The sequence below is a fragment of the Barbus barbus genome (assembly GCF_936440315.1).
Source record: "Barbus barbus genome assembly, chromosome: 28".
NCBI classification, from domain to species: Eukaryota; Metazoa; Chordata; class Actinopteri; order Cypriniformes; family Cyprinidae; genus Barbus; species Barbus barbus.
In genome coordinates, this window is record NC_136756.1 from 6,277,306 (window position 1) to 6,509,327 (window position 232,022).

The 232,022-nt window shown below is 38.0% G+C and overlaps 11 protein-coding genes and 1 pseudogene across 21 annotated transcripts in view; 5 read left to right on the forward strand and 7 right to left on the reverse strand.

The window, feature by feature from the left end:
* Nucleotides 1-11,946: 11,946 nt before the first annotated feature.
* On the forward strand, nt 11,947-16,222 carry LOC306848127 (taste receptor type 1 member 1-like; the record flags this gene model as incomplete). Its single annotated transcript, XM_079382494.1, has 6 exons — nt 11,947-12,128; nt 12,243-12,540; nt 12,655-13,410; nt 13,653-13,865; nt 14,400-14,520; nt 15,288-16,222. The coding sequence occupies 6 exons, from the start codon at nt 11,947-11,949 to the stop codon at nt 16,220-16,222; spliced, it is 2,505 nt and encodes an 834-aa protein (XP_079238620.1).
* An 18,164-nt stretch (nt 16,223-34,386) lies between these two features.
* On the forward strand, nt 34,387-46,696 carry LOC306847850 (taste receptor type 1 member 1-like; the record flags this gene model as incomplete). Its single annotated transcript, XM_079382038.1, has 6 exons — nt 34,387-34,568; nt 34,705-35,002; nt 35,115-35,858; nt 36,080-36,292; nt 45,251-45,371; nt 45,762-46,696. The coding sequence occupies 6 exons, from the start codon at nt 34,387-34,389 to the stop codon at nt 46,694-46,696; spliced, it is 2,493 nt and encodes an 830-aa protein (XP_079238164.1).
* Nucleotides 46,697-54,585: 7,889 nt separating this feature from the next.
* Nucleotides 54,586-73,985, forward strand: LOC306847887 (double-strand-break repair protein rad21-like protein 1). 3 transcript variants are annotated; one of them, XM_079382115.1, is made up of 14 exons: nt 54,586-54,641; nt 55,126-55,284; nt 55,394-55,523; nt 55,607-55,706; nt 55,801-55,904; nt 55,991-56,086; nt 56,625-56,729; nt 57,187-57,309; nt 62,020-62,249; nt 62,370-62,466; nt 69,748-69,896; nt 70,036-70,140; nt 71,229-71,303; nt 73,233-73,985. In XM_079382115.1, the coding sequence occupies exons 2-14, from the start codon at nt 55,138-55,140 to the stop codon at nt 73,419-73,421; spliced, it is 1,650 nt and encodes a 549-aa protein (XP_079238241.1). In that variant the 5' UTR covers nt 54,586-54,641; nt 55,126-55,137; the 3' UTR covers nt 73,422-73,985. The 3 variants fall into 3 exon arrangements, with proteins under 3 accessions (XP_079238241.1, XP_079238240.1, XP_079238239.1); XM_079382114.1 differs by having other exon boundaries at nt 54,598-54,641; nt 55,991-56,092; nt 73,233-73,926; XM_079382113.1 differs by having other exon boundaries at nt 54,598-54,641; nt 56,625-56,738; nt 73,233-73,926.
* A 6,364-nt stretch (nt 73,986-80,349) lies between these two features.
* On the forward strand, nt 80,350-84,724 carry LOC306847807 (syntaphilin-like; the record flags this gene model as incomplete). Its single annotated transcript, XM_079381971.1, has 4 exons — nt 80,350-80,446; nt 80,630-80,758; nt 82,396-82,545; nt 83,434-84,724. The coding sequence occupies exons 1-4, from the start codon at nt 80,403-80,405 to the stop codon at nt 84,722-84,724; spliced, it is 1,614 nt and encodes a 537-aa protein (XP_079238097.1). The 5' UTR covers nt 80,350-80,402.
* A 1,861-nt stretch (nt 84,725-86,585) lies between these two features.
* On the reverse strand, nt 86,586-88,806 carry LOC306847793 (peptidyl-prolyl cis-trans isomerase FKBP1A-like). The gene is made up of 5 exons (XM_079381947.1): nt 88,659-88,806; nt 88,410-88,457; nt 87,644-87,756; nt 87,214-87,388; nt 86,586-86,929 (listed from the first exon to the last, which is right to left on the reverse strand). The coding sequence occupies exons 1-4, from the start codon at nt 88,693-88,695 to the stop codon at nt 87,260-87,262; spliced, it is 327 nt and encodes a 108-aa protein (XP_079238073.1). The 5' UTR covers nt 88,696-88,806; the 3' UTR covers nt 86,586-86,929; nt 87,214-87,259.
* Nucleotides 88,807-91,641: 2,835 nt separating this feature from the next.
* Nucleotides 91,642-100,448, reverse strand: LOC306848284 (sodium-dependent lysophosphatidylcholine symporter 1-like; annotated as a pseudogene). Its single transcript has 10 exons — nt 100,425-100,448; nt 99,327-99,440; nt 98,655-98,779; nt 96,328-96,460; nt 96,049-96,116; nt 94,765-94,910; nt 93,740-93,830; nt 92,410-92,531; nt 92,095-92,178; nt 91,642-91,827 (listed from the first exon to the last, which is right to left on the reverse strand). The product of its transcript is annotated as a sodium-dependent lysophosphatidylcholine symporter 1-like (transcript).
* A 185-nt stretch (nt 100,449-100,633) lies between these two features.
* LOC306847849 (protein FAM110A-like) lies at nt 100,634-105,684 on the reverse strand. Its single transcript, XM_079382037.1, has 3 exons — nt 105,508-105,684; nt 105,320-105,375; nt 100,634-102,759 (listed from the first exon to the last, which is right to left on the reverse strand). The coding sequence occupies exon 3, from the start codon at nt 102,651-102,653 to the stop codon at nt 101,379-101,381; it is 1,275 nt and encodes a 424-aa protein (XP_079238163.1). The 5' UTR covers nt 102,654-102,759; nt 105,320-105,375; nt 105,508-105,684; the 3' UTR covers nt 100,634-101,378.
* Nucleotides 105,685-106,072: 388 nt separating this feature from the next.
* LOC306848557 (uncharacterized protein) lies at nt 106,073-156,910 on the reverse strand. Of its 3 annotated transcripts, XM_079383186.1 has the most exons (11): nt 156,645-156,910; nt 145,201-145,283; nt 120,985-121,168; nt 119,998-120,111; nt 119,208-119,345; nt 117,462-117,665; nt 116,302-116,488; nt 112,401-112,727; nt 111,296-111,556; nt 110,832-111,209; nt 106,073-108,583 (listed from the first exon to the last, which is right to left on the reverse strand). In XM_079383186.1, the coding sequence occupies exons 1-11, from the start codon at nt 156,684-156,686 to the stop codon at nt 108,156-108,158; spliced, it is 2,346 nt and encodes a 781-aa protein (XP_079239312.1). In that variant the 5' UTR covers nt 156,687-156,910; the 3' UTR covers nt 106,073-108,155. The 3 variants fall into 3 exon arrangements, with proteins under 3 accessions (XP_079239312.1, XP_079239313.1, XP_079239314.1); XM_079383187.1 differs by lacking the exons at nt 145,201-145,283; nt 156,645-156,910 and adding an exon at nt 128,079-128,269; XM_079383188.1 differs by lacking the exons at nt 145,201-145,283; nt 156,645-156,910 and adding an exon at nt 125,485-125,655.
* Nucleotides 156,911-158,831: 1,921 nt separating this feature from the next.
* LOC306848558 (proteolipid protein 2-like) lies at nt 158,832-173,971 on the reverse strand. 3 transcript variants are annotated; one of them, XR_013782253.1, is made up of 6 exons: nt 173,443-173,701; nt 164,756-164,911; nt 164,559-164,657; nt 164,329-164,425; nt 160,233-160,402; nt 158,832-159,335 (listed from the first exon to the last, which is right to left on the reverse strand). XR_013782253.1 is itself a non-coding variant. In XM_079383189.1 (5 exons), exons 1-5 carry the CDS (start codon nt 173,536-173,538, stop codon nt 160,389-160,391), a joined length of 462 nt encoding a protein of 153 aa, XP_079239315.1. In that variant the 5' UTR covers nt 173,539-173,971; the 3' UTR covers nt 158,832-160,388. The 3 variants fall into 3 exon arrangements, 2 of the variants coding, with proteins under 2 accessions (XP_079239315.1, XP_079239316.1); XM_079383189.1 differs by having other exon boundaries at nt 158,832-160,402; nt 173,443-173,971; XM_079383190.1 differs by having other exon boundaries at nt 158,832-160,617; nt 173,443-173,942.
* A 1,363-nt stretch (nt 173,972-175,334) lies between these two features.
* LOC306848559 (synaptophysin-like) lies at nt 175,335-193,238 on the reverse strand. Of its 3 annotated transcripts, XR_013782254.1 has the most exons (9): nt 193,161-193,234; nt 190,794-190,859; nt 186,088-186,212; nt 184,745-184,943; nt 183,242-183,433; nt 181,040-181,178; nt 180,724-180,892; nt 177,159-177,212; nt 176,062-176,700 (listed from the first exon to the last, which is right to left on the reverse strand). XR_013782254.1 is itself a non-coding variant. In XM_079383191.1 (8 exons), the coding sequence occupies exons 1-7, from the start codon at nt 193,176-193,178 to the stop codon at nt 180,741-180,743; spliced, it is 891 nt and encodes a 296-aa protein (XP_079239317.1). In that variant the 5' UTR covers nt 193,179-193,238; the 3' UTR covers nt 175,335-177,212; nt 180,724-180,740. The 3 variants fall into 3 exon arrangements, 2 of the variants coding, with proteins under 2 accessions (XP_079239317.1, XP_079239318.1); XM_079383191.1 differs by having other exon boundaries at nt 175,335-177,212; nt 193,161-193,238; XM_079383192.1 differs by having other exon boundaries at nt 176,059-177,212; nt 184,880-184,943; nt 193,161-193,192.
* Nucleotides 193,239-201,548: 8,310 nt separating this feature from the next.
* Nucleotides 201,549-208,922, forward strand: LOC306847878 (NFU1 iron-sulfur cluster scaffold homolog, mitochondrial-like). Of its 2 annotated transcripts, none has more exons than XM_079382100.1 (8): nt 201,549-201,621; nt 202,249-202,331; nt 202,415-202,550; nt 203,226-203,292; nt 203,371-203,488; nt 203,582-203,645; nt 206,383-206,557; nt 206,939-208,922. In XM_079382100.1, the coding sequence occupies exons 1-8, from the start codon at nt 201,563-201,565 to the stop codon at nt 206,972-206,974; spliced, it is 738 nt and encodes a 245-aa protein (XP_079238226.1). In that variant the 5' UTR covers nt 201,549-201,562; the 3' UTR covers nt 206,975-208,922. The 2 variants fall into 2 exon arrangements, with proteins under 2 accessions (XP_079238226.1, XP_079238225.1); XM_079382099.1 differs by having other exon boundaries at nt 201,551-201,621; nt 202,234-202,331.
* Nucleotides 208,923-230,487: 21,565 nt separating this feature from the next.
* LOC306847841 (opsin-5-like) overlaps nt 230,488-232,022 on the reverse strand; it is a gene marked incomplete at both ends in the record, with an annotated part of 9,788 nt that continues 8,253 nt past the window's right edge. The window contains one exon of the mRNA XM_079382026.1: nt 230,488-230,985. Coding sequence (XP_079238152.1) covers nt 230,488-230,985 — 498 coding nt within the window. The remainder of the gene's footprint in view (nt 230,986-232,022) is intronic.

Consider the following 232,022-nt stretch of genomic DNA (forward strand, 5'->3'; position numbering starts at 1 on the left):
CACAGCACACCACCATCTGCAGTGAGTAGTGCTAAATCATCAGAGCCACGCTGAGACCAGAGATCCACAAGATGTAGCTCTCGGGCCATCCGACTGCATCTGGCAGAAAACTGAGTCACAAAAACATTGGACCTTTCCCCATAGTCAAGCAAGTGAACCCAGAGAATAAGAAGAATAAGAGTCCTCAAAGACCAGTTCCACACATGGCAGCACCTTTGAGGAGGCTCCTCACAGTCATGACATGCTCTTTTGTCACCACCACCCACTGATGAGCCAAGTTTTAATCACCTGTACCTGTCTCTTGTCAGCACATACTGTAAATAAGGACCAGTATAAGAGCACACACCTCACACGCTCTCTTTGTCAAGCCTCGAGTATCTAGACTCATACCGGTTTTATCAAATCTTGTGAATCTTCAGAGAACTCCTTTGTGATTCTCCAGGAATGTTCCTAGATACTCCAGCAATCTCCTTTGTTATTCTTCAGCGTATTGTCCTGTACTCTAGTGATCTCTATAATCAGTTCTTGCAACCAAATTAAGATATTCACCCATTCTGCTTACCAGCTGTCCATAAGAGGTCTGTGCTCTCCCAGATCCTCATATCCTGTCCTGCCATCTTCACTCTGCTCCTGGTAAAGGAAGTATCCATTAATCCTTATAATATCCCATTAATATCTCTCACCTGATTACCAGTATTTAACCTGTTTCAGTAAATACCTATTTGGTTTCTAACTGCTTACTGCCTCTAAATCTAGTGTTTCCTGAATTTTAGTAAACCAATTCAGCCTCAAATTTGTTACACAAACTGGGATTTCTAATGATCTCAAAAAAAAAAAAGCATAGGTGCTTCACAGTACTGATATTTTCCTTAGAAGTCTGCATTAGGAAGTGACAGTGGTAGTTAATTTGACAGTCATGGGATGACAAATCCAGATGAATCTCAGATATGTAAAAACATTTACAGGAACTGGGTTTAGCAAATTTAATAATGTAAAGTAAATGTGAACAGCGAACAGTGTTGCTGTTTTTTCCCTAGTTGATTTGAAATCTATGAACTTTCTTTCTCACTACTGTTACATGTGGTGTGCAGCCAGAAAAGAGGCTGTATGAATGGGAATTTAAATAAACCACTGTGATGGGTATCAAAACTGGATTGGTACTTGTCAGGAACAGCTGATGCAGGCTTGATTGACATGGCCTTCCTGAACTAATGCAATGATCGATACACTTCACAGAGTCTTTGATTATAATTCACGAGTTTGTACTTACATATAATAAGATTTAGCAAATAGTAAGCATATTTGGCATGCTGTCTTGAAGGAGGGCTCCGAGCTCAGAATATAGCCCTGTCGGAACATAGCAGCAAGGTAAGGTGCCACAAGCTAATTCCGGCAGTTCTGCCACCCATTCCTTCCAGGCTTGCTGCAGCTTCTCGGGTAATAATGGGTCATCCCTCTCTCTGTGTTTATCCCAGTCGTTGTACAAGCACCTTAGCACGAGTTGTATATGGCAATATTAACCCCAGAAAGTCATACTGTCTGGCCAATATATGGTACACCGTACGCATTGTTGTTGGGCCATAGTCTTCCAAGTCAATGTTTATAGCCGATGGTATCCATAGGGCAGAGCCATTTTAGTCATAAGGTAGACTCTTGGATATCAGCAGAGCATTGGGTGAGTCACAGTTCAGCATTGTCTGAGCGAGTGTCTTGAAGCAGATGGCTGAGGATGTCGGGGGCATTACTGGCCCACTGGCGGATCTCAAAGCCACCTGATGCCAACAGGGACCATAATTTATCAAGCAAGTATTTGGCTTCAGCTTTCAAAGGTAAGCTTTGTAAACATCATCTCCTTCTTTGCTGTTACCATGGACATGCTGCTGGAGTGCATATGTAGCGCAACAAGGAGAACATGTGGTACCAAATGGCAATACCTGCCACTCATAAACCAAAGGAGGCACATCACGGCAGGGATTTCGCCACACGACCTGGAGGAACATGGCCTTTTTATCTCTGATTATTGCGATGACATGCTCGCGAAACTGAAGCAGAACCCCCAGAAGGGATCCTCATTTGTAAGTCGCTTTGGATAAAAGCGTCTGCTAAATGACTAAATGTAATGTCACCTTTATTTATATAGCGCTTTTAACAATACAGATTGTGTCAAAGCACTTAACAGTATCAAACTGGAGGATAGAGTGTCAGTAATGTATAATAATAAGATTAAACAATCAATTTTCAGTTAAAGGCATTTCATTATTGAATTCAGTGATGTCATGGTCTAGCTCAGTTTAGTTTAAATAGTATCTGTGAAATCAAATTGATGATAATCGCTGGAAATCAAGTATCCCCAACTGAGCAAGCCAGAGGCGACGGCGGCAAGGAACCAAAACTCCCTCTGTGACAGAATGAAGAAAAAACCTTGGGAGAAACCAGGCTCAGTCGGGGGGCCAGTTCTCCTCTGGCCAGGATATTATTGTTTATTTATTGTTTAATTATTGATTTAATTAAAATTTTAAATGTATAAATGTATTATATTTCTATTTTTATATTGTTGCAATTTCTAACAGTAATGGTATTATGTAGTTAGAAGTAGAGCACGGGCGAAGTTAATGTAGTACTGCAAGCGGACAGTGATCATGGATTCCTTCATGAGTGATGTGAAAAAAAAACTGAAACCAAGGGCGTAGTTTTGGTTTGAACATTGGGGGAGGGGGGGTTGAAGTGGACCCCGGGTCATGCTCCCTCTTAAGGTTTATTTATTTGTTTGGGTGCTAAATAGGAAAAGGATCTGCCGCCCGCAGTCGATTTTGATATTCTAGGTATTATCAAACGGCCAGAGTTTTGAGAACCAGCAGATGTGGAGGACTATAATGTGATAAGAGCTCGCTCAAATACTGAGGAGCTAAGCCTTTCAGGGCTTTATAAGTAATTAACAAGATTTTAAAATCTATACGATGTTTGATAGGGAGCCAGTGCAGTGTTGACAGAACCGGGCTAATATGGTCATACTTCCTGGTTCTAGTAAGAACTCTAGCTGCTGCATTTTGGACCAACTGTAGTTTGTTGATCAAGCGTTCTGAACAACCACCCAATAAAGCATTACAATAGTCTAACTTTGAGGTCATAAACGCATGAATTATCATTTCTGCATTTCACGTTGAGAGCATAGGTCGCAATTTAGATATGTTTTTGAGATGGAAAAACGCAGTTTTACAAATGCTAGAAACATGGCTTTCAAATGAAAGATTGCTATCAAACAGCACACCTAGGTTCCTAACTGATGAAGAAGACTTGACAGAGCAGCCATCAAGTGTAAGATAGTGTTCTAGGTTAATACATGTGGGGTTTTTAGGTCAGATGATTAACACTTCTGTTTTTTCAGAATTTAGCAGTAAGAAGTTACTCGTCATCCAGTTTTTTATATCAACTATGCATTCCATTAGTTTCTTAATTTGGCGTGTTTCACCAGGTCGTGAAGAAATATAGAGCTGAGTATCATCAGATTAACAGTGAAAGCTAACACCATGTCTCCTGATAATATCTCCCAAGGGTAACATTTAAAGCGTGAAAAGTAACGGCCCTAGTACTGAGCCTTGAGGTACTCCATACTGCACTTGTGATCGATATGATACCTCTTCATTCACTGCTATGAACTGATGGCGGTCAGATAAGTACGATTTGAACCATTGCTAAGGCACTTCCACTAATGCCAACAAAGTGTTCTAGTCTGTTTAAAAGAATGTTGTGGTTGATAGTGTCGAACGCAGTGCTAAGTGCGGCTGGGGATGAGAGGTGAGAGTCCGCTTAGAAGAGGCTTGGGATGCCAATGGGAAAGGAACTGAGTGTTGTATTGTGCTTTCCAGGAGCGAGGAGCGGAGCAGCCGATGAGGATCGGGGCGACTGAGAAACTGACCACGGAGAGGAACAATCTGGACACAGGGAGACAACGGGACGGAGAACAGGAGGTAAGTACAACAGGTAATGTATAGGAGGTAATACTCATCGAGTTTGGCTTGCAGGAATGGAGTCCACGTTGGGTTAACGAGATCGGACACTGAGTGACTGGAGGTGAGTGCTTTTGTGTGGTTCTGGGTGATGATGGTGATGGGGTGCAGGTGTGTGTGATCAGAACTCAGGTGACGTGGATCGTGGAAATTGGCTGGGCGGAGAGCCTGTCCATGCTGTTACAGTAGCCCCCTCTCCACGGCCCGCTCCTGAGGGCCGACCCCGGCGTCGTGGTGGTCTGGCGCCGGGAATGTAAGATCTCCTGGACCCTGTAGATGGCACCTTCATCCATGACGAGAGGGAGAGGGGGTTCCTCGACCGGACCAGGCTCTGGGAAAACAGGAGGAGAGAAGGGTTTTAATAGTGAGACGTGGAAGGTCGGGTGGATCTTGTATTGTGGTGGTAGTTGAAGTTTGTATGTGACTGGGTTGATGCGTTCGAGGTTGGAGAAGGGGCCAACGAATCTGGGACTCAGCTTTCGGCAAGGCAGGCGCAGTCTGATGTCCCGGGTGGACAGCCACACTTTCTGCCCAGGATGGTAAGTGGGGGTAGCAGAGCGTCGGGCATCTGCTGTAATCCTTTGCCTACACACTGCCTGCTGCAGCTGATGGTGCGCCGCGTCCCAGACTCTCTCGCTCTCTCGGAACCAGTAATCGATTGCGAGAACGTCGGAAGTTTCTCCTGCCCATGGAAATAGAGGGGGCTGGAAGCTGAGTACGCACTGGAAGGGCGTGAGTCTAGTGGAGCCTTGTCGTAAGGAGTTTTGTGCGTACTCGGCCCAGCCTATAAACTGGTTCCAAGAGTTCTGGTGGCTATGGCAGAAGGTTCTCAAGAAGCGACCAATCTCCTGGATCTTGCGTTCAGTCTGTCCGTTGGACTGTGGGTGGTATCCGGAGGTCAAACTCACAGTCACACCTAGGAGGGAGAAGAAGGCTTTCCAAACTCTCGAGATGAACTGCGGTCCTCTGTCAGAAACAATGTCCTCATGGATGCCGTAGTATCTGAAGACATGGTTGAAGAGTAACTCGGCGGTTTGGAGGGCAGTGGGTAGACCTGAGAGTGGAATAAGGCGGCAGAACTTCGAGAAACGGTCCACTATGACTAGAATACATGTGCAGTTATCCGAGGAAGGTAGGTCTGTGATGAAATCCACTCCTAGGTGTGACCAGGGGCGGTTAGGTGTGGGAAGTGGAAGTAGTTTACCAGCTGGAAGATGACGGGGGCTTTTGGAGATGGCACAGTCCGGACAGCCCTGAACGAACCTCCCCACGTCTACTTTGCAGCCCCAAGAATGGAGGAAAATAGTGATATTTTCAATTTCCTAAGAGATCGAGGCATCCCTGAGGAAGAAATTACAGCAATGAAGCAGCAAAAGGTATGGTGTTTTGGTTAATTTGATTAAGTTATTAGGCACATTGAATATGGTTCAACTAACTAATAAAATATGGCTCAACTAAAATAAAATATGAACACATAACAAAAATAATAAGAATACAATTTTTTTTCAATTTTCTTTTATCCTTCTGTTAAAAGACAGTCCCTAGGGCCTTTTGCACCACAGAAACCTTTTAATGGTACTGTGAAATAGTTTGCGCAAAATCGTCCGAGCACTTTAGTACTGTACTTTTAGTCCCTGGCCATGTTGGGCCACCAGAAGCGATCTTGTAGCAACGAGAGAGTAGCGTTGGCCCCTGGGTGGCCAGTACCGAGGGAAGTGTGTGTGGAGAAAATGAGCGGGGTTCGTTGGGTCCTGGGTACATACTGGAGATTGGGTGGACAGCCCGGCGGATTGGCTGGTGGAGTGGCTGAGGCTACTGGTGGAGAGGACCATTGGATGGGACTTGCAATTATCTCGGTGGGTAAGATACCTTCTGGTTCTTCCGGACTCTCCACGGAGACATGGACTCGTGACAGGGCGTCTGCCTTCACATTGCGAGGCCCTGGGCGATAGGAAATCTTAAAATTAAAATGGGTAAAGAATAGGGCCCATCTGGCCTGACGGGGGTTTAGCCGCTTTGCATCACGCAAGTACTGGAGGTTCTTGTGGTCCGTGAGTACTAGGAACGGATGTGTGGCCCCCTCCAGCCAATGCCTCCACTCTTCCAGGGCGAGTTTGATGGCCAGTAACTCCCGGTTCCCTATGTCATAGTTCTTCTCTGCCGGGCTGAGACTTATATATAATAGCGGTACTTGACGGTGATATCGTTAAGTTTCCGGTAATCTATGCAAGGTCAGAGACCTCCATCCTTCTTTGCCACGAAGAAAAAGCTGGAAGCAGCAGGGGAGGTAGATGGTGTGATGTATCCTTGCCTCAGAGCCTCCTCGATGTACTCCTCTATGGCCTTCTGCTCTGGTAATGAGAGCGGGTAAATCTTGCCCCGCAGTACTGGCTCACCCGGAAGTAGGTTGATGGCACAGTCCCATGGCCGATGTGGTGGTAGTTGGGAGGCTCTCCTTGGGCAGAAGACGTCATGATATTGGGCGTACTCGGCTGGAATATCCACTGACTGCTGGGCGACAGGGCTCTCGATGGTGGTAGTGGAGTGGTAAGGGCATGGGCCTTCCTGGAGAGGGTCGAGGTATTTGAGGGAAGCACTGAGGGAAACAGCAGTTACCCCATTTTAGGATGTCTCCGGTACGCCACGACAGGATAGGGTTGTGTTTAACCAGCCAAGGGAGACCTAGGATGATGTCTACACTCGACTCCTCCAGAACCAACAGGTGAATTGCCTCATGATGTAACATCCCTATGCGCAACTGTAGGGGCCCAACGCAGCGTCTCACATGACGACGTGAAAGGGATTTACCTGTTATGGTTTGAACTTGGTAGGCGGTCTCTGTGGCGAGGGTCTGGAGCTGGAGCTGTTTGCAGCTCTGCACCCTGCGATTAAATTCCCCGCTGACCCGGAGTCGAGGAGGATGGTGACTGATAGGGAAGTGGTACCAATGGTTAGCTGAGCCTGAGTGGTTAAGAGTTTCACGATCGTGGAAATTGGCTGGGCGGAGATATGATATGATATGATATCACAATCATTTTTTTCCATGTAATACAATATTAATCATGATATTAATTTACCATTAATGGGGAAGGAAATGCTTTCCACGTTTGTTAGACCTTGACAATGAAGGTAAACATAACTTTGTTCACAATTAAATTCCACAGAGGACCTACTTTTTAATTTAGGGCCCCAGTAAATACATTTAATTTTTCCCTAAATTATGTGTTTTCCTTTTTGATTTTTTATGGATTCTGTGTTTTATGATTCAGTAAAAAAAAAAAAGCATTTTCATTTTATCAGATAAGATGCTGCACAACGGAACTGTATAAATTAATAATAATAAAAACATAACTTGGTTGTATGATATTCCTTAAAATTATATTATTATTATTATTACTTGCATTTTAGTATACAGTAGTAATATAATCAGTCAAAATATATTACAAAAGTCAAATATATATATAATATATAATCTATACAAAAGTTAAACTGGGTTTTTATTTTGGCGGATTGTCGTGAAGGTCTTTCAGTTTTAGTTTCAGCATGTATTTGACGGTAATTTTTCTCAAATGAAACTGCATGAAGCTGGTGAAGTGATTCTCAGAGCAGCTCTGGAGATGAAGTGTGTTCATGTCCTCATATATTGAGACACAGATGCTGAAAACACAGCGAGTCGTGTGTTTGAGTTTGTGTATCAGGCAAAACTACTCCACACATTCACACAGAGACACACAGAACAGACTTATTAGCGATATGCACTGACTGGCTGCTGAAGCATTCATTTATGGTGTGTGATATGATGTTACATTAATCCATATGGAGTAAAAATGTCCAGTTTATCATCATTATTAACATAATTTTTATCATAATCTCGATATGATATCGTTTATCGCCCGGCGCTAATTCAGGCTGGCGGGCGACTCAGAGACTCCATGCGGGCTACCAGGTGCTCTCGGGCACCACCTTGGTGACCCCTGGTCTAACACTTGAAAAAATTGGTAAGCTCAACATCAATGTCATTGTAGTTTTTGCTTTGCAACAATATGCAACCAAAATTATCAAAGCAGCTATATCTAACAACATCCAAGACAAAGTATGGATTGCAAGTCATTCATGGTCCATGAATCAGCAGCTTATATACTTTAAATAGAATACTCAAAAAACTTTACAGTTTTACAGTATGTAAATATGTACTGTACAACTTTACATAAAATGTTATATACTATATATACATGCATATATATATATATATATAACTTTACATACATACATGCTAAAAACCCTTTCTCTGTATTTTAGAAAAGTATACCAAGTTTTTTTTATTCTAAATACAATCCATCTATCAGTATTAATATAAACATATAAATAAAAAAATCCATGTTTCCACATTTCCAAATGTTACAAATGTCCACCTTTGCAACTACAACTGCAGAACAAACAGTGTGGTAGATTGAATTGTGGAAAATAGTATGTGCAGTTCTAATATCTGTTGGTGATATAATGTGACAATTGTTGAGTGACAAATTTAAATTGTCACGTATGCAAAAGCATTTGAACTGATGCATATATGAGGTTACACATCAAACAAATTTAAAAATGTAAAGCATATGGGAATCAACTTCCTGACTGTGTCAAAAGCCGTGGGTTTTCTGAAATGGTATAAAAATGGCCCCTATGAATTTATAAATGTTTCAGGTCAACAGTTATATTCAAGCAAATAAGAACATTTGCCCTTTGGTAAGAACATTTGCCACCAGTTTAATAATACTCAAAGATTGACTAAAATTAGAAAGACTTTACAAATTATAAATATATATATGTTTAAAAACAGTTTAATCTTAAATCAGTATGTCTTATTTCCACAATTATTTATGTGATGAAATTTATATTTACATTTGTGACCCTGGACCACAACCAGTCTTAAGTGTCAATTTTCCGAAATTGAGATTTATACATGATCTGAAATCTGAATAAATAAGCTTTCCATTGATGTATGGTTTGTTAGGATCGGACAATATTTGGCCGAGATGCAACTATTTGAAAATCTGGAATCTGAGGGTACAAAAAAATCTAAATATTGAGAAAATCACTTTTAAAGTTGTCCAAATGAAGTTCTTAGCAATGCATATTACTGATCAAAAATTAAGTTTTAATATATTTACGGTAGGACATTTACACAATATCTTCATGGAACATGATCTTTACTTAATACCCTAATGATTTTTGGCATAAAAGAAAAATTGATCATTTTGACCCATACAATGTATTTTTGGCTATTGCTACAAATATACCCCAGCGACTTAAGACTGGTTTTGTGCTCCAGGGTCACATTTAGTCATGAGGATTAATGAAGACAATAGAATCAGTTAGCCTAATGCAGTACACATAGTAAGGTTTATATAGAGAGAGCGCAAACAAGCTGTCACCAACCGTGACAGAAGATCCGACCTTAACCGAAGACGACATCGACGCTCATAATGCTTGAGCTTGTTCCCGTCGTCTGCGGGGGATCGCGCCACCGTTCACGGCTCGCCCCTGCCCCTCGTACCTGGAAGAATGGGTCACCATTCGCGGCGTCCGCTAGTCTGCCGTTCTGGGGAGAACGGGTGGCAATACGCCGCTTCGACCTTGGTGTCGAATGTTCCGTCCACGGCGAAAGTGGTTCCGCTCCCCGCGGCTAAGATGGTTTCGCCACCCACTAAGTGGGTTTCGCCGACACTGAATGGGGGTTTATTGGATGAGGCACTTCCCCGGGAATTCTCGGCTCCCGTCCTCTCCCCAGTACACGCTCACCCACAGTGCCCTCCAGTGCCTGCTCCTCGCAAGTGCCCTCCAGTGCCGGCCCCCTCGTAATAGCCCTCCTGAGTTCCCGCTGGTCCCGTCCAGCCCACCTGAAGTCCCGCTGGTTCCGGCCAGCCGTCCTGAAATCCCGCTGGTTCCGCCCAGCCGTCCTGAAGTCCCGCTGGTTCCGCCCAGCCGTCCTGAAGTCCCGCTGGTTCCGCCCAGCCGTCCAAGGACCCAGATCCACCATGGCCTCCCAAGGCCCCTGATCCACCATGGCCTCCCGAGTCTCCAGTCCTGCCATGGCCTCCCAATGCCCATTCAGCCCACCTTTGTCTCCGCTGGTCCCGTCCAGCCCACCTTCGTCTCCGCTGGTTCCGTCCAGCCCACCTTCGTCTCCGCTGCAAGAGCGCCCCCAAGTGTCCGCGCTGCAAGAGCGCCCTCAAGTGTCCGCGCTGCAAGAGCGCCCTCAAGTGTCCGCACTGCAAGAGCGCTCTCAAGTGTCTGTGCTGCAAGAGCGCCCTCAAGTGTCTCCGCTGGTCCCGTCCAGCTCTCCTTCGTCTTCGCTAGTCCTGTCCAGCTCCGCATCTCCCGTGCGCCCTTAGGTGCCCGCTCCTCCAGAGCGCCCTCAAGTGCCCGCTCCTCCAGAGCGCCCTTAAGTGCCCGCTCCTCCAGAGCGCCCCCAAGAGCCCTCTCCTCCTGAGCATTCCCATGAACCTGCTCCTCCAATATGGCCGCCAGAGGGGAACGTTCCCAAATAAATTTTGGGGGGGGGCCACATAGCCTCAGTCTGTGTGGCCAGGCCAAAGGCCAAGGCCACAAAGGACCCCGATCCGCCATGGCCGTCCGAGGACCCAGATCCGCCATGGCCGCCCGAGGACACTGATCCGCCATGGCCGTCCAAGGACCCAGATCCACCATGGCCTCCCAAGGCCCCTGATCCACCATGGCCTCCCGAGTCTCCAGTTCCGCCATGGCCTCCCGTGTCTCCTGATCCACCATGGCCTCCCGAGTCTCCAGTCCTGCCATGGCCTCCCAATGCCCGTCCAGCCCACCTTCGTCTCCGCTGGTCCCGTCCCTGTCCTGGTCCTACGCCAGCCTCCAGGGCGCCCGCCCCCCCTCCGCCATGTTACTGTTACGGTGCGGGACGCACCTACCGGGAGGGGGGCGATATCTGTCACATGTCAGTTTTCCTTTCAGTTCTGTTTTGACCTTATTTGGTAGTTCCTGTTCTGATTTAGTTAATTAGTAATCATCATTTAGTCCTGTCACCTGTGTTTGATTAATTATCTAGTTTGCTCCTTTGTTTCCTGTTTCTTTATAAGCATTCAGTTTTGTCCCCATCTTGGTCGGATCTTAAGTTAGTAATGGTAATGTGTGTTGATGCTAAATAAAATCTCTTTTGTTATTCTTTGTCGAGCGCTCCCTTCTCTACAACCACCAACCGTGACACTAACAACATGCAAATCAAATTCAAAAATATGTTAACAACATGTTAGCAGCATGTTAGTAACATCTATCTATCTAAACTTTCAAACTTAAAGTTTTACAACTGCTTTTTCAGGCTAGGCTTTCTTTAAGCCAACTTCAAAGTTCGTTCTCAAACTTTACTCATCTAGTTAATATTATCTATTTATTATTTTTTCAAATGTATTACATATGTATGTATTTTTCAATGTAATGTAAATGCAATATATACATATCATGCTAATTAAGTTGATCGACTAGATGAGCTCCACCTGAGCTGAATTGACTGGTTATCTGATCATGCTCCTCCCGAACCTTGCAAATAAAACATCATTTATATAATTTTTTTTCACCATCTCTAAACTGGAAAACCTTTGTGATTATAGTCCAACTGTTAAACCTTGCTGAGAGTACAGAAGGTTACAGCTTGTTTCACAAGAGTTTGATTTGTGGATTAAAACATTTTGTGTATGAGGAGAACTTTGTGGTGTAATGCTCTATTTAATAACTGATTAACATATACTTTGTGAGTTAGACATGGAAATGAACATTTGTATCATGTTTGAAAATGGTGGTTTAAGCAAATTGAAATGTGTTTTAAGAAAATTAAGTTTAAAATATGAGACTGACTACTCTCAAACGGCAAGCCACCATTCATTTCTGCTTCATGACCAGCAGTCCATCTTTAACCATGCTTCTCAGTAGCATTTACACTTTCCTTTTGTGCTTTACTAATTGTTTCTTTTTCAAAGTTTCTTGTTCAACATCTGAATTCAGATTGGAGGGAGATTACTTATTGGGTGGCCTTTTTGCTTTACATGAAATTGACCGTGTGACACCTGTTTTCACCCCGGAGACCACTGAATGTTTCTGGTAAGCAAGGATCTTTTACCAGTCTAGGGTTATCAGTAATTTAAATCAAAGCAGCATTTCCTCAAAGTCACATTTCAATTGCATGCTATTAACTTCCACACTTATGTTTTCAAGGCACATTTCCTCAAAATCTGGCTATAAAATATTACAAGTAATGAGGTTTGCTGTTGAGGAGATTAATAATTCCACAAATCTTCTGCCCAATGTTTCTCTGGGCTATGAAATTTTTGACCATTGTTCTAACACAAGGAATTTCCATTCAGTCTTAAGTTTTATCTCAAATAATGGCTTAATAAGACCTAAAGAAAAACTCAACAACTATCAGCCTAAAGTGATTGCTTTAACAGGACCATTTGGAAGCTCAAGAACTATAGCCGTTGCACCACTGATCACAATGGACCTTATACCAATGGTAAATTATATTAGTTTTTACAGTTTACAAACAAAATACTTCCACACTTAATTCCTACCTTTTGCTACCATGTCCTAATGCTAATGAGTTGGAGTGTTTTCTTCTCTTTCAAAGGTGAATTATGGAGCTGCTAGCTATGCACTGAGCAATAAACTTCAGTATCCTTCTTTTGTAAGAACAATCCCTAGCAACAAAGACCTGATAGAGATGATTATTCAGATCATAAGGTGGTTTGGATGGAACTGGGTTGCCTTTATTGGTAGCCAAGATGATTACAGTTCAGATGGACTAAAACTGTTTAACAAGTATATAAGAAATACTGGCATTTGTTTGGCCTATCAAGAGGGTCTAAGTCTAAATGCAAACTACAGTCTAACACTTAAAAAGATTGATAAGCTCAACATCAATGTCATTGTAATTTTTGCTTTGACACAATATGCAACCAAAATTATCAAAGCAGCTATAGCTAACAACATCCAAGAAAAAGTATGGATTGCAAGTCCAGCATGGGCTTTAAATCAACAGCTTCCAAGAGAGCCAGGAATTGCAAAAATTGGCACAATCATTGGCATTGCAGAGAGACTGTTGTCATTGCCCGGATTTAATGAATTTGTCTACAATCAAGCCAAAGGAAAAACTGATGTTAACCATAATGATAGAGTTGAGAGTGAAGTCCAGAGGAAGAGTAAGACATGTAATCAAGATTGTGATTACTGCTCATTGATGACTGCAGAGGACATTATAAATGAGAGTCCCACACACTCCTTTGCTGTCTATTCTGCCGTTTATACCATAGCTCATGCATTACATAAAGTTCTGCAGTGCGACGTGAATGAATGCCACAAAAACACAATGGTCAAGCCATACATGGTAAGTGAATCCATTTAAATCCATGCCAAGTTGAATTACTATTTTAATTGCATTATTGAAGTAACAATGTTTTAATTAATTGAATAATTGCATTTATGTTTAATGACAATGCATAATAACATTGTGTTATTGCTTTTATTATTTTTACAATGGGTCAATAAATAAAATAAAAGTAAGATTAATTTTATTAATGTTATTGTACTATAAATTATTTGTCTTTTTTTTTTTTTAACACAAAACAGCTTCTGGAAGAAATAAAGAAGTTGGATTTTCCACTCAATGGCCGTCAGGTGAAATACGATGATAATTATGATCCAACCATCCGTTATGCTGTTGTGCTCTGGCGCACTGATGTGAATCCTCCACTGTTTAAGGTGGTGGGCACATATGAGAAACTTCCAGAAATTACTTTTACCATCAACAACACCCGCATGCCCTGGCATGACAACGATTCTGTAAGTCAATTTTTTGTTGAACCTTCATCTAAACATTTAGCTTTACAATTGTATACATTTCTCCAAACGAAGGTCAATTAAAAGACTTCTGCTTTAGCAAATAAATGAATTAATTAATCATCATGATAAATGAGTAATGAGGTTTGCTGTCAAGGAGATTAATAACCCTCTGTTTCTCTGGGCTGTGAATGTTTGACCATTGTTATAATACAAAGAATTTCCATTCATTATTAAGTTTTATCTACATATGCAGCAGATATAAATTGGATTTCATTTGAATAAAGACTATATGGTTTTATTTAGCTGTCTGTTGACAGTTTTGAAAGCAGGATCTAATATATTTTTTTATTTTTATGTTAATTATGTAATTGGTATTTTGTAATTCACAATCAGTTTATGGAAATGATATTGTGTTCAGTTTTCAGGCTGTGTTAATTGTTTGAGAGCACTGATCTTAGTTTGTAGAAATGTGTAAAATATGTTTTGAAAACAGTGTAAAAAAAGTCAAATGACACATTTTCCTGTTCCTTAAAGGTTCCTTTCTCAAACTGCTCTGTTGAGTGTAAGGCGGGATATTCAAGGCAACCTGAAGGTTTTCACAGTTGCTGTTTCACTTGTAAAAAATGTCCACGTAACAGCTATGTAGATTTTTCCAGTAAGTACCATAGGAGGTGGTAAGACATCTTGGTATTTAAAAAAATAAACATTTTTTTACTTCACATCCATCCATCCATCCATCCATCCAATCCATCCATCCAATCCATCCATCCAATCCATCCAATCCATCCATCCAATCCATCCAATCCATCCATCCATCCATCCATCCATCCATCCAATCCCATCCATCCATCCAATCCCATCCATCCATCCATCCATCCATCCATCCATCCATCCATCCGTCCATCCGTCCATCCGTCCATCCGTCCATCCGTCCATCCGTCCATCCGTCCATCCGTCCATCCGTCCATCCGTCCATCCAGAACACAACAGAAGATAGTTTTAAAAATTGAGGATAACCTTTCTATTGACTTCCATTTAAATTGAGGGTAACCTTTCTATTGACTTCCATTTAAATTGAGGGTAACCTTTCTATTGACTTCCATTTAAATTGAGGGTAACCTTTCTATTGACTTCCATTTAAATTGAGGGTAACCTTTCTATTGACTTCCATTTAAATTGAGGGTAACCTTTCTATTGACTTCCATTTTTGTCCATACAGTGGGGGTCAATTGAAAAGACTCTCCCTTTAAGCTTCTTCAGTCCATTCTATCACCATAATACTTTACTGACGTTATTGGTGCTTTCTGAAATGTGATTTGAAAGCAAAATATTTTCCCACATTCTTTTATTTGTATGGCTTTTAGCAAAATGTTACTACTAAACATTTAAATATATTATTTTACTGTTTTTTTTTTTCTTCAGGGGACCCCTATACCTGTTTTCCATGTGCAGAGAGTGAATGGTCTGAAGAGGGCAGCACAACATGTAAGACACGTTCTGTTGTCTATCCTCAGTTCACAGAAATCCCCTCCATCATCGTTATGGTTTCTGCAACATGCATAATTATTCTCCTTATTGCCACATTTTGCCTTTTTGCCTATAATTACAATACACCATTGGTAAAGTCTGCTGGTGGCAGCATGTGTTTCCTCATGTTGACCAGTTTGATTTTGTCTAGCATAAGTGTGTTCTTTTTCTTTGGCAAACCCACATTTGTATTTTGCCTTCTGAGAAATGCCATATTTGTATTTTTCTTCACTGTCTGTATTTCCTGTTTGACTGTCCGTTCCTTTCAAATTGTTTGTGTTTTTAAAATGGCTACTCAGTTCCCTAAAGTGTACAGCCTTTGGGTAAAACACAATGGCCAGTGGCTCTTCATTGCATTTGCTACTTTCATTCATTTAATTTCTTGTGTGATATGGATGACTGTCAATCCTGTCAAGCTCATCGCTGACTCATGGACTTTTAAAGACCAAATTATGCTCATCTGTGAAATGGGGAACACTATAACCTTTACCATAGTCGTGTTTTTAAGTTGGTTTCTTGGTTTCCTGTGTCTCTTGTTTTCTTACATGGGAAGAGATCTGCCGAAAAATTACAATGAAGCCAAATCAATAACATTCAGTCTCATTCTGTACTATCTGACCTGGATTGCATATTTCACAGCATACCTCATTATCAAAAGCAAATACATTGTCCTTTTAAATGCAATGGCCCAGATATCCAGTATAAATGGAATTCTCTTCAGTTATTTTATACCAAAATCTTACATAATAATATTCCAACCTCAAAAAAACACTCCTGCATACTTTCAAACATCTATTCAGAATTACACCCAAACCATTAGTAGGTCTTAGACATTAGTCCTTGTGTATAGAGAATTACCTCTTAAACTCTGTGTTAGTGGTTTAGATTCTTTGCTATTATATTACCACAATTTTAAAGAATAGGCAAAGCAGAGAGAATGGATTTCTATTCTGGGGTTCAGTTTGCATTTCTGTAGATTAAAAGAGTAATTTAAATAAAGCTTTAAATAAATGTGATATAAACATGCTTCCTTATTTATTTTATACTTGTAATAAAGCACATTTTCAAAACGACTTTGTGTCCAAGTAATCCATATCGATTTGAGAGGTGTGGATCAGCTATTTTGTATGTTTTTTACACTGTATCATTTTCTAATTATACTTTAAAGTTAAAATATATTAAAAGCAAATACTAGCAACAAACCGTTTGTTACTTAATTCTACAGTACAGTAGAAACACAAGCACTAATAACAACTCGGGTTTTCCATTGAAGAATCATATACTATTATATACTTTAAATAGAATCCTTAAAAAACTGTTTGGAGCAGCATGGTATATAAATATGTACTGTACAACTTTATATGAAATTATATATTTTCCAAAAAACCAAAGCAAAACACTATTCCGTACTTCATATTAAATAATTTTAAGCACCCTTTTAGAAAAAGTGTACAAATACATCATTTCATTCCAAATACAATCCATCCAACAATATTAATTTAGTAAAAAAAAAAAAAAAAAAATCCATGTTTCCACATTTCCAATTACAAATGTCCACCTTTGCCACTGCGGAACAAATAGTGTGGTAGATTCAATTGTGGAAAATAGTATGTGCAGTTCTAATATTTATTGGTGATATAATGTGACAATTGTTGAGTGACAAATCTAAATCGTCACGTATGCAAAAGCATTTGAACTGATGCATATACGAGGCTGTAGGTTAAGCAAATTTAAAAATGTAAATCATATTTGAATAAACTTCCTGACTGTGTCAACAGCGTGGATTTTCTGAAATGGCATAAACAAATGGCCCCTATGAATTTAAAATTGTTTCAGTTCAACATTTATATTCAGCAAATATGAACATTTGCCCTTTGGTAAGAACATTTGCCAACAGTTTAAAAATACTCAAAGATTTAACCAATTTAACTAATTTTCAACTTTGAGGATAGCCTGTTTGACATAATTTAGGGAATAATCAGGATCCATGGCCACATAATCTGCCCTCACATTGGCAGATAAAAGAGGTAGAAGATGTAACACCCAATCTGGTCTTGGATGTTGGCGTGCTTGAGTGATGCATTCTAAAGTCATTAAATAATGTTCTGTATCCTCATCAGCAAGGCAGCATTCTTGGAGTCTGAAAATATGGCTGTTCAGATCCCTGTAACAAAACATCAACTGAAGGGGAGCTAAAGTTATTTGCAGTTTAAAACAAACTAATTCCAAATAACCAAAACAAAAGAGTTACCGACAGCTGGTTGCAAGAAACAAAGTTAGACAAAGGCAATGGGAACATGAAGGCTATACACACACACACACACACACACACACACGGACTAATGACCCAACAAGAAACACCTGAAAGCAATAAAACAATAGATCAATAAGAACAAGGCACATCAAAGGGAAAGGGAATTGGTGTGTGGCCAAGTATGGTGACCCATACTCAGAATTTGTGCTCTGCATTTAACCCATCCTAGTGCACACTCAGTAGTGAACATTCACCCGGAGCAGTGGACAGCCAATGCTGCGGCGCCCGGGGAGCAGTTAGGGGTCCGGTGCCTTGCTCAAGGGTCTCACCTCAGTCGTGGTATTGAGGGTGGGGAGAGTGTTGGTTATTCACTCCCCCAACTACAATCCCTGCCGGACCTGAGACTCGAACCCACGACCTTCAGGTTACAAGTCCAACTCTCTATCCATTAGGCCACGACTGCCCATCAAGCAGAGAAACAAATGAAAAAAAAAAAACAAAGAAGGGAAGCACATGATAATAGAATACATGAAACATGAAGCAAAATTTAGACTGATCTGACATATCGCCCCCCAAGGACAGCTCCTGGAACTCAAAAAATCCAGGAGCCAGTAGGGTGGAGTAGTTGAGGTGGTCAAGGGGGAGGGATGGAGGACCAGGCCCTTCAAATGGATGCAGGCTTGAATCATTAAGGCATTGTATCATCTCGGTTACGAATGAAACTCTCACTCCCCTAAGGAGGGAATGGAGATGTTACATCAATACTGACATATTGGGGTTTCATTTGGGAGCCCATTCAACTCTTGGTGTACAAGAAAAGGCATGGTAAAGACACAGGTTTACCAAAAAAGAGAAACTGCACCATGGAAAATACACATACAGGATTACCCGAAAAGAATCTCACATATGGGCACCTAGCCTAGTGAAAGGCTGACCGATGGACATGCAACATGAGCTTGGGGCAGAGGCAGGCCTGGACCATGGATCAACAGTGGGCCTGATTTCTGGAGAGACTGAAGTAGTGGCAGGCCTGGACCATTGAGCAGCAACTCACATGAAGGGTCGTGTGACTATGGTTTAGCAAGTGGGGATGGAGACCACCAAGTGGAGATGGTGGAGCACCTCAGCAAAGCAGAAGACCACACAATATTACAAGGCCATGGCAGAGCAGAAATTAGAAGACCATGGTGGGGCAGGAGACCACTGGAGATCAGAGAGTCAAACCAGGGGTGCCCAAACCTGTTCCTGGTGATCGACTGTCCTGCAATGTTTAGCTCCAACTCTAATCAAACACACCTGAAGCAACTAATTAAGGTCTTCAGGATCGCGTGAAAATTAAAGGCAGGTGTGTTTGATTAGAGTTGGAGCTAAACTTTGCAGGACAGTCGATCACCAGGAACAGGTTTGGGCACCCCTGGTTTAAAATGATGTTGAGGTCTAGGCTCTTCCATATCTTTTGCCTTATTTTGCTGTTTTGGTAGCATTTTAATTTTAAAAACAGTTTCTCCAGCCTCACAGCCTCACAGCCTCAAAAAAAAGCAGCTGAAAACTTGCTTTGCTGCACTCATGTGTACTGGCCTCCTAATGGAAGGAAAGCTCAGTACAACAGAGTAGTCTCCAGGATGTAAAACGTTTATTTTCATGGTGACATAAAACAGTGCTGTTCAAGATATAAGAGAAAAAAATAAATACGTAAATTAAACTAAATAACAAAACTAACTAACTAACTAAATAGGAAAGCATAGCAATAAAACATTTAATGTTCATAAATAACATACACTGATACTACTAAACACAAAATTATTTGGGCAGCAATATCAGGCACTCAAACATGTTCAGGGGCACATCTTTTAGTCAGATTTGTATCTCATAAAGACAAAAAAGTTCAGGTTTCCCACTAAACATTAATGAGGTGAAACATTTTCCAGGGATTAGCAGGTCACATAACACATATCTCTCAAGCTATGTTAACTCCGGTCCCACTTTATATTAAGTGGCCTTAACGACCTTAATTAATTGTTTAGTACAATGCACTTATTGTGTACATACATGTTTTTACATTGTACTTATATTTTAAAAATACCTGCATGTAATTACATCTGTAATTAATTTCTGTAATTACATTTATAATTACACTGTTGACTCATGCCTTACACCTTAATCCACCCTTAAACCTACCCATACCACCAAACCTGTCCCTAACCTTACCTGTATCCCTCCTCAATAACAGCAGAAGTGTTTTGCAATAACACACAGTTAATACATACACACAGAAATTATACAATATGAAATGTGAGTCTGTGCGTGTAAGAAAATGTAAAAACAACAATGCTGTGTGACTTTCTAGTACTGTGAAACTTGCACACTGTGGGGGAACAGGTGTTATCCTGCCATTTGAGTGTGGCCACATAATTTGATCCATAAGACTGCTTCTGGTTTCTTGGCCAAACAGCATGCAAAGTAGAAATGCTTCTACCTCTTGCTCTTTCTTGTTTCAATGCTTTACTTAATAAATGATTGATGTAAACCAGTGCTTCCCAAACCTGTCCTGGAGGCCCCCCTGCCCTGCATCTTTTGTATGTCACCCTTATCTAACACACCTGATTCCACTCATCAACTCGTTAGTAGAGACTGCAAGAACTAAATTAGGTGTGTCTGATTAGGGAGACATACAAAATGTGCAGGCCAAGGGGTCCTCCAGGACAGGTTTGGGAAGCACTGATGTAAACGTTGTAAATTTAGGTATGGAAATTGTTGTTTGTATCAGTGGATATATTGGCTTAAGCAAACTGTGGGGGAAAAAAGTGTTTTATATGAGCCCAATCTACATCGCCCAATCAAAAAAAAAAAAACACATCAAAACACTTAAATCACACTGAACAAAATATTCAAGTTTTGTAAATCATTGAGAACAAAATTATGTGACAATGGATGCACCAGGGGCCCGTTTCAGAAAGGAGGTTAAGTGAAAACTCTGAGTATGTTAACCCTGAAATCAGGGAAACTGGGTTTTCGATTTCAAAATGGGAGGTTTGTCAAACCCGAGAAAGCAGGGTAAGTCAAGCCCGTTTCTGAAAGAGAGGTAACTTATATTCCGAGTCAGTTACCGTAGTAACTTACTCTGTGAACCTAACCTGGTCGGGAGCAGGTTTTCTTCGGTAAAGCCAGAGTTTCTTTCGGTCTCCTCCCCCTTTTTATAGTGTTAGCGAAGTTTAAATACCTTATTCATTCATTCACGCTGCAAAATAGATTTTCTTACTAAGTATTTTTGTCTTATTTCAAGTACAAATATAAAAAAATTCTTAATATGCATCTTATATAATTGTCTATATTTAGTCTTTTTTCCTGGGGGATTTTCCTTTTAAGTGCCTTTTACATAAAACAAGTAAAATTGTCCGCCATAGGGTAAGAAAAATAATCTTAAAGTAAACTGAAACAAGAATACTTTTAATTTCTTACCCTATTGGAAGATAATTAGCAAAATAAGAAAAATGCACTTTAAAACATCGGAGATGCAGAGCACATTATAAGTCCACTGTATGCAGATTTTAAGGAAAGTGTGCATCCCTCTCACACCCATTTTGAGAATTTTTTCCTGGGCACAAATCCGTCAAAGAGGGGTTTCACAGGACTGTAAGTCAGTGGTATAAAAATTGGTTTAAATGAGGCTGATCTGATAAATGATGTTCACTTGATAACATCATTCTGAGACGTCTGGAAGTAACCCAATAATCCGAATTTCCTTCAGGACTTCCAGTATGGAAGCTAGGATGCACTGATGACAAGCATATCCCCACCATCTCACCTTCTGAAAATGAAACCGATTACTTTATGGAATGGAAGGATGCCAGATGGAACGGTATAAGCCATAACCACCACCACAGCTATTAAATAAACAAATTTACACATTTCACACATTTTTGGTCATCTTTATTTCCTAATACAAAAGAAAAAGTTATTTTTATAAGTTACTTTTGGATTTTAGAAATCTTCCAATACTTGACCATCTCCTCTTCATCTGTCAGTGGTGCAGGTGCAGGTTCTCCCCCCTTTTTGGGAGCCTCTGCCTTCTTGCTGTCGACAAGTCAGTAGTTAAGTTTATTACTGTAATTAAGAAATGTAACAGGTTGGATTAGAGAATATTTAATTATGTGAAAAAAGCTGCAGCGCATTGAAATAGACACTGAATGATATTTAATGTCAAAAGTCATGTAGCCCACACCCATGAACCTTTCATGTTTAAAGCTTTACCTTGATTCAATTGTGTTTTTATACTTTTATATAGTTTTTTAGCTGCTGCCACGTTCTTGTTTTTTTTTTTTTTTTTTTGTGATCATGAGATACCATTAAAATGAATTTTAGTTCAATAATTTATAGTTTTCACCTCTGATATTATAAAAGTTATTAAGTTATTGGCAGTTATTAAGAATTAAAGTTATGCATTGACGGAAGTACGCACGCTGATGTCTTTTTGGCGGGAGCTGTTGCCATGGTGAATCGTAATTTCGGTGCTCCGCTGATCATGACTTTTCATAGTCATGGTGCACGAGCTTAACTCAGAGTCAACCTACTCAGAGTTGAGTAAACTAACTCAGTTCAGCTGTTAACCGAAAACTCAGAGTTTCCTGTCTCAGAGTAAGTCAACTCTGAGTTCATGTTTAAACTCAGAGTTGGTTGAACCTCCTTATTGAAACGGGCCCCTTATTATGTACATGTCCAATGTACATAATAATGCCTGACATAGGATTTCATGCTGGTATTTTACAGCAGGAAGGGTACCATTGGCTTGCATGTGGAGGTCTGTGTGACCGTCCAAGGATGTTCCTCCTCAGATCATCACTTCGATTGACATTTGCCAGAGAACACTAGAATTGGCAGGTCTGCCACTGGTGCCCCATTCTCTTCACAGATGAGAGCATGTTCACAATGAGCACATGTGACAGAAGGGTCTGTAGGTGCCTTGGCAAACTGTCTGCAACATCTTCCAGCATGATCGGTTTGGAAGTGGGTCAGTGATGTTCCTCCTCACAATTATGCTTCCCAGCTGGACAGACTGACAGTTCAAACATGCAACACCTCTGTTCCCAGAAGCCATTGAATGTTTCAGGTAAGAAAAGACATCGTTATTGCATTTTTTTATTTTTTATTGCAGCAGCATTTACACAATAGTTCAAATCACTGTTCTAAAACATCTTTAATTAAAATGTATTAATTTCTTTTAGACAACTTCAAGATATCAAATATATTATAATATGAATTCAGCTCCAACCCTGATCAAATACACCTGAACTAGCTAATTAGTCTCTTCAGTAGCACTTGCTAAATACAGACAGCTGTGTTGGAGCAGGGCTGGAATTGAAATCTGGTTGGTAGATCTCCAGGAATAGGATTGAGCAAACCTGATCTAGACATGTAGATTAATGTTAATTACACATTTTCCCATTCAATAAAGACTCCTTTCTCAAACCACATTTTTTTGGTTTGTTTTTTTGTTGGCACACTCTTAGCACACTCTTGCATGGTTTTTGAATAGTATTTATTGAAGTAGACTGCTTTTCCTCCATGGTAGTTCTCACCATTTTTTAAGGCATAAACTTTTGGAAACACAGAAAGCATTACATTTCAGAGGGTTGCACACTGAGTTATGGGAACTGCATTTAAAATAAGCATGACTGCCTACAAGAAAAAAGAAAAGATACCTTTAAAAATATCTTGAAGATGCTTGGGATACTAATTACCTTGCGGGTGTGCTCACTGACACACACTGACTGACACACACACACACACACACACACACGTTTACTTAGCTATCTAAATGGGGACATTCCATAGGCGTAATGGTTTTTATACTGAACAAACTGTGTGTGCTATTGCCCTACACCAACCCTACACCTAAACTTAGCCCTCACAGCAGACTTTGTGCATTTTTAGATTTTCAAAAAACACCATTTAGTATGTTTTTAAAGCCTTTTGAATTACGGGGACATAGGCAGTGTCCTCATAAACCACCTTCATATTGTAATACCTCTGTCATACCCATGTCATAATACAAATTTGTGTCCTCATAAACCACATAAACATGCACACACTGACTGACACACACACACACACACACACTGACTGACACACACACACAGACTGACACACACACACACACACACACGGATTGTGGTTGTAGACAACAAGAACAAACGATCAGGAGAATGAAGTAGCATCAACTCACGTAAATCCATTTATTATCATTAAACTCAGACAAAGACAAGGGCAGAACTGAGGACTTATAAAGGAAATGGAACAAAGGAGCAAACGAGATTATTAATGCAAAACAGGTGGGGATAATAAACGATGAAGAGGAAGAGAAAGAGGAAGAGGTGTTCCGGGAAGTTGATTGAAAGCTGTTGGACTGAGGAGTGTGAGCAGGGGTTTCAAAATTTAAAGCAGCGACTGGTGACTGCTCCTGTATTGACGTATGCAGATTTATCCCTCCCGTTTGTGTTGGAAATTGACGCTAGCCACTCCGGGTTAGGGGCTGTGCTTAGTCAGGAGAAGGATGGCAAGCTGAGGTCAGTGGCATATGCTAGCTGGGGACTCCTACAAACAGAAAGAAATATGCAAAATTATAGCTCCATGAATTTGGAGCTATTAGCATTGAAATGGGCTCTAACCGAAAAATTTAGGGACTATCTCTTAGGACAGAAGTGTGTAGTTTACACGGATAATAACCCCTTGAGCTATTTGAAGACGGCCAAGCTTGGTGCGTTAGAGCATGATTTCGATATTCGATATCGTCCAGGCCGCGCTAATTGTAATGCAGATGCTTTGTCTAGGCAGTACACAGTGGTACCTTCTCCACAGCAAGATTATGGTATTGCTCTGCCCGCAATGTTGGTAGAGCTGTTGGACAGGGAGTGCCCAGTAGATTTGGCACAGAATACAATCTCTGCTTTTCCCACTGCTTCAAATGTAGACTTACGACGGGCACAGGAGCAGGATTCAGTCATTGATCCGGCGCTTGATTTTTTTTCCTTCCAAACTGTATCCAACTAAGGAACAACGTCAGTCTATGTCCAAAAGGTGTTTTGAATTGCTTCGTCAATGGAGCCGGTTGTTTAAGAGAGATGGTTTGTTATATCGCCGTTTAAAACTACCTGATGGGGGGAAAGAGGTGGATCAGTTGGTGCTGCCTGAGGTTTTGCAGACGGAGGTTTTTCAGCAATTGCATGGTTCTCATGGTCACCAAGGTAGGGAGCGTACCTATGAGCTTTTACGCAGCCGGTGTTATTGGCCTGGGATGGAGGCTGATGTGCGGAAGAAATATCAGGACTGTAGTCAGTGTGCTATTGCGAAATCAAATCAGCCACCAGCCTGTGCTCCTATGGGCCATTTGTTGGCATCGAGACCAAATCAAATCTTGGCAGTCCATTTTACCACATTAGAGCAGGCTAGTGATGGTAGAGAACATGTCCTGGTTATTACGGATGTGTTTTCGAAATGCACTCAGGCTGTGCCCACACAGGACCAGAAAGCAACCACGGTAGTTAACCTTTTGGTCCACGAGTGGTTTCATAGGTTTGGCGTGTCGGCGCAAATTCATTCATATCAAGGTTGGAGTTTTGAGGGTGCCGTGGTTTCCCAGCTCTGTCAGTTGTATGGAGTCCAGAAGACTCACACTGTCCCATATCACCCTCAGGGAAATGGGCAGTGTGAGCGCTTCAATCGAACTCTTCACGACTTACTGCGTATGCTATCTTTGGAGCAAAAGAGGTCATGGACTTGTCATATTGCACAGGTATGTTTTGCATACAATACAACTCCTCACCAGACAACCGGCAAGTCTCCATATTTTTTATGTTTGGATAGGCTCCCAGACTTCAAGTACAATGCCGTTTCATGCATTCAGAGCTGCACTGTATGGGACTCACTCGGGAGGAATGTCTCTAAAGAAGTGTGTTTTTGGTTGTAAAGGAAAGATAACCTTGTGCAGCTTCCCAAAGAACCCAGCGTTACGTAAACAGTGGATGCAGTTTGTTTCTTCGGGGCAGCAATAGAGTTTATCATGTGTGTTTTTGATGAACGTTTCATAAACAAGGCCCAGTTCGACACTGGATTTGCACATCGTCTGATACTGAAAGATGGAGCAGTCCCAGCTATAAAATATCCTGGTCATGATTCAGAACTGCAGATGGTAAGTGAAACGGCATTAAATGTTGTTATGTTAGCGATCAGCACTCCAGTGCTCGTCACTCTTTAGCTCCACCCACGGCGTGCCTCCAGGAACTCTGCTTTTTTCGGAGAGAATCATATAGATGTATCTTTCTTTTATAAATATGATTATAATATGATTTTTGGCGATATGAAGGATGTAATACTACTCTTTAGGTACTTAAGATTAACATGAGATTGGGTGAAACTGTGTGTGTTATGTCCTCTTTAACAATAAGCACTCTGACTGAATCGCAAAGCAGAGTCAAAATGTCCGAATGAGCCAGGGGTTATGGGATAGGTAGCGTGAAAGTGGCACCAATGGGACAATCGACATACCCGTGGTGGTGCAGTGGTGGGGAACCCCCCTGGACGACTCCGAAGTCATCATGTCCTGGGTCACACCGACAGCATTCTCCATGTCCCTGGATGGACTGGCCAGAGAAGGGTGGGGGAGTTATGTCCCCAGCGCATCGCTCATTGTCAATCCACGAGCCCGATAACCCGGAGGAAGAAGAAACTTTTATTTTTCTGAAAGAGATCACTGGCAAATCAGAAAGAAAATGAAAACAGAGATTCTCCACCCGGCCCTCCTCCGGGAGAAGGAGTGGCGCTTTTTCTGTCATCTCCTGAGAAAGAGAAGCTCCCTTCATCTCCAGGTTGCCCGTGTCAGGCCCGCTTCATCTACTTAGCAGCCGCTTGTAACATGGGAGGAACATCACTGCCTTCCTGTGATGAGCTCAACATGCCGGCTATGATGTTGTCTCAGCATGGTTTGTTCTGTGGCAGGAGCAGGTGTGGAGGATGCAGGAGGGTGCCCATGACGACAAGCAGGCCGAGGCTGGGCCCACAACGGAATGGTGGTGGCTGGAGGATCACGTCGGGGCAGGATGTGCTGGATAGCCTCGGTCTGTTTTGTACTGTCGAGAACTGCTGGGCAAAGTCCTCGACAGTGTCACCGAACAGTCCAGCCTGGGAGACAGGACCGTCAAGAAAGCGTACTTTGTCAGCGTCTCTCATCTCGACCAGGTTGAGCCAGAGATGGCACTCTTGGACCACAAGAGTGGACATCGCCTGCCTGAGGGACTGCACCGTGACTTTTGTCGGAGGGCGAAGTCAGCCACCGTACGCAGCTCCTGCATCAACCTCGGGTCAGTACTACTGTTGTGCAATTGTTTTTATGCCTTGGCTTAGTGAACCTGCAGTAAGACAGGCCAGCAGTTTCATCTGGAAGCCAGACAGAGTTTGAATTCAGGTATTTCATTGTTATTAATTAAAGTAAAACAGCACTCAAATTATGTAACTTTACACTCAGTTTTTATCTTAGTTTCAGCCATCATACTTTTTAATGAAGACATTTCATTATTTTGTTTAAAGGGGTCATATGATGCCTTTTTAAAGATCATTATGACAAAAAACACATTATTTACATTTAGCTGACGCTTTTATCCAAAGTGACTTACAATTGCTATATATGTCAGAGGTCGCACGCCTCTGGAGCAACTAGGGGGTTAAGTGTCTTGCTCAGGGACACATTGGTGTCTCACAGTGGATTCGAACCCGGGTCTCTCACACCAAAGGCATGTGTCTTATCCACTGCGCCATCACCACCCATTATTATTTTTCAAATACTGTACATTATTGTAGGTTCTCTATGCCCCGTCTCTCTCAAACATGTAGTTTTCTACAAAGTCCCTCCTTCCGACAAGCGCAGTCTGCTCTGATTGGCCAACTGGCACAGTGCATTGTGATTGGCTGAACACCACAAGCACTCGTCAGAAATGGAACACCTGGAGTGCTGTCTGTCAATCCATTGCCTGGATTTAATGAATTCATCTATAAAACCAGAGGAACAACTGATGCTGGCCATAATGATGGAGCTGAGAGTGAAATCCAGGGGAAGAGTAAGACATGTAATCAAGATTGTGATTACTGCACATTGTTGTCTGCAGAGGAGATTATAAATGAAAATCCCACACTCTCCTTTGGTGTATATTCTGCCATATATAACATACCTCATGCTGTTACGTGAGTACAGATCTGGACACAGGGGTAAGTATGAACAATGAATGGTTTATTGAATAGGAAGAGCAGAAATGAAGACGGGGAATTTGAGGTGAGTAATCCAACACTGAGTAGTCCAGGGAGGTGAATACTGGGAGTAACAGGAATCCTTTGCCTTACAGGAACTTGTGGAGACGGGGACCAGGAGAACGGGAGGACCAGAGAACAGGAAGCACACACCTCAGCGTAGGGGTTGGAGCTGCAGATGGAATGCACAACTGGAGGAAGAGAATTCAGGTAAGTACCACAGGTAAGATACTTCAATAGTATAAGGCGATAGTAGCAATAGGTTGAGTCCACTTCGCATTAACGAGATCGGACAATGGATGAAGCTGAGGTGTGTGCTTATAAACTGTGCTTGATGGGTGAGGTGATGAAGGACAGGTGCAGGTGATTACTACTCAGGAGAGGCTGTGCGTTGTGACTGGTTGAGGGGTGAACCTGACCGACTTGTAACACATGCATTACATATAGTTCTACAGTCAGTGCGACATTAATGAATGCTACAGAAATACAATGGCCAAGCCATACATGGTAAGTGAATTTATCTGAATCCATGACAAGCTGACTTTTAAATGACATTATTGTGATGTTGAACATTACTGAAGTATATTGTATTATTGCTTATATGTGACCCTGGACCACAAAACCAGGGTAAATTTTTTTATTTAGATTTATACATCATCTGAAATAGGCTGCATCAGCTGAATAAATAAGCTTTGCATTGATGTATGGTTTGTTAGGATATAGGACAATATTTGTCTGAGATACAACTATTTGAAAATCTGGAATCTGAGGATGCAAAGAAAATAAAAATATTGAGAAAATCACCTTTAAAGTTGTCCAAATGAAGTTCTTAGCAATGCATATGACTAATCAAAATACAATACAAACTAACCCATACAGTGTATTTTTGGCTATTGCTACAAATATACCCCAGCGACTTAAGACTGGTTTTGTGCTCCAGGGTCACATATTATTTAGTTTATGCAACAATTTCATAAATTAGCAAAACAAAAGTATTGTTAATTTGGTGAATGTTGTAGTAATATAACATTAATAAAATATACTAATAATACTGTAATATAAAAATAAGTTATTTGTATTTTTATTTGAACACACCTCACAACAGCTTCTGGAGGTGATAAAGAAGTAGAATTTTCCACTCAATGCCCGTCAGGTGAAATATGATGATAATTATAATCCAACGATCAGTTATGCAGTTGTGTTCTGGCGCACTGATGTGAATCCTCCACAGTTTGAGTGGTGGGCACATATGAGAAACATACAGAAATTACTTTTACCATCGACAACTCTCTAATTCGCTGGCATAACAATGGTTCTGTAAGTCATTTTTTGTTCAGCCTTTATTTAAATATTTAGTTTTACTATTTTTTCTAACTCAGTTTTACAAATCTCTCCAAATGAAGGTCAGTTATCAGACTTCTACTTTAGCAAAACAATTCAGTTTATCATCATGATAAATGAGTAATGAGGTTTGCTGTTCTGTTCAGTGTTTCTCTGGGCTATTCAATTTTTGACCATTATTCTAATACAAACCGTTTTAGCTATAAGTTGTATATACTAGCCAATGTAGAAGATATAATTTTGACGTGTCTGAAGCACATGCAACCACATGTCAGTATTTATTGGTGATCACAGTCCTTGATGCCCGAAGGTATAAAAGGTATAATTGTAATTGTAAACATATTTACAATGTTTTTAATTTGTCCTTTACTTTATGTTTTAATGGCATCTTTTTACAAAGTAGCCAATTATTAATGAAGCCTTAATACAATATTTCCACTGGTGTCTCTATTAAATGCACTTTCCCTCAATTTTCCCTATTAATTATAGCCATTCAACATTACAGTTTAATTGAAAACCATTATTTTAACATTTAATAGGCTCTGAAATATTAAGTGATTTTAAAACAATCTTCACATAAACCATAAATTGTCTATGCTTAAACTATGCAGATTAATCTTTATTCAGCTACAAAAGTTAATCAACGACTAGAGCAGTCCAGTGATTTCTCTTTTTCTTTTGTTCTTTGATTTACATCAATGACAGACGTCAGCAGGTCTCTTTAAAACCTGATGCACATGACGCGGATCTGATACATTTCCAATTTTCTCCAAACTCTTTACGGTCCTTTAAGACTTTATAACTAATTTAAGACCACGTTTACGAGGTAACTCGCCAAAACAGCGTATTTTGCTAAATATTGCTAAGAGCAAAAACAAAATATGGTTATCTGCCAACCAAACGGAAATTGTCTTTGGCAAGCCCAGAAGTAAAGCAACAGCATGGATGTTAAAGGGGTCATATGACACGATTTCATGTTTTCCTTTGTCTTTGGAGTGTTACAAGCTGTTCGTTCAAATATAAGATCCGTAAAGTCGCTAAGATTAAAGTTTCAAACCCAAAAGATATTATTTCTAAAAGTGAAGGCTCATCCATGCCTTCTTAAAACGCCTCATTCAAACACGCCCCCACAAATCTACGTCACTGTGTGGGAAGATTTGCATAACACCGCCCAAATGTATACGCAAAGAAAGAAGGCGTAACTTTGATTCTCTCTGTAGTATTGTTGCTGCCGCCACCATGCTGTGGAAACGCTGTGTGTTTCATTGTGAAAGCAAAACTGCATTGTTTGGCCTTCCAAATGAGGACACAACTAGAAATCAGTGGTTAAGTTGTATAACGGTTTTCTCATTATATACAATGTATCTATACACTAAATATAATTTACATATTAATGTGTTTTTGGGGCAACATGTAATGAAAAATGAAGTGTAATAATGGGAGTAATAATTGACCAGATTTTCATAATATATATAATATTTCATAGAATATTGACACATAATTTCTTTCCCTATTCATTTGTTATGTCTCCCAAAATGCGTAATAAACATGCTTTAAGTCCCGGTGTCCTCATATGAGGACATGTATGAAATCAACGTCCTGTTTCATAACAGAAAGTCATATTTTGATTTGAAACCCCATAACATTTTCCTGAGATGTTGATTTATGACACACAATTTAAAAATTAGACAGATTTAAATGACAATTACAAAATATTATCATATTTCCATAAGAGTGTCACTAAATTAATTTCAGACATTTTTGAAGACCAAGGAGAGGGAGTGGTCATGGTGAAATATCCAATCATTTGGTATCTCTGAAAAGCCCTGAATGTGCTCTGTACAGGACGTCCAGACTTAAAACTGTGGCATGTCGAATCTCAGAGAAATTCACTAAAACATAAGGTCCTCATATGAGGCCGCAGGGTCTTAAGAGGTTAAAGCCCACTTGAAAGTTTGCTTTCAAGTAATATGTGTTGTTATTATTATTGTTATACTTTGTTCTCAAATTGTTAATGTTAACAACATCAGCATTGCGTGACTATGTGTATGTAGTGTGTATTAGCATGTAGATTTCAATGTCTGTACAGTCTAATCTCTAATTGTCAAACCATTTAACCCAAAAAGCTAATTATTCTTCCTTCGAACTGGTTTTCTTTAAAATACAAATCCTGTGTTATCCCAGGCTGTCTGTAATCAGATGCACATTTAAAACTGGAATAATTTAATTTCAGTCACATGTTTCATAAACACATAATCCTTTCTGGATTACAATCTGCCATCAAAATGATAAATGTAATTATTCCAGTTGCTGTGAGAAAAGGCTAACGATCTGCCACCTGCAGGATCCTCATATGCTGTAGCCTACTAGCCAGGACAACTTCTTTATGTTTACAGACGTGACGTAATGACGCAGTGCCATGCTCGAATTTCCCACGAAAACCTACCTGTTGTGAATCGGGCTAAAGTAAAGTGACAGTTTTGAACACTGCCTGGTTATGTACATGCGCTCAAATATTGATTTCTGATCATTTTTAACTAAAAAAAATTATGGACTGCAGCTTTAATTATTTGTATGACTACATCACAAAGAGTCAAGTCTTGTAAAAGCATTAGATTGAAAACATTGAAATTTCATAAAAGTGTGTAAATAATAGAAATGCAGTTCAAAATTGCCTTTCTTTAAATGCAAATGTTCTTTGAGTATTTCATTTGTGCAAGTAAAGCATGTACTCACTATACTCCTAATTACAAGAAGAAAAAACTGCTCTTAAACTGGGTGTGTGACAGGTGTGACAGGTACGGCCGTGGAACCCAGAAAAACTGCTCTTAAACTGGGTGTGTGACAGGTGTGACAGGTACGGCTGTGGAACCTGGACCCGGACTTTGGGACCCGGAGCAGCCGCTGAGCCAGGCAGTCGTCCCCACATGTTTCAAATCCACAACAATCATACCGGTACCAAATAAATCACCTAAGTCCTGTCTAAATGACTACCGTCCCATAGCACTGACTCCAATCATGATGAAGTGCTTTGAGAGGCTAGTCATGCACAACATCAAAACCAACCTCCCCAACACACTCAACCCGCTCCAGTTTGCATACCGTCCAAACCGCTCTACGGACGATGCAATTTCCTCCACCCTCCACCTGGCTCTTACCCACCTAGAAAATAAAGACTCCTATGTTAGAATGCTGTTATCCCACAACAGCTCATAAATAAACTAAACCTGCTGGGCCTTAACAATTCCCTTTGTAATTGGATCCTGGACTTTCTAACCGGAAGACCTCAGTCAGTCCGTGTCCACAACACCTCGAGCTCTACCACACTGAGCACAGGTGCCCCACAAGGCTGTGTGCTCAGCCCGCTGCTCTTCACACTGCTGACCCACGACTGCACTGCCAAGTTCAGCTCCAAACACATCATCAAGTTTGCTGATGACACAACAGTGGTAGGTCTAATCAGCAACAACGATGAAACGCATTACTGAGAGGAAGTGGCACAGCTGGCTGAATGGTGTGGCACAAACAATCTGTCCCTCAATGTGGAGAAGACAAAGGAGGTTGTGATGGACTTCAGGAGAAACTCCATTGACCACCCCCCACTGGCCATCGACAGCTCGACTGTGGAGAGAGTCAGCAGCACTAAATTCCTAGGGGTGCACATCACAGAGGATCTCACCTGGACCACCAACACCATGTCACTCTCCAAAAAGGCACAACAGCGCCTACACTTTCTCCGCCGGCTGAAAAGAGCAAGTCTCCCTCCACCCATCCTCACCACATTCTACAGAGGCACCATTGAGAGTGTGCTGATCAGCCGCATCACTGTCTGGTACGGGAACTGCAGTGCTGCTGACCGCAAGACTCTCCAGCGGACAGTGAACACAGCTGCAAAGATCATCGGTGCCCCTCTCCCCTCCATCCTGGATATTTTCCTTACACGATGCTCCAGCAAAACCAACAGCATCGTGAAGCACACCACCCATCCCTCCCACAGTCTCTTCCAGCTCCTACCATCAGGAAGAAGGTACCGGAGCATCAGAGCCCGCTCCGCCAGACTGCTCAACAGCTTTTTCCCCCAGGCTGTGAGAGCCCTGAACTCAAACCACCCCGCCCCCCTCTGAAACCCCATGCAAACTCCTACCTCCTGAAACATTTTAGTTTGTATAGGGCAAATATTTATATATAGTATACTTATAGTTAAAATCTTTCAGTAGGTTAGTTGTGTATAGGTTTATAGTGTTTTTTTACTTCATTGTTGTATGTCTGTATTTATGTAGCACCGTGGTCCTGCGAGGCACGACATTTTGTTCCACTGTATGTCCCCACATGTAGCGGAATGACAATAAAGCTGGACTTGGCTTGACTTGAACTTGAATGGGGTTTGGCCCAGGAAAATATTTCAGTCAAAAGATTTTTTTTTTTTTTTTTTGCTTTAACCACTGAGATTAATGTGAGGTATGAAAAACATAAGAATTTATGCACAAACTGGGTTAAGCAAATGTAAAAATGTAAAGTATATGACAACAGCATGTTGCTGTTATTTCCCTAGTCCATTTGGAATCTATGAATTTTCTATTGATTAGTTTTGAGCCTCTGGGGAGAGCATTAACAGTTTTGAATACTCAAAAAAAAATTAAAAAATATCACTGCATTCACCTCAACAGATGCTGCACAAAATCTAATGTACTATATATATATATATATATATATATATATACACACACACACATCACAAAGTCATCACAGTTAATTTGTTTAACTATCTCTAAACCTGAAAACCGTTGTGATTCTAATCCAACTGTAAAAACCCTGCTGATAGTTCAGAAGGTTAAAGTTGGTTTCACAAGTTTGATTTATAAATTCAAACATTTGTACAATTTATTTATGAGGAGACATTTGGGGTGTAATGCTCTATTTAAAAATGATTGACATGCTTTATGAGTTAAATATGGAAATGGTCATTTGAATCAGTGAATACAATGGTTTAAGCAAATCGAAATGTGTTTTAAGAAAATTAAGTCTTGAATATGAGCCTGACATTTTTCTAATGATTAGCCACTACACAACACAGTCTGTTTCACAACCAACGGTCTCTATTTAACCATGCTTCTCAGTAGCATTTACATTTTGCTTGTGGGCTTTACTACTTGTTTCTTTTTCAAAATTTCTCGGTCAACATCAGACTTCAGCTTGGAGGGAGATTACTTATTGGGTGGTCTTTTCCCTTTACATGAAATTGAACATGAAACAACCGTATTTTCTGCAGAGACCACCGAATGTTTCAGGTGAGCAAGGACTTTTGACCAGTCTAGGGTTATCAATGCACAGTATTTTAAATTAAAGCAGCATTTTATCAAATTTCTCATTACTAAACTGAATATTCAACTACATGCTATAAACTTCCTCACTGATGTTTTCAAGGCACATTTCCTCAAAATCTGGATATAACATGATGCAAGTAATGAAGTTTGCTGTTGAGGAGATTAATAATTCCACAACTCTTCTGCCCAATGTTTCTCTGGGATATGACATTTTTGACTATTGTTCTAATACAAAGAATTTCAATTCAGCCTTAAGTTTCATCTCAAAGCATGGCTCAATAAAACCTAAAGAAAAACTCAACAACTATCAGCCTAAAGTGATTGCTTTAACAGGACCATATGGAAGCACAAGAACTGTGACTATTGCACCACTGTTCACTATGGACCTCATACCAATGGTAAATTGTTTCTTTTTATACAGTACACACAATAAAATACTTCCACACTTCCTACCTTTTGTTCAGGACTACCAAGTTACTACATATATAAATGTCTTCTTCTCTTTCAAAGGTGAATTACGGCGCTTCTACCTCTGCATTAAGCAATAAACTTCAGTATCCTTCTTTTGTAAGAACAATGCCTAGCAACAAAGACCTGATAGAGATGATTATTCAGATCATACGGTGGTTTGGATGGAACTGGGTTGCCTTTATTGGTAGCCAAGATGATTACAGTTCAGATGGACTAAAACTGTTTAACAAGTATATAAGAAATACTGGCATTTGTTTGGCCTATCAAGAGGGTCTAAGTCTAAATGCAAACTACAGTCTAACACTTAAAAAGATTGATAAGCTCAACATCAATGTTATTGTCGTTTTTGCTTTGCCACAATACGCAAGCAAATTCATCAAAGCAGCTATATCTAACAACATCCAAGAAAAAGTATGGATTGCAAGTAATGCATGGGCTATGAATCAACAGCTTCCAAGAGAGCCAGGAATTGCAAAAATTGGCACAATCATTGGCATTGCAGAGAGACTGTTGTCATTGCCCGGATTTAATGAATTTGTCTATAAAACCAGAGGAATAACTGATGTTGGCCATTATGATTCTGAGGGTGCAATCAAGAGTAAGACATGTAATCAAGTTTGTGATTACTGCACACTGTTGAGCGCAGAGGAGATTATAAATGAAAATCCCACACTCTCCTTTTCCATCTATGCTGCCATATATACCATAGCTCATGCGTTACATAAAGTTCTGCAGTGTGACGTGATTGAATGCAACAAAAATATAATGGTCAAGCCATACATGGTAAGTGAATCCATGACAAGTTGAATCAGTATTATTATACATTATATTGTATCATCATTTACATTAATTATTATGCAATAATTTAATAATTGAGCAAAACAGAAGTAATACTAAGTTTATTAATGTTATAGTAATGTAATACTAATATAATATAACATTGATAATATAGTTATATGACATACGTTATTTGTCTTTCTATTTCTTTACACACCTCGCAACAGCTTCTGGAGGAGATAAAGAAGTTGGATTTTCCACTCAGTGGCCGTCAGGTGAAATACGATAAAAATTATGATCCAGCTATCAGTTATTCAGTTGTGCTCTGGCGCACTGATGTGAATCCTCCACAGTTTGAGATGGTGGGCACATATGAGAAGCATACAGAAATTACTTTTACCATCGACAACTCTCTTCTTCCCTGGCATAATAATGGTTCAGTAAGTTTTTGTTTTTTTAGCCTTTATCTAAACATTTATCTTTGTAGATTACAGTTTTCTCAATCAATTTTACACATTTTGCCAAATGAAAGTTAACTAACAGACTTCTACTTTAGCAAAACAATTCAATTTATCATCATGATGAATGAGAAATGATGTTTGCTGTTGAGGAGATTAAAGGGGTCAATGAATTTTTTATTATTTTGTACTGTTCTCTGTGGTCCACTTATAACATTATCATGATTTGTAAATCAAAAAACATCATAATTTAGAAGTAATAGGCTACACTGTAAAAAATGATCGTGATTTTAACGGTAAAAAAACTGTCAAAATGCTACGGTAAAAACCTGTTACATGGTTAACGGAAAGTTCCTGTAAAATTTACAGGGAAAAACCGTAAACTGACGTTCCCAGAATTCCCTGCGTTCCATTTCAAATTCTGTTTGAATTTGACGTTTTTTCTTTGAAATAACTATGTTTCTTCTTAGTTGTTTCTTATCAGTTATGTTTATTAGGGTTGTATGTTACATCTAATGTTGTTAAATTAATGTTTATAGCATATTTCAGTTTAATGAGTCTCACTATGATGGTGTTTAGTGCTTGTGTGAATGACATTGTGCACCTTCTGTATATTCTATTGTTTAAAAGTTGCTTGTGATGGGCTTTGGCTCATCATGTGATATTCTCATCATCACCTGCATTTGGTGGTTATCAGTGTATTTCAAAGGAACAAAACAGATTTCAGTACTTTAATAGGTTGGTATATGAAGATTATATCAGTTAAAGAAATTACGGTATTTAACTGTAAATTTAAGTTAAAACTGTAAAACCTAAAACATTGCTACCGTATTTTTAACGGTAGAATTCTGGTAACCACAGCTGCCAGTTTTTTACCGTAAATTTTACGGAATTTTTTTACAGTGTATTTTCTGTCCTATTTTGACCCCCCTCAATTGGAACGCTCCATTTAAATAGGCGTGGTGGATTGTAGACTCATTGGATTGTAGAAAGAAAACCCACTGTATGACTGGCTAACAGTTTTATATGTTTGACAGCCTACATCCATGTCACAATTTGCCCTCAACATGCATCTTAACATGCATCGTTTTATGTAATCAAGGAGGCGTGTTTAGATGTCTGTCCATCAATCACAAGAGCTAAACTGCTATTAAGTAAAGATAGGACTTTTAGGCATTTATGCTGTCCAGATATGGTGTCCAAATGCGATTAAAAGTATCAGTAGTAGGGTGAATAAAACATGTTAGAAGTTCCAGACGATTAGTCTCTCTATTAACTGAATGCCATCCTTTTATAGAAGGTGGTTTGTTGCTGATCCACGACATTAGAAAATTCTTCCTGGAAGCAAAAGTTAACAGGGAAAAAAGATGTTTTTTATGCTTATTATTAATAAGCTTACAGGGAAAACCCAGGAGAAGAGACAAAGGGCCAGGATCCAATGCCAGACCTTAGATGCTATTTAATTGAGCAACAATTCTGGACCAGTAGGTCTGGATCACATGATAATCCCATACACAATGAATATAATCTCCTATGTTGGATTTACATTTAGGGCAGAGCGGTGAGTGATCTGAATTGTTCTCCCATTCCTCCTTCGGGGTGTCCACTCCAAGCTCCCGTCCCAAGTTAATCTGAGGTGTGAGGTATTAACTTTACCATAAGAGCACATAGCTTTGTAGAAAAAGGAAATCAACTTTTGCGGAGGAGGGTTTAGAAGGATCTTCTCAATTACTGAAAATGAATATTTGGATGTAAGTGTAGTATTTTTGAATATATAATATTTTTGAATATCCCTAATTTGCAAAAATCGAAAAAAAAATGTTGCCTAGGTAAATTATACTGTGACATCAAAGGACAGTAGTGATCCCTCCTCAAAAACATCACCCATCCTACATATATCATAAACAGGCCAAAGGTTATAACCAGGGGCCATAGTACTTGGCAAGAACTCTGGGTTGTTCAGAATTGGCAAAAGGGGAGAGGTTGTGTCAATCCTATCTTCCAATCTTTGAATAGTGTGCCATGCCTTGAGAGTATTACGCACTAAAGGACTATCACTCAGAGCTCTCCTCAGCTTAGAATTACGTACAAATAATACGTTTTTAAAAGGTATTTGGACTGTGAAGATACGAGATCAAGCCAAACTGATTTAGGGTCTTCGTTAAGCCATTCGACAATGAATCGAAGCTGGCAAGTCAACTGATATAGTCTAAAATTTGGGAGATCCAAGCCTCCCTTTGCACCAGGGAGCTGGAGTTTCGATAATTTCAACCTGGGTTTTCTTATGCTTCAGATAAATTAACTTAACCACCCGTTCAACTCTTTTATGACCTTACTTGACAGTAAAATAGGAATCATTTGCATTGCATACAGTTAATAAGGCAGGACATTCATTTATCAAGGCAAGCCGCCCTAGCCAAGACAGAAGGAGAGTCTTTTGCATCCACATATGTAACAAATTTCATATCCGTTTAATAACTCATTTACCCCTCGCTGGTGAAATGCTGATGTTGTGTGATGTTTGCTGCAGAGAGGCATGTTAAGCTTGAGGTGTGAGGCCACTGGCCCTGCCCGACTCATTAGCCCTGGCAGCTTGTGAGGCCCTGAAAGCCAGAGCATGGTCACTTAATAGGCAACGCTCAGGGGCACATTAATGCATGGGCTTCTAGGGGCTGAAGCCCAGGGGCCTACACTGGAAAGGGGGCCCACTGGCTGCAAGGAAATTATATTTTTCAAATAATTTTTTAAATGGGAGTTTGCAGCAGTGACAACAGCATTCTGTAAACAAACTCACACACTCATTTTCAGCTACGCCCTGGTTGTAGTAGCCTATATAGTGAATGGTTCAGTTTAGGTTCCCCCTACACAGTATGTGTAGTTGGTATGTTCCACGTGTTCCAACGATATACTGTACATCGGTGCACAAGAGAGTGTCTTTATGTTAACGTGCAGATTAACAAGAGAAACAACACTGCTGTGTGAAAGGAACTGGACCGGACAACTTTCTGTAACATCATACAGTGCGAGTTCAGTATTTTGCGTGTATGTAATCTGTGTCAGTTGAAGGTTTTAGATTAAGGTGCTGTTTCAAAGTCTCAATTTTAAATCCAGGGATGGAAAAATAGGAATCGTCCTATTGCATAAATGTGATCATTTTAGCTCCGTTACTGTAAAGCTTGCAACACCTTCCATAGTCCTTCCACATGTTCTTCAAAAGTTTTTGCATAGAGTAGGAGGACTATGACTTCACAATCCAACCTCTGGCCAAGATGTCTTAGATGTACTCTCTCACTTCTTTATGCAGTGGCTTGGGAACTGAAGAATATGCTCTCTGTAGAGGAATTTTGTCAATCAAGTTGATGGACATCAGCAAACTTGGGACACAACCCACATCATCGTCATTGCGTGCAAATGCCCTAGACTGCTCGTACAACATTCTTTTTGCTGTCCATTTTTGCTCCTTAGTCAAGTGACTCAGTCGGGTCCCAATGCTTTGTCACTTTAATCCTGTTGCTGTCAGCTCCTTCTTGTCTCTCTGCATTGCTAACTTCCACAGGAACTGGTTCTGTTATTTGGTCTGTCCACAATTTTCTTAATGGACTGTATACTCCCAATTGTCGTTCGTCGTGGTAAGGTAATGTCATGGTTGGTATGGTTTCTCCTATTGGAATGCTAATGTATGGCCTTTGTCTCCTATAGACTTCAAGCAGTCTATCTCCAAGGTCAAGTCGCTCAAGCTGTGGGTTGTCTACATTAGACTTGAACAAGATGGCAGGATCTGACAAGTCCAAATCTACAGGTATTGAACATTTGACATGTGTCAGTCGACCCGAAGGAATAACAACATCCTGATATCCAACTTTGACAATGGCCTCAGTATCATAGGATGGCTTTTGTGTCTGTATAAAGTTTATTATCACTTCAGCCTGATCATCTTCAATTTCCATGGCTCCCCTTAGCAGTGTAGTGATTGTTGCAAGAACACTTGCACCACTCGTCTGTCTTTTGACCAACTGTTCAATGACATTAAATCCCAAGAGAGGTCACTCAAGAGGTTGCCATTTTACCCACCAGGAAAGGAACTTGAATAGCTTGCTGTGGAGCACTGTTGCCAGGGAGGTCGCCTCAACCCATCCATCGAATGGTAAGACATCTCCATTAATGGCCAAGACATGAAGAGGTTTGGACACCATCACTTCACTCAGAGGTCGTAAGTGCTGATCAGGTAAATATGTTCTTTTCCAGGCTTGATCAATGATACTGACCTGAGCACCTGTATCAAGTAGAGCAGTTACAGCATAACCATTGATGTTACACTTCAACAAGCATTTACTTCCAGTTAGCTCTGCTACTCTGTTCTGTTTAGAGTTTGTCCTTCTAGACACAGAAGAGCAGGCTGCAATGTTTGCATTGGTTCTCTGGAGACCAGGGATGTGCATCTCATGACTCAGGCCAATACGATACAAATATCAATGCATAGCCAACGATATGATGCATTAAAGATACATATGAAGCAGCTTCCAATGCGATGCAATATGATTCACCCCTTTTTAAGATGCAGTGCGATCCGATTTCTATTTGATTCGATTCAACACAAAGCGATTCAATGTAATACGATGCAATGGAGAAAATATGATCACTTTTAATGCCTCGAGGCCTGTTTCATAAAACAAATTAACCAGATAAGCCAGGCTTATTTCAGTTAGTCTGACTCATTGTCAAATGATTTGGTTCCATAAAGCAAATTTAACATAGGCCTAGATCAAGCTTAGTCACTGTGGCAACATATTCTGGGAAACTAACCTGGTCTAAAGCAGGCTAACTGTCAGGCTAAGCTGAGTTCCTCTAACACTGAACAATAGGAACACAATGATACCACTGTCTCACATACTATTATTTGACTCTTTTTTTTTTTTACAGCTTAGCCATGCAGCCTTTCTGTCTGGTTTTATGACAGCTGTACCTTTATAGTTTGCAGAAGATAGCAGAACATCACAATCTAAAATTGCTCTTTAAATCATTAATATAACTAAATTAAAAGTTAAAATCACTGAAATAAAAATTTAAATAAATTATAAAGAAAATGACTATTTTAACTCCTATAAGAAACACACATTAACTCATTTGAGCTTTGTAATTTACTGTACTAGTTTACATTTGATTTACCTATTACAATAGTCCCTTTACAGTTCCTGATATCATAAAAATACACTTATGTAGACTTAAAATTCTACAAAAGACACATTTGATGTCCAACAACAAATATTTTAATGAAATGTATATTTTACTAAGAATTATTTGCGCTCCTATTCTATTGCACGCCATCTGTTTAGCACGCAGAAGCGCTCGTTGCTCTCGCGTATGCCTCGCCCACTCCTGACAGCAAATAGATATGTTTGCATGACTTTCTAACATTTACTGGTGAAAAATATGCCTGTGACATGTCAGCTATGCACTGAAGAATACACGTCTCAAATGCATTAAACAGCACAGATATATTCGCTGTTTGCCATGGTGGATCGGTCTGATCCATGATCGACATGCTTCGAGTGTACACAAATTAGTGAGATTGTGTGAATTTAATTTGTTGCTTTATGATTTGTTAGGTTATTTCAAGTCAGGTTTTGGACTTTAATCCCTGTTTTTCCTCGGGTCTCCATGGTGTTGTGATATGTCATATTCACACGCAGCGGTGATGAGAGAACACGCTTGAGACACAGTTTAGAGCGGAGAAATCAATCTACATATATTGCTCACAGATTATTGGTCACTTTCGAAATAATAAAAGTATAGCGCATCCACTAGTAGGCCTACTTAATTATATATAAATCGGTTTTTACAGATGCAGATATGGTAGAAATAATGCACATTATCTCACATAAGTGAGTACGCCATCAAATTTTTGCCAATATTTTATTATATCTTTTCATGTGACAACACTGAAGAAATTACACTTTGCTACAATGTAGTGAGTGTACAGCTTGTATAACAGTGTAAATTTGCTGTCCCCTCAAAATAACTCAACACACAGCCATTAATGTCTAAACCGTTGGCCACAAAAGTGAGTACACCCCTAAGTGAAAATGTCCAAATTGGGCCCAATTAGCCATTTTCTCTCCCCGGTGCCATGAGACTCGTTAGTGTTACAAGGTCTCAGGTGTGAATGGGGAGCAGGTGTGTTAAAATTTGTGTTATCACTCTCACTCTCTCATACTGGTCACTAGAAGTTCAACATGGCACCTCATGGCCAAGAACTCTCTGAGGATCTGAAATAAAAAAATGTTGCTCTACATAAAGATGGCGTAGGCTATAAGAAGATTGCCAAGACCCTGAAACTGAACTGCAGCACGGTGGCCAAGAACATACAGCAGTTTAACAGGACAGGTTCCACTCAGAACAGGCCTCTCTATGGTCGACCAAATAAGTTGAGTGCACATGCTCAGCATCACATCCAGAGGTTGTGTTTGGGAAATAGACATATGAGTGCTGCCAGCATTGCTGCAGAGGTTGAAGGGGTGGGGGATCAGCCTGTCAGTGCTCAGACCATACGCCGCACACTGCATCAAATTGGTCTGCATGGCTGTCATCCCAGAAGGAAGCCTCTTCTAAAGATGATGCACAAGAAAGCCCGCAAACAGTTTGCTTGAGACAAGCAGACTAAGGACATGGATTACAGGAACCATGTCCTGTGGTCCGATGAGACCAAGATAAACTTATTTGGTTCGGATGGTGTCAATCGTGTGTGGCGGCAACCAGGTGAGGGGTACAAAGACAAGTGTGTCTTGCCTACAGTCAAGCATGCTGGTGGGAGTGTCATGGTCTGGGGCTGCATTAGTGCTGCCGGAACTGGGGAACTACAGTTCATTGAGGGAAACATGAATGCCAACATGTACTGTGACACACTGAAGCAGAGACTGGGCCACAGGGCAGTATTCCAGCATGATAACGACCCCAAACGCACCTCCAAAATGACCACTGCCTTGCTAAAGAAGCTGAGGGTAAAGGTCATGGACTGGCCAAGCATGTCTCCAGACCTAAACCCTATTGAGCATCTGTGGGGTATCCTCAAACAGAAGGTGGAGGAGCGCAAGGTCTCTAACATCCACCAGCTCCGTGATGTCGGCATGGAGGAGTGGAAGAGGACTCCAGTGGCAACCTGTGAAGCTCTGGTGAACTCCATGCCCGAGAGGGTTAAGGCAGTGCTGGAAAATAATGATGGCCACACAAAATATTGACACCTTGGGCCCAATTTGGACATTTTGGACATCCAAGTGGATGCTGCACACTGGTGGTGGTTGAGGAGAGACCCCCACATGATTGTAAAGCGCTTTGGGTGTACGGCAATACACAATAAATGCACTATATAAATGCATCATTCATTCATTCATTCATTCATTCATTTTCACTTAGGGGTGTACTCACTTTTGTGGCCAGCGGTTTAGACATTAATGGCTGTGTGTTGAGTTATTTTGAGGGGACAGCAAATTTACACTGTTATACAAGCTGTACACTCACTACTTTACACTGTGTCATTTCTTCAGTGTTGTCACATGAAAAGATATAATAAAATATTTACAAAAATGTGAGGGGTGTACTCACTTCTGTGAGATACTGTAAATGACAACTTGTAGCCGATGAACAGTTTTTAAACTGATGCATCGCATCGTTAACTTTTTATGGCGATGCACAGAGTAAATCGGGGACTCTTCCCATCCCTACTGGAGACCTTCCTCCAGTTGATGATCTCAGCTTAACAGGCTGGTACGTATTCCTTGTGCCCCTCGTCCTTTTGCCACATCCAATGGCCCTGTGTCCTTCTTCTCCACAGATAAAACAATGGTTGAATGAGCTGTTACTCTCCTCTATACACCTTCGACACCCGTATGACCCTTCTCTTCTCACTGGTGTTGGTCTATGTACAAAATGTTTACCTGCTCCCATCTGTGAAGAGCAGTGACTTTAGCTTGTTTCAAAGTATCAATTGTACTTTTTAAAGTTTCTGCTTGAGCGCTTAGTTCTTGTATGGTCTTGTCTTGCTCTTTTTCTGCATTTTGGAGTCTGTTTCACTCTTGTTGAACCCTGAGTTAATTTGTGCACTATGAGCTTGAGTCTGTCTTCCCTGTATGGCTTGGCCTAATCTTCGTTGGTGTTCACTTTCCTCACTTGAAATCTTTGTCACTTGTTTCAGCAGTGCTTCATCAGTTACTGTGTGATCTGTGAGCAATGGTTTCAGTTCACTTCTGATGTCACTGTACTTGGGAAGGAAACCTTGGTGAATGGTACACAGGAACACATTCTGTTTGTGTTTCATATTCACACAACTGTTTGTGGCTCATATTCAGTGTTAGTGTTTCTCTGCTTGAAAGCGAAAATTACTGTTTGCTTCAGTCCAATTACACGATATAGAAACTGTTGTGGAGTTCCATGCTTCCATTGTCTTGTTCTCATTAATTCCTGGAAAATCTTACTACTGCTTCTCTCACTTAAATGTGACTGCAAGAAATTTTTCAGCTCTGGCACAGTCAGATTGTCTTTATTGATTCGCATTTCTTTGAACTGTCCCGGTTTAACTATCCGCAGGACAGCCTGAATGATTTCACTCTGAGTAATTCATTTTAATGCCTTCATCAATTTATTTACATAGGTTATTGTAGTCGATGTCAATGTATTTTGCCAAGTCTTTGAAATTTGCTTGTAAGACCACTTTATATTATTGATTGCGATCAGGATAATGAAGAGACTTTCAACCAGTATTGACAAAAATGTTTCTGGAAAAAATAACCTGCCACAACTTTTTTTTTTGTTTTGAAAGAAAGAGCTAAGAAATTGTGTGCATTTATGTCATTTGTATTGCGTTCACAGATCTTAGTTTGGCGAAATGTGTAAAATTGATTGAAATGAATGGTAACATTAATAACACATTTTCCCATTCTTTTAAAGGTTCCTTTCTCAAACTGCTCTGTTGAGTGTAAGGCAGGTTATTCAAGGCAACATGAAGGTTTTCATAGTTGCTGTTTTTCGTGTGAAAAATGTCCACCTAACAGCTATGTGAATTTTTCTCGTGAGTACCTTAAGCAGCAGACAATGACAACTTGGAATTTAAAGGGATAGTTCACCCAAAAATGGAAATTATTATGAAGAATGTTAGTAAGCAAATAATTCCAGTTCCTAATTTTTTTTTATTTTATTTTTATCCATACAATGAAATTCTGTGAAAACTGGTAACCAAATACCAGCATTCTTCAAAATATCTTCTTTTATGTTCCTCAGAAGAAGTCATACAGGCTTGGAATGACATGAGGATAAGTAAATGATGACATTTTCATTTTTGATTAGGACTATCCCTTTAAGCTTTTTCATTTCATTCTACAACACTTTACTGGAGTATTACAATTGTCACAATGTTACAATTACTGCAATACTGCAACTAAACATTCATATTGTTTTCCAGAGGACCCCTATACCTGTTTTCCATGTGCAGAGAGTGAATGGTCTGAAGAGGGCAGCACGACATGTAAGACACGTTCTGTTGTCTATCCTCAGTTCACAGAAATCCCCTCCATCATCGTTATGGTTTCTGCAACATGCATAATTATTCTCCTTATTGCCACATTTTGCCTTTTTGCCTATAATTACAATACACCATTGGTAAAGTCTGCTGGTGGCAGCATGTGTTTCCTCATGTTGACCAGTTTGATTTTGTCTAGCATAAGTGTGTTCTTTTTCTTTGGCAAACCCACATTTGTATTTTGCCTTCTGAGAAATGCCATATTTGTATTTTTCTTCACTGTCTGTATTTCCTGTTTGACTGTCCGTTCCTTTCAAATTGTTTGTGTTTTTAAAATGGCTACTCAGTTCCCTAAAGTGCACAGCCTTTGGGTAAAACACAATGGCCAGTGGCTCTTCATTGCATTTGCTACTTTCATTCATTTAATTTCTTGTGTGATATGGATGACTGTCAATCCTGTCAAGCTCATCGCTGACTCATGGACTTTTAAAGACCAAATTATGCTCATCTGTGAAATGGGGAACACTATAACCTTTACCATAGTCGTGTTTTTAAGTTGGTTTCTTGGTTTCCTGTGTCTCTTGTTTTCTTACATGGGAAGAGATCTGCCGAAAAATTACAATGAAGCCAAATCAATAACATTCAGTCTCATTCTGTACTATCTGACCTGGATTGCATATTTCACAGCATACCTCATTATCAAAAGCAAATACATGGTAATTTTTAATGCAATGGCCCAGATATCCAGTATAAATGGAATTCTCTTCACTTATTTCATACCAAAATCTTACATAATAATATTTCAGCCGCAAAAAAACACTCTTGCGTACTTTCAAACATCTATTCAGAATTACACCCAAACCATTAGTAGGTCTTAGACATTAGTCCTTGTGTATAGAAAGTTAACTCTTAAACTGTGTTTAGATCTATTACGTTACCACGGTCTAAAAGAAACACAAGTAGAGAAAACATGTAGGCAAACTAGAGAATAGAGATCCATTCTAGGCTCATTTTCCAGCTCCCCAAGGGTTAAACAGTTGAGTTTTACCATTTTCAAATCCATTCAGCCGATCTCCGGGTCTGGCGTTAGCACTTTTAGCTTAGCTTAGCATAGATCATTGAATCTGATTAGACCGTTACCATCTCTCTCAAAAATGACCAGAGTTGATATTTTTCCTATTTAAAACTTGACTCTTTGTCGGTAGCCTAGTGTGATTTATGCTGTGATACTAAATCAATGATTTATGCTAAGCTGAGCTAAAAGTGCTACCGCCAGACCCGGAGATCGGCTGAATGGATTCGAAAACGGTACAACTCAACTGTTTAACTCTTGGGGAGTTGGAAAATGAGCCTATTTTCAATAATAGTGGCGTGTTCCTTAAGAGACTCTGTGATTTTTTAGATTTATACTTCTAATGTAATGTAAATACAAAGGCTTCTTTTTTAAACTTTTAATAAAGAACATTTTCAAACTTCAATAATTAGTCCACACAGTCCATAGATTTGTGAGGTGTGGATCATCTATCTTGTACAGTGCATGCAAAATTATTATGCAAGTTGATATTCTTGTCATTTTTTTCCAAGCACATTTTACCAATTACAAACCACATCAATCTTAATAACAACTACTGTATTAATTTTGTATTTAGTCTATATAATATAAGTGATATATAATTGTTAATGTTACATCAAGTCTGGGAAGCCTGAGTGGGTAAACTGAATGTACAACACAGGCCATACATATACTGGCTGCAGTCTTCGGCAGTGTTTAATTGATTCTTACTGTTTTCTTTGAGTTCAGTGAATACAACTTTCACATATTTAACTTTACCTAACAATTATTTATTCCTTTGTAAATCAGCACATTTCTAGAAAGACAGTTACAACTCAATAAAGGCCTTTCATTTGTGTCTTAAGTTCTGTAACACATTACTATCAATCACAACACTTTCACATTTTAAAGTTTATTCAATCAAATATCCTGTATTTCACAACACCATAATATTCACGAAACAATATTTTTTTTTTCTAATTTAACAAACAACATTATAAACTCTTTCAAATCCATGAACTCTTTTAACATGTATATTTTGTCACATTTCACTTTGCATTTAAATATTTGTCCCTTTTATGTCTGATATATTCTGACTCGTTATTACAAAATACAATCCCGATTCCAAAAAAGTTGGGACACTGTACAAATTACGAATAAAAAAGGAATGCAATAATTTACAAATCTCATAAACTTATATTTTATTCACAATAGAATATAGATAACATATCAAATGTTGAAAGTGAGACATTTTGAAATGTCATGCCAAATATTGGCTCATTTTGGATTTCATGAGAGCTACACATTCCAAAAAAGTTGGGACAGGTAGCAAACGTACATATAAGGAACAGCTGGAGGACCAGTTTGCAACTTATTAGGTCAATTGGCAACATGATTGGGTATAAAAAGAGCCTCTCAGAGTGGCAGTGTCTCTCAGAAGTCAAGATGGCAAGAGGATCACCAATTCCCCCAATGCTGCGGCGAAAAATAGTGGAGCAATATCAGAAAGGAGTTTCTCAGAGAAAAATTGCAAAGAGTTTGAAGTTATCATCATCTACAGTGCATAATATCATCCAAAGATTCAGAGAATCTGTAACAATCTCTGTGTGTAAGGGTCAAGGCTGGAAAACCATACTGGATGCCCGTGATCTTTGGGCCCTTAGACGGCACTGCATCACATACAGGAATGCTACTGTAATGGAAATCACAACATGGGCTCAGGAATACTTCCAGAAAACATTGTCGGTGAACACAATCGACCGTGCCATTCGCCGTTGCTAAAACTCTATAGGTCAAAAAAGAAGCCATATCTAAACATGATCCAGAAGCGCAGGTGTTTTCTCTGGGCCAAGGCTTATTTAAAATGGACTGTGGCAAAGTGGAAAAGTGTTCTGTGGTCAGACGAATCAAAATTTGAAGTTCTTTTTGGAAAATTGGGACGCCATGTCATCCGGACTAAAGAGGACAAGGACAACCCAAGTTGTTATCAGCACTCAGTTCAGAAGCCTGCATCTCTGATGGTATGGGGTTGCATGAGTGCGTGTGGCATGGGCAGCTTACACATCTGGAAAGGCACCATCAATGCTGAAAGGTATATCCAAGTTCTAGAACAACATATGCTCCCATCCAGACGTTGTCTCTTTCAGGGAAGACCTTGCATTTTCCAACATGACAATGCCAGACCACATACTGCATCAATTACAACATCATGGCTGCGTAGAAGGAGGATCCGGGTACTGAAATGGCCAGCCTGCAGTCCAGATCTTTCACCCATAGAAAACATTTGGCGCATCATAAAGAGGACGATGCGACAAAGAAGACCTATGACAGTTGAGCAACTAGAAGCCTGTATTAGACACGAATGGGACAACATTCCTATTCCTAAACTTGAGCAACTTGTCTCCTCAGTCCCCAGACGTTTGCAGACTGTTATAAAAAGAAGAGGGGATGCCACACAGTGGTAAACATGGCCTTGTTTTTCCTTAAAATTATACATTTTCTCAGTTTAAACATTTGATATGTCATCTATGTCGTATTCTGAATAAAATATTGAAATTTGAAACTTCCACATCATTGCATTCTGTTTTTATTCACAATTTGTACAGTGTCCCAACTTTTTTGGAATCGGGTTTGTAAGTTTTACTAAACCGTTTTACTAAACCGGTTTTTGAAAATTTTCTCACCTGTAGAATAATAAAAATTGATGACGTGAAACAATACTAGCCGCAGTTTTCAGCAATGTTTAACTGATTATGACTCACCCAGTGCAATACCTTGAATCGATAGTGGTCAATGCAAAGCTTATTTAATTAGCTCATTCTCAGGCGAATCGCTGCTTGTGTTGTTACATTTCCCCCCCTGAGCTGCTGGAGCATAAACTGAACCTCTGGTTTTCATTCTCTAGCAGGAGCACAGGAACCTCCTCCTTTATAATCACTGTGTAAATGCAGTCACACACCATGCAGCCACAACACACAGACACAAATACTGATGAATATGAACCTTTTCTTATACTATTTAGCCACATATGTGATGTGTGTGTGTGTCTTTTTTTAAATGATCAATTAAAATAAAATGCAGTCATGTATCACAATGTACATGAATTATATATCAGGCCTTTATAATACAAAAAGGCAAGCATATCTGTTTTTAGAAAATAAAAGTTCTGTGTGTTCATTCATTTATAAATCTAAATAGATTAGCACAGATATTGAAAGGCAACATTACCTTCACCTGATATTAGTTTTTACAGCAGCATATGGCAAGCCGTTTTGACTTTTATTCCTTCTCAGGATATGAATTCTTGATATCAACAATTCAATTTTGACTTCCGAGCACAGAGTGCGGGCGCTGGATCTGATGATCCATATGCGAGCCCCACGAGCGCAGCCACCACTTTGCCTCGGCAAAACGGGACCGACACCGCGTGGAGAGCTCGCTTTTCTTTACTGGGGCGACAGAGGCGGCGAAACCTCCTGAACGCTCGTCACATCAACCTCCTCAGAGGAAGGGAGACGAAGCGTCGAGCCCTCGTCTCCGGGGGAAGAGACCGCTTCTGCACCGAGAGACGGGGCGCCAGATCTGGTGGATGCGGGAGGAGATAGGGACATGCCCGTCTCACTCTCGCCAGCCAGATCAGCCTGCGAGCCCCAAGAGTGCAGCCGCCGCTCTGCCTCGGCAAAAACGGGACCAGCACCCAGGCAGACCACGCAACGATTGTGTGTGTGTCCCCACTTGTAATGTAGCGAGGGCAGGGACTAACACACAACCTGAAACGCGATCTGAAATCGCCCACTGTCTCAGCCTTAGATTTAGGCATCTCCTTATTTTTTTGGACAGACAACACTAAATAAGACTCACAAGACAAAAAATCAGACTGACAACACACAGAGAGCTTGCTGAATGACAGAAAGCTGACGCCGGCTCCGCCGCACGTGCTTATATACTTCCTGGTCGTGACGTCACCCCGCCCGTGACGCCTCGCCCATCCATTAGACTGGTTGTAGACAATATTCAGAGCGTCGGTCACGCTGATGGCGTTCCCATAGCGTCTTCGGACGCAGCTCGACGTTCCTGGAAGGGAACTCATACTTCCTGCATCTTTGAATCAGTGGTACAACCCTCCCCACTCTCCAAGAACTGTACTTATACAGAGTGAACAAAAGGGTTGGCAAAATCACTCTGGACCCCTCACACCCAGCACACTCCCTCTTTGAACTGTTGCCATCTGGTCGACACTACAGAGCACTGAGCACCAGAACGGCCAGACACAGGAACAGTTTCTTTCCTCAGGCAATCCATCTCATGAACACTTGGCAATAAAACGTGGACTACAAAACACTTTCATACATTTATTTATTATTTACATTTCAAATTTACACATAACATACCTGTACATACAAAATTGTCTGTTTTGTGTATTGTTTTTGATATTTTGTACATTTTTTGTATATTATTCTTTTTATTATCTGTGTCTTGTCTTGTCACTGCCATTCTGTCGCACTGTGGAGCTTCTGTCACTAAAACTAAAATTCCTCGTATGTGTAAACATACCTGGCAATAAAGCTCATTCCGATTCTGAAATTGAAGTAGACTGCTCAGATGCAGCTCTCTCAGTGAGGAGTTTGATCATTGTAGAGATGAAGTCAAACTTTCATAGCAGAGACCAGTTAGACTACAACCAGCAAGTCTATAACACATGATGAAACGTGGTTCGGTATGGAGGTTTACATAAATGATTTACAAATTATTTTACATCAAAAAGAGAACTCGATGTTCTGTGTGATTCTCTTGATGGTCTCTGAGTTGATGAGTGTATGTGTCAGCAGATGCTATAAGAGTCTCTGATTAGCCTTCAGTGAGACACCCAGCAGAAACCGCAGGAACAGATCAAGGTGACCATTTGCATTCTGTAAGGATTTATCAACCGCTTATTTGAATAGCTTGTACAAACTGTTCCACATATGTCCTTCATTCAGATACTACTAAAAATCCAGCATAAATCAGCATGAATTCCATGCTGGTCCAGACTTGTTCATGCTGGTTATTGCTGGCATACTGCTGTGCTGGTGAACATACTGTTCTCAAGCAAAACGTGGTTGGTGAAGCTGGTCCAGCATGGTCTTGCAGGGTTGAGTATAGGCCAGCTGTCTGTATGCAAGCAGTGTTTTTACTACCATATTTCTATATTTATCAGATTACTGATGCAGAAACCATATGAGATTAAAACATGAATTACTGTAGTTTCTTTAACTCCCTCTGTTGACAGTAGAACTGAAAAGTTTAGCTTAGCTTTTTAGAAGGCCTAATGATTGCATTATTGATAAGAAGTTTTGAATAAAACTGTAAAAATTCAAATCAGTGAAATATTTCAAAAGATTTATGCTCTGTTTCAAAGGATCTGTGCTCAAATAATTTAAAATCAGTTTTTTTTCTCAATCTATTTGACACATTTCTCCAAAGTAAACGATGAACAATTCAGTGCTGTTCTTCTATTGAATGTACTTGATTGTCCACCTGTTCTGAATGTTCATCACATATTAAACTCTGAAAAATGTTTGGACAATTAAAGAACAGAAGTTGTCCCAAGATGACTACAAATGTGAACTATCAATGATCATAGTGCAGTACAGAAGTGGACTGACACATCTTTCACGAGTTCACACTTACATATATAGCACGAGTTACGTAATGCGTATTTGGCGAGTATGGTAATACGTAGTTGGCGTGCTGTCCTGGGGAAGGGCTCTGAGCTCGGGAATGGCCCGAACCCAGAGTATCCCCCCCGTGGTATGGTGAGAACTTAGTGATATTGGTGGAGAAGGGGTGGTGGAGGGATGCTGATAGACCGTCAAATGAGTGGAGGTATGTCAGCTGTATTTATGTCCGAGAGTTGATTGACTTGATTACGTACCACTTGTGTTTAATTAGGCTAAGTATCTGCTCCTCCCGAACTTTGTTAATAAAACATCATTTAGATGTGTTTCCCAGGTTCTCTCAAGGAGAGGCCATGATTTCTTCAGTTAGGTCAATTAAGGGTAACTCTGATTTCATTTGAAATTCATCTGTACCGTCTAGCTCTCTGCTCACCCCTTCCATCCTCTTCTCCACTTCCTCTCTGTCCAGGGGAGTAGTGTCTGGGTATACAGGGTATGCAGGTACATATGGGCCCAGGCAGATTGGGGTTTTTAATGAATCTTGTGTGTTATGTGCTAGTTAGCCAGTTTCACGGCTAAAGTAAACTACTGCTCGTCACTCCACAGAACAGAGGAGCGGGTGAGCAGAGCTCTTTAGCATTTAAAGCAACATGGACTAGAATGGCTTAAAGATGGCTTACAGAGCTGATTTTGATGGGGCAAAAAAGGTGTTTTTTACACAACCATTGAGAAATTTTAACCAAAGCATGGTATAGACTTTTAATTAAGACCCTAAAGAATCATATCAACTTGTGGAAAATGGGCAACCCCTTTAAAATATGATGACATTTTATTTCATTGTTGGTGCAAAATAAATCAGATTAACTGAAATAAGGATTTTTTTCTAAATCCATCCACAATTAGCAATTTTTAAAGAGGAACTTGTAATATCTGGAGTCATAAGAGGATTGTGGTTTTATAACATAAACCACTACTCCCCTACTTTTTCTTTTTCTTTGTATGATTTTCTCCAATGTATTTACTTTATATTTAATGTAATTTAAGTTTATCTTAAATTTATTATGTTGTATAAAATGTGATATGAAAATTGAGCGTAATGCCAGTCGTGATATGTCTATGTAAATTTCTCAGTTATGAATGCCATTCTGTGTTGTTATTCAAAGCATTTGGATAAAAAACAAACAAACAAACAAAAAACGTTTATGCTAATATTCAAATCACATTAAAATTAAACTATAATAATACATAATTTGACGTAATTCATACTCACGTAAAAAAAAAAATACTAAATTTAATTTAGTGAAACATTTTACATCCTTACGGAAATATGATTATATTTTGTAATTGTCATTTAAATCTGAATAATTTTCTAATTGTTTGTCATAAAGCAACATATCAGGAAAATGTTATGGGTTTTCAAATTATGAAACAGGACATAATTTCATACATGTCCACTGTGGAGGACACCAGGACTAAAAGCATGTTTATTATGCATTTTGGGAGACATAACAATTGAATAGGAAAATAAATTATGTATCTATTTTGTTATGAAATATTAGATATTATCATGAAAATTTGGTCCCATTATGACAATTCTTTTTTCAACATGCTGTCCCAACAGCAACACATTAATATGCAAATTAGATACAGTATAGATACACTGTGTTTAATGGGAAAACCAGTTTATGGAATTTTTACACACATATATTGCATAAAACAAAATAATTTTGTTATATATTTTATAACACAGTTGATAATCATCCTTAAACAAAGTTTAGAAGAAAAAATCCTGAAACGTAAAAATGTATTGGTGATTTTTTTTTAAATCCCATTTTTTTTGCCTTTTTGATGTCTATTCATGCCATTTTATTTTTAGAAAAACGTAGTCCTAGTGTCCTCTACAGAGAATAAAACATGAATAAAATATAATTTTTCAAAAAGTTGAATTTTCCATTTTTTTTCTAATGCTCTAAACAATGTAATGAAATGAAAAAAATACTAAATTCACAAAGCTTATTTTGGGGGGTCTCATATATTATATATAGTATAGAAGTATAGCGCTCGTGAAGTGGGCGGGAAATTGTCTCAGTATTGATCCACGCCGAGCGGCATCAGGTATGGCCTACATTTGACAAATATGAGATGTCTAGACCTAATTAATTAATAATTCGTTTATAAACGAATAGAGATAATTCTCACGATACAGAAATCGTGAAACTGCTGAACACGAAAAAACTGATTTATTTGGCTAGCATTAACTTACACAAGATGACGTCTCAAAAACTAGCGAGCTCCCTACCTAGACAACACTGTTTGGCGTCATAAGCGCATTCTGAACACACTACACGTTTGGTGTCCATCTAGACAGCATTTTGGGGCATCGTTCAAACGGAGGCTGTCAGGGTCTAGCTGTGTTTTGAGACAGAGCCTCATAAACAAACGATATATAAGGAATTTGTAATGAGCTCAAGTGCATCACATATTAACAAAAACCCAATTCTTATGTTACTGTGTAAATGAATGGCCACGGTGGTGTTAATAAACGCTAATAAGTTAATTAAGTTAACTTTAGCTCTCATGGCGACGCATATTTTCCCAGAGACGCCACATCATGATGTTTTATGCCCAAATCTTCACCTCTAAACGAAGCACACTAGCCAAGATATGGCTCGCAGCCCACTGGGAGAAGAAAATAACCAAAGCACACGTGTTTGAATGTGACCTAGAGACCACCGTAAAGGAGATCTTATCACCCCAGGTAAGGTTCACCTGGTTAATCCATATATGAACACTAAACCAAGTAATTTAATGAAACTAAACTAATGCTTGTCTCTTCCTGTGTGTGGGATTCATCTCCATGACTCCAGATGAGAGTTGGTCTGCGGACTTCAGGTCACCTTCTTTTAGGAGTTGTCCGGATATACTCGAAGAAGACCAGATACCTTCTTGCAGACTGCAGTGATGCCCTGGTCAAAATTAAAGTGGCTTTCAGGCCAGGTGAATACAGTCATCTGTGATGTTAAATCTGTCTCAGAATGAGGGAACGCTGCATGACAACAATATTTCATTTTTATTCACAGGACAGACTGATCTCCCTGAGGATGCGATGGAGGCCACGTTAAAAACTATCACTCTACCAGAGGACTTCACTGACTTTGATTCCCAGCTGCCTGATCTCAAGTATCATGTTTATTAAACCTCACAGCTCTTCATATAGACTTTTTGCTGATGTAGTGTTTTTATGACTTTAATGGGTGTGTTATGTCTCACCCAGAACCATTGATGTGGTCGATCACTTCTCTTTGAACCAGTGCCGCACTGAAGATATTACTCTCAAAGAGAACTTCGAGAACCACTTTCTCACCATGGAGAGAATCGGTAACACCTCTGAATGATCATTAAACCAAGGTTTACGTGAACTTTGCAATGCTATAGATGTCTGTGGTTGTATTTCCCGTTGAAAGGTGAGGAAATCCAGTCTTATCAAGGACTGTTTGATCAGAGTTTCAGTGTCCATGGCGACTGCTTTGGTGATGAAGAAATGGCTGTCGACCTCATTGGTACAGGTTCATTTATGACTGCTTTTACACTGAACATTTGCACACAAACTAATGAAATTCATAATATTTATGTGTATGTTTAAAGTCAAATTTAACTGAATACTGACATTATGTATTTTCTAATGCATGATATTCAAATAAAATTGTTTTAGTAATGCAAAAATAATTATAATTAGCATTGCTCAATAAAACACATTATATATAAAGATGAAAATATTGATAAATGTTAATCAAATAGTTGTTTAGTTATTGCTTTAAGATACCGTTATAGGTCTTGCTGATTACAAAGAGTGTAAAATGATGGCACAATTTTAATTTTTAGGTGAATTATACCTTTACAGTTATAGTCAAGCGTTAACACTAGAGGTTAGTGCAATAATAGAAAATAATGAAATGTTTAATAAAGAAGTGGGATACAAAATCATTGTATCTCAATTTGCACAAACACGTTTGCCTAATTTTTGTCTTTTAAATGACTAAAGTGACATGGAACCGTATCACTCTCCCACTTATTTCTCTTTATTTGTGGTCTGTCGAGATTTTATAGCCAATACGACTGATGATGCTGTGGTGCCTGACATCTTTGATGAAACTCCTAATGAATTACCAGCTACACCTCCTCCAACTGCTGTCAACGCAGCAGGTAATGATGGTACATATATATTTGCATTACATTATATTTTAGCTTTCGAAACAGATGAACAAGCATTGTTGTTGAAAGCTTTGGTCAATGAGAATCAATGAGAGTGAGAAGGAAAAGGCAAAAATGTACACAATATTTTTTCATCTAAAACACTTTTTGACTTGTAAGGTCTTATGAAGAAATTGTAAAAATTAAACATTTTTCATTGGCATACCTAAAAGGTTTTTGTTTAGTTTTTCCTGTCATGCAGATTTAGACCAAGTTTTTGAAAAGGATAGTGATATGTTGATATTTCCAGGTTAAAAGTTTACATACAGAAGCATGTAAATATGTTTCGATATGTATTTTAATAAACCACTTAGGACATGCTTTACATGTTTACTATATGACCTTTAAGTTTATAAAATTGGCCTTTGCTTGCAATGTTAACATTTACCACTGTGTCATTTTCTCAAAGAGCCGGAGTCTGTGAAACCACAACTTTCCTGTTTAAAGGGTAGGAGCAGTCCAGCCCCGACCGAGACCACTTTCTTAGTAAACGCAGAGGAAGGTTTCGCTCTTGCACCGGTTGTTGCCACATGTGAGTTTTAGCTGCTCTGGAGAATTATATGAGCAGCAATTTTGACCTTTGCCTCAAATTGTTGTTCAATGTTGAACTGCTAAACAAAAAAAAATTTGTTCACCAAAAAAAGGACATTTCTGTGATCATTTACTCACCCTCAAATCATTCCAAACCGTCTTACTTTCTTCTGACGAACATAAAATAATATACTTTGGGAAATGTGTTTTTTGTCCGTACAATGTCAAAGGTAAGACAAAGGTAACTGAACTGTTGGTTATCAGCATTCTTCAGAATATCTTTTTTTATGTTCTCCAGAAGAAAGAAAGTTGTACAGATTTGGAGCAACATGAGGGCGAGTAAATGGTGACAGAAATGTCATCTTTGGGTGAATATTGGGGTTTAACTGCTCACCACTTGAGGGTGCTGTTGAGAATCAGGAGGGTTAATCATGGTAATGAATCAGTTGCTGCAGTATGTACACGGTGCACGTTATATAGATATTCTGTGTTTAGGAATACTATAATGGCCTCTAGAGTTGGCAAAAGGTGTAATGTGCAACCAGAGCATATTTATTGAAGAATATTACAGCACATACAGTATGATACAAAGTAATAGCAACAACAGTTTTTCTTGACTTTTTTTGGCTGACAAATATTAAGACATTTTCGCATAATACTGGATCACAACATTTACTTTTTATATTTTGAGATGGCAACTGGACACCACTCCCTGTATTAACCCCTTAACTGTCACCCCCCCTTTGGAAAATAGACTTGAAAGTTAAATTATTATAATTCATGAACGCTTTTGAATACAGACCTATGCATGTCTCCTTTTAAAGAAGACAATCGGCAGATTATTGAAATAATTAAAAAAAATTGAAGTAAAAAAAAGTGACAAAAGTTTAAATTTACTGTAAAGAAAATGTATTGTACTATTTTTTTTTATTTTATATTTTAATCCAAATTTGGCATAAAATTAAAGCCATATGTCTAAATAAGTTGTGTTCCAAATTTGAAGTTGATATAAAAAACTTTGAGGTTACTATGCAATTTTGTTTAGGCGTTATACCACAAATAGCCACCGGGTGCCATTCAAACCCCATAGAATTTTTTAAATGCATTTTTCTGTCACAAATGTATCAATTTCTCTCTCGGTATTACTCCTGTCACAAAATATGGAATCTTGAGACTCAGACCTTTCCAATGATATGTATTTTGTGAAGATTCTAAAAAGTTTTGATTCACCGTAATACACTTGGAATGGGAGGAGCCCGCTAAAAGATTTTAAAGTACCATTTTATGGTAACGCAATGTCCGATTTCAAAACGGTTTTCACGGGATGAATCTTGAAGTTTTAAGCTTTCAAATGATATATAATGTATGATGATTACTAAAACATGTTATAGAGCTCCTGTTATGGTGTATATGTTTTTAGGTGCACTCTTGTCATAAATTAATCTATTACTGCTCCTACATAATTTTTAACAACAAACAGTGGTAAAATATCTATTTAGGAGTAGGGCTGGACAATAATTCAATATCAATATGTATCGCGATATAATTTTTTTCAATGATTTTTAAACACATTTTCGATATACATTACCAGTGTTTCTCGTACATTGATTTATTTGTGGCGTTTGACTTTGTTGAATAAACATGAGCACTACACGTTTCAAAATCAAAACGCGTCGCGGGTGTTTTATATGAACGTATCTCTGAAGGGAACCGACTGTCTTCAGAAAAGTTTCGATGACATTTTCATTTGATCTGATAAAGTCGCGTTCAGTAAAGAATTCTCATCTGTTCACCAAGCCTGCATTTATTTGATCCAAAGTACAGCAAAAACAGTAATATTTTGAAATATTCTGTTAATTATAATTTTCTGTTTGAATGTATTTGAAAATGTAATTTATTCCTGTAATCAAAGCTAAATTTTCAGCATCTTTACTCCAGTCTTCAGTGTCACATAATCCTTCAGAAATCACTCTAATATGTCGATTTGCTGATGATCAATATTTAAAACAGTTGACTACATATTTTTCAGGATTCTTTGAATAGAAAGACCCAAAGATCAGCATTTATCTGAAATGAAAAGCTTTTGTTACATTTATACACTACCTTGGAGTCAGTATAATTTATTTTATTTATTTTTTTTGGAAAGAAATTATATAAATTAATACTTTTATTTAGCAAGGATGCTTTAAATTGATCAAAAGTGATTGATAAAGACATTTATAATGTTACAAAAGATTTGTATTTCAGATAAATGCTGTTTTTCTGAACTTTCTATTCATCAAAGTAACCTGAACAAATTCTACTTAGCTGTTTTGAACATTATAATAAATGTTTTTTGAGCAGTATATCAGAATATTAGAATGATTTCTCATGTGACTGGAGCAATGATGCTAAATATTCAGCTTTGAAATCACAGGAATAAATTACATTTTAAAATATTTTAAAATAGAAAAGTTATTTTAAATGGCAAAAATATTTCAAAATGTTACTGTTTTTGCTGTATTTTGGATCAAATAAATGCAGGTTTGGTGAACAGATGAGAATTCTTTAAAAAAACATAAAAAATCATACTGTTCAAAAACTAAAAAACCGTAATGCATAGTGGCCTATAGTTTGACGTTAAAGATTAATATTAATAAGGTGAGTCTGAGATGTTTATTTGACCGTGATTTCACATTTTTTGTTTTTTTAATTTTATTTATAAAATATAATTTTATAGGAGGAGGTTTCGTAGACTTGGCAAATTTTATTTTTCATAAGTTTGTAGGTACAGACATCTGTTGCGGCCATTCTTGGCAGTTTTTATGAGTCTTTTTAAAAATAGTTCATATCGATATCGGAATTATATCGTATCGACCGAAATTAAGAAATATATCGTGATATAAATTTTGGCCATACCATCCAACCCTATTTCGGAGTCTTGGACCTTTCCAACGATATATGGTTTGTCATGATTAGATTAGGATTTAATTGTAATATATTGAAGTAAAATTCTTTCTTTTTACAGTACTATTAATACCAATTCAGTTCTGTACCTCAACCGCTTTTAAACGGTCCTGTGTGTTTTTGCTGCGTGCTCTGGTCTCGAATTACAAAATCCCCTCTGAGCTAATTTTTGCTTTCGCTAGCTTTCAGAGATCTACACTCTCGCAGATCTACCTAACATAATGAGAGAAAGCACAAATGCGGTGTAAATAAGAAATTGATTGTGTAGTTAGTCATTGATTATATCAGGAGATTTTGTGTGAGTAAGCTCTGTCAGTTGCGCTATAAGAGTAGCCCTATGCTCAGTTTCTCTACATAATCTTGGCAAGGCCCACCCCTGAGGCCGTTTGACCGACATGTCAAGCAACCAATCACAGTTTGTTTCATTCAGCGTCACGTTTCGGGGCGTGGAAATATCGTCACAATAACAGACCGGTGTGTAAAACTCTTGGACATATTTTAAAGACTCTATGCTGTGAACTTAAAATATTTCACATACTTTTGAAAATCCAGCGTTTAGTTTATCCTGATAAGCGCTCGTTGTCATAGTTGTAAACACGATGGCTTTCTGCTTTCGTGAGGGGTTTGGCGCCACAGCATCTTGGTTTCCAGGTGGAACGTTAAAGAATGCGACACGCACGTCTCCCGGAAATCCTGTCGAATTCAACCAATCCGACAACGACTTCGAAACTCCTGAAGTGTTTCCACTTTTGTGTGCCATATGCATCAGACGTTTAGCCAGCGGTCCATGGGCAGGACGACTGAGGCTGAGACTAATAATCCATTGACAATTTGAAGAAAAGTTTTGTTTGTCTAAGAGGTCCGAACATCCACGTATACTGTTTCTAGAGTAACAATGCGAGTTAAAAAAATTAAGCAAGTAATCTGTTAAATTGTTCTGTCAGTCATTGTTATGATTGACAGTGATAACTGTAGCACTGGGTGGAAAGAGTTATGTGACAAACCGATGTCAAAAATAGACTTTTGCATTAAGTGATGCAGAGTAAATTCAGAGTAACAAAACTACAACAGCAAAAAGTCTGTTGGCTGAATATATTTAGCAGCTTCTACAGTTAAAGATAAAACTTAAAACATTCTTTTCGATGTGTCATTTTTAAGGCAATGTTTAAAAAATGTAGTTTTTAATTAAATCAACTGAGCTAATGAGTGATCCTCTGCTGCATATAATGGAAAATTCATGTGATTGTTATCTCAAAAGCCTTTGTTTTCCACGAGGATTTTTGGCACATTTTTTCATCTCATTGTCATCAATAAAAAGTGAACTTTTTAAAGTGAATTTTACTACACAACTGTAAAGGGAAAAATAATAAGGCTTAAAAAATATTGTTTGAGTTTGCATTCCTGCATATTAATCATTTTAATTTCCTGAGATTTATTTTGGCGAAAAACAGCAGGGAAACTTCTCTAGAAATGCTTCTCTTCGGTTGACAACAGATTCTTAGTGCCTTAGACTCACAACACTTTCAGAAGTGGAGTTTGTGTGGAGCAGCATTTACTAAGCACACACTGAAAACATAGTTTCGTGACTTCATAATCACACTAAACCATATAGTGTTCTTAGACATTGTTTTAAATAATATGAAAAGTTACGGCCGACTGGCAGTTAACTCTGGTTCATACTGTATACTCACCAATGCTGATTTTTACTGACATTTGGCGCTTAGACTCTGCATCAGACTAATGGAAAGTTCAAACATGTGCTCAGCATCTTCAACAAGGAAAAGAGGCTCGAGGAAGCGGAAGCTGGTGATTGACCGGTCAAAGGAACTAACAAACGATGACATCAGGATTCAACTGGCTGACTGCTCCGACCTTGTAACCCCATTGGAGATAGCCCCGCCCACTCGGCAGCTCATGGAGTGGAGAGAGAATGGAGGAGTGAAGCAGCTCTTCTCCAGTTTTTGCCTTCCACTCTTACACCCTGACTTAAAGCAGGTATTGCATACCCGCTGTCGAAATAGCATCAGAGCTCAGCTGAAGTGCACAGCTATCATTATACTGTCTAGCATTAAACAGTGCATCATGGGAAATGTTCATTTCCCTCTATTCCTCTAGCTGTTCCCTTGTCACACATCACCTAGGAGACCAGGCTTGGAGGGAGGAGCGAGACAGCAGACTGACCCAGAGGAGATGAGAGAGCAGCCTAGAGAGGGTAACGAATCACATTGCATCAGACAAAAGCCGAGTTGATGAAAATCTGGCCTTGTTTCCACCTGGTATGAAAATGCATTTTCTGTGACGCGATAAGTGATCAGCTGAGACTCATTCATACCTGGTCCTAACATGCATTTTAAATGCGTCTTCCGTATTTGGATTTTGTCTAGACTCTCGAATTACTGAGATTTCAGTAATCTTTTCTGAATTGGCTGTTTGTATGCATTTGACCACATGAGCATCTACGCTTCAAAAGCAATCCAGTTGAATTAGATTAGATTAGATTAGATTCAACTTTATTGTCATTGCACATGTAAGGTACAGGGCAACGAAATGCAGTTAGCATCTAACCAGAAGTGCAATAAGCAGAAGTACAGGATATACAGTGGCTACAATATGTTACATATGTACAGAATATACAGATAAGGCAGTAGTACTATGGACATAATTTACAAGTTTTTAAATACTATCAGTATGATTTACAGATGGGTGATATGAACATACTATACATATGGATTGTGCAGTAAATGTACACTATGAGCAAAAACTATGAACATAATTACAAATGGTTATGAATAAGCTATAAATTAAGATATATAAACACTAGTGCAATGAACATTGAAAGTGCATAGAAATACAAATTTACAGTACATAGTACTCAGTGTGTAGATTGGTTGTTTTTTTGTTTTGTTTTTTTTGATGGGGAGGGGTGAAGAGTTTGTAGTGGTGTGTGAGGGGGGTATCATTGGGCAGAGTTTAGTAGGGAAACAGCTGTAGGGAAAAAGTTGTTCCTGAGTCTGCTTGTCCTTGTTCGGAGGCTCCTGAAGCGCCTCCCAGAGGGCAGTAAGTTAAACAGTCTATGGTCAGGGTGAGAGGAGTCCTTAAGAATGCCGCAAGCTCGACGTAAACAGCGTTTTCTCTGGACGTCCTCAACGGCAGGAAGTGGTGTCCCTGTGATGCGTTGGGCGGGTTTCACCATCCTCTGTAGTGCTTTGCGGTCAGCAGCTGAGCAGTTCCCATACCAGACTGTGATGCAGTTGGTCAGGATGCTTTCAATTGCACACCGGTAGAAGTTCCGCTGGATGATTGACAGGTGGTTCTTCTTCAGTGTCCTAAGGAAGAAGAGGCGTTGGTGAGCCTTCTTGACTAGGCTGGATGTGTTGGTGGTCCAGGTCAGGTCCTCCGAGATGTGGGTTCCCAGGAACTTGAAGCTGGAGACACGTTCAACAACCATCCCGTTAATGTGGATGGGGTCATGCGTTCCACTTTTCTTCTTCCTGAAGTCCACAATAAGTTCCTTTGTCTTGCTGGTGTTGAGGAGCAGGCTATTGTCAGCACACCATGCAGCCAGGTGCTGTACCTCCTCCCTGTAGGCAGTCTCATCGTTGTCTCTGATGAGGCCAATCACTGTGGTGTCGTCAGCAAACTTGATGATGGAGTTGGATCCATGCACAGGCCTGCAGTCATGGGTGTAGAGGGAGTAGAGAAATGGGCTCAGCACACAGCCCTGTGGTACGCCGGTGTTGAGTGTGATGGTGGTGGAGCAGGTGAGGCCTGACCTAACATGCTGAGGTCTGTTGGTCAGAAAGTCCATAATCCAGCTGCAAAGGGAGGTGTTATCACCCAAGTCTCCAAGTTTAGTGGTCAGCTTGGAGGGAATGACGGTGTTGAATGCTGAGCTGAAATCAACAAACAATATCCGTGCATATGTGTTGTTGTTTTCCAGGTGTGTGAGTACCGAGTGCAGTACTGTGCCTACTGCATCCTCAGTGCTTCTATTGCTTCTATAGGCAAATTGGTGTGGGTCCAGTGTGGGTGGGAGGCAATTCTTGAGGTGTGCCAGGACCAGTCGCTCAAAGCACTTCATAACAATGGGTGTGAGTGCTACGGGGCGGTAGTCATTCAGGCACGTTGGGGAGGAGTGTTTCGGCACTGGCACAATGGATGTGGACTTAAAGCATGTTGGCACCGTTGCTTGGGTGAGTGACAGGTTGAAAATGTCTGTGAAGACCCCTGCGAGCTGCTCTGCACATGTCCTGAGCACACGTCCAGGAATCCCGTCGGGGCCAGCAGCCTTGTATGCGTTGATCCGGCTCAATGCTGTGCAGACATCTGTGGAGGTGAGTTTGAGGGTCTGATGGTCTCCTGAGAGTGTGATCTTGGTGGCTGTCTCCTTGTTGTTGTTGTCAAAGCGAGCATAAAAGTAATTTAGCTCATCAAGGAAGGAGACGTCTGTGACCGTTGGAGTGGAGTTGCATGGCTTGTAGTCACTGATGACCTGGATGCCCTGCCACATGCGCCGGGGGTCAGAGTTGGAAAAATACTCCTCTACCTTTAGCTTGTAGCAGTGCTTGGCCTTCTTGATGCCCCTCTTCAGGTTAGCCCTGGATATGCTGTAGGCCTGAGCGTCATCTGATCTGAAAGCAGTGTTGCGGGCTTTCAGCAAGAGCCGCACTTCCTTGTTCATCCATGGCTTCTGATTAGGGTACGTTGTGATCTGTTTCTCTGTTGTGACACTGTCAATGGAGGTATTGATGTAGTCCAGTACAGAGGTGGTATAGATGTCAATGTCCGTGTGAGAGCCACTGGCAGCCTGAGAAGCAAACATACTCCAGTCCGTGTGTTGAAACTTGTCCTGAAGTACAGACTCTGCTCCCATTGGCCACACTTTGATGGTCTTCACTGATGGCTTCACACGGTTGATGAGGGGTGAATACTTGGGGGTGAGAAACAAAGAAAGGTGATCAGACTGTCCGAGGTGGGGGAGGGGAGTCGCGATGTAAGCTCCAGCGATGTTTGTGTAAACATGATCCAAAGTTTTTTCTCCTCTAGTGTGGCAGGAGACATGCTGATGGAATTTGGGGAGCACTGTCTTTAAGTTGGAGTGATTAAAATCACCCGCAACAATAAATGCAGCTTCCGGGTGTACAGTCTGTTGTTTACTAATGGCTGCATGCAGTTCGTTCATAGCAAGCTTGGCATTAGCATCCGGGGGAATATAGGCTGCAGTTATGATGGTGGAAGTGAACTCCCGCGGCAAATAGAAAGGTCTACACTTAACCATGAGAAACTCTAGGTTAGGTGAGCAGTGTTTTCCAACAATGTCAGAGTTCGTACACCAAGCTTTGTTTACATAAATGCACAATCCTCCGCCTCTGGTCTTGCCGGAGTCATCTGCCGTTCTATCTGCTCGGAGCGTGTAGCGTCCGGTTAGATCAATAGCATTATTGGGTATGTCGCTATGTAGCCATGTTTCAGTGAAAACCATGACATTGCAGTCCAAAAGTTTCTTACTATGGGTGATGCGAAGTCGTATCTCATCCATTTTGTTCACCAATGACCGCACATTAGCGAGGAAAATGCTGGGTAAAGAGAGCCGGTGCGGTGTTAGCTTTAGCTTAGCTCTTAGTCCTCCACGCTTCCCCCGCCTTTGTTTACGATCTCGGCGCCGCCTGTGAGCACTTCCGCCCGGCCGAGCAGAGTGCGTTGCCTCGGGTGTTCTGGAGATCTCCGGGATGAGTCGATGATTGGTTATAAGATTGTTGGAAAAGTGCAGACCGATATCCAAAAGCTCCTGTCGGGTGTATGATGTTAAGGCAAAGCTGTTCAGTGAGAACAGACCCGAGATGAGCAGGAAAAATACTGCAAAATTGCAAAAACTGGTGAGACGCTGAGCCTCGCGATGTGTTCGCGCCGCCATCTTGGTCTATATTGAATGCACTTTCGACTACCTTTTGAAGTGGTCGAAAGTGGACAAGCTCAAAACCTTTTTGACCCCTTTTACACCCATATTTGTATGTCTTCTACTTGTGATTGGATTGACAAAAACACATCTTAAAGGGGTCATGAACTGCCACCGTTTTTTATTTTGTACTGAGGTCCACTTATTATGTTATCAAGATTTTTACATCAATAATTTAGAACTAAAAGGCTATTTTCTGTCTTGTTTTGACCCCATCATCTGAATGCTCGGTTTGAATAGGTGTGGAGGATTGTAGACTCAAAAGTAAACGCCCACTGCTATGATTGGCTTGTGTATGTTTGACAGTCTACATCCTTCATAGATGGACGCTGTTGTGATTTAGGTTAAAAACGCATAAATACTCAGTATATATAAAACGATAATACACAACAATAGTGACCACGTAATAAAAACAGTTACTCGCACTTGTGCTGTAACGTGTAAGGATTAGCCCTTATTTTAATTTAGCTTTTAGGGAATCTATTCTTAAGATTCGATATTGATATGATATCAATCAAAACGTATAATTTAAAAGGTTAAAATAAAAAATAAAAGGTTTTAACGACTCGTCCAGCGAATCGTTAAATTCAGTATATCTTTAACAATTTAGTTTATCTTATTCGTGGCCAATGATAAAACAAACCAAATAGTAATTTATCAGAATTCATGAGCATAGGTAACGCGATCTTTGGCAAATAGTTTAAGACTTGAAAATCACATAGCACCAGACACAAGATTTCTTAATAAGTCAAAGTTTATTTGCTACTCTACAACACTACTAAGCTAGAATAACACAAAACAGAATACGTACACACACAAACACACATACACGCTGCAGGCAATGAATTGTTTTGATTTGAAGAGAGTTTAAGGTTCTAATGCTCGTTTCCAAGAATGCTCTAACTTCAACCTGATGGAGTCACAAGCAAGGAACTTTACTATGTTTACTCTTAAAGATGAATGCAACCAGTTTCCAGCAGAATTATGGAGATTTATTTGATTACTTGCTCTGAGTTGTTTTGTTCCTTTCCTGGTTGAGGGAACCCCGGGTGCGGATTGGCTGCTGAAGTCGTCGTTGCGTGATGTCACTGGGGATGCCCTCTTGCAATTGGTTGGTTTCTCTGTGACGTGATGGCGCTCTTAGGAAGTCTGTTTAGAGTTATTTCGGCCTCAGGTGTTAAAGTTTCATTGGTCAGAACTTTGAAGGCATGTGTGGATCCTCGCCAGATGGTATATGGCTGAGAGCGCTTAACAGCGCGATCAGATGAGGAGCCGAAGGTTCAAACAGCGCGCGAGCAAGCAGCAAGCAACAGCACACCGAAGTTGGGTGTCTGTCTTTATTGGGCTGATTTCAGTCTGCCCCTTTTTCTGTTTGATCCAATCACAAGTGTTTCTGTAGGGTGGAGCCCCGCCCCGCACGGCTCAGTTTTCTGTGCGTAAATCCTTTGCTGATTTCTATTTCATAAAATGAAGAACATATCCTAGCAGATTCCTATAAGTGTTTTAATCATACATTGCGATGAGAAAAGTCAGCTTTCATCCACACCAAATTATTGCTGACGCAATTAGCTTTCATTCAAAATCAAACACCAAGTATTTTTCATACCCAAAGTACATATATCAATTTTATCTATTACGCGGTTAAGGCATAGATTAAACGATCCTAAATTCTAAATAATCACACCAAGCATGTGAAACTAAACAATAGTGATCGGGAAAAATAAGACATCAAGAGATTACAACAATAACATAGATTCCAATAACACAGCAAGCTTAATTTAATTTCATAAAATACAACCTGAATATATATTGTAAATATATTTTATATATTGCTTTTGAGTATATTGCTTTAATAGCAGCAGCGATTATTATTTGTCCTTTTGGGAACACTTATAAAGGTCTGATCTTCTTCTGCCAATAAGAAGAACAGGCGTGTTTCTCTGCTGGGGAGAAACGGGAGGTCATGGGAATGTCACTCCGGATGGAGATCTGGTGATTTTCTTAGCTCGGACATCTGTTGTAAAACCATCATCTTTGTTGATACCATCATTGAATTACTGCGTTAAACGATCAGGAGATATCAGGGAGGGTCTGTGCTGGAGCCTTTCCAGATGCCACATGCTTTGTACTGTTGATTATGCAACTTTTATTTATGGTAAACCGGTCAGGAACAACATTGAAGGTTCTGTTCTAAATCCATTTCAGATGTTCCCTCAAATTTATCCTGGGTTTTAGAGGTCTCCTGAGATAAGGAGATTTAGGGCAGGAAATCAGCCAGCCAGTCAAATGCAGATGCTGGGAGTGGAAGTCTTAACTCCTGCTAAGGAATGTGCTGTCTTGAAATTATTTTGTGTGTGTGTCCTGGTCTACTGTCTGATCCAATATAGTTGGCACAGCATCGTCTTTTAGTTTCAGTCTTAAAAATCCCACGTCAAATCATGCCTTGTTTTTAGATGAATCTGTGGTAAAACGAAGTGAACAAAAGACCAAGTTCTTAATGACGTGGTCTGGATCTTCATTAAAAATAAAGATCATCAACTCTTTCCTAACATTGGGATCAGAAGCAAGGCAACACAAACCCAGAATTCTTGTTGTCTTCTCTGCCTGCCATATAAGCTGTTTTTAGACTAACAAGATAGTTTTGAGTTCTGAAACTTAAAGGATGTTTTTATATTACAATGGCCTCTTATATGTCAAAAGATTGAGGGAATTTTGGTTTCTAAGTTCATGACCCACTCATGAACATAATCACTTCATGATTATTTACTCCCACTCAGGTCATTCCAAACCTGTACAACTTTCTTTCTTCTGAGGAACGAGAAATGAAGTTCCAAACATAGGTTCGGAAGGAGCCTAATAATTCAGTCCTGTCAATCATCATTATGAGCATATATAAGCAGCAGTCATTGCGCCGTCCCAGCGACATTTCCTTTTCTTAAGGCATCCCTTCACCTCCCCATGTCCTCCTCTATTTGTGTTATTCTCCCTCTATGTAGTACCGCAATGGGGGGTTGAACTCAGAGCTCAAGCCGAGCCTCGGGTTCAAGTCTCCGTTGAGGACAGCAAGCCAAGTTCCTTTACCATTAACTATTAAGACTGGATGGGCAGGCGAACTTGTGAAAGAAGATAATTTGAAGAATGTTGATAACCTAACAGTTTTTGTGACTATTGACTGCATTGTATGGACAAAAAACACTGAGACATCTCTCAAAAATAACCTTAGTGTTCTGCGGAAAACAGGTTTGAAATCAACATGAACGTGAGTAAACATTACTGTGTCATAGTAGCAGAAAGTATCTATTGTTTTTTTTTTTTTCTCGAGGCAGTGAAATTGATTTGAATATAGCAATTTAATATTTTAAGCCTTCTGAAGTCAAATAATGGCACATTTCACCACATAGTTTTTTTCACTTCCCTTTCAGAGCGCTCAAATCTTTTTTTGTGTTTTGAACATACTAGGAGAGCAACGTTTTCTGTGAATAAAGACTTAAATTTCAGTCTGTCCTTTCTGCAAAATGTGTTTTTGTAAACCTGTAGAGGTCTGGGAAAACTCAGCTCAGCCGGTTCTGGATGACTGGAGTTTGCTGCAAGACTCTGTTGGTCCAGATCAAGCAGCAGGTGGAGACACTACTGTAGAAGCTTCTGTCACTCATCCAGCACCTCCACCTCCCTGGAACACCACCAATGTAAGAACTGCATATGCACTTTAGCCCTGTGTACTAGCTATACATATTACTGGTCTTATTGTGAGTGGTTCACTGGTCTAAGTTTGTAATGTTTCATCAGAATGTAATAACTAATAATTTCACCCTTTCTCGTTCAAAGGAGGAGAGCAGATTGGAGGTGTCATATCCAGAGCCTCTCTCTGAGATCTCCATGCATGTTAACCCATCTGAAGATATGAGGGAAACCCCATTGACTCACACACAGGTAGTGCTAAACACTGAACCTCACATAAATACTGATTATCAAATAAACAATGTCGACTTGATGACAGTTTACTGTCGACTTGTGATATACTTGCACTGTCCAATGACATCATTGTCAGTGCCTTTTAAATTGAGGTAGTAATCAATCCAGTTTATTATATTTGTTGAACTCCATTTAAACTCAAATAACATTGAATATTCCAATAAGTCCTTTTAAGAATTTATTAACAAAATTACCTGAAAACAAAAATGTTACAGTCACAAATTATTTTTGCTGCAGTCTTGCATTCCATAAATGGTCCTTGCAGAATATTACATCGCCAGCGATATTATTGGACTTTAATTTTCAGAGTAATATTTAAATATTATGACTTTTTTTTCACACTTTTAAAATGCATAACTTTATAAAGAAATAAGTAGCTTGTGGCTTTTACAAACTTTTCTATGAAAAACTGAGAAAGTATATTCAAATATTCCATTGAGTGTGTGCATGAATCCCAGTCAGATTATTGAAACAGAGACCTCAATCTTTTTGATCTGAACTATTTGTTGTTGCATTTACTGTCATTTTATAATCATTGAAATCCTGTGTCAAACATGTTCTTACACTACTGTTTAAATGTTTGAGGTCAGTAAGATTTTTATTCAAATAAGTTACACATTTTATTCAGCAGTAAATTTATCAAAAGTGACATTATAGACTTTAAAAAGATTTACAAACAAAATAATTGTTTCAAATAAATTGTTCTTTTGAATTATCAAAGAATACTGAAAAAATGTTGCGGTTTCCACAAAAATATGAAGCAGCACAACTGTTTTCATCTCTGTTAATAATAAAGAAATGTTTCTGGAGCAGCAAATCAGTATATTAGAAGGATTTCTGTGAGTAATGATGCTGAAAATTCAGCTTTGCATCGCAGGGATAAATTCCATTTTAAAATATATTTGCATAGAAAACAGTTATTTTAATTGCAATAATATTTCACAATATAACTGTTTTCAATGTATTTTTGATCAAGTAAATGCTGCCTTGGTGAGCAGAAGAGACTGATGTGTGTGTAGCATTTGACCTCTTCCCTTTGTCTGCAGTCTGCTCTGAACAGCCAGGATGTAGAGGATAAGAGAATGACCAGTCGGGCACACGACCTCCTCCAGGCCCTCAAAGTAAGAAATAATCAAACCCCAAATCCACAGACAGAGTTGATGCTGATCAGGCCTGGTGTGTGGAGCAGTTGTAGATGAGGAATTAGGTGTGAAGATATAAGAGAGTGGGAAATTAAATATATGGGTGTGATAAGAGCTTAAGGGCTAAACTCAGTCTCATTCGATTGACACTGCTCAGAGTGGCAATAGCAGGCCGCGTTGAAGCACTATGATATGAGCGACCTTATCTCATGTCGAAAACGTACCTGTGCATAGGAACTTTTTCGCAAGACAAGAAATAACGTACTAATACGTACATATCGCTGCAGTTTCCAACAGAAATGAACTCTAGAGGCGGTAAAACAGCGAGCACTTGTAATCGTTTTCGTACACAGTTATGATTACAGCTCCATCGCATTCGCTTTCCGGACTTAACGAGTTTTCTCGGTAGCTCAGCCGGCACGGGACTTAGGATGCTGAATCCTTCGGTACGAATCCCATGAAAAACATGACTCGCGGTGAAGCAGCTGAAAGATGAGAGATCGAAAAACTAAAACGGCATGCTTGCGATTGCGTTTTTACATCATTGCATTTATATTTAGCAGACGCTTTTATCTAAAGCGACTTACAAATGAGGACAATGGATTGAAAGCAACCAAAATCAACAAAAGAGCAGTGATACGCAAGTCCCATGACAAGTTTCAGTTAACCTAACGCAGGTTTTTTTTTTATTATATAAAAAGAAAACGGAATAGAAAAAGAATAGTGCAAGCTTGTGTTAGAGGCAGTTTAACGTCACATTCGTTCTTGTTCATACTATCGGGTAGGTTTAGGTGTAGTGCAGATGGTGCGTTATTTTAAAACGTCACGGAGCATTACACTTGACAGACATTTCAAGTCAGATCTGCGGCGCCACATACAAAACGTCACACAAAACCTACCATACCTGTTCCGGGTGAAAAAAAAACGAACACTCTTGTGGACATTTCACATCGAATATGTCAGGAAACGTACATGGCGCTACGTTCACGTCTTGCAAAAAAGTTCCCACAGTACGTTTTCGTCATGAGATCAGGTTAGATATGTGATGAAATATGTTCTGTACGCTGATAGATATTATGTAAACACATTTATATTAGATATTATATTGATCAATGTATCGGATATTCTGTATTGGATTTATATGAAAAATAATCAGTGTAGAATTGTGTAGTTTGTATGGCTTTGAGATTTTGGAGGCATGACGGTTGTTGTGCACCGAACCCCTATCTGCTACCCGGGCGCCACAGCATAAATGGCTGCCCACTGCTCTGAGTGTGTGTTCACTGCTGTGTGTGTGCACGTTGGATGGGTTAAATGCAGAGCACAAATTCTGAGTATGGGACAGCATACTTGGCCGTATGTCACGTCAATTTCACTTTACTGTATACACAAGCATGGCTTCCAGTCAGTTTCAGTTGACTTTATGTAACTTGTTGGTTTTGGGTGCACTAGTCTGCCTGGACAGTCATATTTACAAGATACGGGGGTCGATACAGTGACAACTGAACTGCTGTGCAAGAGCTAATCACTGGATTTGCAGAAGTTTGACAGGATGGTGTTATTAATCTTTGAGTTTTTAGGATACATATTGCCATAAAGTAGATGTTTACAAACACAATTGTATATTTTGCTTTATTTTCTGATTGATGTCTTTTATGTTTTGTTGTCTAAAACCAAAACAAACTGCGATTGGCTCACTTCTCATGTCAGACAGATTTGAAGTGGGTGGTTCCAAAACAGTCAAATAATCTTATTCAATAATTATTTCTCAATTTTTAAACTTGGATATCTCGAGCGTTTTGAATAACAATGTTTAAATTTAAGTATAAAAAGAGTCAAGAAACTTGTTTTATGGACACCTTTTGTTTTTGTTTAACTAACTTGCACTAACTACTTGTTTCATTTCAGAGACAAGACTCTTCCCCCAATGCCGTGTACAGTCTTCACGCTTTATGTGAGAGCAGCAGTCGTTCATATGTGGCAGCCATATTTTTCTGCCTGCTGGTCTTGAGGAAACAACAAATCCTCAATCTGCACCAGAGTGCCCCATACAGTGACATAATTGCCACACCTGGGCCTCTCTTTTCTTCCTTTTAGAACAAGCAGCCATGAAGCACTGAGGGAAAACCTTTAGAGATGTTATAGCTCATTAAAAGACTTTACTGTTTCATATGTTCTTGGTTGGGAGCAAACTTGATGGATTCTTATGGAGACCTGCTAAAAATGTGTCTAAGCTATGAAATGTGTCTGTATAATGTTGTACTGTTTCTAAAAAAAAACCATATATATGTAGTACTCCGATGTGTATGAGCTGGGCTATGGGTCAAACGTACCGTAGAGCAGCTCACAACACATGATTGTTTCAGTTTAACCAATTTTATGAACTAAATTAACTAAATCCTTGTTCGTTACTTGAAAAGTGAGTTGGCATGGATTGAAACTCGATTGGTATTTGTCTTCTCGTCCTACAGTTTAATGTAATAATTGTTATGTTCCAAAAACGGTTCTGCTCTTTGTTGATTATTATGATCTGTATGTTCTTTTTACCCAATTCTTGAGACCGTTAAATGTACAAATCAAATAAATAAATATTGCAAAACTTAAAATAATAATTTATTTTGTTCTTCCAAACATACTTTAATAAACTCAAAAGGAAAAGTTTAGCAGGATGTCCTGGGTGCTCTTGTGAATAGGGACTGATGCTATATTGAGCTCTTGAAAAATAAGCATAAGAATAACTTTCATATTGTTTGTAGTATCTTAAGATGAACATTTACTGGACTGAAGCAGTTTAGGTTTACTTGATTGTCTTGTTAAAATATGAATATATAACATGATAAATCAGGCTAAGGAACGTTTATTTGTTCATCTCTCAATCAGAGCACTAAAAAGAGATTCAGTAATCTGTGCTCATAATTTGTAAACAGTTGCCTACAAAAACCCTTTTACGTCTGTGGCTCTGATGCAAACAATTGCTATTTTGAAACTAAATAGCAGAGGTGTAAAGAGTACCTGAAAACCATACTTGAGTAAAACTACAGATACATTACTGTGAAAATTACTCCGCTACACGTTACAAGTCACCAATTCCAAAGCAACTTGAGTAAAAGTCTTAGAGTATCTGATTTTAGCAGTACTTAAGTATTTTACTTATACTAAATATAGGCTCAAAGATGCAATAGTCAAAGAGACATTCCAGTCAAAAACTGAGAAGCTGGAGAAAACAGGCAGAGGCAAGGATCTATGTGCAGGTATTTCATGGAAAAACTAGAACAAATAATAAGCCAAAAACCAAAGGGAACAAAGAACAGAATGACAGGCAAACAGACAACCGTTACATCCAACAACTCAAAGTAGGGCTGGGCGATTAATCGAAAAGTAATCGAAATCGACATTCAGAACCTATAATCGAACAAATTTTTCCAGGTCGATTATTTCGATTACTTTCCCTTTAAAACACTACCGCGTGTGGAGTCACGTGACCCCGCTCCCTTACATTACGTTATTCCGCCGACATGTCGAGCATGAAGAGCTTAATCACTGAGACAACTGAGCAACAAGAGCAGCTTGTACCAAAGAAAAACGCAGTCTCTGTCATTTGGACACATTTTGGCTTCAGTAAGGATGACATCGAACAAAATGAAGTCATGTAGACACTGTAGAAAAACAGTTTCGACGTCCAAAGGTAACACCACCAATTTGTTTCAACACTTGGAGCACAATCACGTTACTGAATATGAACAAGAGTTATTTTATTTAGAAGAGATACTGCATATTTTCTACTTTTAATAAGAAAAACATTGAAAATAATTTATTTTGTTTCCAAAAATGCAAGTTATTTATTTTTACTTTTTTTATAAGAACAAAGTGACTGTTCGTTTTAGGCAATGTGTGCTTTAATTTCAGTTGTTTAACATTGATGTTCAATAAATAATCATAGATAGTAGATAGTGTGTTTCCTACAATTATTTTAAAATCAAGTAATGCACCCTTCATTCAAAAATCTCTCACTTGTAATATGTGAGCATATTTACTGTACAAAACTTGTCAGTGAACTATGAGGGCAAAAAAATTAAAAATGAATAAAATAATAGTTCATTAATCGTAATCGAGTTAAAATGTTCAATTAATCGAGATTTTGATTTTAGGCCAAATCGCCCAGCCCTAACTCAAAGAACTAAAGAAACACTAGGGATATATATATATATATATATATACAGTATGCACTGGATGTGCTGGTTTTGGCCTCATTGCCAGCTGCAGTCATGTCCTTATATAGGCTATAAAACACCTGAGATTCACAACTACTTGCTAAGGTGTTCGCATTCATGTACAATAGCCTTGTTGACAAGTTTGGGTGAGTAAGGGCAAAACATACAAGATATGGTACTTTCAGTGCTCTGTAGGCAATATCACATCTTTTGAAGCAGAAATAAACTGCTTCAGAAAAGCTAGGTGCCATGCAAAATGTAATGTATAACTGCAAAGAGTAAAGATACTCATTCAGAAATAGACTGAAGTAGAGAGTAAAAGTTGCTAATATCTTTGATACTCCACACAACTACAAAGTATCCGAAAAGATACTCAAGTACAGTAATTAGTTACATTTACGTTACTCCAATACTTTACACCTCTGCTAAATAGAAAGTCTGAAACTCTTTTCCTCTCTATCTCAAAATGTTTATTTTAATGTATTGTTTCTATTATTTATAGTGGATGTACTGGGTGTTGGCTGGCTGTCTTGTGTACAATTTGCAATAAAAAAACAAACTATTTTGAACATTTGGTCTCTGTCCCTTTAAGAAACGCCGTCGCAGCGTCACGCAAATGCGTCGGTAATGCTCTCATCAGCAGCAGCAGCATCCGTCCATCAGCGAAATGACGGCGCGCGCATCACTGGCCCGAGCGCAGGGCAGCGCCAACATCCATGAACAAACTTCACCGGGATCCTGCACAACAGCAGAGGATGTAAGTCACGTTCATCCCGGTTCACTCTTCTCTGTCATGAATTCTCTCGACTCACAGCTGTTTCAGAAACTATGAAAGGTGCTTAATGTTCATCATCATAACGATTTGTGCATCATGTGTAACTGCGTCTATCGGCATCCTACAGTATTATGTCATTTAATCTGAACAGTCACCGACGCACTGTTGCAGCGCCGCGCTTCCGTCTCAGACAGGCGAATACGGTTCTGCTGATATCAGATACTGTTACATAAGACAGCTCGTGCCCTTTACTACACAGGGACGACTTACCTGCAACATATGGGGGGTGGGACCATGAAAGTTAACCATGGAAGCATCTATAAAAATATCTGATTTCTGTAAACAAAAATGTAGTCTTGTGCTATACTGCAGTACAATCCTGTGAGGCAGAAATGAACCAGGGATATGTCCCAAATCTGGGGACAAACATAATTATTTAATAATAATAATAATTATATATATACATGGGCTTAGAGTCTCTGCATATAACATAGTGACCTGCAGCTGTCAGATATTACTGAGAGGCAAGTGTTGCTGAATATGCTAATGACAAATGAAAGTAAAGGAAACAATGGATGGAACTCCAAAACTTCTGACAGCATTAAAATATTTTTGAATGTTTATTCTCTCATGAACTTTTCTGTCTTTTGTATTTGATATTGATTTAGTAACAGACTCAGTTGCTTAAAATGAAAATGTATTTAATTTGATCAATTTAACTGAAGTATATGACATAATATTGATGATTATGATCGTTTAATTTCACATATAACGTTTGGTAACACTTTACCCATTAGTTAATGCATTACTAACATTAAATGGATAGTTCACCCAAAAACGAAACCCTCAAGTACCTGTATGAATGTCTTTGTTCTGCAGAGGAAGATATTCTGAAGAATGTGGGGAACAGAGCAGTTCTGGGGCACCATTGACCTCCATAGTATTTTTTTTCCTACTATGGAAGTTAATGGTGCCCCAAAACAGCCTGGTTACAAACTTTCTTCAGAATATCTCCCTTTGTGTTCAGCAGAACAAAGACATTCATACAGGTTTGGAGCTACTTGAGGGCGAGTAAATGATGAAGATTTTTGGGTGAACTATCCCTTTATTAATGAGCGAGACATTTGTTATTGTATTTATTAATCTTTGTTAACATTAGTTAATTACAGTACAACTGTTCATTGTTAGTTCATGTTAGCTCAGGTCCATTAAGTGATATTAACAGATACAACATTTGATTTTAATAATGCATTAGTAAATATTGAAAATAACATGAACTAATAAATGCTTTAGTAGTATTTTTCATTGTTAGGTCGTGTTACCTAATGTAGTTAACTAATGTAAACAAATGGAAGCTTATTGTAAAGTGTTACTAAAACAAAGTAACATGTTAAAAAAGTAAAAAAGCTGAAAATGAAATCAAGCAAGCAAATATTGCCCCTTAAATGTTTTGTTTTTTTTACACTAATAATACCGCTAGTGAAAATGCATCTATTTTTCACATTGAATGTGTATTTACATTACACCGTATATTATCATTAAAACAATTTCAGTTCAAATGCAAATTGAACATGAATTTATATTTGAGATGTTCCAAAGAACATCTGTCTGTGTGATCAGCATCACAAATTTACTTTGATTAGTCATCTAGAAGTAGTGGCGAAATATTTCATATTTCTTTGAGTTTACAGCAATTAAAGCATGTAGATTTTTAATTTCCAGGTTCATAACATAAATGGTTCATCCATAGTAACATAAGAAGTGCTGCAATGCATTGTTCAGAGAAATACAGACTAGAACAGAGATGAAAGTGAGCAATAGGGAGAGAATATCTTGAGGGAATTTTTTAAGATGAGAAAATGTGTCTTGAAAGTTGCAGTGATTTTGACTGTTCAGGCCGGCTTTGGAAGATAAGGTTTCCTACTCTCAACGCTTATATAACACCAGCAGCTCCAGATATTGTGTCTCTGTTCATGTTACTTGCAGCGCAGACATTCTGTGATGTCCTGAACTGAACCCTGTTGTCTGACAGATGCATTCGGGGGCTAAATATACTGACAGCCAACTCTAATATCATACACACTTTGCTTATTTATTGTGGAAGCAATGTTTTTTTTTTTTTACTGATGACAGTGCAGACTCAAATCAGAACTGGGTCATGCTCGAAAAAGCCTTTTTTATCAACAGCTTAGGAGATTCTTAGACAGTTAGGATTAAATATGCTGAACACTTTAATTAAATCTGCATTATAAACTAGAAAACAATATAAATCCTGCACACGTTCCACAAGTTTGCATAATAACAAAAATATTTAAATGACGCGTTTCTTTCAATCGACCTTCCTCAGGCTTTCAAAATATGTAAAGTGCAAGCATATTTGAGAACTAGTAATCTAGAGGGCAATCAGCTGTAGTAATATTATTCACCATGCATCCAATTAGAAAAAAACAAATAATGCATCAAATATGCATTCAAATAATGTAGCAGTGCCAGTGTTACGCCAATCACACCCACACACTCTTGTCACTCATGTCACCATTTCATGAGACAATCCATGTTTCTGTGAGTGTGTGAATAGCTCAGTTCAAAGTGTGAAAGAATCCATCAGTTGTACTGTGTGTGTGTGTGTGTGTTTGTCTTGTTCATTTTGTTTATTGTTCTGAATGCTTGGTTTACATAAGCATTTATTTTCTCGTGGCATCTAGAATGAAATGCTCTCTGGTGGATTCTCTTCAGCATCTGATATTCTAATATTGTCTGGCATGTGTCTTTTTTGATTTGGTATTTTAATGGGATGTAAGGTTACAGAGTCTCCAAATAAACAACCTTGTGTTTGCGGCGATCAAATGGTTGTGTTACTATAAAATCTCATGACTTTTTTCCATGGAACACAAAATGATTTTAATGGAATCTTCGCGCTGCTCTTTTCCATATAATGAGAGTGAATGGGGACTAATGTGGTCAAGTTCCAAAAGTGATGAAAAGCACCATAAAAGTGATCCATGCACTATACTCCAACTCTTCTGAAGTCGTGGCTTTGCTCAGTTTTAGTCTGCGCTTCACACAAAGCTATCATAAGACTTGGAATGTAGCACATATATCATATGGACCACTTTTAAGATACTTTTTGTTGTTGTTGTTGTTGTTGTTGTTGTTGTTGTTGTTATTGTCTTTTAAGCTTCTCTGTGAACAATACCAGTGTGAACATTCTTCTTTTGGGGCAATCAATGAAAAATACCTAAACGATGCATATTCATATACATTGACCTAAATATACCTCTACTATACTGCACATATTTTTAGTTTATTGCAGTATTTTTTTTTTACGAGGGGAACAAAGTTAACTGTCCTGATATGATAATGAAATAAAACCTACAAGAAAACTTAATTCGTCAGTAGTCTGGCGTAACAGTTTGAGTTTGATCAAAAGTGACAGTAAAGACATAAAATGTTACAAAAGATTGGTTTTAAATAAATGCTGTTCTTTTGCACTTTCTCTTCATCCAAGAATAAACAGTTTCTGCAAAAATATGAGCTGTATTCAACAAATATAATGATAAAGGTTTCTTGAGTAGTAAATCATCAAATGATTTCTAAAGGATCACGTGACACTGAAGACTGGAGTAATGATGCTAAAATTCAGCTTTGCATCACAGAAATAAATTACATTTTAAAATATATTAAAATTGTAAACAGTTATTTTGAAGTGGAATAATATTTCACAATATTACTGTTTTTTTAATCAGATAAATGTTAAATAATGGTGATAAATTCTCGGTGAACATACTCTTACCAATCCCAAACTTTTGATGCGTTACTGTATTTAAAAAAAATCTGATTCACTGTTTATTTGTATTTGAAAAACTGTTTTGCATTAATTAAATTCATGTGGTGCAGCCAACATGCAGAAACACGCAGACCCTTTTGTGTTCTATTAAACAAGGTCCCTTTAAGCACCAAGAGATTAATATTGTCATTCAAACATGCTTTTTTCTGACTATATTTCTCATTTTGTGGTGTATGTGTGGCTTAGAGGGATCTGTCCTGAGGAATCCTTGTAATTGTGCCGTTACAAGGTGTGAGTCCTCACCCATGTCCCTCTCAGTGAACCGAAAGCCATCTGCTGGTTCCCGCAGGTAATGCTGCCCTTCTCCTCTAACATACACAATCAGACACACTGAAGGTTTCTAATTATTATAATGTGATTTATGCATTCAGTACCAGTTCCTTTAAAACACACCAACAGTTTTCCAGTGTAATCCTGTTTGATAAGGACGTCAGAGCTCAGCTGTCACTGTGTGTGTGTGTGTGTGTCACAGAAGGCCTGCTGCCCCAAGCGGCACTCGACACTCGCATGGAGACTCGTCTGTCCGTAGCAGTTACTCAACGGCGTCCTGCAAGTGCACAGAGAGCAATACTGTACCACGCTCCAACCCAGACACACCACGGTGAGCGACACACACACTCAAAGGCAGATTAGATTTGTCTTCCATCAGGGTCGTGTTCCAGATTTTGTATGGTGGCAGAAAGTACAGAACAGAAATAGAATTAATGGAACAGACATGACACTATATGCATTTAAAAGACTGGTTACTTTCTGTGAAGCTGCTTTGCAATAATGTGTATTGTGAAAAGCAATACACAAATAAACATGAAACATACTTGTGTCCTAATCGGATACTCAAAAGTTCTGAAATATAGAAATACTGAGATGATTAGGTGTATTGGAAGAGTTCACACACAAAATATAAAATTATATTATTCACAAAGCCTGATGTTGATCCAAAGCTGTTTTTCTTTCTCTGTGGTTCACAATGGGATATATTTTGTAAGAATGTGCAGGCTGCTCTTTTTTTAAATAAAAGTGCATGGGGGCTATCATAAAAAAAGATACATAGAAATATTTCATATCATATCTATTTCAAGTCTGCTATAAAAAGTCTGTTATTCACTAAAAATCTTCCCTTTTGCTGTAGATCTCAATTGCATTTGTGCACAAAACCAGTCTGAAGTTGCTGGGGTATATTTGTAGCAATAGCCAACAATACATTGTATGGGTCAAAATTATTGATTTTTATTTTATGCCAAAAATCATTAGGATATATTGAAAGATCATGTCCCATGAAGATATTTTGTAAATTTCTTACCGTAAATATATAAAAACTTAATTTTTTGATTAGTAATATGCATTGCTAAGAACTTCATTTGGACAACTTTAAAGACGACTTTCTCAATATTTAATTTTTTTTGCTCCCTCAGATTCCAGATTTTCAAATAGCTAGTTGTATCTCAGCCAAATATTGTCCGATCCTAACAAACCATACATCAATGGAAAGCTTATTTATTCAGATTTCAGATTATGTATAAATCTCAATTTTTAAAAATTTAGACTTACTTAGTATTGGTTTTGTGGTCCAGGGTCACATTTGTGCGATTGAATCAATGTAATTTTATCTTTCATTTTTGTGAATGGTGTTGAATGCAAGTCTTTGTAAATGTCATTTATTGCCTGGCAAAAAAAAAAAAAAAACCCTGATTACATGTTCAATGTTGCATTGTTGTCTTTGACAACAAATTTGTAGACCTGACAGCTTCTGAAGTGTTAGACACTGAATCTGCGATCAAAGTAAAAACCAGTTAGTTTATTGATGCTGAAGGATTACGCTAAGCTTTTGCCGCATTAAGAACAATAAAAACAACATGTTGAGTACATGGAAAATAAGTTATGATCATGAGAAAACAACTTTTTGTTATGTGAAAAATTAGAAAATAGCTTTTGAGATCACAACAAAACAAGAAAGAAAAAAAGGATAATGCATTGCCACTTTGGGCTTCTGTAATTTTCCCTTTAGCAGAAATATCTGTTGCTTTTTGTGCAAATGAGATGGGTAGACATCTTTGTTTGCATAAATTGACACTATGGGTGTTGCACCAGTTGCCAGTCCTAATATTTTCACTTGGGCCTGTTATTTAGTTTTATCTTAACATGCTAAATATGTTGTAATTATATAAGATAAATCACAATTATATATTATTATATTTATATACAAATATTATACTGTATATTTCTTGCTCTCTGACCCAGACGGCAGGCAAAATATGCAACCTGTAGTGAGAATCATGGGATCCGTCCGCCTGCTCCTGAGCAGTATCTCACCCCACTGCAGCAGAAGGAAGTGTGTATTCGCCACTTACGAGCTCGGCTGAAAGAAAAGGTGGAAAGGCTTCAGGACCGGTCTGTAATGATTCGGTTTCTCAACATCCTGTCAGTGGAGTTTTATAGCTTCAGGACATCCTGAGTATTATACATGCAGATATATAGAAGAACCTACCCTGCATCTGAATATACCTACTTCGCTACTATGTGTTATGTGGAACAATCATTTCATAAAGCGCAAAAGAAACTACGAGCACGCAATGTTGTAGTTATGTCATCAGTTAAGTCATGAAGTTATCAAAAAGGCGAATAAAGGTGTGCATGCATGTATTTGTTATATATGAATCACATTAAGAACTCCCTCATCTAACACCTGATTCAACTCGTCAGCTCATTAGTAGAGATTTTAAGTTTATAATCACATTATAATGCAATGTGTGTCAGATCCCCGTCACGTTCAGCAGCGGCAGCTCTTAAAGTAATAGCAGCCAAATAAGCTAACAACCAGCAGTTGTGATGTCTGTTAATCAAAAAACAAAGAGGAAATCAATAACTTTTGTAGCTTTAAAAGGATTCATCTCTATTTAATTTAGAATACTGGCCTTCATTCATTAAAAATATGCCATTAAACAAATATTTAAAATATACTGTCTTTATGTTGTTTCTACATTGATTTAAATGTGAAATTATTGCAATACAAAAGTATACTTAATTTTAAACTTTAATGTTAGGTGGGATTAATTGCGATTATTTTCAGAAGAAAATGTGCGATTAAAATTAATTAGATATTTTTTTTAATTGATTGACAGTACTAGTCTGAATTCATTACTACACACTCATACCATATAGAACAAACTTTTTAATGGATGTGAAGTTCAAATCAATTGTAGTACCTATTACATAGTATGCTATTTCCGGACACAGCACTAGATTTATTTCTATACCTTGTTTTGTTTACCATGGCAGAGACTCTGAGATCGAGGAGTTACGGATGCAGCTGACTCGGATGCAGGAGGATTGGATCGAGGAGGAATGTCATCGCATAGAGGCCCATCTGGCACTAAAAGAGGCCCGGAAGGAGATCCGGCAGCTTCAGCAGACTGTGGAAACAGTTAGGTCCAATCTGGGGCCCCATGAGGCAGATCAACAGGACTGTAAGTCTGAAGGTCTAGGGGTCGGTAGGCTAGGCCCACGATTTGGGGCATCCAGGTCTTGTGGATGCTCTCCGGCCCACACCATGAGTCGCAGCGCCACCTTCACCAGGCTGAGCAGTGACACATCACCTGGCGCTACAGATCGCAACGGAAACGTACGTTCTGATCGCTACATTCCTGCCAACAGAGGGGCGATGACGTTACCAAGAGGGGACGGACGCACTCATCTACTTCTGGAAGCAGCTCTACTGTCTGAGCAAGTTCCTCACACTACACTATGCTCCACTTTGTCTCGATCCTCCACCTGCGAGAGATTGTGCAGTGGAGAGACGGTGTTGCCCGTTAGCCGATCCTGCCACGCTGTTAACAACAACTGCAGCTGTGCTCCACATGCCTACCTCCCACACCACCATTTGTTTTTGCATCTCCCACAGGAGGAAGCACCACCTCCTCCTCCACCACCGCCACCAGTGCCCCCTAGTGCATCGGAGGTCAGTGACAGACCAGGGTACCGGTCACAGGCCTGCAGCCCCACCATAACCTGGATCTCCGAAGAGGGCGCAGGTGAGGAATTGAGCGTCATCACTTCAGCAACTTGCGCACCTGATGTTACTCTAGCTGAGCCGCAGGTGTTTTCGCCATCCTCTGCAACTACTTCCCCTGCTCAGATGTCTTACGTCACAGAAACTTTGCCGCTAGACAACACAGTTGAATTTACATCATCAACAACGACAGTGTTGATGAAGCCACATGTTCAACAACAGGTTCAACCCAGAGCATCACAACCTCTCAAGGCGCCACCACAGGAAGCAGTGGTAGTGAGGGTCAGTGGTGAAGATGGAGTAGGGGAGGACACAGAATCAGCTTCCTCTCAGAGGAGCCACTGGAGCCGTTATTTCCTGATTGACCTCTTAGCGGTGGCTGTTCCTGTAGTTCCCACACTGGCATGGCTTTGCCGGGGGCCGCGGAATGAAGGCATGCCAGTGTACAACATGGGCTCCCTGTTGCGCGGCTGCTGTGCCGTTGCACTGCACTCTCTAAGACGGGTTGGCAGGGGCCGTGGCTGCAGTCCCTCGGGAACAGGAAGAGCAACACCTATCTGATAACTTTAGCATTACCGTACCATCAAAGTCTTTTAACTGGATCTTGAGTGGAATCTTTGTCCTTGATCTCCCAGTAGGTAGTTTGTTTTTTGAACCATGGAGGCCTCAATCCGTCACACGATTGAGGGAATGTGGCCCTAATTTGCACAGACACTCACAAATTTCAAGGCTGTTGCTCATTTCCACCATTTGTTTTTCTTTTCCTTCTGGCTCTCTTATCTGCTTTATTTCCTCCCATTTCTGGCCGAAACTCAGCAGGCAGTACAGTCACAAATAGCTGCAAACAAGAGTCCAAGCTGAGCAGAGACGTCACAGTGTACAGAAATTTAGGCCTTGAGATTAATATATATATATATATATATATATATATATTACATGCCTTGAAATATCATTCTTTGTTCTATTGAACCGAATTCATTCTGCTCTCGTTCACACCAAATTTTTCATGTGACTTTAGGTAGGTTACATAGACATTGGTGAAAATTGTTCTTCATGAGAAAAGGAAATTTCAGGTCCATAGCTCAAACAAATTAGCAAGGCTAGGCTTTCAAATTTTAAACCTTTGCATACCTGTTTCAAAGCAACCATTGTGCCAATCTCATTTCATAAGAAACATTACTTTTCACAATTATAGACAATATTACATTTTAAAGGGGAAAATAATATTAAATGGTAACTGCACAAGAATTAATAGGCACCCTGCAACTTAGATGTTTGGATCTCAAAAAAAAAAAAAACCTTGCTTCTGTCATTACTTACATAGAACTAAAACACTGATCCTATAACATGACAATGTTTTCAGCAATGTGTTTTACGGATCAGTATTCTGATGTCATTCTGCACTTTTCTACTAGTTTAGCATTAGTTGTTTTATCAGTTACATACGTGCATTAATAATATGAGCAAAAATAAAACTGTGCTTTTTTTTTTGCTTATGTATGGAACTGTAAAAAATAATTTCCAAAAATGCCAGATTTCATTGATAAAGCAATGGAAGGTGATGGCTTAAAATTAATTGATTAATCTGTCCTTTGGGTGGTAGATTTTTCTGCTCTTTTAAACGGTCTCAGGTGGAACTCAGGTGAACAGAACTAGAGAGGATGCAAAATTAGCAGAATCCAATGTCAAACCATTCATTCATTAGAAAAACAAAGGTTTATATAGAAGAACAATGGTTGTGAAAATATAGATTTACTGTCATAGGCTTGTTTTAATCTAAAGATTTGTTGTCAACAAATGGGTCTATAACTGTTGCATGCAGATTTCAGTAAACTCTGTTAGGGAAATACTTGCAATTAATTCATGCATTTGTAAAGCAAAGTATTCGGTTTCTTTGAAGTAGCACAAAAGAAAAAACTGGATAATCATGGAGTTCCAGTAGATTATTGTAAGGGCTTAGATTGCATGTTAGCACAATAATTCCTTGTTAATTACCAGTAAACTTAAAGATTCTGTTTCAAATAAACATGAACAACTCATCCTAATTTGAAGAGTCTCAATGCAAAATATAATGGTGTGTTTAGACCGAGCCCATCAACATTCAGCCATAATTGTAAATTTGGATTGTTTAATAAAGCCGCCCCTTGAAAATAAAAGTGTTTAATTAAATTGACAAAGCTTCTGTTGTGCTAATGACTTTATTTATTTACACCCTGTCCTCAATTAAAAGCAAAACACTGATACAAAACAGTTACAGGCAATCAGAACATAATTGATGTTTAATAATTAGTTATGCAGTGGGATTTAGACCAATGAGATTTCAGTGTGGGTGGGGCCACCAAATGACTGACAATATGTACCACCATTCATCGTCGTATCGGTCACCACTTCAGTTTCTCAATAAACACAGAGACAAGCTTGATCTTTTTATAAACAATTTATTTTCAAGTAGTTTTGTTTTATACTTAACCAGATTTCCCCACCAGAGTACTTATTACCAACTCAGCCACAACCCTGTTGCTGTGATCGCGTTTACAACACAGAAATCAAATATAAAACGAGAAGGAAATGGAAAAAAAAAGAAACTTGTGTCTTAATGAACGTCCAATAATTGAGAGGATACCAGTGATTGTGTCAAGGAGAAAAGAAATAAAAAGGCAACAAAATATACAAATGCAAAACAGAGCTAAGCTAAGTGGTATCGCTATTAACACTAGCCCCTTTTGAGGATCACGTGCATGGAGCAATGTTCCTTAAAAGGTTGACCTGGAAGAAAACAAAGAGAGAGGTTTATTAAACAACTAAACAGTGTTCCTCAAAGGCCATAAATACGATTACGAGGGTTTAATCTAAGAGCCTGTTAAATAAACTCTACAGGACGTCTAAGACCAAGACAACAATAATCTCCTTTAAAGATTATCTGTTAGTTATTAAAGCGATCTATGCAACTGAGGAACTATTTACAATGATAATAAAATAAGTATATGGTGAGGAGTCATGCAGTCATAAAATGTACAAATCAACTCGAAAGAGGCAAACTTTGCACCTACCCTGAAAGAATGAATAGGGAATAACCTGAGTCCAATTTTGGGGGCTTTACTCCAAGCCAATCAGCTCCACATCAAATATGAGGGTTGCATTGGGAGGAATGATGCCCGGGTGCCCCTTACTCCCATAAGCAAAGTCTGGAGTGCAAGTCAGCTTGGCACGCTGCCCGACACTCATCTGTCACAAGGGGAGAGATCATTTCACCAAATTAAGTACAGTAAGAAACAACGAATGGCGGTTCAAACTTGGTTATAAGAACAGCTTGTGTGCATTTGAATGTTGAAGCGAAAGGGGAAATTTTCCAATTAGGCCGAGACCTACTTTATGAACAGACGGTGTGCCTTTAGATAACCACACAATGTAGGTCGGGCAGATTTATATTGCAAATCAAACCCATTTTTCAGATGATGTCAAAAAGAATATGAATATTACCTGGGCTACTCCCTCATCCCAACCACGAATCACTTCCTGTTTGCCAATTTTGAATTTGAAAGGCTTTCCTCGGTCCCGGGAGGAGTCAAACTTGCGTCCATCTGTCAAAGAGCCTGAGAAAAACAGGAATTAACAACACCGAGATGAATGAAGCTGCGTTTCACATTACCAAGAAAACAAACATTTTCCATTCATTCGGACCGTAACGGCCTTCCGTGACTGCAGATCACAATCATTTGGATTCATCAAAACAGTTTGGTTTGAAAACATAATGAGCGCCCAGACAGTTCGAATGTAAATATTTGCGCATTATAGACTCCGGATGTTCGAATCGCATCGAATGACAACCGAAGCATTCTGAAAATCACATCCACGGAGGATTCGAACTGCAACATTGTAGCCGCAGAACATTCGATCCTAAACATTCTGAGCAGCATAAGCGCGGTAAAAACGTTCGAATGTGACATTCAGACTCGCTTAAAATCTCCAAAAAAAAGCGATTAGTTTTTCACCTCATTAACGACAGCAATATAACCACTGTACGTCCGCAAAACAGGCCACGGTTTCCAAATCCTGTGGTTTTAGACGCATTTATGATTGTTTTAGTAAAATGAAAGATTAAAGATGCAGCAAATATCAAGGGTAGATAAAATCTTATCGATTTAAAGCCTGGATGAGCCGATCGCGTCTATTGTGTCAATGCAGCTAATCAGCTAATGCTAACACCCTTCATGCGATTCAAAACACGATCACTTCTCACACTTACCCACGTAGTGCACGACACACGTCTGTCCTTTTTTAGGGAAGGTACTTCCTAAAATTCAAAACAAGGAGAGAAAAATATTTCAAAATGAACGGAAAATCATGTGGGAAAAGGTTAGTGTTTAGCTAGCAGGCTAACGCCCGTGATGCCCGAAACAGGCAAAATGTGTCGATTTAAAATGCTACTGATTTGATATATAAGTATTGCGGTTTGTGAATTGTCGATGCGATTCCATCTGTGGTGCATTTTTACCGTCTCCAGGAGTAATAGTTTCAACTTCGACTCCCATCCTGGCTGCTTGTTCTGACTCCTGAAGCTCTGCACACAAAATGCGCTTGAGTGATTGTGATTGAGGGCAGAAACCCCCCTGTCTGCGCCCCCAGCGGACAAACAGCGCTCTGCCTCTGAGCGGCTATCAACCACAAATCCATTAGCCATCATGTTATAAATAGAATATTTGTATGTTGTATGATTGCTTTAATGCACCTGTTTTGAACTATGCACTGTAAAATCATGCTTTCTCCATCACAACCACATCATCTTTTGTATATTGTTAGTTATTTGCACTGACTGGTTTATCATCAGCATCTTAAAATCACTTTAACATAGATTATATAATACTGAATCTAATCATCTAATTCAAACCTTTTTATATGAAATGGATACAGCAGCGTTTTATGACTCATACCCTTGATCCACATCAGTGGAATGAAATTCAAATAAAGTTGTTTTTTTTATTTATTTCAATAATACTTTATTTCACAAGTGTACATAAGAGAACTAATATTTAATCCAACTGCAATTAGACTTTCTAGTGTAAAATTATCACTTCTGTTCTTGTGCATCCGACTCCGCCCACAGTGGTACAAACCACGCCCCCATACGCAAAGCCCGCCCACACGTTACGCCCACTCTAAAGAAATGCTTTCACTTTTTATTATCGACGGCGCATAGTTAATCATATATACATCACAGACAGTGGAACTCATCCTGTTTGTTTTCCCTACGTTTTTAAAACATTTTAATTGCGTGTTTTTTAAAAAAACAAAGAAAAACTGTCTACATTAGTGGTGAGACATTTTGAATGACTCGTTTTTCAGGTTACATCGACTTATGAGTGAGTCATTGAATCAATTTACTCAACCGATTCTTTCAAACACTGATTGATTCAGAAACTCGATAATTGTGTTTCTCGAACAGCAGCTTGCTTCTGCTTTGCTTTTGTTTGCAACACATTAAGAAAGTGGCAGTTTTGTGTCTACACTGTAAGTTACTCAATTAATGTGATGTTTATTTTATCAGCATATTGTCGTGTTTTATTATGCATGAAGCGAATCACAGCTGTGCTGATTGTTTGTTACTTAATGACTTTCAGGTTTTTTATTTATGTTTACAAAACTGTTAAAACAGTGTTAAAAAATTCTAAAAAGGAGAGAAAATCTGACAAAATGTTTTATTTAGGGAGTTAATGGTGCTGTTCCATACAGACATTGAATGCACAGTTTTAAACATCTACACCCATGTAACTTTTGACCTCATCTGGAATGTCTTGACACTTTAGTGCACGTTCATGTGTTTTGCACAACCTTGATTCATGACCTTTCACACTTGATTTATAATGTTGTGATGATGTTGGGAAAGTTCTTGGTTTATGAAATTGGATTGCTGACTTGGAACTTGACATCCTGTGTGAATCGGCACTTGTGTTGCAGTGTTTCTGAGAAGCTTGACAGGCACATTTGTTTGCATTAAGATGAGAGATTATTCTAGTCTTTGATTTGAAAATGAAACTCTTGACTGGAGTCGTAGATTTTTTTAGTTATGGGAACATTTTCCTCTTCTAATCTGGTAAGTGTGGCACTGTTAGACCTAAAAAGGCTAAATAAAATACAGAATACACTATTAATAACATTCATAAATCATATAAGATTGGCTGACACTCGTATATTTTACCTTGTGTTTCCGAGGTCTTGTTGAATCTGCTTCCATCGTACTTCATTAATTCAGATAAACAGTAAACCCACCAGCAAAAAGGCGACTAGAATGGGGGCCAAAAGCAATTTCAGTGCCAAGACAACTCCATCTGCATGACTACATGCACCTGCTTTATATCTTGTGAAGCTTCAACCCGACACATTGTTCAGTGTAAATATGTAAAGGTAAACATTTCAGACTTCCACAAAAAGGCTGAACTATTGCAAACATGAGCTCGATTTTGTTTTGGCCAAACGTTCTCACCTGACAGTATTTAAAAACTTGTAGGACACAGAGCTTGAACAATTGTGTTCCAATATTTTTAAAACCTGACTGACTGCCACTGTAAATCAGGCATATTTAGAGAGAGCGAGTGCTGACTCACTGTAGTGTCATAGATGCCAGCAGACAGACCTCCTCCAAGCTTATTGCAAAACCTCGAGCAGGAAAAAAACAAGCCCTTTGCAGAATGGGTTCTGAACAGTGAACTCATCCACTGAGCAAGACAAGACATTTTAGGTATTTAAACCAAATTTTTACATTTTGTGAAGAAATGTGAATGATGCTTCCCTGTGCAAAAATGTGCAACCACCATGCTTGGGCGTAGGCTATGTGGTTGTAAGGATGTTTTCGGAGTGGTTTTTGTATTGCTGTTGATTTGATTTCTAGGGTGATGCTTACTGGCCCAATTTCAAACTGCTACTTCTCTACTTTTGTGTAAATTGATTAGATTTTTTCACACATTTTATCACTTCGTAGGCAAAGTTGTGTTTGCTTATAGAAGTAATAGCACACATGTCTCTAATAAGATTTAATGTGTACTCAAATAATATACCTATGCATATTATACAATACAGTGGAATACTGTAGTAAGTTAAGTATACCACCCTACCCTATTAGTCAAACATTCAGTTATTTATTTATTTATTTACTTAATTTCTTTCTTACTTACTTACTCACCCTCATTGGGGGCTGAGCCCCCTAAAATGAAAATCCTACAATCGCCCCTGAATAAGAGCGTCCAAGATGAAGAAAAGGAAAAATCACATGTTTAAAAGACATGTGCTGAGTCCTTTGTACTGTTTGTATCTACACTGGTATTATATGGTTTTCAAAAGTCTGAAGTGTAATATTGTGTAACCATCAAGTAAAACATTATAACATATTGTCCTTACATATGAATACATGTAGGCTAAGTAAACGCATCTTAAACACTTTGAAAAATGTGACGGTGTTTTACAGTGGTAACAAAACTGATAGCTCAAGTTTGAATCAACGTTCCAGCTACTAGCCCAGATCTACTAGCGTACATCACCAGAATCATTGTGTCTGGTCTCTTCACCATTGACCAAAGGGAACTTACAGGTAGACCTATAAAAAGTGCAGTTTTCTTGCCCAGCCTCACCAGTGCCATCTGCCACATTGGCACTGATATGGTAGCGGACACCTGTACGCACATTAGGACATCCAAGGAATTAAAAATCTCATAAACCATGCTAAAACATCTGTTCTTCATCGTAACTGATTCCGTTTTTGTCAAAATAAAGACTATAATGGCAATTATAAAATAGTCCTGTATGCTGATTGGTCTATAAAATGTTCAAGTGGTGCGAAAATACATTATATAGTAACACTATAAGTAACACATATGTTACTGTGCAGTACTGTTTTGAGTTTGATTATAAAACTACAGCATTTGTATGTCTAGACTTACCAGTACAGCTAACATGAGATACTGGAACTGAGCTCCTAAACCTGCAACGTGAGTGCAAAACAGTGAGAAGTTCCCCAAAGACATCTGGAAATGAACCCAAAAAGGTTTCAGCAATTTCAGCAAGCACTAATGCACTCATATAAAAAAAAAATGAAATGGTTTGCTGTATTAATCCCTAGCTTTCAAATACAACAGGATGATTTTATATAGAATCTTTAATATTTACCACATACAATTTGTGATTGCATGTCAACATAGTCTTTTTGTTCTAGTTTTAACTTTACAGATACTTTACAGGTAAACCAGCGATCCGACCTGAAAAGCTAAAGTGGAGAAGAGGAAGCCGAGGACCAGACGCTGATATGACCCATGGCCAATCAGCTTCTTCACAGCATTCAGGTATGTAGTGTGCATGTGACTCTGACCACTGAGAGGCCCTACCGGAGCCGGAGAGAGAAACATCAATACATCTGCACAAAGCTATGAAACGTGACACTGAACTGGTGAAGAGTTAAGAACTAGTTTGGTGGGATTTTATTCGTAAACAATTAATTCACTGTAGTTCAAAAACATATTGTTTCGCTGCCTGATAAATGCCCCAAAATGTAGTCTACAATAAAGTTATTATTAAGGGTCATTAAGAGTCCTCAACAAACCCTCATGGCCAAAAGTATATTCAGGGAATCTAGCAAAACAAAACACAAAAAGACTTTATTAGTAGTTCACTACAGCGTATATTGTTAATTGTTGTTAAGAGTCCTCATTAAAGCATCATGCTCAATAATCAGGGAATCTAAAACCAACCAAACAAACAAAACAAAAACAACAAAAAAGTTTTATTTGTTAATCAATTCACTACAGTTTCAAAGCCATGTTGTTAAGAGTCTTCAGTAAAGCCTTATGCTCAATGGTACATTCAGGGAATCTGTCAAGACAAAAAAAACAAAACAAAAAACAAGGTTTTATTCGTTAATCAACTCACTGTGGTTCAAAGCCATATTGTTGTTAAGTGTTCAGTAAAGCCTTATGCTCAATGGTACATTCAGGGAATCTGGCAAAACAAAAGCAAAAACAAAAATGGTTTTATTTGTTAATCAATTCACTGCAGTTCAAAGCCGTATTGTTGATAAATGTCATCAATAAAGACTCTTGTTCAATCTAGGAAAACAAAACAAACAAAAAAACAACACATTAAACGTTTTATTTGTAAACAAACTATTCACTACAGTCCAAGCCCATATTTTTAGCTGATAAACATGTCCAAAATGTAGCCTTCCATCAAAATATCATTAAATGTAGTTAAGAGTCCTTAATAAAGCCTCATGCTCAATAATATACTTGGGGAATCTGGCCAAAAAAAAAAAAAAAAACAATTCTAAAATGTAACCTACCATAATATATTCTGCAAATCTGACAGAAAAAAAAAATTAAGATTTAATTTGTAAACAGTGAATTCACTACAGTCCAAGCCCATATTGTTTTGCTGATAAACATGCAAAATATAGCCTACCATAAAGTTATTATTAAATGTTCATAAGATATCTCAGCAAACCCTCATGATCAATAATATATTCAGAGAATCAGACAAAACAAAACAATCTTTGAATTGACTCTTATTTGTGCAAAAATGTACTGTACGCCGCACCTCTTTGTTCTTTGACCCCCAGGAACAGCACCATACAGCAAACACAGAAGAAAGCGCTCATGACCAGTGCTGATATCATAAAGGCACTTCTCTGATGGGAAACACAGACATATATATGCACAGTAAGTGTATATGCAAACAGTCTCAGATTGCAAATGACCTCCCTAAAGAAAGTGTGAGGGGTCTACGGCATACTAAACAGTCTACAAATGTGACCCTGGACCACAAAACCAGTCATAAGTGTCAATTTTTCAAAATTGAGATGTATACATCATCTGAAAGCTGAATAAATATGCTTTCCATTGATGTATGGTTTGTTAGGATAGGACAATATTTGGCCGAGATACAACTATTTGAAAATCTGAGGGTGCAAAAAAATCAAAATATTGAGAAAATCGCCTTTAAAATTGTCCAAATGAATTTCATAGCAATGCATATTACTAATAAAAAATGGACTTTTGATATATTTACAGTAGGAAATTTACAAAATATCTTCATGGAATATGATCTTTACTTAATATACTAATGATTTTTGGCATAAAAAAAAAATCAATCATTTTGACCCATACAATGTATTTTTGGCTATTGCTACAAATATACCCCAGCGACTTAAGACTGGTTTTGTCTCCAGGGTCTCATATTAGGAACCTTTCAACTGTGTTTTCAAACAGTGTATTAGCTAGATTACAAGAGTTAAAAGTTGGATTACATGTCAGCCAGAGTGTGTGATTTTACATGACACCAGAGACTAACAGTCCCTGAGGCTGCAAATTACCCATAGAAAATGCTTTAAAACCATTGAAAGTAATTGTATAATTGACACACTACACAGAACCAAAATTACACCCTTAGGTTAAATACGTTGTATGGCTTTGTTCAGATACGTATGAGCAATATTACAAGTAATGCTTTGCTCGGCAAACGGCAGTAATTATAAATAGTAAAATACCTGAGTAACATCAAAACAGTTGCATTACACAGTATTTTACAGTGTGCTGGTGGTGTGTAGGTAGGAGTCATGTTACAGTTTCGTGCAGCGCAGCACTGTGTGGGAGATCCGGTGGTTGGTCCACGTTCAGACAGGTTTGATCTCTGTCTTTGTTATACACCCATAGCACCTGACCCTGAATCACAGCCGCCGTCAGCATAGCAAACGCCTCCACACTCATCCCTGGCAGAAAGAGGGTCAGATGTGCATGCAATCATGCATGCACCCTAGTGAGCTGTCTACTGCCTAAGTGACTGATTTGGAACGATCTATGTAGGTGGCAAATTTTGCTCCACACAAAACTGGTGTAAACGACTGAGTGCTGTTTGTAATTGTAGTATATAGGGCATCAGTTCTCTCTGATATAGTATTTATTCATAATATTTTGAATTAGTTCTTATTTTTATATTGTCATTTTAAATTTGAAAGGGATAGCTCACCCAAAAATGAAAATTCTGTCATTAATTACTCACCCCCATGTCGTTCCAAACCCGTAAGACATCTGTTCATCTTCGGAGCACAAATTAAGATATTTTTGATGCATTCCGAGAGCTTTCTGATCTTCCCATAGACAGCAAGGAGATCGTTAAAATAATCCATGTGACATCAGTGGTTCAATCGTAATTTTATGAAGCTACGAGAATACTTTTTGTGTGTGAAGAAATCAAAAATAATGACTTTATTCAACAATTCGTCTCCTCCGCATCACCCTGTGGTGCCGTTTTGGAGAGTATCACATACGTAACAACGGTTGAATCGTAAATTTGAATTAATGACAGAATTTTTTTTGGGGTAAACTATCCCTTTAATTAATAATTTGATATGCATTTGACTTTTTAAAATTAGCTTCTACTTTATTTTAGATATTTTATTTTTATTCTAGTTTTAGTTTAAATTTTTCGGAACGTTTTTTTTTTTTAATTGATTTAATTAATTTAACTTTTTCATCTCATATTTATATTTTAATTGATTTCAACTTTATCTGAATTAGTAAAATATATTTTAAATAAGCTTTAGTTAACAGTAACAATGTTTTACATTCACTAAGCTAGCAACACAATATTCTAAGAGGCATAAAAACGCATAGCACAAACAAACATTGGATAAAATGGTAAACTAGTAAGAAGACAACTCTCATGTCGTTTCAAACCTGTATGAGTTTCTGTAATTCTTCTGTGGAACACAGAATATGTCAGTCATGTTCTGACTGCTCTTTCCTCAGAATTTCTCCTTTGTTCCATGGAGAACCGGCAGGTTTGAAACAATGAGAAAATGATGACACAATTTGAATATTTAAAGCTGACGATTGAAGTGTTCTCACTGTAAGCTGTGGTCTTGTTGATCTCCTCCCAGAAACATGTTGAGGGATGTGTATGGAACACTGTAGCACTGCAGGGAGCAGAACATTCTCTTTGAAGGAATCAGCACATGAAAGATGTGCGGGGGAGCTGTGTGATGTAACAGCCATTTGACCTCAATAATGAACACTAGAGTGCCGCTAATGGAAGCTGGCTAATTTGGCTATTACATAAAAAGCATCACATGGAGAAAGGACAGGGCATGTGTTAGTGGTTGAGAGAATAAAAGTAGGAAGTCATACACTCATGAAGGTCTCGAAAAGACAGCTGATGGTTAGGTACCAGGGCACACTGAATGCTGAACTCATGGCATTGTGGGGTATGAACCAAAGGAAGATGCAAGCGAGAATGGCCAATGGCACTGACAGCACAGCCCTGAGACAGGAACAACAGATGAGTCATGTCAAGCAGGGCAAAGCAGCCTAAACTACTTTTCTGCTACTTCACTTTAGAATCATCATATGTCAGTGTGTAATAACAAACAGGAAATGCACTTACAGTAATGCACTTATAGTGCAGAGGCTAGATGGTTTAAAAGCATAAATGGCAATCTTGATTGTTTTTTTTTATTTTATTTCTATTTATTTATTTGTAAAGTTGTAAATTAACTCTTTTCACAATTGGAACACAAGTAAACTTTAACATTTAAAATTTATATTATTTACATAAACTGGTTTTGGTTTTGTGGTACAGGGTCACATATATAATGTAAATATATACACACAGTAATAATAATATATACACACAGTAAGCAAACACTTTTTCACACGGGGCCATGTGGGTTTGGATTTTGTTTTCCCTTCATAAAAAAAAAAAACCCTTCATTTAAAAACTGCATCTTGTGTTATCTTTGATTAATATTTAAATTTGTTTGATGATCTGAAACATTAAAGTGTGACAAACATGCAATAAAATAAAAAATCAGGAAGGGGGCCAACACTTTTTCACACCACTGTATGTGTATATATATATGTATGTATGTGTGTGTATATCTGTACATACAGTTGCATGCGAAAGTTTGGGAACCCCTTGCAGAATTTGTGAAAATGTGAATAATTTTAACAAAATAAGAGAGATCATGCAAAATGCATGTTATTTTTTATTTAGTACTGTCCTGAGTAAGATATTTTCAATAAAAGATGTTTACATATAGTCCACAAGACAAAAAAATTGCTGAAATTATTAAAATAACCCTATTCAAAAGTTTGTGAACCCTTGGTTCTTAATACTGTGTGTGGTTACCTGGATGATCTACGACTGTTGTTTTGTTTTGTGATGGTTGTTCATGAGTCCCTTGTTTGTTCTGAACAGTTAAACTGAGCACTGTTCTTCAGAAAAATCTTCCAGGTCCTGCAGAATCTTCAGTTTTCCAGCATCTTTTGCATATTTGAACCCTTTCCAGCAGTGACTGTATGATTTTGAGATCCATCTTTTCACACTGAGGACGATTGAGGGACTCAAACACAACTATTAAAAAAGGTTCAAACGTTCACTGATGCTCCTGAAGGAAACACGATGCATTAAGAGCCGGGGGTGAAAACTTTTGAACAGAATGAAGATGTCCAAATTTTTCTTATTTTGTAGAAATATCATATTTTTTCCCATTTAGTTCTGCCCTTCTGACGTGACAGAAGCTACTTGTATGTTTCCTGGAAGACAAATGAAGTACAATTTACCTTGATCTTCAAATTCAAAAAGTTTTCACCCCCCGGCTCTTAATGCATCGTGTTTCCTTCTGGAGCATCAGTGAATGTTTGAACCTTTTTTAATAGTTGTGTTTGAGTCCCTCAATCGTCCTCAGTGTGAAAAGGTGGATCTCAAAATCATACAGTCACTGCTGGAAAGGGTTCAAATATGCAAAAGATGCTGGAAAACTGAAGAATCTGCAGGACATGGAGGATTTTTCTGAAGAACAGTGCTCAGTTTAACTGTTCAGAACAAACAAGGGACTCATGAACAACCATCCCAAAACAAAAAAACAGTCGTAGATCATCCAGGTAACCACACACATTATTAAGAACCAAGGGTTCACAAACTTTTGAATGGGGTTATTTGAATAATTCCAGCTATTTTTTTGTCTTGTGGACTATATGTAAACATCTTTTATGTAAAATATCTTGCTCAGGACAGTACTAAATAAAAAATAACATGCATTTTGTATGATCTCTCTTATTGTTAAAATTATTCACATTTTCACAAATTCTGCAAGGGGTTCCCAAACTTTTGCATGCCACTGTATATACTGTGTGTATATATACATGTATGTATGTCTGTGTGTGTGTGTGTGTGTATATATTATGTTATGTTATATTATATTATATTGTTATATTATATATTATATTCCTTCATGGAAACTAATCTATTTTTAATGAATCCATTGAATAAGTTCACAAAACTGGTCTGAGCAACTTGTTCCCAAATCAAACAGAATTTGTTTAAAAGAGCGGTTTATCAGGATCTCATTAAACAGAAAATAGTCTCTTTTTTTGTTGTAATGATATGATTTTAATAAGTACTATTTTATTTTAAAAATGCTATACCATTTATGTCACAAACTCTTACCACCCACCACGGAAGGAGCCTGCCAATTTGGGTCCAGCTACTCCTGCTCACTAGATACCCAACAACGGGATCAGTCACGGCATCCCAGGCATGACTGATGAACAGAATCAAAGATACTGAAAAAGCCTCCATCTGCATACCAAACAAGAGCAAAACAGAGAAATGTGTGTAAATAAGGGAATGCATGCGGAATATTTTCCACTTCAGAGATAAGATTGCTGAGATAAAATGCTTCTATGCAAAAAAAATCTCAGGCTTAACATTAGTAAATTAGATTTGTTTGCATAGTGCTCTTTTTCTGGTCTTTAAGTGAAAAGTGCAACTACAATTTCCTTGAAACATATCCCAAATCCCAAAAAGATGCCCATTCAAAAAGACCAATTTTAATGACAGTTTTATACAAATGTTTCATTATATTATACTAGATGTTTTGGCAATTCCCTGTTCTTCTCAAAAAGTGTTAAATAGGTTTACATTTTTTTCCAGGTATTATAAACCTCCTTGTTTATTCCATATTACGTAATATTTCATCAAAATGTAAATTGCTTAATCTCTAAAATGACCTCGTTTTTTTGGGCTGATGCCACTTTGGCTGCAATGGCTTTTTTTTGGATGTATTTATATAAATCATTATTTATCCATTTTTATGTAATTCAGGAGACTAAATGCAGATTCTTACCTGCACTACATCTAACAGAAAGATCTGTAGAGAAAAACCCATAGCAATGTTGGTCATCTGATACGGTACACCACCTACTGCATAACACAGCTTTCTGGAAAGGGGAAGCCTCACCTTATTGTGAAGACACAGAAAGAGCAACAAATACTTTTTAAGACTTAAAGATGAAAATGCATACAAAAGTTATGCTCTGTATGCATGTGTTACAAAACACTTTAAGAAGAACTTACAGAGGTCTCTTGTCTTTCTCTGTTGCCGTGTTCATCACTGATACAGGTGAAAACACTGTTCTTTATCCGGCTGTGTTGTAACAGTCGGCATATTGTGGTCAGTCAGCATGATTGGTCTTTGGTGGTCTGTTTTCTTAGTCTTTAATCGTAACCGAATCTACCATAAATTTGCTCATTCTGCTGGTTTCACTAGTGCCTGTTGAATACTAAGAGCAGTGAAACTAGTCCAGCTGAATGCTGTTTCGCCGATCCTCCCACAGGAACAGCACACTGTAACTAGAGCTGCTGTCAGTCACATAGGGACTATACTTTTACAAAGTCGACACGATTTATAGAACAACACTGATTTATTTTTTAATTAATCATTTTTTTTTATAAACTTTTTTTTTTACATTCTAGATTTCATTTGGAGAGAGTGTTTCAGTTAGAGACAATAAACCTTGTCGGAATTTCAGTATATCAAGAAGGTTCTTGTCCCATTCTTAAAATCATATTTTATATTATGCAATTTTTTTTTTTTTAGCAAATTAGTTTTTTATTCAAAATTTGAACACTGCAAAATGGCCGGCAACCATTATTGTACACATTAGTAGGTTGGACACATGAATTACATAGTTCCATTCAATGTTGGAGAAGCAACTTTGATACTGTAGTTTGACATGCTACAATTTAAAGTAGTTTAGCTATGGTCAGGTCTACAGGAACCAAAGCTTCTCAGTTTCTCTCCTGAGAAAGCGTGACCCATGAGCTGGATGCTTGTGCCATCCACAAAATATATACGGCTTTGGCACAAGAGAAGGCTAGTGTTTCCACAACTTTGATGGAAATATACAGTAGCAAGGTTAAAACCATGATCTAAAAAAGTTACATCCCCCATAGGTTTCCTGGCCATAATAACAGGAAGTGATGATTAAGTGAAAACCGAAAAAACCTTGTGACCTTCAAATACTGTATTCTTTTAAATGCTATTTTTATGCCAGAGGAAACACCAGTTTTGACGCCGCCACAGTTCAAGCAACTGTTCTCTTTTGAACAGTCCAAACTGTTTCATAGTAAACAATGACAAAACAAAGTTTTGAAGTGCTCTGGGGTAAATACATTTTTATTCCCATTCTTTAAGATCAGTTTGCTAAAGCGGCATTTTGTCAGTGTAACACATCACTGGTTTTTGGTCAGCTATTTGATGACCGACCCCTTACCAGATTAAATCTGCTCACTTCTGCGCAAATTATACATGGAGCATGTTGTGTAGCATTGCGTTCAATGCACCAAATGTTATCAAACCATCAAAGTCTACCCCTTTCTGTCTAATAATAAAGATCTGATGCGACTGAGTGAACCAACGCGTTTTAACACATTTACAAACATTAAAAACATTCACATATTATTTTAGCCATTGCATGATACAAGATAGAAGATTTTAAAACAAGCATTAAAGCTTAGCTGCAATAAGGTAAACGGTAAAACAAATAATTTTTCGAATGACGCAAGTACCTTTGCATGCATCAAAAATCCTGCCATTGTTTGATTTGGCCTGTCAAGTATAGCCTATCATTGCTGAAAAGACAACAATGCAACAAATGCATTGTGTTTAAGAGTTTATTGGTGGTCACCATAACCATGCAACTATGCATGCTTGGTTATAGTTTGAGAACACAGGTGGCTACAAGGTATAAGTTATTCTATATGACACACGCACAGCAACTCTAAAATATACAGATGAGAGACAAAATACTGAATGGGGAAGTAAGTACTTTGTACAACATATTTTGTATTTGATTTCAGTCTGAATAGTGGTTGTTTGTTAGTCCCTTGTTGTCTGTTACATATTGGCCACTTTGGGACTCTCTTTGGCCTGGCGCATCCCATAAAGCCACTTGATCACTCGAGCATTTCTCTCAATGACCGACACACCGTAAACAGGACGTTCATCTTTTGCGGCTTCTTCTTCCTCATCTTCACCCTCAGCCGAACGCTCGGATGCCGGCGCACTGGCGCTACGTAGACGTGAAACGGACACAATGTCAGAACCCGGTCTCCCTAGCTCCTCTAAATCTGATGGGTCAAGGCCACAATAATTAAAGAAGCGCTCAAGTTCTACTCCTGCTCGTGAAACGCAGTCGCTGACGTCAGATTTTGAGCGCGTCAGGGCAGGACGCTTCCTGGAGCTTGTTGAGGAGTGGCGAGTGATGGCTGGAGATGGCGGGGACTGGAAGTCATGTTTGAGCGAAGCAAAGGAGTTTGGAGTAAGTGGGGTTGGAGAGGGACACGATAATGGTTCTGTGATTGGTTTTATGGAGGGGGGAAGAGGTGGGCTAGTTGGGGATTTGGAAGAAGGTGAGGTTTGCGCAGCACAGTTCAGTGCTTTAATAGGTCCTCGGGTGACATTTGTTTGTGTGGCATTATGGAGCCTTTTGAAATCAATTGGCTGCTGATTTGTTTGTGTGTACGGTCTAAGCAAGCGCAGAAGTTGTATTGGGACCTGAGGTGTGGCCTTTTGCACCTGTGGGCGGGTCTGTAGCTGTGGTCTACCAGCCATCCTCATCTGAGGTAACTGCGGCCTGACGTCGACTCTCCGCACTGTCATGGTAGGACATCCACTCACCCCTGAGGCTTCTACTGGAGCTTTTCCTTGACTTGCTGAAGTCAAGCCCAGAGAAGATTCTTCCACTGTTGGAGAGGTGGCCTTGCATGGATCTGTAGCATCTTTCTCTTTGTTGTTGGCTTCCGTAGATACGGCTGGAACGGTGGCATCGCTGACTCCATCAATCAGCTTGCAAAGATGTTCCAGGTTAAGAGGTGGCGTCTCAGACTTTGTAGGTCTTGCAGGGATCTTCCTTGATGGCTGTTGAGCACCTTGTACACTTTGGCTGTTGTTGGATGGACAAATAACTGGCTGCTGCTTCTTCAAAGCCACCTGTTGGCTCTTGACATACTTGGCCTTGTCTGCTTCTAAGCGTTCCACCGCACTTGGTTTGCGTATGCCTGGAGATGATTTGACTGGACAACTGGACTCTAGGATGCGACTTGGAGTGCCAGGAGTTACAGCCAGCTTTATTATTCTCCGTGATGTTGGCTGGAGAGTGTCAGTTGACATCCTCTTTTTTTCTGCACTTGTTTGCTTGGAAGTAGATGAATGGACTTGCAGGCAGAGTATACTTCCACATTAATGCATTGAAGACACTGGATTCACGTTTAAATACCTGGGGGAACAGAAATAATTATGACAATTGCAGCTAGACAGTTTACTCTTCTATGCACTCACACTTTTAAAGACTTTGTTTTAATAAGTAGATTTTTTTTTTCATTTGCTAAAGAAAATATGAGTGGTGCTTGCCAGCGCAAGTCACCAACCACAATGTTAGAGCGTTGTTTGTCGGTGGTTGCCAGTGCATTGCAATAAGTGTTGGGTTTTTAGAAAGTGGCTGGGTTTGTTGTGGCTAAGTGTTGCTAAAGAAGATATTTTGAAGAATGTGGGTAACCAACAACCACCGTGTGCTGTAATACTACTGAAAAATCATGGTCCTACACGTTTTTTTCTTTTATCTCTATAGCAAAATATCCTTTGTTTGTTTTTTGTTTTTTTATTTAAAACAGAGGTCTTCAACCCTGCTCCTGAGGACCCACTCTCCTGGAAAGTTTATTTCCAACCAGCTTCATCACAACTGCCTGCAATTTTCAAGCAGACTTGAGGAGCTTGATTGGCCACTTCAGGTGTGTTTGATTAGGGTTGTAGCTAAACTCTTCAGGATAGTGGGTCCCCAGGAACAGAGTTGAAGACCTCTGATTTAAAATATTGGTGTCTGGGATGCTGTGAACCCAAATAATGCAAGTTCAATAAAGTGCATCCATCCATCATAAAAAGTGCTCCACATGGGTCCATGGAGTTAATAAAGGCCTCCTGAAGCGAATCAATGCGTTTTGTGTAAGAAAAATATCCATATTTAAAACTTTATAAACTGTAATCTCTAGATTCTGCTAACTGTTGTTCGCGCATTCACGAGAGAGTGGTGCTCCAGCGGATGATGCAGCACATAGACCTAGCGTAATCTCTGGTGAGAAGTGACGAAACGCAAACACCAATCATGAAATAGAAGTACAAAACGAGGATTTGTAAATTTCAGTATAAGCCAAGAGGAGACTGGTTTTCCTTTGCTAAACAAATGAAAACTTTACTTCCTTTGCTCCTGTAAACAAAACTTGGTTCACGTGAGACTAGCATATTTTTACACTACACCTACGTTATCCGCTGGAACGCCACTCGTTCATGAATGTGCATACGACAGTTAGTGGAAGCAAGAGATTACAGTTTATGAAGTTTCAAATATGGATATTTTTCTTAACAAATGCATTGTTTCAGGAGGCCTTTGTGGAGCCGTGTGAAGCACTTTTTATGATGGATGGATGGATGCACGTTTTTGGACTTCAAAATCTCAACAGCCATTCACTGCCATTATAAAGCTTGGAAGTGCCAGGACATTTCTTAATATAACTCCAATTGTATTTGTCTGAAAGAAGAAAGTCTCATACACCTAGAATGGATTGAGGGTGAGAAAATAATGGGGTAGTTAAAATTTTTGGGTGAACTATGCCTTTAAAGGTGTGCAGTATAAGAATAGTAGTCATAAACAGGTGTTGAGATACTGTCCTCACTTGAAACAGACTAAAGTTTTGGAACGAGATACAGGATATGATGCGTCTCAAGCTGATAAGCAATTTATACGTCACAAGCAGATAAGCGCTTTTCCAGCATATGCCTGACAAGAAACAACATCAGTAGCATAAAATGCAATTTAGTATGGTACTGTTTCACACACAGATTTCACAGGCCTTTCCTTAAATAAGTCTATGGGATGTTCTTTCATCAGTTTCATTCACAGCTACTTAAAATTATTTTAATTGCTTACAAACGTGATAGCATCACTCTCATCAGCAAGCTACATAATTCGAGTTTTTCATGACCATAACACAAATATGGATATGTTTTGCTCCCAAAAGAATAAACACTTGGGGTTAGAGGTTTGTTCCGAAGTATGAGCATTAATAATAGTGATACTTGCTTTAGCAAACCCCACTTATGAGCTCTTTAGGCTGTTGATGTATGGTGCAGGATGGCTTGAAACCATTATGAAGCCATTCTCAGAAGACTCCATTAGCAGTGGCTAAAAGGCTACCACTTTCTTCTAGAATATCGATGAAACTAACATTCACTTAATTGATTTTTAGGAATTATAAATTGAACACTTCCTAGAATAACTGTAAATCACACTGAAAGCTTATTTCAGCGCCCTTCCATTTAGCAAACCAACATGATTGATATGGAAACATTTGTCCAAGATTGTGAAAAGTACATGCCCACTTAGGAATGTGAACTTAGCGAGAAATGTGACACTGAAGTCACTGCTTAACTCAAGGGGCTTTTTGATGTTTTGTCCAGTGTTGTTAATAAATGACAGCTGTACTGTTTTTATCAATGGACTTAAGATACTTTCACTTAGCAAAGTACGGCCAGTGATATACCAGCTCTAAATGTTTATCATTCCTTTAACGTAACAGCCAGCACTCCACCTAAGGTTAAAGTGCGCAATCAATCTTTTCATCCTCTCTGCTCTCCAGTTGTCTCAATCTTTCTAACCTCACTCTCCCTTTATATATATTTCTATATACTTGTTTTAAACACAACAATGAGGTTATAATTCAAGATGAAGTAAATATGAAATGTATCCCTTAAGGCAAGAAAAAAAAAAAGAAGGTTTCACTTACAGATTCCAAGGACAGGCATGTCTCTACATGATCCAGGATGATGTCTAGAACCAAAACTACAGTTGCAGGGAATTAGAACGAGACCGAATGTAGATAACAATGTAGTAAAGTATACTGTATGTTAGCCACATTGTTTAAAGGTATAGATCATATTGAGACACGGACAATACACACACAGCCAAACATACCTGCAACTGTTTCAGGAAACTCAACCGCACCGGTTTCCCCTTTAACTCTAAAGCTTGAGTCAGGTAAGACAGAGTCAGTATTCAGTCAGTAATGTCTTTTGTGTGTCAGAGAACAGAAAGAAAGCAAGGCAGATGGTAAACGAGTGTTTGTGTTAAGGAGAAAGTAAAACTTGCCAGACCGGTTTATTCTCTCCTCAAACACTCCTCCCATGCTTTTTTGTTATCCCATCCAATCAGAAACTCATTCGCACTCCAGGAAGTATGTCCCATATGCCCTTTGAGTCTCCTGATAACTGAAGAAAAAAAACAACTTTTGCCTTTAGAACATTCTCATGCCATCTTTAGTCTGGAATCTCTAAGTGTCGCTCTGTGTAGAGAAGCTGTTTCACAGCAAATGAGATGATCGTCAATTATCTTTCAGAAGACAATATATTTTTATTTTTTATCTTGGAATTATGTTTATATATATATATATATTATTTGCATGATAGAAACAGGATGTTTAATTGTCATTTTTGCTTATATAATGTACTTTAACATACAATAAGTATATGAACATAACGTTTAGGATCAAGTGTTTTATTTTTCTCATTCAAAAAGATAACTTTTTAAAGTTTCTAAAATAATTTTAAGCCAGAATGCATTTTGACAAGAACATAAAACCATCAGCATGTTGTTTATAAAAATACAATTCTGACATACAATCCTTTTATCTCTATTTTGCAAAACACAACGTGAAAGCCATGTCTTTATTTAAACTCTCATTTACACAGAGAGAGGTTTGAAATGCCAATATTTACATATAATACAGTTGATGAGGAGATAAAGACTACATTTTCCCACATTCTATTCTGGCCTGTAGTAGACTTATGACTCCTGTTCGTATGTTGAGAGAGTTGTGTGCGCTGTGTGAACATGATGCTTCCTGTAGTTCTAGACTAAATGTTAACATGCATTTACTCATGTCACGCGAACAAAAACGGATTCAGTGTTCCTCAAAATGAATAAACAGTTGTAAACATACAAACTCAGAATATGACAAACATGCAATAATTCAATTATTTTCTTCATTTCACTTTTGGTGTGAAAGGGCTTTTAGATTTGCCAAAAATATAACTTTTTATATTAAAAACAAACAAGCAAGCCCAGGCCAGATGAGAAAAAGTGATGCAAAAGTAACATTACTTTCCACAATAATTTTTTTTTATGCAATATTGTAATACATTACTTTTAAAAGTAACTTTCCCCAACACTGAATATAACAAAAGATGTTCATACAATTAATATTTTCCTTAGGCATGGGATATTTGTCATACATTTGTCTATATTCGACAAAACATGCAGTATTTAGTAGGGCAAACACTGGGTAATCCATCCCACAATGCAATGTGCTTGATTTGACCACACACTTTCCATGTAATTGCACATCTGTGATTTTTAATGCATTATTTCATTATATGATCGGCGAAGACATTAACACAAAATTTGATTTAAAAACATAAGATGACTATTTTTATGAAGTCATATGACAACACAGTATCGCATTACTGTTGCAAACGTTTAGTGTTACATTCATGAAACATAATGCATACTGTGCTGCAGTATACTTATATTCCTTATATTCAACTAGTGGTGTTCACGAATATACTACGCAGCTTTTTCTAAGCAACAGTGAATAGCGGAGGAAGAACCTAGAAGCCGCTTTCTTGTCTTTGTGCTTGGTGTCGTTTGATAAACAATATCAATACAAAATCTGAACGGCTGTTGAATAATCTTTTGATTTCCAAGCAAGTGTCACCGGAATGAAAAGGTAACGGAAAGTTGTTGTTTTTTGTGCTGGAGTAATTCTGCTTGCTTGTAAGCACCACGTACTATGAGTGAAATCGCATTTATGCATTTGTCTGACGTATTGTTCTAAACTATGAAAGCCCATTTCCACCACTGAATAAAAAAAAGCTAATTGTGACTTTATCGCACAATTCTGCCTTTTTTCTCAGAATTGCGAGATAAGTCGTTATAAAGTCAGAATTGCAGGATATAAACTCACAATACTGACTTTTTCCACAATTTCAAGTTTATATTGCACAAATGACTTTTTTTCCCCTCCCAATTCAGATTTTTTTCAATTCTGACTTTAACACGCAAATATGACTTTGTATCATGTAATTCTGACTTTATAACTTGCAAGTGCGAGTTTATATCTCGTAATTCTGAGAAAGAAGTCACAAATGCAAGACGCAAACTCGCAAATGCAAGCTAAAAAGTCAGAATTGTGAGAGAAAAGTCGCAATTACTTTTTTTTTTGGTGGAAACAAGCTTCCATACTGAACAGCAAGCCAAACTTGGAGTGCATTTATTGTGTGAAACACAAATATTCGGCACAATAACTTTTCCTGTAACAAACAAAATTTGAATGTTCCTCGGCCTGAATAATAATGCCAGTAAATTTGACTAAGCACCCTGATACTGAAACTGATATTGGATAATATATCATTACCTCTATAAAAATACTGTTACACAGATGCATAGAATGTAAGAGAGTTTCTATTTTTATCATACAAATTGTCACTCGTCAACTTGACTGAGCAGCGTGCTGGTTCAGAGAGTCTTGACCGCGTTCTTTAGTTTTTAACACGCACGTCTTGGTCTCAGGACAGTATGCAGTTCTTGTCCTTGTCTTTTCCACTGAGACTCTGTGTCCTTCTTCTCCTCCTGAAGCTTCCTCTTCGGCTCTTGTCCTCATCCTCTGTCTGTCCCTCTGCTGCTCTCTCTTCACCCGTCAGCTGTGGCGGCAGAGGAATGCGCTGGCCCAGAAAGAAGCCTTCCTCCTCGGAGTCTGAGGAAGAGGAGCAGGTGGAGCAGGAGTCTTCATGCTGGTAGCGTGTGGAGTGCAGGGTAAGGCTGCCGCTCCTGCTGCCGTCCAGGATGCTGTTGGACCGCCTGCGGTCTCCTACCCTGCATTCCAGGGTTTCCAGACGAGGTCTGTCGCTTCGTGAACTCCGGGAGCGTCTGAGCCGCTTCTCCGTGGGATGGTGTCCACCGCTTCCCCGGCGGAAACTGCGCTGGTACGACCCATCTGAAGGAAACATGATCATATGAGATTTAGATCGATGTAAGTCGTCATAACATTCACTCAAACAAAAAAGGTGCTAAATAGCACTAATAGTAATCATAGGCTCGTAATCATAGGGGAACACTTTAATGAACTTTTATGAACACTTAGCATAGTACCTATATCTTTAAAGATGGTGCTATATAGCACCTCAACTACCACAAAGAGCCGCTGAAGAACCATTTTATTTTTGTGTGTGTATAACTTGTGAATAGTTCACCCAAAAATGAAAGTTTGTCATCATTTAACTCACCCTCTCTACAAATCTCACAACTTTTTCATGATTCATGAAGAAATCATTATTTTGAGTCAGATCTTTTCTGTGAATCTACTGATCCAGTTCACAAAACCAGTCTGAGAGATCATGAAACGGGCTGATCCAGTTCCCTGGTTTAAATGATTATCAGTGAATACGAACTTAAATATTAGTCTTCACACAAAGACTTTTATAGTGTTTTTTAAAGCTTGACAACCAGAGTCCCACAGTTAGGGCTGCACGATAAATCTCATTTTAATCGTGATCAGGATTTCTGCTTCTCACAGTTTATTAGACAATCATCTGATTGCAAAATTTGCCTACAGGATATTTATCCCAAAAACGTTTCATTAATTTGGCTGTTGCATTATCTTACAAGCTTTCATGGTCATGGTTGCCAGATATCAGGAGTTAAAATGGAAAAATTTTGTTTTACAGTTAATCTTCCCAATCTGGCAACCATGCACACTCTACATTATGGAAAAAGTGCTGATGAGCTTAAAACACAGGCAAATTTGAGATATTCCACTCAGATAAGTGTCATACAGCCAGTCGGTTTTGTTTCACACTGTTTGCTGTGATTAAATCTGTGAGCACACCATGCTAAGTATGCTTATGTGAAAGTCTATTAAATGAAAGTGTATTAATTATGATGGGAAAAAAAACTATGACTGTAATTGTGTTTATTAGATTAATAGTTATTAGATTGGGTTTAACCATTATTGTGCAGCCCTAGTCTTGGTTCACTCATTATATTCCTCTGAAATTCACCTTATGCTCTACAGAAGAAAGTCAGTCCTACATGTTTGTAGGGGGAGTGAATGCTGACAGAATTGGTATTGTTTGGGTGAACTATACCCTGAAGCAATCATGACACTATAAACTACTTGAATATCTTGTTTTGGCTCCCTGGTTTCAGTCTGGCCTCATCACTCCTCAATCCATCTGTCCAAACCAGAATTCAAACACTGACATCTGACTAAAACTTCAAATACAAATTCGAAACGCCAACAGCTTGTTGTAATGTTAAACATAAGTGTCTTTCCTAAAATAACATGACTGTATAATCACAGTATGATAGGACTGTACAGCCCCATTGAAAATTATGCTCTATTGAATTAATTATCCGCTTTTTGTGAATTTATAAACCTTGTGCCGTTCCCTCACTAACCCCCGTTTGGGAAACCCAGTCTACTTCATCAGGTATTGTAAGTCAGATTTTATTTTCAATCATAATTTTTTCAAATTTGTTACACTTTCCATAAATAGGGTAGACAATATTCAGACCCTCTGTTGGGTGTGACAAATGGAATGGCTATGATTTTTTGTTCTTTTCTAACAAATGTGAAAGATGATGCTAAACCTTCAGAAACTCATAAGGTGGTCAGATTGGGTCCAAATGTTGGTTTGAAGTTATTTGTATTTATTTTCCCTATTTTTTAAACCATTTTTCTTTTATAAAAGTTTGATTCAAAGGACTTATATGTGTGCACAGCTAGAGAAAATAAGATGTGTATGTATGTGACCATGGACCACAAAAAGAGGAATAAATAATCTTTCCATTGATGTATGGTTTGTTAGGATCAGACAATATTTGGCCAAGATACAACTATCTGAAAATCTGGAATCTGAGGGTGCCAAAAAATCGAAATATTGAGAAAATCACCTTTAAAGTTGTTCAAATGAAGTTCTTAGCAATGCATATTACTAATCAAAAATTAAGTTTGGATATAAAACATCTTCATGGAACATGATCTTTACTCAATATCCTAATGATTTTTGGCATAAAAGAAAAATTGATCATTTAGTATTTTTGGCTATTGCTACAAATATACCCCAGCAACTTAAGACTGGTTTTGTGCTCCAGGGTCACATTTTAATGGTCGAATGCTGCTAAAAATCTGTTAAATAGCCTATAATAATAGTACATTGTTTTAGTGGGCATTATGATCTTACCCAGCAGGTCCATTTGAGATGGTACTTCAGTGCAGAAGCGCAACCTGTGTCCCAAACTTCCTTCAACTTCCTCTCCATCTTCCTCCTGCTCCTCATCCTCTCCCTCTCTTCTCTCCGTCTGCACCCGTTCCTCTTCCTCCCACTCTTCCTCTTCCACTGAATAACTGCAGCTGATTGGCTCTCTGAAGCTGACCCTGGCGGTGCTGCTGCGGACCGGTGCCACAGGGGCGTCCTCAACTTCAGTGACAGTGGCCGGGGAATCTGAAGGGGTCAGCGAATGAGACGGATCGAAGAAAACAGGGGGTGGCGGAGGCGGGAAGGAGTCGGAGTCATTTAGATCATCAAACGCATCTGAAGACTCCAGCTGAGAAGAAATTCCTATGACAGAGGAAGCCAGGAAAGAAATACAGCTTCAGATATGAGAAATAGCTTTACTGAATCTGACTCTGTAAAATCAAGCATACCTGTACAACTGACGTTCCCACAATCCTTTGCAGTGGAAGTCCCTCTAGACGTGCAGCTCGTGGGGAACGGGCCGAATTCTGCATATCCGTTCAGCTCCACTGTAAACTCCAGACTGTCTGGCCGGTGATCCAGTTGCTGTGTGCTGATGCCTGATTGGTCCTTGCAAACAAATGCAGTCCTGTCATTGGCTGCTGGACAGAGCTGTGAGTGTTGTGTGTGTATCTGTTCATACGTTGGAAGTTGGAAAGAGGTGTGAACACCTGCAAAATGAACAAGCGGATAATTAGAGATTCTTCTGAATACGAACAGTGTCAGTTACATGCATGGAGGACATTTTTACAATTGCTGATCACATAGGTGAATCTCACAAAGAATTGTCCTGGTTATGTTTTGGTAATATGTTTTAAAAATGTTTTTTTTTTTTTGAGAGAGAGAAGTCGTCTCTTACGATCACTAAGGCTGCATTTATTTGATACAAAATAGTTATATTGTGAAATAATATTACAGTTAATAATCGTTTTCTGTAATAAATAAGATAAAAATCAAAGCTATTTTAGGACCTAAACACTGATCATCTAGTCTGGAAACTTTTTTGAAACTATGTATACATACAATTATACTTTTCAATTAAAATAACACATTTATTTAACTGTAATGATAATTTTGGGAGGAAAAGTGCTTACTTGTGTTTAATCACCATTGAGATTGAGTTTTTTTACTACTGTTATGTATATTTACAAATGCACTTTCTAATTTGAAGAATATCTCCATTTATTTTTATTAAAAATTTGAATTCTGTGAGGAAAAAGTGCTTAATCATTAAGATTAATAATTATTTAAAAACAAAACTACAGAAATATAATATTCTCATTGTTGTAATATGTCTTAATATTATAAGTATTATTACTTGTCATGAAAAGAATGTCACATTTCTTAATAACTAAAAATATTTCTTTATGCAAAATATTTTGTTTTTCTTTTGACTTTGGGGTAAAATATTTCTTGCCAGCTTTTGTGAGATGCACCTGAATTATGTGTGGGGTTGTTTTGTGAAAATAATGCATGTGTGTGAACTATCGTAGAAAAACTCATAATAACACGTACCTTTGCCATCCAGTGTAAAATGACCCCCGTTGGCTGTTGTTGTGCTAGCTGCTCTGACGTTGGTTCCCTCCTGTGGCCGTGGTGTGGAAGTGCGCTGCTGGTTTTGACTGCTCTTGTGTGACACTGGTTTGCTCTGCAGGGCCGAATCGCAGGAGTCGGAGTTGTCTGGGTCCTCCCCGAGCGAGCAGGAGCGGGAGCAGAAGATGAGTCCGCTGCGAGGCAGGAAAGGTCTGCCCAGCAGAGGGAGCCGACAGCAGGCGCAGCAGAAACAAGCCTCGGTTGCGTGCCAGTGCTGGCCCTCGTACGTCATCTGACCCTGGTCTATACCTGCAGACGGAGAGAGCGAGGAAGTCAAACCCTTCAGTCATGTAACATCTCAATCAGGAAGCACAGTATTTCTCTGTAATTACTGAGCTTTTTCCCATGCAGGATTTTATCGATAACAATAATTAGATGGTATTTTGCCGAGTGTGTTATTGTGCTGGTATCTTAAAGATTACCATGGACAGCTGACTCCTGAATTTTTTTTGATATTCTTCATATTCTGTGTGGATAGAAATTAATCTTTTCCAATAAGTTTTATGGGCATTTTTACCTTTAAGCCATTTTTTCTAAAAGTGTTAATCATCTTTTGAGTCAAATTCTTGCATTTGGGCTGTTACCAAGCAAATTAAATCAGTATAAAAAAAAAAAGAATTATCTTTGTAATGCATCTGAAGTGGCATTTAGATGTATTTACACACTGTTTAATGCAGCTCAGAGGGACATAGAATGCTAACCTGCAGTTACAAATGCATACATGATGTTTTGATATTTGAAACATAAAACATTGAAAACTGATGTTTGAGACAACTAAATTTAAGACCCCGCGGAAACCCGGTGATATGTCTGTATGAACAAAATGGTAAACTTTGACTAAATGTGATTTCAAATGTTATAACAGTGATTTTATAACATCTAAGCATGAATCCATCAAACCTATGAACAGTACTGGTTAAGTTAGTTCAGTGGTTCTCGAACCTCTCCATGAAGTACCCCCAGCACCGCACATTATATGTCTCCCTATATCTGATAAACCCACTTCAGGTCTTGCAGTCTCCACTAATGAGCTGATGAGTTCAATCAGGTGTGATAGACGAGGGAGACATACAAAATGTGCAGGGCTGGGGGTACTCCAGGACAGGTTTGAGAACCACTGAGTTAGTTGAATGAGCCCATTAGTGGTTATAAATTGCCATTTCTCATACAACACATTGTTTTTAACCTTTATAATTATTATAGTGTTATTTTTTGCCCAATCTCCATGAAACTCTGCATGCTTGTTTAGAGTCATCTGACATGTTTTCAACAAGTTTAGTAAAGTTTTGAGTTTTCGTTTAGGTTTTATAGGCTTCTGGGTATATTTGGCCACACCCCTTTTTTAATGACCCCGTTACAGCTAATCAAAGGACAAAATTCTATATTTTTTTGGTAATTATTGATCTAGAGAGTCCAGAGAATATTACTACAGTGGTTTGATCGAGATTGAGCAAAAAAACAGAGACTAGTTCGCAAAAGTAGGTTTTTAACAGTAATTGAGAATATTTCATGAAGGACTTGATTGACAGCATTAGTCCCAGAGGCAAAGTTGCTCAGAATGAGGAGATCTATCATATGATATGAAGATCTAGTGTTTGTGTGAATATATGAACATGTTCTACATATTGAGGTCATTTTCTGTACAAATATTGATTTTTGTAAGGCCTTTTTCACTGTTATAGCGCCACCTATGGTTCAATCTCCATGAAACGATTTGATTGACAGCAATGGTTGTTGAGTAAAGTTGCTCATTATGTCGAATGAATATCAAATGATATGCATATTGTGTGGATGGGTGAAACACCACGTGATTACAGAGCCAAAAAATCTCGTTAGCGCCAACTAGTGGCCGATTTATTTCTAAATTCTTACAGACCTTTAGGGCCATGGGTCAAACAAGCCCACCGAGTTCCGTTCCAATCAGTCACCCTTAACCTTGTCTAACAGGTGCTCAAAGTTCATTGGCCGATGGTGGCCATGTTTTTTTAGATATGGACAAAGACTCCAAATACCAATTTTCAGGTCAATTGGACTAACGTTTGCATAGTTATAGCCATTTTTATGTTTTTTCCATTTTATAGCGCCACCAAGTGGCAGAGCTGCACAATTTTTTTTATTTGACCAAAGATTGAGCTCTATTTTGTTCACGAGTTATAGCCTTTTTCGAAAAATTGTCCCTCAGCTTTCGAACGTTTTGGCACCCCATTGTGACAGTGAGTTGAAATTTCAACTTTTTTATATAATTATTGATATTCACTGTCCAGAGAATTTTTCTGCACTGGTTTTGGTTCAGATTGGGCGAAAAACCTAGGACTAGTTCACAAAAGTAGGTTTTGGACATAGCTCAATTTTGCAGAAAAACCGTACCTCGCAGCGCAAATCTGATTTTTAAGGCTTTTTTCCGCCTTCACCCAAGGATTCCAAATATGTCATTTTGAGTCTACGACAAGCGGTTTAGGAGCTATGAGCGATTTCACATTTTTGTTCGCTGTACCATTCAAATGTTTGAGGCCATTTTTTTTATTTATTTTGAAAGTCTTATCAAGCCTGGATTTGTTTGATCAAAAATAGTGAAAACGTGAAATATTATTCCAATTTAAAAAAATGATTTCTATTTGAATATATTTTAAAATGTAATTTATTTCTGTGATTATAAGCTGAATTTTCAGTATCATTACTCCAGTCTTCAGTGTCACATGATCTAATATGCTGATTTGCTGCTTCATATTTTTGTGGAAAAAGTGATTTTTTTTGAAAAGCTCAAAAGAACAGAATTTATTTGAAATGGAAGTCTTTACTGCAAAGTCTGACCAATTGAATGCATCCTTGCTGAATAAAAATAATTTATTTAAAAAAATCTTGCTGATCCCAAACTTTAAAATGATAGCAGCTTCTGATGTTCTGGTGGCATTACATAATACAGATTATTAAAATGTTGAGGCTTTAATATGAGACTTAAATTTCATGATAAGTTTCATTATAATTTCGTGATAAATATTAGTACTGTCAAACGATTAATCGCGATTAATTGCATCCAAAATAAAAGTTTTTGTTTACATAATATATGTATATGTACTGTTTATTTATTATGTGTATATATAAATACACGCATACAGTATATAATTTGAAAATATTTACGTTTATACATTTATATTTTATACTATATATAAATATACTTAATATATAAACATGTTTCTTAAATATATACATGCATGTGTTTGTATTTATATATACATAATTATACACAGTACACACTCATATATTATAAACAAAAACTTTTATTTTGGATGCGATTAATCGTTTGACAGCACTAATAAATAATACGTTTCTCTAAATTCTCAAATTGTAATGAAAAATGTACAATGCCCTCCACTAATATTGGCACCCTAGGAAAATATGAGCAAAGGTGGCTGTGAAAATAAATCTGCATATTTATTTTCACAGCCACCTTTGCTCATATTTACCAAAGGTGCCAATATTAGTGGAGGGCACTGTATATTATGTAATGTATATTTCTACATAATGGTAGTATTTGTTGCATTGCCTTTAATTTAAATGGTTGTAAAAAAAAAAAAAAAAAAAATTATATGTATATATATATATATATTATTTATAGTGATGTGATATTATGATAAAAAGTGGGAGATAAAATATCCCAAAATATGCTAAATTCAATGTAATTTTTTTTTCTCTTTGATGAGATGTTTTTGTTCAGCCTAAAAAATGATGTTATATATTTTAGTTGTATTTACTCTAAATGTCTTTTGATCTTTTTCCCCACTCTCTCACTGGTATGCTGGTGTGCAGTGTTGTCTGCTCTCACCGATATGTTCTCCGCAGGTGTCGCAGTATTCGGCGTACAGAGACTCATAGCAGTGGCAGCAGTACGGCCGGCTCTCTCTCATGATGTAGCGCTGGCCGCCCAGCGCCGTCTCACACTCGAAACAGCAGAAGTGCTTCATGTGCCAGTGCCGGCCCTCTGCCTCCGTACACTCGTCCGCAAAGATGATCTGATCACCACAGAAGGAGCAAGATACTGCGTAAGCCACATGCACAGCAACAGTACGTGTGTTTGAACCATGCTGGGCCAGACTCAACTCCATTAGCTCATTTAATAACTAGTATAGGATTGTATAGTATTGTTAGTACAGTAGGATTATTAGTGAACTAAAAATAAAAAATTTTTATGTAAATAAAAGAAACATTAACTTTTAACATTAAACATTAACTGAAAACAAAAACCATATAAACAAAAATTCCCAGCCAAGGCAACATTTCTCACAAAATTACTAAAACTTAAACAGAAAAATAACATTTTTCTAATTCAAAATATTAACAAAAACAAAAAAATATTTGGTCTAATAGTGAGACCAAAATAACTTTTCTTTTAAACTTTTTGTAATATTTATAGATTCAATTTGTATAATTACAAATAGTGTTTAAATAATAATAAATATTATTATTGTTATTAAATACTCATTGATGCAGGGCTGGGATCAAATTCAATTTTGGTTATTAAACAAAATAGCATGAGAGTTATTATAGTTACCTAACTAAAACCATATCAAATATTTTTTCCCTTGAAATAAAATAAACATTAAATGAAATATAATATCAAATTGTTGCTTAGTTTGTTGAAATAATAAAATAAAAATGACTAAAACGTAAAAACATGAAAACAAAAAAATATCAAAATAAAATCTATAAAATACTAAAAGAAACTATAATAGTGCCACTAAATGAACACGGTTCTATAGACATTTTATAATGAATAAAATACATTAGTATTTAAATAATTATTATTAAATACTCATTGATGCAGGGCTTTTTGGTCCCCTGCATGAGCACCAAGGCTCAGTGTGTCTGGCACATGTGTGATAAGCACACCTCCAACAAATTCAGATATTTAATACCAACAAATGGATGTAAATATGAAGTGTGTGGTAACTGTAGGGCTAGAGAGGACGTCTGGCGGGCGGTCACCTCGTCGCAGGCCTGGCAGCGGGGTTTGATGTGCTCGGCGTGGTGCCGGCCGCAGTAGATGTGTCCGTCCTGATAGAAGTAAATGAGATCCACCAGCAGCTCGTTGCAGGAAGCGCACTGGAAGCACTGAGGATGCCAGCAGGAGCCGTGACCCGCTCGTGACGCAAACACCGCTATGTCACCGCCGCAGATCTGCCTGCCACACTGATCGACACACAGAGAAGAAGAGAGATTTAGAAAGTTTCCAAACTCATAATTACACGGTGGAAACTCAGCATGTTCTGAAAGCTCTGGAGGTTCCCACATGACTGCTGGGATGAGGCAGAAACAAGCAGAACAGTCAAAGAGCCCATGACATCTCCTGATCACCGCAGTTTTACTTTAACAGTCAGCAATATTAGTATTGTCATCTTACTGTTGTACTATACAAAAACATGATTAAATACAGGTTTTTGAGTACAATAGTATTATTTCTATAATATTTGTATAAATTAAAAATATTTACACAATAATAATTATTTATTATTATTATTATCATTGTACTGTAAAATAAAACAGTGATTAATTTTATTATTAAATACTTGTTTATTTTACAAGACAATGTTATTACTATAGTAATATTTCAGTTTTTATCTATTTAAAAATAATAATAATAATAATAATAGTTGTTATTATTATTAAATAAAATGTAAATCAATCAATAAATATCACTAATATTGATATTAATAATAAATAATAATAATTGTACTATAAAATACTATTATTAGTATTATTAAATAGTTCATTCTTTTTTATTTATAGTACAAAATTATTTAGTTTATTTAATGTAATTTAAATAAAATAATAAAAAATATTGTATTTTAAAATTATTATTATTATTATTATTATATTTAAACACTCAATACTATTGTATTGTAAAAAAAGGATGATTACTACAGTAGTATATCTCTTTATTTGATTTAATTTTTATAATTTAGTAACATTAAAATAATGAAATATAATATTATTATTAAACAAAGGATGAGTCATAAATATTTTTTTGTATTTAAAAGGTTTATCCTGATTTTATCACCAATAAATGTAATTGTCCGTTGAACATCATCATTAAGCCATTCTAGTTTGTGTTACAGTGATCTTACCACAAGGGGGAAAATCTGCTCCACATCATGTCTAGCACTCTTTAACAGCACCGTCTTGTTATTTAGCAGAGCGAAGCCTCTATTATAAACAGCTACAGTATAATAAAGCCAAAATTAAAAACTTTCTAAGTATACATATGAAAGAAAGATTATGTACTAATTCTGGCATTTCTGTTTGATGACATAAAAAGACTGAGTATTCACACAAATCAACACAGCATGACACAAACTGCCTCTCCTCAACACAGTCACACCCTCCTAGCAGCTACTCATCAGCTGGAGTGCATTATGGGTATTGACATGTGGCAAAACCCTTGAAATATCGCAGGGGGTGGATGGAAAGTATGCGCTTTTATCTAGTACATATGATATCTGTCTTTGCTGTGCTCAGGCTGGAGTTTGAAGTGATCACAGCATATCAAAAAGTTTCCTGAAGCCACATGCTAGACGAGAGCCTCTTCAGCTCAAGTAGCTCAATGCATACTTCAGCTGAAGTGATAGTCGGATAAGTATGCACGCTTGTTCCTGGGCAGTGAGTTGTGATTTCAAGGTGACGTAAGAGATCAGGGCTGATGTGTGTCACACTGTGGTGTCTCTGTTTCTCTACCTGTTGACAGATGGCTCCGGTCATGGTGACTGGAAAAAGTCGTACGATGCCACGGCCCAGATTCTCTCTCTTCCTCTGCTGGCTGAATAACCTCAATTCTTTCTTCTCTTCTTCATCCAGAGAGTTACAGTACTGAGGCTGTACACACACATTTACAGTACTGTTACAACTCACGCAAGACCAACACACACTGGCAACATAACATTATCAAAGCAATTAATGAATTAGGTGAATCTGGAAGGTGAAACTCATAAAAACATGAAAAAACATTGCACCCTAAGACATTTGATTTTGCATAATGAAAATGAAGCCTATTTTTTGTCCATGATTTAATTTTTATTTTTTTTACTACCATAATAATATACAACATAAATGCATTTGGGTAAGATTTTTTACTTATCATGAAAAATATAAAAAGTAATATTACAAAACATTATTACGTCACGTGATCCTTCAGAAATGATTATAATATGCTGATTTTATACTGAAAAAAGTATTTCTTATGTTGTGCTGCTCAAAAGAACAGCATTTATTTGAAAAAAGAAATATTTTCTTATATTATGTCTTTAAATTGATAAGTGACAGTAATGTACACCTGACAACATGTAGTGTACTGTACTGTTGTTTTTAATCAGTTTTAAAAATCAACAATGCATACTGCTTACTACTATAAAAATAAGTAATCATAAGCTAGTATTCATCTCTGATTTCAGATCAGAATCTAAGACCAGGCTGTAGGGTTCGTAGATTCAGGATTCACAGCTGTGGGTTTGGGATGCGGATGTTTTACCTCGCTGTCATGGGCCGGCAGCTGGTGTAGAAGCTGTTTAATTCGATATCGTTCTCCTGGACTGTTGACGTACGGAACCTTGTCCTCTGGAATAAAGCTGAAGTACTGATACACCTGTACATACATGAACACAGATAATTAGATAACCGTCACCCGCCTTTTCTGAACGGAGACGTGGAAATGCATATGAAATTAAATTCATGAACGCTTTGGAATACAGACCTAAGGTTGGTCTCTTTTTTTCAGCAGATTATTGAAAGTGAAAAGCATTTTAAAAAACGTAGTTGAATAGAGCGAGTGTTTATGAATGCTTGCGTGTTTTGGAAAAGTGTATGAGAATCAGTGGCGTTTATTTACAAATGGGCATCAGATGCTCCAAACTGCTTGTTCTGACAGAGGAACTGTGGCATAGCGCCTTCAGATCGCTGAGTTCAGAATGGTTTCATTTGTATTTGGGTGTGTTTAGTGATTCTGAATGGACCCGTAGAAAAGTTTGGGCTTGCAGTATTGATTTGGAGAGGAGGGGGTCTTGGAGTAAAAAAGGTTGAGAACCACTGGTTTAGGTAAATGCAGGCACAGTTCTACAGGGGTAATATTATTATTATTATTTTTTTTATTAAAAATTAATGTAATATAAAGATACATCCCAACATGCCTTTTTATTTATTTATTTTATATGTATTTTATTATTTATTTATTTTTCACTTGGTAGAGCTCAGTGCAAGTGAGTGGTTACTGGGCAGAATAAAATAAAATGTGGAAAAGACATCAAAACTACACGAGGCAACCAACATCATGTTTTGTCCTTAGTGAAGCTTGACTTGTGAACCACCATTATATCTCATTGTATGGAAAAGAGCATCCGCTTTGTTTGACTGAGTGCAAGAGAGGCTGTGATTGGCTGATTCAGAGCAAACTCTCCAATCAGTGAACACTTTACTAAAATGTCATTGTATGTATAGATTCATCTGAATGCTGCCTGCTCACCTGTTCAGGCTTGATCCCGGGCGGGACCCAGGCGTATTCTTCCGAGGCGCAGCCAGAGTCGTCGTCGGATATGGAGTGCCTCTGGAAGTCTGACACCAGCTTCATCATCATCCTCTCCAGCTGTCCGGGCACAGAGCACACCACATGCTCCTCCCGCACACACTTACAGTGCACACAGATCTTCCTGTGGAAACAGGTCAGCAGAGCGGTGCTGAGTGAACACAGCCAAAAAAGTGACTCAAACTCAAACTAGGCCTAGACAAAACTGTTCATGATTTAGGATCTGTTCAAAAAAAATAAATAAATAGGGAATTAAACCAATTTTGTGAAACAGACAATCAGGCAAACAAAATTATATATTAATTGTTAAATTGAAGCAGTTAAAAAAATACTTTATAAACATGATAAAAAAAAAGAGGAAGACGGCACTGCCCATGGTACATTTGTGCAACTTCAGCATTTCCTCAAAAAGACAGTTCACCTAAAATAAAAAAATGCTGTCTACACACAGCCATGTAGAAAAACAATATTCATGAAACACAATAGGACATATCCACTCATTTCCACAGTCAAAGTGGAAACCATTCACAACTTGTGTGCTAAATTCAAAAACCCAAAGTATACTTCATTTTTCACACGTACAGTGTATGCGTACTAGTGTATGTGTACAATGCGTGCAACACAAATTTCATTATCAAAACATTACATACAAACTGAACATGTCACCAGAAAAGTATGCATGTACTGTACACGAACCATTTGATTTTGGTAACCTGGTTGCACGTGCGCATTGAATTTGTTTTGCACTAATCAGTTGTTCCACAAGGTGGCAGCACTGCCTAAGGCCATTGTCTCACAGTGGAAAATAAAACTAAAGAGACAGAACAACAACAACAAAATAGCTGAGACTGCTCCAAGAACAGACAGCTGCATTGACAAGCGCATGTGTGAGAGAGTCATGAGATTGCCACAACTTTAGTTTAAAAGACTACAAAGGGATTTTTATTATAACTTCTGGAGAAAAATAGCGCAGACACTGGACAAGCATGAAGCTTTCTAGAGTGCATGTGTCGACCACCTGTGTTTGTGCACACTACCAAATGGAGTATACTTTGAAAGGCTACACGTTTGACTGTATGCATATGCTAGTGTATGCATACAAAAACAAAGTATACCTTGGGGTTGACCGTGCATACAAAGCTTGCCATATCGCTCCTGGTGTTATCACTCAATTTAAACGCAGGGTAGGTGATTTCAGAGATGTTAACAATAGCAAGCTTGAAAGCATAAGATCCCACCCTCCTTGCAAATCACTCTCCAAAGCCACGCCTCCTCCAAAACACATGAACATGCACAGTAGACCCGAAGCTAACCAGTGACGCAATGAGACACGTCAGTGCTGTTAGATTACCTCACATCACGTTCACCGGTGAGAAAACATTACTATGCAAAGCGCATAATATCACAATCAAACTAAAGGGTATTCGATTCTAAAAACAAAACATTAAACAAAGAAACAAAATGAGTTTCTGACAATTTTATTTAATGCTATAAATGAGTCTATTTAAAAATATGTATTCATTTAAATTAAATCATTATGTAAAGAATCATTTGAAATAAACGAATGAATACTTGATTCGTCTAAAGTTTTTGAACAAATCGCTTGAATGAAAGAATTAGACATCAAGTACATTTTAACAGTCACTGGTCACCACTTAATGGCATAATGTAACATAATATTTGAAGCGTAACATCAGGCTAGTTCCAAAGGTCAATTACTCATTTTGATCGCTGCTGCCACAATATCAAGAGTCTATATCCGGACTATAAAATTTTATCCCAAAACTTTTTTTTTTTTTTTTTTTTTTTAGTGAAGTGACATGCCAAGTATGGTGACCCATACTCGGAATTCGTGCTCAGCATTTAACCCATCCAAAGTGCACACACACAGCAGTGAACACACACACACAGCAGTGAACACACACCTGGAGCAGTGGGCAGCCATTCATGCTGCGGCGCCCGGGGAGCAGTTGGGGGTTCGGTGCCTTGCTCAAGGGCACCTCAGTCGTGGTATTGAGGGTGGAGAGAGTGTTGGTTATTCACTCCCCCCACCTACAATTCCTGCCGGCCGGGGACTCGAACCCGCAACCTTTGGATTACGAGTCCATTAGGCCACGACTTCCCCATAACTTTCGTTATTATTTAGCTAATTTTGCAAAACAGAAATGTAGCCTACTCTGTAAACTGTATCAAACATAAAGCTTACATGATGAGCACTGCTCTTTCTGGATGAGCAGCTGCGCGAAAGCAGGTTTAAATATTCTAATATGATTGTGATTTCAAAGGGTTAACTGACATAGCGGAATCGTCATTTAGGAATAAGATTGCATGTGTTTGAATCGAGATTGTGATCTTTTAATGATTTCTTGTGCATACATATGAGCCTATATAGCCTGTGTATTTTTGTAGCCTATGTCATATTTGTACCAGACCTCAAACGTAACCCGGGCCCAGGCCTGGACGGCCCCCCGCTTCCGCGACCCATATATTCATGGTTATATATGGATAGAATGGGGAAGTCGTGGCCTAATGGTTAGAGAGTCGGACTTGTAATCCAAAGGTTGCGGGTTCGAGTCTCGGGCCGGCAGGGATTGTAGGTGGGGGGAGTGAATGTCCAGCGCTCTCTCCACCCTCAATACCACGACTGAGGTGCCCTTGAGCAAGGCACCGAACCCCCAACTGCTCCCCGGGCGCCGCAGCATAAATGGCTGCCCACTGCTCCGGGTGTGTGTTCACGGTGTGTGTGTGTGTTCACTGCTGTGTGTGTGTGCACGTTGGATGGGTTAAATGCTGAGCACGAATTCCGAGTATGGGTCACCGTACTTGGCCGTATGTCACGTCACGTCACTAGATATGCTTATATAAAGAATATAGCCTACTTTTAAAGACCATGCATTCAACTGTATGCATATGTTATTATACATGTCAAAAATATATACTTTGGGCTTAACAATGTGATGTGCATATCATGGTCAATGTGCCAGCCTGTCCGATAACAAATTTAAATTATAGGTCTATTAAACACCTGCTAGCCACTTCACTTTTTGAATTTTTTTTTTCATTCTTAATGTGCAATAAACAACCCTCAGAGTTGATATGCGATGAGAAAAGGGAGAAGAATTTAATCAAAAAAGGGTGTATTCGATCGGGTCAGTCGTGCCAAAAGTCACAGTCACTGTCTTACTCGCCACACCACGGTATCTGTTACCACACTGCTTCTGTGTTCATTTTGTCTGGCTTGAACAGTCAGTGGTGGGTGGAGCTAGTTTAAATAGCTTTCAGTGATAATAGACACTCTGTAATTAATTTGCTATGCATTTATTCAATTCTGAATGTGGTCAAACCCCGTCACTGACATTCTTGGGCGCTAGCTGATGTGACTGATGTTCACGATACCTATTATTACTCCTCAAAACACACCATCATTTCAGGCCGGTGATTCATGACTTACACCACACACTCGCATAAAATGTGTTACATCAACTCTTGTTGACATTCCTCAGATATCAAATGTCAAAACTGACCCCGAGGTCAAATTTGAACTTTTTTTACTTTCTGCACAATACTGGGCTTACTGTGAACAACTGATCATTTAGCATAGAAAAAAAAAAAGTTCGCCTTCAACATTAAATCAAAATGTTATGACTTGCTTCACCTTTCTAGGACTTATTTTAAGCTGATTTTATGAAGCCCTCTTATTTTTCAGGCACTCCCCTCCGTCATAAAGAGAATTTTCACAATCCAATCAATTCCTCAATGATAAAGTCAAGCCCTGTCCTCATTTTGTTTTTTTCACTGACTATCCTCTTTCACTCAAAAGTATGTCATATTACGAGGAAAAAAGAAAAAGAAAAAAGACTGGGTTGCAAATAGCTTTCATGTTGGTTTCCTAAACATCCATAAAATACGTAAGACTAAGAATACATCTAACTATACACAAAAAAATAAAAATCAAGGAATGATGTGCATTAAATGGATACACAAATAAAAGGCACAAGTTGAGTAATATTTAACAGAAAAAAGGAAAGTAGCATGTGCGTACAGACCAGCCTGTCCCACAGCATTGGTTTGACACCTCACCCTGATTTAATTCACCTCCTGTTGGCACAGCAATTGAATTAATGACATCTATTAATGACAACATGATCTAATGTTTCAGATGAAGACAAGCACTGCAGGTTCATCCATGGCAACATCCAGAGTCACGGCAGCATATTCAGATCTTACACTTCACTACACAGTCAAACCCATGCCAACAAAAACCACCAACATACACAAACACAATTATAATCAGAACCAAATTTTTTTATAATAATTAAAGGCTTTACTTGCTAAAAAAGTCTAAACGCAGCAGGTGTTTTTAAAAGCCTAAACTAATGTAATGTAAACTAACAATAATCCTTAAAACATTAGATTAAAAGAGAATGAACAAATACATACTGAATCCGGTTCAAGAATCAGCCATGAAAACGTCCAGGTGCGACACACTTTCCAAAGCAACTAATCCTCTGTCCTGACTTTGACCCACAACACAACACAACAACCGTCCTCCTCGGACGGAGCGCTGCTGAGACTGACGAGCGTCCCAGTCACATCACACCACTTCCTCTCAGGTCAGAGGTCAGAGCCGGGTCTCCATGTCCACACGGAGGTGAAGCGGGAATACTGTGGCGGACGGTACGTGTGTATGAACAGGATGGGGGTTTAATCCTTCTCAGTACAGTTATGGAATAAGCGCTGCTGTTCTCTTAAAGTCAGACATCAGTTCATTTTAAAGGACAGCTACAGCCACGATGTCTAATAGAGAAAGAGAGCAGATGAATAAAAACCCTCACTATACAAGTACGCCTGTGTGTATTTCTCGCTATTGTGTAACACCTCAGACTGGTTTTGGTGGCAGGGGCAGAATGGACACTGATGGAAGACAAAAGCAGCTTTTCACTGATGTTACTCTCTTCCCTCACCTATCCATCACTCCATTATACCAATCCCTTCTTCTCTGGATTAGCCGCCAATCCACATCTTCAGCCAAACTAGTACATAAGTACAGTGTATAATATATATATGTGTTTGTGTGTGTGTGTGTGTGTGTGTGTGTGTGTGTATATAAAAAAACTAATCTCACAGACCATACACTTGTGAAAAGTGAACAGTATATTATATCTTTTGTATATTAAAGAAAATGAATATAATATATTAGCACATGATAATTAATTCAAGAACTGTAATTATTATCAATATATCAATACATGATAAATAAATACTTCGCAAAAAAACAAAAATCATTTAAACACATTATAAGCTTGATCCATTTTACAATAAAGTTTGTCAATAGACTTTTTAGACTGTTTTTCTATCATGTATTTTAATAGGCAATCAAGTAAAAAGTAGCTCAATTTGGAAAAGAAAACATTCTCAAGACCCTTGTTGAGTGTGAAATACAGCTCCTGTAATGTCAAGAAAATATATTCTTAATCTAATTCAAAAGTTGTTCAACTTTCATGCATTTATGTTGAGAACCAAGTGCTTCACACAAATCTTTCAGAATAATAACTATTCATACAACTCCACACAATCTCTGAATAAGATCTTACAGGAAAGCTTACATAAATGGGACATTTTGTCCTATTGTTCCCAGAAAGGGACAAACGCAGATTAACACACTACAAAAATGGTGTGGAAACGTTAAAGCTCAGGCACTGGTCAACAGGTTCACCCGTGCTGGTTAAGCTCTGCTGGCAAAAGCCATCCTGACCAAAGATCACCATACAATCTGCTGCCAGATGTGTCCTGTATGTGCATGTGCAGATGCTATGACTGCACATAATAATGTCACATTCATCGTATGCACACGCATTCACACAGAAGGGATTTGTATGAGAAGATTTTGTGTGTGTGTGTGTCCTGGTATTACAAAAAAAATACAGTTTGTAATAAAAACCAGTGTGTGTGTGTGTGAGAGAGAGAGCATGAGTGTGTACATTAGTTTAAGGCTGTGAGGTGGTTAAGTGAATCATTTTAAAGCTCTGATTCATACCGTTTTTCATTTCATTGCTCAAAAATGCTCACAAAGTATCGCAGAGCATTTTACATGCTTTGCTTGAATAAAAATACATGTATTGTTATATTGGGTCATATAAATAATTCAAAAAATACTTTATCTGTGCATTTATTTAGTAAAGACAGACTATTTTTATTTTAAACAAATCACTTTTTACTTATTACATTAAACAATTTAAATATATTTAGCTGTACAATACCCTCTGTTCTTTTTTTGAGAGGGGGGGGGGGGGGGGGGTCCTAAAAGCCTAAACATAAAAAAAACTATTGAGAATTAGATTATACTAAGACTCTTATACAAGAGTATTAAGAAATTACCATTGCTAATAAATCATGTATAAATCAGATACGCTGTCAAATCTGTCTGGCAATAATTAAAGACTGACTCAATTTTTACCTTTAACCTCATTCAGTTTGACACTCTGGGCATGCTGTAGTCACTACTGAATTAAACTTATTGAAATACTGGCTTACTTGCTGCCCTAGGCAAGACTTAGTCAAAAAATAAAAATGTAATCAATCGATTTAACATTTGAATGACATAATGGTTTTGGTTTTCATGTTTAAGATATGTTAGTGTACTGATTTAACTTTGTTTAGCAAATTTACAGAGGTTCAAATCCTAACCTTCCATGTTTTTGTATATAAATCCAGAAAAACTGCAATTGAACTTGGCAGAAAATAATAATCACTCATTGTATAGAAAAGCATTTACATGCAAACTTTATTAAAAAGCTGCATTCCTAAGATAGTTGTTTGAAAAATGAATAAAACTGAATAAACACTCATTCAAACAAATGAAAGTTAAAGAAAAGCCCATAATACTTCTGCCAAACTACGTCATCATCGTTTCTGCTGTTATGACTAAATGAACTTCCTGTCAGACGAGTTCAAACACAAAACTAATTGATATGCTTAACAAGATCATATTCTAGGTAACCAAACACCAAGTCATCCGTATCCAGAGTAATTACCTTGACAGTCCATGACACAGCAAAATCCATTTCCAACTTGCTTTTTAAGAGCAGTAATATGTAGAATTGTTCAAACTTAAGGTGTTTTAAGTAAGTTCCCCATTCTTCAGTGACCTCGTAGTGAACAAAACGTCATCCGCTTGAGCCGAGTCAAATGACAGTCCTCTCTGACTCTCCCACCTCAGGCCGCTGAAGCCAACACTGGACCCAAACAATAGGTGGCTTCCTTCACAATCCCTCCCCTCTGCCTCCTCCCTCACCAACATGTTTCAGATTTCATTTTCAAACATGTTCTCATCTGAAACAGCTCATGTGATAATGAGGATGTACGCCTCTCTTTTTCCTCTTTCGTCTTAAAAGAATATTCTGTCTTTAATGGACAGCATTGGTGGTGCAATGTGATTACCACAAAAATAAATTCCACTTGTCCCACTTTTTCTTCATATATAAAAAAAAATGTGTTGCAGCGAGGCTAATTCATAAACATTAAACTGCTAAATTGTCCCAAGGTTTAAACTATATGTTAACATGATTTTAGAGTAACTTACTTATCTTTTCTGTGTAAAGTTATATCCAACTTCACAAAACAGTAAATTACTGTAAACTGGATTATTTAAACAGATCTAGAGTTTGACGGTCATAGATTTACAAAACTATAAGCTTCAATTTCTTGCTTTTAAATCCTCCAAAAATTGGCCCCACTTACTTTCATTGTGACTCACTGTAACTTTGCCATCTTGGGGTTAAAAGTCCAAATCTGCCATAAATACAGCATTATAATGAGAACTTTATAGACTATTTTTAGAGATCTCTCTCTCTCGCTCGGTACAGTGTGTAACTTAAAGTTCACTGGCATTTGAATCCTTTTGTGCAGATACAAGTTGTAATGTTACGTCTATGTTATGTATCCAAGTCATCTGATTAATATCATAGGATGTGTCATAGAACGGGCTTCAGTTCATTGCCATAAAGTCAGATTCACCTCAGGCAGCTATTCCTTTTTAGAGGCTTCTTTTTTAATAACATTTCTGCATCATAACAGCGTTCTAATCATGTGTTCAGGTCATATTTTTAACATTCATTTTCATAACAGTCTTCAGATCTTTTCATTTGGCAAAAAAATCTAGTTTGATTTACTATTCCAACCACTAAGACTGCTGCTGAAACCAAATGAATGGGGTTATGTTTCAATAAGCATGTCAATCAATGGAGAAAGTATCCGTCAGCCAGAATGTTTTAACAAGGTCTCTGTCAGCATGTTTGTCAGTCTCTTCATTCCTGTCAGTCTTTGAATCTTTGATGTGGTCCAGTCAAGTCAAAACAAAACATGCCAAGTATAAAGATCTATAATTTTTTTCTAACCGCGAGTATTCTGTATCCATCGCTCATATACGTGGAATTCAAGACATCCACGTTGTTTAGCAGATACACACAACTGTAGTTTAAACGAGTACAAAGACATTTTTATTGTAACTTCTGGAGAGAATACGCCAGACTCTGGACAAAGATGAACTTTTCCAGTGAGCCTCCGCCATTAACGTTACTGATTACTGTAGCTGCTGGAGATATACAATGTCAGCGCCTAAGAGGCTTTTCAAGTGTTGTGTTTTGGGATGCACTAACGAACACAGGAGTCTCCATAATCTCTGATCCCTCATCTGAGCCGATGAGGACACTGTGGTTAAGCTTCATTGTCTAAGGAAATATCCCAGAAAAAAATCGGTAAAGTCCCCAATACGTGTAGGGATCAATACCAACACTTCGTGTGTGAACGTCAGCTCCAGACAAAGTAAGTATCACACGTTTGTTTTCCAAATTGCCCTTCTGAAAGAGCTTCTTGGCACTCTGTAAGGCTAATGATGCTAAAGCTACTATTGTCTCTGTCTGTTTTCACTGGTGCTGTCTTCATGAATGATCGTGAATAGGAATGTGGTAGTTAAAAGTTACATATGAAAGCACTGTGAGTCGATCGCTTGAGTTGGTTGAGCTCATAATCACGAGTGGGACTATGACCAGCTATGTTGTTATTTTTATCCCGCCGTGCTCCCCGTCTGTGCAATTCATAAATGCAAATTTATTATTCACAGTACAATCAGATGACTGACGTTGAAACAGAGTATGTTTTCTGTAAAGATGACAGGCTTGTACTAATCGTGGAATATTTATTTGTAAAGGCTAGCACTGCTAATGCGCTCTTAAAGCTCCGCCCTCTTCTCTGGGAGCAACAGCTCATTTGCATTAAAGCAACATACTCAATATCAGAGCGTTTTGGCTCACACCCTAAAAGTGTCAATTTTTACAAGCTATAAAAAATGATCTGTTGGGGGTATTTTGAGGTAAAACTTCACATATACACTCTGGGGACATCAGAGACTTATTTTACATCTTGTAAAAACGAGCATAATAGGTCACCTTTAAGTCAAGTCATGTCACTCGGCGGCCATCTTTGAAATACCTCTCGGGCATGCAAGTGCAACTCCTATCTCTTTGAATGGGGAAACATGAAATTTTCCAAAACTGTTCACTAAACTTACGATTAAATTTCATTTGAAATCACCAAAGAAATCTGACAACAACTGTATCATAAATGTTGTTTCTTTTGTTCAAATAGTGTTATAAAAGGCCTATTTTTTGGGCTAGATCAGCCAGTGCGCATGCCCAGTCCTAAGTGCACATCTCAGAAGGCTGACTGTTTCTATAGCAACCGGGACGCTTCTAACGGCAGCTGCAGTGACGCGCTGATTTTACAGATTAACCATTGGCTCTTTTGCTCAGAAGGTGGGGCTTCGTTCGAAACTAAGAGCGGCTATATTGAGCGTTGCATTTTTTCCCCATTTAAAACACGAGTGACATGTCTTGGGTATTCTATCATCTGTGATGTATGCGCTAAATTGAATTTTGATTGGATGAGTCATGACTGAGGCCTCTTCTAATAAGCCAATAAACACACACAGACAGTGCACATCAGTTCATATCTATACATCAGTCATTTTCCGGAAGAAAAAAGAAAAAAAAAACCTCTTTTCATTTTCTCCATAGGGAAACAGGGAAAAACAATGGATAGACAGACCTGCAAAGAGTGTTTTAATCGATTTGGTAACACTTTATTTTAGGGTCTCTTAACTAGTTGCTTATTAGCATGCATATTACTAGAATATTAGCCATTTATTAGTAGTAATTAAGCACATATTAATGCCTTATTATACATCCCTAATCCTACCCAATACCTAAACTTAACAACTACCTTATTAACTATTAATAAGCAGAAAATTAGGAAGTTATTGAGGGAAAAGTCATAGTTAATAGTGAAGTGTTCCCTATACTAAAGTGTTACCATTCTATATGCTTTTTGTTGAACCCATCTATGTTCAAATTAATTCAAATTATTTTTCAAATAATCATGTTTAATAGAGGAAATTGTGGTGAAAATGGGTCTACATGACCCATGATGCTTTGCATAAAATTTCCACCAATCAAAGAGTGGCAGGGAGCAAAGCATGGCAAAACTGATCATTAGCCCCGTCCACTCCCATGAAGCTGTTACGCGTTGCTGGAGAAGGAATGCAGGACGACGAGGGATGCAGAATAAACAGGTTCTTTTAATCGTGCAGATGTATTACAGAAATATCAGCATTAACATAACTTTAGTGTGAGACTCGATGAAGGCTAGAACAAAACTGAATGCTTATAAAGGAACAGGAACAAGGGAGTAAACGAGATAATTAACACAAGACAGGTGAATAGGATGAATCATTAACTAAACAAGGACAGGAACTACCAAATAAGGGCAAAACAGAACTGAAAGGAAACCGACACGTGACAGATATCGCCCCTGTACTAAAATGAGGACCAGTTTTGTCTGTTCATGCAGTCATTTGTGTAATAGTTTTACTTCTTGTGTGATTATTAGTCTGGCAGTTAGTTAATGACCTATAGTTAGGACCCAGACCGCGTTAGAGACCCGGCTGCTGGCGCAGTTTAGAAAAAGGGTGTAAGCGCTGTTATTATAATAAGCGCGAGATCGTTGGACCTAACGGTGATAATAACGTCATTAACTCCGCGATGCTTGAGAAATCGCATGTGTGCGTGCATCAATAAGTAAGTCACTCTTTTTATACTGTATATCTACATTTCTACCGTTAATTTGTTTAAAGACGGGCTTATCGCGTATGCCGTAACACATGTCTCTGTAAACTAATCACAAGTTAATCCTGTTATGCAATCACTCTATAAATATTTACCGTGTTTTATTGACATGCAAATGCCGACTGTTATTCATTTGCACTGATGTTCTTTAATGTAAACTTTATTATTGTTGTTTCTAATTTAGAACCACACTCAAGTAAACTGTTCTGAAAGAGTGGTCTGTGAGTGGTGTGTGCTTCTAACTCCTCCAACTGACATAACTAAATTGTTCTGACCGGACAATTTTGGTGGTTGCCACCGGGTATTACTTAGCACCTAAGAGCTCATTTCTTTACATGGTCCTTCGAGCCGGATCAGGCAACTTCTGAAATAGCATAATGTCCATATCCGAAGAGGAGATTAGCGATGCTACTGTTCGCTCTCGCCGCCAAACACAGATGCCAAGATACCTCAAAGACTATGAGGTGGAATATGTGCCAGAGCAGCGATTAGTGCACACACCCTCAGGCCACTCCAACGAGGGAGAACACTTAGTCGGGGCTACAGGAGGTTCATTACCAGCCTGCAACACTTTGGTTGCTGGTATTGACCATTTTCCTGCCTATAAAGGGATTCCTCACTTTTCTCCTGAAGCACTACAGATGCGCCTGCAAATTCTGGAAGAGGAGAACCGTCAGCTTAGATGTGACCGCAGAGAAAACTCTGTCGCTCACTCTCCAAGACCTCTGTCTCCATCTCAGCCAATTCATTCACCCAGACATTCGATGCGTAATATGGAGGAACAAGCCTCTACTTCAACATCATATCACAGAGTAACGTCTACAAGAGATCAAAAGGATCCACGTTATGACAAGGAGAAGTCAGTGAAGTGTAGTGAGGACAAGTTATGCGTAGAACGTCAATGTGACAGAATAGATGAGATCATCCATGAGCTTCAGAGGATGAAAGCGAGTTCAAAGACATCCAGATCAGCCTCGCCACCACCGAAGCGTGCAGCAACACCCCAGAGGGCTGAGCATGCTGATGACCGCTACCAGCACCCACGATCCACATACTATTACAGCCCTACCTCAAGGCAACAGCAACCATATGTGCCTTATCATTCCTCGCTGCCACATAGTCAAGAGAACATCTACCGGGGTCCAACCCCTACTATTCCTGATTTCTCTAGGGAGGATCCACGTGAGTTTGCCCGGTTAAAGGTAGCTCTTGATAATCTTCTGCCTGCCGACGCTACGGAGCGCTTTAAGTTCCAGATATTGACAGATCACTTGAAGCTTGAGGAAGCATTGCTCATTGCTGACTCCTACTGTAATAGCAGGTACCCTTACAGTCATACCATGCAAGCTCTAACAGAACTGTATGGACAACCCCATCAACTTGCACTTCAGCGCATTGCTGGGTTGATGGATGGACCCAGCATAAGAAGTGGTGACACCAAAGCATTCAGGCTTTTTGCTCTGAAGATAAGGGCCCTGGTTGGAATGCTGGATCAGTTAGGAGGTCCTGGACATACAGAACTGACTTGCGGGTCGCATGTCTCCCGACTCCTGGCTAAATTACCCCACGATCTCCGAGCAAACTTTAAGAGGTATGTCAATCCCCTTCAGACACCAATCCCGACCTTGTTAGACTTGGCAGAATGGATGGAATATGAGGTGAGGGTACAAGAAGACGGTACTCAATTCAGTACTGACTCAAGTGGAGAGAGAATGAGTTCCCACAGAGAACAGCGAAGAGCGTTGAGAGTTTCACACAAACCTACTGCCATTTTCCATGGAAGTGAGCAAAGGCAAGTCCCCAAAGCGGAATCAGTTCAGCAAAGTGCAGTTTCTGAGGTGAGATCACAAGAGAAACCAAAGAAATACTGCCCCTTCTGCAACACAACTCAACACTATCTCAACCAGTGTTCAAACTTTAAACTGCTGACTAAAGAGCAGATCGTGACCTGGATCAGATCAAATCAGAGATGCTGGAAATGTGGACGTGATCATCAAACAGGTCAGTGCACTCTCAAAGCAAAATGCAAGAAGTGTCAGAGGAGGCACCTAGAAGTCCTGCATGAGGTCAACAATGAAAGGAGTGCTCATGCTACCAAAGCAACAGAAGACATTACTCAGTCTGTCAGCAATGCAGTAGAAACTCTATATGTCGATCGTCCAACAGGCAGCAGTAAAGTGTTACTGAAGCTGTGCAGAGTCATCATACGCAACGGAGACCTTTCACTGGATACATATGCCCTGCTAGATGATGGATCAGAACGCACCATACTTCTCCACGAGGCAGCGCAGCAACTCAGCCTTCGTGGTAAGCCCGAAGACCTGTCTCTTCGCACAGTGCGCCAAGACATTCGCTTCATCTGTGGCTCCACAGTATCATTCACAGTGAGTCCCGCCACACAACCAGATCGCAACTTCACAATCAAGAGAGCTTTCACAGCCGAGGAGCTTGGACTAGCACCTCATACTTACCCAATTGAGACATTACAGAAGAGATATCACTATCTCAAAGGACTACCTTTGCAGTCAATTGACCATGCGAGGCCATTACTGCTCATTGGGTCAGATTACCCACATCTGATCACCCCAGTTGAGCCAGTCAGGTTGGGACCCCCTGGAGGTCCAGCAGCAGTGAAAACTCGCTTGGGATGGACATTGCAAGGTCCATCAAAGTTCCTAGAATTCACCCCCCACACGCCACAGTGCCTGTTCACATCTGTCAGCCTTGCACCTAATGATCTGTTCAGTCAAGTAGAAAGGTTGTGGCAGATGGACATCTTGCCCTATCGCAACGAAAAACTTGTGACAAGATCGAAGCAAGACACAGAAGCTATGCGCATGTTGGAAGAGAAAACAATTAGGGTAGAGGTGAAAGGCGTGCAAAGATATGCTACCCCTCTCCTCTGGAAAACTAGCCCTCCACCTCTAGTTGCTCCAAAGGAAGCAGTACTGCCTCATTTGCGGCGGACTGAAAAGCAGCTGTCCCAGAGTCCTGAGAAATCTCAATTGTACAAGTCTGAAATAACCAAGTTGCTGGAGGCAGGCTATGTAAAGAAAATCCCTCAATCCACAGCCGTACAGACTCAAGGGTGGTACATTCCACACCACATGGTCCACCACAACGGCAAGAACAGGATTGTATTCAACTGTTCCTTCAATTTTCAAGGACAGAGTCTGAATGACTACCTCCTTCCAGGACCGACTCTGGGTGCAAACTTGTTGGGGGTACTTCTCCGTTTCCGAGAACATGCAGTAGCCATCAGCAGCGACATCAAGGGGATGTTTCATCAGGTCCGTCTCCTGACAGAAGACCAAGCATTCTTGCGATTCTTGTGGCGAGACCTGAACACAACTAGCCCACCTGAGATCTACCAGTGGTCAGTGTTACCCTTCGGTACCACTTGCAGCCCGTGCTGTGCAACCTTTGCTCTCCGGAAGCATGTTGCCGATCACAGCAAACTCGACAGTGAGGTATGGGCATCGATAGAGCGTTGCTTTTATGTAGATAATTGGCTGCAAAGTATTCCCTCTCTTGATACTGCCAGGCATCTAGTGGATGACATGCGACATCTGCTAGCCGAGTGTGGATTTGAACTGCGCCAATGGGCTAGCAACACTCCCCAAATCCTGCAACATCTGCCGCAGCAGATCAGATCAGAGAACTATGAGCTTTGGTTCAGTTCAGACCGGGCAGACCCTCAGGAACGCACACTAGGACTTAGGTGGCAGTGCAGATCCGACACACTTGGATACAAACATGGCCATGTCATTAAAGCTCAGCCGACTATGCGACACATTTATCGCATCCTTTCGAGTCAATACGATCCTTTGGGATTCATCACCCCATTTACCACCCGAGCAAAGATCATAGTACAAAGGCTCTGGGACAAAAAAAGAGAATGGGATGATCCTGAATTGCCCGCTGACCTCAGAAACGTATGGCTCACTTGGGAAGATGAGCTTCCACAACTCTCAAATGTCACACTGCCCAGATGCTACACTATGAAGGTAGATCCCTTGACCAGTTCAAGAAGTGTGCACATATTCTGTGATGCCTCAGAGCGGGCATACGGCTCAGTAGCGTATCTCCGCACTGAAGATGACAAAGGCCATATAGAAGTATCATTCTTGGCAGCTAGATCACGAGTAGCTCCAAAGAAGCAGCAAACAATCCCCAGACTTGAGCTTTGCGCAGCCCTAACTGGATCACAACTGGCAGCAGTTCTGCAAAAAGAGCTCACGCTAGAAATCAGCAGTTTCAAATACTGGACTGATTCTACCACAGTTTTAAACTGGCTGCAGTCAGACTCGTGCCACTTCAAAGTGTTCGTGGGAACTAGAATCGCAGAGATTCAAGAGCTTACTGACTCCCAGTTATGGTCGTATGTGCACTCACAAGATAATCCCGCTGATGATATTACTCGTGGAATGTCTTTGTCACAGCTTGCCAAACCTTGCCGGTGGAAGGATGGCCCAGCATTTTTACAGAAACCTCCATCGCACTGGCCAAAATTACCCAACCTAGAGCCAGCCGCTACCTCAGAGGAACTGCGTAAACCAGCATCTTTCCATCTTCTCATGACTCAGAATGACAAGCAACCAGGTGCTACATCTCAATATGACAGCTTTCAAGAGCTTCTTGATGCAACAGCCCAATCCCTGCACGGGGCGGCCAGTCCCACAGACACCGTCACGGCTGACACATATAAAAAAGCTGAACTTGGAGTCATCCAACAGTCCCAAATGGAAAGCTTCCCGGACGAGTATGCACAGCTTCAAGCAGGGAAACCCATCTCCTCAAACAGCCGTCTAAAGACATTAGCTCCTGAATTTGATCCCGACAGTCAACTGATTAGAGTAGGAGGAAGACTCAGACAATGCCATCTGCTGAGCCCTGATATCCTACACCCTATTGTTTTAGACCCAATACATCCAGTGACTAAACTTATAATTAAGCAGTATGACACACAGCTACATCACCCTGGTACTGAACGAGTCTTTGCTGATATCAGAAGGCGCTTCTGGATCTTGAGAGGTCGACAAGCTGTTAAATCAATTCAGCATCACTGCACTGAGTGTCAGAAATGGCGTGGAAAGCCCAACATCCCAAAAATGGCAGACTTGCCTCCTTCCAGCTTAAGACTCTTCCAGCCAGCCTTCTACTCAACAGGCATGGACTGTTTCGGCCCATTTACCATCAAAATAGGGCGTCGAAATGAGAAACGCTGGGGCATCATCTATAAATGCCTAACCACAAAGGCAGTGTACATCGACGTTCTATCTCAAGCAGACACAGACTCCTTCCTCATGTCTCTACGCAGATTCATCGCCCGTAGGGGAAAACCTCACGAGTTGCTCAGCGATCAGGGCACCAATTTCAAAGGCGGAGACCGTGAGCTGAAGGAAGCCTTCAACAATATTCACCCTCAGTTGCAAACAGAGCTTGCCAAGCAACAGATCGACTTTCAGTACAATCCACCATACTCCCCCCACTTCGGTGGATCTTGGGAGAGAGAGATTAGATCTGTTAAAGCTGCACTGTACACAGCCATTGGTGCACAAACTGTCACAGAAGAAGTGCTCAGGACTGTCCTAATTGAAATAGAGGGAATTCTAAACTCAAAGCCATTGGGATATGTATCCTCTGATGTTGCCGATCCAGACCCAGTAACGCCTAATTCACTCTTGATGGGACGGCTGGATTCTGCTTTGCCTCAGGTAATTTACCCTGAATCTGAACTGCTTAGCCGTAAACGTTGGAGACACAGCCAAATACTGGCAGACCAGTTCTGGAACTGTTATCTGCGTAACTACCTGCCTGGACTCCAGTCTCGCCAGAAGTGGCAACAAGAGAAAGACAATCTGACAGCTGGGACGGTGGTCATGATTGCTGATCCGCAATTCCCCCGAGCACTCTGGCCCATTGGAAAGGTGAAAGCTGTCATACCTGGAGCTGATGGTAATGTCAGAGCTGCGGAGATTCAGGTCAAAGACACAACCTACGTCAGGCCCGTTGTCAGACTGATTACGCTACCTCCACTCCCTGAATGACTGAATGAGTACTGGCCCAGGATGCAAATCTGCAAGCACATTTGGGGGCGGCTGTACTAAAATGAGGACCAGTTTTGTCTGTTCATGCAGTCATTTGTGTAATAGTTTTACTTCTTGTGTGATTATTAGTCTGGCAGTTAGTTAATGACCTATAGTTAGGACCCAGACCGCGTTAGAGACCCGGCTGCTGGCGCAGTTTAGAAAAAGGGTGTAAGCGCTGTTATTATAATAAGCGCGAGATCGTTGGACCTAACGGTGATAATAACGTCATTAACTCCGCGATGCTTGAGAAATCGCATGTGTGCGTGCATCAATAAGTAAGTCACTCTTTTTATACTGTATATCTACATTTCTACCGTTAATTTGTTTAAAGACGGGCTTATCGCGTATGCCGTAACACATGTCTCTGTAAACTAATCACAAGTTAATCCTGTTATGCAATCACTCTATAAATATTTACCGTGTTTTATTGACATGCAAATGCCGACTGTTATTCATTTGCACTGATGTTCTTTAATGTAAACTTTATTATTGTTGTTTCTAATTTAGAACCACACTCAAGTAAACTGTTCTGAAAGAGTGGTCTGTGAGTGGTGTGTGCTTCTAACTCCTCCAACTGACATAACTAAATTGTTCTGACCGGACAATTTTGGTGGTTGCCACCGGGTATTACTTAGCACCTAAGAGCTCATTTCTTTACAGCCCCCCTCCCGGAAGGTGCGTCCCGCACCGTAACATACACATAGGGGAGGGGGGGTGGGCACCCTGGAGGCTGGAGCAGGGCAGATCAGGAGACTCGGGGAGCCATGGTGGGACTGGAGACTCGGGAGGCCATGGCGGATCTGGGAGCCATGGCCTTATTTTTTCGGGCGGCCAAGGCAGCTCAAGGGGTTCCGTGGCCTTGGCTCTAGGCCCGGCCACACAGGCAGAGGGTATATGGCCCTCCCCCAAAATTGTCTTGGGGAAGTTCCCCTCTAGGAGCCATTTCTTCAAATTAAAGCATAGCTTTGGTTCATGGCTTATACCACCTTAAAGAAGATATATTGAAAAACCCCTAAAAAAGGAAAAAAATACTTCCAGAACCACTGCAGTTGAAAAAAAGGGGCAGGCACCAATGCACTCTATATTGATAATGCAAATTTCCTATTACCTACAGTCAGGCTTCTGAAGTACAAAAAAGAAAAAACTGCAGTATAAATAGTGTTCTGCGCTAAAGAGTTTCAGACTCGAAGATGAGTAATAGAGGTATATGGTTTCAGTAACAGATGGACACTTTTTGGCGCAGGTGTCACGATGGCAGCAATTAGCGGTTGAGTAATAGCTGCCTGACACTCAACTATCATCCAGACTCTCATCACGACCAGGAGCTCACTAGTAACTCACAAGAGCTGGACAACTGACAACTGCCTCTAAATCTGTACTCCAGAAGACACGCATGACATGTCCTCTCCCTCTCTCCCCCTATTCATCATCCTGACACACATAATCACCTTCTAGCTAAATCACACCTAACTAAGTCACACCAATATGGAGTTTTAGTGTGGTTTTAAATTAAATTTGGCCCTGTATGTAATACAATGAAGTTAATTTCATTTCAGTTCATGCTAATAAATTCAGGGTTAGAAATCTTTTGATTACCAGCACTGGATGAAAAGTGTGGGAAGTAGTATTTTTGTTTTGACAGCACTGAGATTTACCAGATTACAGATGGCACTGTTGGTAATGATTTGCTTCCTTTTTATTACTTTTTTTAAATTAAACAACTTCTTAACTTTGAAAATACTATAATAAGACTACATAATCAAGAAGTTGCTATATAAAGTACAAATCTGTTTTCTTTTTTAAATCATATATATTGGCTTTATATTGTCATTAGCCACCCATCACCATTGGCCATTAAAACCAAAATGTATAAGTATTTAATATTTCAGCTGTCTGATTTGTTATTTTTGTATGTGAAAAAAAAACTAAACAAATTGAAATGTACCCGCACCTTTAGCCAGCTGAAATGTTGCAACCATAAACAACTCAAAATGTGTTATCTTTTATAGATCAATAGCAATAATTAACAAAGAAATATATATTTCTTAAATAGTTCAGTGACACAAACCAAACAAACAGTTTGTTCGAATGAATCCTGTCTGCTAGATAATATCTTTAAAGGTCAAATAATCAGCACGTAAACATCGCCACTGGCTCTAGTGTCAAAAACATGTGCCTCTGCCGTCTCAGAAATGATTTTCTTGTCAGCGTGTGATGTTATCCTGTCATCCCGTGAGTGTTGTGTTTGGCCTGAAGCACTGCATGTGCACTGGGGAATTAATAAAAGCTATAAACATCAGATTTTATACATGAATAGCTGTTGAGGTGCTTTCTTTACACTGTAAATTGCTCAACTACAGTCAAACCACCTTATAAAGAAGTTCGCTAGACTCAATACACTGAATTTCCCTGGCCTTCAACCTTGTGTTTCAATTAAGGTGACCACATAAATACATACAACATATACAAACATTTAGCAACTAAAAAAACAGAAGTCAAAAACTGCATTTGGGAACACAACGTGAAACAACCATCTTTCCATACTTGCAATAAGAAGCGCTTATCAAAAAAAAAGGAAGAAGAAAAAGAAACTTTAAAGACGTCCTGTTTTTTTTTCCATCAAAATAAAAGTTAGAAGAAATTAAGATAAATATAAGTAATGTAATTTTACAGTTGTAATGTTAAAAATAAACATAAAAATGATCAAAATGAAATGATTATAAAATAACATTTTTCTTAAATATCGAATTATTATTTTATATTCTTATTTATTATTTTACAGTAAAATGTTACAATTGCATATTATTATTAAGCCATACTGACATATAATCACAAAATTTTGGTCAAATTGTGCAGCCCTACAAACATGGAACAATTTGGGGTTCATATTTTGGGAGTCCCCAACAACAGGTTGAAGGTCAAACGATAAAAAAATATATATTTAATTGTCTTATAATATACATGTATTTTTACCTTACTTGCTCAACGACTCCCGAATGATTCACTCAACGATTCATTTTTCCAAACCCCTCCTTTATGTGATGCTAATCTGCTGTGATTGGTCGATTGGTCTCATTTTAATTTCATCTGCCCTGTAATGCCTGCAAATACAGTGTTTGTGAGTGTGCTGCTTTGTGTACAGCGTTACCAGGGAAAACGCTATTTTTACCGCTCCAAAAGCGCCACCTAGTGGCAAAGAATGAATGTGCATTTTCATTCAGACCAACGTGAAAAGACCAACAAGTGGGCGGGCAGTATGCTAATGTTTCATGTTGACGTCAACATGAAACAGCTTGGGATTCGTTTTAAAAACGACTTGTTTCAATGATTCAGAGTCGACTCTTTCTTTTGAGAGACAATAACTTTATACACGGTGCTCTTTCAGATTTAAAACTTGGCAGGATGTTTTCATTCACTTAGAGCTGTGTTACACACTGCATGAAAGGTCATTTTCAAAAATTTATAATAGGAGCACTTTAAAATCAAAAAAATATTTTTTTTTTACAAAAAAGAAAAATGCAACAAGTTCTCATGAAATCTTGCAGCCCAACATGATTTCTGAAGGATCATGTGACACTGAAGACTGGAGTGACGCTAATGAGTACTGATTATCATTCGTGAGTAATGATGCTGAAAATTCAGCTTTACATCACAGCAATAAACTACATTTTAACATTCCCATAGAAAACATTCGCAATAATATTACATAATATTACCGTTTTAACTGTATTTTCGATAAAAATAAATGCAAAACTTAACCAAGAACAGCTGAAATGCAGTGTATAAAAATAAAAACACTTTGGAACTTGAATCTGAATAACCTTAAACAAAAAAAAGTAGTTATTGGAAACACCATATAGTCTGAAAACAGACTACTGTCAAACTACTGATAGATATCACTAGTGCAGTAAGTAGCATTGTTACTCGCCCACACCTAAAGAAAAAAGGAAGTGTGAGATAATGGAGGGAAATGAGAGTGAGTGAATGAGAGCAAGAAGCAAATTAAGAAAAGTGAGACAGGAGAGGAAAAGTCTTGAGAGAGCAGGGGAAGTGTGGGAGTCTGATGGCTCTATTCCTGCAGTCTGGCAGCAGAAGGACCTGAAAGGACTAATCTTATTAGTCTGACAGCAGGGATTAGGACACAAAACAGGGGGCCAGACGGGTAGAGTCTGTGAAGAAGAGAAACAAGGCACAACGGGTAGAATATGAAAAAAGAAACATTGCAGTGATGGACAGTAACATCACTGCAACAAACGCTTAAGAGCTTGTTGAGCACTGCACATAGATTACAGCAGCACACAGACAGATTAAAGCCATGTTGTTGCAGGTTGTTTCTGTTCTCTGGATTAGTTTGTAGTATGGGAAGAGTGAAGAATGAGCAACAGATTAGATTTCGCCTGATGTTGATGTATGACTCTGGTCAGAACCGCAGGCGTGAGATTGAAGAGCGCTGTAACATGATTTATGGCTACTTTCTGCTCTGTTAATTTAGACACACATGGGAGTAAAACAGACCAGTGCTACCAAAAGCTAGTGCCGTCCCACTAATAACAGAACTGCTGCACACTCATTCATTTAAAGCAGTATAGGGTCCTGATGCATCCCCTAAAAAGAGGAATGTGTGTGTGTTTATATAGTAGGCCAATATTTATTTACTGTGCGATCCTAGTACTTGAAAATATAGGGCAACGTTGTAGGAGTTCAGTTAAAAGAAATTAGGCTATTATTAACATATTAAAAGACATTCCAGCACAGTTTCTTCTCACAAAGAAATCTGAATTTCAACCCCCACATTACTAACTTCACTGTAGTTCAGCATTGATGCACAATCAAATTACATCTGAAATTATATATTCATTAAGATAACTTACAATTGTATTTTTTGTGCTTCAGAATGATACAATCCCCAAAAGATAATCATTAAGATGCACATGGGTTTTTATACATGCAAACCTTTAGTAAATCAGGGCCTAAAGGAGCATACCATAGACTTCATGCTATATTATGTAAATGTATAGAATTCAGACTATAATGCTACTCCAAATCAGTGTTATTTTAATATTATTTATCTATTAGTATTTATTCTTTTTTTTTTATTATTATCTATTTTTATACTTTCTTAGTTTTCATAATTTTAGTTGAAGTGATTTTGTATTTTTATTCATTTCTATTTAGCTTTAATTTATTTTTATTTCAGTTTTAGTCATTTTAGTACTTCAACAAGCTTATTTTAGTTAGTTATCTCATGTACATTTGGTTAAATAAGTCTATATTTCAGATTTTTTTTCAATTGCTGAAAATTATTTTTAACAGTTTTTTAAATATTATTTATATTATAAACTTTTTTCCCCTCCAACATATAGCTAAAACACACATACACACACCTTTGAACTCACTGGAATGCCAGGTCCAGGTCATTGTCTGGCTTCTTCACACACCGGCTGCCAGTTGAAGGTAAGTGTTTCTGAGATGTGTGTGTGTGTGTGTGTGTGTGTTTAAACAAGTGGTCCAAATATGACCCTAAACATTTGTGCTTTCAGTCAAATATATATTTTAACCCTTAGGTGCCCTTATACAACAGTGGTCTTACACTGCATACTAACACCTATTAATGTGGATGAAGTGTTGCACAAAAGTAAAACCTCTCAGAATGATGCCATTTTTTTTTTTTTTTTACAGTGGTGTAAAAACAAAACAGATGAAATTATTGCAAAAGCCGATGAAGAAATCGGCATGTGATTCTGAAAAAGAGAGACTTCTAAAGACAGCTAAACTACAGCAGTCACATGGTCCATTTGTGATGTTTAAAAAAACAAAAAGAAGGTTCAACAGCTGGCATGTATTAACGTCACAAACTGCCCTTTGGATTCTTATTCCTGACATCTAAAATTAATCTGATGGAAACATAATCTATAGCTCTGAACAGCCTCTGAAATAAATATGAATATTTCCAAATCGTCATGATTTCAGAAGTATAGTGTTTGCTGATCGATGGCGAATACACAAGGTCAAAAATTAAATATACATATATATATATATATATATATATATATATATATACACATATAGCTACAAAATAGGCCTAATGGTTGCAAAACAGACTCAGATTTGTTTAAAATTCTGAATTTGTATTTCAGAGTTGTTATTTGCCAAAAATATTTCGTGTATTATTCATTCACAAGTCCGTCTGTGAAATTTTGGATCTGACACAAGAGAAAGTGAACAGCATCTGTTAAACAGCCAAGCAGGCACATTAACCAGCTGATGCCAAGTGATCTGGATTGTTTAAATGTGGATAATGTTGGAGTCATAAACTCATTCCCAGAAATAAGAATCAAGAATCCTGCAATATTATAGTGCGATCAGCATTAGAGAGCAGAGAACACAAACACACATTACAGCTACACTAAAGCTCCTCATTCTTCAGCTGAAGAACAGTGAAGTGTGCTCGGTGTAAACACTGCACGGCTCTCATTACCTGCTCTGGAAATATGATTAGACGTCTCAATACAATAATAATCGTTACACACAATAATCCCAGGTCTCACACATACACACACACACGTATCTGGTCCTGACAGAATGCCGTTTATCAGCATGTTTTCTTTTCCACAACTTAATTTCAAAACAAACGCATAACTAAAACAATAATCCAAGGTGTTATGTCTGAGGATGTTACGTTTCCGTCTGCACATTGCCAGGCCTGGGCCAAATGTCCTTCAAAAGTAAGTAAAGGGTCAGATCCTGTGGTACATATTCCGAATGTGATGCTTTGAATCATTATTTTCATTTCAAGTGACAAAAATACAGTAAAAAGGAGGACAAGGAAGTTTTGATAGCCTTCGTTCTGAGTCTTTCCTCAAGTTTAAGCACCGCAGTCTTACCTCCATCCATGCATGCGGAAGCCAGGACACTGTTCTCCACAGCGCATACACGGCTGCCCCCGGTCCGGATCCTCAGCGTCTATCTGCAGGACACAATTACACACGCGGTCAATACTAGCTCATAATTTACAGTTGTATTAAACAGAACTTCTGAATAAATTGGTAATAAATGAGATCTGATCTGAAGGCCTTTACACAACACTGTTTTCAACTAAAAAAAAAAATTTGGTCCAAGCGGCCCACCACTACGATCAGTATCGGTCCAGTTGGACACCACCAATATATATACTCTGTCATTCAAAATGCACACACATTAGCACTGTATACTGTGTATACTCGCTCAGTCTGAGTGGAGCAGTGTATTCACTTGCTCTTAATAGTCAGTGAAAGTTAAACTTACTTTATTTTTCATGGCAAATTACTTCTTTTTTTTACAGATTTTGATACAGATTGCTTAATTTTCTTGAGCAGACAACCAGAGGTAACCACTGTTTTTAAATCACATTCTAAAAAAAGATGCTACATGCATGAGCTTTTTTTATTATTTAAATTAAATTGCATAATTTAAAGATTTAAGGCAAACACAGTTGTCTTTAGACTTTGTGAAATTATGCTCAAATGCATTCACTCTCTGAAGGCAGCTGGCGCTTATGTAACAACCATTATGTTTCCTTAGTTACCTCTGTAAACTATCCACCTTATTTTTCAATGCAGAAATAAAAAAACAGGTGGATAAACACTACTTTAATATGCAATAGAGTTAAAATGAAAAGAAAATGCCATCTGAAATTTTCTGAAAACAATCAGTTCCCTTCAGAGATACATTTATATGAACCTCCACCTTCAAGTGACCCTTCGCAAAGAGCTTGATTGACAGGTGATCTGACCAATCATAACGCAGAATCCGCCATCTTGTCCGACAAACAAATCAGACAGGAGAGTAGATTACCTTTGGTGGACTTAAACTTGAAAAATTGTGTGTACTGACATCTTTCCGTGGTTGAAACTAAATATTACCTGATGTTCATTCATGTTTATTTCATGCTTTAAGTATCAGTTCAGTGATCAGTTCGGGTTTGAGGCAATACAGCGATCCTGTCACGACACATTAAAGAGCCACAAAATAGTATTTATGGTTTGAATTTCTTAAAAATGACCAAATTTGAAAGCTGAGACCTTGTTTCATACCAGAAGTAACCCGCTCCGTCTTGTCTGTCGGCGTGTTGTCAGTGTCCTCTTTGCTCTGCGATGTTTTTGTGACTGCGACAGAACATGAAGTGTAGTATAAGAGCAGCATTGTTTGTCGGACATAGCAACAGTAACTAAGAAGGGTGGTTTTTGCGAAGGGTCAATTCAATATTTTGAATTTTCTTTGAATATTTCAAGCATCAGTGACCTTGATCTGTCTGGTCCGGTATACAGAAACAATTACCTAAAAGGTTTCTCATCGGATCCACACGAATGGTTTTGATCTCAAAAAGGTGAGTTTTGAACAAAGTGTTTCTTTACAAAGTCATACATCACCAACTTCTGTCTTTGCATGAATAATACAGCATTTATTGTTGTACAAAGTGTACAGAGATTAACTTCAATGAACTTAATGAATGAAATATGTTGTTTAGGTATGCAGGTGTGTAGTATATACATTCCTGGACTCGCTACATCCACCCAGCTGACACTGTCCTTCGACCTGTATGCTCTGACCTGTAACGTACTAACTATCTGGAAAATAATTCACTCAGGTTGTTGTAAAAGGGATAGTTCACCCCAAAATGAACATTCTGTCATCATTTACTTGTGAATCTCGTTTTAAACCTGTATGACTTTCCTTTTAATCTGTAAAACACAAAAGATGATATTTTGAAGAATGCAACCAAAAAGTGATTTGGCTTCAAATTTATTTATTTTTATCTGATGACTTTCCAGCTCCCGTGGCATTGTGGGATTGTAAAGTGTCCACTAGCTGTGCAATTGAGAATCTTAGCAAATTAAGTATGTCGTTCGTATATTGCATTTAGTATTTTTAGTAATTTTAGTATTTAGTTATTTTGTTGTTGTCCTCTGATGCATTTAATATTCTAAATAATATTTTTCTGTTTTTCTAGGTCTGCGACACAAATTTCTCCAACAAAACACACAGCACCAAAACGTTGAAGAGCAACTCTGTGTTACGTACAAATCGAGATGTTTCTACTGTACAGCTCCATGTCAGGCTTAGTTTAGCCTCAAGGTCTTCTGCTTGTTTGTAGGAACAAATAAAGCAATAAAACTGAGAACTTGTTCTTCAAAACCTGCAAGTGACGTAGTTAGGGTGTTTGAAATCTTTGACATGCCTATATACGGCAACACAACAGCCGTAAAACTACAACACCTGGTTTGCTATCCCACACACACTAAGAGGGAACCCAGGAGAAAGTGTGAGAATCTTTTTGAAAACAAGACAAAGAAAAAAAATGAGTCTGATTTTGTTTTTCAGCTAGGCTACGTAAAGACGGAAATTAAACTTGTAATGTATTAAAATGATGGATTTCATATTTATATTATAGTTTATAGTGTATATCATACCACCACAGTATCATAATACAAATAGCGGAGTACTCAAAAATAGACATTTTCTTTCAGGAGAAAATACGGGTTTGCACAAAAATAGACAATGCACTTTATATGACAAAAAACAAGCTTTTAACATTTTTAAGTACTACATGACAATGCAACGCAGCAATGCACTTTTGTTAAACATCATTTGAATTTCTTAGTCAAGATTTATGCAGACAAGAAGCACTAATAGCTTTGTGTACTATGACAGAACATCAGTACAAAGCCCAGTCAGGATGAGCGAGTGTGAGAGAGACCCTGCGGCCGGACGGCGGCCTCTTGTCGCCAGGAACGAGAGATCTATGGAAACACGCGTGCTAAAACAAACACTGCCTGTAAGATCGGTGAACTCTATCACTTCACTGAAGCAAGACCAGAGCACTGCTATTCACTACTGAGAGAGAGAGAGAAGACAGGATCTTTGAGTGTTTTTTCTCCACTGAATAGTTAATTGCATTAGCCTGTTTAAAAGAATGAATAGGAAAGAATGGGGGAGGTATGAGAGAAAAAAATAAATTAAAAAAAATCGCCTTGTACAGACACAACCGTAGATAACCCAAGAGTTCTGTGAGAAACAAAACTGCCATTTTCAAAGGCATCAAACTGGTGTGGTTATAAAAAAGAAAACCTGCCATACAGGTCCAAAGCTGCTAATGTTCATAGATCTGATTTAATGCACTATTGTGCATTTAAAAACAAAACTGCATCAGAATATATGATATTGATAAATGTATACAAGTGGGTTTGAAAGAGACAAGAATGTATTGTTTTGTTTGTTCTTGTATTTGTGTTTTATTCATTTTGTTAAAAACATTTACTGTATCCCAGTCCAGAATACTTTATCTAAAGCAAGATTCAGTAACATAAGGATTTACACAATACATTGTTTAAACGTTCTCAAACACCCAAAGTAAAGCAAATGTGGAGAGTAAAAAATATACTCAAAGTAACATAAGCAAGGAAGTAATAAATTATTTAAAAAGCTAATTTGTTTTGTCTAATCAGGGCTACATAGACTTACTCAAATGTCCTTAAACAAAACACAAAGTTTGTAGGTTTTCAATTATTTCAAGTGACATAGGCAAGTGAAACTAATATAAAGGAAAGTAAAGCGAGTAACGGTAGTTTTAAAAAATAATGCAAGTAACACTATTAACACAAGTAAAGTGAGTATGTAAAGTACGGAAAGTAACGAAAAAGTAATATAATAATGTAAGTAATAAAGGTGCTAGAACTAACACAAGTAAGTTAAGTAATATAAAGGAAAGTAAAGCAAGTAACAACAGAGTTAAAAATAATGCAAGTTACAATAGTAATGCCACTATGTAAAATAAGTAGTGCTGTCAAACGATTAATCACATCCAAAATAAAAGTTTTTGTTTACATAGTATGTGTGTGTGTACTGTGTATATTTCTTATGTATATAAAAGAAAAGAGGAAGTCAATTAGAGCCCTAGCAAAAACAATGGGTATGGAGAAATCAAGAGTTTGGTAGTTGATGACAGACAAATCATAAAAGCTGTGAAAATGAGCCCTAAAAGACGTGTCTGTAAAAATCACCAACAACTTCCAGAAAGCTGGGGTGATGCTCTGACAATCTACTGTCCTCAGGAGACTTTGACACAGAATTACAGATGCTACACAGCAAGATGCAAACCTCTGACCAGCACCAAACATAGAAAGACAAGATTCGAGTTTGCATAAAAGCACAAAGGTGAGCCAGAAGAGTTTTGGAACGGTGTTTATGGACCAATGAGACAAAGATAAACCTTTATGTGATGGGAAAGCAAAAATGTGGAGAAAAAAGGGAACTGCAAATGATCCCAAGCATACAGCCTCATCTGTAAAGCATGGTGGAGGTGGTGTCATGGCATGGGGATGCATGGCTGTCTCTGGAACAGGCCCTCTTAACTTTACTGATGACTTCATGTATGATGACAGTAGCAGAATGAATTTGGAAGGGTACAAAACCATCTTGCCTACCAATATTCAAGAAAATGCCACCAGATTCATTGGGATCTGCAACTAAATAATAGTTTTTAATCTTTTATATCTGCCTTATGTTCAACTGTCCCAATACTTATGCTCACATCAATGAGTGGGATGAACTGTGCTGTTCTTTTTATTTGGTAAAACATGTATGTGTTGAAACGGCTAATAATAAAATGTGACATTCTGTAGTTTTGTCTCATATTCATCTTTTAATCATATTTGCAAATGCCTTGACTCCACAGCCAACAGAGCAATTTTGTCTTTACTGTTTCAATACTTATGTAGGGCACTGTATATATATGCATGTATATATTTAAGAAAAATGTTAATTTTATATATTAAATATATTTCTACAGTCATGGCCAAAAATATCGGCACCCTTGGTAAATATGATCAAAGAAGGCTGTGAAAATTAATTTGCATTGTTAATCCTTTTGATCTTTTATTTAAAAAAAAAAAAAAAAAAATCACAAAAATCTAACCTTTCATTGGAGAATAAGAATTTAAAATGGGGGGGAATATCATTATGAAATAAATGTTTTCTCTAATACACACTGGCCACAATTAACGGCAATACTTTTTTTGAAACCTCCATTTGCCAGTTTAACAGCTCTAAATGTTCTCCTATAATGTCTGATGAGGTTAGAGAACACCTGACAAGAGATCAGAGACCATTCCTTCATCCAGAATCACTCCAGACCCTTTAGATTCCCAGCTCCATGACAGTGCTTCTTCTCTTCAGTTCACCTCACTCATTTTCTACAGCAGTGGTTCTCAAACTTTTTGCAGTGGCGTACTCCCTGGGGCATTTAATATTCTTCTGAGTACCCCCACTTAGACCGCAGTCACACCTTTGCCATTTAGGGACAATATTTGCCACCTTAACTTGATTAACAGGTGCATTTCTTACCTTTAGGCAATGTTTTAGTAATTGTATGTCATGTTTTATGTCATATTCTTACCATTCCATTAAGTGTATTATTAATACAATAAATAAAGGAATAAATGATGGCAAAACGAAGCGATACTTGTAGATTTAAAACTAAAATCGCCAGTAGGTGGCGGTAAGTCACTGTCTTAATGAGCGAGGCGTCACATCATTCATTCATTCATTCATTCAGTAAGGAAGCAAAAGGCTGTAGTTATGAATGGGTTATTATCAGGGGTGCACATAAGTCTGCATGCGCGACCAAAATAAAAAATGCGCTGTGCATTTGCATACCGACATGGATGACAGCTGTTAATGCATGTTACAATTTTAGATCGACGAAGTGTACTGTATAAGATTTCTATTCAAACTGAAAGCATAATCTAGTCTAGCAGCTGCAGTTTTCAAAGCAAAACTGTGACATTTCATTCACTGACGCTCTTCCATCAGCAGCGCCAAAATAAAAGCTAGCTGATTTCACGTTTGAAAATGATGAAAATTCAAATTCAAATAATAATAATAAAAAAAATATTAGCATTTTATTTTTAAGTTTACTATAAAATAATTGTATTTGTATGTAATACTCCCTTTTTATTTTAAAATAAAATAGTATAATCACACTTGATTATTTAGTTTATTATTATTAAAATAATAAATAAATAAAAGTGCAATAATATTATTATCACTATTATTATTTATTTATAGTTATATTTTATGAGTTATAATCTCCAGGTACTCATATGAGAACCAGGCTGAAAAACTTATGTGCACCCCTGGTTATTAATCACTGACTCTCCGAGTCGTTCAAAGCTGCTTGTTCAAAGAGTCCTTCACTAAAGAAACACCTCTGTTGCTTGGAGGCGCACTCCAGTTCTGTTGCGGATTTCACTGGAACTGTTATCATTTCATTGTAAAATATAACAAACAACTTTGACAATATTGTTTTTAAAATGTAGGCTAATATAGCCTTAATATTATCATTTTTGTTTAACTTATTTAAAATCAATGTCACATTTGCAATCGTTTGGATTGTGATGTTTGGACACAACATCACAAATACAGCAGTATATTTCATTGTACACATGGGTGTACACTTTTTATCCCATGTGTTCACCAAACTCATCTTGAGTGTTTGCTGCTAAAAAGCAGGTTTTCTGACCCCGAGACTCAACTATTTTCTGCAATTCTCCAGCTGTGGTCCTTGTAGAGTCTTTAGTCACTCAAACTCTCCTTCTCACCGTGCATTAGGACGATATAGACAAACGTCCTCTTCTAGGTTTCGTAACATTTTCTGTTGATTGGAAATGATGGTGGAAATGGAATTTTCACTGTTCTAGCTCTTTTCTTAAAGCCACTTCACTAATTTGTGAAGCTCAATTATATTTTGCTGCACATCAGAAATATATTCTTTGGTTTTTCTCATTGTGATGGATGATTAAGAGATTTTGGGCTTTGTTTTCCCCCCTATTTATATTTCTGTGAATCAGGAAGCCATGGCTGGATCATTTCATGTTCATAATCACCCTGGAGTGCTCAAAATTGTAAATATGAACGGGAATATACTTCAGAGATATTTTACTCATAAGAATTTCTAGGGGTGCCAATAATTGTCTCCAACGTGTATTTGAGAAAAACATTTATTTCATAATGATATTTCCCTCCATTTTAAATTCTTATTATCCAATGAAAGGTTAGATTTTTGTGAATTTTTCAATAAAAGATCAAAAGGATTAACAATGCAGATTAATTTTTACAGCCTTCTTTGATCATATTTACCAAGGGTGCCGATATTTTTGGCCATGACTGTATATGATATAATTTATATAAATATAAATATATATGTGCAAGTACAAGTAAATATTTTCAAAATATATGCTGTATGTGTGTGTCTTTATATACATAATAAATATGCACAGTACTACACACACACATATTATGTAAACAAAAACTTTTACAAAAACTGCCCACACCTCCCAACGTCCCTGCACAAAAACTGCCCACACCTCCCAACGACCGGGCGCTCTGTCTGTCTCCAGCCGACGTAAGGAAGACCCTATCTAGGATTAACCCACGCAAGGCTGCGGGTCCTGACAACATACCTGGCCGTGTTCTGAGAGACTGTGCTGCACAGCTGACAGATGTCCTAACAGATATCTTCAACACCTCGCTGAGCCAGGCAGTCGTCCCCACGTGTTTCAAATCCACAACAATCATACCGGTACCAAAGAAATCACCTGAGTCCTGTCTCAATGACTACCGTCCCATAGCACTGACTCCAATCATGATGAAGTGCTTTGAGAGGCTAGTCATGCATAACATCAAAACCAGCCTCCCCAACACACTCGACCCGCTCCAGTTTGCATACCGTCCAAACCGCTCTACGGACGATGCAATTTCCTCCACCCTCCACCTGGCTCTTACCCACCTAGAAAATAAAGACTCCTATGTTAGAATGCTGTTCATTGACTTCAGCTCGGCATTCAACACAATAATCCCACAACAGCTCATAAATAAGCTAAACCTCCTGGGCCTTAACAATTCCCTTTGTAACTGGATCCTGGACTTTCTAACCGGAAGACCTCAGTCAGTCCGTGTCGGCAACAACACCTCGAGCACTACAACACTGAGCACAGGTGCTCCACAAGGCTGTGTGCTCAGCCCGCTGCTCTTCACACTGCTGACCCACGACTGCACTGCCAAGTTCAGCTCCAACCACATCATCAAGTTTGCTGATGACACAACAGTGGTAGGTCTAATCAGCAACAACGATGAAACGCATTACTGAGAGGAAGTGGCACAGCTGGCTGAATGGTGTGGCACTAACAATCTGTCCCTCAATGTAGAGAAGACAAAGGAGGTTGTGATGGACTTCAGGAGAAACTCCGTTGACCACCCCCCACTGACCATCGACAGCTCGACTGTGGAGATTGTCAGCAGCACTAAATTCCTAGGGGTGCACATCACAGAGGATCTCACCTGGACCACCAACACCAGGTCACTCTCCAAAAAGGCACAACAGCGCCTACACTTTCTCCGCCGGCTGAAAACAGCAAGTCTCCCTCCACCCATCCTCACCACATTCTACAGAGGCACCTTTGAGAGTGTGCTGACCAGCTGCATCACTGTCTGGTAAGGGAACTGCAGTGCTGCTGATCGCAAGAACCTCCAGCAGACAGTGAAAACAGCTGCAAAGATCATCGGTGCCCCTCTCCCCTCCATCCTGGACATTTTCCTTACATGATGCTCCAGCAAAACCAACAGCATCGTGAAGCACACCACCCATCCCTCCCACAGTCTCTTCCAGCTCCTACCATCAGGAAGAAGGTACCGGAGCATCAGAGCCCGCTCCGCCAGACTGCTCAACAGCTTTTTCCCCCAGGCTGTGAGAGCCCTGAACTCAAATCACCCCGCCCCCCTCTGAAACATGGACCACCCCCCACCCCAAACCTTACCACACCAAAGAAAAAAAACTGTATGGAACTTTTTTGTGCAATTCGAAGTGTGCTACTCACAGGTGAGTGGGCCTGTACAAACCACCTGTAGTAACACACTCTCCTCTATGTGCACTAGACACTTTACACACACTGCTGCGTGTACACAATCCCACAAAAGACTCAGTAGTATGTTTACATGCTCATGCACTACAAATCATCCTGCACTGTTCCCCAACCAGCTGCTTGACTCAAAATATCTCTCTTTGCACATGTACAGTATTTGTGAAGCATTCGTATAGTTTGTATTTTTTATCTTCAATTTTTTTTAGTTTATATAGGGTAAATATTTATATATAGTATACTTATAGTTAAAATCTGTCAGTAGGTTAGTGGTGTATAGGTTTATAGTGTTTTTACTTCATTGTTGTATGTCTATATTTATGTAGCACCGTGGTCCTGCGAGGCACGACATTTCGTTCCACTGTATGTCCCCACATGTAGCGGAATGACAATAAAGCTCAACTTGACTTGAACTTTTATTTTGATTGCGATTAATTGTTTGACAGCACTAAAAATAAGGAATGCAATGAAAGTATTATAAATAATATAAGTAATAAAAATGTTAAAACTAACACAAGTAATGTAAAGCAAAGTAAAGTAACAACAGTGTTAAAAATAACGGAATATAAAGGAAAGTAGTACAAAGGGACATAAAGCAAATAACAAAAGTGCTAAAAGTGACACTAGTAATGCAAGAAGAGTAACAAAAGTAATTTAAGTACATTAAAGTAATAAAAGTAACAAGTGGCGCAAAGAAGTAAAGAAAGGTAATTAATGCAAATAATAAAAGTGCTAAAAGTAATGCAAGTATGCAAAGTAAGTAAAGTTACAAAAAAATAATATAAGTATAGCAAAAGTGCAAAAAGGAATATACCTGAGAAAGGAAAGCAGAGAAAGTGAGACAGGTCATGTAAGTAAGGTAGGCCTAAATGACAAAACGGTGCAGAAAGTAATGTAAATAATCATGCAAGTAAAGGAAGTACAGAATGTAAGAAATGTACAACGAGTAAAGCAAGCAAGGAAAGCAACAAAAAGTACGAAAACTACTTAAATGAAGACAAAACAATGACTTGATAAGCCGTGATCATTTTAGCAGAGTTATCTCTCATTGTGCAGATTGTTTGCATAGTAAAGAAAGAGAGCATCAATCAAATTAATTTATGACATGTAGCCTATCGTTTATGTGAATAAACTATGACTCCAAGGTTTTATGTAGAAAACGGGTGTCTGGGTCACCTTTGAGTCCCGTCTGTGAAGGTGAGACAGGATGCCCTCGCGGTGTCTTCCTGTCCACACCCTCAGGGGAAATTTCCTCTTGATTGTGACCATGACAACAGTTACGAGGTCAGAAGCTCAAAAACACTTTTTAAAAGTTTTATGAGGCCCACCATCATTGTTTACTCGTGCTGAGTTACAGTAGAGTCGGACAGAGTAGGGCTTTCTGGATAATAGTTCAAGGAGGTTCTCCACAAAATCTGAATGTCAAAAGGTCGCGTGTCTGTTCTCATGTCAAGACACTTGCCTGTGACTCCTGGTCAAAATTAAACGGACAATATCAAATGATCTCCATTCACTTCATTTTAATACACATGACTGCAAGATTCAGAGCATCTGGTAAACATCTGAGTCAACAAGTGTTTCAGATCCATTCCAAATAATCTAATCCAATTCATGTTGTTTAAATTGTGTTTACTTTTTATCCACTTGCATCCCTTTCCAGGTATTTGAGGAACATTTCCTCAAGGAAAATACATACAAGAAGAAACTTACTCTTCTTAAAACTGTAGATTATGACGGTTTTGAAAAAAAAAAACTATTTATGCTGATATTTTTTTTCAAAACAGACTTATTCTTTTTGGTTTGTACTTTAACCAAAAGTAATTATTTTGCATTAGATTGCACCTTATTTATTATTTTAGACATAAACTGTGCATACGTATTATTATTTTTTTGGCAAAATGAATTCAGGGTAACAAATTGACATTATAATAATCTTTAACACTCATTAATATATTTAATATGCTATCCTTAAACGATGGCGTCAGGTATGGTACAGGTAAGGGTGACGTAGGCACAAATAAGCCACGCCTCCTCAATACAATAGTTATCCAGATCACGAAAAATACTTCATTAATGGTTAGGTGCTAAATAAAGATTGCTAACTATACGCGTTTCACCCAAAACGCACTGCTGATACGAGTAAAACTGATTATATGAGAGGAAGTTTTAATATGTCTGTTCCGTGCCTTTAACTCGGGATGAAAACAGTCTCAGGTGAAAGAAGTGCGAGACACAAAAGTAACTTTAGATCATCAACACAACATGATAGGTTTAAAATGCCCAACCACGCTGTGTTCATTCAAAGGACCGAGGACCGACTTTAGCAAAGGATCAAATGCCTTTAGATTGTGATAAAAGACATGAGAGCAGCTTACCGAGCGATTGGAGCGTCGCTTCTTCGATCCGCGCGTGAACATGTCTGCGGCGGCAGTAATGTGTCTGGACTCAGGCGAATACTCTCATATATCCGCTGAAGTTTACTTCAGTCCAGCCTAACCTCTTCTCGCTCGTCTCCGCGGTCTGGTTCTTGGCCTGTAGTCCTCGGTGCTGGAAACAACTCCGCGAGAAGTTGCCCGAAGAGCGCCTAAGCAGACGGGCTACACCTACAGGACAAGTGTTTAACTGTATCAGGACCACCCCCTGTTAAACACCACTGTACCTTAAATAAACCAATCAAAATAAACCGATACAATCTGTTTGTGAACAAAAGCCCCCTTAAAAATATTGACGCGTAAATGTGTGTGTACCATTGTGTAGGAAATTACTACTTGTAATTCAGTTGTAGCCTATTCATACTGATACTAGATCTATCTATCTATCTATCTATCTATCTATCTATCTATCTATCTGTCTATCTGTCTATCTGTCTGTCTGTCTGTCTGTCTGTCTGTCTGTCTGTCTATCTATCTATCTATCTATCTATCTATCTATCTGTCTGTCTGTCTGTCTGTCATCTGACTATCTGTCTATCTATCTATCTATCTATCTATCTATCTATCTATCTATCTATCTATCTATCTATCTATCTGTCTGTCTGTCTGTCTGTCTGTCTGTCTGTCTATCATCTATCTATCTATCTATCTATCTATCTATCTATCTATCTATCTATCTATCTATCTATCTATCTATCTGTCGATCTGTCTGTCTGTCTGTCTGTCATCTGACTATCTATCTATCTATCTATCTATCTATCTATCTATCTATCTATCTGTCTGTCTATCATCTGACTATCTATCTATCTATCTATCTATCTATCTGTCGATCTGTCTGTCTGTCTGTCTGTCTGTCTATCATCTATCTATCTATCTATCTATCTATCTATCTATCTATCTATCTATCTATCTATCTATCTATCTATCTATCTGTCGATCTGTCTGTCTGTCTGTCTGTCTGTCTGTCATCTGACTATCTATCTATCTATCTATCTATCTATCTATCTATCTGTCTGTCTATCATCTGACTATCTATCTATCTATCTATCTATCTATCTGTCTGTCTGTCTGTCTGTCTGTCTGTCTATCTATCTATCTATCTCTATCTATCTATCCATCCATCCATCCATCCATCATCTGACTCTATCTATCCATCCATCCGTCCGTCCGTCTATATATATCTATCTATCCATCCATCCGTCCGTCTATATATATCTATCTATCCATCCATCCGTCCGTCTATATATATCTATCTATCCATCCATCCATCCATCCGTCTATACATCTATCCATCCATCTATCCGTCCGTCCATCTATCCATCCATCTATACATCTATCCATCCATCCATCTATCTATCCATCCATCCATCCATCTATCTATCCATCCATCCATCCATCTATCTATCCATCCATCCATCTATCTATCCGTCCGTCCATCTGTCTATCTATCACTTAAACGTTTGCAAACACTAAGACCTTTTTGTTGTTGTTTTAAATTGCTGCTTCACAAGTAAAAATAGCATGTAAATTGTGTACATTTTCATTATTTTACATTTTAATTATAAACATTACATTATTATTTAATGTTTAATAATTTGTTAGACCTACCTGCAATGTCAGAGCCAAGTTTCCATCAGCCATTACAGTCTACTAAGAAAACTGATGTATGATCCTTTAGAAATTCAATTAAAAAACCAATGTCTTAACCAAAACATTAATTAATGAATTGATTGATTTCTGAACGGTACTGTAGGGTATATTTTAAAAAAACATATTTAAGGTAATGCTGCGTATTTATTTACTTTCGTTAATTCATTCCATTTCATTCCAAAACTGCTAATACATAAATGCATTTTCATAAAAGCAAAGTCTTCTTAACGTTAAAAAATGTGAATGAATGTAGATGCTGCCATCTAGTGACAAACACGTCACCTGGACTCATCTCCAGCTATCATTGAACAGTGAAATTATAGAAAGGCCTTTATTTGTTTGATTTAAAAAAAAAAAAAAAAGTAATTCTGCAAATATTTTTGATATTAAGGAAATCTGTATAAAAACAAATACATTTGTATAAAACATTCCAGCAGGTGGCACACACACACACACACACACACATATATAAAAGTTGGACACGTTATAACAGCCTTTTATTAAATGTTATCAAAATACCAGCAACACCAATTAGAGACATAAATCCTACAGAATTACATCTTGTGCTGTACTTCTAAAACTAACAAACAAAAAACATGCCAGAAAGTGTTTCTTTAAAAGTGTCTGTTTTAAAAGAGCAGAGCATCCTGAGTTAATCATTTTTACCCAAGTGATGCCATTTCTGACCATCTCGCAAATAAATGCTTTCAGGAAATCACTGGGGTCGCAAAAACAATACAGACATGAGAGGAAAAACAGACAAACTGCCTTCAACTAATTGTAATATATAATTTACAAAATGGTTTCCAAGCAGCAGAAGAAAAAGAAAAAGAAAAAAAACCACTTGTCTAAGCAAAACAGGCCAAATTATTGTGTCCTCCTAAAACTGCAGATTTCTGAATCTCTACCTTGGACAAGCTTCTGATGTTTGCCAATAAAACGACAGTTCCCTGTTCCAGAAGCAGTGCTGAGATGGTGCTGCTTCTGTAAGAGAGAAGACGAATAACTGGAGGAACTATCTATCTATCACTGAATTATCTCTTTCAAGGCAATACAATTGAGTAAACAGATATTTATTCACAATATTTCCTTGAGACATCTTGAACGAGCAAATGTTGATAAACTGCGAGTGCTGTTTTAGTATTTCATACTCTACATTACTCACGAGGGTTGAACAGAACAGAGGCTGTAAATGAAGATATGTTTAATATATTTGATCAGTTTATTATTAGAATAAAACAAAATATTTATGGCATCAAGATAATGAGCAACCCTTGAGGTAACCGGTTTAATGGCAATAAGTAAGAAAAGATGAGAGAAAATGAACATTTACCAACACGTGGACATCTGAACTTTTTAATAGTACAGATGTGTGCCAAGATATTATGGCTGAGATTAATTCCTTTCCAGTTTAAAGAGAGAAAATCCCTTTAAATTGACTGAAAACAGACTTTTTCTTGACTGCACCTGAGTTGAATATATCAGACTCAAATCCTTAGTTTAAAAAAACCTTAGTTTAAGCACAAAACACAAGAACAATCAATAGTTATTAGAATTTAGTTACAAATGTGAAATTTTACACCATAAAAAAACTTAAGCAACCTTAATGTTTCTTCATAAAAACCAGCACCAGACTGAATTAAATCAAGTTTTCCAACACAATTGACTAATAATGACTTGGTCAAACTTGTCTTTCTCTAGTAAAGAATGAGAAGACAGATTTATCTGATGTTACTAAATGTTGTGATAGTGCTTTTGCTACCGACCGAGCCAACAAAAACATTTGTGGTAATAAAAGCCGCCTGACGAAGATGACGGAATGAATCTTTGGATGCCGCCAGCTTTCGGTTCCTTCATTTTCAATCCCTTTTGTACATTAACCTCTTTTGTTGTGTAATGTTTCGTCCCTTTTTCATTCCTCTGGTCTTCATCTCTCATGGTAACTTTGCGATAACTCAGGAATTCACTCCTTTTCCCATTTTTAGACTTGTTCTCCTGGTTTTGGTTGCTGTTAATGTTGTAGTGAGGAAAGTAGTTTCAAACGGTGTCATCTGTTAAAAAACAAAGAGAGAAAACAAAAAAGGGAGACGCAAAATAAATAACCGAGGGACAGTTAGTCAGGTTAAGTTGTTATAGTTGCACAGCATTAAGAGCGGACATGTGAAGCGGCATAGTTTTTGCTGGGATGCCAGTGTTGCCACTCTGGCAGAATAACTGTTTGGCTCAAATGCCAGTCGTAAACATCCCGCAGACGGCCTTCAGCGACCTGTTCAAAGAGAGTTACAACACATGTCACCCCAAGTTCATATCAAACCCCTGTCTCTGCCGTCAAACAACTGGCATAAATGTTGCAGGATTGTCCATTTTTATGTGCGAGTAAAGGCCTAAATGAAATCTGCTCATTTTATGTCTCGTGGCTTTGGTGTAATGGTTTTTCAGTGGAGGGACAGAAATCTCTCAGGTTTCATTAAAAATATATCTTCATTTCACTGAACTCAATTCTTCTTTATGAAAAGGCATTAAAGAGGAGATACTACACCACCTCTGAATGTGACATTGCAAAAAAAAAATTAAATTCACAGTGTGTTAAAAGAACAAACTGACAGCATCTGTTGACGTGTTGACAGTTACCACATCCCTCAGTTTGCAAAACAAACTAAAAAACTAACGTAAGTGTAAGTGCTTTACTGAACACATGGTTTGTGCAAATTGAAGTACTAAAGTATTAACTTGTTCTGAACCCAGAATGTTACTGTAAGATAAGATTCTTTTTTCATATTTAAATACACAATATTGCCAAAAGTATTGGGTCACCCCCTTCTAATGAACAGGTTTGACTACTTTAGTAATTTCCATGAGTACATGTTTAATGTTAAAGCAACACCAATGACTTGTACATAAGGGTCCTGTCATTTTAGACACGTTCAAAACTGTTGCAACAGAGATTGAAATACAAATTTTAAATACATGAACTGTTTCCATCTTTGTTGCCACAGTTTTGTTGTGCCTTTTTCTGTTCTAAAGAAGGGGGTGTCCCAACACTTTTGTCCATATAGTGTATGTACAAGTCATTGGTGTTTGGTGATGAGTTTTTGGCTCAAGGTCTGCATTTAAAGTCACACCAGAGGAGTTCAGCTGGGATCAGGACTTGGCTTTCTGCAGACCAGTCCAGTTCTTCCACACTGACTCAATCAATCATGTCTTTTTGAACCGTGTCTTATACACAGAGGCATTGTCAGGTGAGAATAGAAAAGGGTTCTGTCCAAACTGTTGCAATAAAATTAGAAGCACACAATTCCCTAGAATATCATTATATGCTTTAACATTAAGATTTCTACTCATGGAAATTACTAAAGTAGTCAAACCTGTTCATTAGAAGGGAGTGACCCAATACTTGGCAATATAGTGTATATCAAAATTGTGAAATTTAAACATACAAGATTTTTTTGAACATGCTGGTGAGCAGCAGCAATTTTCCAACTCAAATGAAAAATATCTTGGATTTCAATGCAATTTAAAGGGGTCATATGATGCTTTTTTAAAGAATGAATGATGAATGAATGATGCATTTATATAGTTATATTTGTAACAGAATATGTTGACATGATTTGTTCAAAAAACACATTATTTTTCAAATACTGTACATTATTGTAGGTCCTATGCCCTGCCTCTCTCAAACGTTTAGTTTTCTACAAAGTCCCTCCTTCCGACAAGCGCAGTCTGCTCTGATTGGTCAACTGGCACAGTGCATTGTGATTGGCCAAACACCACAAGCACGAGTTGGAAATGTAACGCCCCTTTCATAATCGCGAGTTTAGCTTTCAAAATAAATGTAAAGACCGTTAATAATGTCCTTAGTTTTACCATCAGTTCAAGCCCGAGAGGGGAACAGAGTTGCGTGACAGACACAGTGATGATGCTCGTATGTGTTGTATGTGATGAAGCCGCAGTTGTGTGACCATGTCTCCCTCTTTCACACACGCACAACGCGCAAAACTCCTTATTTGAACGGTCAATAGCAAATACTTAAACTAATAACAAAACATACATACAGTCGTTGATTCAGAAGCACCAGATTGTCATAGCAAAGTCAGAATTACCTCCTCTCCTAGGTTCACGAAACAGTCGTCCATAAAATGCGTTGCTGTTCTGTTGTAAATAATCTTAATTATTCCTAAATGCATCTACTTTGGGAAGGCTAAATAAAGTGTTTTTGCTTTCGCCTAGAACCACACAGTGCTCCCTGACATGACTTCATCAACACCTTCTGCAGTTACTGAAACCACACCTTCTTTCTTTGCGTGAACATTTGGGCGGCATTATGCAAATATTTCCACATCATGATGTAGACACGTGGGGGCGTGTTTAAATGAGCCGTTTTAGGGGGGCGTGGCAGAGTCTTAACTTTGATAAAGAATATCTCTATGGTTTAGAGACTTTAGTCTCTGCAACTTCAGGGATCTTATCTATGCACAATCAGCTTGTAACACTCCAATGAGAAAGGAAAACTTGAAAATCGCATCATTTGACCCCTTTCACAAAATAATAAAAAGCAATAAATCTAGGAAGTAAACTATTAATTAGATGTGCATCTACCTATAAATAAAAACTTGCAAACTAATTCTTATAGGGCCACTGTATGTACAGTGTGTACTGAAGGAACATGATATTTCATGAAAAATTACGGAGACCTAAAAAATATTTTGAACCCCAATTAACCATCCTAAAAGAGAGGGGATATTTTAAGATGAACGTGGATGAATTAGGATACATAAATATATGAAATGTCACTGCATTAGATAAAATATTTTACTTATATTTTATTGAAAGATTTCACAACAAGAAATGTTTTGATGAGGTATTGAAATACTCAATATTAGACATACTGAACATGAGAAAAGTATTCTGACACTTTGTTGATTTCAGACTTCATTGGATCATCTGGACCAGTGATGTCTGACACCTGTGGCTACTCTTAAAGGAATAGTTCACCCAAAATTGAAAATTTCCTGTAAATATGCTCATCTTAACTTCATTCAATGTAGATGAGTTTGTTTCTACATGGGAATAGATTCGGAGAAATGTAGCATTAAATCACTTGTTCACCAATGAATGCTCTGCAGTGAATGGGTGCCGTCAGAATGAGAGTCCAAACAGCTGATAAAAATATCACAATAATACACAAGTAATCCACAACACCTCAGTGCATCGAGTAATGTCTTGTGAAGCCAAAAGTTTAAATTATTTAAGAAACAAATCCATCAATAAGACATTTTTAACTTCAGATCACTGCTTCTGGCTACACTCCTCTATCTACAATATTGCGTTTTTTCCAGTGAAAGAGTAATTTCATCTGAATCAGGAGAGAAATATGCACAGATAAAGCACTGTTTACAATTGAAAACAGTCCAAAAACAGTTTAAAAGAAACCTGCTGGTTGATTTTGATATGAAAGGACAACAAGGAATGGACTTTTTTTTTTTTTTTTTAAATGGAGGAAGCGTTATGGATTATGAACTAAAATTTTGGTCACAAGCAATGGTTTAAAGTTAAAATGCTTTAATGATGTATTTATTTCTTATAAACAGCTTTTGGCTTCACAACACGTTAACTGATGGACTAGAGTGGTGTGGACTGGATTGCTTGTGGATTATTGAGATGTTTTTATCAGCTGTTTGGACTCCCATTCTGACGGCACCCATTCACGGCAGAGCATCCGTTGGTGATTTAAAAAAAGAAAAGAAAAAGAAACTCATCTGCATCTTGAATAGCCTGAGGGTGAGTACATTTTCAGCAAATGTTCATTTTTGTATGAACTATTCCTTTGAGGAGAACTGGCACAGTAAATCCACAAAAAATCTGCGGGCACTTATTTCGATATTTGATGTCTAATGCAATGACATTTAAGTGTCCAAATACCTTTTAAGGCCAGTGAACTTTCTAACATGTTTTAATAAATGAATGAGTGCTCATGCACCTGTGGGAGCAGCTGTATGCTGTCTACCGCTCTTGATGTCCATGAAAATAGTGTAGGAATCATAAGCAAACAAGATCCCAGCCAGCAGACCAAACACCTGGGAGAGAAGATGAGCATTATTATAAACACATGCTAGTTGAGTGATAATCAGAGGAGGATATAAAGCAGATCAGATTTGATCTTAAAGAAATAAAAATGGCATGTGTTGATGCTGAAGTTGGATGTCTCACCCCACCAGCGATACGAGCCCCGTCTCCAGCCCCGCCGATCACACAGATCAGAGAGGTTATGAGATAAAGTGCTGCACCGATTACAGCACGGATGAGATCCTGAAGAGACAAACAGAAAATGTAAGCAGCGTGTAAAACTCACCACCGCAATGCTATAGGCTGGACCATGATGCAAGTGTGAGTGAATTCATACTCACGCTCCAGAGCCAGTTCACCACCAGAAACTGTTTGTCCAGCTCCATCATGAAGACAACAAAGAAGATGATGGCAAAGACCATCTCGCAGATGGCGACCGCTGAATACCCGCCATACATAGATGCGGCGTAACAGATAAGGATGATGAAACTGAGGATCTACAGAAAACAGACAGACATGCAGTTCAATAACCAGATCTTTTTCTGTATTCGTATCTTCTGTCGATTGTGGAGGAATGAGTTTAAGCTGATTTATTGGAGAAGTCTGGCATACGTCACCAGAGAGAAGTTTGTCATTTTTAGCAGGAGATCATTTTAAAAATTAAAAGGAAAAAACAAGCTGAAACATACATGGATGCACTGTTCATTATTTCATCTATAACATGCATGTACAAAATAGATAGAAATTTCTGCAATTTAATTTCATGCTAACAAAAAGGCAAAATTTTCCATTAACTGAAAGAAACATAACTGTGAAAAACAAACTAAATTACATCTTACATATGTATTTTAAAGAAGTTTCCTCTGCTCATCAAGCCTGTATCTATTTGATCAAAAATACAGGGGGGGGGGGGTTATTTTGTGAAATATTACTGCAATTTAGAATAACAGTTTTCTATTTTAATATACTTTAAAATATAATGTATTTCTGTGATGCAGCGCTGAATTGTCAGCATCATTACTCCAGTCTTCAGTGTCACATGATCCTTCAGAAATCATTCTAATTATGCTGATTTATAATCAATTTTGGAAACCGTTGTGCTGCTTCATATTTTTGGGGGGACCTGTGATTTTTTTTTTTTTTGAATTTTTTGATTAATAAAAAGTTAAAAAGAACAGCATTTATTTAAAAAAAAAAAAACAATTTGTGTTACAAATATACAATACAATATGCTATTCAAAAGTTTGGGGTCAGTAAAAAAAAAAAAAAAAAAAAAAAAACTAATACTTTTATTCAGAACGGATGTGCTAAATGAATAAATGTCATAGTAAAGACTTATATTTAAAGATTATACTTGCATATAAAGATTTCTATTTTGAATAAATGCTGTTCTTTTTAACTTTGTATTCAAAGAAAAAAGTATCACAGGTTCCAAAAAGCTAAATGAAGCAGCAGTTTCAACACTCATAATAAATCAGCATATTAGAATAATTTCTGAAGGATCATGTGACACTGAAGACTGGAGTAATGATGCTGAAAATTCAGTGCTGCATCACAGAAATAAATTATATTTTAAAGTATATTAAAATATTTCGCAATATTACTGTTTTCTTCTGTATTTTTGATCAAATAAATGAGCCTTGATGAGCAGAAGAGACTCCCTTAAAAAAATAATAATAAAATATATATATATATATATATATATATATATATATATATATATATCCTAAAACCATCACAAATGGCCAACATTAAACACAAAAAATCCCGCTAGACAGCAATAACAATAGACTGTCCTGTGTTTAACACTGTTAAACTTTAATAAAACCAATTAACTTTGGCAGCCCCTACACTACTAAAACTAAAAATACAATAGACTGAAACTAGAAAACTCTGAAATAACTCAACTAACAATGATAGAATGAAAACTAAAAACTAATATAAATTAAAATAAAAACTTTAAAATTCAAATCTATCATAGCCCTGCTTCACTGACAGTCATTCAAAAGTAAGTTTTTATTTGATAAAATATACTGTTTTGGTTTTCTGTCCATATGCCTCCACTAGTTGTACTTTGCAATTCATATACTCACATTATATTAAACAATCTGTATCTTGTATCTAGTGTCTAATGCAATGACATTTAAATGTGGTTTCTTACGTGTACTTTCTAACATGTTTTAATAAAACAGGCATTCAAAAGTAATTTCATATTTTATAAAATATACTGTTTTGATTTTCTGTCAATATGACTCGAGTAGTATTAATTCTCTCAAAACAGTCCGTAACTTTCAGCTGTATCTCGTATGACTATAAACTGTCAGGTTTTATTATTTTCCAAAATGTCTTTGGCTTTTTAGTATGTAAATTCTCCCTCTCCGGTACGTCACTCATGTTTGCTGCCAAATCACCAAAGCTTTCTCCTGTTCACTACCCACAATTCATCTGAACGTGCCATCTGCTCTAGGTGTCAGTTAACAGCGCAGCTCCGAATCTCACATCCTATGAAGATTTCTGAAGCTTTTTTCAACTTTGATTACTAAAACATCTGTTGAAGACTAAAGAGAGGAACACAGTGTGGATGTTAGCACAGCACAATACACGGCTGTAGAAGAGGCTGAAGCTCCTTATATGGTTATAAACAGAGAACTATTATTAGAATACGTTTGGGAGTATATTTGATGTACTGGATCATAAATTATTGCTTGAAAAATTGAAATGTTATAAATTTACTTCTCAAACGGTGCATTGGTTTAAAAGTTATCTGACTAATAGGAGGCAATGTGTATTTTATAATGGAAGTTATTCGGAAGTGAAAAAGAGTTGCAATGTGGTGTGCCTCAAGGAAGTGGTCTAGGACCATTGATATTTTCTATTTTTACCAATGATCTTCCTTTGATTTTAAAGCGTGCAAGGGCAGTTATGTATGCAGATGATACAACATTATATCTACCAGCAACATCAATTGAAATATTATCTGCTGATTTAGATGAGGAGTTACAATTAGTGGTAAAGTGGGAACTGAATAATAAGATGGTCTTAAATTTGACAAAAAACAAAAGAATTGTGTTTGGATCAAATTTTAAACAATTTTAAACCACAATTAAATTTGTCTGTAAAGAGTGTACCTATTGAACAGGTAAAGGAAATTAGACTTCTTGGGAGTTATTCTTGATAGTAGGCTGAAGTGGTCAAAACAGATAGAAAATATGGTAATAGTTATGGGAAGAGGTCTATCAGTTATTAAGAGATGTGCAAAATTTTTACAAATGTATTGCATCTCTCAAATTGTGCAAGCAATGGATCTTACTTATTTAGATTACTGTCCAGTGGTATGGTCGAGTGCATCAAGTAAAGACTTAGAAAAATTACAGTTAGTCCAGAATAGAGCTGCACAACTAATTTTGAACTGTAATAGAAGGGTTAATATTATGAAAATGCACAATACTCTAGGTTGGCTACTGGTGAAGGATAGGGTAATTGTTTCTCTGCTTTGTTTTATAAGAAATATTTCAGTATCAAGAGTTCCAAGTGTATTGTACTGTCAACTTTTGTATAGTAGTACTAGTCATAATTTTAACACCAGGCATGCATCAAAAGGATATTTTTTGCTTCCTGTTTCAAAAACTAATGCAAAGCAACGGACTGTAATGTATAGAGGAATGAAAATATGGAATTAATTGCCATCGAACATTATATGTTTTTTTAATAAGTAAAATGAGGTTTAAAAAATCGTTGAAGAAATATTTAATGGTACAGTACTAAGTGGATTATTGATCTTGATGTTATGTATGAATTTGGGGTTGTGTTTTATTGTATTGGTTTTTGTTGTTATGGATTAATGTAATTTTGTTTTTTCCTTGTTGGACCCCAGGAAGAACTACCACCTTGGTAGTGGCTAATGGGGATCCAAATAACAAATAAAATATGACTATTATGAATGTCTAATCAAATCAGCCCCATCATCTATGACACTTGGTGTGTTTTTAAAGAATGACAAGTATGCAGATTGAAATAAGATTACAGAGTTTAACATGCATACATTTTTAAATCCACCTAATCCGCCTAATCAAACATTAAATGAATTTAAATGGAAAAAAAAGTAACTGGATTTCAGATTTCGCTGCTTGCCTTGGCAAACACTTCTGTTTCTTTAAAGTTTGTTGGAAGGACAATACACGTGCTCTTGCATGGTTCCTTTTGAAGTGCTATTTATGGTGCCATGGTTTGCGGAGGTGTTAATGATTTATCCACATGCCACTGTGAAACACCTGTGCCTTGTGTTTGTGATGATCTGCTGCCACAGTAACAGCTGATAAAACACTGCAAGTGTGAAGATAAAGACAGGAAGATTCTCAATGTGTTTGAGGCAAGTTTCCTGTTTTCTGTCACTTGGGGAAACAACAAAGTTATGCTAGCAGTATCATAAACAAATGAAGTATTAGTTTCTAAATGCATGTTACTGATCTTACTGTGAATGATTCACTGTTGGTGACCACATAATTTTTTAACTGAAATGTCCTAACTCTACCCTCCAATAAAGTGACAGACTTTTCTCTGGTGATTCAGCCGATCTGCCTACCTCAAATCCACAATCGATGCATAGTCCCCATCATATTTTTTTTTTCCTTCACCAAACCTTTTCACTTGGATTTACACCACAATACAGAAGAAGAGATCTGTCCCTACTTTGTTTGATAGTGACTTTAGTCAAGATTGAATCCAAGTTCACTGTTTACTTTCTCTACACACATTCCTGGTGTTATTGTGAATGATTCATTGGTGCATGCTATTCTAAAGGGATAAAAAAAATGTTTTCTTCTCATTATTTCATCAAAATGCAATGAATCTGAAACCATTTTCCTTTTTCTTATTTTTCAATTCTTCCCTTCCGACCTATTTATCAGCTAAACAAATGCTAATTATATAAAAAGCAAAAAAAAAAAAAAAAAAATGGATTAAATTACAGTGTTGTCACACAACAGGCAACCACAATTTCAGGTTCATCTGCATTATAAACAGCCCGAATGATCTGTTACTGATCAATACTTTTCTGGACCTTAAAAGTGTTATTTACTTGGTAGTCAATGGGACAGTCACAAATCTCCCAGTTTCATCCAAAATATCTTAAATTGTGTTCCGAAGACGAACAAAGATTTTATGGGTTTGAAACGACATGGGGGGAAGTGATTAATGACAACATTTTCATTTTGGAGTGGAGTAACCCTTTAAAAATTCTATATGTATACAAACAGTTCTGGTTTACATTTATGCATTTGGCAAATGCTTTTATCCAAAGCAACCTGCATTGCATTCAAGGTAAATTCAAGGTTTATCAATTCTTGCTTTCCCTGGAAAACCCATGACCCTGGTGTTGCTAGTGCCATGTTGTGCCATGCCATGTGCCACAATAAGATGATTATAGAGAAGAAATACACTCACTACCATTCAAAAATCTGGGATCATTTAATTGATCAAAAAGGACAGTAAAGACATTTAAAATGTTAAATATTTTTATTTAAAAGAAATGCTGTTCTCCAAACTTTCGGTTTAATCAAAGAACCCTGAAAAAGCTTTGATCAAATAAATGCTGCCTTGTTGAGCATAAGAATCTACTTTCAAAAACATTAAATATTACTTACCAACTTTTGAATAGTGTGTTTATTTATTGATTTATTTGTTAGTATTATTATTTTAATTTTTTGCATTATCCACTCACAAGTCCTCACTGCAGTGATGCTGAAGCTGTGTCTTGTTACATACTGATGGATATTTGGGCTTATTATTTGTATTACATGTTATATTTGCACTGTGTCACTTCTGAGGGTTTGTGCCATGTCTTACTCAAACACAAATCCACTGACTGGAAACATAAATATTACAGCAATCTTTTGGAAAATAGGTGTTTTAACACAAACAGAGATCATTTTCACCTCAATTTGACCAAAAAAGCAACAAAAAGGCAGTTATTTTCTGAGATGCAAAATTAACCTGGAAGTGATATTGCAGAGTGTTTGTAACAGAAACGTCATCTATACTGACCAACACTGATCAGCTGACTGATAGACCCGTATTTCATATATAAAAGAGACAACACAACTAGTACTGCATTGATCGCATCATAGCCAGTCAAAACTGCAAATAGCCTGAGGTTAACAAGTCAAATGCTGGCCTTATACTACCCAAAACTCCACTTAAAACGTAAACAAACCATTTTTTAGCAGAAACAGTTTATTTTCAGATAAGCTAAAATACCAGAAAGGGCTGAGAAAGGCATTCTAAAACACGTGGAGTCTTATCTCTCCATGGCTTTGAAATGAAGCCAGCATGAGGGCACATAGATACACTGCTGCCAGCAGAACGACTGCTGTTTGGCTACAACTTACTAGCTTTGACAAACGTGTAACACTGCATTCACAGTTCTTCACACAGCTATATGACTGTATTCAAACTTGTAAAAGCAGTTTTCATAAATAAATAAATAATGTAACACTTTTATTTCTCTTTCTCTCGCTCTCTCCGTGTGTGTGTGTGCGAGCCAGTGATGTGTGTTGGTTAGTGTGCATCAATTAAAGCAGCGCATTAATATGGAACGGTGATTAATCTGACTTGGAACTACCTGTGCAGTTAAACGAATTTAATCAACACCTGCCAGCCAATCAGAATCGAGTATTCATACAGACCATGGAATAAAGCTGTGTAAACTCTTGCATTTTTACAACACTAAGTGTGTCCCATCTGGTAATGAAAAGTTCAACACACACTTGTGGTCTTCATCCTCACTTGAACACTTGGGCCAAACACAGGACATATGTCATACAAGTTGTCAAGTGCAAAGACTGCAAGTGTGGGTTTTTGGACAAGGCACAAACCCTAAACTTAACAACTACCTTACTAACTATTAATAAGCAGAGAATTAGGAGTGTATTGAGGCAAAAATCATAGTTAATAGTTAGCTAATAGTTAGAATTAGTCCCCAAGCTAAAGTGTAACCATGAATGAATATAATATATAAAATTTTATTTAAAATACATGTAGGGCTCATTCTCAGAAAATTGAGCTTTATAAACCTCATTATATTGCCTCATTTAAATAATTGTAAAGCTAAGAAAATGTAATCTTATGCTGAAACGTTTTTCCAGAGCCATAAACAGTAATTTAACAATCATTAAATCTACATCCCTGACCTACCCCAGAGTAATTATGCCCTGGCCTGTGGGCAGGGAGGAGCGCATGATGTCATCAGGCACCCCTCCTACATGCACATATGTATCGGAGCTTTATGAGTTGTAGGGACTGGCACAAACTGCCTCTATGAGCCTCACAGGCAGACTGAACTCCAGCCAGCGCACAATGAAGCTCTATTCAAGGATGCAGCGCTGCCCCTTTAAGAACACCCACTTACTGAGGGCTCCGGGCTGCACTGGGTCACGAGGGTGAACGGATAAATAAGGAAACACCAGAAATAAAGAATACCTAATACACAAGAAACATTCACTGTAACACTTTAACAATACAGCATATGCACAAAACATGGTAAATATGCAGCCTACTAGCCTACTTGGTATAAATTACAAGAAATATTCAACACCCACACTGATCATTTGGCAAAGAGTCAAGATGCACTTAGCAATGGCAAGGCGCCCAGTGCGCCCACTGCTTGAAACTAGAGCAAACATTTTTGCATGCGTTTATATTTGGGTTTGTCCAAATCGACAAAGCATAATAGAGCAGTGTATCACTCATCTACTGTAAGTCTCAGTAGAAGTCCCAGCATGGCTACTTACTGTTAGCCACTAGGCGTATCGTTTTAGTTGCCCGTGACTCAACATGTTTGGATGTGGGTGTGTCTGAACGACAAAACTGAACTCTTGTCCAAAACCTTAACCAGCAATTAGTTATATAACATGCTATTACTCCTCATAGTAACAGTACTCTTCAGTACACAGTACAAGCTTCATTGAGGCATAATAAATGTATTATCAGTTAATAAATCATTTATCAGTTAACAAGAACATAGACATTTTATTCATTTGCTATTGCTTAATATGGGTTTCTACAATACTGAGTGCTATTACAGAACAGTTATGCTTAGTTTACAGGGGTAGCTCACCACAGATTAAAATAGTTCATTGTTCCTTGCATGCAAATAGTGACTAAGGTCTGACAAGCTCCAAAAAGAATGAATGTCATCTCATGATATGATAGACAAGCAGACAGACAGACAGACGGACGGACAGACAGACGGACAGACATTCATATTAGCTTTAGATATTTGGTATTCAAAGGCCTGTTATGTTACAGACTAGTCCTTAAACATTTTTCCAGGTTTCAATATCTTAAAGATATATCACCCACAACCGAGAGCCAGATAAGAGAGAAGAGCCGCCTGGTGTCTATGGATCCAGCAGACGGGGGTGATGGCTCATGACCTCTGACCCCACACACATGGTCTGCATGCCATGCCACCTCCTCTCAAAAGCACACACTAGTGTGTCAGTGTGAAGCTTCAGATGCCTCTGCGATGGGAGCTATTTCATTCAACAGCACTATTAATACTCTTTTCGCCCACTACTGTAACTAGCCATACACTTAAAACAAGACATAACTGAATATGTACTGATGCAGTTTTATAACTGTATTCTTAACTACTCTTTTTATTGTCAAGCTAAGTTGTTATTTGCTTGAATGCAACTGTATTACAATTCTGACACTTTCTTTAAATCTTTTTTCAGCTCTTAAAGGGAAAAGTATGTGGTTTATGGACTCTGACAGACACCTTTTGACATTTCACACACGATTAGACTAAATGTTAACCAGATATGTTGTGGTATGAATGAACTTGTTTCACTCGAGGGTATTATTTTTATTCAGCGAGTGGAGCGTCTCCATGACTACGGTTCATTTTAGTCCACACCAATATTTAGTTTTTTAGGAGATGAAGCAAAATTAAGAACTGACGTTATATCTCCAAACATTTTAAGAAATGAAATGTAAAGTTAAAGTCGCATTCGTGTTAATAACTTACTATTTCAGCGGCCAGGATGGTTCCTTTCCGAGTTCGCACATAGTTCTTCAGTTTCTCCAAACAGCCTCCAAACGGACTTCCCTCAGTTTCTGCCATTCTGCAGGTGTTTCCCTGTGAAATAACGCTTTATAATGAAGCCTAGCGTCCGTGTCAGCAAACACGATTCTGTCACAAGACACCTAGCTTATATCTGACGCAGCTTCCAACTTCTTCGCGAACTTCCCGAGTGCGTCGCACTGTAGCAGCAGTTGCGGACCGGAAAGCGTGAGTGCGCGCGGGCGTTGGCTACGGCTGTAGTTTCCTTGTACTGCAGTGTCTTGAGGGTAAATCACTAGACAAGACTTAAAAAGCGTTTCTTCGTAGCAACTGAAATGCCTGCAAATGCCAAGTAGGCAGCGCGCTTGGTTTCGAAACGCAGCCCGAATAATCATCTAATATATTAATCATAATCAGCTGCAAGCGGTGGAAATTTTCAATCAGCAGAGCAAACTACCAGGTCTGAGCTGTCTTTGAAAGACATTCATAACACGTTTTCAAAACGGAAACCACAGTTGCAGTGGAAAACTAACACTGTAAAACTTCTTTAGAGATAATCTTTATGATACTCTACCTTAAAAATACTTGTAAATAATAATTAAAACAAACAAAGCTTTTCTTTGTAATATTACTTCCATGAAATTTGTCATTATTGTTTTACTTTCTTTTAAGCTTTTGAGTTGTATGTGTGTGTGTAGCCTTACTGTTTTGAAATAAAAATGACCTTAAAAACCAGTCAAACTGTTTTTTTTTAAATAATTAAAATCAGCATTATTATTATTATTAACAATAAATTTGCATCATCGTAAATAGTCATGTGTTTTTTCTATTACAGTACTGATCATTATTAGGGATGCATTTAATTTAGCTGCAACACAAAAACAAAAATGCAACATGCAAAAAATAAATAAACAAATCAATATATGCATATATAAATACATACATACATAGTAATATCTCCCCCCCCCCAAAAAATATGATTTGTTCTTGACAGGCTTCATGTCAATCATTGAGTACTATGAGGATACCACACCATAGTGTTACATTTGATAAAATCACTGCACCATGTTACTGCCACAATATGTTTTTAGGGACTGTAGTTATTCCTGTGAATTCTGTCATTTCCCCCCTTTTTCCTTCTATGATTTCTTTCCTATTTACAGTTTTAAAATAAGACCAGAAGCAGCTGTGAAGAGTTGTGCTAAATGGGTTTGAATGTGGAAACATATTGTAAATGCTTCCCATCTGGAATGTGTTTCTTTCTCCTGATTTGCAGAGAGTGTAACACTGACAGAGAGAGATTTCATGGAAACTATGGCTTATAGGTAACGATTTGATTTAAAGTGACAATGTGGAAATATTCTGTGCCATAAGTAACCTACTTTGGGTTGGGTTTGACGGTTTCACACACACACACACACACACACACACACACACACACACACACACACACACACACACTCTCTCTCTCTCTTTTGGCAACACTAGTGAGTGATCATAACAAATGTGCTGCCACAAGTAGGGAGGATACAACTAAAGGAAACCACGCTTTTCTGGCTTACAGCCTATTTCAGAACACCAATAAAATCCACTTGTCTCACAAAGATGAGAAGAAACCACCAATTATTGTTCCATAACTCTATTAATAATAGTTGTGATATTTATGCAGTAGCACTTGTAACATTAATCTCAGCTGTTTTTTAGAATGATGCTAATTAATACAGTAATATAAAATAAATAATTCAGGTTTACAGTGAATTTCACGTAGAATAGTAAAACTACCATTCGAAAGTTTGGGGCCAGTCAATTTGATATTTTTTTAAAATGTAAAACAAACAAACAAAAACACAAATACTAATACCAAGGCTGATTTTTTTATTTGATAAAAAATATAGCAAAAACAGTAATATTGTGAAATGTGATTACAATTTCAAATGAATGTTTTCTATTGTAATATGTTTTAAAGTGTAATTTATTCCTGTGATGCGAGGCTGTATTTTCAGCATCATTACTCTTCAGTCCTCAGTGTCACACGATCCTTCAGAAATCACTCTAATATACTGATTTATTGTTCAAGAAACATTTATCATCAATGATGAAAACAGTTTTGCAGCTTAATATTGATGTGAAAATTGGGATCAATTTTCTTTACAGTCACGTTTGCCTATCTTGCTAAATAAAACCATTCATTTCTTTAAAAATACATAAATTAAATTAAATAACTTACCCAAAACTTCTAAAAGGTAGTGTACTTAACAAGAAAAACCCTCAATGTGCTCAATAGCTGCATTAATAAACAAGATTTATTAAGTTTCTAAATAAATATGTAAATATGCATTTAATTTCTAATATCTAGAATAGTGTTTATGCATTTTATTTCTAACAGTCTGAGTTCTTAGTCACATAATTTACTAATTGTCTCCCTCTTCTGGTCTTAAAAGGCATCAACCAAGTCTGTCTGTCATTTTAACCAAACTTTACCATTATTTCAGTAACTCCCCTCTAACCCCATAATGAAATTGCAATAGATCCATTTATGAAAACCATGTGTTCAGTGAAAAACAAGCACACTGGAGCATTAATGTCATCACTCGTCATTCTCTAACATTATTTTTTATTTTGCAATATCAGATCATATAATGAGGGAGAGAAAGAAAGCTACATGGACATTCGTGTACTGGGATACAGCATTAAAACACCATTTCAGTCTGAACAAAAAGCCAAAATACATGGAAATTAACTTTCAGAAAGAATATAATTGGTCATTCACATTCATGTCTGAAGAAGAGCATCAGTGGAGTTTCATAGCACTAGAAAAACCAAACAGCAAGTACTGTAGCACCCATGATGACGTTCACTATATTGTCCTACGAGCCGTTTTACAGCATCAACAATACATAAGTGCTTCAGATTAGAAAAGGAAATAAATCTTGTGCTTGTTCCCCTGTACTTCCTGTTTCGCTTTGTTCTTTAGTTTTTCTAGTGTTACTCAGATCCTCTCTCCCTAAACCAGTTTTATCTAAAACTGCTGACTTTTGTTAACACTTTTAGTAGTGATTGACACATTACTGTTGCACTATTTAACCTTTGTGTTCTCACGAACCTTAAAAGAAAGTTTCACACAAATAAAAAAGAAAAACACATTCAGTAGGAGTTTTAAGGTCAGTTCAGTGGGTTGAATGATGAAGGTGGTGTAGTGGTAATCCAGGGGAAAAAACACCACTACAATAAATAAAAACAAAACAAATGTGGAGACTACAAGTGAAATCACAAAAAAGCAACCGTTAAATTCACAATACAGTATATCTATTTAAATATAATTCATATTTACACCACACAGACAAACATATTCAGTATAACATGACTAAAATTTACAAAATTTATAAAACGGCTCCCCGTATGTAACATATACATCAAAGGTTTCATTCATTTTTTGTTTTTGGTAGCATATTCAAGTTTTTGCTCATCATAATAGGATGGATAATCTCCGGCTGGATTTGATGTGATAGACTTTATGTTGAAGTGAGGGTCTGACCTCCTCCTGGGTCCAAAGCATTTTCCCCTGGCTATAATTTAGTAACAACCCTGCTAAGATTTATTAATTGTGCTTTATCCCTCACCCACCCCTTCCCTTTAAACTCACTGCTCATATAGAAAGACTGAAGAGAGAGGAAACATACAGTAGCTAGTAGTTTCCATGCTGGCTGATCACATGACCGTCCTCTTGCTGTGATCTGTAAAACATTTATTCATGAAAATGCATAAGAGTTAAAACAACAGTATACAAACATGTAAAATGTATTTTAATAAAGCATTTGGCTATGTATATGGCGTATTATATTTTTGCAGTATGCAGCATGTGTACTGTGCACAATATAGGTTCAGCATGCTGGAGATTTGCAACAGCACAACTACAACAATAACAAGTTTTGTCAAAATGTATTGAAGACGCAATAAACCGATCAAAAGTAGCAGTAAAGAATGTCTCAAAAATTTCTTGTTCAGGGAAACGCTCTTCTTTTGAACTTTCTGTTCATGACCAATCTTGATGTATCACAGTTTCAACAAAAATATGAAGCAGCACAACTGTTTTCAACACTAACAATAGTAAGAAATACTCCGATCAGGATTTTTGCAGCCGATACTGAGTACTGATTTCTCGCCATGGTGATAGGCCAATACCGATACGGATTCTGATGCTTCAAGCTTTATATAACGTAATGTTATATAAACAATTATTCCTTATATAGTGAATATTTTAATATGCCTTTAAAATAAGTGGGGTTTATGCATAACGTTTTGTATATCAGGATACCTAATATAAGACGAAAATAAATAGAAACAAAATGAAGCAGTCTGATGCAACCCACAAGGTTTATTTAAAGGTGGGGTATGCCATTTTTCAAAAACGCTTTAGAAAATTGAGTCGGGCCGCGTACCAAAACAAACTTGTAGCCAATCAGCAGTAAGGGGTGTGTCTACTCATGATGTGGAGGAGAGAGCATTCAGTGAACAGTTGAGCGATGACAGAATAATAGAGACGGAGGATAAAAAACAAGAGAGGAAAACATCTGCTGAATGATAAGGCAAGAAGCAGGACCCGTGTAAATATCGGATCAGCTTTCCAGTGCTGGAGAGAACTCAAGGAGCGGAAGGCCTGCGATCGGACGCCGAGGTTGCTTTGTTTCTTCTCGATGGTGAGTAACACCGTGTCTACACCAGACGCGCCGTGCCGCAACAGCTAAAGTCTGCCTACACTGGACGTGATAAAGCAACCGTGAAATCTGTGTCAGCACGTCATAAATACAATGCGGCAGCAGTTTTCTGGCGGACATTTGTCGCGCCGCACAGCATCCAGTGTAGACAGCATCACTGATTATTATGACTTATACAGTATTTCGTCACGCCGCTCGCGTCCGGTGTAGAAACGGTGTAACATTTATTTTGCTTTGCTTTGTAACATTTATTTTGATTTTCACAGAACTAATCGTTGCCTGGGTTGCTTATGCATGTGTGGGGCGGAGCTATCAAAATAGAGGCGAGGCCTTTTTGGGGTAGGGGCGTGTTTATTTTGGTGATATCAACATTGGTTATCAGAAATCGCTTACCCCACCTTTAAACATTATCCAATAGTAAACTGTGGAGGACAAAATAAACCCCCACGTATCACGTACGTCCTCACGCGTTGATGTCATCAAATTGCGATCGGTTCATGAGATCGGCCAAGTGTAGTGAGTACCAATCGAGTCATAAAATGTGATTATCGGCCGATACCAATCTCCGGCCGACTGATTGGAGCATCCCTAATGTTTCTTGAGCAGCAAATCAACATATTAGAATGATTTCTGAAGGATCTTGTGACACTGAAGACTGGAGTAATGGATGCTGAAAATACAGCATTACATCACAGGAATAAATTACATTTAAAAATATATTCAAATAGAAACCTGTTTTTACAACTTTAAATTGTAATAATATTTCACAATATTCCTGTTTTTACTGTATTTTTGATCAAATAAATGTAGTCTTGGTGAGCAGAAAAGGCTTCTTTAAAAAAGCATTAAAATAACTGACCCCAAACTTTGAGAAAGTTTAAAATATTACCCATTTAAAATGTTGATTGTAAACCTAAAATGTATGCATAGTGAGTGACCAATATGCAATGGGCACCAAAAGTCTGAGGCCCCATTTACACTAGTGCGTTTTCGTTTTAAAACAACGTTTTAGAATGAAAACGATCCTCGTCTGCACTGGCGTTTCCGCTCCGTTCAGAAACAATCTCTGTTTACACTACACAACCTAAAACACATGTCACATGACCATTCATGCAGGTACAACCATAGATATGTATGGGTGGATACCCTATTATTTAGATCGCGGACGCGTCTGCGTGCTTCGAGCGGTCGAATGGGGAATCTACCTATACACATCTACGGGTACAATAACGAGCATGATGTTATTGTTAACACAGTCGTCAAGGATACACAGAGCAATGTGGGCAGCCACGCCATCGTTTTCAAAAGTCTCTGTTTTGGTCCGTTTACACTGAAACTCAACCCCGGGGTTTTCAAACTAAAACGGGATCTGCAGCGTTTTCAAAAGTCTCCGTTTTCGACCTCAAAAACGCCGGAGTAGTGTAAACGACAGACGTAACTGTAGCAAAAGTTATGCGCTTTAAAACGAAAATGCACTAGTGTAAACGGGGCCTGAATCCACTTTGAAAATCTATGACTTCTTTTTGATTTAACCATGGAAATAAACAGAAGGTTTTTAGATTAAAATACTTAAGAATTGAATTTAAGAATAAAATACTTAAAAGAAATTAATATGATTTCAACTGAATACAAAATCTGATCTTGCACCATTTTTTAGTAACTATTCAAAAATGTCAATTTGTGACACTGATCATGTGACTCTTCATACAGACGGCCAGATGTTCTTGATTACACTGAAAGAGATGCTTTTCGAATCATTTTCAAATCACGCTGGAGAACATGATCATCATGATCAACACAAACCTGTGGAGTTCATGCAGCTTGAGTACTGCTATCATTAAAAAAAATGGGAAATTACAAATACATGTTGATTTTTCAATTCATCTTTTTTCTTTCATATTATATCATATCATTTATGCTCATATAATTTAGTATTTAGAAAGTATTATAGTCTAAAAATAATCTTGCATGGATTTTCAGTAGTGGGCACAGATGTTTGGACCACACTGGATATTATTGTCAGAGAGTTTGTGTAGAGATAGGCGCTCAACGAAGAAGACGCATAAATCACAGGTACTTTATTTAAAGCCACTGACGTAAACACAGGAGAAATACTTGGACACTACAATCAAACTAAAACCTTCAATACCAGAACAAGACTGGAGAGAAACCAGAGCAACCAAACAATATAAGACACATGCCTTTGGTGTGAGAGACCCGGGTTCGAATCCACTGTGAGACACCAATGTGTCCCTGAGCAAGATACTTAACCCCTAGTTGCTCCAGAGGCGTGCGACCTCTGACATATATAGCAATTGTAAGTCGTTTGCGTCAGCTAAATGAATAAATGTAAATGTAAATGTAACCATAGAAACAAAACAGGCAAGGAACAAAGGAGAGCATGAACTAAGTATCAGACTAGAAAACTGATCAAAAAACACACACGGAACGTGACAATTATGTAAAAAAAAAAAAAAAGTAGATAAAACAGCAGAATGTTCTGTTCATGCTTCAGGGCTTGTTCACTCACCAGTGCAGAGCTGGAGCTCACATCTCATTGGAGAAGGAGGTGGGCTCACCCTGACCATACTGATTATAGCCTCCGCCTTCATGTCCACCTCCCTGCTGGCCGTAGTCGGGCTGGTACCCGCCCTGAGAGCTTGCGTAAGGGTCCTGGCCATAACCTTCTTGCCCATAGCCTAGAAAAATACATTTAAAGGAGAATATAGTGTTAAGTTGTGACTATCATAAATATAATACCACAGAAATATCTTAATAGCCCCATATATAAGCTTAATCCAGACATTCAAATCTTTTCAGATATGCACTGTGACTGTAATGCCCACCTTGGCCGAAGGAATCTGGTGCTGGCTGCTTCTCTCCTGATGGCGTGTAAGTGCCAGCAAAGGATGCAAGCCAACCGGTTTCCTTGAAGACGAACCACAGGTTCCCTGCCCACAGCACCACATTACAGAAGCCAAACGCCTGCGGGAATCAGACATATCAGCCAAATGCTTACTTGCACATATGCATTCATTTGTCTACCCAAATACATCTTCACCCTGCATCACCTGATGAAGCTACTGACCGCTTCATTAGACTAAACATGTGCGGTTCACACTGCTTTTATCACTGGACGTTACAGCATTATTCTTAGTTCTATTTTGACAACAAATTTGTTTTCTTGCCATTAAAAATTAACATTGTGGAGGGAGAAACATTCCTATCTTGCATTTATTAAACATTTATTTACAGATAAATCAACATCATGAATCACAGTTGTGTTCTTTTGGTATTATTTATATACTATTATAATAGTTATTAATACTATTTTTTAATAATTTCTATATTTTCAGTTTAAAATTTGATTTTAGTTAAAATTTTAGTCATTTGTTATGTGCTTTTGTAATTTTATTCGTTTTTTTTGGCTTAAATTTATTTTTTATTACAATTGTTTTAGTTTTCAAAAGTTTTTCATTTTGATATTTCAAATTTATTTCAAATTGTTTTCGTTTTCCTTAAAAATAATAACACCGATCACTGTTAAATTTAGCAAACTGAAGGAACAAACGTTGTTTCAAAGTATTTCTATGATGGATTAATTATTTAGCATGAAATGTTGTTAAAAAAAACAGCTCACATTATTTCAACCACATTGCAATGCTGAACATTCTAGCTAGGGTTTGTTTACAGCAGTGCATAATGAGAAGTAATAAATGCATGACTACATTATCATCCAGGAGTCACATCATCTTATCCTTCCTCATTTGCATAATGCTGAACCTGTCTCAGCTGCCCACACGTGTCATCGTCAGATTCTAGGAACACATTTAAAGGGGTCATCGGATGCCACAATTAGATATGATTATTTAGGGTCTTAATGTAAAGTCTATAACATTCTTTGGTTAAAATTTCTCAATGGTTGTGTAAAACAACACCCTTTTCCCCCTGTCAAAATCAGCTCTGTTTTCAGCAAGCCGTTTTAGTGCATGTTTCTTTAAATGCTAATGAGCTCTGCTCACCCCGCCCCTCTCTTCCATGGGGTGACCAACCGTTCTCATGATACTGTTTACTTTAGCTGCGGAACTTGCTAACTAGCACGTTATTAGGAAAGGCGATTGCAAAGATTCATAAAAGAACCGTATACTCGCTTCTTCTGTAGGTGAGGCTGGATCATGAATGATTTGCGCGAACATAGACACATTTACGTAGATCGGGGGCCACATTCCTTTCAAAAACAAGAGTAATCCTCTGCGTCTTCAGCAGCTCAGATGTTGGGAGTAAATAACGACTGCTATGTTCATTATTACATCCAACAACAAAACACCTCAAACGCTTAGGAGTCATTCTTGTCTACTCCTGCTCCGGTGGTGAAACAATGGCGGACTGATGACAGCTCATTCAGGGGCGGGTCTAAGATAAAACGCTAGTGTCAATCAACAATCGTGGGAGAGGCCTGGGCCTGTGTGACGTCACATAGACAAGAAGCTGAGAATGGCTTGATATGAAAGGGGAAATGATTTAATGAAAAATAAAACACTGGGTGAATCTTTATCATTGTAGGGTAGTTGCATACACACTAGTGATGCGCGGATGGCGGTTATATCCGAGGGTCGGGTAATAAAAAAATGCATTCTGATTACTTGCGGGTGGATAAGATAAATCATTAATGATGCAAATATTAACTACATTTTCTAAATTGTAAATTAAAATATTAAAGTTATTCAACAAAACATTATTTAGTCAAGAGCAGATGAATGACATTAAAATGAATGACAGACGGCACAGCTTTATTAGGCTGCTCTCACAAGACCTACTTCACGGATTCAATACTGATACACATGCGTTTTCTTTCGTAACTGCTTACATTAACTTAAGACAAACCCGACTAGTGCTTATGAGGATACTCGCCAGGACGACTTTTTGTGTGTATTTGGCCACTTAAGCGCAACAAGTGCGTGCTTTGGATGTGACATGCACTTGTAAAAGTGCATGATGACCCCTTTAATATATGTGCATAATGACAATGATAAAGTGTCTGTACCCACCACAGAAGTGTTTAGGCCGGACATCACGGGCTCATGGATTTCTTTGCAGCGGTTTTCCTCGCGGTCACACGCAGAGATGAGGTCGATCACCTCATCAGGGTCAGTGGCCCTCTTCACATCCGAGAGACCTTTGGCCCACGCTGATGAACTCACCAACCACATAAAGGTAAAAATAGCTGTCACCACAAAATCCTGTAGAACGACAAAACACAACTATAATTCAGATTTTGTCATTTTTTTCTTCACTGGAATACACATTTTAATGGGTTATATAATAAAATAATATTCTTTCACTACCATCCTGTTATGCTGTGACATTTCCCCTGTTAAAAATAATCTTTCTGACATAATATGTAAAGAGAAAGACATTTTTTTAACCTCATGGCTACAGCAGAAGTAAGCTTTTCTTACAGTCTTTCTCAGTAGTTCACTATGATTGCACTTTCATCAAGCTCAATAGTTCTCAATAGTTTTCCCATAATTAATATGGAGAATAGTCATAGTGATCAGTTTATTATAGGAATATTATGCTTGGCACAAACGTAAGAATACTGACTGTAAATAATCTAGTGGATCCAGTGACATTTGTTAGTTAAGGCTGTTAGACATTTTGCACTCATCTTCATTCTCATAACATTATATTTTGAATTTATTTTAAATGTTGACAAAACATATCAAAAATAAATATCATTGTCGGTAACACCTTACTATAAGGTTCCATTCGTTAACAATAGTTAACTACTTGCTCACCAGTGGATCCTCTGCAGTGAATGGGTGCCGTCAGAATGAGAGTCCAAACAGCACATCACAATAATCCACAAGTAATCAATACAACTCCAGTCCATAAGTTAACATTTTTTGAAGCCAAAAGCTGCATGATTGTAAGAAACAAATCCATCATTAAAACATTTTTAACTTTTAAACATTAGTTCTGGCTAAAATACAAGTCCAAAATCCACAGACACATTTGTTTAGAGCTGTTTTGTTTTCATTTGTAAATGGTGCTTGATCTGTGTAGATTTCTCTCCTAATTCATAGAACTCAGCAATATTATGGATTAATACAGGAAGACAGTTAGAAGTTAAAAACCCATTAAATGATGGATGGATTTGTTTCTTATACTCACACAGCTTTTGGCTTCACAAGATGTTAATTTATGGACTGGAGTGGTGTGGATTATTGTGATGTTTTTATCAGCGGTTTGGACTCTCATTCTGACGGCACCCATTCACTGCAGAGGATCCACTGGTGAACAGGTGAAGTGATGATACATTTCTACAAATCTGTGATGAAGAAACAAACTCATCTACATCTTGAATTGCTTGAGATTGGGCACATTTTCTATTCCTGTCATGGACCTGAGCTAACATGAACTAACAACTGACTTGAAATAAATCAATAACATTAAATAATATCAATAGCAATTGTAACAGATGTATTGTCAACATTAACTAGTAGGACATTGTAAAATGTTACTAAATAGTTTACAGGAAGAAGACTCACAGCCTGAGCTCCTTTGTTTCCCTCGCGGTATTTCTCCATGAGGAAGAGGTACACAGAAATGGCTACCATTGAATAAAGGAAGGAAAAGACACCAATGGTGACAAAGAACTCAGCAGAGGAAGAGTTGTTTCCCACCAGAAACAGACGTTCAGGCTCCGACCCTTTACATGTAGGAGCATCAAACCATACCTGGTGCAGTCTGTGGAGAAAAACACTTGGTAAATGTCTGTCAGCCTTGACCAGATTCAAGTTTAAAACATTTACTTTAAAGACACTTTAAACCCTTTTGAAGCAGTGGCGCCTTCAGATGTACAGCATGAACCTGAGAAATGTTTTCGCTGCCAATACTTCTGCCGTTATTACAGTATGTGTATGTCCTGTGTTATTGATGAAGGCTATCATTTGTAAAAAGTCCTGAATCGACTCGCATTCATCTGGACCGCTCTCTCTCATTTAAACATCTAAAATGTAGGGCTTCTGCGGGATTTTTAAGCTCAAATGTAAGACTTTTTAAGATCTGAACAAATAAAATGAATACTATACGAGCGTGGTAGGACCATGTGTCTATAATAACATATTAAACTGTAAAAAAAAGCATGATTTACAACTCAGATACGAGTTTTCACAAAAACAAAAGGTTTTATAAAATGATACACTTCACATTAGTCAGTATTAATTATTAAATTAATTAAACAATTATTATCAATAAATTATTATACTAAATAAATAACATATACATACATTTTACTGTTTAGATTTTTATAATGCATTATCTTTTAATCGATCCACCAGTTCACATTTACAGCTCTTCATGTCTCTAAAGACAAGGGTCGACTTTCGCATTTGTCTGAACAAAAACAACAGGCTTATTCTTTCGGAATGGCAGAAATATAGATATTTCCCCGGTAACAGCTGTACACAAAGCAGCACCTGACTTTGAAACATACAGCGCTCGCATGTTTATTTAATGAAATCTTAGCCTTTTGAAGTTTAATCCTCATATTAAGCTATATCGCAATTCTGGTCTTTCTATCCCCAAATTTAAGACCTCTTGAAATCATAATTAAGACTTTTAATTTAAGTACATAATAGTTACATGAATTGTAGATATACTTAAGAATTTCCATATAAATATATAGATAGATAGATATAATTTGCTTATACAGCCTAGATAGTTACATTATATAATAAAAAACTGACAGTACGTCTGACCTACAGCACTATGTGTGAACTGGGTGGATCAAACACATCAACTAAAGAATGGAAGACTGTCGATATTGATTTAGGACTTGTGTCTGCTGTGCTGTGATCTAATTGGACGGGGATGGCAGTGGGACACTGACCTGAACGGGTAGCCAAACTCAACCTCAATGTTCAGGTCGCTCTCTGTGCGGTTCTTACACTCCACACTCATCCGAAACACTCCAGAGTAACCGCCGCAGGTGGAGAACGCAAAGATGGCAAAGAACTGAGGAGGAGAACATGAGAGTCAGTTATACTGAATAAGTGTGTAGAAAGGCAACTAAAACAGGTGTCCTGAAAATGCATAATAACAAATATCTTTCACTGTTTTAAAACGCAACATACAGTATAAATCTAAAAAATAAAATAAAAGTAATATTATACTGTAGTTAGGTTTCACTAGTGGACAGTTTTTGGAAGGGTTTTATTTTTTTCCTTGTTCTATTATTAATGCAGTATCAATCACACTGCATTATGGGCTCAGACTGCAAACATGTTCCATGAAGCAAAGATGGCAAATTTTATATGTATGGAAAATATTTCCATAATTACTCTATACAGTATATAGTGTATATGTATGTATATGGCTGAAAATTATGGAAATACTGTATTTTCAGCGTCACATGATCCTTCAGAAATCATTCTAATATACTGATTTGCTGCTCAAGAACCTGAAAACAGTTGTTCAGCTTTTTGGAATTGCGATTCAATACCATTAAAAATTTTAAGTAAGTAAAAAAAAGAGAAGAAATTAAAACTTCTATTTAACATGGGTGCATTAAATCATCAAAAGTAAAGACATTTTTAGTATTAGAAAAGATAAATATTTCAAATAAATGCTGTTATTTTGATCTTTCTATTCATCGAAGAATCCTGGAAAATTGCATCATGGTTTTCACAAAAATATGAAGCAGTTTTCAACTGCTGATCTGGATGATTGTCATGAATCTGGTGTATGGACTTCCGTTAACTCACCACCAGAGGTCTCTCGCTCACCACATGGACTCTTGCACCACACTAACTGTTGCACGCCACCTCAGACTACAATTCCCATCATCCATTGCACTGGCGACACACAGCTGATTGCACTGATCACACACCCTACATAAACCATGGACTTCCTCTTCCTCTCTGCCGAGTATTGTATTGCGTTTATCACTCCCCTAGTGTTAGCTGCCTTATCGAGCCATTCTGTGTTTTTCTGTTTAGTTCCAGTATTGTTCTGCATTTATAACTCTCCTAGTTTTAGCTGCGTTACAACCCACTTTGTTGTCATAGTCTTGCCTTGTGTGTTTTCTAGTGTTTTGATTCTTGCCCGTGTTTCCTGGATTTACCCTTTGCCTTGCCGTTTGGACTCTGTTTGCACCTCTCTTGAACAACTGCTCGTGTACCTGGATTATCTCTCTGCCTTGCCCTGTTGGATATTGTTCGCCGATCGTCGACTCTCCTAGCCCTAGGATTGCTCTGTGTCTTATGTCAATAAAAAGGAAGGAGTTACATTTAAAATATAAAATAAAGAAAAAACACAGAAGTGAGCAAGTTCGAGAGTGATTTTATAAGATGATTCACCATCAGCCATATCACACCACTGCCGGCACCTTTCCTCTGCGACCCAATCAGACGCGCTGCTGACTCAAACATACTAGTGCAAAGTGTTGCACCTGTTGTCATGGATACTTAGCAAATGAGATGAGGCGACAAACATGAGGCGTTAACGAATTATCACAATAATGTTAGTGAAGTGACTGGAATTAAAGCAGTAATTGCAGAACACCTAGCATTAGTGCTCTCTCTGTCACGCACACAAACACACACACACACACACACACACACACACACACACACACACACGCACACACACACACACGCACACACACACACAGAGATTAGTTGGTCAGAGTATTTTTACCACACCTCCCTTCACTGCAGGAAGATCCGATTGAATGGAAAATCCGGCTATTAATCTTACTGAAGTGCTTTACCATCTGTCACCACACACACTGTGGCGATCTACTATATGTCACTCTGCGCACACACACATTTACACACAAACACACACAAAACCTAGTGAGCTTCCTCACAGCCTACACTGGCAGCATCCTAACTATCACGGAAAAAATGACTGATCTATACAAACTATTTAATTTATTTAAAGTTTGCACTATAATTTATTTTGTTTATTAAAAAAAAAAAGTAAAAAGTAAAGTCGTGACGTATTGTCAAGTATGGTGACCCATACTCGAAATTGGTGCTCTGCGTTTAACCCATCCAAGTGCACACACACAGCAGTGAGTAGTGAACAAATCCACACACACACACACACACACACCGTGAACACACACCCGGAGCAGTGGGCAGCCATGCTGCAGCGCCCGGGGAGCAATTGGGGGTTCGGTGCCTTGCTCAAGGGCACCTCAGTCGTGGTATTGAGGGTGGAGAGAGCGCTGGACATTCCCTCCCCCCACCTACAATTCCTGCCAGCCGGGGGCTCGAACTCGCAACCTTTCGATTACGAGTCCGACTCTCTAACCATTAGGCCACGACTTCCCCATATATACATGGTTTATCTATGCACATTATTATTATTATTTTAAATTCATGTGCCCTCCACATCTCCGATGATGTGTTAATTGGCATGAGGGCGGGACAAAAACCTCCTCCATCCATAGGGTCTTCGTTAAAGTGCTATAAGCCATGAGCCAAAACAACCATCTACAAGGAGAATCATATCAATAAAAAACTTTTATTTGAAGTAAAAAATGATCTGAAATCAGACAAAAAGACAAAGGTAACAGCTTTGGTGAGAGAATGAACTACAATCCCACTGCAAATGACATAATCAAATAAAAAATGTCAGAAAAATATAAAACTAAAATGTTGATTACATAAAAAAAATATAGCCTATACGTCAATTGCAATATATGTACATACACAATTTTGAGAGCTTTTAGGAAGGCTGACTCAGTTACGTCATTTGCAGCGCTTCATGGCAGTGTGCGTAGCTAAAGAGCTCTCGCTCTGCTGCGACTCTGATTGGTGGAATTTTCTGCACAGCATCATGGGTAATGTAGTTTTTCATCATGAATTCAGCTATTAAACATGATTATTTTAAAAATAAGACGAAAAAATGTGGGCTAACAGCTACCTCACAGTAGGTCTGTCTGTAAACGTTTATAAGTTCAAAGGACAATGATCCTATGACACAATCAATTTACGATGGACCAAATTAAATCCCGCCCTACATTTTTTCTCTTTCAAGTAAAGGAGTCCAAAATTTTCACGTGCGTTTTTCCGCACAGAAATAGTCACTGGCGTAATATGGCGTAACAAGCACCAGATGTACTGAACACAACACTTCAATATCCTGAGTGTCTCAGCAAATGAAATGGGTTATTATTGAATTATTGAGTTATTATATTTGTTAGAAGGCTACAGGACTGATAACAAAGATAGATAAAGACAAAAAAACAACAGAAAGTATATCACACAAGATCAATCATTTTGTTTTTAGCATTAATAAAGGGCCAGGGCTTCTACATTATTTGTAGTACTGTATATCTTGACAGCTGTTGAAAAACAAAAAATCAAAAAATCAAACAAGGATTGAAACATCCGATATTTCAGATTCAGTAGGATCTTATTTGATTCCTAGAATCCTACTGGATATTATTCTGTGAACTCTGCTTGGTTTGTATTAAATAACGTCTTGCAGAACAGTTTCATGAAATCCCAGAGAGAGCTTAATTAGGACAGGAGTCCTGTAAACCTCCCTTTAGGATTTATAAGGAACTATAAGGATAATGAATGATGTAACTAAAATTCAGTTGTTGTATTTTTTTTTCTATTGTGATCCTAACAATTTATAGAGGCATGAAAATGCCTTAAAGCATTGTGCTGCATTTATCAGCTCTAGTTTATAATGAAGTCAGAAATAAGTTAAAATCATTAAAATTACTGTTATGACGTCATATAAAAATGTCTATTATTGTATATTAAGATATTCAATCTGTTTAAGCAATTTGATTTTTAAATAACAGTAGCTCAATCAAAGGGAGTTGAATTTGTGAATGCATCCAAACCATATTTATACAATAAAGCCTAATTTCAACTTTGACATTGGCATAATTCAACAATTTTGACAGCGTTTTGCTGGAAAGAACCAAACAATATATTTACTCAGGACTCATGCCAGCTCTGGTCTCTCTAATTCTGAGCAATTAATTATTTTAGGAAGCTTTAAAGACAGAACTGGCCATAAACTCATCATGGCATATCACAGTGATCCAAAGTGTTAGGACCCAGTATATCTGCCTAATGTTTTAATACAGCAGGATTTCAGAAATTTAAAAAAAAAGTAACTAAATTAAATTATTAATGTAAAATATGTATTTTACAACTTCAAACATGCACAAACACACACTTGTTTGCATGCTCACAGGTTAGAGCTGTAGATGAATCATAACAGACAGCTTTGATTTTCTCGATCTCTTGACTGTAAACTAGCGTCAGTTTCCTCTCGAGCGTGGGTTACGTAAGCAGCAGTGACCGTTCACAGCCTCCCACACAAGCGCTGCACAATAACATGCGCGTGTGTTGTGTTTACTGCCAGCTATAATTGAGATGAACTAGATTTGCACTTCTTGGAAGAAAATACCAGTGCTTTCGGTAAAATTACAGTTTTACAAAGTTGCAAACCTAAGATATTCTACAGTTTTGTAGAAGGAAATAAAAAAGTAAAGAAAAAGGCATTATGTTTTAAAAATAGCACGATTAAAAACAACACCTTGCAAGGTCTTTAGTTACTCACCCATTGTAAGATTTTAATGAACCCTAATGGCTGTTTGATGACTGTGAACTGCCCAGTGGCGACCAGCTAAAAAATAAACATAAATATTATCAGCAACAAAATGTACAGCTATACAAAACATCAAACCTGGTATGTGAAAATGAGTACACTTTAGCATACTTTTAAAAAGAGTACTTAAAAATATACACTTCAGTGAACTTTTCAGACACTTAAATGCATGTTTTACAAGTAAATCAGTATTTAAACTATAATAACTACAATAAGAGTGGCTTTCTGAACCACTTAAGTAGGGCTATCCTTATATGTAATGTCATAATTATTTCTACTGTCTTTGAAATATGGTTGAAATTAGTGCTGTCAAACGATTAATCGCGATTAATCGCATCCCAAAAATTTGTTTACATAATATATGTATGTGCACTGTGTTTATTTATTACGCATATATAAATAAACACACATTAAGTAAATATTTTGAAAATATTTACATTTATAAATATTTATAATAACATATTTATATATTTATATTATTATATTTTATATTCTACATAAATATATTTAATATATAAACATAACATATTTTTCTTAAATATATTCATGCATGTGTGTGTGTTTATATACATAATAAATATACACAGTGCACACATATATATTATGTAAACAAAAACTTTTATTTTGGATGCGATTAATCGTTTGCCGGCACTAGTTAAAATGTACTGCCAAATGTACTGACAAGCATTATGTATATACACACATATATATTAGTGCAGTCAAACGATTAATTACGATTAATCGCATCCAAAATAAAAGTTTTTGTTTGCATAATATATGTATGTACTGTGTGTATTTATTATGTATATATAAAATACACACACATACATGTATATACATGGCCATATTTATATTCATATAATTTGTTATAAATAAATATATTTAATATATAAACATAACATATGTTTCTGAAATATGTATGCATGTGTGTGTATTTATATATCCATAATACACCACAGTACACATACATATATTATGCAAACAAAAACTTTTATTTTGGATGCGATTAATCGGTTGTCAGCACTAATATATATACATTTATATTTATATATAGATACACACAAGTACACCACAAGTGCACTCTGAGTAGAATTAATCTCACTTCTTTTTCACAACTGTATTTATCTACAGTATCTATCTGTCTGTCTGTGCATTGCATGGTGTAGTTTGCAGTTTATTAATTCACGGTCACATATTTTGGTGGATAATGCAGCTATGTTGCATTTGGCTTCTTTCTCTCAATTAAATACACTGTAACAACCTGACCGTCAGTGAGCAATAGAGCGCAGCGCACGCGAGAGGAGAGGGAGACTTTGCAAGCATTAGAATTAGTCAAAGCTGCTTATCTCAACGTTTCCTTTATGAAAGTGCTACTGGCGAGCATTTACAGGCTACAGGCCGATATATCTGCTGGGCGCAAGGCCAGAGAGCACGCGAGTGAACGCGGCAGACTGCGTCGCACTGACTGTCATCTCTCACATTGCTATTTAATGAAAACCATATGCCATCTGCTGTAACCTAGCGAGTGATATCCCTGTTCTGTTATGATGTAATAACTGACTAACACCGACTGAATAAATACTATTCTGAAGTCCGAGTGAGTCGTTTGAGCAAATCGGTTCTCTCGGACGGTTTGGCTCAATGAACAAGTTCACCGAATCGTTTGTGGCGTCGATCAAAATCAGCATTTTAAGTTTAATTCTTTGGATGTATAGGTTGGTTACGGTTCCATCATGTCACCTCCTCACACTTTTACTCTGAAGATTCTTCCTGTCACAGTCAAGTGGTTTATGAACTCAACTGAATCGGTTCGATCGAATCACTAAAAGAATCAGTTAAAAACCCGATTCGCTCGCGTGGACATCAGTGTGAATCCAGATAAATAGCCCGCAGACGGCTCTCGTCCTTTAGTGCCTCATCTCACAGATACATCATGAAAACAAACACATTATGCTATTTGAACAGCCAGTGTGAACCATGTAGCATCCCGTTTAAAAATAGTTTTACTATTTTATTAGTTCCGTCATTCTTACTAAAAAGATATCCTGCAGAATAAAATACCACCGTCGCAATGCACTGCGTAAATCCTAGTGTTGTTTACCGGTTTCACGAGAAATGTCTTGAATTGCTAACGGTTTTCTGTTGTTTTATCTGACGTCGTGTCTGTATGTTCTTGTCCCATTTAAACTCCGTTATCCGTCCGGTTAAAATCAACGCCGGTCAGTCAGATAACAGTAGCCTGTTTGCCTGTAGGTCTGTGAGGAGTTTGCATTACATTGCAGAATTGATTCGGTGAATAGCTGTGATTGAAAGCCCTACCTGGTTGACAACATCCATCTCGGCCGCCTTTCGCTGATAAGAGGATCAGACGAGTGGAGGTAGAGCGCCGCTACATCCGGGTCACCGCAGGAGCAGCGCTCTCCATAATCTATCCGTCAAATCCTGCTTGTTTGAGGATTTTTTTTTTTCAGGATTACCAACCTCGAATAATACAACAATGTCTGCACTCCTTATTAGAATGAACTGGTTTAATTTCATGGGTTAAAAAAAATAATTAACAATAACAATAATTGAATAATAATAATAATAACAATAATGAAACAACAATAAAAAAAATATTATAAATAATATTCAATTAAAAACAAGAACATTACATTACATTACATTTACATTTAATCATTTGGCACAGACGTTTTTATCCAAAGCGACTAACAAATGAGGACAATCATAATCAACAAAATAACCATAATATGTAAGAGTTAGCCTAACGCAATACACAAGGTTTATATATATATATATATATATATATATATATATATATATATATATATATATATATATATATATGTGTGTGTGTGTGTGTGTGTGTGTGTGTGTGTGTGTGTATATATGACCCTGGACCACAAAACCAGTCATTAGTGTTAATTTTTTTAAAACTGCAATTGCTTTGCATTGATGTATGGTTTGTTAGGATAGGACAATATTTGGCCGAGATACAACTATTTGAAAATCGGAAATCTGAGGGTGCAAAAAAAATTAAATAATAATAATTGCCTTTAAAGTTGTCCAGATGAAGTTCTTAGCAACACATAGGCTATTACTAATCAAAAAGTTTTGATATATTTACAGTCTATTTACAAAATATCTTCATAGAACGTAATCTTTACTTAAAACATGCGTTTATGATTGACCATACAGTGATTTTCAAATTGAAAATGTTTATAACACAATCTCATAGCAATTTGTAACAGTTTTACATTTGAGTGAATTAGTGGCTAAATCTGTTCATGCCCCAGAAAGGGTTGTGTTGGGCTAGGAGTTGGGTTAGATGCTTTTTCTAACAAATTATGTTACGATTCACATAGGCCTATTACAAATTCATACAAAATCCCCACATCGTAAAATAGTTACGTTTTCCCATGAGACCATCATTTATACCGGCAGTTTGGGTGCCTGTCTGTGATGGCGAATGCACATATGTTGTGTTAAATCTATATGAATACACAGGCACAGTGACAACTATTGGCCTGGCATGCACAATACAGCATTTTTAGTCGTTTTCTTGGATCCGTTTGAACAGGGATCGTTTTGACAACATTGTCTTCTGCATGCAAATCTTTTCACAAACGTACAGGAAAAACATTTTTGTACAATCTTCGTGTAAACATACTTTCCGTCCAAACCAGGAGAAAAACGTCTCCCGTCAAAAACTGCTACCCATCTCCAAAGATAATTGTTTACAGTCTGTTATCTTATTATCATAAAATCCAACTTTGAGTGGCACAAGGCAAAACCAACCACACTCACATATTAACTTCAGTCCACAGAGTTTACAACAGTTGGATCTTGCTCCAGACGGCACATTTATTTCCTCTTCTCAGTACATAAAAAATGCCTGCTCTACTGTCCACTCCAGTCTTGGCAAAAAAAAAGATTTGTAAGGGATTCTCATCTTGTCCTTCCTTTAAAATAAATGTAACCGTAGATTTATATTCAGAACTAGAGGATGAAGTTCAAACACCATCTGCACGGGACAGCAGAGGTCAAAGAGAAACAGTCAAAATCAAAAACAGTCAAAATTATGAAGGCACAGATGGTTAAGAGCTCCAGTTGCTTTAGTAAAGCTGGGATTTAGAGCCGATGACCGGGCAAATGATTTCGAGAAGATGCACATGTGACTTTGCATCTGAAGGGACACAAGGATCCATGATGAGCAGAACTGTGTGGCAGGTAGCAGCAGCAGTCACTTGCTCACCAATGTCATTTCTGATGAAAAAAAGTGCATTTAAATCATAATTAAAGTTGATCATAGTCTAAGATCTATTTGATTAATCTGCGATACTGCACATAGTTAATATTTGTAACTATGCACACATAATACTGTAAAACTGCACATTTTACTGCACATAATATTTTTCACAAGGAATTAATAAATAAACTTACTTGGGAAGTCTTGCGTCTCCTACAGCAATCAGCACAATAATCTTCAATCACAACAGTGACAGACAGTCATTTACAGCCTAAATGAAATCATAATTGACCCTATTTATTAATACAGATTCCTAGTTAGAAGAATTCATGAGCGTTTGTTATTGTGATACTGTACCTCCACTCTCTGACTTTTTGAAAAGCCACACAGTATCACTTAACTGGGCTGAATAGTAGTTGTACTAGTTGTATGTTTATTTGAGAGTATTGCTGGCAAGTTGTATTGTAATTTTTTCACTTTTCATTTTCCATCTGTCTTAGTACATAATGTTACTACAGAAGAGTCAAGCTTTAAATAGGAAAAATATCGAAACTCTTTGGTCATTTTTGAGTGAGATGCTAACCGTCTAATCAGATTCAATGAACTATGCTAAGATGCAGCTAAAAGTGCTATCGCCAAACCCGGAGATTGGCTGAATGGATTCAAAAATGGTAAAACTCAACTGTTTAACTCTTGGAGAGTTGTAAAATGAGCCTATTTTCAAAAAAAGTGGAAGTCTATTTGAAACCTTTTAATTGCCTATTTGAAACATTTTGTTAGCTGATGCTAACTGGCAGGCTAACTAGCTACCTGATGCTAACTTGAGCCCATTTTTAAATATAAAATCCAAATATTTTTATTCAACCGACAAGTTAGAATACATCTGATGGAAAAACAAAAGATTTGATGTTCAGAACACAGTAATAACCCATTGCCCCTATTTTACCCCACAGACTAAGCTAGATGCAGCTTTTTTGGGTTTGCATCGAATGTTCTTCGAATTTTATACATAATATATTTGTTTATGAATTATTTATCGGTCTTTTGAAAGCAGTTATTTTGAGTTAGATTCCAAATGTTCTCCTCCTATTCAAATTTGACATTGAGGGGTGCATACAACATATTTGCCCACTGGTAACTATAGTTGCCGCACATTCAAATACAATTTTCAAGGAAAAACCCCCAAAAACCTGGGGAAAATAAATGCAGAACGTTTCCACATAAGACACTTTTAACACAACTATATGCATGAAACCACTCAGAAAATTATCTTTAAGTTTTTATCTTTAAGCCTTGTGTTATGAAAAGGACATTTATATCTGAGTAGGTTTGGGCTCAAAAATGAGAGTTTAATGGGTATGAAACCCAATAGATAACAAAACGCTAAACTAACTTTACTGCGGTCATCAACCGAGCGCTGCTTTGTTTACGATTCTCCATTTGAATGAAGAATATAGATATTGATAGCTGCAGATGTAGACAGTTAATTCCTTGCACGCAGGCGCAGAACACATGCTCTTTTGCACTCGGCTGTGTGTGGTGTTCAAGTGTGGCTTTTTGGTCCAGACACAGCCAACGCGAGGCCACAACACCATTGGCTTTCTTTGAAGCCAGCTTGGTGCTTCTGTATTCTCTTTTCTGTTTCTGTGTCCGGAAATTAGGCTATTTCTGTTTCCTCCAGCTGATTGTGAAAATTTTCTGGAACATTTTCTGTATTCAGAAGAGCAATGAGCTGCCGGTACAGTCTCTTACTTGTATTCCTCTGTGGCTTCGCCGCGCTCACTGGTAGGTTATGATTTCATTTTGTGTGTAGATATTTTAATAATCTGATTTAATGCCCATTTTCCCTGCATTTTAATAATTTTACTGTGTTTAGATCAAAAGTAACAATTGATTAACTAGTTTGATTTTAGTTAACTCTAATTACTTTTAGTTAATCACTAGTTAAGATATATCCCCTTAACACAACAAATACACTTTTACAGTCATTTTGGACACTTTTAAATGCAAATCTAGTGATCTAGCAAACTGCTGCAATGAGAGATTGTTCACATCTGTCGTTAATATAAAATACTTACTCGAAGTCAGATATATAGATCAGGGGTAATCAAACTCGGTCCTGGATGGCCACTGCCTGCAGAGTCTCTACAAACCTGCCTGGAAGTTTCTAGTATGCATATAGTAAGACCTTGATTAGATGCTCAGATGTGTTTAATTGGGGTTGGAGTTAAAATCTACAGGACATTGGAGCAGGATTGGACACCCCTGATATAGATAATAATGTATGTAGTAAAATAATAGGGGGAGACTAGGGGTACAAAAAATATATATATATATATTTTGTATTTATTTGGTAACTGTCAGTCCTCTGTCGTGTGCGTCATGTGTTCCCGCCTCTTGTGTCCATATTTGGTTTGTTTCCTGTCCTTGTTTAATGTGATCATTAGTTAATTCTTGTCCAGCCGTGTACGTCTAATTATCTATGATTATCCTGTGTATTTATAGTGTATTTATAGTCCTGTCTGTTCAGTTTGATTTTGTCTGGTCTGTGTCTGCCTTGCCCTGCCGTGATGTCTTCATTATAGCCTATTATTTTGAAGTAAAGACTGTTATTTTGAAGTTACATCCTCGTTTGCGTGTTCCTCGTTCCTCCCTGCTGTGTGCACCTTGACAGTAACACTTTATTTTATGGTCCCTTAACTAGTTGCTTGTTAGCATGCATATTACTAGAATATTAGCCATGTATTAGTAGTAATTAAGCACATATTAATGCCTTATTCTACATGACCTTATTCTACATCCCTAATCCTACCCAATACCTAAACTTAACAACTACCGCACTAACTATTAATAAGCAGCAAATTAGGAATTTATTGAGGGAAAAGTCATAGTTAATAGTGAAGTGTTCCCTATTCTACCATGTATTTATTTTTGGAAACTGTGGTTCCATGAACATTTAACATCCAATGATCCTTCTCATTCCACAAAAACATAGTGGAAAAAGATACTTTAGATTATTAATGTTCTTCACACTTAGAAAAAAGTGGTTCTGATTGGGAAAAAAAGCTAATCGTTTTGACTGAAATGTTCTTTGGTGAACCAGAAATGTTTTTTAGGGCATCGACTCAAAAACCTCCTTTTGAAACCTTTATTTTTATAGTTGTCTCATGGAGAAGTCCATATTTCAGTAATCAAGGTTTAAAGTCTTATTTAACAAATGCTTATTTAGTCAAGAACTGAATTGTTGGTTTCTACCTCAAAGCTGACTAAAATTTGAATATTTTTTGTAAAATTTCAGTCTCTTATTTATTTAAAAAAAAATGTCAGGTCAGGGAATATATGTTGTAATTTTATGCACTTTATTTTTTATTTATTTTAATTTTTGTTGGCCATAATCATGATTTAGTTAGGTTTTTAGGTTTAGGTTTTTTTGTTACCCTCTTGTTTCATAAGAGTTTTTTTCTGTTTAAATTCTGACGAAAAGCTTGTTGTCTAATGCAGGTCCTGTGACAACTGTTTGACAAGAGGCCCTGTTGTTATAGGAGTCAGTGTGTGTTAAATTAACTATGGCATTTTTATGGGCAATAATGGTAGACTAGAATAGTTTTGTAAAAGTTTAGTCTAAAAAAGAAATTTAAATTTAAAAAGAAACCCACACTGAGAAATATGTATGATATGTAGAGATGTTTTGACATGCCCTGATATTTGTGCTTATTTCAGCTACTTATAACATACTATTGACCTATGTTTTGTTTTTTTTTTGTATTCAGCACAAACTGTGATACAATAATATGTGACCAAGATGGATGTACATGTTTGCATTTTTTAGAAAAAAAAATAGTATGCGTGGTTAGTAAGTTTTGGGGAAAAAAATGTAGCTGAAATAAGGCATAAAAGCCACACTAAATCGTCCTGAATAAGACTTTTGAGTAATCAGTCTTCTAGGCTAGAATATTTACTTCACAATTATGTGAAAATCATTCTGCTTACTCATTCACAGAAAACAATATATTGATTTAAATTTTTAAAGACATGTTTTGTGATCGAAAGCCAGTATGCGAGGGAGTGGCAATGGGCTTGAATATGAAGTGATTATCACCTAAGAGACAAAGGGCCCTCCCCTAAAGCTGCTAATGGCCCATCAGTGTGACTGTGTCTGAGGCAGGTAAGACAGAGTGTGAGGAGATTGAAAAAATTATTATTATTTTTATTATTATTTGTATTTTATTTACAACACAGTATAATCAAAACACATAATGAAGGTCAAAGACACATTATTGTGCACACTGATCTAACCACAGAGATGTGAACATACTTTGAGTCATTCCTGCAACAGATTCTGTTCAACAAGTGAAACAAGCAAATCATAGCTGATATATACTTGTGTTATTTAAGTGTTTCTGCTACTTTCCATGGATTCAAGAAGAAAAAACAAACAAACAATCAGTAGTAAAGGAGCTTGTTTTACCATGACCTTCAATGATACATTTAAGAAGGCTGAGTCTCTGCACTCAGGCTTCTCAGATGCAGCAATTAAGACTACGGAGCACCAGAAGAAGTGGAGGCAGAAGAAGCCTCAGGGAGTACCTGTGCTTTCTGGGTCTGAGAAGTGTGGGGACTCAGCATTCTCAAATGAATCACTGAAGAACACTAAGCAGGGGAGGCAACAGCAAAAGAAGTGGAGGCAGAATAAGCCTGCTGAATAAGCACCTGAGCCTGCTGGATCCCTGCAGGGAGCGCCTGTGACCACTGGCTCCCAACGGAGGGGAAAGCTCAGGATCCCTGAGTATCTGAGGCAGCATCTGCTAAAAGCTGCTTCTGAACTGGGAGCACCTGCGTCTGCAAGACACCAGAGAGTAAAAGGCCTGAGCCACTGAGGCAGGAGCTGCAGCAGCTGTCGGCTCAAGCCTCTTCTATGAAGGGAACATCTGCCCCAAAAAACCCTAGAGAGGCAAAGGCTTAAGATACCTGAGCCACGGAGGAAGGAGTTGCTGCAGCAGAAGCCTCAAGCCTCTCCTGTACAGGGTGCTCCCATGCCTTCCAATTCCCCCAGGAAGCACCTTTACCTGTCAGGAACCCTGTGCATTCCGGGACCTCACAGGGAGCAGGAGCGCTTGCCAGGTCTCCACTGGCAGAGGCAGTGCCCGTTGAGCCTCCGAAGGGAGCAGCAGTGCCCTCCAAAATCCACACAAAAATCAGAGGCTTTCTGAGTATCAGAGCATGCCTGTCTCTGCCACCCATGCCCTCCAGGACCTCAAACGTGGTGCCTGTGCATTCAGGGACCCAGCAGGGGGCACTTTTAACCAACAGCAGCAGAGACAGCGGAGGCAGCAGAAAGCACCAGTAAGTCCCTTCTATCTCTCATTTTTACTTATTTTCAGATTTATTCTAAAAAGTAAAAACCTTGCCTTCACTTAAGCTACTATGTTGTCTCTTATTATATTTCAAAACGACATAAATATATATCTTTAGAATTAAGAGGCATTCTTTAAACCTGCCCAGCATTAAGATTATGTCTGTTCCTTCAATAGGACAATGTAGAAATCTGTGAGCCACCTCCGAAAAAAAAAACTGGGTGTGGAAATCGACAAGGTGCAGCAGCAGAATTATACTGTATAATTATATAATTTACGCAATTTTTCTTTTGTGTTTGACTGTTCAAAGCTGCTTGATTTAGAGCTGTTCTTGAGAGCTTGAGAGGATGTTGAACTTTGATCAGGAAACTTCACTTATTCAGCTTCAGGATTTTTGGTTTTTGAACAATCTTATGCAGACAAAACACTGTTTTTTTGTGCTGAAGAGTAGAGCTCATGGTTTGGTTGTTGGTGGCTACACTAAGGTAAATACTATATAATGTCTTACTTGTTTATTAAATTTACATGCTAATTAAGCAGGTCATACATCTCCGCTGCAGATTTAGCCTACAGAGTTCCAGACTGTTCATATGAAAACACTATAGTTTTGGATGGTGCAAAGAGAACACATTTTGTTTATTATATTTAATTATAATAATTTTAATCTAGTTTACATATGCATTGCATTTCTCAGTCACTATATAATTTATTTATCAACTCCCCATTGGCTCCATGTCTTTAAACAATTTTTGGGTATGTAGCTATATGTAGTTTTTCTGGGTTTCTTAAAATACAAAGTATAAAGTCACCATCTATTGGTATAATGATATAACCTGAAAAATCATTGAAAAAGATCCCCGCACAACCTGACAGCCTATCTGGAACAAATACAGACAAGAGGAAAGCCAGTGTTTATTTGGACATTCACCCTCATCGCTAATAATGTAACACATACAAGTTTTACAGTATAACAATCTCACACCGGAAAGAACGTTTGATGCAGTTTGAGACGGAGAACCTTTGGGCCTAAATATACAATATTTTTGTTGTTCTGTTTGACTTCCGCCCCGCATAAGATCCAGGATGTGACGTCTCAAAGTCTTCCTGCCCTCACAAGCATGGCGGCGTACAGGCGCATCGGGGTTGGAAGGAGTTTATCTGCACTTTTAACGAGATTGTGAGTCGTCACTGTGCTATGCTGCTTTGCGTTTCTGTATCAGTGAGGGTTTATATGTAATGTCCTTCAGGTGCTTAGAGTCGCGTGAAGCATTTGCGTTATAAAGAGTTTCGTAATATTTACAGTGTCACTGACAAGGTCTGATGACGCAGATGCAGGGTACTTATTGGACAAATGATATCATGAATATTAATAATTTAATGCAATGTTATCAGCAGTGTTTTGTACACATATGTTGTTCATTTTCTAGACTGCCTTCTGGCAAAATTACTGCAAACCTCTCGTTACAAAAATGACCACGGTGATAATCTCCAACATATTATAGCTGAAACCTTAAAAACCACAATAATAACGGGATGCTTGCTTTCATGCCAGCTTACCGACATATCTGACTAAATATTATGTAGTAGTAATTTATTAGAAACTATGACTACCAATATATTATAATATAAGAACATTGCATTACATTCATATAATATTATTATAGAGTATTATTATATTATTGAATATAGCGATAACAATTTTCTATAATGTTATCAACTAGAAAAATGCCCTATTATGAAGATCTGTCCAGTTGAATTGGAATACATATTTAATTCACTGTGTTCAAAGGTATCCTGTGTGCAGTTACCATGGTACGGGGCTCACCGGACCACCCCTTCACAAAGTGACCAGAAGTCCCATTCCACAACAAACAAGCACTACGTTTAGTAAGTGTTCGCATGATTCGGGTTGCATGCTACTGTAAAGTGTTTGGTCGGAATGGATCGTGACGTTTCTTTCCTCTCATCAGTCAGAAACATGTTTATTCAGACCCAAGACACTCCGAACCCAAACAGCCTGAAGTTTCGTCCTGGTCGTGTGGTGCTGGAGTCAGGGACTATGGACTTCGCTGGACCTAGAGATGCTTATTGTTCACCTTTGGCAAGGTAGAGTTTGTATTTCACCCAGAGTAATCACTTTTGGAACTGCATTTTATGTTCTTAATGCATTATCAGTCGTAATTCATATTATGATCTACAGGAGAAGTTATTCTTTTTAACAGTAAAAAATCTGGTGATTAAGTTTTGATATATTTCCAAAATATCTTCATGGATCATGATCTTTACTTAATATCCTAATGATTTTTGGCATAAAAGAAAAATGGATAATTTTGACCCATACAATGTATTTTTGGCTATTGCTACAAATATACCCCAGCGACTTAAGACTGGTTTTGTGCTCCAGGGTCACATATTTTTTATTAAAAAGATTTAAATAGATTAAATAGCTCTCCCTTAATAGACAAAAAATATTTTTGAAGAAAATTGTTAGAAATAAAAAATAATACTATTTTCATCAGTGGACATGAAGTGTATCCTAAACTGTAGAATGGCTCATGAGCAAGAGTAATATTGATGCCTGACTGAGCAAACGCCATCATGATGGATATCTCAGGAAGCCCATTTCAGTGATACCTGTCAGGCGGTTGGGTTTGTTTTATGTGTGGTATTCCAAACAATGCTTACAACAGCTATAAATCCAGACATGCATTTGTGAGAATGTTCCCGTGCATTTTGCTGAACTATGTTTATAGCAGTGCTGATGCTGTTTTCATTCTTCAGGCAGTTGTTCAGGATAGATGGAGTCAAGAGTGTCTTCTTCGGTCCTGACTTCATTACTATTACTAAGGTAAAGGACTGACATTTTTTTTAAACAGTATTTTACTGTAACTTCATTTTTTAAGAATTTGATCTCTTTATACTTAAGGCTGATGGTGAAACCGAGTGGAGAGTGATCAAACCGGATGTCTTCGCCACTATTATGGACTTCTTCACCTCTGGACTTCCTGTTGTCAATGAGGCAGATGCTCCACGTGCCGACACAGGTTAAATGTTTCCTTCCCTTCTTTACTTCTCATCTTGATATCCTCACTGAATCCAAGGTCATTAAATATATTGTACATGCCCTATGTCTGCAGCTCCTTCTGAGGATGATGATGAGGTGGTGGCCATGATTAAAGAACTGCTGGACACACGCATAAGGTACTTACTCCACTTTTGCTATTACGTTTAATGCAGCCTTCAAATTAACTTTTTTTTTATGTGCCATACACATTTAGCAGGTCGTATATGTTCTCATATCTCAAAAAGTGAGCATCCCAAATGAAACACAACAACCGAAATGATTGATTTGTGACAATCTACACAAACAGCAGCTTGCATTAAGCATAAATATATACATAGTATGCACATACAAATATTGGGTAAATGGTCTGTTTTTAACTATTTGTGTATTGAACTGAAATTGAACCACATCAATGTTAGCATGTGGCTAAGCCAACAACATCTAATAAGTATAACTATACATAAAGTAGCAAAAACTATTTTTGGGTAAAAGGTCAAGTAAAGTATTAATATTGAAACTGTATTAATATGAAATAAAATGTATTTATAGGCAACATTTCTCTTGGATTTATGTTTACTTATGTTTCTTATATTTAAAAAAAAAAAAAAAAAATGTATGCACTGCTATATTATAATATGACCAAAACAAGGTATCTTTGTTACAAATTTTTTCAACATAAAAAATAATAATAAATGCTTCCTTAGCAGCAAATCAGTATATTAGAATGCTTTCTGAAGGATCATGTGACGCTGAAGTAATGATGCAGCAAATTCAGCTTTGCATCACAGGAATAAATGAATATTTTAAAATAGAAAGCAGTTATTTAAAATTGTAATAATATTGAACAATAATAGTGATTTGACTGTATTTTAATCAAATAAATGCAACCTTGAGCATAAGAGACTTTCAAAAACATAAAAAGAATGAGTGACCTCAAACTTTTGAATGGTACTGTTTGTCTGTGTTGTAATGCTGAACTGCTTCATTATAAACAGAGCATTTCAGCTCAACAGGAATAGACTAAATGGAATGCTGTAATCAACTTTTCACAGTTAAATGCAATTTCATACTGCACCAGCAGACACGGAAAAACAGCAACAGACACATTCATCTGATTTCGTTGGATTAGTCTTACTCTTACGTCTTTTTTTTCACTGAACATGAACATGTTGACTCAGCATTTGTCAGGTCTTGGATTGTCTGGGGAGTGACATAATGCCATCTGGTGACTGTCGCTGTTGGTGTGCATCTGTTGGTGCAGTGTGAAGTTGTACTCATAATCTTGAACATTTCTTCTTGCAGTCATGGCCAAAAATATTGGCACCCTTGGTAAATACGATCAAAGAAGGCTGTGGAAAATTAATCTGCATTGTTAATCCGTTTGATCTTTTATTAAAAACATTCACAAAAATCTAACCTTTCATTGGAGAAGAAGTTAAAATGGGGGGAAATATCATTATGGAATAATTGTCTCTAATACACACTGGCCACAATTAACTGGACCTTTTTATTCAATACTTTTTGAAACCTCCATTTGCCAGTTTAACAGCCCTAAATGTTCTCCTATAATGCCTGATGAGGTTAGAAGAACACCTGACAAGAGATCAGAGACCATTCCTTCATCCAGAATCACTCCAGATCCTTCAGATTCCCAGCTCCATGTTGGTGCTTCTCTTCAGTTCATCTCACTCATTTTCTACAGAGTTCAGGTCAGAGGACTGGAATGGCCAGCAGAAGCTTGGTTTTGTGCTCAGTGACCCATTTTTGTGTTGTTTTTGAGGTTTGTGTTTGGATTATTGTACGGTTGGAAGATCCAAACATGGTCCATTATAAGATTTCTAACAGAGTCAGTCACTTATTGATTTTTTTTATCTGTTGGTATTTGATAGAATCCATGATGCCATGTGTCTCAACAAGATGTCCAGGACCTCCAGCAGAAATATAGGCCCACAACATCACAAATACAGCAGTATATTTCATTGTACACATAGGGTACTGTTTATCCCTGTGTTCACCAAACCCATCTTGAGTGTTTGCTGCTAAAAAGCTCATGCTTTAGTTTCATCTGACCATAGAAGCCAGTCCCATTTGAAGTGCCAGTCCTGTCTGATAACTGAATATGCTGGAGATTGTTTTTGGATGAGCTGGAGAATTTTTCTTGAAACCCTCCCAAACAACATGTGGTGATGTAGATGCTGTTTGATCATTTTTTTTAAGGTTTTCTGACCCCGAGACTCAACTATTTTCTGCAATTCTCCAGCTGTGGTCCTTGAAGAGTCTTTAGCCACTCAAACTCTCCTTCTCACCGTGCATTAGGACGATATAGACAAACGTCCTCTTCCAGGCAGTTTCGTAACATTTTCTGTTGATTGGAAATTCTTAATTATTGCCCTGATGGTGGAAATGGGAATTTTCACTGCTCTAGATCTTTTCTTAAAGCCACTTCACTAAAAGCTCTATTATCTTTTGCTGCACATCAGAAATATATTATTTGGTTTTTCTCATTGTGATGGATGATTAAGGGAATTTGGGCTTTGTTTTCCCTCCTATTTATATTTCTGTGAAACAGGAAGCCATGGCTGGATAATTTCATGTTCATAATCACCCTGGAGTGCTCAAAATTGTGAATATGAATGGGAGTATACTTCAGAGATATTTTACTCATAAGAATTTCTAGGGGTGCCAGTAATTGTGTCCAAAGTATCCAATAAAAGGTTAGATTTTTGTGATTTCTTTTAAATAAAAGATCAAACGGATTAACAATGCATTATAATTTTCACAGCCTTCTTGGATCATATTTACCAAAGGTGCCGATATAGTTGGTCATGACTGTAATTCAGCAGCTTGCTTTCTCTATTTGCATGTGTACTTCAGGCCCACAGTGCAGGAGGATGGAGGTGACGTGTTGTATCAGGGTTTTGAGGACGGTATTGTAAAGCTGAAGCTGCAGGGTTCCTGCACCAGCTGTCCCAGCTCCATCATCACGCTGAAGAGCGGCATCCAGAACATGCTGCAGTTCTACGTTCCCGAGGTGGAAGGAGTCGAGCAGGTGAGGAGTTAAGAACGGATAGTCTGCTCAGAAATGAGAGTGAGTAATGACGACACAATTCTCAAGTTGTACCCAACCTGTATGACTTTCTTTCTTCTGTGGAACATGAAAGAAGGTATTTTGAAGAACGTGGGTAACCAAAGAGTTTTGGTTCTCATAGACTTCCATTGTACTTTTTGGCCGTACAATGGATGTCAATGGGAACCGAAGCTGTTTGGTAGCCAACATTCCTTTAAATATAATTTTACATCATGCAAGTTTGGAATGACATGAATGTGATTAAATGATGACCGAACTCTCATTTTTGGGATACTAGTTTTATTACAACAGTCAGCAGTAAGATAAAGTGTTTCTGTGCTAATGTTCATCTTAATCTTGCAGGTGAAGGAAGAGGATGTTGAAAAGGAAGTCCAGTGATACGAGTTTCAGCTGACTGATGTCAGTCCTTTCTTCCTAATAAATTACCCAGCAACTCTTTCCCATCAACATCCAATCACGTAGAAGGATCCTTGAGTTTTGTAGAGACTACTGAGTTACACAGGTATATAGAAAATGGACAAAACTGTGTGTCCTCCCACTCCTTTAAACATATATTAGCTACAGATATTGATATCAAGACATCAAGTGTGCAGCAAATGTTTTTAGGCAGCATTTTTGCGTAGACAGTGTTTGGTCGGTGCTGTAACAGGTTTGGGTTGGTCATCTGTAATATTTTATAGATTATCACTCGTTGCACTGGTTAAACCAAAAAGCAGAATTTCATGTATTTGTGAATAAGTTGCAATATGCTTTTTCCCAGACGCATGTAAATATTATCTTTAGAAATCTATTTTTTTCGTGCTTAGTGGATTTTCAGGAATCCTGATTGTATCATGGGTTATTGTGCATAAAAAAAAAAATATATATATTATTTAATAGAGAATAAATTTGTAAGATTGATAAATAATGAATCTTGTTTTTCATTTGATAGACGGATGCACTAAATAAATGAAAAACATCAAATTCAAAATCATTTTCATACACCATGTGCTGAAGCGCTCTTCTGGCGCTGATGTTGTTCCTTGTAAGATGAATAATTTGAATTCCTCTTTTGTTCTCCAGAGCAAAGCATCTGATAAATGAATAAATATAACCGTGAATGATATTAAAATTACTTAAAAATATGTTCAAAGACATTTTGGTTAGTGGAAAATGTTACATGTAGAAATCATTTGGGCTGTGGCTAGCCTCTTCTAAAGGATCAAATGCATAAATATTAAAGATAAAAAATAAGACAGGACATATGAATGATAAATCTTTTGAAAAAATGTTACAGTTCTGGTTTTTGGCTTCTCATCCACTGGCTTCTTGGTCAATACAGTGTTCCAGTCACTATAATGTGAATCACTGCCTAGCTCCCATAGGGGATTACTTTTGTTGTATAGCAACATTTTTATATGTCAGAAACTATATCCTCCAGAGGAGGGATAACACTTGATGAATTTGAAACGAATGCTCAAACAGAAGTTTGTGTTGTTATTTAGCAATCGTTTTATGTTTGTCTTGATTTTATTTGTAGCATACTTTTATCTAGGTGGCATATTCATTTTGTGGGTCACAAGCGGGATTGGACAAGCCATTGTTCACTTTTTTTTCCTTTTCTTAACACCATAATGCATTCTGAAGAAGACAGGAATGGTCTAATCCTCCTCCATGTAACGAGAGAACAATTTAAGCGTTAATAATCCAAAGAAGCTCCAGGGAGAATGTTCTTTTTCAGACTCACAAAGCTGAGTTTCTCCTCACTCATATCAATTGTACACCATATTTAAAGCATCCTCACCTTCTCAATCAGTGAGAAAACATCCATAAAAATGATGTGACATTGCTGCCAGCTGGAGTGAGGTGTGCTGCCATTATATTATTGCGGTTGTGTGTTTGTATCCCCAGCAGAGGGTGTTCTAGAACGATACAAACAGCCGCAGTAAAATCACTGCTAACATTCATAGTCTAATCACCATCTTGATTATTGACATTTGGATCCACGTACTGCACCTGTTTTGAAACGCCGGGGCTAGTCACAGAATGAAAGTCTGTTTCATAAATATAACTATTACTGTGTAATGTTTGTTAAAAGGCTGTTCAGCAGCAGATTCATACCAGCTTGCCCCTCTTCAGTCCAATATGTGTTAAATGAACTGTATATTGTTGTGAAATGTTGATTAGCTTTTGTAGTCAAGACTTTAAAGTATGTGCCTATAGAAATTGACTTTCAAAAATAAACCCACCCAAATGTTCGCTCTAATTAAAAAGTGCAACAGCTAGCACAGCTTCAGATTTCTCTTTAAAGCAACTGATTTAAAATAAAAGTGGAACTATCATCTTTATTTAATAGTCTTCTGTATCAACATATCTATGTGTTTTAACTGATATTAGCATTATGGACACCATGTTCTGTTCATCTCTGGAAAGTGTCTTTTTAAATAACATGAATGCAGTTGAACTAACTGGGATAAAACAATGGCCTCTTAGCAACAACAGTGTATAATTTCTTGTTATAATGAAAACCTGAGCCCCATTTTTCATTGTTGCTATATTTCCAGATTGCTGAACATGATCACTGTCTAATTTAACACATGCTGAGCAAGAGAATATGCACGTTCAGCAAGAATTAACAGCATTTACAGGACATGCATGAGCTCTAAATATGATCTGGTATAGTATGATGCTCTTCACGTTTCAATGCATGTTTTATCCATTATATTATTACAAATATTGTATAAAGATGTACATACTAGGTTTAAATCTACAATTATATTGGCCAAAAAACAATATTCAATCATATACTGCTTCACTGAAAACATCTGCTTCCAATATGTGAGATCAAATAATAGATATCATCATTACTCATCCATAGGCTATATAAAACAATATGGAAATGTACTCAGTACATTAATAAACTATAAAACGGGTCATTCTTCATTTGCCATGGCATGTGGTGTCCCTCTGCTTTGCAAAGTTGAACCTTTAAATGCTAAGAAACATAATAAAATACTGCTGAAAGCCATTTTTGCTTTAAAATCCGAGTATGGGTCACCATACATGGCCACACGTCACGTCTCTCTCATCTTTTTAAGTGGGAGAACTTGCACAATTGGTGGCTGACTAAATACTTTTTTGCCCAACTGTATATAGGTAGAGACTCTCACAGAAACATCTTCTGCCTCATTCTTACCAGAACCTGAGAAACAAAATAATTGCAACACCGTAAATAATGATTGCGGAATTAACATACAGTTTCATGTTATTAAAGAACATATAATTTTATATGCAGAGTCTGATAATCCCAGGAAAGTACCCACGTAAGTATAACTGTACATTTAAATGCTGACAAATAAACACTATCGTAACTGTTTAGGCAGTTAGGCTAATCTCTAAAAGGACATTGTAATGGTATTCTCGATAATCAATATCTTACCCTCAGCCATGAACACATTTTTAAAATCTTATAAAATTTTAAAGCATTTATTATTTCTCAACTCTATACGGTAAAATTCCCATTATTAAATGTTCACTTTTCATTCATGAAGAAATATGCTAAAAACGTGTCTTGGCGAAAAAATAGACTTTTTAAGATGAAAATAAAATTACCGTTATAACAAAGAGATGGCAGTAAGCTATAGGATCAGTCATTGGCTGCAGCTGCCATTTCAACTTAGTTTTTCACGTCTTTTGATTTAATATAAAATAAATATTTTAACAAATTTAGAACTTTGTCGCAATGAAGTATAAAGTATAGCAAGTGCAGGAAGTAACAAAGTCAGCCTATAATGCTGAATTATTTAAATACCTATATAGTCAAATACAAATTAAATAAGTTGGTATAACAAATAAATAATGCATTCAATATTTTGAAATGTTTAGATTTAATTTAATAACTAGGCTACATCGTTTAAGTTTTATCAAACACAGACCTAGTTTTTTCTGAATTTAGTCTGAATCACTTAATGCACAGCTTTATTTTGACATCGGCTCGTCAGATGATTCATTCCGTTGCCACTGTCAATCATAGCAATGACTCGTGGCATGATTTAACGGATTCCCTCGCGTAAATTTAACATTCATATTTTGTCATTCCTGAAACGGAATACGTGGACGTTTGGTCATCTTAGACAAACAAAACCTTTCTCCTAATTGTGAATGGATTGTGTAGAGAAACCGAGCAAAGGGAGCTCCTCTTACGGCACAGTACACTTGACCATACACAGTACACAGTACACTTGACACTTGATTTTATATTTAAAATAGATTAACTTTAATCCTGTTTCTCCATAACTTTAAACTCAAATTTAAATCTCAATTAAGGATTAACTTTAAACTTACAGGTGAGGAGGTTTAAATACAATAAAGTGCACTTACAGGTACAGTATGTGGCTGACTGAACAAAGACAGAAACAGTGGGTTTGTAGTCGGGTCTCATAGAGGTGTTTATTATAAATAAAAATTAAAGCGCACTGAGCCCGAAGATTGTGAGGGTCGTGGCAGCCTGAAGTAAACTCACGTCTGCTGAGTCTGTGATGTGCATCTCGGCATATGACAAAGAAAAGAAGACAGGATCGCGGCCGCGCCTCTCGTTTCTCACGGCCGCTCCACACGCATGCTGGATGGCGATCAAACGGAGGTAGTCATTCCATGAATCATCCCAGTTATTTACTGTACTCCATTAATTGATACAATAAATATATATTTCCAAGATTATGAAATCCGTATGCACTGCCTCAAAGTTTTATTGCTTGCTTGATCAGCTATTTAATCAACGGTCTCTCTACGAAGTGTTTTATAAAGACGGCGGACCGTTTACAAGTTAATAGTTCCTTTCTCGACAAAAGCAACTTATGTCAGAGACGGGGGATAAGTTATATTAACATTGTTGCTGATTAATTACATGACGAATCCGTCATGGCGGAGAAACTTAATCGTACATGGAGGTTTTAATCGCAGGTTAGAATTCTAAACCCCAATTTGTTTAATCTCCAACTATCCAACTATACACCGCTTGGTGCTTTAAAAAGGACAAAAGCAAAAGTCCAGGTGGGAGGAAGCGATGCTACACTTCTGGGGTAGATCAAGATGGCAGATGAGAGGGTCTGACTCATGGTGCACCAGAAGAGCAGCACACCACGGTAGAACCTGAGGAACAGTGGACCTGAGCGGAGATGAGGATTTGAAAGACCAAGGTGGAGGGGGTGAAGGTGTAGACCAGGGGTGATCAGTCCTGTTCCTGAATTACCTGCCTGCAAAGTTCAGTTCCAACCCTGCTCCAACACACCTGTGGGTATTTGTAAAGTACTCCTGCCAGAGGAACAGAGGACCAGGGCGATGCCACAGGATCATAGAACCAAGACGAAGCCAAGGGATCAGAGAACTGAGAAGGAGCTGGTGGGACTAATGACACTGGTGGAGCCAAGGGATCAGAGGACTGAGGTAGAGCCAGTGGGACCGAGGACACTAGTGGAGCCAAGGTATTGGAGGACTGAGGTGGAGCCGGTGGGACTGAGGACAATGTTGGAGCCAAGGTATCGGAGGACTGAGGTAGAGCCAGTGGGACCAGGGACACTAGTGGAGCCAAGGTATTGGAGGACTGAGTTGGAGCCAGTGGGACCAAGGACACTGGTGGAGCCAAGGAATCATACCCCTTTTCTACCAAGGCAGTTCCAGTGCTGGTTCGGAGCCAGAGCCTAGTTTCAAACCTAGTTTCAAACCAGTACCCAAAGCACCAGCTCCGAACCAGGAAAAGCGGTTCGTAAGTAGCACCACAACTTTGCTGGACTAGAAGAAAGAACCGCTTGCGTCAGGGGCCGGGGGGCGGGGTTACCGTGACTAACAAGACGAACAGAAACTTGGACCGCCATATTTCAAATAGCAGCTAAACGCTAACACGTTTGATTCGCCGTGTTTGGATGCCGATGTAGGTTTGCAAAGCCATGAACATCAATAGCAACGCAACGTCCGCCATTGCTGATAGTTTGTTTAGGCTTGTTCGGGATGGATCGGCGCTGTGCGGACCGTTCGGTGCGAGGCATATCGGGGTGCTGCGGGAGCAACTGGAAAGCAGACAGCTCTTTATGCTTTTGGATCGCTCTCGCGGTGCTTTAGTGTGTTGGTGTGTCGATCGATCGATCTGCGTGGCGCTGATGCTTTGTACAGATGCCTGTTGTGCCGCGCTAGTGATCCGAAACATGAAACGTATTCAGTGACGTAAGACCTGACTCTGTATTGGCTCTCTAGCTTGTGGAAAAGCAACCAGTTCTTAAAGGGCTCGCCAGTCGAACCAACTAAGAACCGGCAATAGCACTGGCTCTGAACTAGCACCTGGAACTGCTTTGGTGGAAAAGGGGTATCAGAGGACCGAGGTGGAGCCGGGGAGACCGAGGACACTGGTGGAGCCAAGGGATTGGAGGACTGAGCTGGAGCCAGTGGGACCAAGGACACTATTGGAGCCAAGGGATTGGAGGACTAAGGTGGAGCTGGTGGGACCGAGGACACTGTTGGAGCCAAGGGATTGGAGGACTAAGGTGGAGCTGGTGGGCCCGAGGACATTGGTGAAGCCAGGGCAGTGAGGTTCATGGTGGAGCCAAGGGATAGCAGGGCAGAGCTGGAGGTTCGTAAGTTTTTGGTTTGGGCCACGACTCAGAAGATCCGGTAGGCCAGGAGACCATGAATGGACCGGTGAAGCTAGAGGATTGAGGAGAACCAGTTGAGTAGGAGGATGAAGTGAAGTCTGGGGAACTAATGTAGATCCTGACATAATTGCTGGAGATGGAAGGGCTAGTGACTAAAGCTTCAAAGCATGATTAAAGGAATAGAGCAAATGCAAATGTAATCTATATCTTTTAGCAGAGACTGTATGTTTCACAGCAAGAGAAAATACATACAAATTTGTCCTTCAAGTAAAATTTTAAATGCAGAACATAAACTTTCACTGCAGTTCTGTTCTAAACTTATCTGTGCATTGATTTAAATAATTGGTGTAATTAATTAATTATTACCAAAAAGTGCTGGAGAACTTCTAGGTGAATATGAGAATGAATATTGACTTTAGAGTTAAGAATATGATTGCCAGACTATTGCACAACACGTCCATTACATCACTGGTTGATTGCATCAGAATGTAATATTCAATCTAATATAATTTTGGCATAGTGGTCTCAGTAGAGGAGGGGAACATTGTTGGAACACAAGTGTGCCATTTGCTTACCTATATATAGGTTCAAGATGACAGAGGGAAGGCCATAAAGAAATTAGAAATGAACGTGCAGCTGATCATATCCTTCTGAAGCTCAGAAATTAATCTCTCTCCTCTACAGAGAATTTATTTAGTTTTGTTTTTTTGTGAATTTGTCTGACACCATATGTAACCGTTTTAAAAGTATTTTATATTCATCTTTTAATGTTGATTCATTATCATTCAAATAATTTTTATATATTATATACAAATAATTTAGATCAGTTGGAAAATGTACACTACAATTCTAAACTGAAACCATCTACTCTACAACAGGGTTGTCAGGTGACAAAACTAGCCCAATAGCCAGTGAAAAGCAGCACAAAGTAGTTCCAAATATCAAAACTCATTTCCATACCTAAAATACATATTTTACAGTCACTGTTATGCTGTTCTGCTTCATAAACACTCAAAGGCTTCCTACCAGTGGCCCTCCTTCACAAAACTTAACATAAAGAATATTTTTATGGTAGAATGAAAAATATTTCAATACAAGCATTTCAGTGAAATTTAATTTAGGCACATATTCAATATTTCAAGCCTTTAACCCACGGGGGGAAAAATCAACCCACGGCAGCAGTTTAAAAGTAGCCCAATTCAGTAGAAAAGAAAACAAACAAAAAAAATATTTTGACTGATCACGGGTGGAGAGTAAGGAGCAGTGTTGTAGTGGTGCCTGCAGAAGTGGGTATAGGCTACTCTTTTTATGCCCCCATTTTTTTTTAAAAGTGAAAGGATGAATGCCTTATATTATAGTCAGTGACATTTAAGACTTGCATTTAATTCACCCCAATATGGGTAATTTGCACATTTTCACTTACCTTCTGCTACTTCACGGCGTAAGGATAATTATGAAATTAATATTAGCCACAACAGAGGTGCAAATTTTGCAATAATTCAAATTTAAAAAAATAAATAGACTGCAGCAATTAACATTTTGTCAGAACCTCGTCTATTGTCTATTCAGAATTGTAGGAGAATATGATCTCTATTTGAAGAAAGAAAAGAAAAAAAAAAAAAAGTTATCAATTTATCCAGAATTGTGCATATTCCTATGTTTGACTGACTGTTTCTCCCATGGCAGTGACGGGCAAATGTAACCCCCCCCCGCACACACACAAAACCTGTTCCTTTTGATTTTTCTTTTCATATTATAATGTACTGATTCAAATTAGAAATCAATAATTAATTATTATTTTGCCTTTTGCGTGCCTTCCGTGACTCTCACACCCCAGAACGACTCTGCTTGCATTCACGTGATTTCTCGAGATGAGAGGTATAGGCTAATTCATGGTGCCCCCTCCTGGGTAGTCTGATTTTTATATTATCATTTCTAATAACCCTGATACTTAAGCTCTGACGTTAAAGATTAAAGTATAAAAGTGCCAGTAATGCGTACCGGAGTGTCCGGCACATTTCGAGCACTGGTCCTGTTATTAAAGAGTGCTCACTTTGGGACAAAGCCGGGTGTTTTTAGGGAATATTTGGGTGTTTTTAGGGAATATTTGTATATATTCACAGACGATTTGATTAGCAACTCATGTGGTGGACTGCCATGATTTTGACTAATGCAGGACACTACTAAATGTGCATCAGAGGGTATTGAGAAGTAGGTGTACGCAAAACCGACTGATACGCCGCATACCTGAATATACCCTGCACTACACCACTGAGACTGACAAGACCATGCATCAACAGATTCTTAGCTCACTGACAAATATCTGATCTTGTAAGATGTTCTCCCTTTACACAGAGCACTATATGTGCGACCAAGTATTCAAAACACTTACGCGAGCTGCCGTCCGTCTCTTCTGGTAACTAATCGGCTTTCCTATTATCGGCATGTTTTTGCAATCATTATATTTTCACCTTTTTAATGAGAACATAACCCACAGCACGTGCTTTCTCTGGTGGCTAGAACTGTATTGATTCAAACTCAGTCTTTTAGTAATTAATAGATGACTATGTGCACAATAAACTCTTTGCATAAATAAATACATACAGTAATAAATAAATATTAACAAAACATATATTCCAATTGTGAATACACAATGGTGTATCACAATAATTCAACATGTTTTATGAACATCTAAGAACACATTTCTAATTTTACTGTGACAGATGACATTACAAAAAGCAGCCTGAAGCATAAAAATTATTTATGAATGAAAACTGTATTGGCCAAAATAATAATAATATTAATAATAATAATAATAATAGTTTATAATCTTATATAAACACCACAAATCAAAAGCCTGGGATCAGTAAGATTTTTAATGTTTTTAAAGAAGTTTATTATGCTTATCAAGGCTGAATTTACTTAATGTAATATACAGAACAAAAATATTATTACATACTTTTTAAAATATTATTACAATTTAAAATAATGGTTTTCTAATTTAATATACTTATCTGTATGCAACAGTATAATACTATCATTTAAAAAACTTAGGGTCAGGTTTTTTTTTTTTTTGAAAAACATTGATGGGCTATATTTATTCAGCAAGGACGTGTTAAATTGATAGTTAAGTATTAAACAGTATAATTGTTAACATTATAATATTTTTTTCTGGTTCTCATGCAAATGTAAAAGAAAAATAATCTAAACGTTAGATTACAATAAAGTAAAACAGAAAGTGAAAATAAGTATAACTTTGACAATGCAGGAGAGGATTGTGGAAGTAGAGAAAGAGAACGAGTGAATGAGTGGCTAAGAAGGAGAGATAAGCAGACCTGTGGGCGATGTCTTCAGATGTGGTTTCAGGGTGCTGATGGTCACAGCTGACTGACTTCACTACAGACTGAAAATCTCCTGAGGCCAATATCTCTGTACAGCCCGCTAATAGAGACTGTCACTCAAAGCTCTGACAAGCAGCACACACATAATCATACTCTCTCTCTCTCTCACACACACACACACACACACACACCAAGATCCTGGCCATAAATCAATGCCTTGCGAGTGAACGTGAGAGGAATATGAAGCCCGACTGACTCATTCACCTCAGTTTTAGACACTTCAGGAAGATGAAAAGATGACAGCAGTTTGACCTATAGCCAATGAAACACACTATGTCAACCTAATTCAACAAATTCAATCTAAAATCCCTATTTCACGTTGTGGCATCACTCTATAATCCACAAGACGTTAAAGAGGGAATAATTTTAGTGTGAAGATGTCATACATCATCTAATGCAACATACATTGTCTTCACATGATTCTTAATGCGCTTTGAGTGGATGGAAAGTGGAATGTAGATCAGAGTAACTAGCTACTCAATCATCTTATCTGCTGCTTTAAGAAGTGAGGAGGCATTCTGTTAGCTGATGGCTATCGCAGGAAACCGATAATTGGATGTCAGAAGTGACTTTCAGGATGGAGGACGAATTAAAGCTTGAAACCTGAAATAATGTGTTGTGAGGAAGCGTGCTGTGGCTGATTAGTGATGCTTGCTAACGCAACCATCTGTTTTACTGTTGCTCAGGGCCTTTCAACAAACCCCTAACCCTAAGTATTCAACTTTGTTGCATAACTCACCCCACACGGTTTGAGTTGTGGACATGAATGATAGCTCAAAGCGTGATCGGACTTGAGATTTGTGATCTTGCGAGGATAAATTGGGTGAAATATGACAGATTTACGGAGTGATCTGAGCCATATCTACAGAGAAGAATATCATAGATTGATTGGGGTCCCTTTCCCAGAAATATGAGTCGTTCATGCCTATTTTTCATGTACCGTTACCAAAACATGACGTGTAAACTCTGCTGATCACTGATTGGCCGGAGAGAATCGTCTCTGCCTGCATCATTGAACTTTCGGCACGAGACACAACAGACCAAAAAACAACCAAAAAATGGCTGTGTCGTTGTCTGTTGAGGAAGTACAGACGATCATCTCGTTGATAGCCGAGGAGCGGATCCAGCAAGAGCTTAATGAAGCGATGCGAAATTAAAATGTTTTTCAGGAGGCAGTAGAGGCGGCGCAACTATTATAATAACACGTGAAGAATCCCGCCCACTCTAAAGCGGTACTAAACTGCAGTGGAAACACAAACCGAGCCAGTACCACAGTGGAAAAGCATCATAATGGTCTCTTTGGCAATGACAGGGTTAACAGGGCTGTTAGAATGTTCATTTAAGGCTTCCATGGCAGTGATAGGGTTAACGGAAGAGAAATGGGGTGCATTTATAGTTTCTGAGTTTATGACAGGCAGGGTTAAGAGTTCACAAATGGCCTCTAGAGGCGCAACGCAACAGTCAAGAAGTTCACCCATAAACTCCTCAGTTGTGACTGATGGGACTGCTAGTTTCAAAGGCAGCCTCTTCGGCTGGGTCAGGACAGGACAATGGTTCACAACCAGCCTCCTCGGCTGACTCAGGGCAGGACAACAGTTCATAGGCCGTGACATGAGCAAAGGAAAGTTGATTATTGGCCTCCGTGACCAGTTCAAAGCAAGGCAAGTGTTCACAGATGACCTCTATAGCCACGACAGGGCAGGACGAGGATTCGCAGACGGCCTCCATAGGTGTTACAGGGAAGGACCAGGATTCATAGACGGCCTCCATAGCCGTGACAGGGCAGGACCAGGATTCATAGACGGCCTCCATAGCCGTGACAGGGCAGGACCAGGATTCATAGATGGCCTCCATAGCCGTGACAGGGCAGGACCAGGATTCATAGACGGCTTCCATAGCCGTGACAGGGCAGGATGAGGATTCATAGGTGGTTACCACTGACACTTCCGAAGGTTCTGCAGAAGATGCCGCCACCTCTGGAGGTTCTACAGTGGTAACATCAGGAAATAGGTAGAGTTCATTAAGAGGACAGGTACAGTGCTCATCTACGGTTCCTTCGACCGTGATATGACGGGCTGGACATGAATTGCTGGGCGCCACCACCACGCAAGGAGCTGAAGTGAGCACCACCACTTCGGGGGGTTCTGCAGCATGCGCCGCCACCTCTAGAGACATCACAGTGGACTTCGCCACCTCGAGCAGTTCTGTGGTGGTGTACATCTAGCTCAAACATCTGGATGATCAGCTGTGACGTGGTGTGAATCTGGATGATCAGCTGTGATGTGACATAACTCTAGATGATCAGCTGTGACACGGTGTGACTCTGGATGATCAGCTATGATGTAACGTAACTTTGGATGATGAGCTGAGACGTGACGAGACTCTGGCAGATCAGCTGTGAGGTGGCTTGACTCATGACGATCAACTGTGACTTGGCTTGACTCATGACGCTCAACTGTGACTTGACTTAGCTCATGAAGATCAACTGTGGCTTGGCTTGACTCATGAAGGTCAACTGTGACTTGGCTTGACTCATGACGCTCAACTGTGACTTGACTTGACTCGTGACGATCAACAGTGACTTGACTGGACTCACGAAGATCAGCTGTGACTTGACTGGATTCACGAAGATCAGCTGTGACTTGACTGGATTCACGAAGATCAGTGGTGACCTGACTGGACTCATGACTGGTAGCAATGACATGACGAGGTATTGTTGTGGACATTTTGTGAACGGGCTCAGCTGTCGCTGCCATTTTGTGAGCGTGCTCTAGCGCGGCTGCCTTTACGTGGGTGAGTGCAGTGTCGCATTCCTCTGTGACACCCACAGTAAACATTTAACCAACAGTCAATAAGGCATAGTCCATAAAATCGAACGGGGACCTTCAAGGGTTATTCGCAATTTGAGCGGCTGGTTAATGCCCTCACAAAAAAAATCTATGAGCACACAGTCAGGCAAATCAGAATAATTGGCGATCTCTAAATACTCTTGAATATAGCTCTCGAGGGATCGAGTGTCCTGCTTGAGAGCTAACAACAGTTTTGCTGTGTCCATACCTGGCCAGTGTCCATTTGAAAAGCTGCTGGATCCTTTTGTGGCCGAGTATTCTGTTACGAAGCCGACGAGACGAGAGGCGAGTGGATCCATTTACAAGGCTTTTATTCAGGGACGTAGTCACAAAACAAGCAAGGTTCATGCAATGGCAAACAGGTACAACACAGGCAAGACAAAGAGTAGCCCCAGGGCAAGGGTGGGTCTACAATCGGCAAACAATATCTAACAGGGCAAGGCAGAGAGATAATCCAGGTACACGAGCAGTAGTCCAAGAGAGGTGCAAACAGAGTCCGAACGGCAAGGCAAAGGGTAAATCCAGGAAACACGGGCAAGAATCAAAACACTAGAAAACCCACAAGGCAAGGCAAAACTATGACAACTAATTGGGCTCCATAGAGTAGCTATCGATAGAAGAGTGATATACGCTATACAATACTCGGTGACTATAGCTTTTAGGTGAATGAGTGATTGAGACAGCTGTGTGTACTTAGTGCAATGAATGATGGGAAATGCAGTCCAGGGTAATATGTAACAGTCTGTGTAGTGTGAGAGCCAATATGTTGGAAGAGCGACCTCTGATGGCAAGTGGACGGAAGACCACGAACTGGATTCGTGACAATTATATACTTTTAACATATATTATTTCTGTAATAAGTAGGCCTACTTTTCCTTAAAATTATGTTAAAGTTGTACTTTGTCACAAGTGTTTTCAGTCACTACACTGTTGAAATGTGCATTTCACAAACAGGCATGAATAATGGGTAACACTTTAACAAAATAAAGTTCCATATCTTAATATTACTTAATGCAGTAGCTGACATGAATTAATAATAAACAATACTTTTTACACCATGTTGTTCGCTTTAACATATAATTTAATATTTAAGGTACAAAAGCTGTCACCCTTTCAAAAGGTACTAATATGGACCTTTCAGTTATGCATCCATTAGGGGTAGGATAAATAAGGTGTAAAGGTGTGCCTTTTGAAAATATACTGCTTTAATGACAGCTTTTGTACTTTTTTTTTAAGAGTGTGTGATTTAACATTAATCAGTGCAATATAACAAACAATGAACATTTATAAATTAACATTAAATTTGGCATGAAAGGAATTTCTCTCTATTTTCTGAATGCATGTTAATGCTCTTATTGTGAATGATTTTTCCGTACATGTTTATTTACTTAAATTTTTTTAAAATTTAATTCTTTAATGGCCAGAGGAGAACTGGCCTGGTTTCTCCCAAGGTTTTTTTCTCCATTCTGTCACAGAGGGAGTTTTGGTTCCTTGCCGCTGTCGCCTCTGGCTTGCTCAGTTGGGTAAACTTAATTTCTAGCGATTATCATCAATTTGATTGCACAGATACTATTTAAACTAAACTGAGCTAGACAATGACATCCCTGAATTCAATAATGAAATGCCTTTAACTGAAAATTGAGTGTTTAATCTTATCATTATACATTACTGACACTCTATTCTCCAATTTGATACTGTTAAGTGCTTTGACACAATCTGTATTGTTAAAAGTGTTATATAAATAAAGGTGACTTGACTAATGAAAATTAAAAACGTAAATATAACTGGTTATAACTGGATTTTCCAATACGGAAGAAATTATCTGTAACTACTCCCATTTCATGACAACTTTTACAGGTTAATTTAGAATAAACTATTTTTTCGTGGAAGTAAAATATTCAATAATAGGAAGACTGCAGATAGTTGGTCATGTGATCTAAACTTGGCAGCTCCCAAAAATAAAAGCAGCTTTTATTAGGCTACTGACTGTCTTCATCTCATGTGAGGCTACATGTAAAACTTGTTTTTCAAAACTAATTATTCATTTTTAATTGTGTAAAACAATTTAATAAAAAAAGTAGTAAGTGTTTGTGAAGGTTATTACACTTAACACACATTTTTGTGATTATACATAACACATTTTTCAAAGTGCAATTATTTCACAGTGTGCTGGAAAATGTGATTTTACAGTGAATAACCCGAGGTTAAACCAAGGTTACAGCTCGTCAGTAATTTGTTAGCAGTTGGCAAAATGAGCCCATGCATCCTCACGAGGCTTGCTTCATCATGCAAAACAACTGTCCTTTTACATTTATGATATAACGAGACAATGATGAGGACAAACGATCCGTTCTCCTCTCTTTCTCTCCCCGCCCTTCGCACAGAGTGGAAATCTTGCATTCTCACACAAATTAAGGGCAAACATTCCCACAAAGCTCACACACACACACTGTCGAACAGAAGCCAGAGCGTGTGAGTGTTTATGTGTGTGTGTGTTTGTGTGCTGAAGCGATGACAGCTGAGCTGAGAGATACACACGGCAACATAGATTTGTAATTTGTGCAAACGTGTCGCTGGGAGTCACTGGGAAGCTCCACAACAGCTGGTGTGACAAATCTCAGCAGACGCCCCAAACTCAACCACTACAGCCGCCCTCAGGGCCACGACAACTAGAACAACAACCAGTCGTGCTATTGTTTCAGATCTTAATGTTCAAAATCATATATCAAATAAAGTGTTATTTCAATAAATTCTGATTTATGTGTAGTGATTAGAATATCATAGAGCCTTTGTGGTCGACTTCAATTGCGAAAAAGAAAGCATACTTTAAAAAAAAGAGTACTTATTACATAATGTACTTTAAATCGTATGAAATGTTGCACTTTAACTGCAATTAAATTCAAATGTGTTATAGTTTAAAACTGAATTTTTTAAAATGCTTTTTTTGACCCACTTAAATATTTATTCATATTTCATAATTACGTTTATTTGAAATATGGTGAAAGTGTACTGCTTAATGTACTGATAAGCATTTATGGTGAGCTAATATATATTTTAATGTAATTTCTATTGAAACTTGTATGTCATGTATTTAAGTATATTTGTAATTGCACATTTGTAATGATGAAGTTGCAGTTTAGTGCATTAATTAAATTAACTTTAAATGTAATATCTAATAACACACTACAGTTAAAATTATAATCAAGTACTTTACATTTGCTTTTGTAAGTTAGTCAACAATTCAAAATGTGTACTTCTTTAAATCACGTCAAAAGATTAAACCGTTATTTAAAATGTACATGAATGAATGAATGATGCATTTATATAGCGCATTTATTGTGCATTGCTTTACACCCAAAGCACTTTACAATCATGTGGGGGTCTCTCCTCAACCACCACCAGTGTGCAGCATCCACTTGGATGATGCGACGGCAGCCACACTACAACGGCGCCAGTGCACTCACCACACACCAGCTACAGGTGGAGAGGATAGTGTGATAAAGCCAATCAAGTGGATGGGGGTTTTACATTAAAGTAAAACTTTTAATTTGCTATTAGAAAGTGTACTTAAGTGTTAAGAAGCAGTCATGAAATTGCACAAGCTAACTTTAAATTATTAAAGTATTTTGTATTATTATTTTATAGTGTTTAATATTCTATTATCTGCAAGTACAGTTTTTAAAACACATTTCTCAGATTTACACTACACTACAAGTGCACATTCAATACAATTGACCCTTTGCAAAAACCCGCCTTCCTTAGTTACTGTTGTTATGTCCGACAAACTAAGCTCTCACACTACAAACCATGTTCTAACACAGTGAAAAATGCATCGTGGAGCAAAGAGAAAACTGACAACATGCCGACAGGCAAGACAGAGCAGGTTGCTTCTGGTATGAAACAAGGTCTCAGCTTTCAAATGTTGTTATTTTTTAAGAAATTCAAACAATAAATACCGTTTTGTGGCTCTTTAATGTGTTGTGACAGCTGTATTGCCTCAGTTCAAGCGGCATGTGAACCGATTGTCTTTTCATATTTAGCACGAAATTAACAAGAATGAACATCAGAACATATTTTAGTTCAATTGCGGAAAGATGTCAATACACACAATTTTTCAAGTTCAAGTTTTGTCTGATTTGTTGGCGGATTTGGTGTTATGATTGGTCAGATCGCATGTCAATCAAGCTTCTTTTTTAAAAGAGTTATTTTAGTAGGATTATATAGTTTTTTTTATGTCTTTTTATTTCAGTTTTAGGTTTAGATATTTTAGTCCATCTTGTCAAACTATAAATGAAAATGTAAAATATTGTTGTAACAAAATAAATAAATATTTAATTACAATGTTTATTTTAAGAATCTTTATTTTAAGCAACTTATTTATTTATACATTTAGTTTTCGTTACCTATAATAACCCTGATTTGGGCCAATAAGAAACAAGCTAGAACACCCTAGAAATGTACACATCAACACCTTAGCAACCACAAATCAACCATTTGCAACACTTTACCACAACCATTATCTTTCTGTCTTGCCTGCAGTTGTTAAAAACAAAGCATATATTTATTCATGAAGTCATTTTTGTGTAATTAGAGAGAAGAAGAGCTCACTTGTAGGTGATAATCAGAGGTAAGGTGTTGTGTTGTTTAGGATACCAGGGTCAGCTGATGCCAGAGCAGCACAGCATGCAAAATTGCTACATCTGTTTGGTTATGTAACCTAATTTAGATGACTATGCACAAAGTGCTGGCCGCTTATTTAGCCAGCCTGTCATGCCACATAAAATCATTGTGTGTGTTGTGCGGCCCTTAAGACATCTGCATCACTGAAAGCTGCATAAGGCATCGACTCAGATGAGCCCCTCAAACGCCGGCTTTTCTTCCCTATTGTTCTCAGTGTTTGTTTCCTGCTCTGTTCATGTGCACCGTGTTAGCAGATCTGTGTAAAGCATTAACCTCTCAGCACAGAATTATCTTCAAATAAGTACAGCACTGTGCTCAAACGGCAATTCAATGAACATACAGATGGCAGAAAAAATATATATATTGAAAATAAAAAGATTCTAGTTAAATTGTTTCAATTTGTAAGACTAAAAACCTGTGACAGCATGACATTATGAAAAATACTCTTTCTTGAGATCACATGTCTAGCTTTCAGCTTTATCATTACAATATGAGACCCTGGAGCACAAAACCAGTCTTAAGTCGCTGGGGTATATTTGTAGCAATAGCCATGAATACATTGTACGGGTCAAAATGATTGATTTTACTTTTATGCCAAAAATCATTAGGATATTAAGTAAAGATCATGTTCAATGAAGATATTTTGTAAATTTCCTACTGTAAATATATCAAAACTTCATTTTTTATTAGTAATATGCATTGCTAAGAACTTCATTTGGACAACTTTAAAGGTGATTTTCTGAGTATTTTAATTTTTTTGTACCCTCAGATTCCAGATATTCAAATAGTAGTATCTTCAGATGATGTATAAATCTCAATTTCAAAGAATTTTGCGCTTACGACTGGTTTTGTGGTCCAGGGTCACATATTATTTATAGTTTCATTGTTCAAAGTCTTTTAAGCTGTCCAGTTGATTTGATTAATCAATCTATCAATACAGCAATATTGTGAAACATTCCTGAAATGTAAAAGAACTATTTAGTATTGTAATATATTTTAGAATTTATTGTAATTATGCCATGGGATTAATTTAATTCACTTTGGTTGGAGGAAGAAGGCTTTTTGTAAAGTTTCTGAGGTTCACTTGAAGGCAGAATTATAGCCTACTTCACAGATTTTGACACTGGCAACACAAGTCTTTAACATTTTTCCATGACTTCATTTTTCATACTTTTTAATGCCTTAGTTGTTGATTTAAGCAAAGCGTGAAATAATCATAAAACAGAACAAAAAGACTTGTAAAAAAAGTATGAGAAGATTTACATAAAAAATAAATCAAAACAGCCTTAATCAACAGGCAGATTAGAAATCAGCTCAGTTTTTCTCTGCATTGCTTTTACAAGAGCCTTTGTTTTAGGATTTCAGGTTTTCGCTTTAGTGTCTCTTCTGTCTCTGAGATTTCGGATGTTACATTTCAAACGCTACAATGTTTTAGATTAGATGTATTTCTCACAGCCATGCAAGAATCACGAAGTTACGGATTTAAAAACAAACTTATTATTGATAAACAAACTTTTTGTAGAGAAAGAGCTCTTTATGAAACTTTACAGAAAATCCATTCAGTTCCAAATGTCTGCTAAAGGCTGTCAAACATCAGTTCAGTTCATTTTATGAGCAACAATGCTGCTGAAGTCCAATCAGGTGTGTTTCCCAGAAATGACAATCGTTTGTTATTTTTAGATTGCATAGAATTGTTAAAGTCTTGCATTTTACATTTGCAATATTTACAGTGAGTGGGTCAAGTTTGAAATTGTATTTTTATTAATATTTTCAGTTAATTCATGGATAAGGGATGGATATATATATATATATATATATATATATATATATAAAAAACAGGTTCAAACAGGTTTGGAATGACATGAGGGTGAGTTGATGAGAAACCCATATTTTTGGGTCCCTTTAACAGAAAGACCTAATACGACACAGGAAAGCTAAACCATGACACATTTTTGTTTGACTCTGATATCAGCACATGTACAGGTGAGAAATACACTATGCTTGTCCCAGGGACAGTTGATCAACACTGTGAGAGGTAAATATCATTCTGGGGTGATTTGGGGAGCAGATTAGCAATCCAGATGAAGTGAGTGATGGGTTAAGGCTGGGTTTAGGGATAAGCTTAGCCTTTTGTAAATCTGCCCTCTGAGTAAAGATGACTCCATATAGTGACATTACTCAGAAGTGAAAGCTCACAGCCTGAAAAAAATACAGGTTTTAAATCAAGGGGCGAAATTCAGTGCAACTGCTAAAGGAGGATTTTCACAGTTCCCGCAGGCTGTAGTTGTTTTAAACCGGAGCTCAGGCTAAGGATTAGTCTATACTCAAATAAACAAGCAGTCATTTTGGATTCTCGGCAAGGTCACTCTTGTTTTCCCAGATACCCTCCAAGCTTGAGGGAATCACATGGGTGAAAAATCACCAAATTGGTAAAGAAATTGTCCATGTCATGTTTCAATCAAAAATCAAATGAAATAAATAATTTTATATTGTTCAATGAAAATGAAGATTAAGGGAAGAATGTGTGTGTGTGTGTGTGTGTGTTTGGCATTGACTGTAGATAAGCTAAGTATGGGACTTTACTTATCTTGCCTTTTAGTGCAGACCTCCTGCTTCTTTCATTTCTTCAATAAATGTTTTTCACTCAACACTGTCAGATATACACTATACAAATATTGTGGTAAATATTTATTACAAATTTCAAATATAAATTTGAAATTAAGCATTCAACTTTGATTATGAATAAACTGATAATCCTATATATATATTTAACATAAACCTCATCAGTTTCACAGAAGATGTAGAAATGTTTTTTTTTTTTTTTAAAGAAATGCGTTTATATTTTAACTATAATATATAATCATATGCTCTAAGGACACTCTACAGGTTTTGTGGAAAGTGAGTAATAATGAAATAACATTTTCTGATCAAATAAAAAGAAATGATCAAATAAAATGGAAATATTTATGATAAGAACAGTCTATTGATCAATCTCTGATTAATTGAACTTGTTATATTTTCAAAATTCTTGAAAATATATATCAGTCTTGTTGTAGTCTATCTTGGCTCACTGATGAAAATAGCAATAAATGCTGCATTGTTACAGAATGTCATATGATATTATATTCCAACATCCAGAAATGTATTTTAGTTCATGTAATGTAAAAAAAAAAAAACTTAACTTAAAAAAAAATAATATTGCATGCAAATGATTGTAAATGATTTCTTTGCATAACTGTTAGTGGTGTTTAACAACAATATACATAGAGTATATATAAAACACAGTGCATTGTGGAACTCACAGATACTTTTGTAGAACACAAAGACCATTTAATGAGGATGTTAATGTCAGTACAGCATACAGATGGTCTGTTGTGCGGATGTCGGATGTTGAGCTCTTGAGCAAGACACACAACTCATGTCCTCCCCAAGGCTTACTCCTTTAGCTGACCCTTGTCTTTCTTTTATTCTTTCTCTCTTTCTTCATGGAGAAGTTGGTGGAACATTAAGTAATGACACACAAGATTTTCCTCTTCTTTGTCACTACTTCATGGAAAGATTAATTACCTTCCTCCAATATCACAAGATCTGATCAGCCAACAGCTGTGCTACTAGTTAAACAAAGTCAGCCACTGTTTCTTGTTATATTGGCGATGCTGGCAAAGTCATGGTTCACCACTATGAGAGATTTTCACACAAACATTTTTTACGACCTATGAGGGTTTTCAGTGGATAGTTAAATGGAGTAGTTGGGCAGCTTTTCCAGTTCCTGTACACCTCTGAGAAAACTTATAATCTTAGACACTCCTTGGCATCCTGAATTGACCCTTTGCTAAGCTCCGTCCCTTGGTTACTGTTGCTTACTCAGACCAAGGAGGTAAAAGCTATCCGTTAAGCTTTTCCATTTATCTCAATGAAAATTGCTTAGCTTACACAAGTACTGTATATGATTTAAAACCAGCCAATATTGCTCATAGGTGCTCAGTTGTTGATATAGGACTTTTAATCACTTTAGCCATAGAAGCAATGTGACAAACATCTCTGGAGCAGCAGGAATATGATGCCATGTTCACACTGAATACCTGATCACAAGAATGTGCACAGACCCAGCTGACATCATCCTTTACCATCAAAAGCAGCAGATCAGGCAGAAAAAAAGAAGTAATTTCAAAAGTCTACATCAAGCTATTCAATTAAAAAATAGGCACTGGTCAAACATATACTCTAATATAATTAAATATTTATAATATTGCTTGCAAAAATCAATTTGATCAGAATACATAGATTTTGCCAGGGATACATGCTGTTGTAGTGGTTCTCACATGTGGCACCAACTTTAAAGTATAGTTCATGGCAAAATGAAAATTTTGTCATCATTTACTCACCCTCATAAAAGTTTATTTTATTATGTTGAACACAAAAGGAGATATTTTAAAAACATTTGAAGAACCAAACAGTTGTTGGTCCCCACTGATTTCGGGAAAGAAGTACTGTTTGATTACCAGCATTCTTCAATCTATCTTCTTTTATATTCAACTTAAGAAAGAAACTCATACGACACGAAGGTGAGTAAATGATGACAACATTTTCATTTTAAGAATTGAGTTTTGGTCAGATATAAGAGTGAGCGTGTCAGATGACTCCTCCTTTCTTCTTTTATTTTGGGGCACCAGATAAGGAATTTCACCTTGACACTTAAAACAATTAAAGAATCTGAAATTTTGTCAGCTGACCAGTCTGATGGATTTATGGGATAGTGGATAACTTGTAGTAACCACTACAATGCCCAGATGGTGTAGTTACACAATCTACCAGCAGGCGCTAACCTGATCATGTTAAGCGACCTGGGCTGCGGTTCCCAAAAGCATCGTTAGCTAACTATGGTGGTTAGTTCCATTGAACTCTATTGGTAACGACGGAACTTGCGACCATAGTCGTTTTTGGGAAACGCACCCCAGCCCGACACTGACTCCTTGGCTCAGACAAGCCTACCCGAACGTTCTGTTGGAACACTTTAAAACAAATCCAGATGTTTTCAAAATTTCCAATTTGTTAGATACAATCTAAACTATCTAATATAAAACGCTGACATTAATATAAAAAGTAAATATTTACTTTTAGGAAATTTTAAATAGTGCTAAATTATAATGTCAAGTTTGATCACTCATTCTACCCAGCTTATAATTGCCAGTAATGAGCTTGCCAGTCACAGCTTGACTTGATTTGAGTATTATTGTTTTCATATATTCTATGGAATGTATTGAATATTTTCCTTTAGGTTATTATACACACAATTTTAAAGTGAAAAGTGAAGTTGTGAATTGTTAGAGTTTGCTTATGTAAAGCTATAAAGGTTAAACAATTTGACCCTCACATAGCTGCATTACTGAGTATGCCTGCATTACTAAAGAAGCATTGTGGTTGGAGGAATACCCATAATCCCTTATTTGATCAAAACACGGGAATTACAAAAATGTGTACATTAATTGTAATTTAGAATTAAATGTTGACGATATATTTGTGTTTTTGTTTTACATTTTTAAGTCACCATTAGTGTGATAGGTGTTCATTTTGGTTAGGTTTACCCATTTCTTTGAATTTATATATATTATCAACAGCGGAACAATTTTTTTTAACTCTTAACTTTTAACTTTTTTAACAGGTTTATTAACTTTCAGGGCTAGACAGTTGTAGAAACTTTTTTTTTGTAATGACAGATCTTTTTTTCTGTATTGTGACATACATTTGGGTATTCTGTCCATATGTTTTTGTTTATACGGAGGAAGATATGAATGTAAGACTTTGATTGTAAGAAAGAGTCACGGTTTAAGTGATATAATAATAATATACTGTCTTATAATCAACTGTCAACAAATGTTGTGTCAGATGTTTTTGCTTAGGAAGCTTGATTTAACTTAATAGTGTACAACCACTCTACCTCAAAAACTACTAGGTACAATGAACTACTGAAGTTAAGAAAACCCCCAAAAGTTTTGCTGCTGCTTACCTCATATAACTCATCTTTTGCTATTTTTCACAGTTGAATGAATCACAAATTACTGTGAATAGATTTTTAGTAAAATAGCACAAGCTAGTCTGAAACAACTGCGGACAGCTGCTATGGTAGGACTGGTCAGTAACCTTTTTAAGGCGGGACTTAGTGCAGGGTCAATTGTTTTGCAGCTCCTAATACGTGACATCAGTATCAGAAGTGACCACAGTTTGTCTCTGACACATCAAGCTTATCTCTAGTGGCCAGAAGTTTCATTTTGAGGCCGCCCATCCATCTACTCTTCACATTTGTCCTCGTGCTGGCATGAGGAGAGCCTACAGGGCCTTCACAGAAGGTCAGCTTGCATCTTCTCCGGCAGCTGACTCACAGTCACCTCGCTGTAGGATGTACCGATCAGCACACAGGCAGTCCTTTGAGGTGGGGTCTGTTGACAATGAGGGTCTGCCTCTGTGCAATGAAGACAAGCCCCATGGCTATCCGCCAGGCCATTGGAGAGTCGAGAGGAATTGCTAGCATCCTTGTTGCAGTGTAGAGATGTTTGCCGTTGAAGATCCTTCTCACCAGGCACAGGGCTTCCTTTGCACGGGCTGGAACATATTCGTTTTCGAATCTGAGCGGTGTCCCTGGTCAGAGATTTTCGAAAGTTGGGCTTGAATACCAGGTACACCACAGGGTTGTAGATGGTGGAGGATTTGGCAAAGATAGCTGCTAATGCAAAGGCAATAGGGGGAACTTTACTGGCTTCCACAAATGCAGCCCACATTGCCACAACAGCATAAGGGCTCCAGGCGGTCAGGAAACCGATGCACACCGCAACTGAGAGCTATGAAATAATCAGAAATAACTCATGAGAACATTTCCACACTTTCTGGAGAAAATAAATAAATGAGTCATTCTTCATGTCATTGCACCCAGTCCCTTAAAGGGGACCTATTATGCAAAGATCACATTTATAAGTTGTTTGAACGCAGTTGTGTGGCCACAGTGTGTGAAAACAATCAGCCTATAATGTTAAAAATCCACCCACTCATTTTTTTTTTTATACAAATAAATCATAAACAGTCTCTCCCAATGAGCAGTTCCAGATTTCTACCTATGTACATGTCACCGTAGGGAAAAAGTCCCGTTCGTTTGTGATGCTCTCTGCCCTATTAGCGTAGACACATCCCTGAGTGAGAAGCAGCAGTACGCCATTAATGTTTTCTTGCTGTAATGTTAGCTGCTGGAGATATACGATGTCAGCGCAAAAGAGGCATTAAGTGTTGTGTTTTGGGATGCAACCAAACGGACATTGGAGCCTACTACCTCCATCTGAGCCACTGAGGACACTGTGGTTAAATTTCATGTGGTTCACTGTGGTTCATATATCTTGGAAAAAATTGGTAAAGTCCCCTGTATGTTTAGGGATCAATACCAACACTTCATGTGCGAATGTCAGCTCCAGACAGTAAGTATCATGTGTTTGTTTTCCAAAATGCCTTTCTGAAAGTGCCTTGGCATCCTGTAAGGCTAATTGCTAAAGCTATCATTGTCTCTGCCTGTTTTCACTGGTGCTGCCTTCACATGCTACCAGAATGATCGTAAAAAGGAATATGGTAGTTAAAAATTGCATATGAAAGCAATGTGAAGTAGAGCGCTTGAATTTGTCGAGCTCATAATCACAAGTGGGGCTAATAAAGTTTCCTGGAAACAAAGAGGCCGTGACGCCAAACCCCCTCATGAAAGAAGAAAGCTGTCGTGTTTACAACAGTTTTTACGAGCGCTTATCAGGATCAACTAAACACTGGATTTTCAAAGGTATGTGAAATATTTAAAGTCAGTGGCATAGAATATTTAAAATACGTCCGAGAGTTTTGCACA

Excerpts from the sequence above, each read along its gene's own strand:
- LOC306848557 (XM_079383186.1), bottom strand. The coding sequence starts at position 156,686 with ATGTTCACGCGCGGATCGAAGAAGCGACGCTCCAATCGCTCG. Across the intron at positions 145,284-156,644 it reads AGCGACGCTCCAATCGCTCG|ATAGACGCTGAGGATCCGGA; the intron begins GTAAGCTGCTCT and ends TGTGTCCTGCAG. Across the intron at positions 111,210-111,295 it reads TGGGAACGTCAGTTGTACAG|GAATTTCTTCTCAGCTGGAG; the intron begins GTATGCTTGATT and ends CCTCTGTCATAG.
- LOC306847887 (XM_079382113.1), top strand. The coding sequence starts at position 55,138 with ATGATGTTTTATGCCCAAATCTTCACCTCTAAACGAAGCACACTAGCC. Across the intron at positions 70,141-71,228 it reads CCCCATTGACTCACACACAG|TCTGCTCTGAACAGCCAGGA; the intron begins GTAGTGCTAAAC and ends CTTTGTCTGCAG. Across the intron at positions 71,304-73,232 it reads ACCTCCTCCAGGCCCTCAAA|AGACAAGACTCTTCCCCCAA; the intron begins GTAAGAAATAAT and ends GTTTCATTTCAG.
- LOC306847878 (XM_079382099.1), top strand. The coding sequence starts at position 201,563 with ATGGCGGCGTACAGGCGCATCGGGGTTGGAAGGAGTTTATCTGCACTT. Across the intron at positions 203,293-203,370 it reads ACTTCATTACTATTACTAAG|GCTGATGGTGAAACCGAGTG; the intron begins GTAAAGGACTGA and ends TTTATACTTAAG. Across the intron at positions 203,646-206,382 it reads CTGCTGGACACACGCATAAG|GCCCACAGTGCAGGAGGATG; the intron begins GTACTTACTCCA and ends TGTGTACTTCAG.
- LOC306848559 (XM_079383191.1), bottom strand. Across the intron at positions 184,944-186,087 it reads GAGTTTGGCTACCCGTTCAG|ACTGCACCAGGTATGGTTTG; the intron begins GTCAGTGTCCCA and ends TTTTCTCCACAG. Across the intron at positions 180,893-181,039 it reads ACCAGATTCCTTCGGCCAAG|GCTATGGGCAAGAAGGTTAT; the intron begins GTGGGCATTACA and ends GTATTTTTCTAG.
- LOC306848558 (XM_079383189.1), bottom strand. The coding sequence starts at position 173,538 with ATGGCAGAAACTGAGGGAAGTCCGTTTGGAGGCTGTTTGGAGAAACTG. Across the intron at positions 164,912-173,442 it reads CCATCCTGGCCGCTGAAATA|ATCCTCAGTTTCATCATCCT; the intron begins GTAAGTTATTAA and ends TGTTTTCTGTAG. Across the intron at positions 164,426-164,558 it reads GGGCTCGTATCGCTGGTGGG|GTGTTTGGTCTGCTGGCTGG; the intron begins GTGAGACATCCA and ends CTTCTCTCCCAG.
- LOC306847793 (XM_079381947.1), bottom strand. The coding sequence starts at position 88,695 with ATGGGAGTCGAAGTTGAAACTATTACTCCTGGAGACG. Across the intron at positions 88,458-88,658 it reads AACTATTACTCCTGGAGACG|GAAGTACCTTCCCTAAAAAA; the intron begins GTAAAAATGCAC and ends TTTGAATTTTAG. Across the intron at positions 87,389-87,643 it reads GGGATGAGGGAGTAGCCCAG|ATGAGTGTCGGGCAGCGTGC; the intron begins GTAATATTCATA and ends CCCTTGTGACAG.
- LOC306847849 (XM_079382037.1), bottom strand. The coding sequence starts at position 102,653 with ATGTCAACTGACACTCTCCAGCCAACATCACGGAGAATAATAAAGCTG.